The 286423-nt window shown below is 49.9% G+C and overlaps 4 protein-coding genes and 1 long non-coding RNA gene across 23 annotated transcripts in view; 3 read left to right on the top strand and 2 right to left on the bottom strand.

Moving 5' to 3' along the window:
* Positions 1-12790: 12790 nt before the first annotated feature.
* On the bottom strand, positions 12791-33198 carry Pdgfa (platelet derived growth factor subunit A). Its single transcript, XM_036171871.1, has 7 exons — positions 32795-33198; positions 31770-31899; positions 30346-30442; positions 25274-25378; positions 22578-22765; positions 15650-15776; positions 12791-13681 (listed from the first exon to the last, which is right to left on the bottom strand). Exons 1-7 carry the CDS (start codon positions 33190-33192, stop codon positions 13671-13673), a joined length of 1056 nt encoding a protein of 351 aa, XP_036027764.1. The 5' UTR covers positions 33193-33198; the 3' UTR covers positions 12791-13670.
* Positions 33199-54723: 21525 nt separating this feature from the next.
* Positions 54724-194721, bottom strand: Prkar1b (protein kinase cAMP-dependent type I regulatory subunit beta). 4 transcript variants are annotated; one of them, XM_036172323.1, is made up of 11 exons: positions 194558-194721; positions 170286-170484; positions 150322-150492; positions 148285-148376; positions 100327-100388; positions 99576-99622; positions 87287-87445; positions 78604-78664; positions 75181-75302; positions 57553-57634; positions 54724-56292 (listed from the first exon to the last, which is right to left on the bottom strand). In XM_036172323.1, the coding sequence occupies exons 2-11, from the start codon at positions 170460-170462 to the stop codon at positions 56120-56122; spliced, it is 1146 nt and encodes a 381-aa protein (XP_036028216.1). In that variant the 5' UTR covers positions 170463-170484; positions 194558-194721; the 3' UTR covers positions 54724-56119. The 4 variants fall into 4 exon arrangements, with proteins under 4 accessions (XP_036028216.1, XP_036028215.1, XP_036028214.1 ...); XM_036172322.1 differs by lacking the exon at positions 194558-194721 and adding an exon at positions 173145-173211; XM_036172321.1 differs by lacking the exon at positions 194558-194721 and adding an exon at positions 172595-172811.
* On the top strand, positions 171891-175001 carry LOC118572598. The gene is made up of 2 exons (XR_004943501.1): positions 171891-172215; positions 174627-175001. It is a non-coding gene; the product is annotated as an uncharacterized LOC118572598 (long non-coding RNA).
* On the top strand, positions 194228-233689 carry Dnaaf5 (dynein axonemal assembly factor 5). Its single transcript, XM_036172318.1, has 13 exons — positions 194228-194858; positions 195473-195657; positions 197191-197315; positions 197725-197843; positions 206229-206461; positions 207717-207929; positions 211786-211929; positions 215950-216118; positions 220876-221023; positions 225390-225534; positions 229506-229662; positions 231632-231823; positions 233073-233689. The coding sequence occupies exons 1-13, from the start codon at positions 194276-194278 to the stop codon at positions 233207-233209; spliced, it is 2550 nt and encodes an 849-aa protein (XP_036028211.1). The 5' UTR covers positions 194228-194275; the 3' UTR covers positions 233210-233689.
* Positions 233690-253700: 20011 nt separating this feature from the next.
* The window catches only part of Sun1 (Sad1 and UNC84 domain containing 1), a 48927-nt gene continuing 16204 nt past the window's right edge, over positions 253701-286423 (top strand). For 2 of the 16 annotated variants that reach the window (XM_036171533.1, XM_036171532.1), the window contains exons 1-14: positions 268905-268927; positions 269102-269198; positions 274874-275065; positions 276828-277003; positions 278030-278056; positions 278163-278342; positions 280974-281171; positions 282082-282147; positions 282437-282547; positions 284491-284589; positions 284961-285054; positions 285617-285675; positions 285793-285938; positions 286364-286423. The exon at positions 286364-286423 is cut by the window's right edge and continues 180 nt beyond it. In XM_036171533.1, the coding sequence (XP_036027426.1) occupies positions 269122-269198; positions 274874-275065; positions 276828-277003; positions 278030-278056; positions 278163-278342; positions 280974-281171; positions 282082-282147; positions 282437-282547; positions 284491-284589; positions 284961-285054; positions 285617-285675; positions 285793-285938; positions 286364-286423 (1485 nt within the window). In that variant the 5' untranslated portion in view covers positions 268905-268927; positions 269102-269121. Of the gene's footprint in view, positions 253794-263946; positions 264010-268904; positions 268928-269101; positions 269199-274873; positions 275066-276827; positions 277004-278029; positions 278057-278162; positions 278343-280973; positions 281172-282081; positions 282148-282436; positions 282548-284490; positions 284590-284960; positions 285055-285616; positions 285676-285792; positions 285939-286363 lie in introns of those variants that run through there. The other 14 variants (XM_036171541.1, XM_036171539.1, XM_036171538.1 and 11 more) reach the window with 12 other exon arrangements.

Genomic DNA, 286423 nt, shown 5'->3' with positions numbered 1-286423 from the left:
GCAGTATATGACTTGTCAAAAAAAAGTTGAGGGGAGAAAGGGGGGGTTCTGGCGGCTTTCTTTGCATTCATTGGATCCAGTGAACCACACTCGAAGTAGAAGTCTCTGCTACCCTTGCCAGTGATGCCAGGATTGCCATTAGTGGAAGAATGAGGCTCTCCAAGTGATTTTTGTTTTGTTTTGTTTTGTTTTGAGACAAAGTTTCTCTGTGTTGTTTTGGTGTCTGTCCTGGATCTCGCTCTGTAGATCAGGCTGGCCTTGAACTCACAGAGATCCGCTTGACTCTACCCACCAGGTGCTAGGATTAAAGGCGTGCACTACCACCACCCAGCTTCCAAGTGCTTTTATACGGAAGGACTTGGTGGTGTTAGGATCGTTTATTTTAACCATTCTAGAGACTACACAGCGGTCATGTATCATGGTTGCTTACGATTGATATATAGAATGTCCCCACGGGCTTATATATTGAAGGCTCGACCCTAGCTGGTGGTGCCATTGAGAGGTGATTGGATCACAAGGCTTGATCAGTGAATCCATCCATTCAGGAATCCAGAGATGAACTGGCTAGTCCTGGTTGGAGGCAGCAGATCATGAGAGTGTCCCAGATTAGTGAGATGGCTCAGTCACGGCTGTGGTTGTCCTCTATGTAAGGGTTCGTGCACAACACTTCTCCCACAGAGGGGCTGTGAGAATATAGTGAACATCATACAGATGACCCAGGAAAGACAAGTGGTTGAAGCTTTTTGCCTTGGTCTGTCTGTCCTAAGGTGTACAGATAAGTGACTGATGTGATGAGCATCCATTTTCCCCTTGGTGGTTAGCATCAGAAAGGAAGGACCCCATAGTGCCCAGCATAATGACCAACCACTGGGAGCTGTTCAAAAACTTATGGTAGGTGGAGGAATGGATGGGTGTATAGGTGGGTAAGTGGATGGATATTGGATAGGTGGATGCATTGGAAGGGACGGTGTATGAATAAATGATGGATGGATGGATGGATGGATGGATGGATGGATGGATGGATGGATGGGTGGATGGATGGATGGATGGATGGGTGGGTGGATGGATGGATGGATGGATGGATGGATGGATGGATGGATGGACGGACAGGCAGATGAATGAGTAGATATGTGAGTGGGTGGGAAAGAAAGAGGACAGGTGAATGAATAGACAGGCAGACAAATGGATGAGTGGATGCAAGGGATGAACGAAGGATGGGCAAGCAGGGAGGTAGATGGGTGGGTGGATGGGAGGGCAAGTGAGTAGGGTGGGTAGGTGGGTGGATCAGTAAGTAGGTAGACAGGTGGATAGGTAGGTGTAAGTAGATAGGTGGAAGGATGGGTGGATGGATGGATGGATGGATGGATGGATGGATGGATGGATGGATAGATGGATGGTTTGGATGCTTGGTGGGTGGATGGAAATGGGTGGGTATACGAATTGGATGGATGGATAGATGGATGGATGAGTGAACGGATCACAGAAAGATGGATAGACGAATGTGAGGTCCATGGGACCAGAGGCATTCCTCCATTCTGATGCCTGACCAAGATGCAGGACACCCTTCCCAGCCTGGCAACAGGAGGGAAGTCTCTGGGCTGGAGCTGGACAGACTCCCCTCTCCACATGCTGTTGGGAGCTGCTCAATGAAGTTTGCTGCCTGGGTTTCCCGTGGGATGTCAAGAGAGCACATGCTCAGCTCCACGCCTCATACCCATTTCCCAGGCAAGAGAAGCAAGTGCTGGTATGACTTTGGCAGAGAGCAGGAAGGGGCGGCTGGGCACAGAGGTTCACGCACTGCCTGGGTCTTCCAGGAGGGAGACTCTGCAGCAGCTAGGATGATCAGGATGAAGGACTAAGTGTTGACTGGCTTTGTCTTTTTCCCATGCCCCCGCCCCTCATGTTCCAGGCTCCCTCCCATACTGCAGAGAGAGGCAGAATTTGCTCTCAGCTGTTTGGGGTGGGGGGGGGGGTGTGGATCCTGATTGTCTTCCCTGCTCGGGAAGTTATGATCTGAGGCTGCAGCTTCCTAAGGTGTTGCCATGGAGACGGATTTTCTGTCATAAATAAAAGTGTTCTGGGGTCAGGAGCTCTCAAGCATAACTAGGCCAGATTTTGAGGGGGGAAATGCCAGAATTCCAAGGCGCACCAGAGGATGAGCCGGGCAGACTCTTCCCTGAGGGTGTCCTTTAGGCTGTAGTACAAGTGGCACAGAAAAGTCCCTTGCCACTTCCAATGGCACCTGCCCTGCCCCCTCCCCTCCTCCACCTCAATCTAGGTTATGTTATCAGGTGAGATCTGAGGGGACCCCAAAAAAGGAGTCAGCTCCTGGGGGGTCCTACTGCCCTCTGGAATCCTCTGAAGTAGTTGTGCTGTGTGTCTTCAGACAAGCCCCTGCCTGTCTCTGGCCCTGGACGGACCCTGTCTGGACAGGAGCCTTCCCTGCAGGATTCTTGGTGCATTCCTCTGGCACCACTCCAGTGGCAAAGATAGCTCAGGAATGAGCTTGGAGCAGGCAGGGCAAGGGACCCTCCAACTGGCATGCTGGTCACTTCTGAGGCCTGACATCCCCCATCCTCATCCCAACCTCAACCTCTACCAGGCCGGTTTCCCACCAGCTCTCGGAAGTTGGCTTTAAGGATTTCCTTCTGTTTGGGGGTCACTGCCAGGCAGTGTTTAAAAAGGTGGGAGGGCCTGCATCCTGGGAGGAAGGTAGGCAAGTCTGAGCCCCCCACCCATGAACACCACCTAGGCTGCTATGGGGTAGCTAGCAGCCTAGGGCTGTTTGCCAACCTCCCTGCCCCCACCTTCCCTCCCACCCCCACCGTCCCACCCACCTCCCACCCCGTATTAGGTAAACAGACTCCTCACTGGCTGCAGGCAGGGCTCAGTGCCATCGATTCACAAAGAAGCCCTGGGGTCCTGAGAAGTTGCCAGGAACCCCCATTTCCCTAAGTGGCTCCAGGTCCCCCCTTTTTTTACTCCAAAACAATGGCTGTGGGAATCAGAGAGAATAAGGAAGGAAGAGAATGGAGCTTGAGCTCCTGGTAGGGCTCCCTTGGAAATATAGACCCACTAAGATCCTAGTCTGTTTACTTCTTCTTCACCAGAAGCCCCTCCCCAAGCCAGGAGTTTCCCAAAGGTGTGAAACGGGGCAACTCCTTCACCTTTAAAGATCATCACACCATCCTGGTTGCCCCAGGAGCTGGGGTCAGCCAAGGCCCTTGCCAAGAGTCCCAGCCACCTATTAGTGTGACACTGTGTGCCTGTTCCTGTGTGTCTGTGTTAACGTATGTGCTCTGGTATGCTCACATATGTGTTCATGTGGATGCCAGAGCTGACATCACAAATCTTCCTCTATCATTTGCCGGCTTAATTTTTTTTTTTTTTTTTTTGAGGAAGGATCTCTCACTTAACATGAAGCCCATCAATTTGGCTAGGCTGGCTGCCAGCCAGCCCCCTGGGAGCTTCCTGTTTGCATCTCCCCAGCTCTAGGGTTACAGGTGCATGCAGATGCCTGGCTTTTTATGTGGGTGCTAGGGATCCAAACTCAAGTCCTAACACAGCAAACACTTCACTAGTTCCAGTGGCACTGCACTGCCCAAACCCCTCGGTAAGGAGGAGCTCCAACCCAAGGCAGGTAAGACACCTCCACACTCCCCCAGGACCATGTACAGAGCTGCTGAGCACACAACACGGCTGTGGAAGAAAGAGAAAGCTGTTCCCACTCTATGAGACTAAGATGGCAGGCTCAGGCATGCCAAAATCTACATTGCCACAATGAAAAGGAACCGGGACTATGTCAACAGTCCAACCAGCCTGGGGATGTTGCCATGAGGGAGGGTGGCAGGGATCTTAGCCCGGGGACCTGACTTTGAGGAATATTTAAAAACCTAGAAGGTTCTTTCTCATGAGCACAGATAAAGTGTAGATGCACACTGATGTGCCCAGGCCACTCAACTGCAGGACAATGGGACATAGGAGGGACAAGCAGGCATCTGTCAGGGCATCTGACCAAGTGTGTAACAGAAGCATTCCTCTGCATCCTTGTCCGTGTGTGTGTGTGTGTGTGTGTGTGTGTGTGTGTGTGTGCGCGTGCGTGCATGCATATGTTATGATTGTCTGTGTGTTCCAGTAGAACTTCAACAAAAGAATACACATTTTCCTAAGAGCTCATGGAATTTTTCTCCACCATGGGCAATATTCTAGGCCATAAAACAAGTCTCAATGTATTTAAAAGAATCAAACCCATGCACTCATCTTCTTCTGCCATATTGGAATGGTATTAGAAAGCACTAATGTATGGTAGATGGCAGGTGGGTGCATGGGTGAGTATAAATGGGTAGTTAGTGGATGGACAGTAGAGCGAGTGGAGGGTGTGTGGGTGAATGGTTAGGTGGTTGGTGGATAGATGGATGCATTGATTGGATGAATAGGTGAATGAGTGAATGGATGGATAGGTATATGGTAATGAATGGGTGGGTGGATGGATAGGTGGATGAGTGGGTGGTTAGACAGATGAATGGTAGATGAATAGATAGTGGATTGGTTAAAAAGGATAATCAGGTCAATGATGGAAAGATGAGTAGATGGGTGGTAGACAGATGGATAGGTGAGTAGATGGATGAGAGGGTGGACAGTGGATGAATGGTAGAAAGATGGGTAAGTGAATAGATTTATGGATAGGTGATGGATGATAGGTAGAGAAAATGGGTAAGTAGTAGGTGGACGGATAGATAGATGGTAAAAAGATGAGTAGGCAGATGGATAGGTGGGTGGATGGTAGGTGGGTAGATGGTGGGTGGGTAGATGGATGGTGGGTGGGTAGATGGGTAGTTGGAGATGAAGAAGATGGTAGATGGATGGATAGATGGGTAGTTAGATATAAAGAAAATGGTAGATGGATGGGTAGGTGGATGATGGGTGGGTAGATGGATGGGTGGATGGGTAGTTGGATATGAAGAAGATGGTAGATGGATGGGAAGGTAGATGGTGGGTGGTTAAATAGATGGTGAGTGAATGGATTGCTGGGAAGATGCTGGATGGTTGATGAACTTCCTGAGACTCAGCAACCATAAGCCCTAGCTCTTTGCAGAGTCCAGTGCATGGCTTCCATTAGCCCTGGGCATTCTGGGGAAATAGTACTGGATGGTTCCTGCCTCTGAGCAGCCCCAGGACTCGGCTCTGGAAGTCCAGAAGACCTGGGAGATAGCCAAGAGCCAGGCTTAACAAAAAGTTAAAGTGGCCCCAGAGTCACATAGGGTTCACAAGGTGTCTAAGTGACAGTCCTTCCTTCCCCAGAGAGTCCAGCCTGAGAGCAAATCCCAGCAAATCTGCAGTTGCTGCTTTCCCTGGAGAAAGGCCCAGGCCCTGGGGACCAGGCACGACTTGAAACCCCTGGCTGGATGTAGCCAGCTGTATGTAGGCTGCTTGCCCATCTCCAGGCACTCACAATGTCAGGGGACCTGCAGGGCTAGGCTAAAACAATAAGCCTCAGAACGAGAGGCTGCAGAGGAAACTTCAAACAGGCCAGAGTGCCAGCTGACTGTTACCAGCAAAAAGTTGTCGCAGCCCACTCCAAACTGGCACAGCACAAGGGTCTTGAAGGAACAGCAGAGTGACTGCCCTGCCTGGGATTGCCCTGGAGGATATTGGAGTTAAGTGAAGAAAATTCTGTCTGTACATTCCTTATTCACCCTGAATACAGGCCTTCTGGTCAACACAGCCCCGGCACAGTGACTTTGAGCACCTGCCCCAACTCAGGATTCAGAAGGGGCATGGGGGACACTTCTGTCACCCCAGGAGCAGCAGGGGCCTTGAGCCATGAGCACTGTGGAGACGGATGCCCAATGCGTGGCAGGGCAGTCCTCCGGTCAGCCCTCCAAAGAACGTTGCAGGCTAGGGGCCAAGTCACGAATACTCCACATTTTTGGCGACTCAAAGGCCTGGCTGGAAACAGTGGCTGTTTTATTCTGTAGAACTCTTATAATTTTCTCCGTCTGAGTGCCTGCAGGGAGAGGGTGGACTTAGGCAACTCGGGGTCGGGGGCAGGTGGCAGACTTCTTGCATACTATGGCCACCTCCCAGGCCAAGCTGGGCCTGGCTCCCATTCAGGGCCAATCAGAGTTATAAAGAATGTTAAAGGCCACACCCAGAAATAAGAACCTGGCTCTGGGTACACTTGGCTCTTAGGGCCAGAATCTATTCAGAGATGCTGGGGGAATCCCAGCCCTTCTCCCCCAAAGCCCCAGTGCTAATACACAAATGAGGCTGAAGACACTAAAGGATGCTGTGTGAAGAAACTTCCAGAACCCTCTATCTAAAGGCTGACTAGCCCAAGTCTGTCCTAGGGGAAATGTAGGGTACACAGTGGTTGAAGCAAGATCTTCTCCTGCCTCCCTATGCTCCTTCCCGTGGGGACCCATCAACCTGCCCAGCATCCTTTCTGGACCAAATTCTGCATGTTAACCACAGCAGATCATCCAACCCAGGTCACAGTATAGTCACCCAAGGGTTGCCCAAGGCCACAATGAGGTAAGTGAAGGTGAGTTCACACAAGCTCACCGTGATGTTACCTAAGGTCACAGAGAGGTGGCCAGTATCAAACCACCGAGCTACCCAAAGGTACAATGTTGTAATGAAGCTATCCAAAGTCACAATGTCACCTAAAGTCACAGTGGAGTTTACTTAAGATCACAATAGGGTGTCCTAAGGTCAAAAAGAGTTTATTCAAGGTCAGGTCACAGTGATAGCACCTGAGGTCACAGTAAGATAGCTCAGGGTTACACAGACCTCTTGTCAGTCCTCAATGACAGGGTTGAGCCAGTGGCTCCCAAGTGCCTGCTTCCCTGAACCAAGTTCAGATCTTCCAAGTTGGAGGAGGTTTGTTCGTGTCCCAGACCCAAAGGCATTGGGGGAAGGGGGATTCCAGTTGTTCCATGATGTGGACAGACATTGTAAAGTCCTGACTGGGATCAGGACTCTGTCTGCCTGGCTTGTGCCACAAGCCATCAGCTCCCATACCTGCTTTCTCACTGACTCTACCCTGCTACAGAGAATCCACACAGTAGAGCTGACAAGGGCTGAGATAAACACGGCGCTGGAGTGGTTCCTGGTCAGGCTGTGCCAAGAACCATCAATGTCCTCAGTGGGGGGTTGAGAGGGGCAGGTGCATGGGGAGTAGAGTGGCCTGTAGATGTATGGCCTGTGATCTGGCTGCTCTGTGAAGGGTGGACAGGTGGGCAAGAGTCCTCAAGTAAGGGGCAGCCATGTTAGCAGTGTGGCATGAAGGTTTGTGCAGGGCCTAGCATAGTGTACAAACACTTGAGGTGATATTATTAATCATCTGGATTGCTAGCTCCTGGGCCCCAGGGTACTTTCCCCACAACCAGGAGGCCACAAAGGTACCCACTGGCTCTCCCTCAGCTTCCTGCCTCTGTGGCCTCAGCTGGGTGGGGCTAGCAACTCGGGGACACCACAAGGTTGAATTCACCAAAGCCTGCCTACCAAATGGTAAATAAATACACCTTTTGCCCTTGGGTGGACAGTTCTGAGGTTCCTCAGAAGCTGACTTAGTTTCCCCAGGCTGACCCTCTTTCCCCTTGCTGGGATCTTCCCCCAGTGGAGAGCCACTTACCCACCCTTCACCCTTTACTTTGGGGGCTCCCAGGCCAATGCACCCGACAAGTCCAGTAAGGAACCTCTCATCTCTGAACAGGGACCCTTGTGATCCCCACCCACGACCTTTCCCAGCACCTTCAGAGCATCTCTAGGCTGCAGCTGGGATGTTTAGAGGGCCCTGGGACTCGCTAGATAAGAAAATATCAGCACCGGGGGCTGTATGTCCAGCTGCCTCTGGGCTAGCAGAAACCAGGTTTCTAGATAGACAGGAAGGAAGTTGGGGCCTGCAGGTGACCTACTTTCTCTTTTGCCTTTTCTGACAACTGGAAAAGATTGGGGTAGCAGGCAGGCCCCAAGTTGTGCACCCCCATGTAGTAACATTGCCACTCCCATTCATCCTGGAGGCTTACTATTCTTTTCTGTGTGTGTCGGGGGGGGGGGGGTTTCTCTGTGTAGCTTCGGCACCATTTCTAGAACTCACTCTGTAGCCCAGGCTGGCCTCGAACTCACAGAGATCCGCCTGCCTCTGCCTCCGCGTGCTGGGATTAAAGGCGTGTGCTTACTATAACTTAACCCATGTTCAAAGCATCATGGTTGTCCATGGAGAAAGGCGTGAAAGCAAGTAGCCTGGAGCCAGGGGGGATTCGACTATCTGATTGAGGGGCGTAGGGCTGTGGGGTACCCAGAGGCTAGAAGGGGACTGGGGGTGGAGATTACAGAGGCAGCCTCAGCCCAGGACAGAAGTGGACACTGTAGTAGCTCTTACTCTACCTGATAGCACTCCCCACCCTACCCCCCACTCCGCCCAATCCCCAGTATGTCTACATATCCTCCAGGAATCTACAGCCCAGATAGCTACCCTGAACCCAGAGTGGCCATGGTGCCAGGCACGGAAGCCTGGAATGGGTCCCTGTCAGTCTTGAGCAGCCAGTGGAGGAGGGTCTAACAGCATACCCAGGTATAGCCATCGCCTATGTTTCCCACAGGCTCATGAGGTCTTGGCAGCCATCTCAAAGCCATCATCTTTATGATGATGGTGATTACAGCGGTAGGGAAACAAGTTGTAAACAGCCAAAGGATGCTCCTGATGGGGACTTAACTCCCCGTGCAACTGGGTCCCATGTGGGATCCTTTCAGCCTCACAGCTTGTACACTGGTATTTGAAGGGACCGCCTTCTGCTCACTCCCAAGGATGCTGGCCTGCTTGGTCAGAGCCCTGACCCTAGCTAGCCCTAGGTCATGGTCAGCCATGCACCCAGAAGGCACAAGAGGTTGGCGACGCCCACAACCTCTTGAAGCATGCCTTTATCCTGGGCTACCTAGATTTTTTTATTGATGTCGGCATTCTTTTAAAAGAATGAAACTATTTTAAACTTCATTATCGGAGCCAAAAACAAAATATCACAACATGGCTGCCGGTGAGACATACAGCTTGGACGCTGAAACTTACTATCCAGACCCACTTCGCACAGCTCTCTGGAAGGTGGGGGAGGGGGGCATCCCACAGGAGGGAAGATTCTGGCTGAATTATAATAGAACATCCAGCACCAGGCACTGCACCTGGGACTCTGCTTCTCAGACCACCCCAAGCCCCTGGAGTACCTTTATAGACCATCTTGCCTTGTGGTGGCTAGTTTGTTTTTTTGTTTTGTTTTGTTTTGTTTTGTTTTGTTTTGTTTTGTTTTTTTTGTTTGTTTTTTTTGTTTTTTTTTTTTGGCGAGAGTTGTTTTAGATGAGGGAACCTCGATTTAGAAATGCCTCCACTAGATTGGCCTGTGGTACATTATCTTGATTGATAACTGCTGTGGTAAGCCCATCCCATGGGGGTGACGTTATCCCTGGGCCTGAAAGCAGCATTCCTCCATGGCCTCTGCATCAGATCCTGCCCTGACTTCTCTAGATGATGGACTGTAACTGTAAACAGAAAGAAATCCCTTTCCTCCCCAGGTCCCTTTTGGTCCTGGTTGTTGTACCACGGCGATGGAAATCTAACTTGAGGCACACCTACAGCTGAGAATGCATACAGCTACAAGCTGGCCGCAGCCCGGAGCCCTCCAGGACTTGGGCATCCTGCATCCAAAGTGACCATGGTCAAATGCCACCTCCAGCATTCAGAATCCCCCAGACCCTCGTCACCTTGCAGGGTGAATAGCCTTCCACCATCTGACCTAGCTTCCCTAGGCCCTGGAGACTGGGTGTTTCAGGGAAATGGAAAAACCATGCCCCTGGCTAAGGGACACCAGGCTTCCTGGGTGAAGAAAGGAACCCTTGGGGTAACCCCGGGGCCACAGCATAACTCAGCCTCTCACTGGGTGTTGTTGGCCTCCAGGCTGGATCTCAAGGCATGCTTCCTCTCTGATGTTGTGCAGTGTGATCTCCTGGGGCCTGTGGCTCCTGGGACCCTTCAGCTTTGAGTTTCTTTGGACCACGTAGCTTCAGCAAAGGGCCCTTGATCCTAGATCCAACCGGAGTCGTTAACTTGACATAAGGGTGTACCACAGCCTTGCTTTCCCGGGGCCAGGGAGGCAGAGGCTTCTGACAAGCCAGCCTCAACCCTCTGCTACCCCTAGAATTGTGTCCCGTGATGTCCATATGGAACTCTTCTAGAGGGTTCAGGGTATGTTGATCAAGGGAGTGACCCCATCCTTAAAACAGAGCCAGGCGGTGGTGGCGCACACCTGTAATCCCAGTACTCGGGAGGCAGAGGCAGGTGGATCTCTGTGAGTTTGAGGCCAGCCTGGTCTACAAAGCTAGTCCAGGACAAGCTCCAAAGCTACAGAGAAATCCTGTCTCGAACCCCCCCCCCCCAAAAAAAAAAACAGAGTCACTCTCAACTAGGGCCAAATTTCCATCCCCAGAATTCCCAGCGAAACCTGAAGATAAGGACAAGGGTAGCAAGGCACTCTTGGAGCTCATGCCAGGAGAGAGAACAGCCTAACACCTCCTGTGTACGGCCCTCCAGTCTTGACTATGGACCTGCTCTAGAGAACTCATGAAGTGGTCCAGCTGCACTTGTTGCTGTAAGAGCTAAGTCTGGTCAGCTGAAGGCAGCTAGCTACCTTCATCAGCACAGTCCAGCCTACCCATAGTCCAGGGGACCAGGAAAAAGAGGCCAAGACAGAGGAAGGACTCCAGCGGGACATGAACAGGTCTCACAAACCCAGCTTCAGGAACAAGGAGATGTGGGGCCTCCAGGCAAGTGCAGGAAGCTAGTTGTCTCCATGGAAGAGCTCTGTGTCAGATGATGGGAACAAATGTGACACACCCCCAAAGACACAGAAGACATCAGAGCCCATCTGGAGCATCAGGTCCATCCACAGCTCTGCCTTACAGATACACAGTGCGGATAGAAAGGCCACAGGACTCATGGGAGGAAACCTAAAGGTCATAAAGTTCAAGGTCACAGTAGAAATCATCAAGGTCACAACTCAGGAAGAAATACCTAGACTATATAGCATAGGGGGAAAGGTCACAGAAGGAAATGCCAAGATCATGGGCCTAGGAAAGAATGTTCAAGGTCACAGAGATTAATAAAACCTCAAGGCCATAAGAGAAAACTTCAAGGTCAGAGGAAGAACCCTGAAGGCCAGGGGTCAGGAGGAAGGCTCAAGGTCAAAAAGAACGCTAAGGTCACAGAATCATAGGAGGAATGTTCAAAGTCACAGAAAGAAGTATCAAGGTCATGGGCACAGATGAAGAAATCCCAGGTCATGACACAAAGCTCAAGGTTACAGGACAGACCACTCGAGGCCACAGTTCTGGAGAAACCCTCAAGGTCACAAGAGACCTCAAGGTCATGGAACCATCAAGATCACTGGGGAAACACGAAACTAACAGATGAAAGCTTAGTCACTGGGTTCACAGAAAGAAAGCTAAGGTCACAGGAGGAAATTCCAAGGTCACAGAAGAACCACCCAAGTCAATTATCAAGGTCATGGGAACTGTCAAGGCCAGATGAAACACGTTAACAGCAGGAAAACTGAAAGCCGAGGGACTCAATGAGCACTGGTGCTCAGCCCCCATACGGGTGATGCTTGGGGAGAGGCAGAAATGCTCCAACAGGGCCAACATGCCGCAAAGTCTGTAGAGCACTCAGCAGGCCATTCACCCACCAGGGCAGCTCACTTGTAGAGGGGGTGGGGGGGACCCAGGGCCATTATCTATGCAATTGAGTAGACACCAGGAAACAGGCCCACAGGCCAGTCCTCAGGGCTCCCGAGCCTCCCAGCCTGGGGAATTTCCCATGAGCACCAGGCTTCTGGCTCTCCGTACTTAAGGGACATAACATTGAACCAAGTGGCTTCACACAGAGCAGCCTAGAGTGCTAAGACCCGGCGTGTGGCACAGCCTTAGAGTTTCTGAGCCATGCTGTTCGCCTGTATAGTGTCCAACCAAAAGCACAGTAAGGGTGAGCTGCTAGACTCCTTCTAGACACTTCTCATGAGAACGCACGATAGCCCACGGGCAATGGGGACCTCTGATGGCCACTGAGTCACAAGGTCCCAGGCCCCAGACTGCCCACCTTGACCCATCCACTGACGGATGCCCACTTTGGCACACGGCTAGCTGATGCTCACTGGCATCTGGCTCTGTCTGTATGTTGTCCTCACGACGACAGGCAGTACGGTCCCCTCTGGTCTGTTCCCATTCCATGCAGGAGCCCAGGGCAGAGAGCCTGTCATTTCTCCAGGTCTGAGTCTCCAATCCCCAAGTTTTCACACCCCCAAATCAACCACATGACAGGTCAGAGCTGGGGGGACGGAGCGACTCTGGGAAGCAACTAGAAAAACAGGACCACAGAATGCCTCTGATGTGCATGAAGTTTGTTGATTTTTTTTTTTCTCCTTTTAGTTCAAAATAAAAAATATATATATAGCAGGCTCTCAGGTATATAAACTGATATTAAAAATACAAAGTTCACCTTTACAAAAACAAAACAAAACAAGGAAACCACGCACACACAATTCTGTTTAACAGTGAAGCCCAATGGCTTACCCCCAAATAATCTCAGCCACATCTGTGCACTGCCATGGAAGCCATTTAGCAATGGGGGAGAGAAGGGGGCCAACCCCCAAGTGAATGACTCCCACATAGTCCTCTCATATGACTTAAGCTAGAAGTTAATGCTAAAGGGGCCGAGGAACACAGGAAGCCAGAGGCGCATCAGAAATGATGTATAGGTAGGTATACCATGTTTATTTTAATACACCTCATTAGTTTGGCTAGGAAAAAATAACCGTCTCGCTGTCCCAACTTACAGCAGCCTCGTGCGTGTTATCGACGAAAATGTCATCCAAGAGATTTAAAAAAAAAAAGGAAAAAAGAAAAAAGCTAGGCAGAGAATAAAAAGAAAAAGCTTAATCACTTTATGGTGTAAAAAAAAAAAAAAAAAAGAGGAAAAGAAAAAAAAAAGAAAAGGAAAAAAGAAATTCCATGAAAGGCCGTCGGGAAAGTCTAGGCGGACTCAAGCGAGGTGGTGGCTTCCAGGCCCATGGGCATCTCCCAGCTCTTCAGCTTCCTTCTCTCGTGGAACCAGCGGGCAGCATCCCAGGCAGGCTCCGGACGTCCTTGGTGAAAAGCACCTGTGCCCACGGGCAGAGTCCAAGGCAGTGGCCAACATGGGCCACCACTCAAGGGTCAGTCCTGCAGGACGGCCCTCCTGCTGCCCACCTCAGTCTTTGTTTCTTGTGGTGGGTTTTTATGTTGTTGTTGTTGTTGGGATTTTTTTTGTTTTGTTTTGTTTTTAATTTTTTTTTTGTTTTTTTGTTTTTTTTGTTGGTTTTTTTTTTTGTTTGTTTTTTGTTTTTCTTGTGGTTTTGTTTTCACTCTCTGTGACAAGGAAGCTTTCTCACTGTCTCTCCGAGTGCTACAGTACTTGCTTTGATGTCACACTGAACAAACGGACACTGTCTCTTTGTCCTCGGACACAGTTTTTCACGGAGGAGAACAAAGACCGCACGCACATTGGCAATGAAGCACCATACATAGTATGTTCAGGAATGTCACACGCCACGTACATCCGTGTCCTGGGAGAGGGCGGCCGGCTCATCTCACCTCACATCTGTGGGAAGAGAGAAAGAGTTGAGGCTATGGCCACAGACAGAAAACACCAGGGCCGCGTGGCCCCGTACAACTTATGTCTTAAGATATGAACTTGATGTGTAATTTAAATAAATAAATAAATAAAATTTTCCACAGTTAAGAGTCGGGACTAGGCTGGTTGCATTTCGCAGAAGAACCCATGCTCCCATTGCACAGATGGAGAAACAAAGGCATAGAAAGTTTCTTTTGCCCTTTCCCTTATCTTTCTTTCTTCCAGCCTAAGGCTTGTGCTCGATGGAGGTATGGCAGACATTTTGGGCCATGAAGTAACTAAGAAAATAGATGCTACCAGCCACACTGTGTGTGGGTCTCTGTGATTCAGCAGATCTGTTTTGTGTGCATGTGTGTGTGTCTGTGTGTGTGTGTCTGTCTGTCTGTCTGTCTGTTTTGTGGTTTGTGTGGACAAACACTGGCTATCACAAGGCTCCATAATGAGCCAACAATGCCTCCACTCACAGCCCGGAGACCGGTCGCCAACAGGACACAGGCATGCCTGGGAACACCTGCCTCTCACTTGGGAGAGGGTCTCTGTCAGCAGCAGGCCCATCAGAGGCACATAGAACAACCCCAAGGACCTACTCGAGGAGACACATGCCCAGAGCAGGCATCCCCGGCCACACTTCTGTGGGAGCCAGGTCTCCCAGACACCCTATCTCTGAGGACTCTCTTGCCCAGAATAACTGTTTGTCTTGGATGCCCCTAAGTCCCATGTGCCAGGAGGAAGGGCTCAGCCAGACAGGCTCCAGCCCTCTGGGCCAGACAAGCTGACACTCAGGACAGGCCTGGGAAATGACATGCCTCACCTACATTCCCTACACTTCCGGGGAAAAACAACCGTCACAGGGTGGATTTGGAACAAGCATTCCTGAGAGGCTCTCCGGCCCTTCTTTACCCAACCTGACTCTTCCAGGGCAGAATTATGAGTGTGCTAGCAACTACCATGGGTCTTGAGAGTCATTCTGAAGACAGAATCTACAGTACCAAACAGAAAGGACACCAATGACATCTGCTCTGGCTCCCCTTCCTCATCTTACACAGATTGACACCAGCCTTCTTTCCCCATGCTGCTGCTGGTTACCGAAAATCAACTGCCCTGTCCATTTAAAGCTCTTCAGCTCCACACAGCCTCCACAAGCCTCACCTGTCACCTGGAAAAGCCTTTCCTCTGTCAGTGCAGTGGGCAGCCTCTCCCCAGGTAACTCCAGCAGAACCACCTGAGCCCCCACCCCACCCCTTCCCGCCACAGGGCACTTGGGTACCTGATCAACAATCAAGAGAAGGGCAGAAGCTGTAGCTGCGAGGAGACCCAGCCCAGCAGCCCCAGAAGCACACAGAGCCTTGAGCCAATCAGGGCCCACGGAAGCTGATTCGCTGGTGTGATTGTGTCCCAGCCCTGCGAGGGAGTCCCCCAGCACACCCGGCGGACAGGGACAGGGCCTACCTGGTCGGCCGCCTTAGGTGGGTTTTAACCTTTTTCTTTTCCGCTTTTTACCTGATTCCCTACGCCTTCCTGTCAAGGAAAGGGCAGGGAAGGTGAGTGGCCTCCTGAGGGCCTGGGTTGGGAAGCCACAGCAATAAATACTAGAGGTGTTTATCTTTCAGAAAGAAAGCCCGATCCACCCTGGTGTATGGACACTTCCGGGTCTTTCTCTGCACCTGGATTGCCTGCACGCTGGCAATGTACAGGTACGCTGGGCAGGCTGAAGGTCAAGACCCGGGGCAGCAGGGCACAGTCTGGATCCAGTGTCTAATGTCCCACCTGAATGTGGCACCTTGCAGGCACAGCTTACCTGACTCTAGCTCTGCAAGCCAGTGTGGACCGCTGGGAAATCCAGGCCTGCTGCCTCACTCAGAGGAAGCAACTTGCCCATCACTCTGATATCCCTTAGGACCCCCACACAGCTAACAAACAGTGCTGGTCACTCACCCGTCTCCTCCTCCCGATGCTCTGGGTTCAGGTTGGAGGTCGCACATGCACACTCCAGGTGTTCCTCTAACCTCACCTGGACCTCTTTCAATTTTGGCTTCTTCCTGACATACTCCACTTTGGCCACCTGCCAAGGGAACAAAGCCAGTGTCAACACCGTGTGCCCGAAGGGGACCTGCCTGGCTCACCCCAAACTGGGACTCAGATTTCTAACCTCCCCAAGGCATCTTCCCTTTAGCTCAGGCCTGTTTCCATTCGAAATAAACCTTAAATGATGCTAGGCATGGTTGGGGATTTAGCTCAGTGGTAGAGCGCTTGCCTAGCAAGCGCAAGGCCCTGGGTTCGATCCTCAGCTCCACATACAAAAAAAAAAAAAAGAAAAGAAAATGATGCTAGGCTTACAGCTGCCATCCCAGCACTCAGGAGCTCAGAAGTTCAAGGCCAGCCTGGGCTACACAGCAAGGGATGTGGCTCAGTTAGCAGAGTGCTGGCCTAGCCTCCACAAAGCCCAGAGTTCCATCCCGAGCACCATATAAACTGAATGAATGTGGCGGCACAAGCCTGTAATCCCAGGACTCAGGACATGGAGGCAGGAGGATCAAGAACTTAAAGTCATCTTTGGCGGCATAGACTGCCTGTAACTTGGACTACGTGAGACTCCTAAGTGCCCAAAAGATCCAAAGGACATCAGCGAAGAAAGGATGGACTGGGCACAGGATGGTGGAACACAGTACCGCTCTGGCGTTTTTGTGTTGTTAGTGAAGAAAACGGAGCCTCGGGCAGGGTCAGCAGTTTGGCTACAAAGCTTGTTGAGGAAGGGGCCTCAGTCAGGGAGTCATTTCCCTCTCAACCCAGGGTCCCTGGAGACACATCAACACAGCAGATACCAAAAGTTCATGTTGGACTCTAGAATCCCAGGCAAATCCTTCCACGGTCCTGGCCAAACGCTGACCACTACAGTCTGCCATGTTCAGGGCCGTCAACTCCACCCACCCACAGACACAAATGCAAGTGGTGTACACAGGCCCCACACTCCCACAACAGGATCATACAGCAGTTGCTTGATCCTTCTCCCCACCCCACCCCCATCAAGAACTGCACCAGGAGGCAGCCTTGGGTTACACCCTGCTCTATTCCAGCAGGGTCTATGGTGACTTCAAGGCCACCTTCCTCAGAGTCTAGACACCAGCACTCATTAAACCCTCCTGGCCAGCCAGTGAGAAGGCAGGATTGTCACCTCCGTGGATAGAAAAGGAAACCCAGGCATAGTAAGCCCTCTCCTGAGGTGACCCGGAGAGCATGATTGGCAGCTTGTCCCAACCTCGATGCTACCTGGAACGTGTGCCACCCTCCCAACCCTGCATGTAGTTAGCGCCAAATCTGTGTCCACCTCCCAGAAGAGCCCTAAGGGATCTTTACCTCGCATCTCACTATACACTGGGGAAACTGAGGCTATAATGGTGCTGAACCCAGGTAGCCTATAGTACCTAGAAGTGGCAGCTTCTTGGGCGTTCAGTGGTGGGGACAATGCTTGGCCCACCCAGAGTGTCTGAGAGTTTGGGGAGGAGAATGTGCTCCACTGCTCTTCCAAGGGTATTTATTGAAGCTCAGGAGCCAAGAGGACCCAAGCAGGTGTCAGCCCTGCATCTAGTCCAAGCAGTTGCTTCAAAGCACAGGGGACCAGACTCGGCCAGACTCTGCTATGGCTACCACCTTGCCTACATTAATGGTTAACGTGGGTGCAAAGGGTGCCAGGTTCCCGGCGGGCGTATGAAGTAGTGTGGGTGCCTCAGGTGTGAACACTGTCTGCCAAGTATGAGCTCAGCATGTAGGGCGTAGGGCCAGGGGTCAGGGGTCAAGGGCCAGCCCAGGAGGTTTCGCTACGTCAGGAGGTGGGAGGAGCAGCAGCAACCAGGGGCAGTGAGGGCAGGGGCATCTGAGGTGTAGTCCGGTCATGCTCTTCAGACACCTCCAATCTGACCTGGGAGATGGGGACAGTGGTCACACCCACCCAGGTGGCTTGAGCAAGGTCACCTCTGCAGAGGCACTCAGAAGTCAAGTGGGTTTGGTGGAGCAGGCCTGGAATCCCACTTGGTAGGCTGAGGCAGGAGGATTGCTTCAAGTCCAGTCTGAGCTACATATTGAGTTTCAGGCCAGCCTGGCGACACAGCAAGGCAATGTATCCCCCCCACCCCCACCAAAAAAAAAAAGCAAAAGACACTAGACTTGGGACAGGGCCACCCTACAGGAGCTAACTTCAACAGGAGTCCCAGTTCATAGAAGGCTTCTTACTAAAACGAGCCCCCAAGCTCTGTTCAGGAAGTCAGCATGTCCCCAGAGGTACTGTAACCCCCAGTCCCTAAGCTCAGAAATGTGGTCTCATATTCCACCCCAGGGAACGGAAGGGTAACCCCTTGTCCCTCCCTTAAAGGGCCCTGGGGTAGGCCAAGGAGGAGGGAGTTCTCCCAAAGGAAAAACATCAGCCAGTCCCCAGGGGAGCTATAGGCAGAGGTGCTATAATGTACCCCTACCACAGTCCCCAACCTCCAAAAATGTCCATAGTCCTTGGTGATGCAGCAAACTTCAAGACTGCCCAGCTAAACCCAGGCCTGAGGGAGACCCTGGCCCCAGACACCAGCAGGTGGGTGCTCTACCCTTCCCATCACCGCCTTTGTGGTGAGGACCAGGTGGGCCTCACAAGGCCCTGAACCCAGGTGTCAGAAGGGCATTTGGCTTGGCTTTAGTTACGGTTCTCCACACTGACCCACTTCTTATTTTTTTCCCCATGGGGCTGATACCAGCCAGACCCAGACCTGGCTGCAGGGCAGGTACAACCTTGCCCTCTGGGCCTAGGGGTCCCCTGCATGAGGGGCAACTGATGAGCTGCTCCAGCTAGGGAGCCCCCTTTCTCCCAGACAGGCCCATGTTTACCAGACAAAAACAAACAGTGGTTTATGGGAGCACCTGCCTGGGGAATGCAAGGATTCCAGCCGCTCTGCCACCTCTGTCTGGCCAGGAAATGGCTACATTTTTCCCGCCCAAAGAACATGTTACGCATACTAAATTTTCAAAACTGCCTCCACGAGAAAGTACAAAACAAGATGGTAAAAATCCCAGGGGCCCCATTTACTCCACAAGCAACCCACAGCTCCCTCAAGTTCAACCCAGAGTATCACCTGGCCAGACCGCTCCCCAGCCTCAGGACAGTATCAGCTATGATAAAAGCCACTGTTGACTCTGAGTTGAACACAGACCACAGTCCCTCCCACAGGTCAGTTGCACAGACACTATTACAGCCTGATTGAATAGATGAGAAACTGAGCCAAGTGACAACTTGCCCAGGTCCCTCAGCAGTCAATTCTGTTTTCAAATAGCCTGGATTTAAAAGGAGCAAGGCCCTAAGGCCACACAGCCCCAGAGACCAGGGGCCTTTGCAGGCCAATCCTCTAACTTGGCCAAGAGGGTGTTATGTTCTAGCTCCCCAAGTGTTCCATGGATTGAGAAGGGAAGCTGGCGCCAGACCTCAAAGGCAGGAGGACCCCCTGTCCCACCTGGCCGAGGGCCCCACACATAGCAATTGAAAGGAAGCGCATACACACACACACACACACACACACACACACACACACACACACACACACATCAAGCACACCTGGGGAGTCTTCTGCCATGCTGCCCCAGCCTCCTCAGACCCCAATCCCCTCACTAGAGGGGGAAACATGAGACTTATTCATTCAGAGCTAAAGCCAGCCTGGCCACCTTCTCTGAAATCTTTGATGGATCCCAGCTGGGACTTTCCCTAGAACATAGCTCCAGACCCCACCCAACCAAGATGGGGGCACCTTCCTTCTAGAAGCCTAGAGTCCTGACCCAGCAGAGCCCTGAACACGAGACGGAGTAATGAACCTCCCTACACAGCTCAGCAGCCAGGTCAAATAATGGCTCAGAGCTGACCTGACCCCTTGGCAGCCCCAACCCCAACCCCTTGGCAGCCCCATGCAACATAGCCAGGAGAGAGGCCTCACCTCTATCCAGGCCAAACACCACAGGTAGTAGCTCCACAAGCCCAGCCTATGCTCCATTTTGCAGGCCCATAGAGCATCCTTCTCCAGCCTCCACAGCAGGGTCTGGAGAACACAGCTGGCACCTGGGGCCAGGCAGCACATGCTGAGCACAACAGGCAGGGCCCAGGAGGCCAAATAGGTGAGGGCCCAGGCTGCTCAGATGTCATCCCAGCCAGCACTTGGGAGGCTGAACTAGGAGTTCAAGGCCTGCCTAGGCTACAGGGTAAGTTCAAAGCCAGCCTGAGTAACTTAGATCCCGTCCCACAAGAAAAACTACAGAAAGCTGGGGGGTGTGGCTTAGTGGTTGAGCACCTGCCTAGAATCCCCCAATAAGGGGCTAGGGTGTGGCTCAGTGGTTAATCTTTGCCTATCAGGAAGGGGAAACAACACACACACACACACACACACACACACACACACACACACACACACACACACACACACACACACACACGCACACACACACACACACACACACACACACACACACACACACACACACACACACACACACACACACACACACACACACACACACACACACGCTGGAACCAGGGTTGATGGCACACACAATACAGGGTATATATGGCTGCTGTGAGTCTCACCATCAGCCCCACCCTTGCTGAACTGACCCTGAGTCCCCACCCCTGGGACTTCTGGGCCCATCTCCCTCCATCCAGGTCAGCACCAGCCTCCACCCCAAATGTTGCGGAGATGGCATCCACAATGGGGCTCCTGTTCCGCTGACCTTCTGTCCCTTCTGCCAGAGCCTACAGTATCTGGGGCCGGATGTCCCCTCCCAGCTCTGGGTGGGCGGCAGTGGTGGTGTATGTGGGTGGGTGCTTAGGAAGTAGTATGGGAGAGCCTAGCCCAACCAGGACTAGACTGGTCCCTTTCAACTGACCAAGATCCTGCTGGGCAAATGAGCCCCACGGGGTAAAGGCACAGTCCTATACAGCACAGAGAAGGAGCAATCAATTCCAGTGGGCAGCAGTGCCAGTGGGAATGGACAGTCGCTGTCCCAGGAGCCAGAAACTGAAAATTTCCAAGTCAAAACTCTTACACAACTCATCACACTATCCACCCCTCGAGCGTGTCTCCAGCGTGGAAAAACTATTCCTAAACTCACATTGTCGTAGCTCACTTTTGTGAATCCACCACCAACTAGTCAAGGAGGCTGAGGGGGTTTTACCTCAAGTTTAACACCAGCCTGGGCTACACAGTTATAAGGCAGCCTAGACTACACAAGTCCATCATGGCAGACAGGCAGGCAAAGAATGAAGCAAGACAGATGGGTAAACAGACAGATTTACTCTAGATCAGAGCTTTTACCTATACCTAAAGAACAAGATGGCAGCTTTCCAAACTCCTCAATATACCATGGGTGGGAACCCTGAGGCCCAAGGAAAGGCTGAGACTGGTCCACACCCAGGTGCTTGAGCCAGCCCTGGTAGCATGACTCTGCTGGTACCCAACATCATGTCTAACCTGAGGGTGGATAGCAAACCCAGAGAGCACCCCAGACAAGTCCATAGGTCCCTGGGAAAAGCCCAGGGCTAATGTGGGGTTTACTCATTCAAGCCCTGGAACTCTCAGGAGTCCAAACAGCAGCCATCAAAGTCAGTGTCAACTCTAGGTGCCTGGATGGTGGGTCACAAATGAGCTACTGAATACAGGTCCTCACCAAGAGAGATGTTCTCCAGGCACCTCCCTTCCACCGGGGCCAAGGGTCACAGATGGTTGTGGCTTGAGATGGATTTACCAGGGTGGAAGAATGGGGTCTGAAATCCTTGTGCATAATTCTGGGGACCTTTCACCCAAGAAAAGTAGCCTGGCTACAGAAGCCTGGCCGTGTCAGAAGCCAGCCTCTGTGTCATCCTCAGAGAGGTTCTAGCCCCTCAGCTGTCTTTAGTGCCCACTCAGCCACCCAAATGGTCACACATTTAGCAAAAGGGCCTCAACCAGGTGGAGTCAGTTTGCAGACTGCAGTGCAATCTAGAGCAATGGGGGAGCGAGGGTCAGTCACCACAATATGAGGAACTGTATTAAAGGTCAATGTTAGAAAGGTTGAGAACCACTGTCCCAGAGTGTCTGAAGTAACACAAAGGGCCCCAGACTTGGCCACATGAACCCCATATTCTTAGACTCAGGTCGAAAGAGAAATTAAACCCCTGGTGGCTAGAAACCCTCCATCATCCCGTAAAAAGGCCAACAACTGAGCCCCCCAGGAGCACAAAGGTTCAGAGGGGAACAGACCCAAGTTCCATGGTCATCTATGCAAATAATGGCCATGCATGCAAACCATGGGCCCCAAACACACCTCTCATGGTGATATGTGGCTATTTCCTCTAAGTTAAAACACTCCCTCCTAGAGGGAGCTAGTAAGACCCAGGGGGCTAATGAAATAAGCACAGAAAGATTCACAAGTATCCCATCCACACACACATATATAAGCAGTAACAATTGCTGGGGAGGAAGTTCTAGGGATGTGACGTCATCACCAGTGCAGACTTCCTATACTACAACTGCCCTTGAGTCCCCCACACTCCTGTAAGGAATCAAAACAACTTGGGTAGACTACCGTCTCTGGTCCGCCATCAGCGCCCAGCCCAGATGCGACCCTATCTAGGATAAAGAGACATTCATTCACAACTCCTCAATGACAGAAGCACACTGTGGCCACTGAAGGTCCCAGTCACTCCTGAAGGTTGCTGAAGCCCCCACCCCATCCCCACCCCCAGGCTTTGTATGGAACTGTGTGCTAACAACCTTAAGTCACATGCCCCGCCCTCCCCTCAAACCATCCCACCAGCCCAAGAGCATCTTGCACCACTGATGACCAGAAAGGGCAGGGCAGGGCTCACCTTGACACTGCGGTGGTGGACCCTTGAGGGCTGGCACTTGACGCTGCTGGTGTTGCAACAGCCGGTACAGCGTTTTACCTCCACACACGGGGGCCAGATCAGAAAGTTGGCCGATGTGGGGTCCACCTGGCTCCGAGGTATCTCGTAAATGACCGTCCTGGTCTTGCAAACTGCAGGAATGGCTTCCTCTGCAAAGGTAAGAGCCTTGTGAATAAGGAGACCTAGGAATCTACTAGTAACATATGAAGATGACCTCCGATCTCCCTACCCAATCCAGAGATGCCCACCTAGGTTGGCCCTAGGCAGGACTCGTCCCTGTGGCAGCCTCCAGTATGAAAGAATATACTGGTTGCCAACAGGCCCCTGAATGTACAGGGCTGAAACAGCAAAGCTGTTTCAGTACATAGTTCAAGGCCAGCCTGGGCAACTTAGGGAAGTCTTGTATTAAAAGTGAAGAGGGCTATAAAAAAGGCTTAATGACATAACATTTGCCTAGAACCCCCACCACCACTACTGTGAGGGGCTGGGGTATAGCTCAGTGGTTACAGCACCTGCCTAGAAACCCCCCAATAAGGGGCTGGGGGTGTGGCTCAGTGGTAGAGCACCTGCCTAGAATCCCCTAGTGAGGAGCTGGGGTGTGGCTCAGTGTAGAGCACCTGCCTAGAATCCCCCAGTGAGGAGCTGGGGTGTGGCTCAGTGTAGAGCACCTGCCTAGAATCCCCCAGTGAGAGGCTGGGGTTATGGCTCAGTGGTAGAGCCCCTGCCTAGAATCCCCCAGTGAGGGGCTGGGGTGTGGCTCAGTGGTAGAGCACCTGCCTAGAATCCCCCAGTGAGGGGCTGGGGTGTGGCTCAGTAGTAGAGCACCTGCCTAGAATCCCCCAGTGAGGGGCTGGGGTGTGGCTCAGTGGTAGAGCACCTGCCTAGAATCCCCCAGTGAGGGGCTAGGGTGTGACTCAGTGGTAGAGCACCTTTCTAGAATCCCCCAGTGAGGGGCTGGGGTGTGGCTCAGTGGTAGAGCACTTACCTAGCATGCACAAGACATTGGTTCCATTCCTAGTATCCCTCTCCTTGCTTCTGCAGTCCAAGAAGTGGGACAGCAGAGGAGCAGCTCAACCCCAGTCTCCACATACCCCAGAGATGGGGACCTGGTCATGATAGCCAGCAAAACTACACTTATTTGTCCCCCAAGGAGGAGGCAGCGATTTCCTGACCTGCACTAATCACATCAGGTGAACATAGCCACTCTGGGGCCATCTGCTTGCCAGGTGTGCATCGCAGACAAGAAATCCCCTCAGGACCCTGGGACACACACCCTCATCAAGTAATCCTCATCAACCCCATTGAACCCCAGACCCCAATGGTCACTAGACAGCGGTTGCCTGGTAGTGTCCAGCTTTGGGACTAGCCAATGTTGGGAGAGGTGGCTGAGGTACCCAGAAGCCTCTGGGGCCTACCTACTGACTTTCCCTGCCGCCCTATAAACACTGAAGGGTTCCTCAGCCCTAGACTCGGAGCTGGAAGCAGTAGAGGGACCAGCATCTTCGGGGTAGACAAGACTCAGGCCAGCTAACCAGCAGGAGTGAACCTAACCTACAAGACACAAGGAATCTGCCCATTCACAGCTGCCAACACACCCCAGAGGAGCTACACAGGTGTTTACAGACTCCCTGGGGGTGAGAAAGGAAGGCATGAATGAAGAGATAGGGACCAGATTCCTCTCTGTCCTCCAGGGCCTGCATTGTCCTTCTGGAAACACAGAGGCCCCAAACACTGGGCTGGGCACACTGGGCAACTGGGCTTGGTTTCTCCACATCTCTCACCACAACCCTTGTAGAATCTTCCAAGTGAGTCCCATACCGAGGTCTCAGCTCACTACGTAGTTTGCCATCAGTCAGTGTCGTCATCGTGTCCCCCCCCCACACACACACACACCCTAAGTTGGGAAGAGGGATTCTATAGTCCTAGCTGGATGACTGAGGTCTGGCTGGAGGCTCCCATCTCTTCTCACCTCAGGAAAGTTCTCTGCTAGTCAACAAGGCATCGATAAAAAGCCACCGTCTTACTGATAGCTAAATCTCAGAGACAGGGACCCACTTGCCCAGGATCACACAGCAGTCAGTAGCCAAACAGTAAGTACGTAGACACAGCAAGCACCCTTAGCTGAGCTGGGACTGGGTGGGCCACGCTTGCAACCCCACCCTAGGAAGAGAATGCATAGATCCTGAGAGAATCTAATTGTTCCCAGAATGAGGGCCAAGTGGGACCCTAGGGACAAAGGTGAATGGGGAAGGGGCACTGGAAGAGGTGCCCAGCCACTCCAGGCTGCACCCAGCCCTGCAGCTGAAGCCTGGGAGCATGCTGGAGCTCCCATCAGGAACTGGAAATTAAGCTTGGCCACGTTTTCCAGCGAAGCCTCCTTGCAGACAGGCCCTGACAAGACCGGGCACTTAAGGAATTTATAATGTTCCCCTCCTGGAAAAACTCTTGGCCCAGGCACAAGACTGCAGAAGGGCAGGCGGGAGACACTCTAGAGAGAAGAGGGCGGTCTCCACAGGGAGGGCAGGAGGCCAAGAGAGCCTTTGTTTGGTGGAGGGAGGATAGGTGGCTGTGCCTATCCCTCTGAGTTAGCAGGGAGCATTTACAGCTCCAGTGGGGACCTGCTCCATTCCAGCTGCTGCGTACCCTCCCGTGCTTACCAATACTTCTCTTCCTGCGAATAGGCACAGGCCGCTTCTCGGGCACATGCCTAATGGTGTGGGACCCATGGGCTCTCAGGCTTGTCTCCAAGGCATCCTCAGCCCCTACAGGTAGAGAGAAGAATATGGTAACCAGTGCCCACACCTATGAGCCGTACGTACCCTTGGGACCTGAACAGCCGAGGCTTATACAGCAGCCTTCAGAGCACGAGGACACCGGGCAGTGGCTCAGTCCCCGATCCCAGAGCCTCTACTCCCACATGGGGTGGTCTCCAATATGCACCTCCAACCAACTCTGTACTATCCCGTCAGTATGCATGTCCCCTAAATGCAGCTCTCCTGTGAAAACCTGAGGTCCTTTCAGGAAGGCATTCAGGTACTCTCTCCCTTAAGAGATGAGACCTCCGAAGGAAACCCTCAAAGGTCAGCACTGGGTCAGGCGGGTCCCAAGGCCACCCAGCTGGGCCCAGTTCTGAAACAGTACCACTATCAACTGAAGCAAAGATGAGAAGGGCGGTGGCCTCTCTCCTGCTGTTGTATGTACAGGGCCTCCCTCTTGTAAAGCAGGCTTTGATGAAGTGTCCTAACCTCTGAGGGGCATCGGAAGCAAACGCCAGACTGGGCTGCCAGCCAGCCTCCACTGTTCCTGAAATAAGCCTGCTCTGAGGGCCAGAGGCCATGAGAAACAGCAAAGGGGTGCGGCTGTTGGAGTGAGGAGCAAGGCAAGGCGTGCAGTCACAGGCCTGAGGCTAGAGTCCTGGGGGCCCAGTAAAAAGGCCTAGGGAAGGGAGTGGGGGGAAAGCCAGCACTGGAAGAAGTGTTCACACATTGAGGGCCACCAGGTGTCCTGCAAAGACAGGGCTACCCTCACCCACAGAACAGAGTTACGGAGGACAGAGTTAAGATTGGCCTGGAGAACCCACCCCCTGGGACACACTGCCCCCAAATTCTTCCATTCTTGGGGACAGGAGGACATAGAACTCTGCCACATGCTGTGTAGACAGATCAGCGCCCCCAATAGAATCTATACCTGGCTTTCCCAGACTATACCATGCAGACTCCAAGCAAAGTGCACCCCCCCCCCCGCTTTTTCCCCAAGGACACTCATTTCTCCCCTGGGTCCCAACAGTTAGTGACATTCCACCCAAATGGAGCGCCCTCCTAGTGGGCAATATAAACCCCACCAGGTACCACACCATCCACAAACCAAGAGGAGAGATGCCAGCCTCCTCCACCCTGAGATGTCTGCTACCCACACGTTTAAGATGAAAAGCAAAGACTCGCCTAAGGTGTGAATGTCAACGATGAATCGGAGCCCAAAAACTATTTAAAATGACTCAATGTTCCAATGGCACGGATTTTTTTTTTTTCAAGACCCAAAATAAGATCAGAACTAACTGCTCATGCAGTAAAAATTTCCCATCAACCAACTGTTACAGAGAAGTATCTCTTCACCAAAAAAGTGACAGGACGAGACACGACCTGGTGATGACCATCCTGCCATGGCCAAACTAACGAGAGATGAATGGGCCATCCACTCACAGGCCTGGGAGAGTGGGCAGTGGTGCCAACTGTGGTCCTCTGATGCCATGCTTGCCTCAACATGCACATAGTAGGCGTCACTGACTTTGCATAGGCCAAGGCACTAGACTCCAGAGATACAGAACAAGACAGGGACAAGTCAGACAGGCACGGGGTGAGCCCCTTTGCTCAGGAAGTGGATGAAGGGGGGCCAAGAGTTCAAGGTCATTCCCACATACAAAGTAAATTCAAAGCCAGCCTAGGATATACAAGATCCAGTCTCTGAAAGATAAAAGTAATTAAGTAAGTTAAAATTTTAAAAACCCAAAAAGTAAAGACCAAAAGAAAGCTGGGACCCCACAGGTCCATCCAGTGGCTCAATTCCCTGACCCAAGGTTTCCTGACTGAACTTAATGCAGATAGAAACTCAGCCATAGAGACTGGCCACGGCTCCTACTCAGACAAGCCCAGATCAAGATAGGTGGTCACGAGCCAGATATGGTGGCCTAATAGGAGGTTCGGAAGTTCAAGGCCACCCTTCTTAGGAACCAAAAACAACAAAACAAATAAACAAACAAATGGCTGGGGATGTAGCTCAGCTGGAAGAGGGTCCAGAACACATAAGGCCCTGGGTTCTATCCCTAGCACTCCACTGAATAAGTGTGGTGATGAATGCCTGTAAGCCTGTCCCTATGGAAGTGGAGACAGAACATCCTAAGAGGGTTCAAGGGCAGCCTGGGCTATATGAGACCATATCTTTAAAAAGCAACAAACAAACAAACAAACAAAACAAAAAAACAGAAAAGAGGTGGTCACAAGCCAATGGTTGACCCATTACCCACTATCAAAGATGTATAACAGAAGAGGTCTTTGGGAGCCTGAGGGTGTGTTGTCTTGTATGACACAGTAGAGCCCATCATGAATTAGCAGCTAAGCCCCTCTCAGGTCAACCAAGTCATCTCCTTTTGTCCTATGCAGATGTCTCAGTGACAATATCTGTCAGCTGGAGGAAGGACAGACAGAGTCCACTAGCCCTGTCCTGGCCACAGTGTTATGAGTAGCCTGGGATGGGATGTTTATGTATCAGTTACTCAATGACCCACGGGCACCTGGCCAGCAGCTCTAGAGAACAAAGCTCCCGTTACACACACACACACACACACACACACACACACACACACACACACACTCGGCCTGAACTCCTGAGTTGCTGCAGTTCACAGCAAGGCTGCATGCCAGTCTCTAGACCCAAAAGCCACACTAAAAGGCCACTTTGAGCTCCTTGACTCAACCATGGAATGCTCTGGGCTCAGGGACATTCTTGGCAATGTATTGCAATCCTGCCACCTCTGGAGCTGAGCCACACAGCTAAGGAGCTGCAAGGTTGGAAGGAGATGCCTTCAGGGTTTCCCCATCTGGAAAATGGGGATGCCGCCAGCCCACTAGACGAGCCATGTGCCAGTCACAAAGCTCCACCCACTTGGATAAAGAGCTGGCTGGGGAGCCTGGGACACCCCTAAGCCTCTTTCTCTGCTGCCTGCAACCTACATAGAGGGGCATCAAGAATGCAGCTGGGGAGGCCACCATTGGGAACATCCCAGTGAGGACCCCTTCCAGCTGACTCTGACTGACCACCACAGCTGTCTGCAGCCTTCTGTAGCAGCCTGAAGCCACAGAGCTCCTCACTTGAAGAAGGAACCAAATGAGAAGAGCCAACCAGCCACTATTGTCCACAGGCCAAAGACTAGACTCCGGTTAGTTTCCACACCAGAGCAGGGGATGGCCCAGCAGGGAGACTTTATTTTGGGTTGGTGTCACAAAGGGGTCTCCTCCCGTCTTCAAGACTGGGAAACTAGGAGGTGAGCCCACACCCACACATAGCACTCAGAAGACCCCCCCCCCAAGAGTCTGACAGGTGGACTGAAGAGGGTGGATGTCCTAAATCCCCTGGGAGGCGCGCACACACACACACACACACACACACACACACACACACACACACACACACACCATTCTTACAGAAGCAATTTGAAACCATCAGGGGCCGGGACTGCTTTTTCTCTTGGGATCTTCCAGAGGAGGAGGCCTCAACCCAGAAGCCTCCAGCCCCCCATTGGGCACATCAGCTTAACCTAACAGAACCACGGTGCTAAAAGCATTAATGGTAGGGGGTTGGGGGAAGGGAGGCGTGGCTGCAGAAAACGGCATAAGAATGGTCCCAGCAGAAAGGGAATGGCCCATTTCCCCCAGCATCCAGACAGCAGGAGGTCCAGCCCTGGCTTAAGCCGGCCAGGAAAGCAGTTTCTCAGTCTCCAAAGCCTTTGGGGACCAGCAAAAACTCCGGGAGTATTTCCCCAGTGACCCAAGCCAAGTCCTCCACCCAGGCCTGCACATCAAGGGATCAGATCAAAACCCCCTGTCCCACTCTTGATCTCCAAGTGAAACCTTAGGCCTGCCACTCCTGATAAGGATCAGGCCAAGGATTTCCTGGGTCAAGAAACTACTGAAACGGGGCCGCCTTGTTAAAAAAATGATTTTGGCATGCAACAAAAACAGTTCAGTCCTCTCCACCACCATAATTAGGTACAAATTTCCAAATGGTTAGACCATGTGATTTTACTTAATTCTCTCACCACTCCCCCTTTTCTGAAAAGTTTGCAAGGAGGGGGAAATCATCACTTAGCATTCTTCACTTTAGCGGCCTTTTTCCTCCTGACAAACTCATCGGGACCTTTTTGTTTGTTTGTTTTAAGCTGGTAAATTTTATCCCAGCGTGTCAAAAAGAATACCCAGGCCAAGAGTTCATTTTGAAAAAGGTTGTCACAAAAGACAGGAGACCTTGTCCTCCAGCACACAGGGCTTCAACACCCACCATGACCCTCTATTTTAGCCCTTGTCGATCCGAGTCTAATCCAACCCTACATTTACAAATTGTTTTCTACAGTGGCTTGGCTCTAGCCCGAGGCGGGGAGCCCCCCAAATAGCCCCAAGCGCAAGTGTCCCAGGCGCGCCTTTTTACAGGATGATGTTGAGAAAAACATCGGCCTCCTGTGGCCACTCCTGGGACCCAGCCCCAGGCAATCAAGGCACCAGGGAGAGGCGTTTACAAAAGACCCGGACTGACCAGCTCCTTCAAGCACTCTGGGGGCCCTCGCCAGGCGGAAGACCTGCTAGAGCCGCGCACCCTAAAGGGCGGGCTCCCGCGCTCCAGGGTCAGAGGCGGCCGTTGACCCGCACACCTGGCAGGGTCTTTCGGCACGCTCTAAAGCTGAACTTTCAGTGACACACCCGCTGCGTTTCCCTTAAATGCAAAAACAACCCCCGGGCAAGCGAAGCGGCGCTCGGCTGCCGCTGGGAGAGAAAGTGGCGACTGCAGGAGAAACGCCTGACTCATACGCCTGGGCGTTTATGGCCGGCGAGTGGAGTCTGACCTTTCGGTGCGCTCCTGCGCAGCACCCGGCCCGGCCGAGCGCTGGGTACGGTTCCTCTCGCAGACGGCCCGCCCCGCCGCCCGCGCCCTTCCCGCAGCCAGGGGCAGGGGCGCGATTTACCTACGGAGTCTATCTCCAAGAGTCGCTGGAGGTCCCGGATGCTGTGGATCTGACTTCGAGCCAGCCGCTCGATCAGCTCTCGGGGTATCTCGGCTTCCTACAAGCAGACCACACCGTCAGGACGCGCCCAGGGGTTCCAGCCCGGCCCCAGGGGCCACGCAGACCCGCCCGACCCCGGCCAAGCCATAGAACCAAAGGCTCGGGTGGGGCTAGATGGGACCCCCCCCCCCCAGTCCTTCACTCCATTCCTGTTTGTCTGACCTTGGTTTAAAAAAAACAAAACACCCCAACACCGCCTTGACATGTTCAGACAAAAAGCACCCGCGCTCTGGTCCTCCCCAGGGTGTCTGGGGGTAGCCAGGGGCCCGAGGAGTTTCTGGTTTAATAGCTAAATCCACACGTAAAAAGAGAGGGTTGAAAATGCGTCACGGATCCACGTCTGGAGTCACAGCAGCCCCAACACTTTAATCTAGCCCTGAGGGTTCAATTTCACTCCCGGGAATCCTGGGCCGAGCCCGCGGGGGAGAGGGTCTTCGCACACCCCCACACGCACGCGCCCGCGGCCGCCCCACCCGGCTCAGGCCCAGTCACGGCCCTAGCGCCGACTCGGACACCCAAATCCAGCGGGGTTTAGAGAGGCTGCAGGGAACGCAAGGGGTTAAATATCCACCTCGCGCCTCTCCGGTCCCTGCCCAGACCACCCCCACTGTGCAGCCTCCCCCCACTCTCCTTCCCAGTTTTTTAAAGGGAGTCAGGGTCGCTGGGGGACTCAACCACGAAGTTCCCACAACAGGGGCTGTGGAAAGTCATTCATCACAGCAAAGCTCCCGGGGACTGGGGGGTGGTAGCGGTGGGAGGGCGCGGGAGCCTGGCCCGGCCCCATCTGCCTCGCTCAGCCACCTGTAAGCAGGCCCTGGGCGGGCGGAGACTGTTCCAGCCCCGCGCCCGACTGGGCTTGGGGACCGGGAACTGGGGACTGCGGCTGGGCGCTGCCCACCCTGCCCAGTCCCGGGCTTCGGCCGCACCCTCCTCTACCTGCTTACTGCCCGCCCTAGTCCCCTCCCAGGGCACGGTCAGTTCACACACACCCCCTTTCCCGCTGCCCGCACCCCGTTACTGCATTGTCCGCTGCGTTCAAGCTGCCCCTTCTGGAAAGGCACCCACAGCCCCCCGAAGTTTCTGCCCACTGGTTCACCTCGCGGCTCCCCCGTCCCTCTCCAAGGCGGAGCGACGCAACGCGCTGGAAACTCACCAGACACACTTGGGCATGGCAGAAAATAGAACCCAGTTGGGATTTTTTTTTTTTTTAAATTACACCACCCTGGCAAAATCGAAATGCTCTTTGCAGAGCTTGAAACAGGTAGCCGAGGGGGGCGTGCGCGGAGGGAGCCAAGAAGGGACGGAGGCGCGGGGGTGGCACCCACCTCGGCCAGGGCATGGGCGAGGTATCCGCAGCCGAGGAGCAGCAGGCAAGCCCAGGTCCTCATCGCGTCCCGAGGCGCTGGAAGCTCGGCAGGGAGGCGAGGCCGCGGGGCGGGCACTCCAGCCGGGCTCCTGTGGCGGCGAAATTCAGTACCATCCCTCAGGGAGCGCGGCCCGGAGGAGGGTGGCGCGGAGAGCAGGGAGCCTGCGGAGCGCGCCCGGCGGGAGCAGCGAGTGCAGAGCCAGCGAGGAGGAGGAGGAACAGAGTCGCGCCGGGAGCCTCCTGGGCCGCCGGGTAGGGGGTGGGGACGGAAGGGGCGGAGGGCGGGGGCTGGGCTTCTTCCTTGGTGCGTTCCCCGTGCTGGCCGCCGCCGCGCTCGCTCCCCGTCGCTGGCTTTAGGAGCGACCCGGCCGGTAAATCCGCATATTTGCTGCCGTCAGCCCCGGGAGGGGACCACGGAGCGTGATTGCCAGCTCCCGCCGCACCACCGATCACCTGTCTGGACGCTCGGCCGGGTACAGGCGGCCGCCTCGCTTCTCCCTGAAGGCTACGGGCAGCCCCGAGAGCCTGTCCCCGGGCCTTCCTCTCGCCGCTGCCGCCCCGGGCCGGGCACGGCGCGGCCCAGCACAGCGCGGCCCGGCGGCCTGCGTGCGCCCCTCCGCGGCGCGCCCTCGGCTACGGCGCGGCGCTCCGCCCTCCTCCCGCCGGGGCCGGGCAGCTCCCGCGGCCGCGCCGCCTGGAAGCAACCAACCCGCCCGGGGCCTCGCTGCACCGCTCGCACGGGCCGGAGGGCGGGCGGAGGGCCGAGCTGGCGTCGCTGCCGCCGCAGCAGCAGCCGCGGGAAGACCAGAGAAGGAGGTGGAGAAGGAGAAGGAGCAGGCAGGCCGGGCTCCCGGAGTTGAGCGGGCTCCGCAGGACGCGCGTGTGGAGCCGGCCGGCGACAGGGAGGGGGTTATAGCGCCGCCACCGCGCCCCCCCCCCCCCCCCCCCCCCCGCCTCCCCCGGATTCCGGCCCGGGACCCGCACCTCGGAAGCGCGCAGGGGTCTCGCGGGCCAGATCGGGCCCGGCCGCCACCGCCACTGCAGTGGCCACACACGCGCTCACGCAGGCAGCTAAATCCATCCAAGCTCCGCGCCCGCGGCTCGGAGCCCACAGGCGCCGGGGCTCCCGGAGCGCCCCTCCCTCGAGCTTGCCCACCCTTCAGTGCCAGCTGCAATCCTGCGGCACCCGGCGGGGAGGGGAGGAGGCCGCTGCAGAAGCACGGCCGTCTCCGGCTCGCCTCTCTCTCGGGCCCCAGCGGCAGTAAAGGGCAGCGCCCAGAACTGCTGCGCCAAAAAGGGCATGAGAGCCGGCCCGGCCCCCGCCCGGCGCTCGGGCCGCTTCCCACCGTGCGGATCCCGGGCTCTAGCCTTCCCCTCTCCATAAAAGGAGGGGGAGTGAGTCTCTGCGGAGAGGCGGGGCGGGTTTAGGGGCGCGTCTAGGGCACTCACCTGACGGCTGCCACGCGCCCGCGCCCCAGAGCCAAAGCCTGGGACACCTGATTGAAGAACTTGCACTCTTGCGTGGAGGTGGAAACGAAGCCTGGGTCGCGGAGGAGGCTGCCGCCTGCCTCATCGCCACCTTGACACCCTGCACCCTCCAGATCCCTAGCCCCTGGCCGAAGGCCCAGCCGCACCCTGAACCCGGGGAGCTGAGGGGGTAGAAGGAAAGACAGAAAAAGAAGCCACGGGTGAGGAACTCCTGGGTTCTGTCTTGGGATCCAAGGAAGCGCAGAGCGCCACCTCCGGCCAAGTCATAGTACAGACCAGGTGGCCGGGAAGAGACAAGCGGGCAGAAGTAGTCTGATTAGGGTTGGACGGTTCTCACACAGAGAGAGACAGATTTCAGGTGGGCAGAGACCCGACGGCAAGGACAATCCTGTCAGTGCCTCGCCTTGCACCGGAGTTAGGGGATTTGTGGACCTTTCGAATCCCAAAGCTAGACAGCCCAGGGCTCTGAAGACTATGAAGCATTCCTTGGGTAGACATGCAGTAGAGAATACCACCAGTCCAGTTCACGTCTTATGTGGATTAACCCGTGCACCCTGCCTCGGTCGCCTCCCTCCCACCCCTATCTCCTTTGTCCCTAGACAAAGGCGCAGCCGGACAGGAGCCTTTCATCCCCAGCTCCCCGGGTTCCTGCATTTCAAAGGCCAAGTTGGAAGGGCCCTTCTAGGGCGTTTCACCTAGCCCCAAATACCTGGTGGGCGGGGGATGGTCGAGCCTCCCCTGAGAATCATTGGAACCCGCATCTACTGTTTTTACACAGACTTCCATAGGCCTATAGCCGCTCCTCCACCGCTACGCCCCTGCCCTAACACCTAGGGTGCTCAGGAGATTAAGATGACACCCCCTCTTGGCCTAACACGGAAGTCTGGAAAACGTCGGGAAGCTCCCCACCTCGAGGTCCTCGAAAGCCAAGGCCTTATTCTTGCTGGTGAAACTTTGTGCTGCTCTGGAGAGGGAGACTACAAGGACCCAACTAACTGGACCTGGGTGGAGTTCCTCACCTTCTTATGCCGAGAGTACTGCGCGTCCTATCCTGCCAAGCCCTCGGGCTCCTCGCAGGCAGAGAGCACCAGAGGACACCTCTTTGCAGTTCGACGACCCGTTGTGACAGTGGATATGGGAATCCAGGAAGAAGATCGGGTTGCATTGCGGAGGGGATGCCGCGCCCGTCCGGCCACCACCTCCGCATGGAGGCAGCGAGTTCCTGGGGACCCCGCCTATCGGTGCTTTTCTCTCCCCTTACTCTCTAGGCGCAGCAGGGGCGCCCAGCTGGAAATCAGAGCAGGGCGGGAGGAATTCTGAAGGCGCAAGGGGACTTCTGGGGCCAGAGTGAGGCTAGGCCTGGACGCATCGCCGGGGACGCGGGAGCTGCGGGGAGCTGGGCGCAGGCACTGCTCTAATCGCCGACCGCTATTAAAAATAAAACCGCGACCCGTCGTCATAGCGACGGCAACAACAGCGGCCGCGCGAGGGTGGTAAGAGCTTGTGCAGCCCGGCGCCAGCCGCCTGAGGGGACTGGGGCACGCGCCCTTAAGCTTACAGGGTCCTCTGATGTGAGACAGCGACCCCTACCCCCTCACCCCCTTGCTGTTCCTCGAGGTCCTCGGAAGACTCCTAAGAGATGGATGCCTGGTCTCTGAAAACTGGGACTGGCTAAATCATGTGGTCAAGGGCCTAAAGAAGAACCAGCCGACTCAGATCACCACCACACTGCTACGGTTCCCCTTGGGACCCGCTGCTCAGTCTCCAGATCTCATTTTGGCCTCTGGAGGAGGAGCTGTGTGAGGGGGTGAGGTTTAGGTGTCAGGCTCCCAGAGAACACCAAAGAAACCAAGCCCAGCTGGCGGGGTTGCATGCGCTTGAGGCCACCGCACCTGTCCCGCCCGCGCCTCGGTGTTCCTTTCTGGTGGGAGAGATCACGTGCTTCCCTCTGGCTGGGATTCGAGTTTCACTTCCAGCCGCTATTAGGCGGTTCACTCGGTTCACTGCAAACATTTGATAATGAGGCTAAATATACTTTAGAGTCGGAGGAGGTGTGGGCGGCTGCTGCCCTAGCCTGTAGGTGCGTCGCTCCAGGCTCCACGGGGCATCCCCGCCCCAGCAGCTGAGAACAACCCCCAAGCTTAGTGCCAGAGAAAGACCTGCACCCACCCCCAAATCATCCTGCCCAAACCAGGACAAACAGAGGCTGTGGACACCTGATGTCAGCTGGAGGGGTCCCTGGAGGAAGAAGGCATCAGCAGCCCAGAGCTCGGAGACAAGGGGAGGAGGTGGGGAGGGGCACCAGAAGGTGCACCTGGCGATGACCAGGGATGTCCGGTCGCCCCCGGAGCGGATGCTTCCTGACTGTCTCCAGCGCCCCCGGCGGCGCCTGCCGCACGAAGTGTCCGCCCGCCGGTAATTAAAGTGTCAAGTGTTTCAAATAGCCCAAGAGAGGGGCTGAGTAGCTGAGGTGACCGGCTAACATCTAACCTTTGGTGGTGCCGTCTCCACCCAAGACCCAGAGCACACAGGGAGGGGTAGACACGGCTTCAAAGGGAGGGAAACCATCCGACTGGACTAAGAAATCGCCCCGTAGCCCAGCACCTTAAACGTGAAGCACTCCTTTCCACCAAACTAGCCAGTGCCCTTCAACTGCTTGGAGCTCAATTATCCGTGCTCAATTATCACAGTCGTCGTTACTCATTAGCTGCAAGGACCGATGCTGAGCCCTGACACTGATGCCGGTCTTCTGCCCTGTGAAATAATTTCACACAGCCACCCTGAGGTAGAGGGACTTAGACCCCCTTCCAGTCTACAGAGAGCAGGTGAGGACTGAGTCCCAGGCACCCAGTGTACCATCCCTTGGGAGATCCAAGAATACCGGAAACTAGAATGGCCCAGGTTGCGTTTGTACTAGGCAAGAATGTGAAGGTAACAGGTCTGGGACAGGGGCATCGGAAGCCCCCTCTGCTCTGTGCTGCTGACTCTGTTCATGGTGTGATCTGTTCCCGGCTCGCCTTGAATTTGGTTCCTTTATCTGGGAAAACAAACAACAAAGCTGGAAACCAGTGCTTCGCCCTGCAGGTGGTCTCCTGCACCCAGCAGCCCCCAGGAACCCATAGGACCCTCTCTATGTGGGTGGGGCCAGCTGGGCCCCAGGCATCCAGGCTCTGCCAGAGCCATCCCAGAACAATTTGTAATGTTGAAACACCAGTTTCCCTTTATCTCTGGGCAAGGCTTTCTTGGTTCTGGGCAATTAACCCAAATGGAGCCTCAGCCATGTGGGCTCTGGTCCTTGAAGATCAAAAGTGCCCGGCCACAAGCCTTAATTATGTCATTATCTTCACCCCCCCCCTCCTTCCCCCAGGCTAAGGATCGGGCCTTTCCAGTTCAGGCTCCCCAGAAAACAAGATAAGTCTGTGCTGGGGTGGGAGAGCACCTCCGGGCTGCTTTCCACTCCCTAGTGTTTTTATTTCCACGTTTAAATACACAAACAGAAATTATGTTTACAGTAGCCTATAAGCCCACAATAGACTTTTGAATATTTTGTGAATGAAGACCTATATAAAAGACTGTACGGTGGCTTTTGAAAAGGAAACGCCTAGAGGCTAGGGAATGTAGCACAGCTGATAGTATGCTGGCCTAGCATACACAAGGCCCTGGGTTCTATTCTCAGCACCAAATAAAAACAACTCTGGTGATGCATGCTTGTAATTCCAGCATTCTGGAGGCGGGAGATTGGGAGTTCAAGGTCATCCTTGAGACACACAGTGAGCTCAAGGCTAGCCAGAGATACTTTAAACCCTGTCTTAGAGAGGAAGGAAAGAAGGGAGGGAGGGAGGGAGGGAAGGAAGGAGGGAAGGGAGAGGGGAGTAGAGAGCCTAGCTAGGCATGATGGTGCAGGTCTAAAATCCCAGTACTCCAGAGTCTGAAGTACAAGGATCACCTCAACTTCAAGGATAGCCTGACCTACACAGTAAGACCCTGTCTCAAAAAACAAAACAACAACAAATTAGAAACCCGGAGAGTAGAGTAAAATCTGTTCTGGTCAGAAGTTGAAGCCACATGTGGCCACCAGGCATTTAGATGTGTCTGGTCACAACTGTTACTGACAAAGCACAGAGATGTGGGACTCTAGATCCTTTAGGCAGAGTAGAGAAACACTTTATTATTTAAAAACAGTTTAGGAGTATGAGTGTCTTTCATGTGTGTCTGTGCACCACATTCATGCCTTGTGCCTGTAGAGGCCAGGAGAAGGCATCAGATCTGGAACTGGAGTTATAAACAGGTGTCGGCTGCCATGTGGGTGCTGAGAATCAAACCCAGGTCCTCTAGAAGAGGACCTTAACTTAAGGGCTCTTAATTGCTGAGCCATCTCTCTATCCCTCTGAATAAAACTTTTTGTTGGTACTTTTTGTACTAACTGTGGACTACAGTGGTAACATTTTGCAAGTATGAAGTTAAATAAGTAATATGATTACTATTCATTTCACACACACACAGAGAGAGAGAGAGAGACAGAGACAGAGACAGAGAGAGCGCCCATATCCCGCTGCCCCCCCATACTTCCTGTTAAATGTGGTTCAAATACACTGGAAATGACCTATGGAGATCAGTTTGGTAGAGGCACCAGTCCGTCATCCCAGCACTCAGGAGGTTAAGACAGTAAGATCAATAGTTCCAGGCCATCCTAGCCTACACAGACCCTGTCTCAAAATAAATAAATATTTTTCTTTAAAGAAAAAATAGAACATGGTATCTGGAACCCTGTATGATGGTTTATGCCTATAATTCCAGCACTTGAGGCTAAGGTGAGAGAATTGGGAGATCTAGGCCAGCCTGGGCTACATAGTGAGTTTCAGGCCAATCTGGGCTACCATATGAGATGTCTCAAAAAAAAAAAAAAAGTATCCCCCAAATCAAGGAAGAGAACTTGTGTTCATGTATTTCCTCTTTGAGCCAACAAGTAAGGATTCTGGCTTCTGAACTTGACATGACCCTCTTTGCCCCCTTTCCCCCAGTGTGGTGTTACTCTGGGTAAATTGGCCTCTCAGAGGCTCAGATTTGTCTGTTTCTTGGAATAGGCAGCTCTGCAGGTGGCCTTCAGAAATGTGTGCCAGGCAGAAGTATACCAGTCTTCCTAGGAGCCTACAATGTCTAGGAGGAAGCAATAAACTGAGCAGCAAGTGGCTGTCACTTCAGGTGGCTGGGAAGGGTGCATTTAATAAGAGATCCAGACCAAGCATTCCAAGGCAAGATAACAGCAGCAGCAAGTGCTAAGGCCCTGGGGCAGGAACCGGCTTGGCAGGTCCCAAGTTCTGCAAAGAGGAAAGGATGGTGGGATGAAACAGGTCAGAGGCAGTGGGTGGGATGACCACAGACCTTTGAGACCAAAGGAAGGAAGTTGAATTTGTTTGAGTGTCCCCCCTCACCCCGCCACCCCCACTCCCACCCTGCCACCCCCACCCACCCACCCCACACACACACTCTTTGGTTTATCATATTGAGTCAAGATTTGGCCTCAAACTCACAATCTTTCTGTTTCTACCTTCTGAGCACTGAGATGACAGGTGAGGTTTTGTTTCATTTGTTTGTTTGTTTGTTTGTTTTTGGTTTTCTGGAGCGGATGAAGCCATTGAGGGAATACAAAGTATAATGCCGTAATTGGTACTAGCCATTGTCCCTAAAGATTTCTTCTCAGTGAACCTGGAACTGTCATGGAGGGAGTAGACCTCTTTGTAACCCTGAGTGTGTGTTCAGAGCTGGTACTGCATTACTTGGGCGCTTGTCCCAATTGGCAGACCAATGTGTTCCTCAAGGCACAACAACCTCCGCATTATAGGCTGCTTCCATGGTCCCCGAGCCTAAACCCACCACCACCTGAGTCATGAACTAGTGTCCAGAGTGGGAGCTGCAGCCCTGTCAGTTAGCCTCCCTGTCCTTTGATGTCACAGCCCTCAGATTTCGTGAGTCTCAGCTGTGCTCACAACACAGACAACCAGACCCTGGGGCAGGCGTGGTGGCTTTGCTGGAGGGTCTCTCGTGCATGTTGGAGAACAGACCCCAGGCAGAGAAGGGCTGTTGGAGGGAGAGGATGGGGAAGATCGTGGCCAGGCTCCAGGTCCACGGGCCCCAGTTGGGACATAGGCACAGGACACAGCATGAAGAAGCTCTTAACTCAGGTCACTTGCGTGGTGCAGACAGTCCCTGTGACAGGAATGTCAGGGGGTCAAGGAGAGGCATGGAGGGGACACGGTGCTGGGCAGGACCACTTAGATCTGAAGTCTGGCCCTTAAGGCAGCGAGCTGATAACAAGACAGTGAATCACATCAGTTGCTGTTTGCCCTGTACTCCAACCACCCCTCCAAACCAGCAGCAACACAGAACCACAAATAGTAGTGCTGGGTTAAATTGGGGACAGATATCAACACTAAGGCCCCAGAGTGTGTCAATGGTGTGTGAACCTCACTGAACCCAGTGGAGGGTCCTGATGTCTGCAGCACACTCTCTGTTGACTGGGAAAGCTGACGGTGGGGAGGGGTGATATAGGAAGGAAGAGGAAAGAAACGAAGTAAAGGAAGATTGATTGACAGATTCTGAGACAGATAGGTGGATACATAGCTACATAGATCATAGACACTGATAGATGATAAATATATAGAGATACATGCCTTATAGACACAGGAGATAAATGGCACACAGATACATACATACATCAGAAGCCAGATAGATACATGACAGGTGATAAATGATTTGTTGATTGGTGGATAACAGATGATAGATGATTGATGGATAGATAATATATATAATGATAAGTAGATAAATAAAAAATAGGTAGATAAGTTAGGAAGTGGTGGTGCATGCCTTAAATCTCAGCACTCTGAGAGGCAGAGGCAGAAAAATCTCTGTGAGTTCAAAGCCAGCCTGGTCTACAGAGAAAATTCCAGGACAGCCAGGGCTACACAGAGAAACTCTGTCTTGAAAAAAAAAAAAGATAGGTAAATAGAAGAAAAGAAGATAAATAATAGCTGATTGGTTAATAGGTATATAGTAGACAAACAGATTATATATATGGAGGTGGAGAGAAGGTTGATAGCTAGACAGATATAGATGATCAACAGAAGATAGACAGACACATAGATGGTAGATAAGTATGGAGACAATCGGTAAATTGAAGTGAAAGATGTACTATTTCTCATTACTTTTCTTTATCCTGTTTAGTTTCCTTTTTGAGACAGTCTCATGTGGCCTAGTCTGGCCTTGAACTCACTAAGTAGCCAATGCCAATGTCCTGATGCTCCCTTCACCTCCTAAGTGTCAGGATTCTGGGTGTATGCCCTCACATCATCTAGGCCCTGCTGGGAATGGATCCCAGGACTTGTGCCCTCTAGACGGGCTGAACCACACTCCCAGCCCTCATTGTCCTATTCTTACTTTTCCCCAAAACGGAAAAATTGCAAAACCAAGAGTGGTAATGATTCCTACTTCACTCATGAGTCTCCTAGGAGACTACGAGCTCCCGCGATGTAGACACCTCCGAGTAAGTCACCAGCTCCAGGCCAACAGGAGGGTACTGACTCACAACTTCAAGTGAAAGGAACACCAGGCTGAGTGTGGTGGCACAGGCCTACAGTCCCACACTCAGAGGGATTGCAGAGAGTTGCTACCAACCTGGGCTATACTACCTCCAGAAGAGAACTGAGAGAGGGGAGGAGGAAGAGGAGGAAAAAGAGGAGCGGAAGAGGAGGAGGCAGAAGGTAATGACGATCCGGACTCAGTAATACAAAAACATTGGACGTCTAGGACACATGTAAAAGCCTGAACAACAGAAACCTTCAGCCATGTGATGCAATAGTGTGATTTTCAGTGTGTGTTTCATCTGCGTGTACACCATATTAACCAGACTACCAGTCCTTGGCTTCAGACATGCTAGGCCAGCTTTCTACCACTGAGCCACACTCCAGCCCCTCACTGGGGGATTCTAGGCAGGTGCTCTACCACTGAGCCACACCCCAGCCCCTCACTGGGGATTCTAGGCAGGGGCTCTACCACTGAGCCACACCCCAGCCCTTCACTGGGGGATTCTAGGCAGGGGCTCTACCACTGAACCACACCCCAGCCCCTCACTGGGGGATTCTAGGCAGGGGCTCTACCACTGAGCCACACCCCAGTCCCTCACTGGGGGATTCTAGGCAGGGGCTCTACCACTGAGCCACACCCCAGCCCCTCACTGGGGGATTCTAGGCAGGGGCTCTACCACTGAGCCACACCCCAGCCCCTCACTGGGGGATTCTAGGCAGGGGCTCTACCACTGAGCCACACCCCAGCCCTCACAGAGTGATTCTAGTCTACTGCTGAACAATCCCAGCCTTCCCTTTATTTTTTTATTTGGAGTCATGGTCTTGCTAAATTGCCCAGACTGACTGAACTCATTTTGTAACATGCCATCCTCCTGCTGCAGCCTCCCAAGTGTCTGGGATGAGAGGCCCTGTTGTTAATGGTAGCAAGACTTGGGGGCATTTGTTTGTTTATTTATTTGGTTATTTATTGTGAATGTGTGAGTGTGTGTGTGTGTGTGTGTGTGTGTGTGTGTGTGTTCACCTGCCACGGCACATGTGGATGTCAGAGGACAACTTGCAGGAGTTCTGGGCATCAAACTTAGGTCATTAGGTTTGGTGGCAAGTGTCTTCCCCTGCTGAACCGTCTTGCTGGCCCGTTAGCTAGATTTTAAAATGCATTTGTGTCCTGATTCACATAGAGGGAGGATCACTTCTGGGGACGAGCATGTGGAGGATGTGCTGCTCTGGGAAAACTCAAGAGCAGGTGGGAGCAGCTGCTTTCCAGCCGTGGCCACAGAGTGCCGGCTTCCAGAGCAGCTGTGGTCCTATGGTCCAATACCTGGGCACCAGCCTGGCAAAGTGACCCAAGTATGGACAAGGGCCCCTTTCTCAGAAGGCCTGACACGGCATGATTTAAACTAGCAAAGTCGGGTGTGGGCGTGCACACCTGTAATTCCAGCACTCAGGAGGCTGAGGCAGGAGAGTTTGAGGTTTTGGCCAGTCTGGGTTACAGAGGGAGATCCTGTCTCAACAAGGTGATACATAACTCATTAAATGAAATGACACAGACCAGAGACACCCATACTTCCAGCTTTGGAAAATCCTCATCTTGTTTTCCTGGCGATTCTTCCACTGCCTGAGACCATGGCTCCTATTCATTCCTCAATGGTTTGGGAGCCATGGTGCAGTACTGGCCTACAATTTCTCTCCTAATTTACACTCTCTGGAATGAGGATGTTTCTATGGGACCTGCTTATCTGCTGTCACCTCTGTGTAGATAATTTGATCTGCATTCACACCATTTTCCTGAAAGAGAGAGAGAGAGAGAGAGAGAGAGAGAGAGAGAGAGAGAGAGTTCCCATGGTGAATATGTAAAAGTCAGAGGAATACTTGAAGAAATATCCAATCTTCTCCAACAGTGGGTTCTGGGAATCAAACTGGTCATCAGGTTTGTGTGGCAAGTGCTTTACCCACTGAGCCACCTAGCTGGCCTTCCACTTTGTGCTTTGAATCAAGGTTCCTCCCTAAATCCAGCCTTCACTACTAAGCTAGACTAGCTGGCCAGTGAGCTCTGGAGACCCTCCTGTCTCTCCCCTCCTCAGAGCCAGGGTCACAAGCTTGAGGCATCATGCCTGGTTTGTTTGTTTTTAAGGTGGGGATTTGAACTGACTCTACTGACCAAGCCATCCCCCTAGCCTCCAGGCATCTCTATTGTAATAGCAATGTTCCCAAACTCCAGCCCCACTGCCTCTGAACTATATTACCCAGGGACTTGTCTGACTGTCCTGCAACCCCACAGGCATCTCCAGCCTGCTAATAAGGCTTCAGAGCTAGCCTCTGCTAGTCCTAGGACCTTATAAGTCTTAACTGGAAGAAAAGGAAATACAGAGATAATACAAAATAGCAGCACACTGCTTCTCAGCTACACCTTCTTCCCTTATCGGCATCCTGTTTCTGGGCTGTACTTCTTATACCAAGGCCATTCCCTGCCCCTGGGGTATCCCTTGCCTCTGAGCTGCACCCCTAGACTGTGGCAGCCCAGGCAGGCAGGCTTATGCACAGAGCACTTGAGGGACTATTGTCCGTGGTTGTGTGCTCTTGGCCTGGTGGGCTGGCATTTGGGAGTGATACCAGACTGGTCATACTCTGTTGGGCACTGGTGAGGCGAGGGCAAAGACTTTCTTGTAAAGAGGCATCCACACATAGCTTGAGTGGGCATGGGGTGGTCTTCTATGAGCCATGACACCATGCCTTAGGACAGGGAGCAAATGAGTGGTGTAGGAATCGTCAATGAAGCCATAAGATGGGAATGGGGTGAGAATACCAAAGGAAGAAGTATGAGAGAAAAAAGAAAAAAAAACAAAAAACAAAAAAAAACGAAACTGGGCCTATCATCCCCGCACCCAAATCAGCAGCTGAGGCAGGAGGATGGTAAGTTTAAAGACAACTTCAGCAGTTTAGTGAGATCCTGTCTCAACAAATAAAAAGAAGCAGGCCGGGACCAAGGCTCCTGAGTTCAGTCCCCAACATGCATGTAAAAAGCTGGGTGTGATGGTACATATTTGTAATTTTGGTGCTGGATCAGTGGAGACAGGGGGATCTCTGGGGCTCCCTGCCCAGCCACCTTAGATTCTTGGGCAAAGTCTAAGCCAGTGGAGGCCCTGCCTCCACAAACACACATACATACACACACACATAAATAAACCAAAACTTTTAAAAAGGAGAATTTCCTGTCATTTCCCCATCTGTGACAGTTTCCATCCCCCACCTTGTCTAAAAAGAGACCAGGATGCTGCAATCCAACACAAACCAGCCAAAGGAGCCAGAGACTGTGCTGATCCATGTAATTTGCCTTCGGGTACCACTGGTTCGGGTCTCTCAGCTTTGTCTTCTTGCTTCATCATAACCATCCCACACTGTCTGGACTGCTATGTTCCTGTGGACACTGCGTCTAGGAGAACACAAGGCAGTGCAGCTGACCATGCCTGGACCCGATGCCCAGCCTGTGTGTTCGCCAAGGAAAGCTACCCTCATATAGCGAGGACAACCCCAGCCTGTCTCAGCTCTAGACCCTACGCTCAGCCTCTCTATCCTGGCCAGCTATGCGCCCTGTTCTTTCTTGGCAAGGTGACTTCTGTTTCTGTACCCTGGAGCACTCTGGTGAGGGGGATTTCACATCTTTACTGAGTGACCTCAGATATATCTTTCTCCCTTGGAGATTTGTGCCCTGCCCTGTGGACAGAGCCATGGGCCAGCCTTAGGTCCTCCCCTTCCTGTCAGCTGGGGAAGCTGGGTCACCCAGGCGGCTCCTCTAAAGCAGAAGGCAAAGTCCAGGCAGGTAATCTCATCCTCATCCCGTTCTAGGATAGGGAGGCCCCAGCATCCCTATGGCAGCCACCTCCCTCTGAAGGGAAAACATAGCCACGTGAGCCACGCAAATCACCTTCCTAGAAATGCCAGCAGCCTCATTACTGAGTGTCTGCTTGGTCCAAAGGGCTCAGAGGTGAGAAAGGTCTCTGGCTCAGAGAGGCATCCACTCTGCCTCTAGCTGGCTGTGCACCCTTCCACCTGTTGCTGCTTCACCTCTCTGAGCCTCTGCTGGCCTCGGCAATAAAAAGATAATAAAGCAGAAATAGCTGCTAAGTAGGGCTGTTGGAGGATCTGTTCAGACAGAGCCTGGCATGGAGCCCAAATGTAGCCAGTATGGAGACAGAGCCTGGTGACAGAGAAAGCTGAATGCCATGGGCTGTGTATGGCATATGGCAGGCCTTGATGAGCAGAATCAGCTCCACCAGAAGAAGAAGAGGAGCTCTCAGCTCTGGGTGGCAGGAGTCCTAGGTGGCACTCCGCAAGAAGGGGAGCCCTATCCATCTCTAGGCCAATCTCTGGAGCTGAATGACATCAAGCAGCCCTAAAGGATTCTAGGCAGGTGCTCTACCACTGAGCCACACCCCAGCCCCTCACTGGGGGATTCTAGGCAGGGGCTCTACCACTGAGTCACACCCCAGCCCCTCACTGGGGGATTCTAGGCACTGGGGAATTCTAGGCAGGTACTCTACTACTAAAGTACAACCAAAGCCCAACCCCATTTTTAAAAGGGGGGAGGGTCTTTCACATAGCCCTGGCTGTCCTGGAACTTATTATGTAGACCAGGCCGACCTTGAACTCAGAGATCCACCTGCCTCTGCCTCCCAAAAGCTGGGATTAAAGGTGTGCGCCACAATAGCCAACATCAGAGCCTTATTTTTTGCTTTTTAATTTTCATATAGGGTCTCGTTAAGTTTCCCAACCTCGACATGAGCTCATTCTGTAGCCCAGGCAGGTTTTGAACTAGCAATCCTCCTGCCTCAACCTCCCGAGCAGCTAAGATGACAGGCCTGTGTCACCAGGCTAGGCTAAGCCTTGGCTTTTATTCTGTGTTGTACTGGTTTTTTGAGACAGGGTCTCACTATGTAACCCTGGCTATCCTGAAATTCATGATGTAACCAGGCTAGCCTCGAAGTCACACTGATCCACCGACCTCTGCTTCTAAGTGCTGGGACTAAAGGCATAAGCCACCAAACATGGCCCGAGTCTTAGATTTTAATAATGAGTCACTGTGTCACCCTATTCTAATAGCTCTAGGTGATAGAGAAGTTCATCAGTCACGGCTTCAAGGGGCCTGGGTGTGAAATTGACTGTCTGGCTCAGTACCAAGTAAACCTACTAAACTGTTCCCACGCTGACAAGGCGGCTGTGTACCTGTACCTGCATTACTCTACAATGGTCTATGGACAAGTCCTAGGAACAAGTCCTACTTCAGCCCTCAGTTTCCCAGAAATGGTGGCGTTTGCTGTCAATGGTTCTTAGGTATCCATGGCTACATAACAAACTGCCCTAAAACTTGGAGGCTTAAACAAGGGCGGTGGGATTTATGACTTCAAGATTCCTGGAGCTCTGACTTTGGGATGGGTCAGCTGGGCCCACAGAAGGCTTGAATGAACCCACCACACAGGAGGTCAAGAGACCTCATGGCTCCTTCTCCAGGTACCACCCACAAGTTGACCACCCAGAACAGCCCTACTTGCAAAGGTACCACACCAAAAGGGGCATAGATGGCTGGGGATTGCCTAACTGCTGCTTGTAGTGAGATCTGAAAGTCATGGCCATTCAGTGCCAAGCCCCAGCACCCTGCCTGTCCCCCTTAGAACTATCAAGGGCCTGTAAACCAACAGAACCTCCCATGAAGAGACATTTTGCACATGCCACAGAAAAGAAGGCAGGAGCCCTGGGAGTGGAGGGAATGACCTCCTGGGTAGCAGAAGTTCCAGGGAGGATGAGCCTTGTTTGTTATCCTCCTAAAGGATATCCCCACTAAAGAACACCCATCACCCAGCTCTCTGGAATCACAGGAGACCACAGCCTCTAGAGTTTAGGGCAGAAAAGGGTTGGTTCCATTTCTATAGCCCAGCTGCTCCAATCAGAGCCTAGCCTAAGCTCCCTGCCCTGATCCTTGGCCCTGCTGCTACAACCTGGGTAGCACGTACTGGGTGCTTGGAGGTCTTGAGACCTAAAGCAGAGAAAGTCCCCTGGGGCAGTGCCTGGCACAGGTTAGCACAGAACACAGCTGGTGAACACCTAACCCAGCCAGCCCTCATTCTCAGCCTCCTCTCTTCCTTCGGGAACTCCCACCTCTCAGAGAAGACCTACCAGGATTTCCCCAAGGGCGGTGTGAACTACCAACCTCACCTGCCTTGGGCTCTGGGCCACAGATGATACATCCAGGTGAATCGATGAGGACCAGAGACAACCATCCACTCTGCCCTATACCTAAGTAAGCTAGGCAGTTTAGGGAGCCTAGGTCCAGAGCGGGGAGGGGGGTGTCTGACAAGTCTTCCAGGTGGCCTTTAAGGTTGTCTGTACCTTCCAGAGCAAGAGTCCGCCCCCCCCTCCCCCGACACACCATTCACCAGTCTCTCCTCTTCCTCAGGGGAATCAGATCTCAGGGGCCTTCCAGAACAGCAGCTCAGTTGGTGCCCTCCCTGTCCTGGGGCCACTGGCCTATGTCACCAGTCTGGAATGCACTTTCAATTCCCCTGCCCTCTCCCATCCTCCCTTCCCCACTCCAGGCCAGCTCATCATTTCCCCGTGGAGGGGCGGGGTCTGGCCCAAAGAATCTGGGAGCTCCTATGACCTGCTGTGTCCTGCAGGAAGGAAGAGAGAGTGAGTGGGCTTCTTCCAGGCTCAGCCCTCCAAGTTTCCTCTCAGCCACCTAGAGTCCAGTAAGGGGAGATGACTGTGGTGGCTGCCAGAGAGGGATAAGGGCTGGATGGCCATCAGGGACCCGATCCGAGATATATTCAGATCTTCAAACCGTGCTTCAGGTTTTCGGGTGGATTCCCTAGAGAAGGGGCCCACTGGAGCCATCAGCTCTGTTTCTTCATAGGGAACACTGCTGTCTGTCCTGGACTGGAAGCAAGATTTCACTGGTTCCCAGCGCCTTCTTGGTCTTTCTACTTTCGTGGATCCTCTGAGGCCCCCTTGGCTTGTCCCTGGCCCATAGCTCCCTTTTCTTGAATGGGGAGGTGGGTGTGGTCCAGACGTCTCAAGTAGAGTCCCCATGGGGGTCTGCTGTGGCCTTTCCTACCTCCCCATTTCTGTCCCTGCCACTTTCAGCAAGAGAGGTGCCCTGAGCATCCTTGGGCAGCCCTGGAGGACAGCACCATGTATGGATCCAGCCCCACTTGGCACATCCCCTTCTCACCTGGCCTTCAGATGGTGCAAGACTGGTACTGCCTGTACCAGGTGGCCATCAGTCTGGACAAGGTGGCCATCAGTGAGGCCTTCCATCTTCCTAGTTGGAAATGCATCCTGGTGGTCGGGGATGACATTAGCTCTAAGAGGCATTTAGAGCCAGGGTTCTCAGAGTGGGTAAACTTCACCTCTCACATTGCTCTGCTAGCCTTGGGATCCTGGGCCATTTTCTGAGAAATTCGCCAGCCCGTTACTTGGCTATCATTGTCTAATGGGCCTCTGGGCTCAGGCTTGTAAGTGGGGCCATCACCCCCATCTGCTGCTCAGACCAGGACAAGGACATCAGGAGGTGTCTGGTGACACTGTGTAGTGACACCCTCCCCATCCTGTGGGTTTTTTTATCCTGTAGCTTAGTGGGTACAGGGCACAGAGGTGAGCAGGAGAGCTACCTCTAAGACTGCAGGGTGGCCTAAGGACAGGCTTCCTTGTGCCAGATGTGAGCAGATGGAGGAGTCTGAGCCATGGCCAGCCCACATGGCCCATACACAGCTCTCCTGGGTGCCCATCATTGCCTCATACTGTCTTCTAGTCCTCATATCTTCCTGAGGACTCCCAGGAAGCATGATAGTCTCCTGGGGAAACCTGGCTGGGCTCCAGTGGGTAGGGCTCCACTCATAAACAGTTTTATGGTCCCAGGGTAGGCAGGGCTGGCCAGGGCAGGCTGGGCTGGGCAGAGATGGCCCAGGCTCTCCTCCCTGGGGGCCCCTGAACTGTAGTGCCCCATGTGTAAAACGAGCCCCCACAGGGACACTGTGAGGTTTGGTGGGACAGGGCTCTGTGGTGCTTGGTGCAGACTGGCACTCACAGAGGGGGGAGGGGGAGGAGGGAAGAGAGAGAGATAGAGACAGAGAGATAAGGAGAGAGTCACACACAGGCAGAGAAGATAGAGACGGGGTCGGGAAAGAGAGATTGAACAAAACAGGGACAGATAGAGATAGGAAAGTGAATGAAAAAGCGGCAGAGATGGAGACAGAGAAGCAGAGAGGAAGAGGAAGGGAGAGAGGGAGCGGGGAGAGCACGGAAAGTTCACGCCAGTCCTGTAGCCCAGTGGGCGGGCTTGCTGAGCGATTGATGGGTTAAGGAGTGGGTAACTGACCAAGCAGTTGGCACCCACCTATTTTGGGTGGCACCAGACACCTTCGTGGGAGGGGTATTGTGCTCCTTCGAGGTTGCTACTCTCATGCAGGGGACCCCAGGTGACAACTTTAGTGATATAAAGTTCCTGGGGGCTCCTGTCTACCTCAGCAGGTGACTCTCTCCTTCCCGCCCTCAACCCAACACAGGGGATCCTCCATGGGTCTGTTTCAATTAGCTTTGTGTTGCTGTTGATAAACGTTATAGCCAAAAGCAGCTTGTAGAGGAAGGGGTTGACTCCATCTTACAGCTTCCAGTCCGTCATCAGGGGTAACCAAGACAGGAACACAAGGAGGAACCTGGAGGCAGGAACTGAAGCAGGGACCATGGAGGGACTCGGCTTACTGGCTCGCTCCTTATGGCTTGCTCAACCTGCTTTTTCATACAACCCAGGACTATCTGTCCAAGGGTGGCACTACCCAAACTCATTACTCAAGGAAATGCTCTACAGCCTTGCCTCCAAGCCAATATGATGAAGACATTTTCTCAGCTGAGGTTCCCTCTCCCCAGATGACCCTAGCAAGTGTCAAGCTGACAACGAAATAAAAACTGACCAGCTCAGGGACCATGTCCCGAGGGGCATCCTGTAGGGGACTAGGTTCTGGAGACAGGGGTTCTGGAACCCTCCTGTTGAGTATGAGCTGGCAGCAGCCAGCCAATGGGAGTCACATCCTGGGGCCTGTTGTGGGCTATCCAGATCATAGCTGTGCCCAACACCAGGTCCTCAGACCTCATGGAGTAGTCAACCTACCCTCCAGGGCGTGTCTGAGTCCCTCTTCAAGGAATCCATGAGGCCATACCCGAGTTTATGTCACGAGATGGAGGGTCAGATGTACAGAGAGTCCTTCCTGGAGACAGCTGCCTCATTCTCAAGGGTCCCTGAGCAGGCTGGAGCATCTTTACCTAGAGCAGCTTCGCCTGGGGACACCTGGGGGATGAGGTTCCAAGAGGAGAGAGGAGGGCAGCCCCTTTGGACTAAGGTAAACCAAATGAAGGTCCTCTCCAGGTAGGACATCAGGGTCACATCCAGCCACTTTGGGTCTAGAGACTGTGAATACCACAATGTATGTGCATGGGTGAAACCTGAGGGCCAGGGGCTTGTCAGCATGAACAACAGGGTTTGATGTCCCAGGCAATGATAGCTTCGAGTCTGAATTTCTTTTACTGGATAAACATTCCTTACCTACGATCTCATGCCATGCTATAATCAAACTTGGGAGGCAAATATACCTCCCAATTCACAGATGAGATCATCGAAGCTCAGAGAAGTTAGGCAATTTGCCTTATGCCAAAAAGCTAACAAAAACCAGGAGCATGGCCAGGCGGTGGTGGTGCACGCCCTTAATCCCAGCACTCGGGAGGCAGAGGCAGGTGGATCTCTGTGAGTTCGAGGCCAGCCTGGTCTACAAAGCGAGTTCCAGGACAGCCAGGGCTACACAGAGAAACCCTGTCTTGAAACTATCTCCCCCTCCCCTCTCCAAAAAAGAAAGAAAAACTGGGAGCAAAGCATGGGGTGCTACATGCCTGTAATACCAGAACCTGGGAGGCTGAAAGGGGAAGACCTCAAGTCTGGACAACACAGTGACATTGCCCATTGCCCACAAGAGAAAGGGATGGGGAGAGAGAGAGAGAGAGAGAGAGAGAGAGAGAGAGAGAGAGAGAGAAAAGAAGGAAGGAGGGAGGGAAAGGGAAAGGAGGAGGGAAGGAGGAAGGAAGGGAGGGAGAAGGAAGGGAGAAGCCATGTCCACATTGGAGCATATTTGTAACCCCAGTGCTGGGAAAGTGGAGGATCCCAGCAGCTCCATGGCCAGCCAGCCTACTTGTCAAATTCCAGACTAGTGAGAGATCCTGTCTCAAAAGAGAGCAATGGGGGTTGTGGGGATGGTTCAGTAGGTAATGTGTGTGCGGTGCAAATGTGAGAACCCAAGTTAATCCCCAGCACTCATGTCAGAAGCCAAGTGTGGTGGTGTGCACCTGTAATCTCAGTACTGGGAGGCAGAAACGGAAGGATCCCAGGGACTTGATGGTCAGTCAGCCTAGTCAATCAGTGAGCTCCTGGTTCAGAGAGAGAGAGCCTGCCTGAAAAAGGGCGAAAATAGTGGAGAATGATTGATGAAGACCCCTAACATTGTGACATCAATACCTGGTCTACACACACACACACACACACACACACTTTCACTAGCACAGGGCACACCAGCCATACCTGGGTGGTACATGATAGGTCAGTCATCACTAAGCTCCATGCTGAGCACTGGTTGGTTATGTGCATGTTAGGCAAGCATTCTACCCACTGAGCTACAATCCAGGCCTTGGGTATTTTGTTAAAATGTACAAAACTGAGTTCTCTACTTGTAGAAGTGGAAAGAAAATTTGTTCAAGGAGGTTGATGAAGGGGCTGACTGCCCCCATAAGAGTCCAGTGGAGTAACACAGGTCTTTGTTCTGAAGGGACATCTGATAAAGGAAGGCTTTTCCTTAAACTCAGGCTGAGCCTGAGTTGCCCCCGCTGCCCCCACCCTACCCCCCCCCCCACCCCACAACCCCACCCCCCCACCCCCTGCCCACGATGTACTTGTGGGTCATCAAGGCCCTCAGAACCTTTTCCAGGAATGTGCTTACATACATATATATACAATGAACTTTATTTTTCTTCCAAGGATTGGGAACAGAACCCAAGCCCTTCATGTGTTAGGCATGTACTACCCTGAGCTTTACCACCAGCCATTGTTTTACATTTGTTTGGAATTTTTTTTTTTTTTTTTTTTTTTTTGGTTTTTTGAGACAGGGTTTCTCTGTGTAGCTTTGCGCCTTTCCTGGAACTCACTTGGTAGCCCAGGCTGGCCTCGAACTCACAAAGATCTGCCTGTCTCTGCCTCCCGAGTGCTGGGATTAAAGGCGTGCGCCACCACTGCCCGTCTTTGTTTTCATTTTTGAGACAGGGTCTCACTATATAGGTACTCTTGGCTGGCCTGGAACTTCCTATGTAGACCAGGCTGGCCTCAAACTCATAGAGATCCTCCTGCCTCTGCCTCCTGAGTGCTGAGATTAAAGACATGCTCCACCACACCCAGCCTACATGTGTTTTTATTTTTATTTAAGACTGTGTTACATTGTTACCCAGGCTGGGCTCCTGGTCTGTGGGCACAGACTGGACCCAGACAGGATGAAGAATCATCACCAACCATCTGGAGCTGGAGATGGTGGAGGACTCAGGCATCAGCTTCCCAATTTGGTGACATCCCAGAAGAAGATAGAAGGCAGCCAGGCTGGAGTCAATAAAGACTTCCTAGCAGCACCAGGGCCAGCTGAGCTCAGAGGAAGTGCAACTAACTTGAAGTGTGTGTGTGGGGGGGAACTAGATCTAAAGCGAGGACCCGGGTACCCCGGATGTGAAGTCACCCGGCCCCAGTCTTGCAGGAGTGCTACTTGTCTCCCCAGGATCTAGCCTCAAAGTGAGTCACCACAGCCAGCCCGGCTGATTCAGCCGAGCCGGGGGAGTGAGGCCAGGACTGTCCATAGACTGAAGCGGCCAGCCAAGGTCAGGACGGCCACTGTCTGGAAGCGCCAGCCAAGGCCATCATCCTAGCAGGGCTGAGCCCCACCTGCTGGCATCCGGCCACAATGGGCCTCTGTCTTCATAGTCCTTTGGTCAGAAAGCCCTGGCCTCAAGGAAATGGTTTTGGCAGTGAAGGCGGCTTGTGATTAAAGACTCCTAGAAAGGGCCCAGAACTGTGGAAAAGAACCAAGGAGTGAATAAACAGTGAACTCCTGTGAATTCACCGATGGAGGCAGCCTGCATAAGGGACTGAGGAGGGGAGGAATTCCCCAGACACAGTCTGCACCCTCCAAGGCAAGCAAAACTCACCACAGCTAGCAAGGGACAGAGGCCAGAATGAAATGGAGATGGGTTCTCTATTCCAGATCCCATGTGGACCCATGAGAAATTTGACCAGTGGCACCAATCTCTTCCCTCTCAAGATTTAGTCTACCCTTTGACCTGGCAGCAGCATGGCCCCATCCCGACAATAGGAAACCAGAGAGAATCAGACATGCAGTACAAGGTTGGGGCTAGGCCCTATCTACTTGCCCATCCCCAGGATGAGGTAGGCAGGCATCTACAACATGGATTCCCATTTGAACTGACAATGTTGAAATGAAACTAGTCAGTCAGGCATGGTGATGCAGGCCTGTAAGTCCAGCACTCAAGAAACCGAGGCCGGAGGATTTCATGAGCTTGGAGCCAGCCTGACCTCTAGAGTGAGACTGTTTCAAAATATCAAAATAGATAGACGATAGATAGGTAGGTAGATGATAGATAGAAAGATGGATGGATGGATGGGTGGGTAGGTGGGTGGATGGATGGATAGATGATTGATAGATAGATAGATAGATAGATAGATAGATAGACAGACAGACAGAAGACTGGTTTGGATACGTTGACTTACAGAAGGTAGAAGTGGGGGTGGGGATGGGGAGTTCACATCTAATGTGTGGGATTTGGGATAGGAAGATAAAGCTCTGTAGTGGGGTGTAGTGATAGCTGCAATGTACTGTGCATGCGGATAATAACAAAAACATTTGTCATTTTTACTTTTAATATTTATTTACTTGTTTCTACAGCATGAGATATTGAACCCATGTTAGGCAGGTGCTCTACCACTGAGCCACACCCCAGCCCCTCACTGGGGGATTCTAGGCAGGTGCTCTACCACTGAGCCACACCCCAGCTCCTCACTGGGGGATTCTAGGCAGGGGCTCTACCACTGAGCCACACCCCAGCCCCTCACTGGGGAATTCTAAGTAAGTGGTTTACTACTGAGCCAGGCTTAGCTTTAGTGATTTTGTCTGTCTATTTGTTTGGTTTGCTTATTGAGTCAGGGTTTCTTTGTGTAGCCCTGGTTATCCTAGGACTCTCTCTGTAGACCAGGCTGTCCTCAAACTCAGGGATCTTCCTGTCTCTGCCTCCCAAATGCTGGGATTAAAGGGGTGCACCACCACTCCCCATTAGCTTTAATGATTTTTAAACTCGTGTGTGTGTGTGTGTGTGTGTGTGTGTGTGTGTGTGTGTGTGTGTGTATGCCATGACATACATAGGTAGGTTAGAGGTCAGAAGTTGCACTCACCTTCCACCTGGTTTTGGGACAAGGTCTCTTATTTACAGTTAGGTACACCAGGCTAGCTGGTCTGAGCATTTCCAGAGATTCTCCTGTCTGCCTCTCCCACCTTGCAGAAGGAGCCCTGCAACTGTAGATGGTTGATACCTTATCTGGGTTTAATGTGGGTTCTGAAGATTTGAACTCAGGCCCTCACATTTGCAGGAAAAGCACTTTACCCACTCAGCCAATTCTCGCCGGCTCAGTGTTAATCACTTGGAAATGCCAAAACAGACAAGAAAACCCATAGATCTAAAAAAAGATTTAGACAGAGACCTCCCAGATCGGGAAAGGGTTCTTCATTGCACATTTAATAGCTCATGCAGCACTCGGTGACATAAATAGGGACTGGAGGAGCAGGTCCACAGAATCCACAGGTAGTCCACGGTGCAGGCAGGACACACACAGCCACGGCCACACAGGGAGGAGCTGATGGCCAGCTGTAAGGGTCACCTCCCTAGACGTGCACAGCGGGGGCAAGAGAAGATTGATCACACTGTCTCATGACATGCCGGCTACCCAGGGGACACTGAGCAGTTGTAGACACTCATGTGGCCCTCGGGCCTGGCTGGTTCATATCACACTGCACTGGGGACAGGATGTTGATGGTTTAGTATGTGGGGTCAAGCCTAGTTTCAGTACATTTTCCCCTCATGTAAGGGAGAAAAGAGACTCAGGAGGGAGATGCTTGGGGTTCAGGGGCAGGGACTCGGGCTTTACACAAAGAATCTGGGGAAGGCTCAATGCCCACAGCTTTAACCAGCAAGTTGGAGTTCTTGGCTATCCCTTGGGGTCTCCAATTTGAAGGCTGACAGAGCCGTGGCTCCTGGCCTCCAGGGGATGGGGACTCAGCCCAGGCTCACCACGTTTGGAAAGCCCCAGCCTCAGCCATGCTTCCTGCCCAATCTGGGCGTCCAGCCAGTGAGGGGTCACAGGCTTGGCCAACTGTCCTGACATGAGATCAGGGTGCCCAGACTACCCGGAAATGGACTTTCCAAGAGCTGTGAAGGCAAGTGACTGGTCAAAGCCACTGTCTCCTAACTTTCTGGGACTATAGCTCAGACTTAACCTCAGTTAAGAGGCTGGGATCTACTTGGGTCCATCAGGGGTCCCTTTGGGGGTTGTGGGTAGTGGGCAGGGACCCAGAATGTCTTTCCTCATCCTCTGTTTCTGCTTTCAAGCCTGAGTGTCCATTTGAGGACACTTCCATTTGACACAATCTGTCCTACACCTGGGCCTAGACCTGGGAGAATCTGACAGGGACCAGGGACTGTGTCCTGATAACTTCCAGCTCCGGGGAAAAGCTACAAGGGTAGCTGTGCCCCCCACCCCTCTTGAGACCCAGTAGGACACAGGGCCAGTTCAAGTATGGGGATCAGATAAAAATTCCCAGAAGACTTGAAGAAGGGATAGGGTGGCCCCAAGATAAGGCTGCAGGGCCTCTGTGGGGGAGCCAGTGGTCACGTCCCTGGTCTGGGGGTACAGTGGTTGCTTGCCCTTTGTTTTTAAAATGCACGAGATGGTTATTTATTCCAAAAGTGAGTCCAGAGAAGGGAGAGGCTCCGTGCCAGGCACCAGCCCCACCTAGCTGTTAACCAGCAGCTCCCAGGCCCCCGGCATGGGGAGTGGGTCACAGGGCCACAGCGGGAGCCCTCACAAGGGTGCAGGTGCAGGGCAAGCTCAGACAGTGAGGGAGATGAAGCTGTTGTAACGCTGGATGTTTCTCTTCAGGATTTCAGAGCAGGGGCCCAGGACGCGTTCAAAACGAGGCCGGTCCAACTTCACACACTTGAGGGGACCCCGGGCCACCACAGTGGCTGCACGGGGGCGGTTCAGCAGCAGGGCAATCTCCCCTGGAGGGATGAGAGGAGAAAGTCAAGTCACAGAACGGCCTTCCTTCCTGGTGGGATGCCAGGTGAACCTGCGTTTTCTTCCTTCTTCTCTCCTTTCTTTCCTTGAGACAGGATCCCATATCGCCCAGGCTGGCCTAGAACTCACTCACTATAGAGCTGAAGATGGCTTTGAACTTCTGATCATCTTGTCTCCTCCTGAGTGCTGGGGACTTCAAACTGCACTACCACACCTGGTATATTCAGTGCCAGGGATTGAACTCATGAATCTTTTGCTCTGGTCTTGAATTATAAATGCAGTAATGCAGTGTGTGTGTGTGTGTGTGTGTGTGTGTGTGTGTCTGTCTGTCTGTCTGGTACCTGAGCATGTTACCACTGAGCTACAACCTGAGCCCTTTAAAAATTAATTTTTTCTTTTAAATTTTGAGACAGGATCTCAATAAGTTGCCTAGGACGGGCCATGAATGTACCATCCTCCTGCCTCAGCATTGCTGTAGCTAGAATGGCAAGCCCTGCCCAAGTCAGTCTGGTGCAAACTCTTCCCTAGCTTAAGGACATCCTGTGAAATACTTGAAATATTTCTATATAAGCTAATAAATTAGGGGCTGGGGATGTAGCTCATTGGTAGAGTACTGGCCAGGCATGTACAGAGCCCTGGGTTCCATCCCAGCCCTGCATAAACCAGGCATGGTGAAGCATGCTTGCGAACCCAGCACTCAGGAGGTAGGGGCAAGAGGACGGAAAATTCAAGGTCATCCTCAGCTACACATCAAGTTCGAAGCCAGCCTGGCTCCCATGAGACTGTTTCAGCGTCCCACCACCACCACCAAGAAAATCTCTGTTATTTATCTGAAATTCAAGTTTAGTTAGTACTGTCCTGTGATCTGTCTAGCAGCCCCACATGCAACAGACACTGTGATGTGGCCCAGGCCTTCTGGTGACCTAGTTCCAGCTGTGAGAACATTCTGGAAATACTCAGGACCCTCTTCCTTGGCAGCTACAGGAGTAAACAGCTTTCTGTGTCTCTCACCAGGGATCTGTTCTCCCCAAGACCAGCAGCTGGTCCCCAGGACTATCAGCCTCATGGTCTCAGGCCAGTCCTGGACCTCAATTTGAGGTGACTCTAGCTGAGGCCTCTCTCACATATGCATGTGGCTTGCCCTAACTCCCAGAACCACCCTGGGGCCTCATGAAACTCCATGCAGCTTCTGACCCAGGGCCCCAAATGAGATGCCATATCTTGAGTGGGGGACCCCAACTTACCAAAGTAGTCAGAAGGCCCAAGGCGCCCCACTTCCACATACTCCTCATTGGGGGATCGTCGCTGGAGGACGGAAGCAGAGCCCTGTGAGGGAGGGGACAGGCAAGAGTCACCCAAGTGTGTAGGTCAGTTGTTAGGGGGGGCATGTTGGAAGCTACTTGTTTGGCGTACATCACATTTTGGGGATCACTTGCTTTGGTGGGCATGTGTTGGGGGATCACTTGCTGGAGGGTCATGTGGGGAGTCTGCAGCAGGAGCCTCTGCCTCTTTGTCCCTTCTTCCTGGCTCCTTTCCTCCATGCAACCATAGTTATTTACATCCTTAACTATGCTGACTTCTCCATCCACTTTTTGGGTCCACCAGGCCTTCTGGGAGGTGGACCCACATGAGATCTGAGCTCTGAGTTGCTGCGGCTTGCCAATGCACCCTCCCAGACACCTAGAGGCCTAGAGCTCTGTTCCTGTCTGAACCCTGCTTTTACTGACATGACGGAAACACCCCCAAATGGGGACCTACCCAGCACCTCCCCCAGAGGCCTTGGTGGTGACTGTGGGGATGGCCCCAAGGGTGCCAGTGCTTTGTCACTATGCTGAGAGCTGACCTTGGGCTGCAGCTTAAGGACAATGGGCTGTCCCACTACATTGGAGGGGGGGGGCTCCAGGGAGGCAGGGAGGAGCATGGTCTCAGGGTCACACGCCTGCTGAGCTATGTAGCCCCTCCTTGTGCCCAAGAGGGCAGCGGGTCTACAGATGAAGCTGGTTCAATGATTAATACGGCAGCTGCAGTAGGTCACTGGCCTCTGGGAACATTAAAGACAAGGCCAGGGCACCCGGGACGTCTGGGCAGCCAAATGCCTCCTATGCTCACGCATTCTGCTACCTGATATGGTCAGCACACATGGTTGGACTGTGGCTCCGACTAGGCAAACCCTTCCAGAGTCAGTATCCCCACTTGTCAACTTCAGGGCCTCGGGAAGATGGAGAACGGCTTTCAACACTGCCAGTAGCTCCCAATAAGAACAGCAGAACTGAGCCAGGTGTGGTGATTCCCACCTAGAATCCCAACACGTAGGAAGCCGAGGCAGGGGGATTGCTGTGAGTTTGAGGCCATCCTGGGCTACATAGTGAGGCGCTGACCAAAAATCCTGCCCAACAAACAAAAACAACGAAGACAGCAACAAGAAAGCTCACAAAAACAAAAAACTGGGGAAAAGAGACCTTGAGTTGGCTCTGTGGGTAAAGGCGCTTGCAACCAAGTCTAATGACCCGAGTTCGAGCTCCAAGACCCACATGGTAGAAGATGAGAACTGTCTCCTGAAAGTTATCCTTTGACCTCCACACATGCATCACCTCCCCACAAATAAGTAAATGTTAAAAAGGGGGAGGGGGCGGGTGGTGGTGGCGCACGCCTTTAATCCCAGCACTCGGAAGGTAGAGGCAGGTGGATCGCTGTGAGTTCAAGGCCAACTTGGACTTACAGAGTTCCAGGAAAGGCGCAAAGCTACACAGAGAAACCCTGTCTCAAAAACAAAAAAAGGGGGGGGAGGGGCGAAGAAGGGGCATTCATTTGGGTTGGAGAGATGGTCCAGTGGCTAAGAGCAATTGGTGTTCTTCCGGATCTTCGTCCATGTCAGGTGACTTAAAACTGCCTATAAATCCAGCTCCTGGAGAATCCAATCTTTTGACTCCATTGATATCCATACATATATAGCAGACACTGGTATACACACACACACACACACACACACACACACACACACACACATCAAAAAGAAAGGAAGGAGGAAGGGAGGGAGGGAGGGAGGGAGGGAGGGAGGGAGGGAGGGAGGGAGGGAGGGAGGGAAGGAGGGAAAGAAAAAAGGTGTGGAGCAAATCTGTAATCTCAGCATTCAGGAAGCAGGTACAAGCATAGGAAATTCAAGGTCATCCTAGGCTTCACAGAGCATTCTGGGCCAGCCTGCGCTATACGAGACTCTTTTCAAACACTACACAACACTGAGTTTGACACCGAGCATGGCAGTGTGTATGATTCACCTCCAAGGAAGAGCCAGAGTTTAGCTCTGACTTTCCAGACTCTGATCAGCTTCCGTGTCCCTGAGGCAGGCAGCTGCCCGAGGGCTTCTGCATCTCATTTAAAACCCACAGAGATTTATACCCAGGGATGTTGAGGTTCCTGGTCCTCAGGGCCTCCGTGTGAGTGTTGCTAGGTCTCCAGAACCACCTACCATGCCAAGATATCCAGGTACCCATTCAACAAAGCCACTCTCTAGGCACAGACAGCACCCTATGGCAAGGTGGGCTTCATCACCCAGGCTCACTCAGACTCAATCTTGCTAGAGCCTGTGGCCAGGCTCTGCCTGGCTTCATGAGTGACTCCCAGGTCAGCAGCTAGTGCCCATAGTGCCTGGAGTCCCCAGGCACCCTTAGCAACCCCCGAAACTAGATTCCCAACCTGGCTCCTGGGCCTCTGCATGTTTATGAATCTGGCTGATGGATGGAATGGGGCATGTAAACATGAGACCACTCTGGGGCTGCCAGTGTGAGCAGGGAACATGGGCAGGGAACACATGCTCATGCCCACCAGGGGCCCCAACAGAGAAGATTAGCCCCACCTGTGCCGACAGCTCACTGGGGTGGGCTCCTGAGCCGACTTTAGACTTTCGCTGTGTTAGGACTAGGGTGGTTTATGCTGGGGCTTCCTGTCTTTAAAGCCACAGCTCGGGGCGGGGGGTGGGGAAGTGGGGAAAGTTTAGTCTGCAGAGTGCTTGCCACACAAGCATGAAGATCCTCAGCATTCACATAAAGCTGGACTTGGGGCCCAAATTTACAATCTCAGTGCTTTTGAATCTCTACACACACACACTGCACCCCTCCACAAATAAAAAAAAAGGGGGGAGTTAATATTTTTTAAAGTAATTCATTTGGGTCAGAGCAATGGTTCAGTGGTCAAGAGCACTTGCTCCTCTGCTAGGTGACCTGAGTTTAGTTCCCAGCACCCATGTCAGCCCCCTGACAGGACAAAGGCAGCTATAAGGGGATCTCTAGGGCTCACTGGCCAGCCAGTTTAGCCTTAATCGTCCATCCCTAGGCCAGTGAGGGGCCCTGTCTTTAACAACAAGGTGGACAGCCCCTGAGGTTGATCTCTGGCCTCTCCATTCACTTGTTGTGGTTTGGATGTAATTGGCTCCCATAAGCTCAAAGGCAGTGGCACTATTAGGAAGTGTGGCTTTGTTGGAGTGGGTGTGCCACTGAAAGGAGCAGGCTTTGAGGTCTCCTATGCTCAAGCTACACCCAGTGTGACAGTGCACTTCCTGTTGCCTGCAGACCAAGATGTAGGACTCTCAGCTCCCTCTCCAGCATCAGGCCTGCATGCTGCCATGTCCTGCCATGATGATAATGGACTAAACCTCTGAACCTGTAGGCCAGCCCCAATTAAATGTTTTCCACTGCAGGAGTGTCTCTTCACAGCAGGAGAAACCCTAACGAAGTATACACATACATGCACATTCTTCCCACACTTGCACCCCCCCCCATACACATGTACAAATATACACAGTGCTGGCCTGCGTAGCCTGGTGTACTGGAATAATCCTGTCATACCAGCATTTAGTTCTCTCCTTCCACCATGCAGATCCTGGGGATCAAAGTTATGTCATCACGGTTGGTGACAAGTGCCTTAGCCCACTTGAACTATCTCGCTCGACCTTCATCCCAGAATTCTCAAGGCAGGAGAATCTCAAATTGAAAGGTAGTCAAAGCTACATAGCAATACACCACACACATATACCCAAAAAAATCCTCAAACAAACAGAAAGCCAGCTTAATGTTGCTACATGCTAAAAAAAAAAAAAAAAAAAAAAATCACCAACCTATTCGCAGACCTAGGAAATAGGTTGGGGACTTTTTAGGGATCCCAGCTTGTTCTTACTTCCTGCCCCAGAACCCTCAGTAAAGTGCCCAGTCTTCCAGTCCTCTACCAGGTGCCACATGATGGAACAAAGCTGCCATGGCTCTGGAGTCACCACATGCCATCCTTATATCATTAACAGATAAATAAAGGGAACCCATGTCAACCTCAGAAGTGAGTAAACTGGGGACAGTCACAGAAGCTCCCAAGGAAGATGTCCGTAAGGATGAAATGTACATGAAGCATCTTCCTGATAAAGACTCAGAGGTCAGAATCAGTGACTGTGTGTCTTGTGCCTCTCCAGGGTTGGGAATACTGCAGGGGATGTGCGGGCATGCCCCTGCCCTCGAAGGGTCAGCATCCAGCAAATGTTAGGGGACAGAGCTGGCCGTCAAACTACAGGGGGAGCATGAAGGGACATAGTCAGTACATCTAAGACACAAAGTGACTATGAGGCTCAACTCCAGAAGGTAAAAGGAGCCAACCAGAGATGGAGGAGCCTCTGACATAAGGAGGTGAAGCTGGCAAGAGGTGAGATCAGGGAGGAGAAGAGAGCAAAAGAGGGAGAGCAGGGGGTCAGCAGGGGACTCCGTGCCTCCTACACATAACATAGGAATCCCGGCTTCCTGGAACACCTGTGCTGTGGGGCCCCAGACCCTGTGGGGCAGAAAGAGACATCCCTGTTCTTCCTGCTGTGTTGATATGGGGCTCTTTGTTACAGCAGCTCCTTTGTTGCTCTGACCAATACACTGTCTGGAGCATGACTATCACCTTCCTCACCCTAAAGCCCCATGTCTGTGAAGCCAGCAAGCAGTATGCTCTCTCATCTGCTAGAGACAGGCCATTGTCTCCTGTCCTGGAAAGAAAGCTCCTAGAAAAACAACAACAAAACACTCCCAATTCAAGGTCCATTCTGTGTTCCTAGTCGCCACGGAAATGGCCAGACATCCTGGAGGGCATGTTTAGAGCTCAGGCTTGGAAAACACCCATGCCAGATTTCTCATAGTCTCCAAGTTCCTCATTCAAGATGCCAGTTCAGCTGCAGTTTTGCAGCAGACAGCTCAGAGGTGAGGTAAGGGGAATCGTCACTCCTGGGTGCCTATGACGGGTGCAGTTACAGACAACAAATTTCCCTTTAACTGATGTGACTTTTTTAAAGAAGTTTTTTTTTTCCTACAACATTAAGGAGGAAGTGTGACTTTCCTAAGAAGGAAGCCAGTGGGGGTCACGTGGGATCCATCCCTACAAGGCCAGGTCGCGGGCTTCCCCTTTCCATATCTCACAGCCTAGCATGTGGAGACCAGAAGTTGAACTGAGTGTCTTCCTCAATCACTCCCCACTTTATTTTTTGAGACAGGGTCTCTCACTGACCCTGGCGCTCACAAGTTCAGCTAGATTGGCAGGCCAGTAGGCCCCCAGGGACTCTCCTGTGTCTACCTCCCCAGTGCTGGGATTGTAGGCACATGCCACCACTCTTGGCTTCTAGGTGGTTTCTGGGGATCAAACTCAGGTCCTCTCGTTTATAAAGCAAGCCCTTCATCAACTAAGCCATCTTCCTGATACTTCCCCAGACATTTTTAAGATTCAAAACATGGTAGCTTTCAACAGGGAAGCTGGGTTCTCAGAGGTGGAGGTGGGGGAAACCAGATCGGTTTTGGGAGCCAATTCCTGGGAGGAGATGGGTGAGGCCATGAGTGAGGCAATTTTCTTGCCCAGTTGGTTGTCACAGCTGCTCACCATTCACAACCTTGGCCCTGAAGCCCCTCCTTGTCATGGCCTCCATCTCTCCAGCATTAATTGAGAAGTGATTGGGACCCTCACCTCTGCCAGAGAGATCCTTAAGCATCCAGTGAAAAACAAGCCAAGGGCTCAGACACTGGGGATACCGAGGGAGTAGGTTAAGAGGGAGGGACAGTCAACTAGGTCTAGCCACCAAGTGACCATGGAGCAAGAGCTATGAACCAGCAGGGCAGAGACCCTCCCAGAGAGTGAGAAGCAACTGGCAACAGGCCAAGATGAGACTAAGGAGAAGATGAGGGTGAAGGGGTGGGGGAACACTGAAAATAGGGCGAGCTCAGGGTGTCAGCAAGGGCCTACTTAGAGTAGATGGCCATGTCTTCTCAGCACCCGCCCGGAAGGCTCCCAGCTTAAGAGCGCTGCCTGGGACCCACACCAGGATGAGCATGAACGCCCCAGTCTTTCCAAGTCCAGAAAGAGTCAGAGACCAGCACAGGAGTGAAGAACCACGAGGCATTTGCATGAGAAGCACCCCACATTTGGACAGCAAGGAGCTGAGCCTGAGCGAGGAGGAGTCAGACCCCGTGCACAGCGGAGGCCACCAACCCTCCACTCCGGAACAGAGAACAGGCCACAGGCAAAACTATTTGCTTTATTTAAAGAAGTATCTTTTAAAAGAAGCTTAGTTTCACTTCCATACATGGAAGTGGTTCCCGCCATCCATAAATGACACCAGTAATTGGAGACAGGTGCGGGAGATGCATAGCAGACACGCCTGGGGCCCACGGGGACAGGCGTGTCCATGGGGACACTCACGCACACGGGGGGGACACACACGCCTACAGGGACATACACCTGTAAACACGGGGATATGTATGCACATGGGAACCAATACCCATAGAGGACCAGCACCCACAAAAGCATGTAAACACAAAGGCACATACTCTTTGGGGCTCATTCACACAAGCTGAGCCCATGCTGTGAATGGTGAGTGGCCCATCCCCTGCATGGATAAGATCTGCCTACCCCAGAGACCCCAGACACAGCTCCACTGGGAATAGGGAGACGGAAGCCATGTGCTTGTTCTCAGTGTCATGAACGCTATCCCAGGGATCCAGGGCTAACCCGCAGCTGCTGTGTGTACTCGTGACTCATCTTTTTCTGCATGGATGCCAAGACTGAACTGAAACACACAGCATGGTCACAGAGCAGGGAGGTAGCCTCAACCCGGGCAACATAGCCCAGAGGTCTTGTTTTAATTTTGAGACAGGAGCTTGCCATGTAGCCCAGGCTACCCTCAACTTTTGATACTGTACCTCAGCTTCCCCAAGGCCAGGATCGCAGGAATGGCTCTACCATGTCCAGCCTCCAGCCTCCCAAATTATTAACTATTATTATTATTATTATTATTATTATTATTATTATTATTATTGACAGGTTCTCATGTAGCCCAGCCTGGCCAAGGATGACACCCAGCTTCCAAGTTTGATTTTGGTTTTCTGAGACAAAGTTTAATATGTTGATGAGGCTAACCTCAAACTCATTCCATAGACCAGGCTGGCCTTAAACCTCCAGCCCTCCAGCTTTACAACAACATCTAATTTAAACATTTAAGGATTTCCCCCTCTATAGTGCTGAAGATTGAATCCACAACCCTGCACTTGTAGAACCCCCACACCCATAGGTTTCTGTGGTTTTGTTTATTTGTGTTTGTTTTGGTTTTTTTGGTTTGGTTCGGTTTCAGTTTTTCAAGAACACCCATAGATTTAAAGAAAGTGACCCCCCCACACACACACACACACACTGAACAGTTTTCCACGTGGAAGCTGATTTCAACTGCAGCTCCTCCACCCCACCTCATGCAAAGCCAGTCTGCCCCCCACCCCCACCCCCAACACACACACCATGTGACTTTCCCCAGAGTTGAGTAGCTGCTCCTACCTTAAGAAGCCTGGGCTCTCTCATCTGCGAAGGTGCCCTGCTCGGCCCTCCCCGCGAGCGCGCGCCTCGCTCTGCTGCCTGTCTGTAACACGGCTGGCTACAGCCTGTCCTTTCGACAACTGAGCAAACACACCAGCCTGGTGGGCGGCCGAGGTCAGCTTTTGTGCCAGCGTTTAATGGCTCATCCGTGAGGTCTGGGCTATGGTGGAGGCACGGCCCAGCAGCTCCAGTGGGAAAACAGACATTAACTTGGATTCCGGCGCCACAGCCCTCGGGATGGGGACAGGTGCCAAGGAGGGCCTGGGGAGCACAGCTTGAGGCAGTCAGAGCCTGTGTGAGAGGGTCCCCCTTCTGCAGAGTCAGTTTCTGTCACACATACCCCAAGGTTGAGTCTGTCCAGCAGGTGTCCAAACAGTGACTCTAAATGAAGCTCCAGGACTCCAGGGCAGGTAGACATGGCATGCAGGGGTCAATAAGACGATGGTGGGAGCCAAGAGAATGAGACGGTATGTGGGCACCACCAGCCACGTAGGGCCCTGCTCCCACAGGGGCCCTCCCCACCCACCCTACCCCACCATCTGCTAGAGAAGCAGGCTGCACACCGGCCTTACATACCAGCCTTAAACACCGGCCTTACACACTGGCCTCAGGAAAACTCAGCCAAGCAGAGCTAGAGTGAATGTACTAGACCAGTGCTGGGTTGCTGATTCACAGGGGTAGGCATGAGCTACTGAGTTCCATCTGGGAAGCCCATGGCCTTGCTTCCTGAGTGAGGCCTAGCGCCTGCTTTTGAATGCATATCCTAACTCATCTTCATACCATCCATGTCTCTATTTATAGAACTCCTCCTGAACACTGGTCCCCATTCCTGCTGACCCTCTACCAAAGCTCTCCCACCCTGGCTGACATCTCTGCTAATGGCCCTCATCTTTTCTGATCTCCCTACTCTTGATGGCCCATTGTCCTTGCTAACTGTGGGACCTCCTGCTGTCCTTCCCCATAGATAGACACCCCTGCTGACCTCCCCTATAGGTGGACTCCTCTTTCTGACTCCCCCTTAGATGGAGCCCCCTTGCTCATCTCCGCCATCATTTCCCCCCTCCTGGCTGACCTACCTAACAATACCTGCCATACAGAAGTAATTGAGTTCAGTGATTCTGTCCCTGCCACCTCTACCCACTGCCCTCCATCTGACTTTCTTCCATCCCCGTCCAACCAACAGAAAGTTCCAGAACCTACTCTAAAAAGGTCTCCGTCACCCACAGGTCATCTTTCATCTACCCACTGTGGCCCTGGAGGGACTTCCCAAAGAGTGCTGTCAAAACTGACTTTGTCCCTTCATCTACTGCTGGGCTGCATGTGCTGGGAACCTTCCTCCTCATCAACCAAGGTGTCTGGAGCCCTGTAGTCACCTTGTCCAAGTGAGTCCCAGGCTCAGAATGGCATATATGCACCCCTATAAATGTAGTAGGAGTACTACTTTCAACCCAGGAGAACTCAGGCCCCAAGGATACAGCTTGTTCTCCAGGTGCAGCTGGGTGGGGCATGCACAGGCAGTTAAGCCTTTGACACAGCCTAGGACTAATGTCCCTCATCTACAAGTCCAGAGTGCATCAGGTGCCTGATAGGCATAGCTTCCTGCCTCTGCCATACTCTTATTTTTCTTTTCCAGTTATGGCCTCTTCACCTGCCAAGCCTCTCCCAGACAGAGAGAAGCTCAAATGGAAATCTGGCTGTTCTCTCAGAGATCCATAGCCACCACCATGCCCAGATCGCAGGCTTTCCAACCCCAGAGGAGTTCCACAAGCTGTTCCAGCCTGCAAGCCCAGTGTGCTGTGTGTGTGTGTGTGTGCACACATGAGTGTATGTGATGTGTATGCAAGAGTGTGGGTGCTGTTTAGGTGTACACACGCACATGCTGTGTGTACGTGTGTTGTGCAAACATGGGTGCTGGTACTGTGTGCTCGAGTGTGTGAGCTGTGGTGTGATGCTGTGGTGGGTCTTCGTGTTATGTACCCACAAGAATGAATGCTATATGGTGTGTGCAATGCGTGTGCATGAGAGAGTGCGTGTTGCTCTATGCATGATACAGGTACTGTGCTCATATGATTGTATATGTTTGTTGTTAAGCATGCATGTGATTGTGTGCTGAGTGAATGGATCTGCATGTATGAGTGTGTTGTGCACAGGAGTGTATAGACAAGTATGTGCAAGTGATTATATGCTGTGTGAGAAAGGTGCACGTGCTTTCTGCATGTGTGTGAGTCTGTGTTGGGTGCATGGTGGGTTGGCATACTGTGTGTGCGTGTGTGTGCACACACATATGTGTATTGTCTGTGTGAGTATTGGACATGTTTGCTCACTTGCTTGTTTGATATGGAATCTTGCTGTATTACTCAGGCTTGTCACTTATGTTTGTTTGTTTATCAAGACAAGGTCTCTTTATGTAGCCCTGGGCTGTCTTGGATCTCACTCTGTAGACCAGGCTGGCCTCGAACTCACAGAGATCCACCTACCTCTGCCTCTCTAGTGCTGGGATTAAAGGCATGCAACACCACTACATGGCTCAGGCTTGTCTTAAACTTCTGGGCTCAAGAAATTCTCTTGCCTCAACTTCCCAAATAGCTGGGACAGTCTAATAGATGTGCAACCACCACACCCTGTGGGGGTCAATGCCACCAAACTGTCCTTGTAGGTATGTTTAAAATGTGAACTTCTTGTGATTTGTATTGTAATCACTGTAATCCCAAATATATGTGACCAGCCTCAGTTTACTCCACCCACGGTCTTGCCCATGCCCTCAGAATCCTACCCTGGCCTCCTCCACATCTCCTTACCTGGCAGGGCCCAAACCCACCATGCTGGGTAACCCCTCAACTGCTGCTGTCTCTGCCCTAACTGGACCCAGCCCATTTCTGGAGGCGAGGAGAGCACACTCTGCTCTCAACAGCTGTGGATGAGCCATGGCCAGTGTATGGGAGTCTCCTTGGCAGCCCCACTGTTCACTCCTGCACTGTGCTCCCGTGAATGGTTTCCCAAGATAGGAGCCCAGCCCAGTCCTGCTTCCTGGTGGCCCAAGGCCTGGATAGAGGGCAGCAGAGGGGCTGAAGGGCTGTGTGGACAGCCATAGGATACAGTGGTCCAAGGCTCCACAGATGACTGACTTATCCAGACTGGCCTGTGCATCTGTTTGGGTTTCCCAGCAAAACATCTGTCCTCACAGGAATTACTTCTGCACAGTGTTGAAGACGCCTCTGTGGAGCCAGGAGTCTCGGTAATCCCAGACCATGGAAGCCAGCAGATACATTCCACATCTGTCTCACTGGGGACACACGTGACTGGCAGGGCAAGGATGATTGGAAACTGGATTCCAGTGTCTGCAATGGAGGCCTGGGATGTGGAGGCCTGTTGGGTCTCTGGAGAAGTTGAAAGAATGGGAACAATATGCCTTTGATACTGGTTTGGGAAGGAATGTTCTACATGCTGTTTTTTCTTCTTCTTCATTGAGATAAGGTAGCCCAGGCTTGCCTCAAACTGGATTTGTAGCCAGGCAGGAATGGCCTTGAACTTTTCATCCTCCCGTCTGCGATTCTAAAGCACTAGGATTACAGGCGTGTGCCCTCACAGCCAGTTTATGTGGTGATAAGGATAGAACCCAGAGCTTTGTGCGCGCTAGGCAAGCATTTCACCACAGGAGCACATTCCTCGCCCTCATGTGAGTTTTTGCTTTGAGACAGGGTCTCACTCTTAGAGAACAGCCTACTTACTGCGGAGGCTCTGAGTCTCACAGGAATTCTCCAGAACCAAACGATAGCATGTTTGGAGGGTCAGTTTGTCTACTGTGAGCCAGTGTGGTATGGCCATCTCAGCCAGAGAGGAGGTTCCCCTGATCCCTTCCCTATGAGCTGTAGCACCCAACATCCCAGCTGCTAGAAAAATGTAGCTGTGATGAAGCCAGGACGGAGCAGTGGCAAAGAAGCCCCAGGAGGATTTCTTCCACACCAAGCTAAAGGGAACACCGAGCCCTGCTGACTCAAAGTGACCCTTCTAACTTCCCATGAGAAAGAGGATGGATCAGTGTCCATGGTCCTCCATGAGCCTCTCGGTGGACTATGCTCTTAGGAGTTTCCCTGGACCACTGGGCGGGGTCTGAGCAGTAGGCACTCATGATTACTAAGAGGTCCAGGCATGGTGAAGCCAGACGTCCCTGGGAATCCTGACAGCTCATCACAGTGGCTCCAGCCAACAAGCTGGAAAACACTGGTGAATGAGATCACCCAGTGCCAGACACACGGGGTAAGAGCAACGCCCCCACCCCTGAGAAAGCCCCCACACCTTGGAATCAACAGGCACAGGCAGGTTCTGAGCCAGGCTTGGCTCTTGGGAGTTCCTTCCAGCCCATCCCCCAGGGCAAATTCACAGTGTTGCCAACTGTGCCTCCCAAAGCCCCACAGCATTGCAATTTCCCTGGGTTGGGGGTTGAGGAGGCCCCACCTACATGGCCCTAAGGCAGGAAGAATAGAGCTGTGTCTCCACTAAGGATGGATGTTCCCCCAGCCCAGGCCAGGTTAGGGCAGAATAGCTAGTTGACAGCCACACCCACCGTGTCTCCTAAAACAGGGACAAACATAAGGTCTTTAGGTTTCAGATGGCTGGTCAGGAGGCCCCTTGGGAGCTGTGACCTTGGCCTGGTGTCCTAAGGCACTGGATGCCGCCTGTTGACTCTTGAGAGTTTAGGTCACCCAGGCAACATGCACCATTGTCATACGCAGCCTGTAATGTGCGTGGTACAAGTGCCCAACGATGCAATCCTACAACAACACACCTCCAACCTCGTGTGCTCCCATGCCAGACATGCTCAGCAACATGTACACCAAACACCAGAGCGAGCGATCATTGAGCATCTTTGCCCAGGGCCCTCTGCGCAGCCTCTCCACCACGTGGTCCAGCATCAGACGCCCCAACACACCTGGTACCTGTTCTTAGGCTTGTGCTGTCCAAGAGACACTCTTCCTCCCTCCAAGGCTTCTACTTGAACTTCAACACCCCCATCCCCTGCCTGCCCTCCCCTTCCTCATCTGCCGGTGGCTGTTTCTCATGACAATAGGCCATCTGTCACCTGGAGACAACTTCTCACCTTGCTGCCAGGCCTCGCTTCTGCCCTGATCCCCTTGTTCAATTTATTCTGCGCAGACAATCCCGTGTGATTTCTTGGCAAGTATCACACACACTCTAATCCCAGAATAAAACGACCTGAAAGGCCCTGGCTAGCAGGGTTCCAACAGCTGCCCCAGCCCCAGAATCCCCTGTAGTCCCTCTCTCCGGCCAATTCTACTCTAGACCACGGACCTGAGACCCTTACTCCTCAAATCTAGTTGCTGTCCGTATCTCTGAGATGTCCTGGGCTACAGGCATACGGTGTCCTTTCCAAATGTCCTGTGTCTTTCTACAGTGCCTGCTTTCCTTAAAACCGCTCTCACAAGGGTTGCCTGGTGCTTGCCACACCTGCAGCCGAGGAAGCGGATGCCAGAGAAATATCTGAAGCTGGCTCCACACAGCTCCTGCAGGCTCCGAACCTCTACTCCCAAAGAGAGGAGCATAGGAACCAACAGGATGACATTAAAAACTGTTCAAGCCGGGCGGCGGCGGCAGCGGCAGCGGCGGCGGTGGCGTCGGCGGCGCCGGCAGCGCACACCTTTAATCCCAGCACTTGGGAGGCAGAGCCACGCGGATCTCTGTGAGTTCGAGGCCAGCCTGGTTTACAGAGCGAGATCCAGGACAGGCACCAAAACCACACAGTGAAACCCTGTCTCAAAAAAACAAAAACAAAAACAAAAACAAAACTGTTCAAGGAGCCATGAGAACAGCGGTGACAATGAGTAAGGACTGAGTTTGAGGTGTAAATAAATACACTCCGCAGAGCCATAGTGCCTGGCGTGTAGTAGGGCCGGCACAGATCCAGACTCAATGACCCTGAGCAGAGCAAACATGTCCCTCAGGGGCGCCTGAGTACAGTGTATGTCTGGCCTTCTTCCTGCAGGTCTGCAAAGGTGCCCTCCATGCCCCAGCACTCTGATGTTAGGGCTGTGTTCCCAGGCCTGGGGGCAGCTGAGAGATGTGTTGTTTTACAGTCGCTTCAACACTGTGGACATTCATAAAATTAATTTGCTAAGCGAGGAGATAAATCCAATCCAGTGTTCCCATGGCAACACCTCCCATGCTGCCCACTTTCAGTCTTGGGATTTTATGGGAAGCCATCCTTCCTGGTCCAGCTGCTTCCCTGGACGCTCAGGGCGCAGGAATGGGGTGGGGGTAGCAGTTTAAATTGAGGAATGCGAGTCTGGAATCTGAGCTGCTGAGAACTCACTTCTCCCACCCAGCTCCTGCCCAACTCTTCTTGGGTTTTCCTGGAGAGCTGTGGGAGACCTTGGATCCAGATGAGGTCACCCGTGCCTCCGGGTCCTGGCAGGCCCAGCCCAGGCCCACAGTACCCCCGACTGGGAGGCCAGCCAGAGTCTGTGCCCTGCCAAACACAGGTCCAGACCCAGCAAAGGCTCCATCCCATCTCAAGGGCTCCTGGCCCAAGGTGGCGCACCCTAGGCCGCACACAGAGGAGCAAGGCAGGAGGGTGGCACTGTAGAGAGTAAGCTCAGAAAGTGGGGAGTGAGGGGGTGCACCACCCCATCGGTGCCTTCCACCTTTGTGTCCTAGGTGCCTGGCTCCCACCAGTGGTTATGTCTGAACACCCAGCTCCTGCCCTGTCTGCTGAGTGTTTTCTAGAAGCTCTGAGGATCAGGTGTCTGAGAGGCTGGCTGGCAAGCTTCCCCTATTCAGCTCAGGGACAGCTGGTGTGAATATAGCAAGAGAAACTATATGGCCTCAGAGGGCTCCGCCCTGCAGAGACCCCTATGGGGCACAAAAACAAAACGGGCCATCTAACTCCTTAATCTGTCAGTGTGACATCTTGTAGCTCTCAGAGGTCTGAGGGTCAGGGACAGGTGGAGATGCGCCCCCCTCCCTCCACAGTCAATTGGGAATGGAGGACAGGGATATAGAGATGTGGGCTTCGCATCCAGGTTTCCCAGGACTACAGCGGCTGGGGCGTCACAAGGACACAGTTTACAAAACAACTTCAGGAAATCCACACTAGGAAAATGTGACAACTGCAAAATGAGGCTGTGAGACAGAGGGGGCAGGGGTGGGGTGGGGGGCAGGCCAGGAGTGAGGGAAACAGGAGCCTTTGCGCCTCGAGGAGAGGAGCTCAGACACAGCGCCTGCCCACATCCCAGGGAGGGTTGGCTTTGACCCTCTCAATGCACATCTGGCTTAGATGTGGCCGCAGCCTCCCCCAAGCCATATGAATAAGCTGCACAGCCCTCCCCGCCCCCCCGCCCCCACCGGCCGTGGCACGTTCTGGTTCCAAGCGTCTCTGATTCCCGTGGACCTGGGGTCTGTGGGTTGACTTGCCAGATTCAGTTGATCACAGAGGAAGAAGGGGGGGAAAAGAAAGCCACGTTGCCAAGGAGACCACTTCAAACACATTTTATAAGGTTACGAAAACTATACCTTCCCCTGGGGTTGGGTTACATCTCAGAGGCTTAGACAATACGCTGTTCATGTGAACGAGGTTCACCCTCTCCCTCCTCTCCAGTCAATGAAGGGGGAAGGAGGCTGATTGATGGTGAGGCCACCCTGGGAAGCAGCAGCCTTCTTGGAAACCTTTCCGCAGTGAGGACATTGGGGACTTATAGAGAAGCTGGTCCCAGCCCAGGCCTGCTGCCTGAGATTCCCCCAAGGTAACCAGCAGTCCTCAAACAGCAGATCCTTCTGGAAGATCAGGGGCACCCTGAGGTGAAACCTCACACCTTCACCAGAGACACATGAAGAGAGGGGAGGGGTTCACAAAATACAAAGCAGAGAGGGGTATGGCAAACTGGTTTATAGAGTGAGACTCTGTCTCAGAAAGCCAAAGAGAGGATGGGGAAAAACAGCTCAGTGAGCCAAGTGTTTGCCGGGCAAGCATGAAGGCTGGAGTTTGATCCCAGCATCACATAAAACATCGCGTGTAGGAGCAGATCCTTGGAAGCCCAGAACTGGGGACAGAGACAAGAGGGGCACTGGACTTCCCTCCTGCCACTCTTATTCCCCCCACTTTTTTCTCATTGAGACGAAGTCACTGCACCATGGCCCAGGTTGGCCTAGAACCCCCAATCCTCCTGCCTCAGTCTCCCAAGTAGTGAGATTCCAGGAGTGTACCATTACACACAGCACACCTTCACTTCTCAACCGTAAGATGGGCTCTGGCAGCTACTCAGAACAGCATCACACTGAGGCCATGGTCATGACCAAACAGAAAGATTCAGAACTGAGGACTTTCAGAACTATGGGGGGGGGGGGGCACAGGAGACAAGACTGGGGGTAGGCAAGGGGCAGATGCCCTCACAATAGGCATGCTGGGAGTTCTGCACAGTTCCCTCTGGGAGCCAGCCGCCACTCTGGTCCTTAGAGGTTGAGAACTATGCATGTTCTCCTGGGTGATGTTTCAGATCGATGTCCCTGACATGACTGCATCTTTCTTTCTAAAATGGTCAAGTGTGGCCTCTTGGGCCCTGGGTCTGTGTGTGTGAAGCCACCCCACACACACACACACACACACACACACACATAGTAGTGCATAGGCTCTGGCTTTGGCCTTTACACAGGCCTGAGTCTTGGGGATTGAGGTGCATGGATGGAGGAAGTGGCCTCATTCTAGCCTTGACCAGAACAGTTCATTTGCTCTTCTCATGGTTCTTCTCTCTTTACATTTTTTTTTACTATATTTATGTATTTGTGTGTGCAAGTACATGTGTTTGTGCATGTATGTGTGTATGTGTGTGTGTGTGTGCATGTATATAGTGTGTATGGGTGTAGGCATGTGTGTATATATGTGAATGCATATGCGTGTGCATGTGTGTGTGTGTGTGTGTGTGTGTGTGTGTGTGTGTGTTCTCTACCATGTGGGTCCCAGAGACCGAACTCAGGTCCTTAGCAAGTGTCTACCTGCTGGGCCATCTCACGGGCCCTCCTCTTTCCTTTTGAAAGAAACATCTCAGAATGAGGCTCCTTCCCTGAAGGCAAGGAGGGCATCAGGAGGATTATTCCCAGCGTGACCTGAGGTGGAGGCCGATACCCATTCATGCAGGCCTGCATTCATTCAGCCAGTACGGCCCACTGCGGGGCCAGGGAAGGGGCAAGTCCCCACCACTGCACCTGTGAGCTCCCTGAGCTTATAGGCCTTTGTCCAAACTGTCCTGTGTCTTAGCCAGAGAAGATGGTTCCCAGTGCCTCTGTATTTCCCACACTATGACAAAATGCCAGGTGAAAGGTCCTGAGGGAAAGATTCCTTTATAACACCTGATGTTGGAGGCGGTGGGAACATTAGGAGTCAGTGTTTATTGGGAGGTCACTGGAGTAATGTCCCTGAAGATGGTATTGGGGACCCAGCCTTGTTTCTCCCCCATAAAGTTAACAGCTCTGCCCCACCATGAAATCCTGTCACTGGCCACAGCCTCACCAGCCCAAACGCAGCAGAGCCAAGAGACCCAGGATTGGAATCCCTGGGAAAGCCAGAGTAAGTTTTTCTTTTCCTGTAATGGAAGGCTGAAGATATACAGAGAGGTCCAGTGTTGGTGAGACATAATTTCCCCAATATTGCATGCCTCAGAACTCTGAGGTGGACTCCATCCACCCATCTTACTCCATCTCCCCATTTCACAGGGGTGTGTGTGTGTGTGTGTGTGTGTGTGTGTGTGTGTGTGTGTGTGTGATGCAATGCCATCACACCTGCCATCATTTTTATCTCGGCAACAGACAACACAGTGGCAGGGGTGTGAGGCTATCGCCCCAACTCTCCCATGTGGATAGCTGTGGGAGGAGATGGAGGTTGGGTGGTGAGGTGGAGGAGGTGCTGTGTGAGGAGAGTGGAGAGCAAGCCAAAGCAGCGCTGGCTTCCACTCAGGCCCTGCCCAGAGCCCCGTGGCACCAACGGCCTGCATAGGACTCACCTCTGTGATGATGTAGAAGTCATCCCCAGGTTCCCCCTGAACCACAATTTTCTCTCCATCTTCAAACTGCACAGGCTCCAGGGCGTCAGCTACAGTCAGGCGTTCCCACTTCTCCAGGGACTCTGCAGGAGGACACAAGGGGTCACAGGCCACACCTCACAACATGGGATCCTTGAATGCACCCTTAGAATGCCCGGTTCTCAGATCCCCAATGGTGATCTGAGATGATGCTCCTCAGAGTCAATGCTGCAGCAGAAACCACAGAATGCTCAAATGCCAGATTGACTCCTTCAACACAGGACCTGACACCTCTCACCATTAGGTTCCATCCAAGATGGATCCTGTAAGTGGATTGTGGTAGCACACATGTCTGCATCCCAGCTACTCAAAAGGCTGAGGCAGGAGTATTACATCCAAGGCATACCTAGGAGAGAAAGTGAGTTCAGGGGCAATCTACACAACTTAGTGAGACTTGCTTAAAATTAGTAAAAAGAAGTCTGAAAATGGAACTCAGCTGTAGAGCTCCTGCCTAGAATCCCCAGCGAGGGGCTGGGGTGTGGCTCAGTGGTAGAGAACCTGCCTAGAATCCCCCAGTGAGGGGCTGGGGTGTGGCTCAGTGGTAGAGCACCTGCCTAGAATCCCCCAGTGAGGGGCTGGGGTGTGGCTCAGTGGTAGAGCACCTGTCTACTATGTGCCTTTGCTGTGGATGTGATGTGACCAGCTGTCTGAAGTTTCTGATACTCAGAAAGGGCACACCTACCACTACATTGTGGGGGGGACCTTAACTCGCTGCTGAGTTTATCTTTAAATGCTTAGAAACTCAGCAGGCACCTGCTGCCTTGCTCACACTTTCCTGCCCCGACACTGCCCATCTCTGGCCCCCCAATAGGAAAAAAAAAACAACAACATAATAATGTGAGAGTTTTCTGTGAGAAAATCATGGTATCTTTTTAACTGTATCCCCCATCCCCACCCCCTCACAGTGAAAGAAACCTTTCTGGCCTACGCTGAGACACCACATATGTAGGCCAGCTGCTAAAAATAAAAATTTCAAAAAGGCATTCATTTTAGATCTAGGTTAGCAGGGAAATATCTCGCCCCTACATCTCCTGCCCGTGCTCGCACACTGCAAAAGGGCCACATTTCGCATGAACCCCAGGCCACGGGGAACCCTGCTGCGCAGGGTAGGCAGTGAGTCTACTCATGACAGTAGTGTGCCCGCTTCCCTTTTTTGTCTATTCCTCTCTCTCCCCACTTCCTCCCCTCCCCTCTCATTTAAACAGACACACCTCGCCACGTAGCCTAGACTGACTTCAGAACTTTTATAATCCTCCTGCCTCAGCTCTCTGAGTACTAGGCTTACAGACTCACACTGCCACACGGGGCTTGCTGCCCACTTTCTTTAAAAACTGTCTGAGCAGGCATATTAGCTCATGCCTGTCATCTGAGCACTTGGGAGACGGAGGCAGAGGATCAGAGAACTTCAGTGCCAGCCTTGACTATGCAGTGAGTTCAAGGCCAGCTTGGGCTGTGTAGTTAGTGGCTTGAACTGGAATGGCCACTAGAGGCTCATAGATTTGAATGCTTGGTCACTGGGGAGTGGCACTGCTTGAAAGGGATTGGGGTTGTGGCCTTGTTAGAGGAAGTGTGTCACTGGGGGTGGGTTTTGGGGTTTCAAAAGCCCAAACTAGGCCCAGTGTCTCTCTCTTCCTGCTGCCTTCAGACCCAGATGTACAACTCTCTGCTGCCATGTCTGCCTGCACGCCACCATACTACCTACCATGAGGATCAGGGTCCAAACCTCTGAAACGGTAAGCAAGCCCCAATTAAATGCTTCTTTCTATAAGAGTCATCATAGTCATGGTATCTCCTCACAGCAATGAAGCAATGGATATTGTCCATATTGTCCATTGTGAAATAAGGTCATTTTTGAGCAAAATTATAGTCTGTGTCAAGAAGAAACAGATGCAGAAAGGGAACGCAGATGTGAAACACTGTGTACAATAGAGGCTGCAGTTATGATGTTCACCTATAGGTGAGTGGTGTGGCAGGAGGCTGAGGCAGGAGGATTGTAAAAGTTCTAAAGCAGTTATGATGCTCAGGGGTAGAGCCCCTGCCTAGAATCCCCCAGTGAGGGGCAGTTTTCAGCAATAAAGTGCTTGTCTAATACATACAAGGCTTGGGCTTCAGCAGCAGCACCTCTCTCCCCCACCAGTTTTTAAGGACAGGGATTTTCCCCCAATAGCATTTCAAGTGTGCAATATTCCAAGGTTGGAAAACAAGACTTGCCATAGTGTTATCTCCTAACACCATAAATCTTGGGCAAAAACTGAAATAACTGTAAGGGAGACAGCCAGTATTTGGCCACAGAGTTTTAAATGAAACACAACACATTTCCAAACAGTAGATGGTGATGGCCTGCACACCCTGCAGCCGGGCTTGTTTCTCTGAGCCAAGCTCCTTACAATACTGGAAACGGCCATTTCTGTATTACACGTGTCCCACAACAATGAGTACGTGAGGACTACAGAGGTTCTCCAAGGGCAGAAAGGGGAGGCCCCTTCACACAGCCATAGGACAAAGGGTATGAAGGGCCTCTGTGTCTAAGAGGCACTGAGAGGGACAGGTGCCAAGCAGATCCCTCCCTCATAGTCAGAACCAGATTACCCCCATCTTCTCCTAATATCTCTGAGCTACTCAACTGTGCACATGAGCCCAGGATGCACGTACAACCCACAAGTCTCCACAGGCCGCAGAGATGAAACATAAAGGTGGCCTTGGAAGGGCAGTGATGTCACGCAGGAGCCATGCTCAAGGTGAGCCAAAAGGGAGGGGAGAGACACTTAGCACAAGACTCCAGCTCCGAGAACAAAGAGCCAGCTTTCAGTTCAGAATCTCGGACCTGGGATGGTGGCACCAAAGACAGCAAGAGAGATAAGCAGACCCAGTTTGGGAAGGATATAGGGTCACTGAGAGGATGACATTCATGCTCACAGGTAGCAGGGTATGTATACGCACTTGTATAAAAGTGCACCGTGAATGTGTGCATATAGGAACATGCAACGTGTGCGTGCATGTGCATGAATGTGTGTGCTATGAATGTGTGCCACAAATGTGCATATGCATATGAATTTGCACACATATGAGTGCATGCCATATTTGCGCATATGTATCTGTGTGTACGTGTGCATGTGTGCAAGTGTATGAGTGTAGGTGTGTGGTATGTGTGTATATAAGCATGTACTGCCACTCCTGTGGGAGCCATGCATACGTGTCTGTGTTTGCATGTGAGCATGCATGTCCCAAACCTGCATAATGCTAATCAGAGATGACCTGTCAGCCACACTGGGAGAAGCAGATGTGGGCTGGTTGCAGGTGCTCACAGGAGGCTGCAGAGAGGCTACGGGCAGCAGAACTACTGACCTAGGATGGAGACTTTGCTGAGGAATTCCTCATACATCTTGCGTTTCCTCAGCGTGCTTCCCTGTGAAAGAAAAAGCAGAAAGAGAAGGTGGGTCTCCAGTCTCAGTTGGTCTTTCGACACTTGCAGATTTCTCTCAGTAACCCATCTCTTCAGAGAAAACCCGTTAAGCACGTCTATGCGAGCCTACGTCTCCTATTTCCTGCTCTTCACCTGTGTCTTCTGAATCAGCTTTCCAGCACCACCAGCAGGAACTCCAGTGACTCCAACCCTGTGCAAGCCACCCCAGTGAATGGGACCAGGAGGTTTAAAAGTTTCCAAAGGTAGACACAGCTATGCCTGCCCTGCTCTTCCCCAGGCTAGACTCTAACCTGTAATCTCCTTGCCTCAGCACCCTGACTTGAATTACAAGTATGCCCCCACTGAGATGCACCATTATAAAGCCTTGAGGTTTCTGGACAGGTTGTCAGGACGTCCAGCCAATGAGTGGGCCTCCCAGCTACCTCAGAAGCAATGGTGAGGGAGACTCATGCCCCCTGCCTGGCAGTTGATGAGATGACACAGATGTCCTGGGGGAGCTTGCCCTGCCTCCCATTGGAGCAGCTGGGACTCTCTTATTCCTGAGGTCATTACCAATCTCTGGCGCTGCAGTCTGCTCACTACAATGTAGATCGGAAGATCTCTCCAGGAAGGAGAGATGGATCAGATATGAGGGACAGGACTGATACACACAGAGGCTTGCAAATGCCTGAGGCTCTCCTTAAAGCATGTCTTTAGAGGGCCATGGCTCAGCCTCGCCAATCAGACTGGCAATCTCAGACCTTACACCTGGTGGCATTTATAATATAGACGTCCCTCATGGGACCTGACACTAAGCTCTGAGCACATCAGCACAATTTGCAGCAGTCCTGGGGGGCGGGGGCAGGGAGCAGAAATGGAGAGACCAATGCATTGCTTCGGCTGTTAAGAATAAGGCATAGCCACACATCCTGCTCCTCTCTTGACACCACCCACTAACGGGGACAAGCACTGTTCTGTGGCTCTGCTCTCTGGCAGCAGGTTTAGTCGGGTGTAAAGGATGTTCATGTCCCCATCAACGTGGCTCACTGAGCAAGAGCCCCCACGCAGTGTGGGGGCAGCCCATGGATCCGAACTCAAAGTCAGGAGCCAAAGTTAGTGTAGTCCTACTGAGAGAAAAAAGAACTCTCAGGAGAAAGACTGGACTGAAGGCACAGTCAATGCCAGTCCCTGGAAAGCTATGACAAAAATGTGAGCAGCCGTGAAGTGAGGAGGAAGGGCCCTTGAGGCTCCATGGCACGCCACAATTTCCATAGAGTCAGACCGTGGGTCTCCCTAGCTATGCACAAGGTCAACCTTTGTTTGCCTCAAGATGCCCAACACTCCTGGCTCACTTCATGAGCTCTCAACATTCAGAACAGAGACTAGGGGGCTGATAGGAGCTTCCCATTTTCAGAAAGAACATGAAGCCTATTGTGGGTACCATGTGAGCCTCACATAACAATGGGGTAGAAGGTGTAGGGATATGTCTGCCCCCACATGCCCTCCCAGGACCTCACAAGCCAGACTGAGTTTCTGAGGGGATGGATACTTCAATGCAAGGGAAGAAGGGTAAATCTGGGTGTACTTTTCATGTCACTAGTCCTGGGAAATCAGATATTTGCATCCTTTGTTATAAGGATGGAGATTCAATATTTCCTAAGTTGTTGTTGCTCCTTATGGTGATGGTGGTGATAGTGTTGTTGACAGTGATGATGATGATGATGGTGATGATAATGATGACAGTATTTATAATAGTGATGATGGTTGTGGTAGTGAGGATGGTTTTGACAATAATGATAACCATGGTGATGGTGGGAATAGTAGTGATGCTGCTGCTGATGGTGGTAATGATGCTATTAATAGTTACAATGATGGTAGTAATGGTGGTGATGATAATGATGGCATTAGTGATGGTGGTGGTGATAATGATGGCATTAGTGATGGTGGTGGTGGTGGTGGTGGTGGTGGTGATGATAATGATGGCATTAGTGATGATGATGATGGTGGTGGTGGTGGTGGTGATGATAATGATGGCATTAGTGATGGTGGTGGTGGTGGTGGTGATGATGATAATGATGGCATTAGTGATGGTGGTGGTGATAATGATGGCATTAGTGATGATGGTGGTGGTGGTGGTGGTGGTGATGATAATGATGGCATTAGTGATGGTGGTGGTGATAATGATGGCATTAGTGATGGTGGTGGTGGTGGTGGTGATGATAATAAGGATGGTGATGATGCTGATGGTGATGTTAGTGACTGTGGCAGTGAAGATGATGGTGTGAATCTTACTGAGTAACCTAGAGAAGAGCTCCTGGAGAGGGTCAGCAGACTGTCTTTCCAGGCAGAGGCAGCCTATCACTGTCCATGCTCTTGTAACAATCATATCCTCTACAAGGTCTCAGATTCTCCATCAGATCTCCGGATCCATGATCTGGCTGCTGTCTCTAACCTGGGCCCTCCTTTCCCCTCTGTGACGTCAAACCACTGCTCAGACAAAGCTGTCAACACCTCAGCTCAGAAGGGTCTTTGTTCCCTGACACGGGGGGGGGGGGGGGGGGGGGGGGGCATCAACCTGAGACAAGACCCTAATCATCAGAAATGGAATGAGTCACTCTGCAGTAGGTACTGATAGGCACCAGCTCCCTGCACCCCAGCCACTCCAGGAGCACTCTCTTCACAGAAGGTGGCATGAGGCATAATCAAGACATTACCCCTAGCATAGCTGTTAACGTTCCCCCACAGTTCTGAGAGACTATTGTTATATCTCTACTGAACTGGAAACAGAGGCCAAAGAAGGTAATGGCTTGGTTCCTGTCCAATAAGTTAGGGGCTGAAATGGCTGTCCTCGAGCTCTCTATGTAGATCACGCTGGCTGCTAACAAAGATCTGCCTGCCTCTGGTTCCAGGATGCTGGGATGAAAGGTGTGTGACATCATACCCAGCTTCTGTTCTTCTCCTTTGTTGAAGTATAGTTTCATTCTGTAGCCTGTACTAGTCTGGAACTCACTATGAAGTCCAGGCTGATCTAGAATCTGTGATTCTATCTCTGCCCCCCCCAAGTGCCAGGATTACAAGCATGAGCTCACATAGCATGCCACCATACTGCACTCTCCTTGCTCTGCATCTTTGCTCCTGTGTGGACAGAAGCTGAGTCCACAAAGTCACTGCTAGGTCCTGTACCATGTGGTCAACCTCCCATCCTCACCCTGGATTGGGGGAATGACACACTCTGAGCCCAGGCTTGCCACTGGCACAAAGCAGAGTTAAGGTGGTCCAGTCTGTTTGACGTCACAGTCATGGCATCAACACCCTTCCATGCTCTGGTGCAGGCTGAGTAGCCAGCAGCAGCTGTATCCAACAACATAGGCAGCTTTCAGACAGGCTTCCATGCAGGTGGAGAGAGCTCAATGCTGTGTGGACAGACATGCCCGGGGGGCCTAGCTGCCATGGATATCTCCTCCTTGGGTGCCTGTCAGTCAATAGCAGAGACAGTTCAGTGCTCTCTCGGAAGCCTGGTGCCTTTTAGGACACTCACGGTGCTCTCCACAGCTGGGCACCTCTTAGAGACACAGGTACCCACAGTCATGTTAAAGCCTGAGGAGTCAAGAGAGAAGTCTATCCCTGAATAGTCATGTACCAACAGTGGAAGGTGATGCCCATGACTGAAATGCAGAGGCATTGGCAGTCACCAAGGCTCTTACCAGCCAGACCCTGCCACTCCGACTTGAGGACCCTAGAAGGTAGGGTGAACAGCCCAGGAAGTTCCCACTTGAAGACCAAATAGTCAGGTGTCAAAGGAGAAACCAGCCTTGTATAACAGTTGTGGGTGATGGAGGACAGGAACATGGGGGGCGGGCAGAGAGAAGGGGTTGGGCAAGGCACAGGGTCAAGCGAGAACAGTGCCATGGGACTCTAGGGGACACATTGAGGTGGTGGGTGTCATTTCCAAGATTCAAAGACTTCCAGGAGCAGTGAGTGATTATAAGTTAGTGTAGAGCTTGGAGAAGCAGTCTACCAGCATACCCAGTGCCCCTTAACCAGTGGTGAGCCTGGGGGAGGTCGAAGGATGACTTTGAGCTTCAGCTGTCAGAAAGCCTAGGCTCAGCTCTCCATTCCCACTGACCTCTTGAGCTCTGCTTCCTAATCTGTTCAAGGGAATATTAAAAACTGCCACAAAGGGTCTCCATGGAGATTGGCACAGTGACAGGGCCCTAGCTCTACCCCTAACTTTGGGCCTCAACTCCCCCATCAAATCTGGTTCAGACCAGCCCTGACAAGCCTTCAAAGTCCTAATCCTAGAAACCCAGAATCACACGTCCTCAAGCTCTCTACTTCCTAGGGAAAGCCCTGTGATGGCTAATCCGGATGCTCAATTTGACAAGATCTAGAATCACCTAGTAGACAAACCTCTGGGCACATCTGTGAGGGAACTTCCAGGTTGGGTTATTAGGGGGAGGACCCATCCTAAAGATGGGAGAACCCACCATTATTCCATGAGCTGAGTACAAAGGACTCTACTCTTCTCTCTCTCTCTCTCTCTCTCTCTCTCTCTCTCTCTCTCTCTCTCTCTCTCTCTCTCTCCTTCCTGACCGTGGATGCCATGTGACCAGCTGCCTTATGCTCCTGCCACCATGAAGGACTGTACTTAAAGCTATGAGCCACAATAAATTTCCCCCTTCCTTCAGGTGCTTTGAACAGAGCAAAGAGAAAAATAATGAATTCAATTCCCAGCAGAGCTAGGGACTCACTGCCCAGCAGTGCCAGGAGAACCTCATTAAATTGTCCTCAGCTCCCCGAACCTTGAAGATTAGACAGTGGTTCTGCCAGCAGAAGCTGGAACAAGTCTGTTTCCATGACAACAAGATGGAACAATTTGGAAAGCCAGTGTCCAGGCTCTTGTGACGCAGAACTGTTGTGTCTGCTGATGGGCGCAGGTCAGGGTGGCTGTGGTGGCGGCAGGCTGCTCAGTAACCTGGCCCAAGCCATTTTAATCCTATCCAGTCCTTAAAAAAAAATAAAGGCATTTCTTTTGAAAATGTGTAGTCCCCACTGACCACCTAGCAATTAAGCTCTCCAAGCGGAATGTAGGCAGGTTGTGACCCGGAACCTCAAATGCTAATGTTGGTACCGTGGGCAGGATAATACCGAAAACATTGTGGGGCTCAGGGAAGTGGTCAGGAGGCAGGTGAAGCCAGCCTCTTTTGTTCCTACACTGAGCAGTCATCTGCTAAGCCTCTTGGTGACATGGGGGATCCCCAGCTTAGCAAGCTTTACAGCATGCAAGACAACAAACCCAAGATGGATCCAATGGGGCTCAGCCTAGGAATCTGCCTGCAGAGGCTAGCTCAGCCTTCTCCCCAAGTAGCCTGCTTGGGCCAAGGCCTCAATCTGCCTGTTCCCCTGGCACCTGCAGCATGCCTTGGAATAGTTAGTGCTGATCGTCAAGTTGACAGAATCTAGAATCACCAGGAAGGGAGTGTCAGTGAAGGACGACCTTAGTGTAGGTTAAACTGTGGGCATGTCTATGGGGGATTGTCTTGATTGTGTTAATGGAGGTGGAAATGCCCACCAGGAATGTGGGCAACACCATTTATTTATCCTAAACTGAAGGCAAAGGACAGTAAACAGTACCAGATTCCAGTGCTCTCTACTCCTTGGCTGTGGCTGGGATGTGCCCAGCTGCCTCTGGCTCCTGCTGCTGTGATCTCCCTGCCATGATGGATGGGACCTTGGAACCATGAGTCAAAATGAATCCCTTCCTTCCTTAAGTGGTTTTGTCAGAGTATTTTGTCACATCACTAGGAAAGGTAACCAAAGAAGACCTCAGCCAAGATCCCAACTAGATTTCAAAGGCAGGGATCTGGAGACACAGAAGGGCATAGCATGCACTCACTTCCCACAGTCCCCGGGGGTCTCTCCTTGCTCCCCCACCTGCAGAGAGTGCCTGAATCTCAAATGAGTTGGCATGAGGCTAGGTTGGAGGATCGCTGTGTGGACAGGAGAGGAAGATGGTGGTTGCTGAACATGAAAGAACCCACCTTGCTCAGGGTGTTCCAGGTAGGACAATGAGACCGGGGACCAAAGATCCTGCCCCCCACTCCGTCTCTCTCTGTCTCTCTCTGTCTCTCTCTGTCTCTGTCTCTGTCTCTCTCTCTCTCTCTCTCTCTCTCTCACACACACACACACACACACACACACACACACACACACACACGGTGCTGAGACACACACCTATCCATGGCAAACACTGCCTACCCCATGGTTCAGAAGAACTGGAACCAGGGATGTAACTCTAGCACCCAGCACAGCCTGTCCTAACCGGGGCCACCTATGCTGGCCAGGACAAGGAGCTGGCCCTGACTGAAGTTTCTCTACCACCTGAAGCCTCCAAGCATATATCCCATCCCACCCCCACCCCTGCACTGCACCATGAGCAACAGCTCAGAAGAAGTTTCTCAGCCATTTTTGTGTCTGTAATTTCTCACTACCTTGGGGTTCTCACTCTGGGCAAGGATGGAGGGGTCATCTACTCCCAGGCTGTGTGAGTGCCTGGGAGTCACTGGGAGACACTAAGCTCATCTCAGAAACTACAGAAAATGGGGGTGCATTGAGATTGCAGGTGTCACATCCACCTATGCCATGAAGTAGAAGGTGCCTGGTTCTTGTGAGAGTCAGTAAGGATGTGGATCCTTCGGAGTCAGTGGTATTAGGAATGAGGACCCGTATCTGCTTAGGACACAAGTTTCCAGAGACTCAGAATGCTTCATGCAGAGGCCTCGGAAGACCCCAGTATGACTTCTTGTGTACAATTTGATATTTGATTTTGTCTAGGGACTTCCTCCCCCCCCCCCCGCCCCGCTTTGAACACAGGGTTTCACATAATCCAGGCTGGCCTCAAAGTTGCTATGTAATTGAGGATGACATGGACTTATGAGTTCACCTCCTGAGTGCTGGCATTACAGGTATGCACCACTGTGCCTGGTTTAGGCAGTGCTGGGTATGGCCCCCAGGGCTTTGTGCATGTTAGGCAGGTCTTCTACCAATTAAGTCACATCCAGTCCCTCTACTGGGAATTCCGAACTCACTAGCTGCAGACACAAGGTCCCCCAAAAGGAGCAGACAAACAGAAGGCCCAAGGCTTAAATCAAAGGAAAGAAACTCATGGAGTGCAGGTGTCTCTTGAACCCTCGCCAGAGTGCCTACAGATGACAATGCACCCCCAACTCTGCCCAGCGCTGGGCACTGTGTGTCCCTTAGACAAACAGAGCAGCAAGGAGAGACACTTAGGAAACTTCCAAATTAAAAGTCGACTTGAATGTGGAGACTGAGCTGACCTTGTGGGATGCAGCCAACTCCCCTGGGGACACTGGTGACTCTTCCATTCTGCGTCTCCCACTGTGAGTTGCAGCTAAGGAAGGAGCCCTCAGTGGTGTAATTTGGACGTATCCAAAACTGCCCAGATGGGGGATGGGTGTGGACAGGATCCAAATTCTCCACAAGAGCGCTGCCGATTCCGGAGCCCAAATGGCTATTCTTAGCGTCTGGGGATCCGAAATTAACCCAAAAGAAAGTGCCAGTTCCCTCTGCAATTTGAGAGCATTCCTGAATATAAAGTCCCAACCACAAGAGTCCCACAGCAAGCAATGACACAGCAGAGACAAGACAGGAGAGAAACAGTTGCTTGTGCAACTCCAAGCCAGGTGTGCTCAGAGGGGACAGGGACTGTGTCCTCTTGCGGGGAGGGAGGAGTCCCCATGGTACCCTCCCACGGGGACAGGCAGGTCCCTGCAGATGGAGAACACGTTGGAGACAAAGGACTATGGTGTTACACCGTCTGTTCTGTCTTTGTGCCCACAGCAGTACAGGAGCCCCGACGTGCCATGCCGAGCATGCTGGGCCCTGGGGACAGCTGCCTTCCAAGATGGTGCTGATCCACGAGTGGGTCCTACAGAAGATCTGACATCACATCAAGCCCACAGCAGGATGTGGCCTCTGGACCTCAGTGACCGAGCACCTGGGCTCCATCCTGAGCTATTCTGGGGAACATTCTGGAACGTCTCACCCCATGGCTACTCCCAGTTCTCATTGGGATGTCCAGTCTTGAGTCCCAGTTGGTCCCAGGTCCCTCTGTGACTCCAGAAGCTCTGTCAGAGGTCAGGAGGGTAGGCTCCAGAGAAGGCTGTGGTGCCTCAGGATGGAGCACTCCTGACTCCTTAGGATGAAATCCTTACTCTCTTCTCATGATGCTTCCTATACAAGCTGTACTCCAAGCAGCAGCCAGCAGTCTCTGTCCCTGTGACGCCTTTTAGCCTTTGCCCTTGGAGGGACCCTGGGTTTTATTCTCCAAATGACCACATGGTCCTCCTATGATAGTGCTGGAGATCCAGCCACTACAACCACATTCTAGAGTATCTGGAAAGAAAGGGAAATGCAATAGAGACATTCCCAGCAATCTTCCCATTTTAAAGAGATTTCAAAGCCCTCTCTGATTCTTTCCACTCATGTCAAGGGCTGTGTCTACCAGGGAGACTCATCTTGACCTGGGACCTGGGTTTCTAGTGGTATAGACTCTACTGATATGCCTCTTCCCCAACAGAGCCTCCTGGCCAGGGTTCCACTCACCATGAGGATACGCCTGTAGCTGTCACGGTCGATGCCCCAGAGCTTGAGGTCTGTTTTGGCCTTCACGGTGGCTGCTCTAGGGGTGCCATAGATGAGGGCCAGCTCTCCGAAGCTTCCCCCTTCACTGATGTTGGTAACCCATTCCCCATTGACATATACCTTCAGAAAAAAAAGAAGAGAAAGGTCCGTGAGGCATGTGGGTCACAAAGGCTGCTTCCTCTATGGGGAATCCACAGCCCACCCCAGTGGGAAAGCTGCCTTGCAAGGCTTCTTAGACCACTTCTGACACACTCCTGCTCTAGACTTAACCATGGACTAACCATGGTCCAAGGGGCTCTCATCCCACCTCACCCTATCCTACTCAAAGCCACAACTGGGCAGCATACAACAGCAAAGGACAGGTCAGGACCAGAAGGCAGTGTGTCCCAGCTTCCTCCTGGGTGGCTTGCCCATCCAGAGATCACCTCTCAGTCTCTCTGAGCCCCCATTTTCCCAACTGCACCTCCAATGAGTTGTTCATTACACATAGATAGATCCAGATGAACACCATGCCTCTTGCCTTTCCCATTTACAACTGCCTGTCCTCTCTGGCAACTCAGTGATCCCTCTACCTGAGTATCCCTCTAACCCCTTTGTCCCACCCCTGTAGGCACACACTGACTGTCCCCTTCTCCTCTGGACCTTTGCCAACAAGGCAAGCACCCAAGTCTTTTGGCCAGTGGCCTAGTCGAGCCCCCTGGCCAGGCACCACTACCAAGCTGCACCGAGAAGAAGCCAGGACAAGATTCCCTTTCAGGCCCCGTGGGCCACGCACCCTGCACAGTGTGCGCACTATGCCCGGACCTTGCGCGGCCCACACCCAACCAGGACACAGAATGGGCAGATTGTTCATTCCCAGGGCGATTATGCAGCTCGGTTACTATAAATTGACACAATGCATGCTTTATCCCTCAGCGTCTCAATGAGCGTACAGAACCGTTCCCACTGCTAAAACGGGTGTGTACCCGAAGAATGGATTGTGATGAATCATGGAAGCGATTCTTATTGAAATCAATGTCTCATTATCCGGTAATAACTGAGGCACAGAGATTTCAGTCTGAAAGAGAACGCCCCGCAGGTGATGGTTGTAACTCCACGATGAAGTGAGCAAGGCATAGAGAGGGGCTGGCTAGCCACAAAGCGTGTGTGGGGGGGGACGACACTGACTCCCAAAGATAGCACTCTACAGATGGGGTGTGTTGCTTCTCCCACCTGGCCTGGTGGGTTCCCCCAACCCCAAAGGGAGCTGGGGTGCTAGGAGAAGAAGAGGTGGGTACAGCATAACCTTAAAAACCTCAGAGGGTATCATATACCTGTCACTCCAGGCTAAGGCAGGAGGATGACAGGCTCCAGACCAGTGTTGGCTATACTATAGAGTAAGGTCCTATCTCAAAAAACAAAAACAAAACAAACAAAAAAGCTAAAGCCAAAAAGATCCACAAAGAATCTGGGAACAATGCCACCAAATGCTATAGGGAGTATGGAGGCGGGAGAGGGGAGCAATCTGGTACATCAGAGTGTACCCCCAGGACCTTACTTCACTTCACAGCCCAGGAAGGGTAGGACACAGCCTTCCCTCCGGCCTCAGAGTTGGCACTGCCACCCTGTCTATGCTTCTGCAGGAACCTATGCATGGAGAGTAAACTTGCAGGTGAGAAACCCCAGTAATCCGAACATGTAGCTCAGTGAGGATGCACGTCCCTCCCAGGACCTCCTCAGTGTCATCCTCAGTCTGTCAGTTAGTTCCTTTAGCCTCAGAGGGCTCATCCAGCCTAGATGGGCTTGGGCTGCCATAACCACAGGAAGCTACCAGGATCACTGTTTTTGTTGCTTTTTCTGGTACCAGGGGTTGAACCCTTGCACCCCAGCCCCTCACTGGGGGATTCTAGGAAGATGTTCTGCCACTGAGCCACACCCCCAGCCTCTCACTGGGGGATTCTAGGCAGGTGCTCTACCACTGAGCCACACCCCAGCCCCTCACTGGGGGACTCTAGGCAGGTGCTCTACCACTGAGCCACACCCCAGCCCCTCACTGGGGGACTCTAGGCAGGTGCTCTACCACTGAGCCACACCCCAGCCCCTCACTGGGGGATTCTAGGCAGGTGCTCTACCACTGAGCCACACCCCAGCCCCTTCCTGGGGGATTCTAGGCTGGGGCTCTACCACTGAGCCATACCCCAGCCCCATACTGGAGGATTCTAGGCAGGTGCTCTAAACACTGAGCCACACTCCCAGCCCCTCACTGGGGGATTCTAAGTAGGTGTTCTACCACTAAACCACACCCCAGCTCCTTATTAGGGAATTCTAGGAAGATGCTCTACCGCTGAGCCATGTCCCCAATTCTCTATGAAGTATTCTACACAAACACCTACTACTGAGCCATATTCTCAACCCCTCCCCTTTTTGAAATGGACTTTCCCTCTGTAATCCATGCTGTCTCCTAACTAGGGGGCAAGTTAAGCTCCAGTTGCAGCTTCCAGAGACCTGGGATTACAGGCACACACTACCACCCAGGCATCAAGACATTCTTCAGTTGAATGTGACGTCCTTGCTTGTCTCTGACAAAGATCTGAGGTCGCATCTGCTGTGTCCCAGGCTCACCTGTTGGCCCAGCAGAAGCATCTGTTACTGAAAGCATATCCCTAGAGGCTGCTCTGACCCCACCACCCTGTGTCCCCATGTGTCATCTTGGGCTGAGTCATAAGTACAGATGCTCTTGGAGTTGGGAGAGGTGTGTGGGACACTCAGTCCCCGCTGCTGAGTTGCCAGCGAGCTAGTCTCTCTCTTTACAGCATGCAGATCGAGGAAGCCCCCCCACCGACTACCCCAAGGGGAAGAAAGGACATAAAGCTACCTTCCCCCAGAGCCTCTGGGAACACAGCTTCCCAGCTGAGCCATTCCCTGACTTCACTCCCCTAAGGAAGAGTGCATGTGGTTGCACCCAGGACATGGCCAGGGAGTAGAGACCCTCTGCAGGGACTACCCTCCCTCACCCCCAGAGCCTCAAGCCTAGGGGATCCCCCCACAGTGTCAGAGGAAACCATTGTGTCCTCCAGGGCCACCCGGAGGACAAAGGGCCATCCTTCTGTGCACACTGGCCTCTGTTACAGCTCCTCCACCCAGCTGGTACGCAAAGGGGCTACTCTTGTTTGGTTCCATTTTTTGTTTTTTCTTCCTTTAAGAGAAAAATGGAGGAAGGCCCCACTGGGTTACATTATGCCACCCTGGGAGCCAAGGGTCCTCCAGCTGAGCTCAGCCTCCGCCATTCTGCCCTGCTTGCCTTCCTCCTTCCTGCCTGTCCCTGTTGAGCCTCTGCTCAGTGAGTGGCCCTCTGACCCAGGCGCCTTCTGACCTCTAGGGACTCTGCAATAGATGACAGATTCCCATCCGCAGTGGATCTTCCAAACAGCGGAGACACAGGCCACAGGCAAATGCCACGGAGATACAAGCCTGGTGTGATGGCCCATGCATGGTGATCTCAGCCCTTGAGAAACTGAGTCTGGGGGATTGGGAATATAAGGCTAGCCTAGGCTACAGAGCCTCTCTCTGTCTAACAAAGAAAAAGACAAGGCTGAGGAGATGGTTCCGTTGCTAAAGTGTTTGCCTTGCAAGCAAGAATATATGAAATCAGGACCCAGAACACATGCTCTGGGAACAGGGGCCTGGGTCTGTAACCCTAGCACTGGGGGGGGGGGGGGGGGGCAGAGGAAGTGGGAGAAGGGAGAGGAGGGGGTGGGTAGAAACAGACAAATCTCTGGGGCACACTGGCCAGCCAGCCTACATAAATCAGTGAGTCCCAGGCTAGTGAGAGGCTCTATTAACAAAACAAGGTGGATTGACAGGATGGCTCAACTTGCCTCGCAAGCCTGACGACCCGAGTTCGATCCCTGGAACCCACGTAAAAGGAAAGGAAAGGACTAACTCCACAAAGTTGTCCTTTGACCTCCAGATGTGTGTGGTGTCCAAAGCACCACCCTACACACACACACACACACACACACACACACACACACACACACACACACACACTATAATAAATTAAATGTACATAAACAAAGTGGAGGGTATTTGAGGAACGACACCAGAGGTTGACCCCTGGCTTCCTATAACATGTGTACACACATGGACACATACACTACAGCACATGTGCACGGACAACAAGATTAGAAAAAAAGAAAAGAGAAGAAAAAGGGAAACCATAAAAGACTCTGAATTCAGACCCCTGGGGTGGCCTGGACTCTGCATGCTTTTAGGGGACTCCATGCCAAGGCTTGTTCAGACTGTAGTGTGCCCAGAGGTAGCTGTGTAGTAAAGTCTTGGCAGAGACCCCAAAGATCACTGGATTTCTGGAGCACCAGGACTACAGGACCAGTGAACATTGCCCTCTTGGCACAGACAGACCAAGGTTGCCAGGAGCCCAGGGGTGCCCAGATTGGGGCAGGATCAGCTCCGCCTCCATTCCCAAGCACTTCAAAAAGTAGGCAAGATAGCAGTGGGGAAGTAAGGATGAGGATGGTCACAAGAGCTAGGGGGCACAGGGTTGTCATTCCTGGCCTATACCTTACCCAGAACCACTCCCGGGTAGTCACTGGGCCAGTGAGGGTCCCTCTCCTCCTTGTAGCCAATTCATCCTTGGTGTGGCTCTCTCTTGCTCTTCTTCATGTCTACATGCAATTCCTGGGCCCCCTAAGACATGTCAGGTTAAGACCCCAAATCTGGAGTTAGCTGATGACTTCCTCACCCCAATGTGAACCCCAAAGTAGAATCCCATGAGATCTGCACGAGCCCAACAGTCGGGGGGACTTGCCAGCACCCAGCCGCTGTCACCCATCCTCACTAGAACAGCCACGGCATTTGGGTGCCTCAAGATCTAACACGCTCAACTCCCCCAGCACACTCACCGTCAGACTGCATTCAACACCCTAACACCCTGTGACCTGAAGCTGGGCCACCGAGGACCTCAGAGATGATGTGCTGTGTGGGTAAAATATGCTTGGGAGGTGCCAAGACCTTCAGAAAAATGGTACCACCAGCTCTGCAGGTGACAAAACTGAAACGTAACAGCGTGTTGGAAAGCAGGTCTCCAGGAGACATTCACACATCCATGTTCCCTGCAGCATAGCTTGCAAGAGCCCAGAAGGATGCACATGAAGAAAATGTGGCACATGCCCGCAGTGGAATGCTATGCAACCTTAAACAGAATATTCTGACACATGCCGTAATGTGAATGGATGGCAGACCTTGAGAATGTTTTGCTCAGCTACAAGCAGCCACAGGATAATGCTGTATGAAGCCCTCAGAAGAGTCAGGTTATTTTTAGATTTGTTTTTTATTTTACGTGTATGGGCGCTTTGCCTGCTTGTAAGTCTGTGCAAGCAGGAGAAGGGGTATGATACCTCAGAACTGAAGTTATAGACAGTTGTGAGCTGCCGTGTGGATGCTAGGAATCGAATCCAGGTCCTCTGAGAGAGTGTTTAGTGCTCTCTAACCACTGAGCCACCTCCCCAACCCCAGGAGTCAGATTTCCAGGGTAGGAAATAGGAAGGGGAGAGTTGGGGGCTGGGCTGGGGCTGTGGAGTGACTGATTAAAGGGGTCAGATAGAAGCTGGCGAGGCAGGTTGGTGGACAACAGCTCACTGTGGAAATGTGAGGACCTGAATTCAGTTGCCAGAAGCCATGTTTTCAAAAAGTCAGGTGTGATGGTGGATGCCTGTAAGTCCAGCGCTGGGGAGGTGGAGGCAGGTGAGGTTGAACCTGAGGTTGTGTGGGCCAGCCAGCCTGACCAAATTACATGCCCCTGGCCAATGAGAGACCCTCTCTCAAAAAACGAGGTGGACAGTGACTGATAAAGACACCCGAGGTTAAGCGCTGACCTCCAAGGCACGTGTGCTCCTCCACCCCCTCCCCCACACTCACAGAGGAAAGAGTTGTGCAGGTGGATGATGGTTAACAGCTGCGCTGACGATACCATAGTTAATCTCATGCTCCGAGCACTTTCCCAATTTAAACATAGGCGCTCACCCAGAAACTCTGGCAAACTGAATAGCCATGAGCCCAACTGCTGGACAAGACAGTGGTGCCCAGGGATGCTTGGCTCCTGAATGCACACCATGTTGCCAGGGAGGGAGATATCTTTGAGGTGAGAAGAACTTCTTCTCCTGGAACAGGAGGAATCTTACCTACCTAAAAGCCACAGGGACAGCGTGAACTTCAGAAAGGATGGGGGGACCCCCAAAATGAGAAGAAGTCTAAAGACAAGCAGGGAAGATTCTGGGCCCCATTCCCAATCTTGTCTGCCTACAGCTGAGTGTCCTTTTCAGCAGAAATGCTGTGTTCCATGAATAAAATAAATTGGAAAATATTTTTCTACTCGAAAAATGGATCATAGTTCTTGGCAAATGTACACACACTGCCTGGCATTTACAGTCTCTGTGGAAAGCTATGGCTTTAACCAAGACTGAACTTTAGGCCTCTTGTCCCCTGGTCCTCTAGGGCACTGGTAGTGGGATGGCAGTGTCCATCCCAGAGGGGTGCTCCAGAAACCCTAGCACACCAGCCTGTCTGGAGGGAGGGGTGCGGATCCTGCCTGGAGGGGTGAAGCTGGTGACTTCCCTCTCATGCCCCCACCCAGGTAAAGGCTGAACAGTTGCTGAGCTGGTGGCATCCTCACAGACCTGCCCGGCCTGAGGGAGGGGTCACAGAACACAGCGCCGAGGCCACAGAAGCTTATTGAGAGTAAGCGCTGTGATTATAGTGATATATGCCCCATAACTCAGCTGGGACTGACATGCCGGCTTCTCACTCCCAACCCCTCACTGGGCACCCTTTGATTCCTTAAACATGACCTTCCTTGATGGCCCCTGTGTGGTTACCCTGCATCTCCCACATCACAGTCCAGTTTCCTCCATGCCCAGCCCTGTGGGCGCTCCCTGCCGCCCACCCCTGTTCCCACTGGAAAGTCTGAGAGACTGACGGAGGTGTTGGGGACTTTTGCACAGCACTGTGGGGAGGCAAGGCCGGATGCACCCACTCATAGGGACAGTCTTTGCACCACCCGAAGCCTCTGCATCCTAAACTCAAGGCTTTAGCCAGGAAGCGCCATCCACCCACAATGCCCAGACATCCTGATTTGGCCAGCCAGGGTCCAGCAAGAACCTCTAAAGCCGCCTTTGAACCTGACCCTCCCGGCTGGGGAGGGAGGTGGGGCAGATCTGCTGAGACAATATATTTGAAGAACTGCAGTTGTGTGAAGGTGAGCTCACTTTTTCCTTCACAAAATTGCCTCCACATGTCCCCAGGCTGGCAGGAATCCAGCTAGAGCTCCGACCATCGTTATAAGGCAGTGGGGCCAACCAGAGGCCAGGAAACCTCAAGCCAGGCTCCCTCCCTGGCCCCTTATTGTCTCATTTTGCTTAGAAGGTGGCTATCCCCCAGGGAGGGCTGGTAGGGTCTTTTCAGATCAGCTGTGGCTCTAGGGACCCTCAGTCCTGCCTTAAAAGGGTGGAGCGGGGGATTATGGAATCTTGCCAGTCCTGTCCACCTCACACTCCACATTCAAGGAGTCAGCATCATCCATTAATGTGACTTTCCCATCTTGCAGGATTCTGAGGACACTGGGATAGAGACTGGCTTCTGAAAGAAGATGGAATGACATAGACTAAAACACTGAGCACGCTACAGCCACCCACGGACAGTGAGTCTCCGCTCCCTAGCCAGACCTGGAGGTCTTCCACCGCGCAGGGCTCAGGAACCTCCAGGGAAAACCACAGACTCAGGGAGCCAAGGACACAAGATGGCCACCCGGCCTCAGATACCCTGGGGAGGGAGGTGGCTGCTGCACCAGGGGTGCAGAGTGGGTAGGGAGGGCTTCCTTGGGGTTGAAAGTGCCGCTAGAGGAACAGGCTGGAGTGGGGTCTGTAGAGCACACAATGAATGTGTTCATGGGAAGAGGTCAGGAGGGCCGCTCTATGGGAGAGTTCCTGTGTAACCCTCCATGTTCACTTCTCTGGGACGAAGCCCATCACAGCTGAGGTAGTCCAGGGTGGAGAGGACCAGAGCAGAGCCTCCTTGCACAGTCCACAGAAGGTTCTGACCCACCCACAGCCTTCCTGTAGATGCACGTGGGTTGGGGGGGGGGGTCCTGGGACGCCATGAAACAACCTGAGGGCAGCCAGCGTTTTTTCCTACATCTACTTATTTTGGGAAACCAAAGAATGCGTGATCCAGAATCCCCCTGGGGTCACCCCAGCCTTGTCTGTGAGATGGACCTGAAAGACTCTAGGTGACTTTGGTGAACACGAAGGAGGGCGTGTTTGGGCTGAGGATACAGCTCAGTTGTAGGCAGAGCGCTTGCTTAGCATGCTTGAAGTCCTGGGTTCTATCCCTGGCACCACAGGTCCATAAACCCAGCACTCAGGAGGTGGAGGCAGGAGGATTAGAAGTTCAAGGACATTCTCCAACACCTAAAGACTCTGAGTTCATGGGGTTGGGGATTTAGCTCAGTGGTAGAGCGCTTGCCTAGCAAGTGTAAGGCCCTGGGATCAGACCTCAGCTCTGAAAAAAAAAAGAGTCTGAGTTCATGTCTTCATAGAGCCTTTCTCCAGAAACTGATGGAAAGCAGATACAGAGATCCACAGCCAAATACCAGGCCAAGCTCCAGGAGTCCAGTGGAAGAGAGGGAAGAGGGATTCTATGAGCAAGGGGCATCAAGATCATGATGAGGAAACCTACAGAGACAACCAAACCAAACTAGCATGAGCTGGCTTTTTGGAGCCCATTGCCTGTGGTGGGACACCTCACACAGCCCTGAGGCAGGGGGAGGGGCTTGGACCTGCCTCTACTGAATGTACCTCCCCATGGGAGGCCTTACCTCCTTGTAGGAGGAAAAGGGGGGGGGGGTGTTGAGGGGGAGAGTCTGGAGGGGTAGGAGGAGGGAAGAGGGGATCTCTGATTGGTATGTAAAATGAATTAAAAAATTTCTTTTTTTTTTTTTTTTTTTTTTTTTGGTTTTTCGAGACAGTGTTTCTCTGTGTGGCTTTGCGCCTTTCCTGGAACTTGCTCTGTAGACCAGGCTGGCCTCAAACTCACAGAGATTTGCCTGCCTCTGCCTCCCGAGTGCTGGGATTAAAGGCGTGTGCCACCACTGCCCGGCTGAAATGATTTCTTAATTAAAAAAAAAAAAAAAAGTTTGAGTTCAGGCTAGAATACATGAAACCCAGAAGGAAAAAGAGGAGGAAGAAGAGGGGGAAGAGGAGAAAGGAGGAGAAGGAAGAAGGGGGCTGTAGCACATTTGGGGGTTAGAGGGTGGATGGGCCCAGATCAGAACCCACATGGGCCCTCAGGCTCCTGGGGGAGGGTCTGGCTATCTGTTGTCACCCAGGTCAGTATTTATCAATGCACCAGTGCAAACAGAGGAGCAGGGCCTGGAGGGTATTGAAGGATGAATAAGAGTTTGCAAGGCAGAGCAAAAATAAGAAGCAGAGAACCCAGGACAGCCAAGGCCCAGAAGTGTGAGACACTGTTTACTAATTTCCTGATGATTGTTATCTACAAGCACCCCACCCCCAGGGCAGGCTCATGTTGACTATTTCCGGGGTACTATGGGAGCTGGCAAGGCCCCTGGAGAGCAAGAGCGATAGCCAACACATGGGAAGGAACAAGAGAGCAGTGAGTGATGGTTTGAGGGGTCCCCCGGAGTGGACAGTAACCTGAGGGCAGGGCTTGTGGAAGGAATGATGGGTTCAAACTAGAGGAGTGGTGAAGCACTTGCCTGACAGGCCAGAAACCCTGGGTTCTACCCCTGCCACAGCACCCGGGAAATGGATGCAGGATTGACAGTTCAGGATCATCCCTGGCTCATGTAAGTTTAGGCCAGCCTGTTTAACATGAAATCCCCATCTTTAGAACCAAACCAAAACAACAATAAACTAGAAATTAGAAATGAATCACCTCTGAGCATCGCAACCCATCAATGCCACTTCCAACAGAGAGCTGGAGAGACTGGTCCTTGGGACCCACTTGAGGGGCCAATCCCTCCTCACCTGACCTGGTTAGGGCAGGAACCTGGCTGTCTTCTGGGCTCGGTTTTTCATAGAGGTTTGGTTTGGTTTGGTTTGTTTGTTTGTTTGTTCTAACCTGAAGCACAGCAGAAGGAGGTGACCATGGTCACAGCAGAGCCTGACATCAGAACCATTTTTAATCCTCTGCCTCACACTTCCCTCCGAGTGCTGAGTGAACAGTGCTGCTCCTCCCCAACCCAGGGATCACTAGCTCCGACTCAGTTTCCTTGTTTGGGGAGACAGGACGCCTTCCATCCCCTGAGACCCAGACCCAGGGGTTGAGCTGTCAAATTCACTAGGTCAACTCTACCGGTGCCCCCTCTGGACGCCAGGGTGAGTCACTTCCTATGTGGTGGCTCCGGAAGCAGGTGAGCCAGTGCGGTTCCCAGAAGTGCATTGTGGGACAAAGTCAGGCTGCTGGGGAAATCAGAAAAGGCTTTTCCCAGAAATAGCCCAGCTGGACAGAGGGTTAGGAGCAGAGGCCAGGCCCAAAATAGCTTGTCTAACCCCAGGGCACCAGGCAGGGTGTGGCATGGATACCTCTGAGGCAATGGAGGACAAGGCAAGTCCCCTTGGACAGGTGGGGCACAAACTATGGCTAACTCAAAAGATGTGGGTATGCTGAGTCCCAGCCTGGCAATAACCCTGGGGCTGGCCTAAGAATTGACCAGCAACTTTAAAGACCCTGAAATGTCCTGGGGAGACTCTGTCCATGTCCTCTGGTCCATCTGGCGGTAGACCTTCAAGAAATGGGGTCACAGAAACAGCCTCAAATGAGCAACTGAACTATCAGGGAAGGGTGCACCTGCCGACACCCACCCTGAAGATCTGACATAGAATAGGACACTAAAGAGAAGCAGGTACTCAGGTGACAGCAAGAGGAAGTAAGGGGACACCCAGAAGGATGGTACCAGCCCAAGCCCAGCGGCAGCCCGGCAGTGGTCAGACTCCTGGAGGCAAGAGAAGGCCCCAGACTGACTCGGAGAAAGACAAATAGTCAGGTGTGGTGGCTCATGAGTGTCATCACAGCACGTAGGAGGATGACACAGGAAGGTTACCATGAGCTTGAAGATAGCCGGGGCTACAAATTGAGACCCTGTCTCAAGTCAAAGAGACAAAGCCACAGAGGGTTTGGACGGGAAACAAGCCCCTCCACTCAGGGAAAGATGCTCTGGGAACAGGTGTCAGACACAAAGAAACCAGGGCCTCTCCAGCCAGGGCACTGGGGGCTTGGGCAGGGGTGGCCATGGAGGGAGGAGGAGAGAGGACTTGGCCGAAGGCACCAGGTGGGGTCTCTGCAGGGATGCTTCTAACATGACAGTGGGGTGGGGGCTCTATCAACATGTGAGCCCTTTGTCCTGAGAGTCCCTCACTGAAGCTTGCTGTCTGAGGAAGGGTATATGCTGGCACAAAAAGTGACCGTCACCCCCATGTGACATCAGTACATCTAGGGTCTCCAAACATGGAAGTTCCTGCTCATGTGACCATCATGTCCATCCACTGTAAGCCTGTGTGGCATTTGCTGGCAGGACCTAGCTGAAGAGAGCACCTTGGGCTGCTTTCCATGCAAACCCTCTGTGGCAGCAACAAAGAACCCCACTGGCCCTACACCTGCCTGACACAGCTCTCCTTCCCAACTGGACTTTTTTAGGCTTTTATAATATCATTTAGACAAAATGCATTTTTGTCCTTGAATAAAACGATTGAAACGAGGCTGAAGATGTGGCTCAGCAATAAAGCTCCTGCCTAGAATCCCCCAGTAAGGAACTGGTGTGTGGGTGGCAGAACACCCACCTAAGGACTGGAAGCCCTGAGTTTCATCCTTAGCACCAAAAATAAATAAACATATATATATATATATATATATATATATAGAGAGAGAGAGAGAGAGAGAGAGAGAGAGATAGGTAGATGATAGATAGATAGATAGATAGATAGATAGATAGATAGATAGATAGATAGATAGAGATAGGTAGATAGATAGATGGATAGATAGATGATAGAGATAGATAGATAGATAGATAGATAGATAGATAGATAGATAGATAGATAGACAGACAAAACATTAAACATCTATTCAGAAAAAAATGCTCTCAGCCTGCATTTGCAAGACCCAGTGCTAAGCTGTGTAAAGCATTCAAACCAAGCATGCAAAGAGGACCCGCTGTCCAAAAACCACGATGGATACTCACATCTACTTCTCCTTGGTCAATCACATAGAAATTATCTCCTTCGTTCCCTACAACCAAACAAAGAGAGAACAGATGTAAAATGCAAAATGAAATGAGGTAGAGCTTGTTGACTACCCTGCAAAGAACCCTTGCAACTACATGTTCCAACCAGTGCCAAGTAAATAGCAGCCCCAATGCTGCTTCCTGGGCATAGAGCCCCCTCTCCTTCTCCTAGGAATTAAACCCAAGGCCTCATGTACAACCAGGCAAAGGCTCAACCAATGGGCCATTCCCCGCCCCCCCAGAACTCTTTTTACTCATTAAGTTCTCCAGGTTGGTCTTCAACTCAAAATCCACCTGCCCTGGCCTCCTGAATTGTTGGGATGACATATTTATACTACCATCATGCTATGTTCCATTAGTTTCTTTTTCTTCACTCCTCCTCCTCCTCTTTTTCCTCTCTCTGTCTCCTCTCCTCCCCTTCCCTCCCTCCCTCTCCTCTCTCTCTCTTTCTCTCTGTTGGTTTGTTTTGAGACAGGGTCTCACTATGTAACCCTAGCTGTCCTGGAACTCACTATGTAGACCAGGCTGGCCTCGAAGTCTGCCTGCCTCTGCTTCCCCAATACTGCCTTTTATTTTGAGTCTCACATCATAGCCCAGACTGGCCTTGAACTCATGACCATCCTCCTGCCTCAGCTTCCCGAGCGCCCACCGCCCCGGCAGTTTCTTAAGTTGGTCAGGATAGATGATGAGCGTCTGATGGGGAACATACCTTGCTGTATGACCGTTTCCCCAGCGATGTGAGTGACAGGAAACATGGCATCAAATATGTCACTGAAAAACACACACAGTCGAGAGCTATAGATGGCCCTGCCAAGTAAACCTGCTTCCCACAACATATACACAGTCCTGTCCACTTACCACCTCTTAGCCCACAGAATCGAGTCTGCAGGCCTGGGGAGGAGATCCCCTCCAAGCGAAAAGGGGAATTACGGCCTTCACCGGCCCTGCTACCCAGAGCCATGTGGGTGCTCTGCACACAGATGACATGGCTTCTTTGCATGTTTTTCTTGAGACAGTGTGTCATGTAGCCCAGGCTGGCCTCAAACTATGCAGCCAAGAATCATCTTAACTCCTGACACCCCTGCCTCCACCTCCCCAGTGCTAGGATTATAGCCACCACCCTGGATTTATGGGGTGCTAGAGATTAAACCCAGGATTTCTGCATGCTAGGCTAGCACACTACCAACTGAGTCACCTCCCCAGCCCCTGACTGGCTTCTTACAAGTAAGGAAGGACTTTATGGGTACTGTTTTTACAATCCAGTTCGGAGAATAAGTCACAATAGGCTATGAACTATTCTCATGCCAATAAATACAGTTCTGTTGGGACGTAGCCATCGAGCCTGATTATGTGGATTTTGTTGGCTTTTGGTTTTGTTTTGATTTTTTTTTCCTCTTGAGGAAAATATTTACAGTCACAGGAATGTTTATAATTCCAGACACACCCCTGATAGAGGAGGGCTGGGGATGTAGCTCAATAGTAGAGCACTTGCCTAACATGTGAAAGGGCCTGGGTTTAATTCTCTAGCATTCCAAAGACATAAAGAAATGAGACATCAGTCGGCACCCCTATGTGCAGAATAGAGATGTGCTAGAACATGTGACCCCTGGAAGTTACCAAAGCTGGGGAGCCTGGAGTGGCCTCTGGACCACCCCTGTGGCCTGGTGGCTTCATCTTCTAAATGCAGATGTGAAATGGGCTGTTGGACAGAAGCCAAGGGCAGTGAATAGGGACAGGCTGTCAGAGTCACCAGAAACAGTAGGGAGGCGCCAGTCAGCCATATTTGTCCCAAATCTGCCACTCACTGTGTAGTCACTAGAACAGTCGGGAATGCCAGCCCACTCTCCTGATAGGCCACATCCACCTTCAGAGACCTCCCTTTCTCCAGGGTCCCTGGGTCCCCCAAAGAGGAGGCTATGATGATGGGGAGGCTAAGGGACAAATATAGAAACCCCTAGCCAGGGAATGTGCATGCTTGGAAACATTGGACACTTCCCTGTCTGATCAGAAAGGAGTGTATGCAGATTGATAAATCGAGGCAAGCCTCAGGAGAACTTTAGGGCCCTCTCTGGCCGGAAAATATACAAAGCCATCTGGGAAGAGAATACAAAATGAAAGATCCAGACTGCTCCGTGCTTCTAGTTCCAACATTCAGGGAATATAAATAAATCTTTACAAGACCTGTGGGAGATCAGCCTGGTCAACATTCCATCATGGAGAAAGGAAGAACACAGGAGGCCACGCCCCTTGCTGAGGATTCACAGTTAATAGTTCCCAGGGGAGGGGCCAATGAGGCCCCAACCCCTTCCTAAGGACTTATAGAGTTTACAGTTGCTGGGGGAGGGCTCATGAAGCCACACACACACACACACACACCCCGGCTTTACTGGCTGATGAGGGAATGAAGGAGATTTTCTTCAGTGGTATAGCCACCGGAAAGCTGTCCATGCTCCTGTGGATAACACTTCAGCCATGCTCTGTAAGCATAGGGCTCTATGACACTCATTGGTCACCAAAGGAATAAAAGACATAAAAACAGAGAGACAAAGTGGGAAATGGAAAGTCAGATGGTGTGGGAGAGGGATAAGAGAAGGTAAGAGGAGGTGAATATGATCCAAATGCTTTACATACCTGTAGGAAATATCATAATGAACCCATTGTCATATGTAGTTACTGTATATTTTTTAAAGCCCTGGCTATTCTCTCTCTGTTCAAACATGCTTCTCTGTAGCTCTTCATCCCAACCCCACCAACATCTTGGTTTTTAGTTTGCTGGGCTCACTGGGAAAAAGGAGGCAGTCCCTCAAAGGAGCTGTGGGCAGGTCTCAGACCAGCTCTGGATATCTGGCTCCTGACAGGGTGCTTCTTGACCACAGCATCTCCAGTATCTGCAGGAACCATCCCAACCTGGCTACATTTCCTCAAAACCACAAAACAATGAGAAAGAGCAGGTCTTTAACAAATGACCTTTCAGTTACTCCCATGTTAAAATAATAACCCCTGGCTCGTAGGGTAGTGTGTGTGCGTGTTCACACGTGCCTGTGTATACACATATCTGTGGGTGCATGTGGAGGTCAGAGGATGACATCCTGTCTCTTCCTAAATCACCCTCCTCATGATGTGTATGGACATACGTGGTGTGGTGTGTACAGTATGTATGCACATGTATGTGCACGTGTGGGTGCCTTTGCACATGTGTGGAGGCCAGAGGAGGGTAGCAGATGTCCTGCTCTATCACACTCCACCTCATTTCTGTATCTGCCTCCACGGGACTGAGGTTATAGGCATATGTACAGCCACACCCAGCTTTTCCTGTGGGTGCTAGGGATTCGAACTCAGGTCCTCATGCTTACTCAGCAAGCAGTCTTGCCTACCGAGCCCCTCTCCACCTTAGTTTTTAAGACTGGATCTCTCACTGAACTTGGATCCTGGCTGGTAAGCTCTAAATATCTTCCTGTCTCTGCCTCCCTGAGGCTGAGGTTACAAGGACATGCTACTGCACTTGGATTCTGAGGTTTGAACTCAGGTCCTCACACCTGTGCAACACACACTTTACGCACTGAGATATACACACATACACAAGCAATGTGTATATACATAATTTTATTCTGTAAGTAATGAAACAGATCCTGTGTATGCCCCACCCGCCCACTCAGGCAGCTGCTTACTTTACCACTCTGGCTTTGGACACTTCTCCACTGAGATGTTCTTGGGTCTGGAATGTACAAGTCCACCTTCCCGAGTCTAAGAGGATGCCGGGTAGCCAGCATCAGCGTCACCTCAGCCTGCCCTGGGTTGTCTCTTTCTGCCTGAGCATGCACAGAGGAGGCCTGCTATGTGCACCACTGTTCTCCCTCTTATCTGGGTGAAGATGCACCAATCTAGCAACTTCCTTTTCTTCTTTGGCCTCACTCTGTAACCCAGGCTGGCTTTGAACTCATGACGGTTCTCACACCGTCGCTTCCTAGTGGCTGGGCTTAACAGTGTGAGCCAGCTCAGGCAGCTCCCTTGCGTTCTTAAGACTCCTTTTATTCATCTCTTCCTGCCCTGAGGACATTCCAGATATTCCCATGTTTATGCAATCACATAGTGGGCCATGATGAACATCCCAGAGCCCTGCAGGATGAGGGCCGATACCTATGATCGCCTCTCTCTACAGGGCTTGCTTCCTCTTACACTCTTGCCTGAGTTGGCCAAGGCAGGAATGGACTGAAAATGTTTTCTGGGCAAACAGCATCCCCACACTGAGTCTGGCTCTCAGTGACAGACGCAGATGCTTACACACAGCAAAGTAGGTTTGCCGGGGGAGCAGCCTTTTGTCAAACATCATTGAAGAACCCCACATACCTCTGAACACACCAATGTCTCATCCACTGCCCAGCTGTATGGCCATCACAGAAGCAAGCTGGGGACATGGGGACACTAAAAATGCCACTGGAACAGCCAGGCTGGGTCTCACTTAGCACAGAGGCCTAGAAGCCAGCTTTCCCTCTGAGAAACCTGACACCCTTTAAGAAGACTCAACAAGCTCAGTCAACAACAGTTCTATCCACTCCCCCTGCCTCCCTCCAAATTCAGACAAACCTAATCCCTTCCCCTCTCTCTCAGCACTTAATGGCATTAAAAGACACTGGCCTCCTCTGCCTGTAAAAAAGAAAAACAGTTTTCCACTCTGATCCGGAAGTCACCTCGAGAGGGTTCAACTGAAGCCACAGGCAGACATCATAAAGAGCCTCACATTTGGAAACCCGATCAACCCACCCTCCCTGTCAACAATACTGGCTGCTCACAGTGCAGCAGTGGCTGGGCTGGGCTCTGGGGTGCAGGAAGTCCATCAGCCAGGCCAACAGGGGAGACTAGCCCATCAGATCACCACCCAAGGCACCGAGAGCTCAGCACCACCCTGAGTCCTTTTGGCCAACTCTGGTCCCATAAACACCTGTCCTAACAAAGTTGGAATGGTAATGACCTCTGTTTCCAGTTAGGGAAGCTGGGGACACTATGCAACCTTATCTGAGCTCTCACTAGCCTGTGGCTAAAAGTAGAAACCTTTTGAGAGTCTGTACCTAGGCCATTGTTCACCAACAATGTCTCTCCTGTGACACCTCAGCTCTGGTACTTCTCAGCCAAAATGGATAAGGGAATGGAGAGGATGTAAAGGTGAATACGAAGCTGGGCAGTGGTGGTGCATGCCTTTAATCCCAGCACTTGGGAGGCAGAACCAGGTGGATCTCTATGAGTTCGAGGCCAGCCTAGTCTCCAAAGCGAGTTCCAGGAAAGGTGCAAAGCTACACAGAGAAACCCTGTCTCGAAAAACCAAAAAAAAAAAAAAAAAAAAAGGTGAATACGAACAGGTGGGTGGATGGGTGGATGAATGGATGGGTAAACAAGTAGATGGATGAAGGGATGAAAGAATGAATGGATAGATGAATACATAGATGGATGGATGGATGGATGGATGGATGGATGGATGGATGGACAGACGGACAGGTGATAGAAGGATGGGTGAGTGGATAGATAGACATATAGATAAATGAACAAGTAAGTAGATGTGTGGATGGATGGAAGAATGGACAAACAGATGGATGGACATGTGATGGATGGATAGATGGATGGATGGATGGATAGATGGATAGATGAATAGATGGGTGGATGGATGGATGAACAGATTGATGGATGGATATGTATATGGATGGATGAATAGTGGGTAAATGGATGGATTGGTAGATGTGTGTATGTATGGATGGATGGATAGATGGATGGGTGGATGGATGGATGGATGGATGGATGGATGAACAGATTGATGGATGGATATGTATATGGATGGATGGATTGGTGGATGGATGGATGAACAGATTGATGGGTGGATGTGTGTGTATGTATGGATGGATGGATGGATTGGTGGATGGATGGATGAACAGATTGATGGATGGATATGTATATGGATGGATGAATAGTGGGTAAATGGATGGATTGGTGGACAGACTACAGAGTGAGACAGAAGTAGAAAAGCAAGTTGCTAGAATGACACATTTTCACCCGGATAAGACAGAGAACAGGAGCACAAGGCAGTAGCAGGCCTCCTTTGTGGATGCTCAGGCAGGGAGTGACAACCCAGGGCAGGACAGATGGACGGTGGATAAACATTATAGATGGGTTGGTGGATAGACAGATGTATTGGCGAAGTGGACAGGGGAATGGACAGTCGTGGATAGATAGGTGGACAGATGGATGCGTGGGTGGGTGATGGGACAGGTGGGTAGACGGGCGAAAGAATGGTGGGTGATGGGCAATGCACAAGGGGGTGGATAAAGAAAAGGGTGGGGCTAAGGAAAGGCGGTGAGTAGTATACGGACAGAAAGACGATGCAGCCTTTCTTGGCATACACAGCAAACAGCAGGAGCTGAGGCACTGCCTGCCTTGAGCCCATCATCTGCACACTGAGGAACCCCTGTGATCCGATGACCTGGAAAGGTGTGGACCCAGTGGGTCAGGAATGTATTAAAAATCATGGAGCCGGGCAGTGGTGGCGCACGCCTTTTAATCCCAGCACTCGGGAGGCAGAGCCAGGCGGATCTCTGTGAGTTCGAGGCCAGCCTGGGCCATAGAGTGAGTTCCAGGACAGGCGCAAAGCTACACAGAGAAACCCTGTCTCGAAAAAAAAAAAAAAAAAATCACGGTACTAGGCCAGGTGTGGTGGCATGTACCTTTAACCCCAGAACTTGGGATTAAAGGCAGGTGGGTCTCTGTGAGTTCAAGACCAGCTAGGGCTCCATAGTGAGACCCAGTCTCAAAACAAACAAATCTTTTCAGTCATAATATGGCTAAATGTGTGATACTCTGTGGTCATTAAAAACTGATGATACAGGGCCACAGAAACACTCCGAGGTCAAGAGCACTGGCTGCTCTTACACAGGGCCCAAGTTTGGTTCCCAGCACCCATGTCAGGAGGTTCACAAACACCTGTACCTCCATCTCCAGGAGATGTTCTCTTCTGGCCTCTGCAGGCCCCTGTACTCACACATACACACACACACACACACACACACACACACACACACACACACACTAAAAATAAATCTTATTAAAAACCAATGATCCACATGACAAGGGAAAAAGATGTTTATGATGCTATCAGTGGAAAAAGTGACTAACGGAACAACACAGTTTTAAAAAATAAAACACAACCCCAGCACTTGAGAGGCAGAGGAATGCAGAGCTCTGTGAGTCTAAGGCCAGCCTGGTCTATATAGTGAATTCCAAGTCAGCCAGTGATATACCGAGAGAATCTGTCTCAAAACAAATAAAAATAAAATGAAACAATCGGCCTAATGGCATGCCATAATGCTACATAGCTCCCTCGGGAGAGAGAGAGACTGGGCTGAGCCAACGTGTGGGTGAGTGTGAGTGTGCGTGCATGCGTATATTTGAGTGTGCCCAAATGTACGTGTGCTACAGTGGGTATGAGGCAGTCAGAGGACGACATTCAGGAGTCACTTTGTCTCCATCCACCATGTGGGTTCTGGGAATCAAATTCAGGACGTCAGGTTTGGCAGCAAGGTTACTCAGCCATCCTGCCAGCCCTCCACGTCATTTTCTTGAGATGGGGATCTCTCACTCGTCTGGGCCTCACTGATTCAACTTGGCCGATTAGCAGGAAGGACCGGGGATCCTTGTGTTTCTTCCTCTCCAGTTGTAGAATCATAGACCGGCTTCTATGTGAGTGCTGGGGGGTCCAAAATCGGATCCTCTGGCTTTATTAACTGAGTCATCCCTCCAGACTCTTTATTTGTATTATTGATGCTCCACATATGAATCTATGTGTATTTCTTTAAAATCACCCATTTCCTCTTGGAGAATGCCATGCCTATTCTTTGAGGGTACACTGGAGGATCTCAACGTGTGTGTGTGTGTGTGTGTGTGTGTGTGTGTGTGTGTGTGCGCGCGCGCGCTTGGATTTTTGTTTTGTCTTGTTTTGTTTGTTTTGGGGACAAGATCTCTCACTCTGTAGCTCAAGCTGGCTTTGAACTCTTGATCCCCCTGCCTCAGCTTGCCAAGTCTAGTCTTGGAATTGAAGACATATACCACCACACCCAGCTAACATTTTTCAAGACTGACCCCCCAAGGCAAAAATCGCAACTTTTAAATTTTAGACCACATCTATGTGGGCGTGGTCCAGACTCCAAACCCTTAACTTAGTATACAGGAGAGAAGCCAGAGGGCTCACGCAAAGCCAACACTCTGATTGACACCCGTCCAGTGTGCCAGACCCACTTCCACAATCTGTACCTGCCACACCCTGCTGCCTGCCCTCAGAGTCGGAGAAAGTGGGCAACTGGCAAAGCCCTTCAGTCCCAACATACAGACCCGGCATCAGGCCCCAGACACAGCACACACAAGATAGAACCGTCTCGACTACATCCTGTCTTGAGATTCTCAGAACTGCTCATTTCCTCTCCCCACAGATGGGGCTCCAGGGCGCTGCCAGCTCAGGTCAGGACGGGCTCAGGAATCCCCTGCCTGAAGACACTCTCCAAAGCCCCCACTTGCCCTGCCCCAGCCCCCATGGTCCTTCCTCCAACCTCAGAAGGGGATGCCAGGAAATGAACAGATGGCTCATAAAGTGCTTGTGAGGACCTGTGTCTGGCTCCTGCTTGTAATTCCACCACTCGGGAGGTGGAGGCACGGGAGCATCCCTGGGCCGGGCTGGACAAACAGCCTAGCTAATTCAGTGTCTGTCAAGTGAAAGGTTCCTAAGGAACAATATCCAGGGTTGATTTCTAGCCTCCACATGTGCACACACACACACACACACACACACACACACACACACACACATACACACGCGTACGCACGCACGCATGCACGCATGCACACACACACATACATACACAGGAATGCCAGTGTGTGAAGACCTACAGGGTAGCAAAGGACTGTGATAATTTGGTGAGAAACTGAGGGCAGGGAGAAACAGGTCCACAGATTCAGTGAAGATCCTGTCAGTCAGGGCTGGCCATGTGACAGAGGAAGCAGCAGAAGCCTCTCCTCTGTACGTCAGGGGACAGAGAAAGGCTTGGACACCCATCCAAGGGGAGCCTTCTTTTTTTTTTTAAAGATTTATTTATTTATTATGTATACAGAAGAGAGTGTCAGATCTCATTATAGATGGTTGTGAGCCACCATGTGGTTGCTGGGAATTGAACTCAGGACCGCTGGAAGAACAGTCAGTGCTCTTAACCCCTGAGCCATCTCTCCAGCCCCAAGGGGAGCCTTCCTAATAGTCTCTCACTTAATGTCACTGCTTCGGCTCCAAGACCACTCCCACTTTACAGACATAGAAACTGAGGCTCAGCAGATGGTAAGGGGACTACTAAGGCTGAGCCTGGGAAGCATGTCTATATTATACCAATACAAATGTCTGTCATGACCTCACACCTGCCTCACAGAATTCACCAGAGAACATGTGGAGAGGCTTGGCCCCAGTCTAGGGAAGTTCAAATCCTCTGGTGCTATGAGTCTGTGCTGAGGGTCCCATCCACCATCCACCTCCTATGCTGGAGACAGACCTCGCCTCTTACCAGCAAGAGGGGCCTGAGAATGTTCTGAAGACATGGGAAGGGAAAACACTGTCAAGGCAGAGAAGTCTGTTGATCACACACCACCACATATGGGTGAAGACATGCATGGCTGAGCGGACATGAACAGTACCCACTGACCTACTGCTGTATGTGAGCCATTCACTCAGCACAAAGTTAAACATTTGCTCCAGGCCCTGCTGTTCTCTGCAGGGTCAACAGACCATGTATCTGTCCATGTTCAAATTTTGTGAGCTATTCCCTTCAATAACTTTACTTAAACCTCAGGTGCAAAAATGTAGTCATTGCTTATGACATTCACTGTGCCCTCAGGTGCTGTGCAGGTGGCTTTTCTTTCCTTATCAGCTCACGTTCCTAATAGGCTGCAGACTGCAAGCTTGGAGGTGGACCACTAGGTAAACACCCCTCCCCACCCCCCTGCAATTTATACAAACAAGTCCTGCTGCCTTCTTAGGACCAGGAGCCCCAGGGAGGCAGGGGAGGAAGAAAAGTCTGTGGAGCCAATGAGAACACATCTCAGGGATCCTAACAACCAATCAATATGCATCTTCGACCTGCACCCATAACTGTACCCACCCAGGCTGGGGTCAGTGGCCAGGGGCCAGGGAGGCCACCCTATATCCATCAATACACACAGCATTTCTGAAATTAGAAAGGAACTTTGAGGGGGTTAGGGAGATGGCCCAGTGGGTAAGAGCATTTGCTGTGCAGGAATGAAGACTTGAGTTCAAATCCACGGCACACACATAAAAAGCCAAGCACAGCCCCAGCACTGTGGGGACAGAAACGATAGGATCACTGGGGTTTGCTGACTGCCAGCCTAGCTCCAGGTTCAGTGAGAGACGCTACATGGAGGGACTTGGAGGGTAAGAGAGCAGGACACCTGACGGCCTCCTTCAGATTGGAAAGAAGGAAGGAATGCTGTCATTTTTAAATGAAAGCAAAATGACCGTGATGGCTATTGTCAATTTGACTACATCTGAAATTACCTAAAACCCAAACAGCTGGATATACCTGTGAGGGATTTTTCCTTAATTAAATAATTTGAAAATTGTTTTTCTTAATTAAATCACTTAGATGATTTAAATCATCCAAATTAAATCTGAGTCTTTTGAGATGGGAAGATCTAGCTTTGATCTGGGCCACACCTTCTGCTGGCAACCTATATAAAGACATGCAAGGAGGAAGTGTGCTCTCTTTACCTGCTTGCTTCCACTCTTGCTGGCAAGTCTATCCCTTCACTGGCATTAGAGACTACTTCTTCAGGATTCTGGCACATACTGAAGACCAGCTGAGACATCTAGCCTCATGGACTGAACAACTACTCGATTCTTGGACCTTCCATTCAGAGACAGCCATTGTTGGATTAGCTGGACCATATCCTGTAAGCCATTCTAATAAATCCCATAGATAGACAGATGATTGATAGATAGATAGATAGATAGATAGATAGATAGATAGATAGATAGACAGATATTTATTCTATAAGTTCTGTTCCTCTAGAGAACCCTGACTAATACAATGACACTGACCACAGAGAATGAAATGTAAGACCCTCCATGGTAATGAATAGACCAAACTGGCAACACAGCATTTCTGTTCTGTCACTTTAAAAATAATTTTTTCATTAAAAAGGGGGTGGGGCTGGAAAGATGGCTTGGCAGTTATCAGCAGTTAAGATCACTTGTTACCCTTGCAAAGGGCTGAGGCTCAGTTACAAGAACCCAAATGGCAGCTCACAACCATTCATAACTCAAATTCCAAGGGATATGATGTCTTCTGTCTTAGTTTCTTTTGCTTTAATAAGACACCATGACCAAGGCAATTTTAGAAGAATTTATTTGAGGCTTTAGAGAGTTACAGTCCCTGACAATCATGGTGGGAACAAGGCAGCAGGCAGGCAGGGAGAGCTTACATCTTGACCCACAAGCAGAAAGCAGAAAGAGACAGAGAGAGATGAGAGAGAGAGAGAACTGAGATTACCATGTGTTGTGGAATATTACTTAAACTAAGCAAAGATATGTTACATTTGTTTATGCTGAATTTGCTTAATTATGTAAAGATATGTTGCTGTTTTACCTTGCCTGCCTGATTGGTCTAACAAAAAGCTGAATAGCCAATAGCAGTAGAGGGATAGGCAGAGCTGGTGGACAGAAGGAATAAGGAGGAAGAGGAATCTGCACTTAAAAGAAGAATGAGGGAGAAAGAGAAGGAGACATCCGGGGCCAGCCAGCGAGGCAACTGCCAGCCAGCAAGAAATGGAGTAGGAAATACAGAATGAAAGAAAGGTAAAAAGCCCAGGGAAAAATGTAGATGAAGAGAAACAGGTTAATTTAAGTTATAAGAGCTAGCAAAAAACAATCCTAAACTAAGGTTGAACATTCATAACTAATAATAAGTCTCCATGCCATGATTTGGGAGCTGGTTGGTTGCCCAAAGAAAGCCCACTACAGCCCTGGACTTTTGAAACCTCAAAGCACACACCCCAGTGACACACCTCCTCCAACAAGGCCACACCTTCTAATCCTTCCCAAACAGTTCCACCAACTGGGAACCAAGCATTCAAGTATATGAGCCTATGGGGGTCAGCCTCATTCAGACCACCATATCATCATCTGACCTCTGTGGGCACCAGATACACTCATGGTACACAAACATACATGCAGGCAAAATATTCATACAAATAAAATGAAATGGATAAATCTAAAAAAAATTAATTAGAAAAAAATTAAAACAATCCAGGCCTAGTGATACAGACTTATAATCACCGATACTTGAGAGACTGAGGCATGAGGATTAGGAGTTGAATGACTGCCAAGATCTATAGATCAAGTTAAAGGCCAACCTGGGTGAATTACTGAGACCTTGCCTCAAAATAAAAAGTAAAAACAGGGCTAGAAAGATGACTCAGTGGTAGAGCCCCTGCCTAGAATCCCCCAGTGAGGGGCTGGGGTGTGGCTCAGTGTAGAGCCCCTGCCTAGAATCCCCCAGTGAGGGGCTGGGGTGTGGCTCAGTGGTAGAGCACCTGCCTAGAATCCTCTGGTGAGAGGCTGACACATGCCAATCTCCAGTACAGCTAGAAAGTAAAACTAACGTTTAAACCTTTCAGTGCGGGTGGGATCAGAGTGAAAGCATGTGCTCACTCCCTGGCTGATGTCAGTGAACAGAACATAAGCAACACCTATGTGTCTATGCAGAAAGTGAGTTGACCAAAACAGATAGAAATTGTGAGCAATGGAAAGAAACCATTTACAAAAGCCCCCACTGAGAGCAGAAACTTTGTTCATATTTTCTCACTAACGTTTCTGATGGTGAGGCTGCAGAGGGGAGAGGAGGCAGCTGAAAGTTTCATCTCCTTGGCAAATGTTCTGAAAGACCCAAACAAGGAGGACTCTCTGCCATTCTGATCTGTTCTTTCAGTCAATGCTATGTAGACAGGAAGCATCCAGACTCCCAGGCACCATGGCGTCGGTCTGTCCTATACTGGCCATCCCAGACCAAGTGGCCTTCGGCTGCTGTTCAGAGCAACAGATGTGGTGTGCTGGCTTATATTTAGGCTCTCTCACTGTTTAGGTGGAAGCTTGCTCTATTTCCAAATACTTCTGTGGGAACAGTAATAACTCAGCCCTGGCTGTTTGCGCATTGTGGAGCATGACTACCCCCTCCCAGAAGGCTGCCCATGAGCACTACGGGATCTCTTCACACTATCCAAGGCCAGGTGCCTGGTTCTGCTCCCTAGACTGTGAAGTCCATGAGTTCCAAGATTCAGAGTGGGGATGCATTTGTGGGGTTGTAAGAGGCACAGGCCTGAGTGCCCACTGTGAATCCAGGGTTTGGGGGTAGACAATTGGCAGTATCTGTTCCTCATTGTGGCTTCTACCCAGAGTCACTAGCTCACATGGTGGCTATGGAGGTTCACAGCATCCACAGATGATCTGGCCCACCTGACCTTCTGAATCTGTGCATGCTCGTTGAGGAGGCTGAAGATAAATTTTAAACCAGTAGCCTTTACCCTCCCCACCCCCCACCCCGCCCAGAAGCAAGGGGTCTCACTTCTGTCACCATGTTACTGTAGCCATGACAACTTAAAACACCCACTTAGGGTTTGAATTCAAAGTGTCCCCAGAGAAGCTCATCACTGAGCAGTGATTGGCTTGTGAAGGCTCTGACTTCATCATAAGAGAATCCCATGATGTACTCAGAATATGGTACCCAGCTTGGCAGGAATGAAGACCTTCCAAAGAGACACTCCACCTCTCCCCATGGCTATCAGACCATGAAAGCATTGGTGCCCAAGGAATTGGAATTTCCTCCCAGGAATCTCACAATGGGAGGGAAAAAAAAAAAAAGGCTGGAAGAGGTTTCATATTGCTGACTATTTGTCAGACCACAGACCACCCTGCAGAAGAGGCCGCAGCCAGGACAACGATGATGGACGGGACCACATCTTGCCCAGGACGGCTTAACTATGCAAAATATCTCACCTTCTATTAAAACCTAAATTCATGTCAGGACCTCAAAGGTGGACTTGGGGAGGGGTCATCTTTGTGTTCCTCGTCCCAAGGTGGCCACATTGAGCGCCTCTCCCTTTTTGTGATTCTAGTTCTCATTTGTTGGTTAGCTGTCACGCAGGGGATGGAACATGGGGCTTTCTGTGCTTGCTAGGCAAGGACACTACCACTGTCCCCAGTCCTAAAATGGGGCTTGCAGCAGGAATCTTAACAGGTCTTATTAATAAGAACAAACCTGAGGCCAGTTATTGGGGTGAATGCTGGAAGATCAGAGAAGCAGAACAAGCCACAACTACCTCACCTCGCCAGTTCCTCAGCTGGTCTTTTTCCTCAGACGGCAAGCTTCCGTGCCCTCATCCCAATGGCTATCAGCTGAACTGCTGCTCCAAAGCCTGAATGCTTAACCAGCCAAATGCTGAACCAGCGAAATGCTTCCAGTTTCTGGTCTTCACACCTTAAATAATCTTTCTCTTTCTGCCCCCACTCCCTGGGATTAAAGGCTTGCTTTCTGGGATTAAAGGCATGTGTCACCATGCCTGGCTGTTTCCAATGTGGCCTTGAACTCACAGAGATCCACCTGGCTCTGCCTCCCAAGTGCTGGGATTAAAGGCATGCAACACCACCGCCCAGCTTCTGCTATGGCTTGCTCTGACCCATTTTCTAGCCACCATTTTTGGCTCTGTATCTAGTGGCTGTCTGTTCTCTGAGCCCAGATAAATTTATTAGGGTGCACAATATTTTGGGGAACACAATACACTTCCCCTTTTTGTCTAAAATTTAAAAAAGGTTATAACTAATACAAGAAAAACTATCCAATAAGTATATACAATCTATACAGTCAAGAATTACAAGGGTTGGGGATTTAGCTCAACGGTAGAGTGCTTGCCTAGCAAGTGTAAGGCCCTGGGTTAGGTCCTCAGCTCTGGCTTTAAAAAAAAAAAAAAAAAGTAGATTCAAAAATTGATCTTTTGTTCTTATCATTCATATTCAGGGGCTCCTTCTACTTGTCTGTGTAACTGGTCTTATGAGGTTCGGTAGCAGAGCCTGGCTTGTTATGGTTCTTAGGGCTGGGCTCTGACTCCTAGCAACTCCAGGAACAACATGACAGCTTTATTGGAAGGTGGTGGAGAGTAGGAGGCAGTAGATCTGCCCTGAAAAGGTATACCATGCCTGCATGCACTTCTTCTCTCTGATGTCATGCCGTGAGCATCTTTTTGTCTCTCTGATATTCTGCTTCATCGCAGGCCTGAAATCAACAGAGCCCGCAGCCACGGACAGAAGCCCTGAGACAAAATCAGCCTTTTCTCCCTTGTACTGTCCTTCCCAGGTGTTGTCACAGCTATGAGAAACTAATACAGACCCAACAGCTGGGCTTGGACAAGTAAAGAAAACAATGGGGTATATGGCATACTATTTCAAAAGCCCTACAAAGAGACCTCTGTGAACAATTGTGATTCATGTCTATTAAGTTAAAGGGGGCAAGGCTCAGTCAGTAAACTGTTGTTTGCCTTGCAGGCATGAGGATCTGAATTCAATCCCAGAATCAATCTTCAAATTAAAAAAAAAAAAAAATCTGGGTACGGTAGCGCATGCTTGTAATCCCAATGGGGGTAGGGATGGGAGTGGGGGGCAGAGATAGTTCTGTAGAACTTTCTGGCTAGCTATTCTAGCCCACTTCATGAGTTCCAGGCCACTGAGAGACCCTGTCTCAAAACTCAAGGTGGATAGCCTAAGGAACAATATCTGAGGCCTCCACGTGCATGCATACATATATGAACATAGACCTATACAAATAGATGTACACACACACACACACACACACACACACACACACACACCCTGGATTGCAAAGTACAATCTGACAGATATGCAGGCAGGCAGTGCCCTGTGGTGGTTGACAACACCCCTCTCCCAGCCACCGGAAAACACAGCTAAGACCTGGCAGGAGATGAGCAAAGACCCATGGGAGCAGGGCAGTGGCTACCCATCAACTGGCTAATGGGCATTTATGGAGCATTTCCTCACACAGCAGAGGGGCAGCTCCCATGAAACTGTCAAGGCCACGTCCCAGGCCATAAAACACACCTGAGTAAACGCAGGCTGCAAAGCACGCCATGGGCACCGTTAGGTCACGGCAGAGGTAAAATGGAAATTAGAATGCTGGGAAAAACCCCAAGTGCTGGGACTTCTAAATGACACAAGGTCAAAAAAAAAAAAAAAAAAAAGAAAGAAAGAGCCAGAACTGGGCATGGTGACTCTTGTCTGTGAGTCTAGCCGTTGGAAGGCTGAGGCAGGAGGATGGCTATAAAAGCAAAGCCAGTCTTGGGTAGAGAGTGAGTTCTAGGACAGCTTGAGCTACAGAATGAGACCCTACCTCAACAAGCCAAAAAATAGGAGGAGGATAGAGATGACATGAAAAATGATTTGAAACGAAATGAAAAATAAAGACAACTTTGTCAAAGTGCGTGAGGCACTGGAGAACCCGCACGTGGAAGGACATTGACAGTGTGCAACAGAAAAGACCTGGGGTCGGTGACCTAGGCTTCAACCTTGGGCAATGACCATAGAACAAGTCAAATCCAAAGCAACTAGAGAAAGAAAGGGTTGTTTTTTTTGTTTGTTTTTTGGTTTTTGTTTTTGTTTTTTTTAAGCTACTAAGGAGGCTGTGGCAGGAAGATTGTAAATCCAAGACCAGCTTGAGCTACAGAGTAAGTTTAAGGCCACCCCAGGCATCTTTGTGAGAGTCTGTCTCAAAACACAAAGTAGAAGAGAGAGGTGGGGAGATAGTACAACAGTAGCATACCTGCCTAGAGTCCCCCAGTGAGGGGCTGGGGTGTGGCTCAGTGGTAGAGCCCCTGCCTAGAATCCCCCAGTGAGGGGCTGGGGTGTGGCTCAGTGGTAGAACACCTGCCTAGAATCCCCCAGTGAGGGCTGGGGTGTGGCTCAGTGGTAGAGCCCCTGCCTAGATCCCCAGTGAGGGGCTGGGTGTGGCTGTAGCTCAGTGGTAGAGCACCTGCCTAGAATCCCCCAGTGAGGGGCTGGGGTGTGGCTCAGTGGTAGAGCCCCTGCCTAGAATCCCCCAGTGAGGGGCTGGGGTGTGGCTCAGTGGGAGAGCACCTGCCTAGAATCTCCCAGTGAGGGGCTGGGGTGCGGCTCAGTGGTAGAGCACCTGCCTAGAATCCCACAGTGAGGGGCTGGGGTGTGGCTTGGTGGTAGAGCACCTGCCTAGAATGTTTGAGGCCCTTGATTCAATTCCAGTACCAGAAGAATGTAAAAAAATAAATAAATAAATAAGCAAAATCAGAAAATAGGGGATTAGTAGAGAAAAGTCCTTGAAAACAAAGACATCATTGAAAACAGGGACCATCCTGTTGCCATCAGGGACAAGCCAATTGCAGCACACTCCCTCCTCATCCTCAGAGGAACACATCCCAGCTCCTTTGAGATGGAAATAGAACTTGAGGCATTTGTCTGCTCCATTTCCAGGATGTTAGCATCCTCAAGAAAGCTTACTTTCTTTTCCTCAGTGCTCCTCTCCTGGGAACTTACAAGCTAGTCAAGGAAAAAAAATGGGGAGAAGATATACATTTCTACCATCAGAAATGAAAGAATGTCTATCACAGTAGATACATTAAAACCATAAGGATGATGAAGGAATATTACCCACAAGTTTATGCCCAGAAATTTAGTATCTAAGGTCAAATGCACCAAGTTTCTCCATACCCAGCAATAATGCCTTTATTCCAAGAACCAAAATTCACACAAGAAAAAATAGACATCCCAAACAGACCTATATCTTTTAAAGAAACCGAATCAATAATTTCTAACCTTGCACTATTACTAACCTCTCTTGCCTAGAGCCCACTGCTTCTGCTAGACTGGCTGGCCAGCAAGCCCTGGGAATTCTCTTGTCTCTGCCTCCCCAGTGCTGGGATCCAGGTGCACGCCTCTGTATGCAGCCTTTGATATGAGTGCTGCTCATGTCCTCGCCTTGCACTTTACCCAGAGACCTCTCCTCTGCCGCATAACCAAACTTTTACAGATGAGATCATTGAGGCTGAGAACAGGTGGCAACTCCCCTAGAATCTTGCTTCGTACAAGTGACATGGCTTGGCTGGGACCCAGTAGAAAGGCTGTAAAAGATGAGACCATCCTATCCTATTCACTACATGGGTGCAACGTCACCGGTGGGGTGGGGAAGGACTGCCTGTCACCCTCAGGACCAAGCCCCACTCCATGGCATGGAACCTTTCCAATCACACCTTTGTAAGAAGAGTAGCATTCCTCAGACGGAATAGCTAGCGGACTCACTCCAGCCAGCCAGAGTTCCTGGCTCAGGCCAGCCCCCGTCCAGGGTAGGAAAGGGAAACACCAGTGGAGATTTGAGTTCAACCACCAGGGGGAGCCCTACCCACCCTGTACCCAGCCCTAGCAGGATTTTCAGAAAGCCAGGCACTGCTTTGGATGAGGGGCCTGAATAGGAACTCATAGTCCCCATTATGTCAAATTAACAGCAAAACAATGGTAGAAACCAAAGAGGAGGTGCCTTTCCAGTTGTCTTCATTCATTCACTCATTCATTCATTCATTCAACAAACAGACCACGGGACCCAGCACTGGGTGGAAGGGGACTCTGGTTCCTGCCTTCCTTTGTGAAAGAGACTGGTCATGCTCTATGAACAGCAGTCTGAGCCACATGGCATCTTGACTCAGAGGGCCCCAGGAGCAGTGCCTGGGTTCTCACACTTGGTCCACCAGAGATAGTGGTAGTGTCCAGCATCCCACACACTGGAGCCCAGCTGGGGCTGGAAACCTCATTGCTCTTTCTCACCACTGTCCGAGACACCAGGTACAGAGCCAAGCAGAAAAGGTCCCACGTGGTCAGCAAGGTGGGAGGCCACCAGCAGCCAGCTCCTGGGGTTCAACAGAGGTCACCTCCCAAGAATCTTTCTTCCAGAATCTATCAGTCTTGGAGGAAGAAAGGAACCATCTGGCTAAGTCCAGATTAGGCTGCCTGGGGACATGGGGCGGGGGTGTTGGCAGCCATTCTGGCCCAAGGAGGGAAAGTAAACCGGAGGGCTGCCAATGCAAGCCGAGAGCACCAGACACCACAGCACCTCAAGCTAAAGGTGGGTTCAAAGGCCTCTGGCTTGTCTACTGGGACAACAGCTGACTGGTGACTGGGACAAAGCTGGTCCCCATTCTGCATCAGAGCCTCAGGTATAAAATGGGAGAGTTCACCTGAAGGGGCACACTTGTGCTGGCCACCTCTGACTGAGCCTTATCCCCTCCCCCAGTTTAACTAGGCTCAAGGGTTTTGGCTTTGCCTCTTGTCCCTTCCAGGGACCAGACGTTATCACAATGTCACCATCATCTCCCCAGTGGCCCCTCTGAGCCCATGTGATCAGGACCGGAGGCTTGCCACCCTCTGCAGCCCATGACAGGTGTACACATCGTCAACTCAAGAGAAATGGGATGTCCTGTAAATCCCAGGCCACGTGATCACGGTGAGTGTTGTCACTGAAGCCAAGTGTCGCCCTGGTCACAGCAGGCAGGAACACCTATGTCCGATGACAGTAGACGCTAGAGATGTCAAGGTGTTCTCAACTCAGCTGCCCTCACTGGCTGTCACCACTAACCAGGGCAGGAGACAGTCTCCAAGCACACTGCAGACTCCAAACCCATCACAGAACCCCAGCAACTGGACCATGATGACTGCCAGACCCAGTTCCAAGTGCACAGGCCGAGAAAATACAGCTGCAGCTGTGGTAACAGCTGGCTGGCTCAAAGCACTGGACACGTGCTTTTCTTTCCATGGCTGCAAAACTACTCAGTGGTTCCCAGCTCGTATCAAAGCGCCAGCCTGGGCTTGGAAGGGTAGACAGATAGATGATGATCCACCTGCCCGCCAGGCTAGCTAAGCCCCCTTGGGCAAGGCCAGAGCTTTCTGCTCTCTGCATCCCACGGCAGGTGTTGCTGAAAAGAGGGGAGACCTGATCAGGAGAAGGGGACCCTGGCTCCCAACAGGTGAGTACTGCAAAAAAAGCCAACCAGCTGGGTGACTCCAGTCAGCAGGGAAGACCATGGTCCATGGAAGACAGTCCAGTGGGGGGAGGGAGGACTCAGTCTACACAAGAGATCCCAGTTGGTATAGGATTGGAGACCACAGTTGGTATAGGAGACCCCAGTCAGCAGGCTGAGACCCATTCTATGAGGAAGACCCCTCTCTGTGGATGAGACGCCAATAAGGGGACCCTATTGTGGCCTGTCTAGAGAACACAGAGCAAAGGGACTTGATGGGAAGCAGATGGAGACTTGTCTCACTGAGGTCATCAACAGGGCAGCAAGTTAGTGTGCAGCTGAGGCTTGTGGACACCCGAAAGGGTTTCTACCCATGACCGTTGGGGTCTGCGGCTGCCACTGTCAGGGAACTATGGCAAGCTCAGGTTCATCTGCTCGTTATTAATCTGGCCCCTTGCCTGGGGGAGCACATGCCGACTGTAAAGGCTGACGGTGTGAGGCTGTGTCTGGGGAACACAGGGACCCTCTCACCCAACCCCTGGCCTGGTGCCAAAGCTGTGTGTGAAGGTGTCTAGGAACAAGGGCCCAGCCTCTAAGTGTGACCACACAGGGCTCTTTGGGACAGAGGTGCCCTCTCCCCAGAGAGAGGAACAGAGACAACTCATGAACTCATTGGCATGCAGGCCCAGGGGGGATCACCATCGCTGCCTAACGAAAGTGGCACGTGACAGTTTTCAAAAGAAGACAGAAATCGGGAAGTTGACCCAATTTTATCTCCTGGTTGCACACAGTGGACAGTGGCTGATTCCAGCCATTTGCGGGGAACACTTGTGGGTCTGGATGGAACAGGACTGCAACTACACACAGGTAGGTCATCTTCTGTCTAGGGCTCCCCTTACAAGTAAGTGGTTGCACCCCAAACAGGTGTCCACTGGTCCAAAGCCACTCCGGCTAGCCCAGTGCCAGCAACAGTGTGTGTGGATCTAGACAGAAGCCAGCCCACAGCCCTGCAAATCAGGGTCCCTCTTGGCCCTGCATACAATGCCCCCCCACCCCTGAGGAGGGAGGAAAACGCAGTAGCTGGGGTGCTAGCGAATGGATCACTGTGCTGATTGGTGCAGAAGCCACAGCACCACCCACAGCCCCATGGCAGGGACCACCCAGGTTGCCCTGCTGGTGTTCCCAGAGTCCTGCACAGACAGCCCTGGGAAGAGTGAGTATGTGTTTCAATGTCCTGGTGGGGAGCCACTGTGGAGAGGGACTGTAAAGTTGAAATCAACAGCAGAGAGAAGAGCCAGGCAGGGCTCTGTTGCTCCAATGTGGAGGACATCGTCCCAGGAGTGGCCTTCATGTGCACACAGCATGGTGAGGGAGCAGGTGCTGGCTGGGTCTGTTTATATATCTACACCATGTGTATCAGCTGCCTAATTAAAACTCATTGCTTTAAACATCCTTACGCCCTGACACACACCCGCCAGCAGCACCTTCCTGCAGACAGACAGCCTTCCTGTTAACTGTGGAGACCACCCACCCGGCTGTACCACAGCACAGAGGCTGGCTTCGAGACAAATCCACCGGCTGTCATCTGCCCAGGAGCTGCTCCTGCACCTGAAGCCCCTGATAGGCCAGCTCTACCCGGGGAGGCGCTACCCATGCTCCATGGCCACCTGTACCCTCCATGCCACTAGCCACCTACCACCCTCTAGTTGTGTCTGGAGGCTGATTTCCTGGAGAGATTTTTTTTTTAATGTTTGTGTGTGTGTTCATGTGTGTCCATGTTCATGTGTGTGCAGGTGCATGTGTGTTCAGTTATGCGTGCAGTGCCCAGGCCAGAAGCAGATGCCAGATCTCAGCTCTGATGCATACCATCAGGGGCACCTGGGCACATGTATACAAACCAAAAGGCCATCTTGACTCTCACACTTAGAAGCTTTCCACATTGTACTTTGAGACTTTTACTGGCCAGGAACTTGAACGGACTAGTCTGGCTGGCCTCAGAGTCTCAGACATCTGTGTGTCTCAGCTTTCCCAGCATGGAGATTACAAACATGCTCTACAATGCCTGGCATTTTATGTGGGTGCTAGGGTTAAATTCGGGTCCTCCGACTTGCAAGGCAATCGCTTTACCTGCTGAACCATCTCTCCCCAGGCCTGAGGAGAAATTCTTATCTGTGGTAGGGGAAGTGCCAATTGCGAAAGCGATTCTATATGGCTCCATACCGCAGGAAACAATTCTGTCTGAAATGAAGGGGTCCGTTGCAATCACACTCACCCCTTCCTGCACAGGAAGCCAGGCCCTTCTCCCGACTTCCTTGGGCCCTCGAGCATTGCCTGTCCCCCCTGCAAACTTACTGTGGAATAACAAAATTCTGTGGGACCAGCTACTAGGTGCACAGGGCTCTGGGACAGGTACCCATGGCAGGCAGATTCCAAAGAGGTACTGAACACCAGCAGCCCCTGTCAGCTAACCGTGAGGATGCATACAACACTGTGCCCAGCCCAGAAGCAGATGCCCGGTCTCAGCTCGTGATGCATGCCATCAGGGGCAACCTGGGCAAGCCTCAGTTTCCCGTTCTATAGATGGGATGAGGAGACAGCTCAGTCAGTTAACTGTTTGCAGCACACACATAAAGACCTGAGTTCTAATCTCCAGCACTCACCTAAAATCTGGGTGTGGCAACATGAATCTTGCAAAGGCAGCCCTGGGGAAGTGGAGAGTCACCCAGCCAGCCTCACTAGACTACTGGAATAGCTCCACCTTCAACAGGAAACTCTGTCTCAAAAACTAAGGTGGCGGGTGATAGGAGAAGACATCCTATGGTGGTTTGAATGAAGAATGTCCCCACAGCCTCATGCATTTGAATACTTGGTCCCCAGTGGGTGGTACTGTTTAGGGGAGACTGGAGATGTGGCCTTGCTGGGGTCAGGCTTTGAGAGTTCACAGCCTCTCTCTCATCCCACCTCCAGTTTACTGTCTCCGCTTTGTGCTTGTGACTGAGAGAAGTGAGCTTGACGCCATGATAAACCCTTACCCCTCTGAAACTGTAAGCCCAAATGAATCCTTCCTTCTTGCCTTAGTTGCCTTAGCCACGGGTGTTCTGTCTGTCACAGCAACAGGAAAAGTACCTAATACACACCCACTATTGACCTCTGACCTCTGTCATACGCTCACGCACAAATGGGAAACACACACCACCTCAGGCGGGCAGAGAAAAGGTTGGGTGGCATGCTGGGGTGAGTGTCACTGTGCTGGTGAAGTCACTTGTCAACTTGCCACAAGCCAGAATAGCCTGAGAAGAGCCCCAGTAGAAGGAGCATCTAAATTAGGTTGGCCTGTGGGCATATTTGTGGGGAACTGTCTTGACAATTTACTGATGTAAGAAGACCCAGTCTGGGGCTGGAGTGATGGCTTGGTGGTTAAGAGCACCAACTGCTCTACCAGAGGACCTGGGTTCAATTCCTAGCACCCACAATGGCAGCTCACAACCGTCTGTAACTCTATGATCTGACACCCTCACACAGACATACATGCATACACCAATGCACATAAAATAAAGATAAATAAATTGTGGAAAAAAAGAAGAAGACCCAGCCCACCATGGGCAGCATGATCCCCAAGGCAAGGGGAGCTGAACTGTGTAAGAGTGAAAAAATTGTGCTGAGGCTGGAGAGGTGTCTCAGAGGTTAAGAGCACTGGCTGTTTGTTCTTCCAGAGGTCCTGAGTTCAATCCCCAGCAAGAACATGGTGGCTCACAACGATGGTTGTGATCTGGTGTCCTCTTCTGGCATGTAGACAGAACATTATATGTGTAATAAATAAATAAATCTTTAAAAATAATTGTGCTGAGCACAAGCAAGCAAGCGTGCAGACATGCACTTCTCACTGCTCTTGACTGCGGACGTGATGTGACTAGTTTGCTTGAGTTCTTGCCTTTGACTTGATGGGCTGTAACTTGGGACTGCCAGCCAAATAAGTGCTTTCCTCCCCTAAATTGATTTGGGTTGGGGTATTTTATCATAGTAACAGAAATGAAACTAAAACAACCAAGACCCTGGTGGTGACAGAAACAGCTTCAGCATCAACTCCCCCTAACTGCCAACATGACATCAAAGGAGGCGGTGTCTGTAGAGCATGGGAGAGGAGTCTAGACAGAAGGGAGATTCAAATTAAGGACTGGGGCTGGAGAGATGGCTCAGAGGTTAAGAGCACCGACTGCTCTTCCAGAGGTCCTGAGTTCAATTCCCAGCAACCACATGGTGGCTTACAACCATCTGTAATGAGATCTGGCTCCCTCTTCTGGTCTGCAAATAAATAAATCTTAAAAAAAAAAAAAAATTAAGAACTGTGTTTTGTTTTTTGTTTTGTTGTGATAAAGTCTCTCTGGGTAGCCCAGGCTTGCCCGCAACTCACAATCCCCCTGCCTTCGCCACACTCCTCAGTATTGAAATGGTGGGTGTGTGCTACCGTGCCCAGCTGAAATCTAAATCTAAATACACTTTTCCTTGTTTCAACTATGTATCAGAGAACAGGAAAAAAAGGAGCAGGGGAGAGGTCTGCTCAGGAGGGTCCTAGGACAGGCAGGAACCTAGAACCAGACTGAAATACGGTTACATACTAACATAAACCACATGCTAACATACAATTGCAAAGCCCCGTTTTACAACTAAAAAGTAACCCATATCAAATATTAAAAACAATAAACGAGTCAGGCTTGGTGGTGCACACCTGTGATTCTAGCACTCAAGAGGTTAGGGCATCATAAAGGAGCTCAGGACCAGTTTGGGCTACATTTTAAGAAAATAACAACTTTTTAAAAAGCAACACACGGGGCCTTTGAGATGGCTCATCGGGCAATGGTGCTTACCACCACGGCTGACAGCCAAGTTCAGGCCCCAGGCCCCACATGGTAGAGGAGGACCTACTTCCGCAAGTTGTCCTCTGACCTCCACATGTGCTGTGCAATTACACTCATTCACATGTTCACGCACACAATCTAATGAAAGAGCCCAAATTCAAAGGCGACAAAGGAATTTCAGTGTGTGTCTAGCCAACAGCATAACCTGAGAGCAGCAACAACGCCAAGCGGCTTTGAAACACTGAACGTCCAAGGTCAGAGCTGCCAGACAGAAATCTTCAACAGTCCCAAGTCACCCCGTGGAGCAAGGTGGCGAGAACATTGCTATTCTAAGACACAGCGTGTGGTGTGGGAGAAAGCGGAGAAGTCTTTGCGGGGTGTCATTGAAAAGCAGGGTTTTCAGCTCCCCCGAGAAAAGAGAGGGAAAGGCATAAGGTTGTGTTAAAACGCACGGGAAATCCTGGAGCCAGAATTAGATGGGGAAGTACCAACGTGAACTGATGTGCTTGTCTTTGACAGAAAACACCCAGGACTGGTGAGGTGGCTCGGTCAGTAATGGTGCTTGTCACCCAAGTCCGGGGACCTGGGTTCCATCCTCAGAACCCATGGAAAGGTAGAAAGAGAGAACAGACTCCACAAAGTTGTGTCCTGAGTTCCACAGCATGTTGTGGCACGGACCACACAGGTGTGCACACAATAACAATAATAATAATAAGTAGTAGTAGTAGTAGTAATGAATTCTCTTAAGAAAGATAAAAAGAAAAACCCAGTTCCATCCACAGAAAATATCCAGGAATGACCAGGCATTATACAGGCCTGTCATCTCAGTATTCAGGAGGCTGAGGCAGGAGGATCATGAGTTCCAAGCCAACCTGAACTGTACAGCAAGATCCTGTCTTGGAAAACAAACCAAAAAATATTGGGGGGCAGGGTGTCAGTGGAGATATGTCAGTCAGTAAAGTCAGTAAAATCTCACTGAACAAGTATAAAGACCTGAGTTTGGATTTCGGCACCCACATAAAAGCCATGAACAGCAGTGCACCGTTGTAAATTACAGCGCTTGGAGAAGCCATGACAAAGATCCTATCCTCAGAGCCTGTTGACCAGCTGGTGCAATTGAATCGTCAAGCTCCATATTCAGTGTGAAACCCTGTCTCAAAAAAACACAGTATAGACTGACTGAGGAAGACCCCTGACAACAACCTCTGGCTCCCACACACAGATGTACATGTACATACACACAATGGAAGGGAGGGAGGAAGGGAGGAAGAAGGAAGGAAGGAAGGAAGGAAGGAAGGAAGGAAGGAAGGAAGGAAGGAAGGAAGGAAGGCAGGCCAAGGATCAATGTCAAATCAGAGAACAACAGGTGCCCCTCATCCCAAATCTAGCCTGTGAGAAAAAGACAAAGAAATCTTGGTAGAAAAACAAAAACCAAACAGGTAACAGCTGGCCTCTGCCTGTGCTCCAAGGATCCTAGCTAAATATTGCTGCCAAGACCAAATACCAAGGCGCTTTATTCTGTTTTCTTCTAGGAGTTTTACATTTTTAGCTATCAGCCTGGAGTCTTGATTCATCTGCAGTTAATTGTCATGTATGGTGTGAAACCAGGGTCAGACTTTGCTCTCCACACGCTGATGCCCAGTTCTCACAGCATCGTTTAGAGAGTTTAAGAGAATACTATAAACACACCCACCCACTTCTTTTCTCCTTACTTCTTTCCTCCCCTCTTGCTCCTCTCCCTTCCTTCCTCTCTCCCTTCCTTCCCCCTCCAAGTGCTCTACCCACACCCCAGCCCTTCACTGGGGGATTCTAGGCAGGTGTTCTACCACTGAGCCACACCCCAGCCCCTCACTGGGGGATTCTAGGCAGGTGCTCTACCACTGAGCCACACTTCAGCCCCTCACTGGAGGATTCTAGGCAGGGGCTCTACCACTGAGCCACACTCCAGCCCCTCACTGGGGGATTCTAGGCAGAGGCTCTACCACTAAGCCACACCCCAGCCCCTCACTGGGGGATTCTATGCAGGGGCTCTACCACTGAGCCACACCCCAGCCCCTCACTGGGGGATTCCAGGCAGGTGCTCTACCACTGAGCCACACCCCAGCCCCTCACTGGGGGATTCTAGGCAGGGGCTCTACCACTGAGCCACACCCCAGCCCCTCACTGGGGGATTCTAGGCAGGGGCTCTACCACTGAGCCACACCCCAGCCCCTCACTGGGGTATTCTAGGCAGGCATGTTCCTGCCTGGTTATATCTCCAATCCAGTTTTTGGAAACCCCCCCCCCTGCTGCTTGTCCTGCAGCTTCTCTTCCTGTTCCACTAAAAGTTAAACATATTCTCACCCCCAGAGTTCAGGAGCTGTATCCCATTCCCTCTGAATCTCTGGTCTACCAAGGCTAGCTCTCAACTCATACAGCCTTGGGCACTTGCTAAAATGACGTGGCTTCCTCCGCCCTGAGGAAAGGCCAGTTTCCACATGTGGTTTATAGAACAGACACAAAGCAGGAGGCATGTGTACGTGAGTGTGAGCGTCAGGATGGCTCCCCTCTCCAGCCCCCACAGCCTGTCACAGGTCTTGCTATCAGCAGTGTTTCCATTGCAGTACTCCCCATCCTGACTTAAGCTGGAATTGAGACAAGTTTCCCACTGTGATGATGACCAGGTGATGACTGCTGTGTCCCTCCAGGCCTTGGCCCTAAGGGGCCAGTACACCCTGGGAAGCACTGCCCAGTGGTTGGCTGTGGCCCTTCCACACAGGCTCTGGGGGAGGCATATTCAAATATCCAGGACAGTCCTACTCTCTGCCACTCAAGTAACTTAGCAAAACTGAGCACCAATATTGATCACAGGGACAACGCGTGAATAGCAAAAGTACATCACAAGCCACATGTGGGCAGTGCACTTGTGACATCTGCAGTTGGAAGCCTGAGACAGGAGGGTTATGCGTTCCAGGCCAGCTTGGGCCTCGTGTGTGTGTGTGTGTGTGTGTGTGTGTGTGTGTGTGTGTGTGGGGGCGCGGGGGGGGGGGGGGTTGTGGCTAGCTCCAGGTTGGAATTCCCCAAGTTAGACCTTTATTCCCTGGGCCCAAATTTGTGTTCTCTCTACAGGACCAGCCCCAGCTGACCCTAGAGAGCAATGAATTCTGGCCAGATGTCATATGGATGCCCAGGCAGCAGATACAGCAAGGGCAACCGATCTTTACAAGAACCAAGAGGGGCCTGCAAGGCAACATGTCTGGAGGACCATGATGGGGTTTGGTGTGCATCTTTTTGCTGACTCCACAGACCATCCCAGCAACTGCAGAACTCTTTGAGGGTCACAAGTCTCTCCTCGGGCCTGTTTGAACCCCACAAACAGCCTCCAAGAAGCATTCTGGGTTCTACCAGACAGGATGCTCGGATGCCCTGGAGCTGTGCACAGAGGGCCGAGGAAGCTCACACGCTCCGGAGCACATCTGAATACAAATCACAGCTCTGATGCTTTCTAGCTGGGTTACCCACAAGTCATTCGGTCACAAAGCCTCCATTTCTTCATCTTTGAGATGGAGTTACCAAGGACTTGTGGAGCAGCAAGCACAGTGATGGCTCCATCAGCTTCCTCTTTGACACTTCCCTCATAGGTGCTGGGAACAGCAGGGCAGGGCAAAGCTGACCCAGGGGACCCCATCCCAAAGGCACCTTCTCTCAGCAGCTCTGGACTCTCCCACTAGCTGGTACACAGTGACCCCAGGTGGCCGGCACCTTCCTGGCTGGTGGCTGCTGTCCTAACAGCAGACGTGAACATATGCTTCATCAGAGAAAGCGTTACTGGACAGAGCAGCTCAGAGACCCAAGGTCCAGGACCCCAACCATCTATCTGTCTGCCTGCCTCCTACTGTTGGATAAATGTCACTGTGCTGTCACCCACAGTATATATATAGCAGCTCCTCTGTATTTCCAGCTGTGTGTCACCATGGGGAAAGTGGGCAGGATATATAGACACCATCGGCAGCTAGATGGGGAGGACATGTAAGCAGGCATGGCTTCTGGAAGAGTCAGAAAGCTCAAGGGCAAAGCATACCACCAAATAACCCAACACTGCCCCTCATGTGAAGCACTGGACAAGTTGCTCAGCCTTTCTAGTCAGCCATCTGCTTCCTCGTCTTGGGATTATCCTGAGACTTGCTGGTTAACACATGAGGGTCCTGTCAGTGTCCACAGAATGCATATAACCCTCTGCCTGGAGTCCACACACAGCCCTCCTGCTCATATTGTCAAGTGATGAGCCAAAATTCTTCCACAGGTCACAACACGGAAGATATGAATCTGAGTGAGAAAAATGGGCTTGACCATGTTCAACCCACATGCACTTCTTACATGTGTACGTGTTATGTAAGTGTGAGTGTGTGTGTGGTACCAGAGGACAGATCTCTGTGTCATTTCTCAGGCTCCATCCATCCATCACCAACCATCGACACTGGCTGCTGAACAAGCCCCAGGAATCCTCCTGCCTCAGCCCGATTTATTGGGATGAAAGGCCTATGCCCTCAAGCCCAGCAACAAGGTCTTAGCCACGGACTAAAAGGAAATGTTTATCCTTCCTGCTGTTTATAGATCTTATGTATACCTTTTAGATAATCAAGTGAATTTGGGGAAGCAGGAAGTTTCGGTCCTCTGAAAGCATAGCTCATAAGTTAATGTGAACCCCGAACCCAGGAGCTAAGGGGATCCCGTAGTTTGCTTCCTGCAAGCCTCCCATGTTCTGTCCCTATTCAGCTCTGTTTCACATCCCATCCAGTCCCTGAAGAAGCCTGGGCAGGAGACCAGTCCCAGCATCACATGTGTAGATGGCCAGTGTGGGCACCCCACACACACTTAATAAACACCTCAGAATGAACCTGTGAAAAAAAGCCTAAAATATCTCCAGAAACCCCTGTGGCTCCTCAGCTCAGCACATTCGGATTGAAGCCCAGATAAACAGCTCTGCTGATGCTCCGCTGTGGAATTGCTTCTTCCCACTATGGTCTCTGAGGCATCTACGTAAGCCTGTAAATATGTCAGGTCATTCAAATCTAGCCAGGAGTCTACTGAGCACCTTGAGTGAGGATGGTACAAGCATTGTGACTGATGTCATCCCCTAGGAGCAGGAGACAGACATCAAAGGCCAGGCCCTCTGCACAGGGTCTGTCTGCCTTTCAGGACATGTCTCCTGGGTCAGGCCCCCTGTCTCTTCATCCCCATGGCCTTGGAGGGGAACGTAGTGCAGACCGTAAAATCAGAACTGACAAGTCCATCGTAAAAGCTACATGGAAATACGAAGGTAGCTATGGCGCTTTTGAAAAAGAACAGGGTGTGGGGGCTTCACCAACAACTTCCAAAATACCCTATGACCCCTCAGGGCTTGGTGCAGCTAGAAGCATCTCTCCCCAGCCCCACCCATCACTCTGTTGCCAGATGGCTCCAGGCTTGGCCAGTGGAATATCCACCCTAGAAGGAGCTGTACTCTGGGCCCCAGGAGGAGAGAGTCCTCAGGACTCCCGAGGAGGGGTTCAACTCACCAGAACCTCGCCCAGAGCCCAAGCCCAGCTTCCCCTCAGACCTAGGGCTCCACCAAAAATTTCCGCACTTTATGAGAAAGCAGGGTCTGCAGGAGACTGGAAGAGGCAGACACCATCGGCCAAAGGACACCAACCAGTGCACTGCAGAGGAACTATGCAAGTCCTGTCTTAAGACAAAGAGATGCGAAGAGCCCTGTAGAGGTGACTGGAGACAGGTCTCTGGTCTTCCAGTTTCTATAAATAACGTAGTTAGGACAGATAAAGACTAAAGGCCCCATGATTCACCACACACCCTTAATTTGGGAATGGGGATGCGAAACGGGTGTGACCTCTCACAGGCAGCTCCTCCCTCCCACACCTCATCCTACATTTCCTGAAAGCGAGAGAGGCCCTGCCCAAGGTCACTGGCAGGGAGCTAGGACAACAAACCAATCAAGCCTTCAGCCTGAGCTCCATGCTCTCCGGACACCAGGAGGAGGACAAAGCCACAGAATGAAGCTGGGGGTGGAAGGTGCAGGCAGAGGCACAGGTAAGGTCAGAGATTTAAACCAGACTGAGGTTCCTGCCTATCTTTGAGAGCTCGGCCATGTAGATGCTTGGGAGAAACTTAGACCTAAGTCTCTGCCATCAGAATTCTCTAATTCCTCATAAGAAAAGCAACGCTGGGCCAGTGGAAGGGCTCAAGCAGGCAGAGGTGCCTGCTACCAAGCCTGACAACCTGGACCCCAAGGGTGAAAGAAAAGAGCCAACTCAAGGACACTGTCCCCTGATCTCTACATGTTTGCAATAGGGTGCCTGCAGAAGTGCATGTGCATGCGCAGGCACGTGATGCGCAAGTTCTCTCTCTCTCTCTCTCTCTCTCTCTCACACACACACACACACACACACACACACACACACACACACAATTAGATAGTTTTTTTCATCTCTACTGGTTAAAAGAAAGGAAGAAAGAATGATGGATAGAGCGATGGAAGGAGAGGAGGAAGAGAAACGAGAAAGAAAGTCAATACTGAACCCAGCACTAGGGAGTCTGTAATCCTGGCACTCTAGAAGCTAAGGCAAAAGAACCATGAGATGTAGTGTAGGCTACATAATGAGCTCCAGCCAGCCTGGGCTACATAGTGAAACACTGTCTCAAAAAACAAACAAACAAATAACAACAACAAAACATGGTGGGGTGCTGGAGAGAGAGACGGCTCAGTGGTTAAGAGCACTTGCTCTTGCTAAGGACCTGGGTTCAGGGTCCAGCATCCACATGATAGCTCACAACCATCTGTAACTTCAGTTCCAGAGGGGATCTGATGCCCTCTTCTGGCCCATTCTGGTACTGCACACATGTGGTGCACCTATATACATGCAGGCAAAACATGTGCATAAAATAAAAATAAATCTTAAAAAAAAAAGAAAGAAAGAAAGAAGAAGAACCTATGCTATGACTTCCCACCCTGTTCCATGCAATCAAAGGACAGGGAATATGGCACACTGCCTTGCTGCTGATGTTCCCAGCCATGCACAATAGTGGCTCACTGGCACACATCTTATGGGACACAGATGTGAACTTCAGTTCCCTGGAAAAGCCACACCCATTTTGAAACTCGAGCAGACTCATTGATCAGAAAGAAATTCGTGATTGTGATGAATATGGAGGTTTCGGATCCAGAACTGTTTATCTTGGGCTATTTAGTCCCTTTCACAGCAATTTGTTGCCCACCTCTGCATCTGAACCTACATCCTGGTGACTATTGAGGAAACCCATTGGAATGTATTGATTCAGACCACAGATTCCACCAGCTAGCATCTGGGACCTGTGATGATGATGTCACCACTCCTCTGTCATGCACAGATGTCATCAGATAGCATCTGGGACCTGTGATGATGATGTCACCACTCCTTTGTCTCGCACATATCTGATGCTCCCCAAACTGCATTGGGAAACACCTTGATTTATGTCTGAGAAAATGTAACAAAGCTGGGCAGTGGCGGCAGCACACACCTTTAATCCTAGTACTCGGGAAGCAGAGGCAGGCAGATCTCTGTGAGTTCAAGGTCAGTCTGGTCTACAGAGCAAGTTCCAGGACTGCCAGGGCTACACAGAGGAAATCTTGTCTTAAAAAAAAAAACAAACAAAAATAAAAAACAAAGGTTTAAAAAAAAAAGAAAAAATATATAATGAAACCATTTCTACATTGGAACATGTCACTCAGGGCAACTTGCATCTGTGTTCTGAGGCCATTTGTCACTCAAATTTGGCTCAGAATAAACCTCTTATTCCATGTAGATGTACGTGTGTGTGTGTGTGTGTGTGTGTGTGTGTGTCTGTGTCTGTGTCTGTGTGTGTCTGTGTTGGCATGGGTATGTGCATACATGGAATGCGCATGCGTGTACAGGCCAATGTCAGGTGTCTTTCTCAATTGCTCTCCACCTTATTTTTTGTGATAAGGTCTCTCACAGAACCTGGAACTCACTAGGTCCAGCTAGGCTGGCCAGCGGGTTTCCCTGCCTCCCCCGAGCCCTACACACACACACACACACACACACACACACACACACATACACACACAGAGTGTTATCGTTACAGACACCAATACACCTAGCTTTTATGGGCTCATGGGATCCAAACTCGGGTCTTCACGGATACACAGCAGGCACTTTATCCACTGAGCCATCTCCCCAGCCCTCTTAGTCTCTTTGAAGAAAGAATTGTTCTATGCTGACCTAGGGCAGAATCTACTTCAATGACCTGAAGGCTGGAACAAACCTTTCCGGCACTCACAAGCCAATGACACAATGATGTGGACATGCTGGTGAGCAAGTGTGACTCTACACATTCGTTCGCATCTTCACATCTTGTCTCCTGGACACCCCACAATAGGGAGCAGTGGTGGGGTGCAACTCTCAAGGCCAGAGAAATCAACACATGAGGATTCTTTTTTTTTTATTTTTTTTGGAGCTGAGGATTGAACCCAGGGCCTTGCGTTTGCTAGGCAAGCGCTCTACCACTGAGCTAAATCCCCAACCCCTACATGAGGATTCTTATCCCACAAGTCCAGTAGTGAGAGATGCAAGACAGAACATTGAGTTGCCTTCCTTGTGGTCTATAATGTTAATGGTGGCTATAAAATTACTGCAAAGAGAAGCAAGACCATGTCCCCTGAGTGAGCCAGCCGCTTTGCCAACTTGCCATTATTTCCACACAGTTAAACCTTGATTTCCATGAAAGTGTCACTTTGGAACTGTCTTCTGTTGTAGGGACCCGGTGAGCTCACCACGGGCCACTAAAGCTCCAGGGGGAGGACAATGCTTTGAGAGACATTTTGACTCAAACCCTGGCTGCTGTCACTACTGTACAGGTAATTAAGAACAAGCCATGCTAAACAAAGTCAATTAGAACTAACATCTGGATCAGAATGGGAAGAAGATTAACCGCTGAGGTCATTAGCACAGTCCAGGCAAGGCAGTGAGGTGGCGATGTGCCAGGTGGGTAGTGCATGCTTAGTGGGTCCTCTGTGTCTCCAGCACTTGAACATCTATTCTCCATCTATATCTTCTGGGATCCAGACCCCTTGATGACTCCCACAGCGCCCATCACTAATCTTTTGCCTTATACCTGTTACCCACAATCTGCTCTAGGAATATCACTCATAGATTCCCACAATGTTTTTCTTCCTCTTCTTCCCCTCCCCCTCCCTCTTTTCCTTCCTTTCTTCCTTCCTTCCTTTCTTCTTTCCTTCCCTCCTTCCTTCCTTCCTTCTTTCCTTCCCTCCTTCCTTCCTTCCTTCCTTCCTTTCTTTTAAGCTTTGTTTTTTGTTTTGTGAGACAGGATCTTGCTATCAAGCTGGCCCCAGACTCACAGCAATCTCCCTGCCCTCACCCTCCTGAGTTACAAGCACGGTTACCATGCTTTGTCTTAAAGAATTTTCTTAAACTCTGTGTTCCCTCACACACTTTTCAGATAATATCTAAAACATCCAATTACAAGCTTCCATAGCTACAAAGAGAAATAATTCCCAAACTATCGTAAACTGACATTTTAACCACTATATTGTTCTGCTGCACAAAACCCAGGAAACACGAGTCTACATCAGCCACTCGGAACAAGAGACCAAAAGCTGGGGTTTTGCTGGGTGGTGGTGGTGGTGCACGCCTTTAATCCCAGCACTCAGGAGGCAGAGCCAGGTAGATCTATGAGTTCGAGGCCAGCCTGGTCTACAGAGCAAGATCCAGGACAGGCGCCAAAACTACAGAGAAACCCTGTCTCGAAAAAAACAACAATAACAAAAAAAAGTTGGGATTTCTACATGGCTTCCTTTCTAATCTCTCCACCCACAAAATATATCCTAATGTAAAAACAGGCTTTAAGGCTTCAAAGTATCTTATTGATTGTTTTTCCCCATAAAGAAATTTCAGAATATTTTTCTGTTAACACAAACCTCTTAGAATTAACATTTTAAGATTGTTTTTAAGATGTTAGCACATATTTGACAAACTGTGAATATATTCACACTTTAAAATGCTTTTTTACATTTAATTTGTGTATACGCCCGTGTGTTCATGGAGGTCAGAGGACAGCCCATGAAGTCAATTCTCTCCTTCCACCACAGGGTGGAATCAAACGCCAGTCATCAGGCTTGGCAGCAAACGTCTTTACCCGCTGAGTTGTGTCTCCATCCCAGATAAATAACTATTAAACTTCAAATCTATACATTATCAACTGTTTGGAAAACATACCAAATGGCAATGCCAATACATTTACATTGATTTCTGGGCCGCCTTTGATCACTGTTGTAGCGTTGTTTGAAAATGATTTCTAGCCGGGCAGTGGTGGTGCACACCTTTAATCCCAGCACACGGGAGGCAGAGGCAGGTGGATCTCTGTGAGTTCAAGGCCAGCCTGGGCTACCAAGTGAGATCCAGAAAAGATGCAAAGCTACACAGAGAAACCCTGTCTCAGAAAAAAAAAAGGCAAAGAAAAAGAAAAGAAGAGAAGAGAAGAGAAAGGAAAAGAAAAGAAAAGAAAAGAAAAGAAAGGGTTTCTGAATTAGCATGTCAAACAATGGGTTCGCCCTGACACTTCCGTTTATATGTACGTACCATCTTTGCTCATATTCACCCTCACTACCCGCTGTCCCTCCTCTCGACAAGCTGCCTCCCCACCAATAGTCCCCCTTCTGCCTTCATGTCATATACATTTAAATTGAGATTCTACATATGAAGGGAAATACGACATTTTGTCTTTCTTCCCACCATTCTCTTCTCTTCTTCCTCCCCCTTCCCATGGTGCTCTTCTTCACTCTACAGAGTCCGTTCCACTTTCGGGTCACCACACGGGTCGGCTTCAGCAGGCACCATGCTTCATCGAGGCACTGCCAGCCGTATGCCACAGCCGCGAAGCCTACCTTGACTCACCGCGGCAGAGGACGAGACAGGGAAGAGCCCCACACGTTGTGCAGCTCCTTGAGGCCACCGATGCCAAGCCTGCCACCTGGCAGGTTTCATTCGGTAGTTGAGCAAGGCCTTGAAGCACTCAGCTTCCCCCTGATTCTGTCCCCAGTGAGCGTGGCCCCATCTGCCTGCCCCGCCGTCCAGAGGAAAACAAGGGTTGGCTTTTGACAGTGCCGGGCTCTTCTCTCTCTGAAGCTATCACTATCTGACCATTATTGCCATGATGATTGTAACACTCCCACCAATGACACCATCTTCATTATCGCCTTCATCATCATCACCATCACCATCATCATCAACATCATCACCATCACCATCATCATCAACATCATCACCATCACCATCATCACCATCATCACCATCATCATCATCATCACCATCACCATCACCATCATCACCATCATCACCATCATCACCATCATCACCATCATCACCATCATCATCACCATCATCATCATCACTATCATCATCACTATCATCATCATCCCCACCACTACCACCATCATCAGCGCCTTTATCACCACCATCACTATCACCAAGTTTTTCATCACCTTCCCCACCACCACCATCTTCACTGTCCATTTGCCATCACAATTATCACTGCAATCACATTCTTTATCATCACACCTCTGCCACCAGTATTACTATTGTTCCATCTGGGGAACATACCATACGTGCTGGCAACTTCTCTTGCTTACTCTGGATCTCTTCCATTGGAGTGAAGCGCCACAAAGCTTGACTATTACCTGTGTAGCTCCTGACATGCCATTTGCCTCTAAAGGAGATCTAGTCTGAAGGAGATGCCCACACTATGCTTGTGGACTACATGAATTGCAATGATGTTTTCCCCACTGCTGTGCATACTTTAGAGCTGACAAACAGATCCCTGGAATGGTGGAGTATTCTCGGGGAAGTCCCTTCATCCTCAGTTTCCCTTTTCTGTGTATGGGGTAATCACACCATCTTAGCAGTTTTTAGGGCGTTCCTGGGGATGCAGCCCTTCCTGCAGTGTGAGGGTTTGCTAGGCAATCCAGTGCATGTGGCTTTGACAGGCAAGATGCAACTGCATTCTCACAAATGCTTCCACATCCATGTCTACCTCCCCTGTCTCATACCAAGGCTGCAGGAAGAAAGAGCAACAAGCCAGGCATGACAGCATATAAGGGCAATCCCAGGACTCAGGAGGATCACAAGTTCTAGGCAGGCCTGGTCCACATAGCAAGTTCTGAGACACCCAGGGCTATATAGTAAGATCCTGCCTTGAAACAACAGGAAGAAAGAAAAAAGGAAGGAAGGAAGGAAGGAAGGAAGGAAGGAAGGAAGGAAGGAAGGAAGGAAAAGAGTAAGCAGCAATCCACATGTTCCCCTCTACTATGGCTACACCTGTTACTGCCTGGCACACATGGAAGATTCACAAACAGTACTTATAGAATGTATGAATGAATGATTGGATGGATGGAGAAATGAATGGATGGATGACAGATGAAATTTGGATGGATGACAGATCCACCTTTTATATGTTAGGTGGTGCCCAATGGGTTGGCAAGAGTTTCCACTGAAAACCTGAGAAAAAAAGATTCTAAAACAGAGCTAAAAACAGCTTCCTAGCTGTCTCTCTCAAGTTAGTGGCAGCCTGCAGGTTTGAGCTACTATGGCGGGTTCCTGGCATGCATAGTTTGACTGGCAGTGTGGCGGGAATGAGGCGTCTACAAGCAGCACATTATGCTGTGTGGTGGATTTAGCCTTTGCTAGTACAAAAAAAAAAAAAAAAAAAAAGAGGTTTCTGGGCTACACGCTGCTTTGATAAAAGCATAGACCCACTGTTTCTAAGAGTTGATGGCTCCCAGAGCTGGCGGTAAATGTGCCACCACCTTCTTGGGAAGCTGGGGTGGGTGGAGCCAGCAGCCACAGAGCCCTTTCAGTCTTAGTGCAGAATGGTGCAGTTTTAAAGCAATAGGTTCACAATAAGACAGATACAGATGGAACATGATTTTAAATGGTTTACAATGTGTGTAAAAATGTATGTAGATTGAAAGAGAGAAAGGAATATATGCAATTATATAAACAGATAGTTTTTAAAAATAAAGTCTTTAAAAAGACAGTAAAGGTAGTATAAAAAATAAGCCACATAAAGATGGATATTACACAGAGAATCTGGATTGTATTGTCTTTAGGATTCTTAACTGCAAAAAGACATTTGATTATAAAAGCTGTTGAGTTAAGCCAATATGTATATTTTAAAGATAACTTGACTCCAAAATTTGGATCTAAGGATATGTTTCTTTGGAAAGGAGGCTCTGCTTTTATTTCCACAGAAAGCCAGAGGCTATGGATTTGTTCCAGATTAAGATACATCAGGTTTGACCAGCCAAGACCCCCTGAAAGGTCTCCGATGACACCATGACCCACATGATCCAACATCCAGAACAATTTCAAGGCAACTGGCTCAGACAATACAGCCTCCATAATCCTAAAATTTTCTTTGTGTCCCCATAAGATACAGCGCCCCCCTCCAACAGGAAGTAGTAAGAGAAGCTACACCCTAACTCCCAAATATACCAAGCTGGCTTTGGAAATGGAATTGGCTCACTTCTTCTCTAAACCCAAACATATTGCTAAAAAAAAAAAAAAAAAAAAAAAAAGTTGAGAGATAGATTCTTTTGTCCCATATCAGAAGTGCCCTCTGGTGTGGGACAGAGAAAAACCAATATTTTTATTTAAAACAGGTTGCTTATAAATGCAATCTGTTTCTTAAGAAAAAAAGGGATAGTTTAGATGTGATAGGATAAGAGGGTAGATTGTTGAACCTACTTTTAAAGAACAACTTGTTTAAAATGTTTAATGTTGCTATAGGTTTTAGTTTATTGATACAAATTTAGAGTTCATTTTGTTATACTGTTTATATATTTCTACTCTCATTTGAGGTATTATGTTTATGTAACTCATTTAGATTGTAATGGATAATTAAGAAATAGATTAATAATTAGTCATCTATGATAATTATATTTGTAGCCATGATAGTTAAGTCTTCTAGGTATACATAGATATATTTCAAACACTTCAAAGACCTACAGTTTAAATAATATAAGCGTCTGTATGTTTATAAGCGGGCTGTGGGACTGCCGGGGCTTGGCGGGATCCAGAGAGAAACACTCCGGCTACAGAGAGGTGGATGGATGATGGGTGAGTGTACGTGATGAATAGATGGATGATGATTGTTGGATCAATGATGAGTGGTAGATGATGTATGGAGATGAGTGATGGGTGGGTGGATGATTGATGGGTGAATATGGATGGACAGACAAATGGATGGCGCATGCTAACTTCTCTCAGTGTAACTTCAGATAAACCAGAAAACTTTGTAAAAAACGTGAAAGCTTTTCTTACTGCTTAGAAATAAGAAGTTACTGGGGAGAAAGGCAGAAAGGAGCAGTGGTTCCCAGTGACACCAAATGGTTAAAGGTCTCTGTTTTGGGTGGCCTGACCATTTAGTTTCGGCAGCTGTCCCCCAGCTGTCCCCCTCCAGCTGTTCCTGGGAGTCAAACCTCTCTTTGTTTGCCCAGTTCTTAGCAACTGTTGCCTTTTCTGAAGGACAGCACGAGCCAGCTGTCACCCGCAGGAGGAAGAGCAGAAAGGTTGGTCCTGCGGGGAGACACTTTTGACACAGAAGAAACTCGCCATGTGGGCGAGTTCTGGAGGGTCCTTCATTTCTTACACTGCTCCTTCCTTATGGGCTCTGTCACACAGTCAGGAAACAGAGATGGATGCTGGCGCTCAGCTCATTTTCTCCTTTGCATTCAGTCCGGGCCCCCAGCCTAGGGAATGATCCTACCCAGATTCAGTGTGGGATTTCCCACCTCAGTTAATCCAGAAACCCCCTCACAGACGTGCCCAGAGGTTTGCCCCCTAGTGATTCCCAATCCTGTCAACGTGGCAGTCAACACTAGCTATCATGAACGCCCAACAGACAAAGCCACAGGCAAGATACACAGCAAGCATGGATGGCCATGGCCAGGAAGAGCACCTGAGCACCACACTGTCATCATTCCCATGCTTTGAGCTAATGTAGCTCTGGGGTCCTTCTTCCCAGATGAAGTCCCCACAGACATGGAACTACCTTATCCACCACCATAAGACTGCCTACTTGCTAGGAAATTCTAGACATGAGGAAAACTACTATTCTCTTCAAAAGGCTATTGCTGCTCATGCAGTCAACCCCAGGTAGCCTGCTTAAGCTCTGTGCTAAATAGCACTATTAGCATTCCAGCCTCAAGGAAGATATTGGGAGGCTCTTCAAAATAATGAGCACCCATTAAAGGGCCATGAGGTCCAGGCCTGTCATCCCAACTACTTGGCAGTTTGAGGCAGCAGGATGGAAAGTTTGAGGTCTGCCTAGACTACAGAGCAAAGGCCTACCCAGGAAACTTGGCAAGACTTTGTCTTAAAATAAGAAAATTAAAGAGGGATAAAGATAGCAGAAGTCTATTCTATTCTAGCACCTGCCTAGAATCCCTCAGGGAGGGGCTGGGGTGTGACTCAATGATAGAACATCTACCTAGAATCCCTGAGTGAGGGGCTGGGGTATGGCTCAGTGGTAGAGCACCTGCCTAGAATCCCCCAGTGAGGGGCTGGGGTGTGGCTCAGTGGTAGAGCACCTGCCTAGAATCCCTCAGTGAGGGGCTGGGGAGTGGCTCCACAGTAGAGTACTCACCTAACATGTAGGTTCAATCCCCAGTGCCTCAAAAGAAAGAAGAAAGAGAGAGGGAGGGAAGAAGGGAGGGAGGGAGGAAGGAAGGAAGGAAGGAAGGAAGGAAGGAAGGAAGGAAGGAAGGAAGGAAGGAAGGAAGGAAGGAAGGGAAAGATAGAACATGGAGCCAGTATCATTAAAGGCAAGCTTCCAATTTCAGATTCTAAGTTCCCATCCAAGTCCCTGAAAACAGCCAAAGATTCGCTAAACCTCAGCCCAGAGTGAACCTGGCATTATGAAGAAGAAAACTGAATCTGTTTCTGCAGGCCAGTAAGCTTCTCTTCAAATGAGGCCTCGTATTTTTACAAAAATGCTAATTTTGTTTTTCAACACTGCCTGAAAGGGAAGCACAGAGCCTCGAAGCCCTTGCCAGGCTGGAGGGGAGGAAGGGGGTCGAGAAAGCTCCCAGCAGCGGGAGCCAGCTTCCTTGGCTGCATATGACTCGGCAGACAGTGTGTTTTTCCCATCACCTGAGGCCCAGAGCCAATTTGTGCAAAAACAAGCCGCAGAGATAGGCGGGTGGGAGGAAGCGAGACCACACAGATAACAGGAGACAGCTGTGGGAGCCCCACTCGGGCCAGAGGCCGGAGTTTTAATTAGAGCAGCCAAGAACAGAGCTACTGGGTGAAGCACCTGGACGCCCTTCTGTTGGCTCAGGTAATGAGGCCCCAGCCGAGGGCCCAACACATGCTGCAAACATGCAATGCTTCCTAATTACCTCACTGCTTGGCCCTTAGGGCTCAGTCATGCTCCCCCTTGGGGCACCCTATCAAACACCTGGGAAGAGACAGGATGGAGAGCCCCACGGGCCTCCACCTCCCTTCCAGAGCATCCCAAGGCTTCTGAGTACCCTGGGAGCTGTGCTCTGAGGATGCTGGGACTCCAGCCAAGCAGTAACTGTCCCACATCACTGGGAGGGATGAGGGTCTGCCTGGCTTCTGATGGAGACACTCAGCGAAAGAATGCACTTGCTGCCACCCTGGGGTATTTGCCAGGAACATCTTGACTCTGCACAGAGGGGTCACGAAGGCTTGGGGAGATGACATCCTGGCTGAAGCCCCAACTTGGACACTTGATGCTGAGCCTGGAGCAAAGGGCACGGGTCTTCCCTAGACTGGGCCCTGGAGCGCTCTTCTGTATTTAACAGCCTCTGGAGGCCTTCCTTCTGAGTACAGGAGTCTCAAAGACCACAGCAGCCTACCGGGTAACCGAGGCCCAGGATGGGGCAGTGAATGACTTCCTGGGGTGGTCTCAAGATGACATCTTTCCTGAGTGCTGAGTCACAGTGGGGACAGGCTGCAGGTGCTTTTGGCAGCAGAGCCAGGCTCAGAAGGACAAAGAGAAAAATCTAAGGAGAAGCCCACAGATGGTTACCACCTGGCCACCCAGGCAAAGGCCCGAGAGAAGAGGGTTGGCAGTATCGCAGTGATGACGACAGTGATGGGGGTAGTTGTTGGGACAGTAATGGTTTGAAGGTTTAGCGGTGACAAATGACGACGGAGGTGATGGAGAGAAGGCTTAGCTGTTAAGAGAAAATACTACTCTTGCATCCCCAACACCCATGCTGAGTGGCTCACAACTGCCTCTAACTCCAGCGCAAGAGGATCCAAGGCCTCTGACCTTTGTGTGCACACACCCACAAATACACACTTAAAATTTTAAAAGCATTTTTTTAAATGTAAAGATGGTGGTGATAATATTTGTGGTGACGGTGGTGATGACGGCAATGGTGGGGGTGGTAGTGGTGGTAATGGTGGGGATGGTAGTGGTGGTGGTGGTGGTAGTGATAGTGTTAACGCTGATGGCGATGATGGTGGTGATGGTATCAATAATACAAATATACTTTGCTGCTACACCCTTACAGAAATTCTCATAGTAGGTCTTATGACCCTCATTTGACATTGAATCCCAGAGAATGTCATCACAGTCACAAAGTGCACAACTCTCTCACCTGAAGCTGTATCTAAGTGATTGTGTACACATGGTATGCATGCTTGTGCCTGCAGGTGTTCAAAGGAGCTCTAGCCCAGCACTATTATTGGGGCCTCTCTCGAGCCCCCAACACCCACTAGAGCAGAGCCAGTTCCCTGCATATGGAAGTCACCTCAGGATACAGGGACTCCACATACAGAGTGTTCTGTGGATGCTCCCAGCGGCAGAGGCCAGCTCCTTTGGCTGCATATACCCAAGCTGCTCAGTGTCCTCATCCCTATGCAGCTGGGGGAAGGAAAGAATGGGATGACCTGTCGTCACCGGGGTGACTACACGCTGGGACGCTGGCTCTGCTTCAGATGTGTCGTGTTGCCTTCAGCAAAGGACAAAAAAAAAAAGGAAACTGAAGCCATAGTTCATATCCTGTGCAAAAGCCCAGAGAGAGCCTTCCATAGGAGCCAACTAGAAACACAACTGTCTTAGAACTTACCAACTGAGATCAGCTTGTGTGTGTGTGCCTGTGCGTGTGTGTGTGTGTGTGCGTGTGTGTGTGTGTGTACAGGTGCATACACATGGGTACATAGGTGTATGCATGCATGTGGAGGCCCTCAGCGACTTCAGCTCTTGTTCCTCAGCTTCTGTCCATCTTGTTCTTCTGTCTGGCTTGGGGCCAACCAATCAGACCAGGCTGGCCAGCAGTCCTAGAAACCCATTTGTGTCTACCTCCCACCTCTGCTGGGATTACAAGCATGCGCCATCATGCCCCCCTTTTTTCTGTGGGTTCTAGGGATTGAACTTTACCAACCAAGCCATCTCCTCAATCTCATCACCCTCTTCTAAATGAAAGGATTTAACTGGACCTCATCTTTCCCCTTTCCCAACTTGAGTGTCTCTGATACAGCTTAGAAAAAGTCTTGGACAATAAGTTTGTCTTGAACCTGAATCTGGAGGGAGAGGCCATCGGGAAAGGATATGTGACCACCCCTACAAGGCACTGTTCACTTTATTCCACTCATGTGGGGAGAGAGGGGCCCCGAGGTCAGGGCCCAATGCCTGCAGGCTTGGAACTCTGCCCTTGCCAAACCGCAGTGAGCCAGACAGAGCCACTTAAACTTGGCTTCAAGAACACAGGGGAAGGCAGTTCTGGAAGCTGCACAGAGCAGCATCATGTGAGAGATCTGGAGTAGAAGCCTCCCTGCCTGTTCCCTCAGGACCACTTCCTGGAGCCAGCTCCATGGCCAGGAACCAGCATCTAGTGTGTACACATGGAAAGTGAGTTTTCCTCTGTGAAAACAGCAGACACACATGCCATGTGAACCCCTCCCTCCACGGCCAGCTTTGCAAAGAGGTATCATTAACCCAGCCATCTGCTTCCTCGGCTTCTTGGCCACTTGGCTGGAGATCCTGCAGTTCTAGAGTGTTATCAGTGGCCTGCCTCTGCTATAAATGACCAGACAGAGCAAGACTTGCTGCCTACAGTTGTATGACAGGGAACAGCCCTGGGAGGGCCAGCCCCGCCAAAATCAGCTGTGAACCCACAGCATGTCCACAAAGGAGTGGGTCAGGCCCAGTGTGGGATCCCTACCTACCATCCCAGCTGTCAGGAAGCCGAGGCATGAGGATAACAAGTTCAAGGCTTACCTGAGCTGCATAATGAGACCTTGTCTCAAAAAGGCAGAAAGGGGCAGGGGAGATTGTTCAGTGGATAAAGCACTTGATGTGCAAGCACAAGGACCTGAGTTCAAACCCCAGAACCCATAAAAACACCAGGGTTCAAACAGGGGTAATTATAAGTCCACAAAGCTCCACTCCTAGATAAAGAGCCATGGTAGATGGCTGCTGAGACGGGGGCCATCAGTCTTCTCCAAGGAGGAGCCCCCCCCACCCCCGATAGGCCATCCAATCCAAGTGGACAGCCCTAAACACATATACATATGAGTAACACTAAATGGACTCTGCAGAGGGGTGAAGGGGTGTGTGTGTGTGTGTGTGTGTGTGTGTGTGTGTGTGTGTGTAAAATAAATACAGAAGGAATCCCAAAGGGAGTTTGGGAGAAGGAGTTAGAATGGGGAGAAGAAGGGATGTAAATGATGTAAATATAGTGTACTCATGTATGAAATTCTAAATAATAATAATAATCATTTAAACTACACACTTGTCATCCAAGTCCTTAGTAGGCAGAGAGAATAGACTCTGAGGCTCACTGGCTGTCCAGCTTGGACTGCCTGGTGAGTTCTAGGCCATTGAGAGACTCTGCTTCAGAAAATCAAGGTATATAGTGCCAGGGGATGACACCCAAAACTGACCTCTGACCGCTACAAGCACATACCCACATGGGCATGTACACACATGTACCTGCACACACACAAGTTAATGTCCCTGTACATACACAGAAAGGAAAATAAAAGGGAAGAGACAGCCTGTTGAAGTGACAATCCACCATGGAACACGTGAGTTCCTATCTAAGGAGCAGAAGGGGGCCACAGAGATGCCCATGAAGATCCACTCAGAGTTGAACAAGGGGTCCTAGGGCAGTCCCCAGACAGCTGCCTTTCACTTTGAACCCTTCTCTCTGCACCTGTTGAGGTTTTAACCATGTGAATGCCACACTCACTCAAAGTCAAATCCCAAATGACAGTGGAAATGGATGCATAAACTCAAGTTAGAACAGGCACTAAGCTGGGGAGACGGCTTAGTCAGTAGCAAGCTTGCCTCACAAGCATGAAGTCTGAGCTCAATTCCTGGCTCCAAAGTAAGAAGCCAGTAGTGACAGTGCTGGGGGAGGACCCTCCTGTAGGCTATGAATGTATGTTGTTCTCATTGGTTGATAATAAAAGCTGATTTGGACTATAGCCAGGCAGAATCAGGCTGGGCCAGAAAGCCAAATGGAGATACAGGGAGAAGAAGGGCAGAGAGCAGAGACACACAAACCAACCACCCAAGGAGCAAGATACCAAAGGATCTGTATGCCAAGGGCCACGTGGCAATGCATAGATTAACAGAAATGGGTTAAATGTAAGAGCTAGTTAGTAATAAGCCTGAGCCATTGGCCAAGCATTTATAATTAATATAAGCCTCTATGTGATAATTTGGGAAGTGGCTGCAGGATGGCGTGGGACAGAGAAAAGCCTGTATTTACATGACAATGTGTGCTTGTAATCCTGGTGCTTTGGAGGCAGAGACAGATGGATCCCCAGAACTCACTGGCTGGCCAGCCTACCCAAATCAACTAGTTCCAGGTTTCAGAAGACACTGGGTTTCAAAACGTAGATGGATGGTGAGGGATGACCCCAAGGTTAACCTCTGGAGCTCATGCGCACACACACAGAAGCACAGTATCTCAGTCAACTCTTTCCCCCAGTGACCAGAGCTGTTTTCCCACGAAAACACAGCTAGCAGCTGGACAAGGGAATCCCGTGGCCGCCATGGCCAATTACCATGAACTGGCACCTGAAGCGAGAATTGTTTTTCTCAACACTTCCAAAAACTCAGAATCAAGAGGTAGAGCTAAGGTCCAGACTGCATCCCTCCAGAGCTCTAGGAAAGTCCCTTCCTGCTTCTCAGTGTCCTATGATGGTAGGCATTCCTCTCTGGTCACCACGACACTCCATCTCCACTTCTGTGGCAGGTAGCCTCTGCACATCTTCCCTCATCCCCGCCCCCCCAACAAGGGCACATATGCCACTTAGAGTCCCCTAGAAAATCCAAGGTCATGCCCACCCATGTCCTCAAGTGTGGGAGAAAGCAGTCCTCAGAACCAAACGGCCACCATTTTTATCACATTATCTGTGCCTGCATGTAAGTGTCAATCATGATCTTGCCTGTGGACTGATGATGTTCCTTGTTGGAGAAGATTATTTTAAAGTGTGTTACTTTTGTTTGGGAGGAGAGATGGAGGAACGAGAGAGAAGGAGGAGGAGGACTCCAGTGGCCAGCCACTCAGCTACACAGCAAGCCATGGAGTAAGAGTAAGATTTACAGAAGTTAAAAAAATGGGAAAAGCCCAGAGGCAAAGGGTAGATTGGATAATTTAAGTTAAGAAAAGCTGGCTAGAAATATAAACTAGGCCAAGTGAAGGCCAGGAATTCATAAGTAAGACTAAGCCTCCATGTGTGCATTTATTTGGGAGCTGGGTGGTGCCCGCCCCAAAAAAAGAGCAAAAACACCACTACATTCCCCTTTGAGAAAGAGGAGGTGGAGAGGGTCAGTGGACCCCATCTGAGGTTCCAGCCACTCCTCCTGGCCTCTGTATGCAGTTAGCCCTCATTTCAAGAGGCCTGGGGAGTCAGGGGTGCTAGGATACATAGACTGGGGAAGGTTAGCTGAGGATCTCCATCACCCATGCTCTGTAAGCCCAATGAGCTCACTAAATCCCCAGGGCAGCTTTGGGGGAATTGAACTTTCTCCCCAGAACCTTAAAAGGAGTGGGTAGATGACATTTATGTCTCCCCAAGGAAGGAATTCACTCAACATCAAGTTAGTCACATCTTCTGTGCCATATGGAGGAGCATTCCTCCTTCCAGGAATTGGCTCATGTGTACCATTGGGAGGCCTCATTCCCTACCAAACCAGGGTAGAACCTTACTGGTTACTTTTCTAGTTACCTCTGTCAAATCCCTGAGAGACGGAAGGAACTTAAGGGAGAAGACGTTCATTTTGGCTCATGGTCAAATGAGTCAGCTCCCTGTGGCAAGGAAGACAGGATGGCCTGGGTGGCTCTAGGCATGGTGGTGGGAGCTTACGGTAAACGTGTTCACATGTTGGCAGATCAGAACGCAGAGAACATGAACCGAAAGTGAGGTGAAGCTATAACCCCCAAAGACCCACCTCTGACAACCATGCCTTGGGTCTCCTAGCTTCTACAAACTTCTACAATACCAACACCAGCTGAGGGTCAAGAGCCCAAGCACGGGAGAGCTGGCAAGATGGTTCAGCCATAAAGGTGCTTGCTGTCAAGCTTGGTGACCTGACTCAATCCCCAGGGCTCACACAGTGGAAGGAGAGAAACAGTTCCTGAAAGCTGTACTCTTACACACACACACACACACACACACACACACACACACACACACACACTAAATAAATAAATAAATAAATAAATAAGCAAGCAAGCAAGCAAGCAAGCAACTGATAAATAAATAAATAAAGTTGGGGCACTTAAGTTTGTAGGGTGCATTTCATATTCAAATGCTAACAAAAGAGTCACACTAGCCTCCTACATCAGTTGATATAAACAAGAAAAAAATACATATTTTTTGAGGTGGGTTTCATGTCATCTAGATTGGCTTCAGACTAGCTATGCAGCTGCAATATGCCTTGAACTCCTGATCCTCCTGCATCCACCTTCCAAGGGTTGGGATTACAGGTGTAAATGACCATGCCTGGTTTATATAAAGCTTACACAGCAAGCGCTCTATCCATCAAACCATCTCCAACATCCCCCTCTTGCCTTCCGAGACAAGGTCTTGCTCATGTAGATCTGGATGGCCTTGAACTCACAGCAATCCTCCTGCCTCGGCCTCCTGAGTGTTGAAATTACAGGCATACACCACCACACCCAGATAAACCTTTCTGGTTTTTCTAATCATGTATACAATGAACTTCCCAAACACAGCACTGGACCCCTTCCTGGCTCCCAGGTTTCTCTCCATGAAATAACAACGTCCATCCCACTCTGCTGTTCTGACTGTTCTAGAGAAGATAAGGCCGGCACTGACATAGGGAAGATGCTGGAACATTCAGCCACATGATCAGAGCAAAAGACAGCATTCCAGTGTCTTACTACAAGCTTGAGCATGTGGAAGCTGTGAATCCCGACCCCATAATTGAGAGATGGCTCAACACTCCCCCAGGACCAGGGACACGGCTCTTGTAATGGTCCAGACAGGCACTGTATTGTAGAAGTTGCCCCCTCCTCGTGAGCCCACAGGAAACAAAAGCCTGCTTCTCCCAGAGCCAGCATCCCCTTGACTCCCAGCATGGTTCAGCCCGGAGGGATGGTGTGTAAACCCAGGCATGCTTACCTCCTTTCGTTGTCATCCAGGTGTGAGAAGAGCACATTCTTGGAAATGGCCTTAGCCAGTGCAGTCATGGTCTTATAGTCCTTGGGAATGACCTGTGGAGAAGCCATGGAGCAGACCTGTTAGCCCTGGGGAGAGGGCTAGCTTTCCAAGCTTCTGCTAGAAACTAAGGAAACATTCCATCCTGGAGCCACAATCCTGCCATCCTCATGAGACTAGTATCAGGCCATGCTAAAAGAGCACTAGGGAATGTCACATATATTTTTTCTTTAAAATTTTTTAATTACATTTGTTTATATATTGGGGTAGGGTTTGCATGCCATAGTGTTCATATGGAGGTCAGAGATCAACCCGCCAGAGGTAGTTCTCTTTCCACCATGTGGTTTCTAAATATCAAATTCAAGTCATTAGGTTTGGTAGAAAGCATGTTGACCTGCTGAGACATCTTGCCAGCCCACCTTTAGAAAACTTTTAAATAAATAAAAAGCAAGAAAACTGAAGTAGCCCAGTAAGAGGCTTGGGCACTGTCTCTAATCTTTAGAGTTTAGAATTGTTTGGGGCCAGTGGCTCTTTAGAACTTCAGAGCCATCCTAGAAGGTGCCAGAAGACAGTACCTTTTGTTAATTTTTTAAAACCTCACTGAATTTGTAGAAAGATATAAGCAGTTGTTTAAATATTAAAAGGCTAAGAGTGTAATAATATAGTGCTTTCCTACAATCCCCCAGTGAGGGGCTGGGGTGTGGCTCAGTGGTAGAGCCCCTGCCTAGAATCCCCCAGTGAGGGGCTGGGGTGTGGCTCAGTGGTAGAACACCTGCCTAGAATGCCCCAGTGAGGGGCTGGGGTATGGCTCGGTGGTAGAGCATCTAAGCAGGTTCTCTATCACTGAGCCACACTCAAACCCCTAGGGATTCTAGGCAGGTGCTTTACCACTGAACCACACACTCCCCAGCAGTCCCTCACTGTAGCATTCTAGGCAAACACTATACTGTGCCATGCCCCTCACCCATCGAGCTTTGAGAGTCCTACTAGATTCATGATGGAGAAGTTGCCTCCATGGTTTAATCTGATTCCTTTAGCTTTCTTAGATGACCTTCTCCTGTCCGAGGGCCTTGTCAGGTGACATTCAGTATTCCACCACCTTGGTCTGCTCTGATCTGTGACATGTCTTCACAGTCCTCTGCTTTTGATGGCCCTGGAACTGTGTAGCACATGCCACTCTCTGCAGATAGCCCCTGACTATGGGACTATCTGAAGCTTTGCACATAGCCAAACTGTGGCTCTAGCAGCGGGAGAGAGGATCACAGAGGGCACGTGCTCTGAGGAGTTTCTCTGTTTTGATCTTGCTATGTGGCTCAGGCTGGCCTGGATCACAGGCATGCATCACCATACCTGGCGGCTTCCTGGTGGGTTTACCACGATGCCAACGTTACTTTTTATCAGCTACTCATACAGTGTTCAATTCTGGAGTGAAGGCAGAGTGGGGGTGGGTATTTAGAGGCTGCAGTGTTCCTGGTTTTCAAGATGAGAAGCATTCTATATACTGATAAAAATGATAGCTGCACAACACTGAATGGCCAACACCGCCCAGCTATGCACCTAAAAATGACTAAAATGATACAGCAGGCTGGCCTGTGTCTGCCGAATTCCTGTGAGGGACTTGTAGACCAGGCCTGTTGGGGATGTTTGGGTTGGTGAGGTGTAAGGGTAGAGTCCAGGCCTCATAGCTTAGTGCCCCGAAGAGAGAGACAAGACGGCATGCAGCAGGACAGAATGACAGCCTGTCTCATCCTGGAGAACCCTTCTTCTCCCCAAGACTGTTAAAGTCCTAAAACTATAGGGAGCTGCTGACCACGCCCCCAGCCCCTACAAAAGCTACATCAAATACTACTTGGTTCATAGTGGCCATGGCAACAGCAATCCCACACAGAACCAAGACTCCCATCCCATAGGGCCCCATGCTCTCGGCAGACTGGAAATCTAGATCCTCGGGGCTGACAGAGGTATCCTGGCTGTATGTGGAAATATGACAGGGTTCTTTACCTTCCTCACGTAGGAGACGGCGTCTTCTTCAGTGTAAACCTCGGCGCTCACACCTCCCCGCCGGCGGCGTGCCTTTACCACAGGGTTTGGAGGTGTTGGGGAGATCTCATCATCATGGGAATCATACTGTGAGTTTGACTTCTGCCGAGCCAAGATCTGCCTGTTTTCCTCCTGTGAGGGAAGAAAGGGAAGGTGAAAAAAAAATGGTTGTCATCTGAGTGTGGGGGCTAAGACCTGTCATCCCACCTATACTCAGGAGGCTGAGGCAGGAGGATCAGAGCATTCAAGTCCAGCCTGAACTGAAAGTGAGATCCTTGTCTCAAAAAGTCAGAAGGGATCTGGGGATATAGTTCAATGGTAGAGCACCTGCCTAGAATCCCCCAGTGAGGGGCTGGGGTGTGGTTCAGTGGTAGAGCACCTGCCTAGAATCCCCCAGTGAGGGGCTGGGGTGTGGCTCAATGTAGAACACCTGCCTAGAATCCCCCAGTGAGGGCCTGGGGTGTGGCTCAATGTAGAGCACCTGCCTAGAATCCCCCAGTGAGGGGCTGGGTGTGGGTCAGTGGTAGAGCACCTGCCTAGAATCCCCCAGTGAGGGGCTGGGGTGTGGCTCAATGTAGAGCACCTGCCTAAAATTCCCCAGTGAGGGGCTAGGGCATGGCTCAGTGGCAAAGCTCTTGTCTAGAATCCCCCAATGATAAAAAAGAAAAGAAAAGAGAGGGGAGGGGAGGGGAGGGGAGGAGAAGGAAAGGAGGAGAGGAGAGGAGAGGAGAGGAGAGGAGAGGAGAGGAGAGGAGAGGAGAGGAGAGGAGAGGAGAGGAGAGGAGAGACGAGACAAGACCATACCAGAGAGCAGCAGTCAGAGCAACGCCTAGCATGAAAGTCCTGTACATGGAGACAAGGTCCCCAGAGTCTTCAAGATGAAGCAAGTGACTCACAGCTCACTCCACAAGCTCCTGATCATCATCATCATCCCTGGAGGACTTTCCTCCCCCAGGTGCCATTGATGTTCCCTCTCTTACTGCTGATGGTGGTAAAAACCATCACTTCAGGACCTATAACCACAATATGGTTAGCCCTCTCTCTACTGTCCCTCTAGACAATGGCCCCTCTCCTGCCAGGCCCTGGGCATCTACACATTCCCTTGCTCTCAAATGGGCAACTCTGCCATCCATAATGCTCACCTCAGACCCTCTTCTCTTCATTTCTGTAATGAGAAAATTTGTTAATGAGCCTGATCCTGGGACCTGATGCCAACCTCTCATATTCTGAGGCCACCACCGAGTAACACCCTATGGGAGGGGGGGCTCTACCCACCCTGAACCTTGGTCATCAACCAGGACCAGGACCTATCTGTGGTACCTCACTCTGCTCCCACCATATGACCATTCACTGCTCCCTCTGATGGTTGATATGCCCCCAGGGCCTTTGCCCTTGCTGATCTGGAATCCTGGCATGCCTAGAACTCCATGTGGCCCCATCTCCCATCTGGAGGTCTGTGTCCCACCATTACTTAAACTACAGTGACCTACTATCACAAGACAAACAGTGTTCCTTCTCCAAATTCACGTCCACCTCAGACCTCACCAGGAAATACATTTCTCCACAAAAATGCGTCTAAGGATGGGATAAAGCAAGATCATAGCTGATCTGAACAGATCCCCAAATCTGATGAGAATGTGTTTGGAAAACCCAAGTAAGAAGATATCAAGACCACAAGAAGATGGAGGGAGAGACTAGAGTAGCACACCTGCAAATTGTACTGTGGACCACCAGAGCCACAAGTGGCAAGAAGGACCCTCCCCAGACCTCTGTGGGGAGCACAACCCTGTGATGCCTATCCTCAAGAGTCCTGGCCTCCACAGCCCTAAGTCTGTCTTTGAGAAACAGCACTTAAGAAAAGCACAGAGCAGGTGTTAAGAGAGCTGCCATTTGTGATTCTTTTGAGAATTCTGTTTAGCTCTTTAGCTCATTTTTTAATTGGATTGTTCGGTATTTTGATGTCTAGTTTCTTGAGTTCTTTATATACTTTGGAGATCAGTCCTCTGTCAGATGTGGGGTTGGTGAAGGTCTTTTCCCATTCTGTTGGCTGTCTTTTTGTCTTATTGACCGTGTCTTTTGCCCTACAAAAGCTTCTCAGTTTCAAGAGGTCCCATTTATTAATTGTGTGCTCAGTGTCTGTGCTGTTGGTGTTATATTTAGGAAGTGATCTCCAGTGCCAATGCATTCAAGACTTCTTCCTACTTTCTCTTCTATCAGGTTCAGTGTAACTGGATTTATGTTGAGGTCGTTGATCCACTTGGACTTGAGTTTTGTGCACGGTGACAGATATGGGTCTATTTGTAATCTTTTACATATTGAATCCAGTTATGCCAGCACCATTTGTTGAAGATATTATCTTTTTTCCATTGTATACTTTTATCAAAAATCAGGTGTTCATATGTGCATGGATTGTCAGGGTCTTCAATTTGATTCCATTGGTCTGTATGTCGGTTTTTTTGCCAGGGCCAAGCTGTTTTTACTCAATTACTGGGCAAGCCTCAATGAAACATTTCACTATTGGGATAAGAATTTATACTGTATCAAGCTGATAATAGAAAAAATAAATATATAAAAATTAAAAAAAGAAAGGCTCTTTGCTTTTACATACAAGAGAGAGAGAGAGAGAGAGAGAGAGAGAGAGAGAGAGAGAGAGAGAGCTGCATCCTCTCCCCTACCCCCAAGTAGCTCATGATATCCAGGAAGCTGGTTCCTGCTCAGGCTGTAGTCTGTCCTTGTGTATGCCAACTTCACACTAATCTCAATAGTGGTCACCTCCCCTGAACCTCCAGAGAGGGGTCCCAGTTGTGGGAGATGCTCAACCTGAGCCCCAGTTCTTCAGGGAGAAGTAGAGGCCAGAGGAGGTTGGCCACCCATTCTACCCATTCATGCCCTTCCCTCACTTCCTGACTCCTTACAGCTCTCTCTCTACCCAGAGCACTCCCAGCACCTTGAATGGCCCCCATCATCCACCTCCAGCTCAATCAGGAGTCTTCCTGGTAGAACAAGATGGCAGAATGTCTTTCAATCTTCATAGAGAGGGCTGTGGTCATCCCACAACCCATGGTGTCACCTCCCATCCTCTATCAACTGCAGTCTGGAAATATTAAATGGAAATTTCTAGAATGAAGAGTTCCTAAGTTGTGTGTTGTTGTTGTTGTTTTGCTTTGTTTGATCATTTTTGCAATGCTAGCCATAGAACCCAGGGTTTGACACATCCTAAGTAAGCTCTCTACCACTGAGCCATGCTCCAGCCTTTCACTGGGGGATTCTAGAGGTGATCAACCACTGAGCCATGTCTCTAGCCCTGTGCTTGCTTTTATTTTGAAACAGGGTCTCACTAAGTTACCCATGTTGGTCTTGAACCTATAATCCTCCAGCCTCAGCCTCGGGAATAGCTGGGGTTCCTTCTCATCCTCTTCCCCACAACCTTCATGACTTCTCTCAGCTCTTGGGACATCCCCAACCCAGATCCCTTCCTGTACCATCAATATGATGGAGTCTTCTACCAGGTTGGAGACTCATGGATTCCCCCCAGGGCATCATTGGTGAGTGTGGAACTTAGATGGACTGGCTGCCTCCTCATCAGTGCCTTCTAATAGCCCCAAACAGAACTCATCCAGTCCAAGGCTGCTACCACAGCTCCAAGATGCCCATCTTCAGACACACATCCTGGAAGATGACCTCAGTGTCAGGCAAAATCAAGGCTGGGTCCCTTCCTATGATCCTGAATCTCCTGCCATGACTTTAAAAAAAAAAAATCTTCTCAAACATCACACAGACAGAAGGAAAGAGGCTGGCGTGAGAACTCAAGGTACCTTAGCTTCCTGCTGGCTATGAGGTTTATAGCAACCTAGGCTGTCCTGCAGGCCTGTGAGAAAAGGAGAGCAGGGCTAGGGGTGTGGCTCAGACAGACTGCCTGTACCCAGAAGGCCCTGGGTGCTATCCCCAGCACCACGTAAAGCAGTGCTCCTGCAATCCCAGTACTCAGAAGGCAGCAGAAGGAGGATTGGGAGTTCAAGGACAGCCTCGGTTACACAGCAAGTTCAGAGCCAGCTTGCAAAACACATGTGATCCTGTCTAAAAACAAAAGCAAAACCAGGGCCCTCATGTGGAAAATTCCAGCCGACCGTTGTGGGAATTGGAGCATAGGAGACCTTCTCAAACAGACCTGAGCAGGCAAGGCTGCACAAGGGATGCCAGGTGTCGGCAAAGCCCTGCCAACACTGGTTACAACCCCCCACCTCATCTTTCTGATGTGTGCCAGCTGGGGCCCTCTCCTCACAGAGGTGGGTGCAACAGGCTACCTACCTGCTGCTCCAACCAAAGGGTCCACATCTCCACCTAGCAAGCGCAGCCAGGAGAAGGGGCCCATCCCCCACGGCTGCACTTCATCACAGTGACTGGCTGAATCTCACTCAGTGCCTCAAATCACTGGATCCTGAACACCCAGCCAGGAAACCACAAAGAACTCTGGATGCAGTTCTACAAGGCGGTTTAAAAATATCTTTTACAGAATTTCCCGCAAGAAGACAGCAGGTGGGCGAGGCACCGCCCCTCCCTCCAGACACTCCACACTAACGATAGTACATTAAATATGCGCATATATAAATCGACACCACCAAGAAGAATGGGAGAGATGCCCGCCATCAAGAAGTTTCAGAGGATTCCTAGAAAAAGAACAGGCAACCTGGGAGGGAGTGGGATCCAGGACAGGCATGGGCTTCCCTAGCTTCAGGAAAGGAGTGGTGTGCCCTGCAGAACTCCCTGGAACAGTGAAGCCCAGAGTAGACTCCAGATGAGGACGGTAAGACCAAAAACCAGACCTAGGCTGGCCCTGCAGCGGGCCAGTTCCACAGGCTCTCATTGCTTCCCCTGCTTAGTTTTCATTACGGAAATGTTCAAGATAATACAAAAGTATGACTCATCAAACACCCAGAGCCCAGATCTACCCAGGATCAAAGGAGACCCACTCCTCCACCCACCCCACCCCTTAGTCACACATACCAGGAGAGTACCCAAGATGCCACCGTGTAATTTGAAGGAGCAAAATGGAATTCTGCTTGCCAATTTGTTGACATAAACAACATCGGAAATAAATAATGTATCTCAGAAATGATGCTGCCACCACCACACACCCCAAAGCCAGGCTTTGTGAGGAAGGATGGTTTACCCAGTGTGGTCGTGGTTTATGTCCAAGGTTATCCAGCAACCCAACATCTAATGGGCAGCCCTTTCCATGCTCCTGAGCTCCTGAGAGCCCAGGATCTTCCTCTACACACACACACACACACACACACACACACACACACACACACACACAAACACAAGCGTGTGCGGAAGGTGAAGGTATGGAGAAACCCCGGCTAGAGTCAGACCTGGTAGAACATGCCTCCCTGTCATCCCAGCACTTGGGAGGCTGAGGCAGAAAGACCATGAGTTTGAGGCCAACCTGAGCTACCCAGCAAGACCCTATCTCAAGAAACCAACGACAGGGTGGGGAATGTAGCTCTGTTGGTAGAGAGTTTGCTTAGGGTGCATGAGGCCCTGGGTTTGATCCCTAGCGCCTCATAAACAGAGAATGGTGGCACCCACCTCTAGTCCTGGCCTTCCAGAGGGCCTGTTCTCCATAATGAGTTCCAGAACAGCCAGGGCTATGTAATGAGATACTGTCTCAAAATCAAAAATGAAAAGCAAACAAACAAAAACATATACAGGTATGGACAGGGGCTCCAGGAACAAGTTATATTCTTGTAGGAAACATCTAGACTACAGGACATTCCAGCCCTCCTACCTCCACCCCACTCTGACAGAGGGGTACTTGACAGCAGCTGTGAGGGAAGCTTCCACCCATGCCCACGGGATGAAGGCTGGACCTCCCAGAACACTGAGGGAAGGCTGACTCACGAGCCCTGTAGTGTGAGTACAGCCTCCAGCATTAGTGGCTGACTCATTTCCACAAGGTCTCATCCCGTGCCTTCCCCACAGTGAAACATAGTCTATGCTCATTCTCTGTGGACCTGTCACTCAGCAAGCTTGGCGAGCCTGTGTCGGGTTCAAATCTTGGAGTTGAGCTACAAGGGGGTACAGAGTGTGCTCCACCGGCACGGGCTACCTCATCTCACACAGAGCCTGGTGCTCTAGAACCTCAGGCCAAACAACATCACACTGTCCTGTTGCCTTGACAACCAACCTCAGCATCTCTGAGCTGACTGCCATTCTGGTATATCTCTCCACTAGAACAGATTAACAATTAATCCCGGAAATATCTTGTATGCTCAGAGAGGTCATTGCTAAGGAGAGAGAGAGAGAGGGGAGAGGAGAGGAGAGGAAAGGAGAGGAGGGGAGGGGAGGGGAGGGGAGGGGAGGGGAGGGGAGGGGAGAAAGAGAAAAGAAAAGAGAAGAAAGAGAGGAGAAGGTCGGAAGACAACCTGAGCTGTTGCTCTCTGGTGCTGTTCACTGTTTTTCTGTTTTGTTTGAGACAGTGTCTCTCCCTAGCCTGGAATTCATCAAACAGGCTAGGCAGCCTGCCCAGCAAACCCCACTGTCTAAGCCCCCCCCCCCACCCCCCCCCGTGCTGGATTGTAAGGGCCCACTGAACCCAGGTCCTTACATTTACAAACACTTCTAATAACTGAGCTATCTCTCTCCAGACCTATTACTGGCTTTTTGTTGCTGTTCTGGTTTTATGGTTGTTTTGCTGCGCTCCCAGATGTGGTGGGGAATCTCACCCACAGGGCTGATCACTTACTTCCTTTATGGTGCAGATGCTCTGCCCTCCAGTATCCCATGAGCTCCTCCTGTCAGGTCCCTGAGGACTTACCCTGTGACCTCATTTAGGTTCCTCAGCAACCCTTTAAGAGGGTGACAGCATCAAACCCCACCAAGATAATATACCATAAAAACAAAGGAGGGAGATCCTTGTTTGAGAAGACTACACTCACTCTCTGGGTGTATCGTAATTTTGCCCTCCTCCATATGTCTCTCTTAACTCCTGCACTTAAAATCTGTTTTAAAAGGCTCTTAGAGTCAGCTGCCCAATAACCAGAGTGTGATCCCCAGGACACACAAGGTGGAAGAGAAGGAGCAACTCCCAAGTTGTCCTCTGACCTCCTCCCCCTGTAAGTGAACACAACACCCAATAAATAAATGTAATTAAAAATTTGGGCAGTGGTGGTGCATGCCTTTAATCCCAGCACTCAAGAGGCAGAGCCAGGTGGATCTCTGTGAGTTCGAGCCCAGCCTGGTCTACAGAGTGAGATTCAGGACAGGCACCAAAACTACACAGAGAAACCCTGTCTTGAAAAAGTGAAAAAAAAAAAATTTAATTATTTTATGTGTATGGGTGTTTTGCCTGCATGTATGCCTGTGCATCATGTATGCCTAGTACTTGAAGAGGTCAGAAGAGGGCATCAGACTCCTTGGAACTAGAAATACAGATCATTTGTGAGCTGCTATGAGGGTGCTGGGAATGGAACTAAGGTCCTCTGGAAGAACAGCTGGGGCTCTTACCCACTGAGTAACTCTCCAGCCCCAATAAATGTAAATGTTTGTTAAGAAACCTCAACTCTGCTTCATATTAGCCCATCGTGAAATTCTTTTCCACTGTGAGGCCACAGATATGATTTTTATCAGAATCAAGGTCTCTAAAAGGTAAAAAGAAATCCTCCACCTGCTATGGACCAGAGTGTGGAACTGTGCCTCTGTCTCTGCCTTCAATGGCAGATTTCCGTTTTCCGGAAATGTATCTGGCTTCTTTCACTAAGCTTCCTGTTTCCAGAGTCCACCTATCTTGTTCCTTTTCATGATTGAGTCATATTGCATTATCAGTGCTTTCTTTCACAGCTGACAAGTATTCCACTGGGGGGTGGGGGTGGTTATACCAGTGTGTTTAGTCCTTTGCCTAAAGGTGCATCTCAGCTACTGTAAGGCTGCTGCAAGCATCCATGCATAGACGTGCCTGGATACCTGCCTGTCTTCAGAGCTCAGGGTGTTCACTCAGATGCAGAGATGCTGAGTCACACATGCAATAAGGAAGGTTCCTTTTTTAAATTAACTTATTCATTTTTAATTACATTTATTTTTTAAATTACATTTATTGTGGGGAGGTGAGTGTGCATGCTGTAGTATATGTATGTGGAGGTCAGAAGTCAACTTGTGGGAGTTGGTTCTCTCCTTCCATCCTGGGGACTGAACTCAGGTCTTCAGGCTTGGCTGCAATCACTTCTACCCTCTGAATAATCTTGCCAGCCCCAATCAGTGTTCCACTTTTTGAGAAACTGCTGCTGGACTCTTCTCCATGGTAACTACACTATTTTATGTCAGTAACATTGTGAAGCCACAATTCCTCCACACTGACACCAACATGTTATTTTATTTGGCCTGTGGACACCTCGATTTTGTGAGAACAGTGAGACCCAGATGTTGGAATGACCGGGGGCAGAGACAAAAGAAGGTCCTGTCTGGACAAGACCCCAAGGATCCTACAGAATTGTCCCTAAAGGGACAAACCTGCCACCTGGAGCCAATGACTCTGAGCAAGGGAAGATGTAGAGAGAGGCCTGAGTCTTCTCCTTATGTGGGGTTCCAAGCCATGTTTGGTAATTCCTATGAATGTCTAGAGGCCCAACTCACAAACACCTCCAGCAAGAAGATTTTATATGGTCCCCCTCATTCCTCTACCCACTTCCTAAGCATTCTTATTCAAATGATTTACAGCTTTGAGACAGACAAAATGACCTGAGTCTCTATGGGATTTTGGTTAGGAGTAGGGTACTATTAAATGGTGTTTAAAAAAAAAAAAAAAAAAAAAAAACAGTTCTCATGGGTCAGCAAGGTGGCTTAGTGCATAAAGGTCCTTGCCAACCAAGCCTGACTACCTGAGTTCAGTCCCTGGAACCTACACCTTTGAAGGAGAGAACCAATTCCTACAAATGGTCCCCTGACTTCCGACTACATAAACAGGCTGTGTAAAACCCATCACTATACTCAACCAGTATTCCCTCATTGGAGTCTTTTCTTAGTTGTTTTGACTTTGGTGTTGACTGTAGTGGGGACTAGACCCAGGGCCTCAGGCTTGCTAGGTATGCACTGTGCCATGGAGGTACCTCCCTAGCCTTGTGCATGCTTTCTACCCTGGTCATTGATGGAACAGGCTGAGCTGCTGGTAACATAAAGGAGACAGTCATAGCTCCAGAGTGGGAATGATGCTCCAAGTCATTCCAGGGGCAATGGGAGGAAGACATGTCTGAAAAGCTTAGAGGCTGGGCAGGAATCAGAAACCACAGGTTCCGGTCACAGGAAGAGCTCTAAGGAATTGCTAAGACTCAAAGGCCAAGGGTTCTGACATCCAGGACCTAAGAACTCTTAACACTCACACCCAAGGCCAGTTCAGAAGCAGAGATACCAGTAGATACTGCCCTCTGGTGCTACTGCCCCCCTGTGGCAGCAACCGGTGGGAGTTTGGGGGATACAAGAGCTGCTACATAGAGGGGTTAAAGCCCAGAGCATGAATACCTAGAACCATCCCTGTTCTTGGTGTAGGCCTCTGCCCATCCGGCCTCCAGGCTTTAGGTACTCAAGAGCCCAGGATGGCTAGTCACCTACCCACAATTCCTATCTTCTAGGTAGAACAGAACCCCAGCCAACTCATTTATACTAGCATATGTGCTTTACCTTATTGAGGATAAGCCCCACTCTGTCTTAGAAATACAAGGTCAGACAGTGAATGAGTGGATGGATGGATGGATGGATGGATGGATGGATGGATGGATGGATGGATGGAAAGGCAACATCCTGCATCACATAAGCCTTCACAACACAAGCTCCCACTCAGCCACCCAGCTACCCTGTAATGAGGGAGACCAGGAATGAAGACGCAGGGGCCACAGTGCCCCCTGCCCCATGAGGGACTCCTGAAAGCCCTTCCAAGATCGGTGAGAATTTTTAAAAAGTGTCACCCCAAATCAAGACATGGGCAGCGATGGCTGAGTCATAATGGTTATGTGATGGAGGCAGAGACAAATTCTGGTTTCGTGAGTCCTGAGATGGTAGGATTGTGATGAGACAAAGCACTGTTGCCAGACCCATGGCCAAATGGAAATATGTAGATATTCACAGGTCAGCCTCTGCATATCAGTGTCCTGATATAGGACAGAGAGTGGCTCTGCTTCCTTAGGTCCTCCATTGGGACCCTAGATACAGGCACACAAGCCATCACAAAGACAGGCCACTTCTCTTATATTACCGGGACCTCACTCTCTAGGTGACACCACCAGTCCTGGCAAAGAATGTTTTTCTATCCCAACAGACAGGGGTCAAGCTGAGCAGGATACAGGTGTTCCAAAACATCAAAGCCATGGGCTTCTGAAGTCATCAGGAGGAAGCAGGGCGAGGCCGAGTGCCAAGCAACCTCTCCCAGCCTTGCCTCCTGCTTTGTCTCCGGCCAGCATACTCCCCCAAAGCCCCTACCCCCACTTAGGGATTCAGGATCGCCTCTGGCTTTTCAGATCCCCACTTCCTGTCTCCTGTTTTCACACTAAAGTAGGACAGTCAAGGTCAAGGGTTAGGACAGGCTTTCCCAGCCAAAGGAATTTTCCTAACAAGTGTGGGAAAGAGTTTCCAGAAAGTTCCTTCAGAATGTACCCAGGAATGTAGTGGGGGGGGGGGAACTGTCCCCATCCTACCCCCCAGGGACCAGTCAACTTCCTGGGCTCCAAATTGTGTTCTCGGACTCAACTGACCACAGTTTTCCTACATACCCAGGACAAAACCACAGACAAAGCAAGCATATTGGTGGGACTGGACTCACAGAGGTTTTACCTTCCTGAAAGAAGCCAGCACACCCTTGGAGGATATTCAGAATCCCTCAGTCCCCACCATCTCCAGCTGTCCACTTGCCCTGGCTTGGAGGACAAGATTCAGGAGTGTCAGAGAGAGGCCATTCCTGAGGCGAGGCATCCTGACTTCACAGGGCATCCACCTGGGGCAGGGAGAACATGGGGAGCCCCTTGTGGGCAACATCCCAGAGGAGTTCGCTATGTAAACCCAAGGCTATCCCTCCACACTCTGAAGCTCCAGGTTTAAAGGAGGAGCTGAGTATTTGAAGATCTGGGTCTCCTCAAATCCTACCAGGGTGCGTTAGTCACTGATCCTGGAAGGAATCCCAAGAGCCTCTGGGATACAGCACGGGAAGCTGCAAGGCAATCAGCCCAGGTGGGGAAAATAAGGATACCAGAGGGAAAAGCACCAGGGGGCGGGGTGTGCCTAGCCATTCAGCATTAAGAATAGAAAAGAAACACAATCCTTCTAGTATTTATGAAGCACCTACTGTATACTAATCCTCACATAGAAAATACGACAGAGGTGCAGCAAGGGGAGAGGACCCTAGCCCCATCTTTGGAAGGGGTCAAGGAAGGCTTCTGGGAGGAGGAGATTTCCAAACTGACCCCAGAGTTCAACTCTCACCCTTTAAAAGAAGTGCCAGGAGCAGGGAATGCCCAGCTAAGCAGGTCTGAGTCACACAGGGTCACTTGCCTTCCCCATCTGGGACACATGGAACGTTTGTGGTTCTTACAACTCACCTGCCTGGCTACTCTTGCCAGACAATTATCACCTGAGAGACTCGAATTTGATTGTTCAGAGTGTCGCCATTCCTTCAGTTTGTAGCATATGCACACCTGTGTGTGTGCACATGTGTGTGCGCACATGTGTGTGCACATGCGTGTGTGTGTGTGTGCACATGTGTGTGTATGCACATGCGTGTGTGTTGAGGGTGGAATCCAGGGCCCTCAGCATATGCTTTCAATGTTTCTCGTTTGCTAATCCTGCTTTGGGAGAGGTAGGACCCTTCTATGTAACCCAGGCTAGCCTCCAACTTGAAGCAATTTTCCTGCCTCAGCTTCCCAGACACAGGGATTACATGCCCGTGCCACAGCATGTCTGTACTCTGCTTTGCTGGTCTGCTCATCTATCCTGACTTCTCACTCAGACTTAGGAGCTCATCAGTGTCTCCCTTCTATATTGGATTTAACTTAGAAACAGGGTGTTTGATGTGGAGTTTCTGTGCTAAGAGACGAGTCTTTGAAGTGGTAACACCTGGGCACATGAACTAGCTTGTGCAAAATCCGTAAGACTGCTAATAGTAAAAATTAGGTCTGGCCGGGCGGTGGTGGTACACACCTGTAATCCCAGCACTCGGGAGGCAGAGGCAGGTGGATCTCTGTGAGTTCAAGGCTACCCTGGTCTACAAAGTGAGTTCCAGAACAGCCTCCAAAACTATAGAGAAACCCTGTCCAAAAAAAAAAAAAAAAATTAGGTCTGACTGAGGATGTAGCTACACTGTGGAGCACCCACCTAGAATCCCCCAGTGAGGGGCTGGGAGCGTGACTGAGTTCTGTCCCCAGCACACACAGAACAAGCCAGATGTGAAGGCACATGCTTGTAATCCCAGTGCTAGGAAGTGGAGGACAGGAGGAGCCCAGGGCTCACTGGCCAGCCACCTTAGCCAAATCTGGAACTCTAGGTCTCAGTGAAGAGACTATCTCAAAAACTAAGGTGAGGAAGGATACCTGAGGCTGACCTCTGACTGCCACATGCATGTGCATATGTGTGTGTGTGTGCGCGCGCGCGCACACACACACACACACACACACACACACACAAATCAAAAGAAAATAAAATAGGGGCTAATAAGGGCTCAGCCAGTGAAGTGTTTACTGTGAAAGCCTAGAAACCTGAGTGTGATCCTTGAACTCATGTAAAGGTGGAAGAAGACAAGAAAATGGGAACAAAGTCATAAAACCAGAGATGACAAAGAAAATAATGGAAGGCTTATACCAATCATATCAATTATATTAGATGCCTATGGTCTAGAAATGAGGTAATGCATATATATGTGTACATGGATGCCAATATAGCAATGAACAGGATTTATATTTAAATTGCAGGTAATATCAACACATCAGCTCTCTGGTAGACTTTATTAGACTTAAAAACCTAAAGCCTAGCCAGGGGCAGTAGTGTCCATACCTGTAATCCTAGCACCTGAGAGGCTGAGGCAGGAGGACCGTGTGCCCTAGTAAACACTAGAAATGATGGTGTAACTCAGTAGAGGTCGAGCATACACTGAGTCCTGGGTTTGGTCCCCAGCACCACATAATACAGGGTGATGGTGGAGGTCACCATCTCAGCACTCAGGAGGTGCAGGCAGACGGATCAGGAGTTCAAGATTATCTATCCTCAGCCACATAGTAAATTTGGGAACAGCAAGGTTGGGGATTTAGCTCAGTGGTAGAGCGCTTGCCTAGCAAGCGCAAGGCCCTGGGTTCGATCCTCAGCTCAAACAAAAAAAAAAATAAAAATAAATAAAAAATAAAAATTTGAGAACAGCAATGGCTACGAGAGACACTGTAAATAAGAAACTAAATAAATAAATAAGAAACTAAAGAAAGGGGGAAAGAAACACAACTGATATTGGAGGTCTCAATGGTCCGTGTTATGGACAGAGGATCCAAAAACCAGCAAGAATGCAAACTGGAGCTAGGGAGAAGGCTCGGCCAGTAAAGGCACTTGCTGCCAAGCCTAATGACCCAGGTTCAATCCCTGCAAAGCACACAGTGGAAGCAGATCCTGAAAATTGTCCACTGACTTCCACAAACACATCATGCGTGGCACTGGAGCCCACACACACAAAATACATTTTAAAATATAATAAAATTGTAAACCCAGGCGTGGTAGTTGCACACCTTTAATCCCAGCATTGGCAAGGCAGAGAGAGGCAAGTGGACCTCTGCAAGTGGAATTCAAGACGAGTCTGGGCTAGACAACGCGTTCCAGGACAGCCAGGACTGCATAGTGAGACAGTCTCAAGAAATTATTTAAAAAAGCAAACAACACAAAATGCCATAACCCTGAGCTCTCAGAGCTGCAGAGTGCTCCACCCGAGTGCATGGGGAGGAGTGATGGGGAGGAGTCACCAAAGCAACACTATGACCAGCCAGAAAGCAGTATGAATTGAATTGAAAAGGTGTGGAGTCATTCAATGCTCTTGGACCACAATGAAGCCACGTCTGAATAACAAAGATTGCTGGAAAATCGCCAGATATCGCAAAAATCAAACAAAGAAAAATGCTTAACGGATGAAACAAAGATTAAGTCTCCAGAGAGATGGAAAAATATCTTGAGCTAAGTAAAACAAGGCAGGAGAAACCCCCAGCATCAAAATGTGTAGAATATTTCCAAAACAGGAAATGTGTGGACTTCAATGTTTCCTTTCAAAAAGAACCAAAGTGCTATTTTGACATTTCACCTTAAGAAGCCTTGAAAAGGATACAGCCCAATACAGCAGAAAGAAGGAAATCATAAAAAATAAGAGCAAACTCAACAACATTAAATAGAAAAGAAAACAAAAAACAAAAAAAAAGACGTGGTGATGAGATGAAACTAGCATGTACTTCCTTGAAAAGTCCACTCAAGGAGCTAGAGCAGTGACTGGCTGCCCTTTCATCCATCAGTTCCCAGCACCCACGTGGCAGCTCACAACCATTTGTAACTCCAGTTTCAGGGGGTCCAACGTCCTCTTCTGGCCTCCAAGAGTACCTGGCATACATGTGTTGCACAAGATATAGGCAGGCAAAACACTTGTACACATAAAATAAACTTTAAAAAGAAAAAAAAAACTTATTAGAACTGATCATCTTCTAGACAAGCTGATTAATAACAACAAAAAGGCACTAATTATCCATATCAAGAATTATACATGGGGAGGCATGTGGAGAGATGCTCAGATGGCCTCCCTTGCTGCTCTTCAGGAGGACTGGAATTTAGTTCCCAACACCCACATCAGGTGGCTCACAACTACCTTTAACTTCAGCACCAGGGCATTTGACACCCTCCTCTGGCCTCCACAGACACCCACATTCATATGCATAAACACCAACAAACACACACAATACACATAAATTAAAAAAAAAAATAAGTGAAATTAATTTTTACAGTGAATGAAATTTGAGGCCAGCAAGATGGCTCACTGGGTAAAGGCACTTGGTGCTAGCCCATAACCTCCACAGCTGCTTGGTTTTAACTACTGACTTGACATAGCTTAAGAATCACTTGGAAAAGAGTCTCAATGAGGAATTGTCCTGATGAGGTTGGCCTGTGGGTGTGTCCGTGGGGAACTGTTTTGATTTCCCCAATTTAGGGAGGGAAAGACACACTCACTGTGAGTGGTACTATTCTCTGGGTTTAGGTCAATGGTTCTCAACCTTCCTCACGTTGTGGTGACCCCCAATCATAGAATTATTTTCATTGCTTCTTGATAACTGTAATTTTGCTACTGTTATGAATAGTAATGTAAATATCTGTTTTCCCATTGTCTTAGGTGACCCCTGTGAAATAATTATTCAACTCTTCCCAAATGGGTCGAGACCCATGGGTTGGGAACTGCTGGTTTAGATCAATAGAGAAGCCAGGTGGCCTGATGACACAAGCCTTGAATCCTAGTACTTAGCAGGCAGAGGAAAGAGATGTCTAGGAGTTCAGTCTGGTCTACAGTGGAGTTCCAGGCCAGCCAGGACTACATAGTGAGAACCTGTAGCCCCATAAAAACCCAAAAAGACGCACGCCTATAATCCCAGCACTTGGAAGGCAGAGCCAGGCGGATCTCTGCGAGTTCGGAGACCAGCCTGGTTTACAGATCTAGTCCAAGACAGACTCCAAAAGCTACAGAAAAACCCTGTCTTGAAAACAAAACAAAAACAAACAAACAAACAAAAACAAAAACAAAAAAAAACGAACCAAAAAAAAAAAAAAGGGTAAAGAAAGCTAGCTGAGCATTAAACATGCATGCATTCACTTTCTCTCAGCTCTTGTATGTGATATGATTAGCTGCCCCTCCACATCTGCATAGGCGCGCGCGCACACACACACACACACCGAATACTGAGCAATCATTGGAAGGGATGTCCCCACAAAACAGATGACAAGTAGAAAAACACACAAAATATAAAACTGCCACTGTCATATGGCCACACACATCTAAAGACTGTTTTTAAATAGTGCAAGAGGGAATGGGGTGTGGGGAGGGTATGGGGAGGGCGTGGGCGTGGCTCCGTTGGTAAGAACATTAGCTTCGAAAGCATTGGATTCTGAGTTTGAATCCCTACCACCCACATAAAAAGCTGGGTGTTGCTGGATATGGAGGTTCACAACTTTAAACCCAGAACTCAGAAGGCAGAGGCAGGTGGATCTCTGAGTTCAAGACCAACCTGGTCTACAAATCAAATGCCAGGACAGCCAAGGCTACACAGAGATACTAGATCTTCAGAAACAAAAAGACAAACAAGCTGGATGTGACTATGGACACACCTGTAACCCCAGTTCTGGGGCTTGCTAGCTCCAGGGAGAGTGGAATTCATAAACACACACAGGAACAATAAGATTAAATAACACCTGGGGTGGAGGTGGGAGATTTTAGAGGGTTTTGTATCTTCTCTCTAGTTCTGAACTTAATTTTTTTTTTCTTTTATAGGCATGGATGATTTTATTTGTTTTTCTGTTTTGGTTTGAGTTTATGATGTTTTCATAATAGAGTTTCCCTTTGTAGCCCAGGCTGACCTTGAGTTTTCTGGTCCTCCTGCCTCAGCCTCCTGAGTGCTGGGATGACAGGCATGTGCCAAGCCAGGTTCATGAATTATTTTTTAATGTTTTTGGGGGTGCTGGGAAGGTGGCCAGTCAGTAAATGCTTATGGCTTAAGCATGAGAACCTGAGATCCCCAGCACATCTGTAACCCCGGACTAAGGAGGCAGAGACAGGCAAATCTCTGGAGCTCAAGAGCCAAAGAGCCTAGTCGAATGGGTAAACTCTGCGTTGAGTGAGAAATCCTGTCATAAAGCAATAAATCAGAGAAACACTAAGAAAGACACCCAGCATGGACCTCTGACCTCCACACACAGGTGCACACATCATAGGTACCTGTGTGCACGGGTGCACATGAACACATCACACACGTATACACACACACATACTATACACACACACACACACACACACACACACACACACACACACACACACAAATACAAACTAATTAAATAATTTAAAATATATTTTAAAGTGTTTGGGGAGTTGGTTGGCTCGGTGGTTAAGAGCACTTACTGCTCTTACGGAGGACCACAGTTCTGTTCCCACCTCCCAGGTTGGGTGACTCACAACACCTGAAATTCCAGTTCTGGGGGAGTCAGTGCCCTCTTCTAGCCTCCAAGGCCACCTTCACTTATGTGGCATACACATGCAGACACATACATAGTTAACAATAGCAACAGAAATAAATCCTTAAAAAAAAAATTTTGGGTAGGTTATGTTCATTTACCAAGTGCTATGGACTAGTTTGTTCTCAGAAACGGAGGCAGAGCTGAGGCTTTTCACAGCTATATACCAGGGAACCACTGGACTCTGCCCGAGTCTCCCTCCATTCATGATGGATGAACTGTCTTAAACAGAAGAACAAGGTTCATTCTTTTGAGCCAGGCACGGAAGTACATGTCTGTAGTCCCAGCACTCAACACCTACAGCAGGAGGATCATAAACTTGAGACCAACCTCAGCTACATAGAAAGACCCTGTTTCCAAGAAATGCACAACGTGGACTTGAGAGAGTTCAGCAATTGAGAATGCTTATTCTTGCACAGGACCTGAGTTTCATTCCCAGCACCCACATCTAGCAACTTACAACTGCTCATAATTGATGCCCTCTCCTAACCTCCATGGGCACCATGTATGCACGGGGCACATAGACATGCACACAAGCAAAATTCTCATACACATAAAATGAATAAATCTAAAAAATTAAAAATATATAATCATCAATAGTAGTAGCCGTTGCTTTGGGTCAGAGCTAGGTGATTACAGGAGGCGCGCCATGAGAAGTGTTTAACACCAGATAGCTCCCAAGCACTCAAAAGCAAGCCTCAGTCTGTACGAGGCCCCTCACGTTCTCATCTGGTCTCCAAGACCCTGGGACAAGGGATAGTTATATGATCTCAGCAATACTCTGGGTGGAGAGATACAGTAAGGAAAGATGGAGCCACTGCCTGGGAAGGAAACAGGATACAGCAATGGACTCATGCCAAGACTCCTGCTGGACAGCCAACACAGCCTGAGAAAGAACCCAGAAGAGGAGCTGGAAAACACTAAGGGGTACCACAGAGGAGCCAGTCATGAGGGCCTCTGTCCTCAGAACAGTAGGACTAGAGAGGTGGGGTAACATGTGCTTATAATCCTTGCACTCAGCTGAGGCAGGATTGTAAGTTTGAGGCCAGCCTGAGATGCATAGTATTACCTACCACAGAGAAAGAGAGAAGGAGAGAGGGAGAGAGGAAGGGAGGGAGGGAGGGAAAAGAAGGGACAGAGAATATGCTTCTCCCATCAAACATGTCTGGAGGTGTATTCCTCCATCCATACTGCCAATTAGACATGCAGATCAACATGGACCTGGATTACACACACCCACATTACCTGCAAGATCAGAGATACTTGTCTTTAATTTATTTTTATATAGTCTGTGGCTATGTGTACGCCTGTGTGTGTTCATGTATGCACACAGGTCAAATGTGTGTGCTTGGTGCCTGTGAGGCCAAAAGGGCACTGGATATCAGGAGAGTGGGGTTACAGATGGTTATAAACCATCATGTGGGTGCTGGGAATCAAACCCGGGTCTTATGGAAGAGCAACTGGTGCTTTTAACTGTTGAGTCAACTCTTCATTCCCTCACTGGGATCTAGGGGCTTGTAGATCGGGCTAGGCTGGTTGATCACCAGGCCTCAAAATGGTTATACCTCAGCCAGGCAAAGTGGTACAGGCCTGCAATCCCAGCACAGAAGAAAATGAGGCAGGAGAATTGCTGCATATATAAGGCCAGTTTGGACTACAATGTGAGAGCTTCTCAAGGCATACACATATAACCAGACCTCACCCTCATCTGCCTAGCCTGAAAACTGCCAGTGAGCCCCCATGGCCACTAACTAGGCTCAGATTCATAACTCCTGAACCACCATCCACAAGAGTTCTTGAGATTGTGAACCTCAAAGAAATAGAAGGAGGGATTCTGGGGCTCAAAGATGAACCAACTGTATCACTGGGGATGGAGCCCAGGGCCTTGAATGCTCTACCACTGAGCCGCACCCCAGCCCCTCACTGGGGGATTCTAGGCAGGTGCTCTACCACCGAGCCCCACCCCAGCCCCTCACTGGGGGATTCTAGGCAGGTGCTCTACCACTGAGCCACACCCCAGCCCCTCACTGGGGGAGTCTAGGCAGGTGCTCTACCACTGAGCCACATACCAGCCCCTCACTGGGGGATTCTAGGCAGGGGCTCTACCACTGAGCCACACCCCAGCCCCTCACTGGGGGATTCTAGGCAGGGGCTCTACCACTGAGCCACACCCCAGCCCCTCACTGGGAGATTCTAGGCAGGTGCTCTACCACTGAGCCACTCCCCAGCCCCTCACTGGGGGATTCTAAGCAGGTGTTCTACCACTGAGCCACAACCCAGCCCCTCACTGGGGGATTCTAGGCAGGTGCTCCACTACTGAGCCACACCCCAGCCCCTCACTGGGGGATTCTAGGCAGGGGCTCTACCACTGAGCCACACCCCAGCCCCTCACTGGGGGATTCTAGGCAGGTGCTCCACCACTGAGCTATGCCTCTAACTCCTCACTGGAGGTATACAGGTATACCACTGACTCATGCCCCTATCCCCTAACTGGGTGGTTCTAAGTAAGCTTTCTACCATGGAGCCTCAGGCCCAGCCCTGCTGCTTCCCATGGTCTTGACAAATCCTGAGACAAGGGGACATTGCTTTCCTGGAATTCCAAGGGAGAACTTGAAGCAGCTTTGCCCAGGGAACCTATCAAGGGTACTGAGGACACTGACCTTCTCCATCTTCTCGAAGTACTCCCGAAGGAACCGCAGTGGCCGGTCCGGCTTGGCAACACAGAGGTGCACGATGCATTCTTTGAGCACCTGCTGGATGCCATGCTTCTGCACGTACATCTCACATCCTTTCAGGGAGTCCTCATCCTCCGAATGGAAGTATGATGGGGAGGCCATGGTCAGAATTTCTTTTACAGTCCTGTCAAGGAAAAACTAAAATCAGCTTTAGGAGGTGCTGGGGAAGCCAGACTGTTCTGCTGTTGTACTATATAAAAGTATCCGTGGGCTGGGCCTGGTGGTATAGGCCTATCATCCCAACTACTCAGAAAACTAGGGTGGGAGGATCGTGAGTTCAAGGCTGGCCTGACCAGAACCAGCCTAGACAACTTAGTGAGAACCTGTCTCAAAGGAAACAGGCTGGTGAATGTGGCTTATTTGGTGAGTATTTGCCTCGCAGGCAGGTTTCATCCCCAGCAGCAAATAAACCCTCTGTGGTGAGGTCTGCCTGTAATCCCAACAGGCAGGACTCAGGATGTAGAGGCATGAAGATAAGGAGTTTAAAGCTAGCCTTGGCTACATAGCAAGTTAGAGGCCAGCCTGGTCTACATAGAACTCTATCTTGGGGAGGGGGGCACTGAGAGGGTGGCTCATTGTGGTCCACACATGAGGGCAAGAGGTCAGATCTCCAGCACCCACATAAATGCCAGGCGGGCTTGGTGGCCTACAATCCCAGCGTGTGGCAGGTGAGCACAAGGGATCACAAGCTGACTACCTAGCTGGCTGAATTAGTGAGCTCTGAGTTCAAGGAGGAACCCTGCCTCAATATATAAGGTGGAGAGGGGTCAATGAAGGCACCCAACACCAACCACGGACCTTCTATGCACACACGCACACGCATAATATGCATCTGTGCATGCATGTGAATATGCATACGCATGCACACACACATACACACACATATACACACACAGTTTAATTTTTAAAAAACCCAGAGGGTTGCACAACAGTGGTAGAGGGCCTGCCCAGCGTGTAAAGTGTATTATTGCTAATGATAACCCCAGTGAAGGGTATATAACACCAGAAGTTGTGTGTGTCAAAGGTCTTTCTCTGATGCGTGCGTTCATCCCTTCCTTACCTGTTGACAAATTCTTGCAGGGATGGCAAAAGATCAAGTACAATTTGTATACGGTCCGCTCTCCATTTCTGAGACATTTGAGGAGGAATATGTTGTCGGGTGTTTGTCGCCCCCACCATGGGAACCATGCTGACGGATGGCTTCATTTTCATCCACCCCCTCCCCCTTTTTAAGGGCACCAAGATAGATAGATGTTGTCACGAACTAAGGCCTCAGCCGAGGTAGGTGGGGCGGGAGGGGGGGAGGTGCTGTCAAAGGATTGGAGTGGCGAGTTTCATGAGGAAAGGAAAGGGGGCAAGGAAAACAATGGAACAGAACTGGGGGAGTGGGGGGCTTGGAAGACAGTGGCAGAGGCTGGAAGGCTCTAGAACGCGTCAGTGTGTGCCCTGCGCAGGGTTGAGTCACAATGTCCAGGTCACCGCCCTACCCCCCCGCACGGATTGGAGTCACCCAGCCTAAAGGCCTCAGGGTTTGGAAGGACCCCATGCCAGTGAGGTACACCTGGCTTCTGCAGGATGGGGATGCTCCCCGCCCCCAACCCCGTGACCCGGCCCCCGGGCCCTGGGCCCACCGGATGAGCAATTGGAGACGCCCCCAGTTCGTGATGGGTGCAGGGCGCCCCAGATCGTGATGGGTGCAGGATGCCCCCAGACCCCGGCGGTGCAAGCACCAGCCAGACCCTGTCCTGGGCGCTTGCGCAAGGGCCTGGCTCCACCTCGGACACCAGCAGCCCCCCACCCCCACCCGGGTGGCCCTGCGGCCCATCCTGCCGCTCCCCAAATCCCTCACGTCCCGGTGAGTCCCCCCCCAGTACCCGCTGAGACCCAGCTCCGGGTAGGGCCAGGTCCCCGGGCAGACCCCACCCCAGCCCGCGTACCTGTAGATGCGCGGTGCCTGAGGCCAGAGGCAGCTGCGCGGGGACGCGGGGACGGCGAGCGGGTCTCCGCACTGCAGCGGCGCCGCCCTCCACCCGCCCCCGCTGCGCGCCGCCGGCCGCCAGGCCCCGCGCACCGCGCCCGCGCGGGGTCGCACACCGACCGCTGCCCTCCCCAGGGCCCGCCCCACTGCTATCTCTGAATGGGGACGACACACGGGAGGCCCGTCGCTCAAGGCCCCCCGCGCTGCCGCCAAGACCTTCTGCCACCCCAACCCTCTCCTCTTAAATTCACCCAACCTGGCTTGGCGCAGCTCCTCTGGGGCCCAGACGCTCTGTTCAGGGCACACCACCCTGCTCTGTCTGAACTGTCACCCTGGAGAGAGGGGAAGTCGCATTCAGTGCCTGCCCACTCTAAAGCCGAGGCCTGTAGCAAAAATTAGCCTCCACGCATCCTGTCCTGCGCCATCTGCTCCTGCGGCGACAGAGAGTCCATCTTCTAAGCGATCTAAGTGCAGGAGGAAGGATGTGGCTCACAGGTTGAAGAAGACATCTCCAGTCTTCACTGGCCTGCCTATACTCCCCTGTCCACCACCCATCCCCTGACTGACCTGTCCACACTCACCTGCTCCCCACATCTATTCTTCCATTCACCTGTCCCCTCCCCACCTGTCTATTTCTCACATTTATTCTTCCATTTCATCTGCCCCCATCTACACTCACCTGCTCCCCACATCTATTCTTCCATTCACCTGTCCCCTCCCCACCTGTCTATTTCTCACATTTATTCTTCCATTTCATCTGCCCCCATCTACACTCACCTGCTCCCCACATTTGTTTCCCGACTCACCTGTCCACATTTCTGCTCCTTCAGCTGCCTGCTACCTCTGGCCACATTCACCAGGCCACCCTCTCCTGACACACATGCCTTCTACCTGGCTTGTGCTCTCAAGAGGCAGGGCTGGCTGTGGTCACAGCTCTTCCTTCAAACGTGAAGGCGAACTGGTGCAATAAGGATTTGCTGGCCTGAAATAGGGCTCTAAAAGTTGGTAGTGTGCTTGCCTAGCATTCACAAAGCTCAGGTTCCCATCACCAGCTCTGCACAAACAGGGCATGGTGGCACACACCTGCCATCCCAGCACTTGGGATGTTGAGACAGGAGGATTGATCCACTCAAAGCCATCCTTGCCTACAATAGCAAGTTTGAGGCCAGCCCGGGGCTACATGACGTTCCCTCCCTCCCTCCCTCTCTTTTTTAAAAATACTAACCCAGGCTGGCCTCGAAAGTAGTAAGGATGGCCTTGAACTCCTGATTTTTCCCTCTACCTCTTAAGTGCCAAGTTTATAGACATGCATCATGTGCTCAAACAAGGGCTGAGTTTTCTCTACTGGGGATCACCCCCCTCGGTTTTCTGGGGTTCCTTGTAGAGACTACCCTTTGTGATGTTCCTTGGGAGAGGAGAGATGACCCTCTGCAGTAAACCTCAAGAACAGGTCTCAAATCACAAGGCACCCACACCAACAGACCTCTACTAGGGTGCGCCACCTCAGATATAAGTCCCCTTGGACTGTGAATGTCCCATCACATACAAGAAGAACCTTCTTGGTCAGGGGCTGGCCATCAAGATTTATGAAATCAACCAGAACTGGATCCCTGGAGCTTACAGCAATGTCTTCTGCTGAGCCCCACTGTGAAGGCAGCTCCTGCCAACCTCAGATATTTCTGGAATACTCTAGTAACCTATTTCAGGGGCCTCAACTTTTTGAGGCTTTCCTCTCAAGGCTGCCTCTGGTCCCCTTGCTGTGGCACTGGAAAGAGAACCTAGGTGGATGCCTGCAGTTCCCTGGCCAGTCATGGTAGCCTACTTGGGGAATTCTGCCAAGGCCCAATCTCAAATAATAAGGTAATTAGATATGCCTTTAGTCCAAGCACTGATAATGTAGAGGCAGGTGGATCTCTGTGAGTTGGAGGCCTGGTCTACATGGTGAATTCTAGGCCAGCCAGGGCTATATAGTGACACACACACACACACACACACACACACACACACACACACACCCCAAACCTCCACCACCACCACCACCACCACCACCACACCAAAAAAGTGCATATGGTAAAACAAGAAACTCGAGCCTGGGTTACATAGGAAGGTCCACTGTTAACGCGAATCTTAAAAGGTCTTACAATAAAAGGAAAAACAAAAAAACAGAGCCAGATATTGGGGTGAGAGCTGAAAGATGAGAGAAACAGAGCACGCCACAACCAACTTCACCTCACCAACTCCTCAGGCCATCCTGTTTTCTCAGACTGAAATCCTCTGTGTCCTCACAGCTCTGTGACAAGGGGGCCTGCAGATGACAAAGTGGATGTGGACTCCATCCCTGCCCTGAGCTGCCGTGAAGAGAGCCTCTCCCAGAGGAGCAGGAAGAGAAGATTGACACTCACTGGGCTGAACCCTTACCTGGAGGGTGCTGTGAAATGCTCATGCCAAGTCAGAGGGTGTGAGTGGAGGGGACATGAACTGAGAGGAGGTGCAGAGAATACCCCAGAGCCCAGAGACTGAGAATAACCAGCCACCCCCACATATGAAGTCTTAACTTCATATTTTTGGCATTGTGATAGCAGGAAAGAAATGTGAACACCATTAAATGGTACTTGAAAAAAATACTAACCTCTTCTGGGCTAATAAAATGGGATACAATATCATTTGTTTGTTTTGATATTTTAAGTATATGTTCCTGAACATATATGGGTACATGCATGAGGACGCCAGAGTTGGGCCCTGTGTGTCTTTATCACTTTCTACTTTTTTTAACGTGTGTGTGTGTGTGTGTGTGTGTGTGTGTGTGTGTGTGTGTGTGAAAGCATACATGTGGCAAGAGGGCATGTGCAGGTCAGAGAGATCAGTTTTCAGAATTTGGTTGTCTCCTTCCAGGGTCCTAGGGCTTGTACAGTAACCTGGTTAACCCACCAGGCTCTCTCACCAGATCCTTTTCTGATGTTCTGAGACAGGGTTTCAGTGTAGCCCAGTCTAACCACAAACTCAAGATCCTCCTGTGCTCAGTCTCCAGGGTAGTGGGATCACATCACCATGCCTGGCTCCTGGAGCTCTTTCTTGATGGGAGACAGCAGCAATGCTCTCAGCTCCAGATCTGCTGGCTCACTGAGGGAGATGGAAAGCCACTGATAACGAGCAATCGCAATCGGCTTGTTGCTCAGAGCGGTGGTGGCGGCTAGGGAATAGGTGTTATGTGAATTCTGTTAGTAAACCACCGGTTTCTCAGAACCTGAGTCCAAGGCAGTTAAGTAGCTTCTGTTCTACTAACAACTCAGGCCACTCCTTGGGAGTCACCTGATTCTTCTTCAGACACTTACACAGGATGGTGGGTATGCAAATGAGGTCACTGGAAAGAAGCCCACACTGAAGTAGGAGAATAAGCAGATGGGGGTAGGGAGAAGGATACCCTGACATGCCAGGCAGGTCATGTTTCCTATCAGAGCCACGCCCCCAGCCCCTCACTGGGGGGATTCTAGGCAGGTGCTGTACCACTGAGCCACACCCCAGCCCCTCACTGGGGGATTCTAGGCAGGTGCTCTACCACTGAACCACACCCCAGCCCCTCACTGGGGGATTCTAGGCAGGTGCTCTACCACTGAGCCACACCCCAGCCCCTCACTGGGGGATTCTAGGCAGGTGCTCTACCACTGAGCCACACCCCAGCCCCTCACTGGAGGATTCTAGGCAGGGGCTCTACCACTGAGCCACACCCCAGCCCCTCACTGGGGGATTCTAGGCAGGTGCTCTACCACTGAGCCACACCCCAGCCCCTCACTGGGGGATTCTAGACAGGTGCTCTACCACTGAGCCACACCCCCAGCCCCTCACTGGGGGATTCTAGGCAGGGGCTCTACTGTTGAACCACGGCCTCAGTCCCAGGTCTAGCCGGTGCAGATCTCCTGCAGAAATGTGAACTAGTGAGAAACACTCCTGCAGGAAAGCAGATAAGACTCTGCTGAAGAAGCACTCTTTAATATTTGAGTTTTTTACATTGCCTATTGCATTCATCTGGGAAGTGGAGTCCACTGAAGACCTCTAGATATCAATCCTAGTGCACCGTGGCAGGCTTCAAGATACTCATGAGCCTTTAATCCCAGCAATCCAGAGACAGAGGCAGGCATATCTCTGAGTTTGAGGCTAGGCTGATTTACAAAACCATGTTTCAAAAAACCAAAAACCAAAAACAAACAAAACACCAGTCACCTGAGTCCCCATTGGTCCGAGCCCCTAGTCATAATCCTAGCCCCCCCCCCAAGGGTTCATGCCTTGGGGTTCTTCCCTCTCAGTGTGGACAGGACTTGGTTTTAATCTACCAAAGTGGTAAGACATCCACCTTGTGTGGATGGGTAGCTGACATGGGTCCTGATGTCAGTCTGGCTGGTCTCTCTCCCGGATGGTTTTAAAGATGCCAGCAGCCCTGCTGTGAGCTGGTGTACAGAGAGTCAAATGGCAAGGGACTGGGGCAGTCTCCAGGGACAACCAAAAGACAGAGGTCAGATCTAACCACCAGGAAGTGATACAACAATGTATGGGAACCCACCTGCCCTCATCCAACCTAGGAGAGCACCCCGACCTGGCAGTGATAGGGCCTTCAAAACACCCTGCCAAGTTATGCCTGGACTTCAGCCTTCCAACACCATGACATAGGTGCTGCTTCACACCACTAATTTGCAGTCACATGTTACACAGCCGTAGGGAACCAATTTAAAGTAGGAATCAAGGAAGAAAAACTGCTAGGAACGAAGCCAGTGAAGGGCTGGAGTGTGGCTCAGTGGTAGAGCCCCTGCCTAGAATCCCCCAGTGAGGGGCTGGAGTGTGGCTCAGTGGTAGAGCCCCTGCCTAGAATCCCCCAGTGAGGGGCTGGGGTGTGGCTCAGTAGTAGAACAATGACCTAGCATGTGCAAGGTCCTGGGTTCCATTTCCTGCACTGAAAAGAGAAAAGAAAAAAGACTAATAAAAATTAATAGGATGGGACCGAACTAGGCCCACTGAATGTGAGTGTGGCTTGATCTGTTTGTGGGGTCCCTGGCAGCAGGACCAGGACTTATCCCAGGTGCATGAACTGGCTTTTTGGAGCCCATTCCCTGTGGTCGGATACCTTGCTCAGCCTTGATACAATGGAGAGGGGCTAGGCTCTCCTTCAACTTGGTATGCCAGACTTTGTTGACTACCATGGGAGGCCTTACCCACTCTGAGGAGTGGATGGGGGTAGAGTGGGAGGGAGGTGAGGAGGCGGGAGAAGGGGAGGGAGGGGGAACTGGGGTTGGTATGTAAAATGAAAAAAATAAATAAATAAATATATTTAAAAAATAATAATAACAGGAATCCAACATATAGTTTGAAAGCAACTAAAAAAAGCTATTAACATTAAATGGGATTCCTATGTCCTCCTTTCCCCAGATAGAATTCAGGTGAATCAAAAATTTAAATAATCTTTTTTTTTTTTTTTTTTTTTTTTTTTTGAGCAGAGGATCAAACCCAGGGCCTTGCGCTTGCTAGGCAAGCGCTCTGCCACTGAGCTAAATCCCCAACCCCCTAAATAATCTTTAAATGATAAAAGTCACAAGATGAAGAAAATTTATAATATTGCACTAAGAGTGTCTAAACATATTACGGAAGTCCCAAGTATAACACTTGGTAATCTTGTATATTAAAGTAAAAAGTCTTATGCATTAAAAAGGAATTACGTCTGCCAGGCAGTGATGTCACATGCCCTTAGTCCCAGCACTTGGGAGGCAGAGGCAGGCAGATCTCTGTGAGTTCAAGGCCAGCCTGATCTACACAGCAAGTTCTAGGACAACTGTTACACAAAGAAACTCTGACCTCCCCCAGAGGCAGAGAGAAAAAGTGAGAGAGAGAGACAGAGAGAGACAGAGACAGAGAGATAGATAGAGAGAGAGAGAGAGAGAGAGACACGGAGGAAGAGAGGGAGGGAGGGAGGGAGGGAGGGAGGGAGGGAGGGAGGGAGGGAGGAAATCACATCCAGTAAGAGTATGGTGGCACATGTCTATAATTTCAGCACTCTGAGGATGGAGAGAAGGATCACAAATTTGAGACCAATGTGAGCTAGAGTGAGATGATTTAAAACAAACAAAACCTCCAAACATTCAAAAGACAACGCAAACACAATTATGTTGCTAGGCATGATGGCTCATGACTATAACAGAAATAGAAACAGCAGGAGTGTGCATGCAAGGCCAGTCTGGGTTATATAAGATATTCTCTCTTTAAAAAAAAAGGAAAAATGTTTTTAAATATACCTACATGTAAAATATATATCGTTCAGAGAAGTTATTTCCATAGAAAGATCTTCAAACTTCCTAAACATGAGGAAAACACCAGTGAAATCTGCAGAGACACCATTTTTAAAAACTATTTTATTAGCCAGGCTGTGGTGGTACATGCCTTTAGTCCCAGTACTCACAAGACAGAGGCAGGAAGATCTCTGAGACTGAGGCCAGCCTGGTCTACAGAGTGAGTTCCAGGACAGTCAGAGCTACACAGGGAAATGCTGTCTCAAATGTATTCTTTGTATTTGTATTAGTTATTTGTATTTTCTAAATTGTGTTTGTCTATGTGCACATGTGCCAGCTCACATGTGTGTAGTGCCCACAGAAGCCATATCCCCTGGATCTAGAGTTAACAGGCAGTTGTGAGCTTCCTGATGTGGGTACTGGGGAACTCAAGCCCTCTGCAAAAGCAGTATGCACAGAGACATCATTTTCACCTATTAAGTGAGAAAAATAATCATTTAAAAACAGGCTGGGAAGATGAATCTGTCAGTAAAGTGTTTGCTTTGCAAGCATAAGGATCTGAGTTTACTTAAAAAAATAAAAATAAAAACCACAGACATGGCGACCTGGTGAGAAGATGTCTCAGTATGTAAAGACTTGCCTCCAAGCCTGGCCATTTGAGTTTGATCCTTGGGATCCAAGGAGAAAACTGACCTCTGTAAATTGTCCTCTGACCCACACAGACATACCATGGCATGCGTGTACACACAGCCAAGAACCTGATGCTATGGTTTGGCAAGGGTGTGGGAGGCAGGACTTCATACCTGACATCTCTATGGAAACCGATTTATAAAAATCCTCTTTAAAGTATGAATGCAAAGCTTGCCTCTTCTGGTGATCCCCATTGACCGGCCATCATGAGTGCGGCAATGACTATTGCAGCGCTGCATCATTTTGCACATAAGCCCACACGGCCATTTACATGTTTACATTGCTTTCTTGGCAAAAATGCATAAATCAAGAAACACCGGGTGGGTGCTAAATAACCATGACAAAGAACTCGTGAGGTTATTGTGCGCTATTATGTTGCTGTTAAAAGGATGCAACAGTTATGCGTGAAATAAAATGAAGCCGTCTCTAAAGTGTATTTTTTTCCCTTTTCCTTTTTTGTGAGCTTCAACATTTTGGGATGGGTGATTCATTAAAGAGCAGCGTTACATAATCGCCATCACCTACTTCAGGATCATTTTGCCCCCGACCATGAGTGTGCTTTCTCCTGCAGCCCTGGTCATCTGCCAGTGTTTCTGTCTCTGTGATGGACTCCTCCATCTGTTCGGGGTTGGCACCAGAGCCCGCCAGCCCTGTGGCAGCTTCCCTCCCCTTCAGTCCAGGTACCCACAACATAACTCAGATATCCCGGGAGAGTGGCAGCAGCCTTCATCTTACCCGACTCTTCCCGATCTCCGTCCTCCCTCCACAAGGCTCTGCGGGAGCCACAGACCTCGCTCTCCCCACTCTACAGAGCCTGTCCTGTCCCCAGTGATCCTGCCTCTGTCCACTGTCATCTGTTCTGCGGCTTTTCCCAGGGAGATGAACATATGTCTGTCTATTCATTCCAGAGAGGATGCCGATGACAGGCAGGCCAAACTATTTCATCCAAGTCTACTTCAGTGAGTCAGTGGTTTAAACTGGGATTATTTAAACTGGGATTACATGACCGCGGGGCAACTCAGAAGCCGTGACACTATCACTGTTATGTCTTCAGAGGACCATCCAAAACTGCCTTCAGCAATCTGAAACAGCCTGTAAATCCTCAGAAGGGGGAGGGGCTGCACGAGACACTCCCCCTTAGCAATCATTTACTGCCTATAAATCCTCAAAGGGGTAGGGCCTCCTGAGCCCCTCCCTCCCTGCCTTGGGACTGAAAGTTGAGGATCTAGTCTTCTTGTTCAGGTCTCCTGGTAATCACAGTGCTGACAGCTGAAGAACTCAAAGGCTATGTCAAAGCCAGAGGACAGTGGTCTGTATTGCCCCACCACTGGACCATACACAGGCAACTCTCCAACACAAGGAGCAGCAGTACCTGCTTTGGCTCACTGTGGTGGTTCCAATGAAAATGGCCCTCACAGGCTCATAGGGAGTGGCGCTATTGGGAGGTGTGGCCTTGTTGGGGTAGGTGTGGCCTTGTTGGAGAAGGTGTCACTGGGGGCGAGCTTTGAGGTTTCAAATGTTCAAGCCCAGTGTCGCTCTCTTCCTGCTTCCTGCCAATCTAGATGTAGCACTCTCACCTACCTCTCCAACAGCATGTCCGCCTGCACACTGCCATGCTTCCTGCCATGATCAACGGACTAAACCTCTGAACCTGTAAGCCAGCCCCAGCTAAATGCTTTCCTTTGTAAAAGTCGCCATGGTCATGGTGTTTCTTCACAGCGATAGATGCTGCAAGCCGCAATAATATGCAGTGGGATCTCAGCTGATTATGACAAAGCTAATACCTGGAAGAAGCCAAGGAACTTCCAGAGGTCAAGCCGAGGCTGAAGGAATCTTAGTGATACTGGCTTTTGATTATTAGCTGTTTCCTGCTATGAGTTTCTCGTGTGCTATTGCAGCTTTTCCATCATTCATTGGGCACAATTTCCCCTCTACTAAAGGAATATTTAGATAACCTTCTGTGCAGTAACGCAGCCAGGATCCCGAATTTCAGGCCTTTCTGTCATTATCATTAGCAGCATCCGGCCAGGACCATCTTGGGACAGACGAAAGTATCTGATCAGAGATACCTCTGTACTCTCTAAAAACAGACTTAAGTATCCAGAATACCTGTTTGAGAAGGCCTGGCGGATGTGCTAATTAAGCTTAACTTTCTCCCTTCCCTAAGTCTTATCTCTAGTTTTAGATCTACCTTCAACTGTTAACTCAGAACTAAAGGGTCTTTACTTACAGGTACATCAAGCTGACTCAGGCTGCCCAGCCACCAAGTGCACTCCTCGGCCCTGCCAGAAAGCAGTAGTCAAGAGAGCTTGGACAGATAAGGGGCCAAAGGAAAATAAGGCAGTTTGTTTTCACTCGTCACTGATAGACTCCTAACACTTTACTTTAACTAACCACTTCTAAGATTATAGTTTGTTGCCGGCGGTGGTGGTGGTGGCGCATGCCTTTAATCCCAGTACTCCGGAGGCAGAGCCAGACGGATCTCTGTGAGTTCCAGGCCAATCTGGGCTACAGAGTGAGTTCCAGGAAAGGCGCAAAGCTATATGGAGAAACCCTGTCTCAGGAAATTTCATACACACACACACACACACACACACACACACACACACACATTATAGTTTGAGCACATAAAATTCCCTTTGCTCAGATATTAACTGAATTTAGCCTTGTTGATTCTATTCCTCATTAGTCACTTCCCTTTTGGGTTGCAGATGACTGTTGGCTATTACTGCTTCTTTGTGTGGATCTTATTGCCCCTCCTTTTGACCCTGAGGGAATTCAAGCCTGGTGACCTTGCCTTAGCCAGAGCATCACTACTGCATGGGTATATAACTGTAAACCTCAGGGACTTGGGGGGACTAGACAGAGAAGAGAAAAGAGAATGGAAGAACTAGACAGGTAAGAACTGGAGAGGAGCGAACTAGATTGAAGGGCTAGAAGAGAATACTAGAGGAACAAGGTGGAAGATGAGGAAGAGCCAGATGGGGAAGAACAAGATGGGAAAGGAGGAGATGGGAGAGGAGCTAAGATGGAAAAGAACCAAATGGACGAGAACCTAGATGGGGCGGAACTAAGATGAGAGAATTAAGATAGAACCTAGAGGGGACAGCAGATAAATGTAGATACAATCAGGCAAGAAAGGAGCTAGGCATGAGAGCAGAATAGAAGCTGTGTAGAGAGAGAACTGACTCGGAAGAATAAAGTGAATGGACTAAAGAGTTTCGTGTGCGTAGATTCTTTTCTTATCGTCTAAGATTAGATTATCAGCTGGTTGTAGAGTCTTCCCAAACCCTGGGGAAGACTATCGAGGGGCTGTACCCCAATAGTCCCCGTCAAATAGAAACCCTAACTACGACACTCATCTTTCACTCAGTCTTAGCTGAACATCTGGAAGTGTCTCCCACAACCCACATAAATATATGTCACAAAAATATGAAACAATAAATGAATGAATCTGAGTTAATTTTGCCAAAATCCATTTACTGGTTGAGATGACATACTTCTTGGAAGATACTTGAAAACCCCCTTTCCTGATTTTTGAGGGTCTTTAAAATATATGCAATGCATGGAGTTAAACAGAATAAATTTAGATAGTCTTGCTATATTTTGGCTCAAACATAATTTAAAAGCTCCATACTTATGTTAAGAGATAAACTCAGTGTAAAGCTGGTGAGATGGTCAGTGGCTAAAGTGCTTGCTTCCAAGCTTGCTAACTTGAATTTGAACTGACTCCCAGAAGCTGTCCTTTCATCATTAGCATGCCCCCCCCCCACAGGGTTTCTCTGTGTAGCTTTCCGCCTTTCCTGGAACTCACTTGGTAGCCCAGGCTGGCCTCGAACTCACAGAGATCCACCTGGCTCTGCCTCCCGAGTGCTGGGATTAAAGGCGTGCGCTACCACTGCCTGGCTTCATCATAAGCATGCTATACCACACACATGCATTAAAAAGAAGGAGGGGGAGGAGAAGGAAGAGGAGGAGGAGGAGAAAAGAAGAAGAAGAAGAAGAAGAAGAAGAAGAAGAAGAAGAAGAAGAAGAAGAAGAAGAAGAAGAAGAAGAAGAAGTTGTAGTAGTAGTAGTAGTAGTAGTAGTAGTAGTAGTAGCAGCAGCAGCAGCAGCAGCAGCAGTAGAAAAGAAGAAGAAAGGTGTAAACCCAGTGTTGACTCCTAAGTGTTAGAGGCTAGGAGGTCATTAAGATCCCATCAGATCAACCAGGCGGTGGTGGTGCACGCCTTTAATCCCAGCAGATTAGGAGGCAGAGGCAGGCGGATCTCTGAGTTCGAGGCCAGCCTGGTCTACAGAGTGAGATCCAGGACAGGCACCAAAACTATGCAGAGAAACCTTGTCTTGAAACAAACAAACAAAAGACCCCATCAGATGTAGGAGGAAAACATTTGCCCTCCTCCACAAGGCTGTACTATGGTAGCCAAGGGACAGACCAATCAATCAGTCTGTCCTCTTCCTCCTTCTGCCATCCCCTCCTCAGATGGCTGATCTGTCCCACAATGGAACACACATGGCACTTGGGTACACAGTACCGAGTCTACCGCGCCGTCTGCCTCCTGTAAGTAGAGACTCACTCCTTACGATGCTCTGCATGCCTCACCTGAGATGGTGAGCCATCGGTTCCGAAGGGTGACTCGTATTCTTCCGTGCATCGGGTCACATTGTGTCTTTTTACCCACAGACATCTGAGTTGCTTCCATCTTTGGGCTATTTGTGAATAATGCTACTGAGAAAATGGGCACAGGGGTGGGCACGCCTCTGTGACAGAGCACTAAAGTAGTTTGTGAGGCCCTGGGTTCCATCTCCCAAGACCAAATCAAACAAAGATAGCTGTGCAGGTATCTGTTCAATTCCCAGGTTTCACCTCAGTTATTCAGAAGTGAGTTGCTAGAGGTCAAGGTGATCCTGTGGTTTTTGGTTTCCTGCAGCTGTGAACTGATCCCAGTGGTGCAGGGCTGCTAGACAAGAACCCTAGCAATGGTCACAACCCTGGTGCCTATGTTTCCTACTCTGGAGAGGACTTCTTCGCAGCAAACAAAAAACAAAAGCAACCTATATCCCAACAGGTGAGCAAAACCACATAGGATGTTCCATCTCTACAGAGGGCTGTGATCAATGCAGCCCCAGAGGAGGACCAAGGCAGGCAGATCCCTCCTCAGCTCCCCAGCTCCCGTCTCCAAAGATGCTGATTTGGACTGCAGAGCAGGAGACTAAGGGCAGATCCAGCAGGCTGCAGCAGTCCTGGAGAGTTCCAGTCAGAAAGATGTCTTCCTTGCAACCCCACTCTTTGGGGGTTTGGTGCACCTGTTCTGATGGATGTAAAGTGGCTGCCAGGTCTCTTCAACTCAAGGGCTGCAAGCAGCTGGGCACACTGCATTCCGCTGGCATGTCTGGACTCCACAGCGGGTTTGCATGCAGAGAGGACTATTGCTGGCTACTTAGCAAATACACTTCTGAGAAGGTTTTGTAGATCTGACTTATCTCTGTTCCCGTCTATTTCTAATTACCTGGAAGTTTATTCGTGTCAACTTCACCAAATGCTGCCAGCATCTATGGAATCATGTTTTTTCTCTTTAAATTTAAAAAAGTTTTTTTTCCCTAGTCAGGGTTTCATGGATTACAAACCTAATATGTAGCTGAAGATGACCTTGAACTCCTGATTCTCCTGCCTGCATCTCCTAGGTGCTGGGATTACAGGCATACACCAAATTCCTAGTTGAAGTAGTGCTGGAGATGAAACCCAAGATTTCATGCATACTAGGCAAGCACTCTACCATCTGAGCCACATTCCCAGTCCTGAATTATTTTTATTATTTGCATTCTCGGGATCAATTCAATTTGATGATGTCTTATCTCACCCCCCTGCTTTTTTTTTTTTTTTTTTTTTTTTTTCAAGACAGGGTTTCTTTGTATAGCAGTCCTAGCTGTCTTGGAACTCAATGTGTAGACCAGGCTGGCCTTGAACTCACAGAGATCCACCTGCCTCTGCCTCCTGAGTGCTGGGATTAAAGGAATGTGCCACCACCTCCTGGCATGTCTTACCCTTTTTAAAACTTCATTATCTGTCAATTCGTTAGTACTTTCATTAGGATTTTGTCATCTGGGCTCACTTAAAGAGGTCATCAGTACTTCACCTCTCACATCTTGTTACCCTTTAAGATCACAAGTGTGATGCTGTCCTTATGAGATGAATTCAAAGTGTCCCTCCCCCTCCAGCTTTCTTGAAAAACTGTAATTATTCATCAAATGTTTGAACTTTGCATGTGTGTGTGTGTGTGTGTGTGTGTGTGTGTGTGTGTGTGTTTATATGGGTGCATTTTTGCTTGCACATATTTCTATGCACCACTTTTTTAAAAGATGTATTTGTTGCCAGGTGGCAGTGGCACACGCCTTTGATCTCAGCACTTGGGAGGCAGAGGCAAGTGGATGATCTCTATGAGTTTGAGGCCAGCCTGGTCTACAGAGCGAGATCCAGGACAAGCACCAAAACTACACAGAGAAACCCTGTCTCGAAAAACCAAACCCCCCCCACAAAAAGATGTATTTATTATGTATGTATACTGTGTTCTGCCCAAAAGAAGGCACCAGATCTCATTACAGATGGTTGTGAGCCACTATGTGGTTCCTGGGAATTGAACTCAGGACCTCTGGAAGAGAAGCCAGTGCTCTTAACCTCTCCCCAGGCCCCATGTTTGAACTTCCTGTCAGCAAAACCATCTGGGACAGGCCTGGAGAGATGGCTCAGTGGTTAAGATTACTGGTTACTCTTGCAAAGGACCTTGGTTCTGTTCTCAGCACCAACATGGCAGTCACACAACCACTTGAAACTCCAGTTGCAGGGGATCAGGTACCCTCTTCTAGCCTTCACAGGTATTGCACATGTGGTGCACATATGCGTATACAGACAAAACATACAAAATAAACCTTTTATTAAAAAATCGGGGGTATGATCTGTACTCTGCGCATCTTTTAAATATTCTATTTGTTTCTAGTCTTTTTTTTCCCCTTTAGACAGTCTCGCAATGCAGCTCAGGGCACAATAAGGTCAGCAGCAGTATATCCACCTGCCTCAGCCTCTGCGCAGAGGGATCACAGTTGAGCAGCAACACACCTGGTTTCTTGTGGTTAGATTTTTAAAGTTTTACTTATTCAGTGTGTGTGTGTGTGTGTGTGTGTGTGTGTGTGTGTGTGTGTGTAGGTCAATGGACAACTTGTGGGAGTTAGTTCTCACTTCCCACCAGGTGGGCCCTAGCAGTGGAATTCAGGCCATCAGCAAGCATTTTACCTGCTGAGCCATCTTTGACGACCCATGTATTTTAATCACTGACCCCCGTAGGCTGCTAATTCACACAGAGTGGTATGAAGAGCTGCCCTTAAGACGGCATCATGGTGACACAGTCAAAAACATTTCTGGGGCAACAGATGCAGGGTACCACATCCAGCCTTTTGTGTGAGTTTCAGGGATCAAACTCAAACCATCTGTTTAGTGTGACAAGTACTTCTGCCCACTGCACCATCTCACCAGGCCCCTCCTGGGTATTTGCATGCTCCCATGATGCACCTTTCCCACTCTTGCCCGCTGTCCACTACGTTCTTACATTTCAAGTTTCAGCATGCAGCAGAACATCACACAGCCGGCACTTTCTAGACTTCTCCTTTGTAATGTCTTTAGACCGATCACCACATTCAGTCCTGTCAGGGGCCACTCTACATGTCACTGTGTTCATGAGTGATCGAGCTGCCTACTGGTTTTTGTTTTCGTTTTAACATTTTTGGGTCAGTGAGGTGGTTCAACAGGTAAACGCACCAAACACCAAGCTAGATGGCCCAAGTTCATTCCCCATGACCGCAGTGAGAGAACTTAGTCCTGAAAGATGCCCTCTGACCGCCACACATGCTTGTTTGCATGTGTACACACACACACACACACACACACACACACACACACACACGTAATTTGTACTTTTTATTAGCATGTATCATACATTTCATTAATTTCTTACATGTACATGGTATATTTCAATCAAATTCACCAAGCTCCATTAGTCTTTTTTTTTTTTTTTTTGAGCTGAAGATTGAACCCAGGGCCTTGTGCTTGCTAGTCAAGTGCTCTACCACTGAGCTAAATCCCCAACCCCGCTCCATTAGTCTTATACCCCTTCCACTCATCCCCTTCATCACACTCCCAGTGTCAATATTTTTGCTTCAATTATCAAATAATTAAGCAATCACATGAAGATGGTGTGTAATTCTGTTGCCAACTCATTTGAGTGAAGTCTGTAACAGTTTGGCTTATGAACCTGGAGGCTGAAGGGCAAGACATTGCATCAAATGGTCTCCTGGCCAGCAGAATCCTGAAGTAGCATTGACAGCACTTTGCAATAGGCAGTGAGTGCTTCTGTTATGGTTTAGACATGTTCCTCACCTCCTCCTGTTTGAATATTTGGTCCCCAGGTGGTGGCACTATTTGGGGAGGTTCTGCAAACTAGGATGTAGGAATAAGGTGGAAGGTCACTGGGGCACAGGTCCTTGGACCCTTCCTTCTTTGTCCTGCCTCTGTTTTCTGGTCAACAAAAGGTGAGCAATTTCCTCTACCACATATCTTTGCTGCCATAATGGTCTTTCTGAATCCATAGACCAAGAACATATACACCCAAACCCCTAAAACCAGGGACCAAAACAGAGCCTTTTCCTCTTCCTGTCAAGTTTTGGTCACAGCAATGAGAACACAGTCCGTGTCTGTGCAAACACATATGTTGGCCTCTTGTGATTTAAGTGGGGGGGGGGGGGTCCCTGGAGGCTCTGATATTTGAAAACTTGGTCCCCAGTTGGTGGGACCGTTTGGGCAGGTAGAGTAGGAACCTTTCCAGGTAGTAATGCTTCGAGTAAAACAGACTGCAAAGGCCGGCTCAAGGATAACTTTACAAGTAAATGAACAATTTCTTTGACAGAGGACATTTCAAGACAGCACAACACTGAATCTGTGGTGTGACTGTAACACTTACACAGATCTACAATGAAAAAAGGAATGGAGTGGAAAGAAATATATAACATATGGTTTCAAATGGAAAAAGACTATTGGGATGCCTAATGTTACAGACAGGCACTGCCGGGAGATAAGTGGCATTTGGGAGAGGCCTGATATGCAGGAGAACAAAGGGAAGGGTGCACTCCACCCAGCTAAGCTTTCACACTGTGAAAGCAAAGGCTTTTCTGCTCCCAGAAAGTAATAAAGGGGGCTGGAGAGATGGCTCAGTGGTTAAGAGCACTGGCTGCTCTTCCACAGTTCAATTCCCAGCAACCATATGGTGGCTCACAACCATCCGCAATGAGATCTGGTGCCCTCTTCTGGCCTGCAGGCAGACATACAGATAGAACACCATATAATTAATAACTAAATCTTTTTTTAAAAAAAAAAGAAGAAGAAGAAAATAAAGGGCTGGAGTTTAACTGTTCAGTGGTTAACAGTATTGGATGTTCTTCCAGAGAAACTGGGTTCAACTCCCAGCACCTATATGGCTCATAAGCATCCAGTTTCCTCCTCTGGCCTTCTAAGGGCACCAGGCATACCTGTGGCACACAAATGTGCATGCAGACAAAACACCCACGCACACATTTTTTTTTTTTAAAGCCACTGCAAATATAATTCAAAGGGGCCAGGGTTCATTCTAAGCTGGTCATTGAACTTGGCAGTGTCCTCCAGGAAGTGCTGACTTTTGAAGGATGTAAGACTGAAAGGTTATGGATTCTTCCTCTGTGGTTTCAGCCATTGAGGCCAGGCAGCTTACGTGGTAGGGAAGTCCTGGTGGGAAGGCCAAGGTCGACTGCCTGGTGAAGCTACAAACGGGAAACCCAGGTTGGGGACCCTAAGATGTTGGGGCTGCCAGAGCCAAGGGCTACCTGACAAAGAGATGCAGAAAGAGAAGGGACCCAGTCCAGGGGAGTATTACAGGTAGCAAAGCTGGAAGGGCAGAGCCATCTAAGCCCTTGACACTAGACATGGAGCTACAGGATTGGTGTTTGCCCTACCGAGTCTCAGTCCTGCTTTGGTCCAGTATTTCCTCACTTTGCCCCAAACCCTCCCCTTTAGAATGGTAATGTATATCCTGTGCCAGTATATGTTGGATGTATATAATTTGCCTTTTTATTTATGATGGCCTTGAGTCTCAGAAGAGGCTTTGGATTTTTAAAAAGTGTTGAAGCTGTGAAAATCGATGGGGACTTTTGAGGTTGAACTAAATACATTTTGCATTGTGTGGTCATGAGGCCTGTGGACCAGAAAGTGAAATGTGGTGGTGTAAGTGAAAAACATCCCCCATATGTTCTGGTATTTAAGTATTCTGTTCCCTAGTTGTTGGTGGTGTGTGGGGAGTGTAGAAAGGTGGCCTTGCTGGAAGAAGTCTGTTACCAGGGGCTGGATCAGAGAGCTAAACACCTTGCACTGCTCACAGTTTTGCTCTCTGCCTTGTGATTGTGAAGATGAGCTCGCAGCTTCCTGTTCCTGGCATCATGCTAGCCACTTGTTGCTATGCCTCCTCACCATGATGGACTCCACCCTTTGGAACCATAAGCTAAAATAAACTCTTCCTTCAATAAGTTGCCTTGGTCACAGTGTTTTATTACAGCAATAGGAAAATAACTAATAAACCTCTTCTCAGAAAGCCAGGTCCAGGTATGGGGCTTCTTTCCTGGTGACCTTATCTAAGCCTCATCGCTTTCCCAGGCTTTACCTCTAACCACCACAGCTGGATTAACATCCCCACCTCTTTGTACCCTTCAAAGGGAATTAAACTTCAACATACGAAACTGGGGGACCTTCAAGTCAAATTCTATCTGCCAAGGTGGTCAGCAGCTACTCTTTTATTTATTTATTTATTTTGGTTTTTCGAGACAGGGTTTCCCTGTGTAGCTTTGTGCCTTTCCTGGAACTCACTTGGTAGCCCAGGCTAGCCTCAAACTCACAGAGATCCACCTGGCTCTGCCTCCCGAGTGCTGGGATTAAAGGCGTGCGCCACCACCGCCTGGCTCAGTGGCTACTCTTTAGCCATTCCACTGTGTTCCACAACTGTCTGGAAATCGGTTTTCTCCTGATTGCTTCCACTGTGCCTAAAGAACTTCCTTTAAACACCCCTTGCAGGTAGTTCTGGTAGCAACGTGTTCTATTGGTTTGCCTTTTTTCCTGCGAATGTCTGATTCCTCCGTCATTCCTGAACAATATTTTGCTTGACAGAGTTCATAGTTAAGTTTTCTTTACAAGCTTGAAGAATTCTATGTCCTTCCTTCTGGCTCCTGCAGCCCCAGAGAAGCAGCCAGATATGGTTGAGACTGCCTCTTCTCTACCTGCAACACGTCATTTCTCTTTGAAATGGCTAATTAAAGCTAGGTGTGATGGTTCATGTCCATAATCCTAGCACTTGGGAAAACGAGTGGGAGTGGCCAAACTCCAAGACAGTCCAGTGGGATGTACAGATAAGGTCAGGTGCACTGCTGCATGCCTTAAACCCCAGCACCAGGAGGTAGAGGCAGGCAGGTGTCTCAGTTCAAGGCCAGCCTGATCTACATCTCAAGTTCCAGGTCAGCCTAGCCTGGAACAAAACCTTGTCATAATACACATATACACAAACACACACATACACACCAATAGTACAGAAAATAAAGAAAAAGTTTATGATGTACCTTGGTATGGGCTTCTGGGGGATTTATCGTATGAGGGCTTACTCAGTCTCTTGAATTTGTATATTTTATGTCTTTCATTGATGGTGGGGGGGACATCTTCAGCCAGTACTTCTTAAGATGTTTTAGCCCCACAACTGTCTCGTTTTTTTCTGGAATGCTGATGAAATATTAATTATCCCACACAAATCTCTGAGACTCAGGGAGTTTTAAGGGTTGTTTGTTTGTTTGTTTGTTTTTTGAGACAGGATCATACCATGTAGCCCAGAACCTTCCATCCTTCGGCATCAGCCTCCTTAGTGCTACAATTTCAGGCGTGCACCACCAAACTTGGCTTAGGTTCACACTTTGTACTATTTTCTTTGTGTTTCAGATCCAAAAAAGTCCTGGCACTCCACCTCCAGTCTACCACTATGTTCTTCTAATGATGGACAGTGTTATTCCCGTTGTTTTCTCAAATCTATAATTTCCATTTTGCGCTTTACAATTTCTTTTCTGTTGCTAACAATCTTTTTTTTTTTTTCAATTTTAAACGAGTTTGTAATCACTTCTTCTTGTAATTACTTCTGAAAGCGATTTTCATGGCTGTCGACAAGTCCTTGGCAGATGGCTCGTTTTGGCATCCCTTTCAGTGAGCATCCTTTTTACATTCACGTTGTGAATGTTCTTGGAATGCTAAGCGGTCTTTTTCAAATGTATGCCGGACATTTAGGTTATTCTGTTTGGAGACTCCTGGTTCTATTTCAATCTTCTACGTTAGCAGGCAGCTGCTAATGCCAGTGTGTGGATGTATGTCACATGTACAATCTGGCCAGGCTCTGTGGCCTCTTGTTCCAACACTGGCTGTGTGCCCAGAGTCCTTCCCTTGCTCTCCTGGCCTGCTTGGTGCTCTGGTGCTGGGGGGTGGGGGCACTCAGTTCCTGTTGGTGCCATCTGCGGGGTTAAAGGTACATCTCTGGAGTCCACCATCCTGAGGATAAATGTAATATGTTTCTGTGCTGATGGGCAGCTCCACAACACTGCCTACAAAGTTCCCACTGGCAACCCCTTCTGTAAGCGGGGTCAGATGAGCCTGCAGGTGCTCTGACACTGTTACTGGGGACAGACTGTGAACTGGTACAGGAGCATTGTTGTAGGCCTCTCCTGGACATTGTTCTAGGGCTCTCCTGCAACTGGCCAGAGAGAAGAGGTTTTCCAGAAGACTTTCCTGTATCTGTTGGCCACTGTGTGTGCTAGACCTCTCTGGTGCCCTGCCCTAGAAATCTATACCAGAGAAAAAGGAAACCCTGGGACACAGGTCTAGTTCTGAGTATCTAGTAGACCAGGGTATCTTATTTTCAACTCTCAAGTCCCTTCCGCATTGGCTGTTACTTATGGGGTATTTAGGTTGTATTTAGGTGAAGTCATTACTGTTGATAGGACTCCACACGCCATGCCTGCTGGCCCATCCCAACCTTCACAGCAGCCACAGTCATCCTCAAAAGTGCAGATCTGACTGCCCCTCTAAAAAGCATCTTCCTTGGCCCCTGAAGAGAGTCAAAGACCCTCCTGGCTGCCTTGCACACCCCCTTGCTCCCTACAGGACACTTCTATTTTTCTCCTTCCCTCAGAACTCCTCTAGCCACAGACTGGCACCATAAGCTTTAGCTTCCAGGGCAGACCCTCACAGACCTGGATGCTGGAGTCGGTGATGATGCTGGGAGGGTCTGCTTCCCCCACGCTTGATGGCTGCCCAACTCACATTCACAAACCCTTGTCCCAGCTTGCACACTTACCAAACTCCCCTTCTTAGGAGGATGGCAGCTAACTCCGATGCCTCAGTCTTGACATCTGCAAAAATCCTGTCTCCACACAGTCACATTCTGATGTATTAGGCTTTGACATTTAAGTTCGGAGGGACACCATTCGGTACATAACACCTAACACAGGGCCTTTTGCTCAATCCCCTCTCTTTACAACTGTTTTACATGGTTCCTCGCCACATTCAACACACCTAAGGGTCACCTGGTTCACACCAATTTTCTACAAAACTTATGTCAACAACCACACGGAAAGGCAAAGTCTGTTATGAAGTCCAACCCCTACATCACAGGCCAGTTGTCAGATGTGAAGTGCCTGGCTGCCCAGATGTGGAAGCACCCCACCCGCCCCCATTCTGCTTACTGGGAAGGTCATGCAGCACTGAGTCGGGCTCAACACCAGCACTTGGTGGTGCCCAGCAGGGGCCCACTGGCAAGATCATCCCTGTCCTAAAACCTAAAACCCTCCAGCCAGCAAGCCTTCTACAAGTCTAAACTGAGGGTAGAACCCAAGCAGCAGACACACACCTGCCTTCTCAGGGACCCCCGAGTAACCCAGTAAGGCTCACCCACATCTACGCCATTTAAAATAGGCTTAGCTTGAGCTGCCGCCGCCTTAGAACAGATGCGCTCTCACCTGCGTTACCCAGGGGCCAAGGGGAAAGAGGAATGTGAAGGTTCAGGCAAGGGTTCCAGACTCCAGAGAAAGGCCAGCCCCACCCTTCGCCCCGCCCTCCGCCATTTGCCACGCCCCCAAGCCTGCGCCCCACCTATCAGCCCTTGTCTCAGGCCCCTCACGCCTCATCCTTCACCCTACTCAGACCCCCACTCCACCCTCGAGGTTTATGCCCCTTCCCCAAGCCTGCATCCCGCCTATTGACCCTCGTCCGCGGCCCCGTGGTCCATGCCTCTCCCACCTCCCCCTTACCCAACCCACTACCCCCTGCCCCGCCCCCTTCCCTTAAGCCCCTCTTACCCTTCGCCCCTCCCACAGAGGCCCGCGCTCCGCCTGCCATCTCCTGCAACGCCCCCAAAGCCCACGCCCCGCCTACTTGGCTCTTACTCTTCCTATTACCCCTTATTCCCTTCTCTTTACACTACCCCGTTTACCCCCCGCCTACCGCCCCCTCATCCCGCCCACTACCCCTTACCCCCTACGCCTCACCCTTCGCCCCTCCTCCCGAGGCCCTCGCCTAGCCTGCTGCCCCTTGCCCCGCCCCCGAGGCTCATGCCCCACCCTCGACCCCTGCACCCAGCCAATTACACTTTCTCTTCGCCTCCTCTCTCCTCCTCCTCCTCCTTACTCCGCCCCCTAAACCCCTTTTCCGCCCCCTTCCCCTGGCCCCGCCCCCTGCCCCTTACTCCCTGCCCCTCCCCCCGCATCACTCCTCGGAGGCGCGCGCTCCGCCGCGAGCGTCCAAGTCAGCCGGAAGTCCTGCCGTAAAGCGTGCCGCCACAATCGTACTAGCGCCGGTTCCCTTGGAGACAGGCAACGCGCGCAAGATGGCGATGCCGGCGGAGGCGCAGGCGGCCGCGGACTTCGCCGAGGCGGCGGAGGCTGCGGAACTGAGCCGCGCGCTAGGCCGCCTGCTGCCAGGGCTGGAGGCCGACAGTAAGCTGGGGCGGCGGCGTGCGCTGGAGGCTCTGGAGCACGCACTGGAAGAGACGGTACGGCCCGGCGTGGATTCTGCTGCCTTCCAGGGCCCCTGGGCTCGTCTGCTGCTGCCGCGCCTGTTGCGACTTCTGACCGACCCGGCCGAGGGCTGCCGCGCGCTGGCTGCTCACCTGCTGGACTTAGGCCTGCGCCGCGCCGCGCGGCCCCGTGACGCTCTGCCGCGCCTGTTGCCTGCGCTCACCGCGCGCCTGGCCCGACCTGAGCCCGCGCGGCCGCCGCCGGAGCCCTGCGAAGAGCTGCGCCTTGCCCTCGTGCAGCTGCTCCGTCTGGCCGTGGACCTGGGCGGGGCCGCACTCGCGCCCCACCTGGACGACGCGGTGCGCGCGCTGCGGGCCTCGCTGCTCGACCCCTTCGCCGCGGTGCGCCGCGAAAGTTGCGAGTGCGCAGCCGCTCTGGCGCGGGCCACTCCTGGTAAGCGCCGGACCCCTTTCCGTGGGCACCCAGGTTTCCAGCAACTTACTAAAGTGAGCTCGGTATGAGGTTGATTTCATATGGGAAGGGGCACGGGACAAGGTCTCAACTCTGCTTCAGCCTTCTGAGTGCTAGGATCTCAGACGTGTGCCACGCACTCATTTCATGCTCATTTTTATGCAGAAGTCATAGGATCCACGTGGAGAAGGACCACTCAAGTTTATGCACTGTATTTCTCTACTCCCATGTCTACCGTGTCTCTGACTTGGATCACTAGCTTCCTAGTGAGGAAGGAGGCCGCTTCTCTCCACCATTCTAACAGCTCTGCCTGATCAGATCCTTCCGCTTTTTCTTTCTAAGCTAGGATTTGGGGGAAAAAAGAAAAAGACAAAAGAAGCCCTGCCTAGTGCTGATAGTTAAACTGAAAGGACGGGAGGGAGCCAACCGTATGAAATATATATACATGTCCACCTCCATGCCTGGGGCATAGGCAGCGCCGGGACCACTAGAGAGGGAATGTGAGAGTTGAGCCTAGCAGAGGCTGGTTTACAAGAGTTCAGAGGAAGATGACAGGTGTGGTGTATCTGATAACCAGCAGCCTCCCTGTCCCACAGAGCACTTCCACATGCAGTCGGAGTCCCTGATAGGCCCACTGATGCAGACCATCTCCCACCAGCACTGGAAGGTCCGGGTGGCCGTCATTGAAGCCACAGGCACTGTGATCCAGTTTGGCAATGGGAGTTCCGTGGATGATGTTCTTTCCCACTTTGCTCAAAGACTCTTCGATGATGTCCCTCAGGTAATGGGATTTCTCTGCCTGACAGTCTTGAAGCCATGGGCTTTTGTTAGTGGAAGTGTCTTCACGTGCTCATCCACTGGAAGGATTTCATTGCAGAGCCAAGTGATGGGGTAATCTGTGCCTGTGGGTTTGGAAGCCACGGAGGATGCTGGCAGACAGGAGCCCTACAAATGTAGTGGTGTACTGGCTTTAAGAAGGCAAAATCCAGCTCACAGGCATGTCTCAGATCTAAGGCTGTTGTGTCTTATGGTAGTATCCCCTATAAAGAGAGGACTGGGTAAAGGGGGAGCACATGATTCTGATTAGGTGAGGAGAAAGGGGGGCCAGCACCCACTTAGAGAAACTGAAAGCTGTCCCCATCTTGGCCATTCATATCAACCGTCAAACTCTCCACAGAGTGGCAGGTTGTATTCAGGTGGCAGTGTCCCCACCCCTGTGATGAAGATGTTGGCCTGAGTGAATCAGGCATCCTCTCTCCCGTGCTCTAGGTTATATCACTTGTGCAGGTGCGCAGCCTACAGTGGATCCTATCCAAGTCCTGCCTCAGATTCCCAGCTCAGCTTCATGTCTTGTTTTATTTGTATACCCCTCTATGGCATTATAATTCACATGCATACGATTCACCCATTCACGATGTTATATATACTTTAAAAAAAATTTGTAAAGCATGTAATGTTTTTGTTTTTTGCTTTTGTTGTTGTTGGTTTTTGGTTTTTGGTTTTTTTTTTTCTGGTTGTTGTTGGTTTTTAGTTTTTTTTTTTTTTCTGGTTGTTGTTGTTGTTGGTTTTTGGTTTTTGTTTTTGGTTTTTTTCTGGTTGTTGTTGTTGTTGTTGGTTTCTCCGAGGCAGGGTTTCTCGGTGTAGTTTTGATGCCTGTCCTGGATCTCGATCTGTAGACCAGGCTGGCCTTGAACTCACAGAGATCCACCTGGCTGTGCCTCCTGCGTGCTGGGATTAAAGGTGTGTGTCACCACCGCCCGACAAGCATATATAGTGTTAAGCTTATTGTTTCAGGGTTGGGATTGTGGCTCAGGTATAGAGCACTTGCTCAGCATTCCTTCTCCCCCGAGCCACACACACAGTGTTGTCGCCACTACCCCAGGTTTCATCATCCGAAACAGAAACCCTGAGCAGCAAGCAGTAGTTCCCCATTTACATCTTCCCAAACCCCAGGGAGGTCTAATCTTTCTGTTCCAAGATTGTTTGCTGTAGATTTCTCATCGAGTCATGTCACATGCCAAACAAAATAGCCTCTGCTGTCATCACTACAACCCATGAAACACCCTGATACCATGGTGACACAGAAGACTGCAGACACAATATCTGACTCGGGGGGAGGGGGCACAGTGCGTCCACAGGACAGAGCTAGTGGGTGTCACAGGCTCTGGATCACCAGTCCTCTGATTTGTCGGAGGGCTGGAGCCCAGCCCTGGGCCCCATGGCCTTACACCTGTTTTCAGGACTAACACCCTCCACAGCAGGACTCCAAGCCGCCCTTCCTAGACTCTTAAGCTTCTCGGTTCTCTTATGGCAGGTCCGGCAGGCAGTGACCTCAGTAGTGGGGGGCTGGCTGCTGAATCTTCGTGACCGATACTCCTTCTTCCACAAACTCACCCCACTGCTGCTCAGCAGCTTCAGTGACGAGATGCCTGAGGTCCGGTAAGTGTCTCGCCAGGCAGCTGGGCAGTGTGGTCCAAGTGGTGTTCCCCTACCCCTCTGGAGTCACGCTGATTTGGAACAAGTGTTTCTCTAGTTACCACAGTGGTGGTTTCTCTGCTCTAGAATTGCCACAAGAAACTGCCCCATCTCCTTGTTATGTGGTCCTGTGCCATATGAAGTATCTGGTCACTAAGAGCTCTTTGGAGCTCTTACTTAAGTTGGGTCTGTGGGTAGACGTCAGGCCCTTGCTGGTATTGTTAGAAGGCTATTCCTGCCAAGTGATGCCCGTTGCCTAACCCTGTTCCCCAGCCCAGCAGGGATTCCCTGAGGTTTCTGTGGTCAGGATCTTCGTGAAAGGGGTCTCCTGGCACCCAGGCCTGACCGCCACTCTTGTCTTGCTGTGTTGCAGGCAGACAGCCACCAGCCTCTGGGAGAAGGTCGGGCTGAAGTGGCAGGAGGAGAATGAGGCAGATCTAAAGGACAAGTTGGATTTTGCTCCGCCTCCTCCTCCCCATTACCCTGAACATGGTGAGTGTCCCTCCTAGGGAGACAAGGCAGCTGGGAGGTCCGTGGGGGCATCTATTCTTGGCCCTGAAGAAGGCACTGGTTTCTGAGGTGCTGCTGAGCTGAGTAGTTGCTGAGTCCCTTTTTGGAGCTCACAGACAGGTCCCTCCTTCCCTGGTGGCAGTGCAGGCCTGTGCTGTCAGCCTCTGCTCTCTGTCTCTCAGAAGCCGATCTTTTCCCAACTCTGGCCCAACTCCATCTTAAGGAAGGGGTGGACTTCCCAGAAACATCCAGATATGCTGCCAGGTGCCCACAACTCTCTTCTGAGCATGTGCAGGGACAGGTAACTGGGCCAGGCCTCTGCAGCACTTCTGAGAATTTTAAGAGTGGCGCCATGGGGCCTTCATCCTTTGACCTAGAGGCAGCTGAGCCTGCAGGTCAGGGATAAGTGGCTTTGTCTTTCTGTGTACTTTCTCCACTCGGGCTCCTACTTGTCCTCACATAGTCAATGACCCAAGGCCATGTTTGTACCTGCCTAGCAAGGTCAGTTCCTGGCCCCATGGACTTTAAGACCTCCTGTCTTCTCAGGAAAGTGTATCTCTGAAAACCAAGCAGGAGTGCACCCTAACAAGGACAGAGATGTGCCCGGTGGGAGGCACTGCCCCCCAGCACCCAGGTGGCTCCTTCCTAGCCCCAGTAGAGGGGATCTGGTGGGCTGTGGACTCGGTAGTGACACTGAGGCCGCTCCTGAATTCTGTTCTGCTGAGATGCTGAATCCAGGCCTCTTGTTAGCCCAGCCCCCCTACCCCCCAGTCAACTTCTCTGCCCCTAAGGTTCTGCCTTGTCCTCGGAAGCTGGCAGAGGAAAGTATTCCAGTTCCAGGAAAGGTACAGACAGTAAAATAAGCTGGTTTGTTACAATTTGGTAAGTTAGGTTGAGAGCGCAGTTTTCCAGATGTGGGGCTGAGGTGTGAAGGCTGTTTGTGTGTTTATTTATTTGTTTCATGATTGGGGCTTTTGTTTGTTTGTTTTTGGTTTGGTTTCGTTTTAGTTTTTTGAGAGAGGGTTTCTCTATGTAGCTTTGGTGCCTGTCCTGGAACTCCCTCTGTAGACCAGGCTGGCCTTGAACCACAGAGATCCACCTGCCTCTGCCTCCCTTGTGCTGGGATTAAAAGGCATGCGCCATCACCACCCCACAATTGATTCTTTGTTTATCAAGCATGCAAGTGTGTGTGTGTCTGTGTGTCTGTGTGTCTTTGTCTGTCTCAGTTTCAAACTTAGGGCCTCACATGTATGACACTAAGTGTTCTACCACTGAGCTATACCCCTGACCCTTGGTTTCTTTGTGGCAGGGTCTTATTGTGTAGCCCAGGCTGGCCTTGAATTTATGCCTCTTGAATGCTGAGATTGCAGGTGTGCATCCCTGTACCCAGCATGCATTTATGTTAACTGTTCCTTTGTGGCAGAGGTGCAGCAGGATTCTGAAGGGCTAAGGGTTTTTTCCCTCTTGTTCTTTCTGCCTCAAGTTACCTGTGTCCTTTTGCAAAGCTGAACAGGAAGCTACCCTCCAGCGCTAGAGTCGCAGCCAGGCTCTGAACATGCACTGTTGATGTTCTCTGTGGTGTGAGGGATAGTGTGTCCCCCTGATTAGCTCTGCAGCAGCCGAGCAGCTCTGTGCTTACTTTCCAGGCTCATCCCACACACTTCATTGGCAGTCTGGCCGTGTCGGCAGGACACAGACTGGCCTTGACTGCAACAGAGCTTGCTGCCAGAAGCAAGGGAAGTGTGGGAGGCAGTTCTATCTCAGGAAGCTACCACCCTTGACTAAGTGGGGGCTTGTATGGAGGGACTTGGGAGGCGTGCTTGCATACACTCTGTCTGCACTGACCAGCTTTCTATGCTCAAGTTCTGGATGAGATCTGGTCCCTGGGTATGTTTTGAATCTAAGTTGGCTTGGCTCTAACAGGGCTTGTTTCTGACAGTAGTTATAGGCATCTAGATGGTTCTGGTTCTGAGCTGTGAGAGCAGCTCCTACTCAGAGCTCATTTTTCATCTGAAATCTGAAGCAGAGTGGATTTAGAATTGAGTCATAGCAGCCAGCAACATGACACTAGGTTTCATGAGGTTTTTTTTCCCCTCTGAAGTTACTTCAGTGTAGGATTAGAACTTTAAACTCAGGTTCTCATGATTTTGCTGCATTTCAGCCATCAGGTCTTGCCACTGGTACTCAGACCCTTACTCTGGCCCTCCTTGCTTGTTGCCCCTCCCAGTCCTGGGCCTGGCCTCTGCCTGCCATCCTGGGACCTGTGTTGTCTTTGTCCAGTGGACATGTACAGTTACCCTTAACATCCCAAAGCTGCCTTTTAGGGCTGTGGGTTTGTGAACTTTGTCAAAAAACGTGTCTGAAACTGAGGGAGTGAGCCCATCACTGGCTCGTCCTTGCTGCTTTCCCGACCTTGGCCACTGTTTTCTGGGTGTCCAGTCATGCTCTCTGTGGCCAGACATGTCTGCTTGGCACAGTGCACCTTCTTGTCAAGTGTCATCCCCATTACTAGGTCACTCCTAACAGTCACCCTCTTGCCACCCAGTCGCCTCCCCTGTACCTGATACACTCACACCCTCCATGCTTGTTGGATAGACATGTGCTTGAGTTGCCTCAAGTTACCCTAGGAGGCAACTGGGACAGTGTTGAGAGACAGAGCAGCTCACATGAGGAGCTAAGACATGTTAGGTCCTTTCTTCCTGCCAGTGTGGGGACTCCAGTCTACCAGTATATACTGCCTGACCACAGCTGACCTCACAGCACCTGCAGTTGACAGTTGCCACACACACCAAAGTCAGCACCTGGATCAAATTTAATCAAGTTCAGGCATCCCCTTGCGCAGGACAGGAAGGTAGTAGTACCACAGGGTTTATGTTCAACTTACAGACAAATGTTAGAATGTTAGTTTCCTTTTACAACACCAGAATAAGTCTCCACTTGTAGTTTTGGTTTTCGTTTGTTTGTTTTTTGGGGAGTTGGGTTTTATCGAGACAGGGTTTCTCTGTGTAGTTTTGGTGCCTGTCCTGGATCTCACTCTGTAGACCACGCTGGCCTCGAACTCACAGAGATCCACCTGCCTCTGCCTCCCGAGTGTTGGGATTACAGGCGTGTGCCACCACCGCCCGGCTAGGTGTTTTTGTTTGTTTGTTTGCTTTTTTTAAGATCTATTTTTTATTTTATGTGTATGAGTGCTTTGCCTGCCTGCATGTATGTATTTGCACCATGTGTATACTTTATACCTGTGGAGGCCACAGCTGTGAGCCACCTAACATGGTGCTAAGAACCAAAATCATGGCCTCTGCAAGAGCAGTGAGTGCGATTAACTGCTGAGCCATCTCTCCAGCCTCTTGTTTTTATTTTTAACTATCTATCTGTGTTTGTGGACATACGTACACTGCCCTTGAAGTCCAGAAGAAAGTGTCATATCATCTGTAGCTGGGTTACAGGTAGTAGTGAACTCTCCAACAAACTCAGGTCCTCTGCAAGAGCAGCAAGCACCCGTAACCACTGAACCATCTCTCCATCACATCAATCTCCACTTCTACTTATTTCTTTTAGCTTTCTTAGTTTCTGTGGGTATGTACAGTGGACAATGCTGTATGTACAGCATTGTGACACAGGTGGACTTCAAAAGCCAACTTTCTGGAGTTAGTTCTTTCCTTCCACCTTTACAAGAGTTCTGGGGATTGAACTCAGGTCTTCCAGCGTGCATGGCAAAGGCCTTTACCCACCAAGCCGCCTTGTTGGCCTCAGATCACCAGTTTTAAAACAGAGTGCTGTGTGGGCAGCCAGGAAGATTGCGGTTGCATTGTCTTCAAATCAGTTTTTACTGAATAAAGTGTGCTCAAGGTCTTGCAAACTGCCAATAACAGGGCTCTGGTGACAGCAGGTTCCAGGTTTTGGTGGTGGTGCTGGTGGTTTTCCTTTGAAACATTTTTCTGCTGGAATTGTTTGCCTGTCATGCCCAAGTGCTGAGGGCAACATGTCTTCAGAAAGGTGGCCCGATGCCAGGAGGACGCAGGGTCTTTTTCTTTTCCTTTTCTTTACCCCCCAAAAAAAAAGCTGGTCTGGAAATGAGTAGTTCCCTTTGAATATGTATCACTGTGCCCGTCCATCTGCTTCTGCCCTGCCTGCATTCCATCAGGGGTTTGGAATAGAAACTTGAATGGGAGCGGATGAGGAGAAGCTGGCTGGCAAACTGGCTAGCACCGTGGGAGCTTTTTCCTCTTCTCAAGGGCAGGTCATTCTGCCTTAGCAGCACACAGACAGGCCTTGTAGACAAGAGTAAGATATCAGGAGAAGAAGGAAATCACTTTCACAGAAGCCAGGTTTCCCTGATCCCAGAACCCCAGTATCTCTGACCCCTCCGAAAACTGGACTTTGACCTCAGCACCAGCTTCAACCTTCCACCCTGACCCTCTCCCCAGTCCCTCCAGGTGGAATGGCCTTTGCTTCACTGGGCCTGACATGACCTTACCTTTTCCATTGGTTTTTGGCAGCTAGATGGATGGCTGCTCATTGCCAGGGGGTCTGTCTTTGCAGATGTTCATGGCTCTCCTGCTAAAGAGTCCATTGTCTCTTAAAGTCTCAGGGCACTTGTCACCGACACCAGAGCAAGCATGGCCCACTTAAGCTCCTTTTTCTGCCTTTTGTCACTGTCAAGTTGCAGTTATTTCCTCAGAGAGGATTTATAGACAGTGCTGAGCTCTCTGGGCCTTCAGGCCCACATTTTTGGACTATTCGAGTAAATGATTGCTCGAACCCGGGGCCTTCCTCCCTGCTTACCTGTGCTAACATGCTTCTAGACAGAGATATAGGACCACTGCCCTCTAGTCTGCCCATAAGTCAAGTGACGGATAATCAGATCTGGAAAGGAATTTAGAGGCTGAGACACAAATATGGTCGGTAGACAGCCAGTGCCAGGACACTTGTAAAGTAGTTGCTATTTCTCAGGATGTCAGCCATGGTGCTTACCACCTGACCAAGGTAGACACTAGACAAGAGTGCAACTGTGTCTCCCCAACAAAGCTGGAGAGTACCTAGCAACATTGTCCATGAGCGCTCCAGAGGGAAGCAACCCACATGTGCCCGCTGGGGAAAACTAGGTATACCAGGTGAGTTGGCAAGGTAGGACATCCCCAGCCAAAAAGGGAAAGGACACAGACATGTGCCATGAATGAATCCTGTTAAGTGAAAGAAGCCTGTTTACAAAGCAGTATACACACACTCACACCAAAAACAACCCCCCCCCCCCAAAAAAACCCCTGGGGACACAAGCACCAGTGTCCTAGATAATACTATCAGCCCAGCAGAGTTAGTCCTGCCATTTGGGGGTGTTGGGAAGTGAGGGGGAGCTTCTGCATCAAACATCTATAAGGTTGTATAGAAAGTGTTAAGTTACTTGGAGGTAGGGCATGAGAATTAGCTTTGTTTTCTTCACACTGCTTGAATTTTTTACGTTTTATTTATTTGGGCTGTCAAGATGGCTCAGTAGGTGAAGGTGCCCACTGCCAAGCCTGGCAGCCTGAGTTTCATTCCTGGGACCCACATGGTGGGGAGAACTGACTCCCACGAGTTGTTCTCTGCTCTCCACGCATTTATGGCATGCACTCGAAAAATAAACGGTTTGGAAGAATTTATTTTGTGTTTCACATATTGTGTGTGTGAAAGTAGAGGCACACAGAAGGCGTGGCACACGAGGGTCAAAGGACAGCTTTGTGGGGGTGGGTCAAGCCTTCCACTTCGTCTCTGAAGCAGGGTCTGTGGTGTCTGCCGCCGCCGAGTTAGTTACTCCAGTTAGTTGGCCCAGGAGCTTCTGAAGGCGACTCCTCCCCTTGCCCTTCACTCTCCATAGGAGAGCTTAGATTACAGAAGCATGCCGCCACATATGGCCTTGCTTTGTTTTTAAACATGGGTTATGGGGATGGAACTCAGACCATCAGACTTTTTGCAAGTGACCACTTTTACCCAGTGAACCATCCCCTGAGCCTTCGTCTTTGTTGATTTATTTACTGTACTGGGGATTGAACCTAAGACCTCTTTTTACTTGTATTTTTGGATTTTGAGGTGTAACCCAGGCTGGCCTCAAACTCAGCTCACAGCTGAGGATAGCTTTTGACTTTTATCCTCCTGCCTTCACCTCCCAAATGCTGGGATTGCAAGCATGACACCACCACATCCTGATTATGTGAAGTAAACCCCGGTGTCAGGCATGCTAGGCAAGCACACTACCGACAGCCATGTTTAGACAGGGCCTGAGTTGCCCGGGCTACCTTGACGTTGTTGGTGGTCCTTCTGCTTCAGCCTCTGAAGCAGCTGCACCACAGGCCTGGGAAAGACTGGCAAAACTCAGGCATTTTTAAGGAATAGTACTGAGTGTGTACCCCGCTCGTGGGAGAGTAGGTTGGTTAGTCCTGGCTGCATGTGGTAGCTCAGCTTGTGTTTGAGGACATTAACACATATACATGCCTTTTGACTCGGTGTTTCCATTTCTTAGCATTTATCTAAATTCATCAGTCAGATTTGTGATATTTATATTTACAGATATTTGTTATAGTGATTGTAAGAAAATTAAAGTTGCCATGCATGGTGGAATTGGTTATTCCAGTGTTCAAAAAGATCAGACAGGATGATTGCTGTGAGTTTGAGGCTAGCCAGGGCTACATGCTTAAACCTTGTCTCAAAAAACTTGCCCCATCTCCCCAATAAAGGCAAATGGAAACAACTGGGCCAGTGATTCCCAATACTGGATCCACGTGGTGCTGAAATCATTCTGTGGGTTGGCTTCTAATATCCTGGGGCAGTGAAGGCCGATGGAATGCTCCATATAGTGTAAGCATGCACATCCATGCTGTCCTATGAAGCATCCTCTGGCCACATGCTTATCAGGTGCTGAAATGCCATTGGCACAGTGGGGAGCCGAGGTATTTGTTGTGTGTAGACTACTTGCTGGCAGCTGCACCTAGAAGGTGCATAGAGCCAGTGCTGGCTGAGCTGTGCCGGGAAGCTGGGGATGGGAAAGCAGGCTAGCCAGGCTTGGTGGCAGGTGCCTGAGGGCTGAGACAGGAGAGTTTTAAGTGTCCTACGCTGTGGAGTGCATTCAGAGGAAGCTTAGTGAAACCCTGCCTCAAAGGAGGGCTGAGAATGTAGCTCAGAGTCACAACGTTCGTCTAGAATCCACCAATAAGGGACTGGACGGGGTATGGCTTGGGGTGTGGCTAAGTAGTAGAGTGCCTGCCTATCAGTTATAGAGTGCTTGCTTAACAAAAGTGAGGTGTAGATTCAGTCCCCAACAATACACAGTGTTAAGAAGGTGGGAAAAAAAAAAAGTAATTATAACTTGTGTCCAGAATATACTGAGAACTTTCAGAGCTCAATAAGAACAACAATTCAAAACTTTTTTTTTTTTTTTTTTGAGACAGGATTTCTCAGTGTAGCTTTGGAGCCTGTCCTGGATCTCACTCTGTAAACCAGGCTGGACTTGAACTCAAAAGATTCGCCTGGCTCTGCCTCCCAAGTGCTGGGATTAAAGGTGTATACCACCACTGCCCGGCCAATTCAAAACTTTTAAACAAACAATATTTGGAAAGATATCACCTAGGATGGTAACTTTTAAACAGCACATAAGCCTGTGAAGTGTCATTGGCATTGGGGAAACAGAAATCGGACCTCAGGGAGATGCCACTGTACCTTCCCAGGCTCAGCTAAGGCTTCAGCCTTTGAAGGCTGGCCATACCCTGGCAGGGAAGTTGAATGGTGCAGGTCCTGTAGAAGATAGGCAGGTGCTTTTTTTCCTAAGTCAGGCAAGTACCTACAGTATGATCTGACCCCACTAGAAACTGTACTAGGAGTTCAGCACAATGACATTTAAAACAGCCCCAAGTCAGAGCTAAGGTCTCAGGAGGTGAATGGGGAAACTGCTGTGTTCACTGCATAGACCACTCCAGGAGAGTCGGTATTATTCAAGTCCACCGAGCAAAGATGCAGAGAATACACTAGTCCATAACCAGGTCCATTGGGTGGAGGGGCAAGGGGAGCACAGGAGCTAAGTTTACTTCAGGGTTTATGGTGATGGTTTGCAGGTATGTGCCAGTGTGATTTCTTGTGTGTCGTACTTCAGCATAGCCATGAGGAATACTTTATGACCCTCATCTCCCTTTTTTTTTCTTTTTGAGATAGAGTCTCATTCTGCAGCCCAGGATAACCTGGAACAGGCTGGTCTAAAACTTGAAGCAATCCCACTGTCTCAGCCTCTTGAGCTTCAGGATCATAGTTGCAAGCTGCCAAGCCTAGCCCTCCTTCCAGTCTTGAGAACTTTCAATCTGTCAGACTGAAGCTATCTCTATGGTTCCCATCTTCTCCCTCTAGAGAGCCGTCCTGGCCTGGGCTGCCGAGAGCTGGTCTTCAGGAACCTCTCCAAGGTGCTTCCTGCCGTCTGTCGTGACATCACCGACTGGGTGGTGGGGACACGGGTAAAGGCTGCACAGCTGTTGCCGGTGCTGCTGCTGCACGCAGAGGACCACATCACGCAGCACCTGGAGATCATCCTCAGAACCCTGCAGCTGGCATGTGCCGACGAGGAGAAGGCTGTGGTCAGCAGTGTGAGTGTCCCATCATCTTGCAAGTGGCAAAACTCAGCCCTGTAAACATCAGTTCTGTGCTCATCAGCTAGGTGAGGGTGTGGACACCTGCCACCTGCCCTTCCACCTGCCCCATATTCAACCACTAGCCTGGCCCTGGTGGGACCGTCACAGCAAACGGTTTCACTTGAGCACACAGGACATGTGCAGCATGTGTACTTTTGTCCAGGCCCTGCAGTGCTCTGCTTCCAGTGACCAGGCAGTCAGCAGTGAGTTTGCCTAAGAGACCAGTTTCCTCAGGCACACTTACTTAGGTCATTTCCACACAGAACTCAGGGCAGGGGGCATTGCAGTGTATTCATGTATGTTTGCATATGTATGACCATGTGGTGTGTGCACATGCATGTGTGAGTACATGTGCAAGTGTATGCATGATTCTAGAAGCCCAAATTTGACACTGGGTATCACCTGCTGTCCACTTGATTACAGGACCTCTCACTAAACCTGAAGTTCACAAATTCATCTAGTCTTACCTAGCCAGCTTGCACCCGGCATCCCCTTGGCCTGTCTCGTAGGTACTGGAATGGCAGGAGGCCGTCACCCCTTCCTTCCCTCCTTTTACATGGGTGCTGGGGATCCGAACTCTGGTCCTCAGGCTTGTGCAGCAGGCTTTCCTTATTCATTGAGCCACCTCCCCAGGCCTTATCATAAGACTTTGAGCTGCTGTACCTCTCCATGTGGATTTAGGAAGGAGAGCGAGGGAATGGTGAGAAGTACCATGCAAAGGTTGCTGTGTCCATGTGTCCTGTGCCTGCCCCTGTCTGCTCCATGATGCAGATGCAGAGCTGGCCAGGACCACGAGCTTTGCACCTCCCTCTCCAGCTGCACCAGCCCCCTTCCTGGGCTGCCCTCACTGCTGCCCAGCTCTGTACTGTCGTCTGGGAGGGAAGTTCATGGAGACATCAGCCATGGGCTGATGCGGCGATGCCCAACATCAGTTCATGGTTTGGCATCTCAGCCTTGGCCTTGTTGACGTACCCGGGGTGTAGAGGCACTGAGTGTGAAGGAGAGGCTTGGGCTGCTGGTGTCACAGGGGGCAGGAGAGCCAGACTCACCGCTTCAGAGCCCTTGGTCTCACCCAGGAGAGAAAAGGGGGGCTGCTTCCCCACAGGTCCTGTGCACTGTGCCCTCTGGCAGGTGGGAAGCCCAGGCACCACTGGGAGCCCTGGCTGTAGCCTTGTCTCCAAAACTCTGCTTCTCCCTGTCTTCCTTACAGTGTGTAAGAGCCGCAGAGCTCATTGGAACGTTCGTCAACCCAGAAGTATTTCTGAAACTAATCTTAGCAATGCTGAAGAAGGCACCCTCCGCCTCTGGCCTCTTGATCCTCACATCTGTCATCCAGGGCTGCCCCCAGAACACCCTCCAGCCGCACCTCAAGGTCATAGCCACAGAGCTGGTCCGGGAGCACATCTGCCAGGGGTCTGAGAATGTAAGTCTGTACCTGGAAAGGTAAGCACCAGGATGTCCTGGTGCTGGAGAAGGGAGGTAGCCCTGCTGGCCATTCTGTCAGTGTAGCTGCTGATGGTGGCCAGCCCGAGGGCAGCAGCACACCCAGGTGCCAGTGGCTTGGACAGTTCAGGGCTCATCCATCTCCCAGGAGACTCCAGTTGGCCTTGCTGCTGTAGGTGGTCACAGGTCAATGCATGAGTCTGAGGGAGTCTTGGGTCCTACTCTGGAGACAGAGACTACACACAACATCAGGGTTGGTATGAACAGCACATCCTCGGGGGTGACTGAGAACTCATTCTGTAGGAGACACATCAGAATCCTATGTTTGAAGTAACCACTTGTGACCCGACAGACAGGTTCACTTTAAACTGAGCCAGACCAGTCCAGCCCTCAGCTTCACCACTGGGATATGTTCTGGTTGCTTCTGCTGAGGGCAGAATGAAGGTTGCTGTATTGGATTGAGTTAGGCATACCCCCGTATCAAGCACCCCGATCCTCTTGTTGGGAGACTTGGTTCTGTTCACTGGCTAGCCAACCTGTTTGGACCTTAGTACACCCAGAGATGGCCCAGCTCTGGCAAAGCTGGGCTGGAGGGAGGGATACTGGTTGACAGAAGTTAGTCCTGGTGCTCTGTCCAGCCATTTCTGTAGTCGGAGTGAGAGACCCATGGGTATCGTGCTATACACCAGTCGTCTTGGTTACTTTTCTAATGCGGAGCAGTAACTGAGAGCTTATATCTTGAGACACAACCACAAGTCACAGAGAGCTAACTGGGAATGGTGTGAGCTTTTGAAGTTTCAAAGCCCACCCCCACTGACACACTTCCTCCAACAAAGCCACACCTCCTAATTCTCAAATAGGCCCACCAACTGGGGACCAAGTATTGTTGGGATACTAGGCTCTGCTCATTGGCCACAGGTTCAAGAACAGCCTGGGGTAGGGTGGGGGGGGATACTGTAAGACATTTTATTTTTAGATACAAAAATAAGAAGGGAAACCCATGGGAATAGGGCTGGAGTCTTGGGAAGGAGTGAGGACAGGCCGTGCTTATGGACGAGTACCCATTTCCCAGAACTCAGTTTAGAAGAAAGACTGCCAGTCTGTCAGCTCTGTTTCCCTAGAGTGAGTCTGAGAGTGACTTTGATTCCCATTTACATATCGGTAAGCAGAACATTCTCCCTCTAGAAGGTGTGGCTTGTAGACTTAAGCAGGTGTTTCTGTGTTTCTCACTAACTTGACAGCAAAGAAATTGTGGCTTCTTCATTTCTTAGTGTCACTTCCAGTTAACTCAGCTCTCCTGGCCTGTCAGGCTCCTGTGCTGTCTCTTGGCTGAGAGTGTTACCATCCAGCCTTCTAGTGAAGGGGGCTGATTTCTTTTTTAGATGTATTTTGTTTTTTATGTGTCTGTGTGCACATGAGTGCAGGTACCCATGGAGTCTAGAAGAGGGCTATGAACCCTAGAGCTCTGGAGTTCCAGGTGATTGTGAGCCACTTAACAGGAATGCTGGGAACTGAACTTAGGTCCTCTGCAGGAGCAGTACAGACTCTTAACATTGACCATTGCTCTCAGCCCTAAGAGGAAACTTGACAAAGCTCCAGAGCACAGAAGGACCCAAGAGGCCCTTCTCCCTCCAGTGTGCTAGCAATCCAGGGATTCTAGTCACCAGAGAAAGCCGGGATGGACACATGATTCCCTTCTTGCCAGGCACGAATTATTAGCCAGAAAAGACAGAGGTGAAGCCGGGTGGTGGTAGTGCATGCTTTTAATCCCAGCACTTGGGAGGCAGAGTTTCTCGGTGTAGCTTTGGCACCTTTCCTGGAACTCACTCTGTAGACCACACTGGCCTTGAACTCAGTGATCCATCTGCCTCTGCTTCCCTTGTGCTGGGATTTAAGGTGTGCGCCACTACCACCTGGCTCATGTTGGATTTCTTATGGTCATGGTCTATGATAAAAACCTGTTTAAGAACAAACTGAAGGCTGGTAAGATGGCTGAGCAGGTAAAGTCTCTTGACTAAGGGCTGGTATGCAAATATGTGTGTGTGTTTATTTCTAGATCATATTTGTGATTTAGAAATAACTACCATGCTTGTTCTGTGTTCTGTGGATCCTGTGGAATAGGCATGGTAGAAGAAGAAGGATAAAGGATAGGAATTCTTGCCTTTCTACAGCCCGTGGCGAGTTCTTCACCGGGTTCCACTAATCACCCAGCCATGGTTCTATAGCAAATGCACCTGAAGCCAGAGGAGCAAGTATGGGCAGCTTAGCCTTCGGCACCTACATCAGTCAGAAAGCTCGTGGTGCAAGCTAGATGAACCCTACCAGCTAAGCCCTAGCCTCAGCTCCACTGTAGGTATCCAAGACATGCCATCATTTCAGCATGAGAGTATCACAATAGATGTTCCTGGCACAAAGTTGTTGATGTAAGCTTTAAGGGGTGTTTTTTGTTTTGTTTTGTTGTTGTTTGTTCTTTTTTTGTTGTTTTTTTTTTTTGGTGTTTTTTGTTTTTGTTTTTGTTTTTGTTTTTTTGCCTTTTTCCCCCCTTCGGAGACAAAAATCTTACATAGCCCAAGTTGAAATAACTGCTATGTAGCTAAGTTTGGCCTTGAATTTCTGATTCCTCCTGCCTCCACTTCTTTGATCCTGGGATAACAGGCCTGTGAATGAAAAAAGGAATAAAAGGAGAACATGACTGCTCCTAAGAGGTTGAGGTTTTTATTATAGATATAAGGGAGAGCACAGGCAGAGACATCTGAAAGAGTCCAGAATGAACATGACTGCAGACTGAACCAGGTGATGTGGATCCCGGAGCCAGGAGGCCAAGAGGCCAACGTAGTCAAAATGGCTGAGTTATCTAAGAATCAGAGAAGCTGGGGGAAGGGTAGCCCAGCCAGTCTCTGGACTGGAGTTTAGGGTCGGGGCAGGGTATGCCAGCCAGAATGTCTCAGAATGCTGAGAGAGGCTGCACCCTCCGTCACCCCTGGCACTCTCTCCTAGGAAGAATGAAGTTCCACAGGCTTCTGTGTGCATTCATGTCCTTTATCATGCCTCTGCCACCTCTGTCCACAGGTTCCAGAGAGCACAGAACAAATAGGAACAGCTTTTTTTTTTTTTTTTTTGGTTTTTTGAGACAGGGTTTCTCTGTGTAGCTTTGTGCCTTTCCTGGAACTCACTTGGTAGCCCAAGCTGGCCTCGAACTCACAGAGATCCGCCTGGCTCTGCCTCCTGAGTGCTGGGATTAAAGGCGTGTGCCACCACCGCCCGGCTGGAACAGCATTTTTAAGTGTTAAAATACTAGTGAACATTTCACAAAATACATTCTTGCAGGGGGCGGGGTGTGGTTCGAGACATGATTCTTTATGTAGCCCTGACTGTCCTGGAATTTGCTCTGTAGACCAGGCTGGCCTCAAACTCAAAGAGATCTGCCTACCACTTCCTCCCAAGTGCTGGGATTAAAAGTGTGAACCACCACTGCCTGGCTCTCAGAAAATATATTCTTCTTCTTTTTTTTTTTTTCTTTCTTCTTCTTTTTTTTTTTTTTTTTTTTTTTCTTTTTTTTGTATGTGGAGCTGAGGATCGAACCCAGGGCCTTGAGCTTGGTAGGCAAGCACTCTACCACTGAGCTAAATCCCCAACCCCAGAAAATATATTCTTAATCCCTCTGTAGCTTCCCTTCTGGCCCAACTGTGCCCTTCTCAGTAAATGTGCTCTGGTCAGGGGCTGGTAGGCCTGAGGTGGACGCAGCGGCTCTTGGCTCTCATTACATGTATGGGCCCCACACTGGCAGTGGGCTGCGGAGGGAGGGAGGGATACTGACTCCCACTGGTCTCTTGCAGAGTCTCTACCTGGAGCATCTGCTGCTATGTGTGCAGGCTCTGCTGTTTGTGTGTCGGGAAGACTGTCGTGCTGTCAGCCTGCAGCTCATGGAGGTGCTAGTGACCATAATGGCAGTCTCAGATGCCTCGGGCCTTTGGAAGAAGGTAAAGGCAGCAGCACCCTGCAGCTACAGTCTCTCCGCAGGAAATGTAGCTGTCTTCTGTCAGTCTCCAGCTTGGTTGAATTCCAGGCCTGGGGCAGGCTTGACTAGCAAAGGCGAAAGAATTCAGAGCATTTAGGAGTCCCTAACAAGGTGGCCTCAGGTAGTGTCCCCTCAACCTACTGACCTATCTTTTATCTAGGAGTGAAGGCTGTTCCTGAACCCCTACCTGTGCTTCTCCCCCCCCCGCCAAATTGAGGCTTCAAAGCATTCCTGTGCAGCCAAATGCTATAGAGAAGTCTGGTGGCCGTCCTGTGTTAATGGCAGCCCAGCATTTGGAGGTTTTTTTGGTCCCCTTGTCATGTATGTAAGCTTTAAATTTTTCTTTTTTAATTTTATTTGTTTTTTCTTTGTTTTGTTTTTGAGACAGCCTTATTGTGTAGCTCAGGCTAGCCTTGAACTTCTGAAGGCAAACTTTCTATGAGAAAATAAGGTGGAGAGTGACTGAAGTAGGCATTCATTGTCAGCCTGGTCTCCACACGCACACACACCACAAACACCACAGACACACACATACATACTTACACACACACTCACCCCACAAACACCAAACACCCACAGACACACACACACATACATACACACACACACCAACCACAAACACCACAGACACACACACACACATACATACTCACACACACACACACCCTACAAACACCAAACACCCACAGACACACACACACACACACCACAAACACCCAGACACACACTCATACATACACACACACTTACACACACATACCACAAACACCACAAATACCCACAGACACACACCACAAACACCCACAGACACACACACATACATTCTCTCTCTCTCTCTCTCTCTCTCTCTCTCTCTCTCTCTCTCTCTCTCACACACACACACACACACACACACACACACACACACACACATCCCTTAACATCCCTGTGGGCCTCAAGCCCATGGAACCAGACCATGCTGCTGCTTCAGGGTGAGCCAGAGCAGGGCTCTTCGCCACCTTCATGGGCCCACAGGATGCTTAGATGTCCTGTGGAGCCCGCCAGAAGGAGCCTTTCCCCTCTTTTGTTGGGGACTTTTTCAATTCAGATTCTTCTCTTTGAAGACAACCTTTGCAGAAGGTATGTGTCATATGTCATCAAAGACAGCTTGTCACTGATAGAGCTATAAATTCTAGCAAGGCTGTGCCTGCAGGCCACAGGAAGGAAGCCAAACCCATCAGGTCAGGAACAGAGATACGGTCGGCTGCCTAGGCCCCTGATGCCAAGGAATGTCAGGAACTGCCTAATGTATTAAGTCCTAGGAGGTGGCTGCAGCTCTCTCCTTCACTGCCCATCACCCTCTGTGGGCAGAGCCACCCGTGGGTTGTTTTTTCCTTGAAATCTGGTCTCAGTAGGAGAGCTAAATGGAGGAGGGTGAGGGCAGCCATGGTTTTATGGTTTTGGAGATTTGGGTAGTAGTTTTGTTGTGTGTATAGGATGGAAGCGTATTTCTGGGATGGGCCCAGGGCCTTGCTGTATTAAGTATGCACTATGCACTGACATGCATTCTCAGCCCCAGTATCCTTTAGTTGTTTTTGGTGTTTTGTTTCTGGTTTTTTTTGGGGGGGTGTATTATTTTAGTTGTGTATGTATGTGTGTTTGCATGTGCATATGAGCACGAGTGCCCTCAAAGGCCAGAGACATTGACTGCCCTAGGTCTGTAGTAACACATGGTTGTGAGCTGCCTGACGTGAGTGCTGGGAACTGAGCTCAGGACCTCTATAAGAGCTGTACATGCTCTTAGCCGTTGAGCCATGGGTTTTTGTTCTTTAAACAAGGTCTTGCTATATAGCCCAGGCTGACTTTGAACTCTTGATCCTCCTGCCTCAGCCATCTGTGTGTTGAGTCACTGATAGGACTGTAAATTGTAGCCATTTCTTTTTTTCTTATTTATGAGTATGTGCATACAAGTGTGCAGGTCCACACATAATGCATGGAGGTCACTGCCATTCCTCTGGCACCATCCACTTGATGAGTCTTTTCTTTCTTCCTTGGTCTTTTATTTTACTCCTTTTTTGTTTTGTGTTGTTTGTTTTTATAGACTGTGTAGCTTTGGTGGCTGTCCTGGATCTCGCTCTTTATTCCAGGCTGGCCTCTAACTCACAGATCCACCCGCCTTTGCCTCCCAAGTGCTGGGGTCAAAGGCGTGTGCCAGCACCATCCAGCTATTTTTCTCTTTTTAAAGGGTTTTTTAATTCGTGTATGTGTACATGAGTGCAGTACCTGCAGAGGACAGAAAGAGCTTCAGAGTCCCTGGAGCTAGAGTTATGGGTGGATATGCCCCACTCATCATAAATGCTGGGAACTGAGTTCGAGTCCTCTACAAGAGCAGTATGTGCTCTTAATTGCTGAGCCATCTCTCAAGCCCTACCTTGTTTTTTTGGTTTATGGGTGTGTGTATTTGACAGTCTTTTACTGGCTTACCAAATATGCCAGGCCAGCAAGTCCTAAGGTCAATATCCCCTATCCCACCCCTGTCTCTGTCTCTGCATCACTGAGATTACAGGCATACACTACCATACCTCACTTCTTATGTGGGTTCTTGAAATCAAATTCAGGTCTTCATGCTTGCAAATGACTGATCCACCAGCCCCTCACCCCCCACCCCCGCCCCAATGTCTTTAAAACTACTTTCCCTTTGTCCATGTGTCCCCTGCAGCTCTCAGGACCCAACACATCACTCATATATGCATGCATACATGCATGCACACACACCTGGACCCCTGATCTCCTGAGTGGATGGGTGTGTGTCTGTTACTACTTGCTGTACAAACAGCACAGCTGAAGGCAAATCTATGTATGAGAGTGTTATAGAAGGGCATCAGCCCTGATGTAGGCCTGCTGCAGCCCTGCCGCCTGCTCTTTGGAGGGCTTCTGTTCTGTAGCACTTGCCTCCTGGTTTAGCCGATGGTTCCTTTAAGTCATAGGCCTCAGAATGTTAACCTTTAAAAAGTAAACTTTAAGCCGGATGGTGGTGGCGCACACCTTTAATCCCAGCACTCAGGAGGCAGAGCCAGGCGGATCTCTGTGAGTTCAAGGCCAGCTTGGTCTACAGAGGGAGATTCAGGACGGGCACCAAAACTGCACAGAGAAACCCTGTCTCGGAAAAACAAACAAAAAACTAAACAACTACAACAAAAAAGCAAACTTTAGCTAGGCAGTGTACACTCCTTTAATCCCAGCCCTCTGGAGGCAGAGGCAGACAGATCTCTGAGTTTGAGGCCAACATGGTCTACAAAGCAAGTTCCAGGATAGCCAGGGCGACACAGAGAAACCATATCTCGAAAAACCAAAGAATAAATTAATAAATAAAAAGCAGACTCTCAGGGGCCAGTGAGGGACTCAGCAAGTAGTCACAGCAAGCTGGCGGCCTGAGTGCTATCCCTGGAGTCCAGATGGTGGAAGAGGAGAGCTGACTGCTACAGACCACAGTGTCAGACGTGCACTGTGGCGTGCATGCCCCCCAAGCCAACCGTGAAGGGAAATGAAGAGAAGTTGGCCTCTAGAGCCGGTGCTAGATCTCAGCTGGTAGAGTATGTACCTAGTATGATACAGCATCAACTGAGTGTGGTGGCACATATCTACAGTTCCTACACTCAGAAGGTGGAGACGGGAGTATTAAGAGTTAGAGGACATCTTTGACAATGTTCTAAGTTTGAGACCAGCCTGGACTACATAAGGTCCTTTCTCAAAAAGCCTCCTCAAAAAAGCATTTTTAATTTAAAAATTAGACTAGGGACTAGAGAGATGACTTAGTGGTTAAGAGCACTGGCTGCTCTTCCAGAGGACCTAGGTTCAATTCCCACCACCCACATGGCAGCTTAAAACTGTCTGTAACTTCAGTTCCAGGGGTTCCCACACCCTCACACAGACAAAATACCAATGCACATAAAATAAAAATTAAAAATTAGACTAGTCCCAACCTCTGTTTACCCTTTCCTAGGCCCAGAAGACCATGGACACACTAGCCGAGGTGGAGGACATTCCCAGCAGTCAGGACCTCTACCGCAAGCATGTGGGTGCGCTCCTGGAACGGCTGACGGCCTCGCATGGCGAGTGGACAGTGCACTCTGTGCAGTTGCTGAAGTTCACTGTGGTCCTCACCCAGGCAGGTGAGCCTCAGCTGCCCCGTCCTCCCCATCCTGAGCCGCAGGACCTGGCCTTGACCCAGGCATAGTCTTTGTTTGTGTGACAGGGTCTTGCTTCATAGTTCAGAGTGGTCTCAAACCAGCTGTGCTCCCGTCTCGGTCTCCCACATGCCGGGGTCACATGGCTTCTTTTACAGCTTTTATTCTTCAGATACTTCTGTTTTACAGTAAAATTAAGCATCTCTAGCCTCATTGGCATGTGGCCCTGAGTTCCCCCTGGAGGCTCTGTGGAAGTGAGAAGCATTGCTTTATAGTCCTTAGTGGGGTTTTATTTTTACTTTCTTTTTTTGTTTATTTTTTTGTTTTCAAGACAGGGTTTCTCTGTAGTTTTGGTGCCTGTCCTGGAACTCCCTCTGTAACCAGGCTGGCCTCGAACTCACAGAGATCCACCTGGCTCTGCCTCCTGAGTGCTGGGATTAAAGGCGTGCGCTACCACAACGGCCGTTTTTTTAACATTCTTTTTTTTTTTTTTTTTTTTTTTTTGGTTTTTTGAGACAGGGTTTCCCTGTGTGTAGCTTTGCGCCTTTTTCCTGGAACTCACTTGGTAGCCCAGGCTGGCCTAAAACTCACAGAGATCCGCCTGCCTCTGCCTCCCGAGTGCTGGGATTACAGGTGTGAGCCACCATTGCCCGACAGTTTTTTTTAACATTCTTAATGCCAAGTGGTCCAGCTCCCTTCACAGATCCCACTTGAGGCCCCCACTCTGGGGAGGAGAGGCTGTAAATACACCAGGCAAAGCCCCCTTGCCATGCTCCAGCAGGCCAGCATGGCAGGTGACACGGTGTCTTTTGTGTTCATGCCAGAAGGTGTCGTTTGCCACCGTTGTTTAGAATACGGACAGTTCAGAAGACAGAGGTGGCGCCCGCGGGACTGAAGAGACAGCTTAGTCAAGTGCTTGTTGAACAAACATGAGCACCTGAGTTCAGTCCCCAGAGCCAGTCATAAAAGCCAGGCGTGACCCTGGAGAGATGCTCAGCAGTTAAGAGCATCTGCTGCTCTTGCAGAGGACACAAGTTTGATTTCTAACACCCACATGGTGGCTCACAACTGCCTGTAACTCCAGTTCCAGGTGATCCAGTTCCCTCTTCTGGCCTCTGCAGGCACCAAACACGCACATAGTGCATGCACATACCTTCAAGGTACAATAAAATAAATCTTTTTTTTAAAGGCCAGGTGCAGTGTCATGTTCCTGTAATCCTGGCACTGGGGAGGCAGAGACAGGAGGATCTGTGGAGCTTGCTGGCTGGCCCGGCTAGGTGACTTAGGGAGCCCTAGGTGCCATAAGACAGGCTGTCTTGAAAAATGAAGTGAAGAGCCCTTGAAGAAGATGCCTGATGTTGAACTCTGGCTTCTACATGTGCACACCCACACAAAGAATGACAGTAGAAATGATGAGCTCGAGCCGGGCGGTGGTGGTGCACACCTTTAATCCCAGCACTCAGGAGGCAGAGGCAGGCGGATCTCTGAGTTCGAGGCCAGCCTGGTCTACAGAGCAAGAGCCAGGACAGGCTCCAAAACTACAGAGAGAAACCCTGTAAAACCAAAAAAAGAAGGAGGAGAAGGAATGGTGGGCTCATATAGCAAGCCATCCCACATCCTAAGAGGTCCTGTTGTGCTGAATGAAGTTACCTCTGGGCCTGTGCGTCCACATTATGGAAGGTCCTATCACATCCCTCCAGACCCAGAACCCTTCCACCGTTGGCCTGGGTGGGCTGCAGTGGGGCCCTTTGTACTCAGTTTGGCTGTGAACAGGGGCATTGTTGTAGTTCTAGTGTGGTCTCCAGCTCTGCCACAATCAGGATGGTATGTGCTTTCCTTCCAGGTTGCCCCAGATCCCCCTGGGGGCCATGTCCTACCACTCCCCGGGCCCTAAGATTCTGGGCTTGTTTGATGGCAGAGAAATGGGGGATGCGCATGAAAACCTACGTGTTGGGAACCTTTGGAGTCTTTCTGCTTTAGCTTACTGAGATGTAAAGACCAGAAATACAAGGACTCACTTAGGACAATAGTTCTTCCCAACCCTGTCAACACTGGTGATAACAGCACTGTGACGGGCTGGCACGCTTGTTGGCATTGACCCGTGGCAGAATAAGCCCAAGACAGGACCAGGGGCAGAAGCAGGAACTGAGGGTGCAGCTCTGTGCCCTGCTTCCAGCCCCCATGCCCCAGAAAAGTTAGACATGTCCTGCTGTGGAGCACATTTCTCTGGATGGATTTGTTTTGTTTAGAAGACAGGGTCTCATGCAGCCAAGGCTGGTCTCAAACTGGCTGTGTAACTGAGGATGAACCTTGAAGTCATCTCCTGGGTGCTGGGTTTGCAGGTTTTCACCATTATGCCCATGTTACACAGTGCTGGACTGGAACCCAGGACTCCAAGTGTATTCGGCAAACACTCTAACTGTGGAGTTATAGCCCCAGCCCCTCACTAGGTAGATCTTTACCTTGGAAGGCAGTTTGCTTCTCCCTGAAGTTCATGTGGGAGTGGCAGCTTCCCTCTCCTCTGCAACTCCTTTCTTCCTTCGTGAATGAAATGACGCTGAGTTTTTATTCGGAGTGCTGGTTCATCGGCTGCAGGATTCCACTCATCTCTCCTTTGATGTTGACAGTCTGAGCAAACCCCTGGCACTTGCCTGTGCTGCTTGGAGCGACCCTCTGGCACTGCCCAATGCGGGAGGGATCCTGCTTGTCTCATCAGGCCAGCAGCTGCTTTTCCCATTGTGCTGCTTCTGTTTTCCTTCTCTTCCCAGGCCCACACAGCCTCAGGTGGTCAAAGCTATTGCCTCCTTAGCCCCATTTCCACTGCGCAGACCCTGAACACACAGGGGTTTGAGAAACCACATCTTGAGGCAGGAGATTTAGGTGACTTGGCTTGTTGTCCAGTTGTAGAATTAGCCAACTGTGCCTGGGTTTATGCAAAAATACAAAGTTCCACTTGGGGCACGGGGCACAGCTGGGAAGTGTTTGGTGGACATGTTCTAGCGTGTCAACTGTGTATGTCCCACTCTAGAGGCTGGACAGTTCCAGTCACCAGGCAGTGAGCCCTCAGGTAAGAGGTTGTGACCTGGGGGAGGTGTGAGGTGAAGGGAGCAGGGTCCCATCTCTTCTCTTCCATACCATAAGGCTTGAGCATATGGTGGGCATGCTTTGACTGACTGTGGTGCAGTTGTTCAGATATTTCGTAACTTGAGATGTAAGTGTTTGGTTAGGAGGCCTGTGAAGACAGCTGCCTGTGAAGCACTTGCCTTGCAAGCCTGAGGGCCGTCACCAGGCTCTTGTAAAAAAATGCCAGGCGTTTTCTTGTGTATTTGATTTGGTTTTTTGAGAAAGGGTTTTTCTGTGTAGCTTGGGCTGTACTAGAACTTGCTGTGTAGACCAGGGTGGCCCCAAACTCAGATCCACCTGTCTTTGTCTCCTGAGTGGTAGTATTAAAAGCTACTACACCATGTAACTCCAGTCCATGGAGATACAGAGACAAGCTAGTCCGTCCCTGAGGTTCAGTGGCCAACCAGGCTAGCCTAATCATTACATCTTAGGCCTGTGAGAGACCCTGCCTCAAAACAAGGTGTATGGCCACGAAGGAGCAATTGGTGGCTGAGGTATTATCTTGAGTTCAGAACCAGTCTAGGCTATAGAGTAAAATCCTGTGTCAAAAGAAGAAAAGGGCTAGAGAAGTGGCTTAGCCATTAAGACCTCTCCCAGCACTTAGGAGGCAGAGGCAGGTTGATCTCTTGAATTCGAGGCTAACCTGGTCTATGTAGTGAGTTCCAGGACAGCCAGGACTACATAGTAAGACCCTGTCTTGAAAATAACAAGAAAAAAAACAAACAAAAAAACAAAAACAGAAACTAGGGCTGGAGAGATAGCTCAGTGGTTAAGAGGTCCTGAGTTCAATTCCCAGCAACCACATGGCTGTTCACAACCATCTCTAATGGGATCTAATGCCTTCTCTGGCATTCAGATATACATGCAGACAGAGCACTAAAGAAATGCATAAATAAATAAACAAAAAAGACAACAAAAACCTTCTCTATGAAGCATAAAAATATTGTGGGGCATGATGGCACACACCTTTAATCCTAGCACTCAGGAGGCAGAGGCAGGCAGATATCTGTGATTACGAGACCAACCTGGTCTGCAAAGCAAGTTCCAGGACAGCTAGGGCTGTTACACAGAGAAATCTTACCTCAAAAAACCAAAAGAAAAAAAGACTCTTGCAGAGGTCTGAGGTGGCTCCTAGCACCCATGTCATGTGGCTCTAAACTGCCTGTGACCCCCAGCTCCAGGGAGGTCATGGCTTCTGGCCTCCAGATACTGCAGTTATGATGCACATGTATTTTCATTAACACACATTATTAAAAATAATGGGGGTTGAGGATTTAGCTCAGTGGTAGAGTGCTTGCCTAGCAAAGCACAAGGCCCTGGGTTTGATCCTCAGCTCAAAAAAAAAAATTAATTAATTAATAATAATAATAATAATAATGAAGAAAATGTTTTAAAGAAAGAATTTGGAGATTGTAAAGAGAAGCCAGATTTGTGTCTTGGTCCCATGATAAGGATTCTGGGGTTAATCTTCTGTTAGTGTCCTCAGCATTGGGAGAGCAGCATGGAAGGAAGGAGAGCCACAGCACTGGGGCTTACAGGGCAGCTTGCCCAGCATGCCTGCCCCGTCCCAGAAGCCTGGCAAGCCAGCAGCTTGCTGCAGCCCCTCCCCTCTTTTCCAGGCCCAGCTGTGGGAGAAGCGCTACAGCATGTGATTCCCACCCTCAGGACCTGTCTCCAGCCCACCACAGACCCGCACATGCGCCTGAAGCTCTTCTCCATCCTGTCCACGATGCTGCTGAGGCCTAAAGACACTGTCGACTCACAGGGGTAGGTCAGTCCTCGAGTCTGTGTAGAGTCTGCAGGAGTGTTGGATGGATCCCCCATCTTCCCATGCTACCCTGGGCAGAGCCCCCGAGGGCTAAGGTGCAGGCTTCTTGGTGGTCTGTATCCCTAGCATCCACCCTGCTAGGTAAACAGTGGGCTTGGTGAGTGCACCACAGAGACACAGACAGTAAATCAAAGTCACTCTAGGGGAGTCATTAAAATTCCATTGAGTGAGAAGTTTTAGGGCACATTAACTATTAATGGCTTCTGTATCGGCTGCTCTGTTTTAAAAGCCTTTTGGTACCTTTCAGACCCAGCAGACCTGACTGAATTAGCACTGATGGTGAAGGCTTAGGGGTGGCTTTCTGTTACCTCAGAAGAGCTCAGAGGCAGCATCGCAGCCTAAGAGCCTCCAATTTTATGGCTTTGAAGTAAAGGAAAAGTCGAACAAAGAGCTTAGGAAAAGAACAGGCTCTGGGTGGGTGGGGAGCAACCCAAGACCCAGAAGCTCATCCTGGGAGAGGACCTGTGAGTGTGGCAGAGGATACAGAAAGTCAGAGCTGCCCTAGAAGAAGACCACACACACACACACACACACACACACACACACACACACAGAGAGAGAGAGAGAGAGAGAGAGAGAGAGAGAGAGAGAGAGAGAGAGAGAGAGGAGAGAGGAGAGAGAGAGAGACTGAGACTTAAAATACTGTCTTCCTTGGTTCATTGGGCAGAATACAATTAAAGCCATACTGGGACCTCCCAAGCCTTACAACCCATGGCAGCCCTGGGTCTTGAAGATGGAGACCTGAGCACTTTGGCCCCATGTGAATGGGGACATCCTCCCCCACCTCTCCCATCTCCACTAAACAAATCTGTCATCACAAAGTGTGGTCAGGAAATCTAAAATTCCCTGTGACTTGGTCATTCTAACCTTTCCTCTTCAAATGCACTCCTAGTGTGGGGCTGGCTGCCAGCCTCTCACACTACAGGAAATTCTATTTCCTGCTATCTGCAAAAGCCTCAGGGTTGAAAAGGGACCATAAAAAGGTATTAATGAGCATCTTGGCAGCAGGCCACTGAGCAGGCGTATACACAGCAATGGAGTGAGTGCATGGCACCCTGGCTGCTGCTGGGCTATGGCCCTCTCCACATGTAACCCAGTGTGCTGAGAAACAGCAGCCACCCCTGACCCACAAGCACAGCTGCCAGGTTTGGGCCAGGTTCCCAAAGACACACTTCAGACCTCTCAGGGGATAAAGTCAGTCTGGAGAATCCAATTATGCAGAAAATTGCTACTGTTTGGGTAGGGATGGTTTGAAAATAATATTGTCTTAGGGTTTCTGTTGCCATGATGAAATGCCATGACCAAAAGAAATTTGAGGGAGAATTTATTTGGCTTACACTTCCAGGTAACAGCCCATCACTGAGGGAAGTCAGGGCAGGAACCTAGAGGCAGGAGCTGATGCAGAGGCCATGGAGGGGTGCTGCTTACTGGCTTGCTCCTCATGGCTTGCTTGCCTGTTTTCATATAGCACCCAGGACCATCCGCCCAGGGATAGCACCGCCCACAATAGGCTGGGCTCTCCCCCATCAACCACTAATTAAGAAAATGCCTTACAGGTTTGCTACAGCCAGATCTTACGGAGGCAGTTTTTCAGTTGTGGTCCCTTTCTCTCAGCTGACTCTAGCTGTGTCAAGTTGACACAGAACTAGCCTGCATGAATATCGTTTGGTTTTGATTTGTAGATTACAAAATGATAGAGTGAGAGGTTATCTAGGTGGGGCTCAGTCTGGCAGTGCCTAGAGAAGGCAGTGCTCAGAGCAGGCCATAGTGTGGCACCACAGCAGCCCACCTGCCCCCCACCCCCTTGGCCTCTCACTCTTGCCTGAGCTTCTGTTGAGATGCCTGGGAGGGAAGGAGGGAGGGAGCAGGGAGGAGCTACAGAAAGCCCTACCGAGCCACTGCCTCTGCAAGTGGCCTTTGCTTCAGTCCCTTTGGCAGCCTTGGAGTAAAATTTCATGTAAAAATTCTGGACTAGGGGACCAGTTGGAATGATTCAGTGAGTAAAGGCATTTGCCTCCAGGCCGGCCCACTTGAGTTCAATCCCCAGGACCCACATCGTATAAGAAGGAAGCCGATGCCTGTAAGTTGTCCTGTGACCTCCATATGTGTGCACTGTGGCACACATACCCCACTCTACCTTCACATACAATGAATAAGTAAAGTGTAACGTCAAATTTAAGACTGAAATCACGGATTAGGGCATAGGAATGTGGCTCTGTTGGTATAGTGCTTCTCTGGCATGCAGGAGGCCTTGGTTCCATCTCCAGCACCGCATTAACCAGGAGTGGTGGGGCATGCCTGGCATCTCAGCACTTGGGAAGTAGAGACAGAGGGATGAGGGCTCAGGCTAGCCCAGATTATATCGCAAAATCTTGTCTCAAAAAACAAAAAATTGAGCTGGGGGTGTAGCTCAGTTGGTAGAGTGTTTGCCTAGCATATAGGGTTCAATCCCCAGCACTCTACAAATTGAGTTTGGTGGGATATGCCTGCAGTCTTTGCACTCAGGCAGGGGACTAGGATGTTAAGAGCATCTTCAGCTACATAGTGGCTACATGAGATCCTGCCTTTATAAATTAAAGAAGAAAGTGGGTTATAGACCAGCAGTGGTGAGGAGAGAACTCCTGAGCAATTGGCAAACTCAGTCTGCTCTCTGAAGCCCTGAGCAGTCTGTTAAGAGAGGGCTTGACAAACAGGTCTCCCTGATGGAGCCTCGCATTAGCAAGACTCTCTGTATGAGAGAGTTCTTGTTTTAGAAGCATTTGTCTTGGGGGGAAAAAAAAAGCCAGGTGGTGGTGATGCATGCCTTTAACCCCTGCACTTAGGAGGCAGAGGCAACATGGATCTCTGTCTGTGAGTTCAAGACATGCAGCCTGGTCTACAGAGAAAGTTCCAGGACAGCTAAGGCTACACAAAGAAACCCTGTCTTGGGAAAAAATAATAATAATAATAATAATAATAATAATAATAATAATAATAATAAAAAAATAAAGGGGTGTGTGTGTGTGTGTGAATGAATGTGAATGCCGCATGTGTGCAGACACCTGAAGAGTTCCTTGGAGGACATTGCATCCCCTGGAGCTGGAGATACAGGTGGTTGTGAGCACCTGATGTGGGTGCTGGGAACTGAACTCGGGTGTTCTGAAAGAGCAGCCAGTGTTCTTAGACACCAAGCCATGTCTCTAACCCCATGTCATTTCTTGCTTCCTTTGTTTTAATGGTGTAGACAGAAGGTTCAGTGGTTGGTGACCCAAATGGCTGATCATGGGTGATACAGCACTTGAGCACAGAGCCCCCAAGCCCACCATTTTACCAGGCCACTTGACAAGGATCACCTTTGAGAGGGGCACAGGATGAGGTCACTATGGAGTCTGCCAATCCCTGTGGCCCTGGTGCTCTTTTCTTGAATGCTGGAGCACATGAAGAGCTGAGATGTCATCCTCACCTAGCATGCCAGGCTGTTGGATTCTATCCCCAGTCATGAACTAAAGAAATTGAAATAGCGTGGAACCTTTGTGGTTGTCTGAATGTAACTGGCCCCTATAAATTCATAAGGAGTGGCATTATTGGGAGGCACACCTTGTTGAAGGAAGTGTGTCACTGGGGGGCAGGCTTTGAGGTCTCTTTTGCGTAAGCTTTGCCCAGTATCACAGTCTACTTCCTGTTGCCTTCTGATCAAAATGTAGCCAGCACCATGTCTGCCTGCACGCCACCATGTTCCCTGCCATGATGATAATGGACTAACCTTTGTAACTGTAAGCTAACACCTCAGTTAAATGTTTTTGTTGTTGTTGTTGTTGTTGTTGTTGTTTTTTGTAAGAGTTGCCGTGGTCGCTGGGCAGTGGTGGCGCATACCTTTAATCCCAGCACTCGGGAGGCAGAGCCAGGCCGATCTCTTGTGAGTTTTAGGCCAGGCTGGGCTACAGAGTGAGTTCCAGGAAAGGCGCAAAGCTACACAGAAAAACCCCGTCTCGAAAAACCACACACACACACAAAAAAAAAAAAAAAAAAAAAAAAAAAAAAACCACCCTGACTAGGACAGCCTTGGTTGAGTATGTGCAAGCCAGGCCATCCTAGTTAGCTTTCCTGGTTCACCTGCTCCCCTTCCTTGCTGGCCTTAGATCAGCCTCCAGAAGAGGCCCCCAACTGTTGCTGGGAACTTCCTGTGAGTTGGTGCTCTTTAGCCTTGGGTCTCCTCATGTGCCTCTAACCTGGCCTCCCTAAACATCAGTCTAGTTCCATTCCCAAACTGCAGCATGTCCTTCAGAGTTGTCTGTGTGTCCTTCCTCACTTGCCCTCTTGTTCCAGACAGTTCCATGGCTACTTGGAGATGGTAGTGAATGACATCTTAGCCCCCAACCTGCAGTGGCATGCAGGAAGGACAGCTGCAGCCATCCGGACGGCTGCCATATCCTGTCTGTGGGCACTCACCAGCATCCTATTGGCCAAGCAGGTAAGAACTTCGGTGACCATCCCAGTTGCCTGACCATGTAGGTCCCACAAGAGGTCAGGTCGGAGCAGCTTGGTCTCAGTGTCCTGGTTGTCACAGGCTCCATCTCCATGAAGGATCTGGAATCTGGTCCCTGCCTTAGGTTTACAAACTGTCTTAGTTTCTTGTCCTGTGGCTGTGATAAAATACCCTGACAAAGGCAGCTCAAAGGAGAAGGTCTTTATTCTGGCTAACGGGTAAGGTTCCAGGCCGTCATGGTGAGAACACCAAGGCAACAGGGTCTTGAAGCAGCTCGTCACATCCATAGCCAAGAAGTAGACAGTGCCTGGTGGCAAGTGCATGCCTTCAGTTGGGAGATAGAGGCAAGCAGGTCTGAGCTAGAGTATATAGCCAGTTCCTTCTTTGTGTAGGCTGACTATGTGCCAGCCAGGGTTATATAGTGAAACCCTGTCTCAAACAAACAGAAAACAGAAGGCAGTGAATGAATGCACACTGTTGCCCAGCTCACTTTCTCCATTTTAGATTGCCATGACCACAAGACCAGGGATTGGTCCTGTCCACAATAAAGATAGGTATTTCCATGTCAAATATTCTTTAAGTTTTTTTCCTAATATGTATGTATTAGTACTCAAAACATTATAGATCTTCAGACATTTCTTCTTGCTTGTTTTCTACTGGGTCTTCAAAATCAAATCTACTTTACAGCTTCAGTGAATTGTGGTGTGATTCTGATTGGCCACGGCCCAGTGCTCCCTCCCAGACTGTTGTGGCTGTTGTATTGGACAGTGCTAATGGTGGTAGTTAGCAACCAATCTCAGAATCACAACTTGGGTTTGAATCTTGGCCCCCCACTTAACTTCTCTATGCTTTGGTTATCTGTCTAGATGCTCCTTTGACTCTCATGGCTAAGGTGAAGAGTAAATGGGACTTTCCAAGTAAAGCCTCAGCACAGTGTCAGATGCAGTGGGAGCTGGCCCCCGTGTGCCAGGCACTGTTATGTAATTTACATAGTTAATACCTAGGCAGCTATAGTGTCAGGGCTAAGGAGATGATGTACCATCCTGAGCACCTGAGTTTGGTTCTCCAGCATCCATGTGTTCTTTAAAACAAAACAGGCGTAGTCACATGGGTCTGTAACCCTAGCACTGGGAGGGCAGAGACAGAATTCTGTGTGTGTGTGTGTGTGTGTGTGTGTGTGTGTGTGTGTGTGTGTGTGGGTTGGAGAATGATAATGGAAAATTCTGGTGCTGATTCCTGGCCTCTGTAACACATGTACACATATATGCATTATGTCTGCTACAACTGGACACATTATAGCATGTATTATTAAAGATTGATGCCAGAGCAAGTTCTCCATCCAATATTGGTTCAGTGGTCTCCTAAATCAGTTTCTATTAAATGATCTTTACAAAATTACAAGCTTAGGATTGGGGATGTCTCGGTCAGTTTCTAGCAACACACAGACAAAAGAGCTAGGGGTGGCAGGCCAGATCTGCACTGCTGTTAGTATGGCTAGTGAAGTGAACCAGGAGACTCTGAAACTGTAGAGAACTGATGCTTTTGCTCCTGCCCAGGAAATGTGCATTTGCAACCAAAAGCTATGACTGGCCTCACTGCCAGCCACTCACAGTGTCTGAGCGCCCCCTGCTGACAGCAGGAGGTTGTTACCTAACTTTCACATGCTTCCGCACTCCATATGGGTAAGTAGGGTTTGAGGAAGTCAGCTGATCAAATTAAAACAGAAGTGGTTAAGATGATCTGAGATTCAGAATCAAGATCTGGTCTAGGGAACATTTGTTCATAGAGAATGAAGTATTTCTGATCCTAGATCAGCGAAGGAACCATCACTGCAGGCAGAACCCTCATTTTGTCCTGTGATCCGTCCCTTCTGACATGGACCTCCCCAGTGGACCCCCACAGGAGCCCTACTCAAGCTGCTTACAGACCCTTCTATTCTCCTTTCAGTGACTCATGCCTCACCCATTCTTTGTCCTGTAAAACCTTCTGTATGCATCTAAATGTGTTTTTCTCTCTCAGGCCTATCCCCCATTACATGCTAGACAGGGGCTGTACCACTGAGCCACACCCCAGCCCCTCACTAGGGGATTCTAGGCAGGGGCTCTACCACTGAACCACACCCCAGCCCCTCACTGGGGGATTCTAGGCAGGGGCTCTACCACTGAGCCACACCCCAGCCCCTCACTGGGGGATTCTAGGCAGGTGCTCTACCACTGAGCCACACCCCAGCCCCTCACTGGGGGATTCTAGGCAGGTGCTCTACCACTGAGCCACATCCCAGCCCCTCACTGGGGGATTCTAGGCAGGGGCTCTACCACTGAGACACACCCCAGCCCCTCACTGGGGGATTCTAGGCAGGAGCTCTACCACTGAGACACACCCCAGCCCCTCGCTGGGGGACTCTAGGCAGGTGCTCTCCCACTGAGACACACCCCAGCCCCTCACTGGGGGATTCTAGGCAGGGGCTCTGTGGCTGATTTATGCCCCTAACCCTGCTTTTACTTTTCAATTTTGAGACACAGTCTCACTAAGATTCCTCAGCTAGTTTTGAACTTCCTCTGTAGCCCAGGCATACTTTGAACTGTGAATCTTTTGCGTCAGCTTCCAGTGACAAAGCTGATGTCACTTTACCCAGCTTTTCCTACTTTGAAAACAAAATTCCATCACACCTGCAGCTCCCATCATCTCCTGCCTCTTGTTACCCTGTGATTGATGTGGGAGGCCAGCCCACTATAGATGGGAACACCCTGAGCTATTAGTCCTGGCTTCTGTATGAAAGCAGACCGAGCGAGCCAGGAAGCAGCAATCCTCCATGGCCCTAAGGATTAGCTCCTGCCTCCAGGTTCCCTTCTGTCTCGGCTTCCCTCAGTGGATGGTGATTCAGGATAAGCCAGATAAACCCTTTCCTTCCCAAGTTGTTCTGGCTATGACCTTTCATCACAGCAATAGTAAGCCTAACTAAGACACCATCAGAAGTCATGCCTCACATGCTGCCTGCCCACTTTGTTTTTTGAGGCAGGGTCTCTTACTGGCCTGGCACTGGCCTAGCAGGTCAGCAAGGCTGGCTAACCACCAGACCACAGGGACCTTGGTTTTTCACTTCCCTAGCACTAGAAATACAGATGTTTATTCCACATCAGGCCTTTACATGTGTGCTGGGCTTGAACTTAGATCCTTGTAAGCACTTTACTATCCAAGTCCTCTCTTCGGCCCCTCTTGGGTTTTCGGTGGGTGGATGGGTGGGTGGTTTTCCCCTAGAGATGGTTTTCTGTCGGTCAGGCTGTCCTAGAACTCACTGTGTAGCTGAACCTTTCCTTGAAGTGCTGAGATTACAGATGAGCTGAATTGTCTATACTTGACGTGGTCTGCTTGCCTTGCATGGCCTGGCCTATCCCCCAGAACTCTCAGCCAATAATAAATAATTCAAGGGCCAGCAAGGTGACTCAGCAGGTAAAGGCATTTGCCAGCAAGCCTGATAGCCTGAGTTTGATCCCCTGGACCCATGTCATGAAAGTTGTTCTCTTGACATGTCCTCTATATGTGTACTGTAGAACATGTATGCCTTCATACATACACACATAAACAAACTTTTATTGAAAAAAGTAAGAGCTTGGCAGAGGTGATGCACACCTTTAATCCCAGCACTTGGAAAGCAGAGGCAAGAATATCTCTGTGAGTTAACGCCAGCCTGCTTTACAGAGTGAGTACCAGGACAGTCAGGACTACACAGAAAAAAAACCCTGTCTCGAAAAACCAAAGAAAAGGAAAAAGAGAGAGATGTGTATCTCGAAAAACCAAAGAAAAGGAGAGAGAGAGATTTGTGTCTACTTCGGGTAAGATGTGACAGCAGTGCTGGCAGCGGTGTGTTGTAGACAGGAGTACCTGGTAAAGAGCACTGACGCGTTCTGACAGCATGGGCAGCCCCAGATGTCCTCTCACCCATTGGCGGTTTTCAGGTACAAGAGGCGCAGGAGACCCTGATGCCGCAGGTGCTGGCCACTCTGGAAGATGACTCCCAGACCACACGCCTGGTCTCCTGCCGCATCATTAGCGTGTTCCTCAAGAGCTCAGGGGATACTATGGAGCCAGAGAAATTCCTCAGGGTCTATCCTGGTAAGACACTGGGCAGGGGTACAGAGTTACTCAGTAACTCCTTTTGTAGTCGGACATAGAAAATACTTCTTTGACTCGTGATTGGGTTGATGCTGGTGTCCGTAGTGTCACTGATTGTCCACAGAGACAAATGAACCAGCCCTGACTGAGCAGCCAGCACAGAAGCAAGGAGAGCCACTATGGGCATTCTTGGAGATGGGTCCAGGTCCTGGTTCCAGAACCACTGGGGTGTAGCCCATAAGGTTGGAGACCCTCCTCAGAGCAGGAACTCTGTCCAAGTCCCCCCCACCCAAAAAAAAGGTGTAGAATAAGGCTTCTGCCTTCCATGTGCTAGAGAAAGCAGTCTGCATGGAACCAGGCTGGAGGGACATGACTGGGACAGCCCTGCCACCTGTCTAGTACCAGCCTGAGCAGCAAGCAAATTATAGACAGAGAAAATGATCCCAGCGGGAACAGATAGACCCTGAGAAGAACAGGAACCTGGAGGGAACCGGTGCAGAAGTGATTGATTCTTAGCTTGATAACACAGGTCCCCAAAAATTGAAACGAGGACATTGTAATGGTCTTCAGGACAGGGGACACTAGAGAGGGTTGTATTTAAAGTCGTTTAACATTGCCAAGGAGCTAAAAATAACCACACCCTTTAGAAGCAAGTCAGACCCAGCCATTCCTGCAGCTCCTCTAATGCCAGCACTGGAGAGACAAAGGCAGGGGGAATTGTTGCTTTTATTTTTTTCAGAGCTGAGGACCAAACCCAGGGCCTTGCACTTGCGAGGCAAGCGCTCTACCACTGAGCTAAATCCCCAACCTGTGTTGTAAATCTTAGGCCAGCCTGAACCACATAGAAAATTCCAAGCTACACAGTGAGACGCTGCCTCAAAATATACAAGAAAGCCAGGCGTGATGGCACACAACTGTAATCCTAGCACTTTGGAGGTAAAGGCAAGAGGATCAACCTTAGCTACATGAGCCCACATCTCAAAACAAAAAACAAAAGTCCTAGGCTAAGCATGATGGTGCACACCTTTAATTCCAGCACTCAGGAGGCAAAGCAAGCAGATCTGAGTTCAAGGCCAGCCTGGTCTACATAGCAAGGTCTGGGCCAGCCCTCTGGGCTTCTAAGCATCTTGCAGCCAGAGCGCAGCATGCTGGGAGGTCCTGGGTATCCCCCGTGAGTCATTCCAGCAGACCCCTGTCCTAAGGCTCCTGGCGAGAGGCCTTGCACTCTGTGAGTAGAGATCTTTGCATGCCTTCCTTAAGCCAGGGCTAGCCTGCTCATGCCTGCCCTGGCCAACACTCAGCTGCTATCCCACTTGCCCATTCTCCAGAAGGTTCATGCTGTAGAAGTAGGTTCCAGAAATTGCTTTTTGCCTCCTTTGGTTGAGATACATTTAGCCCAGAATGATTTAGAACTCTGTCTAGCCTAACTGGACCTCAGACTTACTCCTGCCTCAGTTTACCAAGTGCTGGTATTGCAGCTGTGTGCTCACGTCTGGCTCCAGAGAGGTTTGTTTTGTGTTGTTTTCCAGGTCATGGGGAAAGCCCAAGTTGAATGAAATTCTTACCCACTCACAATACAGTTTCTGCCTGTCGGAAAGGCTAGATCTGTTTTTGACAGCACACAGCCTGGTCAAGGAATCCCACAGAGGCAAACCAAGGCTGGCACAGTTGTCATATTACTTACTGGCCTCAGGCTCTTCAGCCTGCAGCAGTTGTGAGGAAGGCTCAGCCCCATGGCAGCTGCCAGTGTCTGGTGTGCATCCAGGTCTTCTTGGCGGTCTCAGCACTGTGGAGACTGAACAGCTTCAGGGAAGTGAGGCGCCATTTATTGAGGATACACACTGCTGGAGTCTTCCTTTGAGGGATGGGTTCTCAGGCCCCCCCCAGAGCAAAAGCCCCCCACATTGGCAGGTTAAAAGTCCTGCCATAAGTCTGCATGCCTGGCCTCTCACCTCTCCCTTTCCCACAGAGCTCTTGAAGCGCCTAGATGATGTTTCCAACGACGTGAGGATGGCAGCTGCTTCTGCCTTGCTCACCTGGCTGAAGTGTGTGCAGAGCTCCGACGGGAAATCTGCCTATCAGAGCAGCGTTCAGTTCCTGTACAGGGAGTTGCTGGTCCATCTGGATGACCCTGAAAGTGCCATCCAGGACACTGTCCTAGGTGAGCTCTCCAGGGCCCATGGGGTGCAGCTGCCTCTGGGTTCTGGTACTCTAGTACCCTAAGTTACTGAAGCGGAAATTAGTTGAGACACGGTGTGTCTGTGTCACATGCATGTAGTACCCATGGAGGCCAGAAGAGGGCACTGGATCCCCTTCAGTCTGAGTTAACGGTACTTGGGAGCTGCCATGAGATACTGAGAATCAAATCCAGGTCCTGTGGAAGAGCAGCCAGTGCTCTTAACTGAGCCATCTCTCCAGCCCGCGGTTTTTAAATCCTTGTATATACTGGGGGAGAGGGGGCACATGTGCCACAGCATCATGTGCATGGAGATCAGAGGACAGCTTGTATTGGGTTGTTCTCTCCCTCCAGCATGTGGGGTCCAGGGGTGGAACTAAGGATGCCAGACTAGGCAGCAGGCACCTTTACAGTCTCAAAAATAAAAATAAAATAAAATGAGGTGGAGAATAATAGAGGAGGAAACTCCAGCACTGGCCTCCATATATATGCACACACACATATATGCTACACACATATGCACAGAGACCAAAAAGGGGGGTGGGGGCTGGAGAGATGGCTCAGCCGTTAAAGGCTAGGCTCAGAACCAGAAATATAAGAGTTCAGTTCCCAGCATCCACAGCTATCTCTCTCAAAAAATTTTACAAAAAAGAAGAAAAGTATTTTTGCGAAGGCCTTAGTATGGTACCGGACCCTTTGTGGACACTGCTGTTTTAGAAGGAAGGAGAATGGGGCTAGTCATTGCAGGGGGTGAGGGAAGACGGTCCACACTGTAGCCTCCCCTAGCTTCATTGGCTTAAGTACCTGCTGGAAGAGATGTGCCACTTGTTCACAATACATAATCAAAACACACTGCAAGGCCAGTGAGAGGGCTCAGCAGATAAAGGCACTTGCTATCAAGCATGGGGACCTGAGTTCAATCCCCAGACCCACATGGGAAAAGGAGAGGAACTGACTCACAATGCTTGCCCCTTGAGTTCCACATGCATGTACACACACACACACACACACACACACACACACACACACACAAATAGACCCTACACTGCTACATCCTGGAGTGCGTGAAACATCACCCTCCACCCTCCGAACATTGTACCCAAGGCTTCAGGAAGGTGGTTCTCAGCCCTGGGGGATCTGTCCAGCAGCTCTAAAGAAAGCTACCAGCTCTGTACAGCATGAGGTGAGCTCCCAGCCCACTGCTGCTGGATCAGGGTTCTGTGTTCTCTTGCAGAAGTCCTCAAGGAGGGCAGCGTCCTGTTCCCGGATGTGCTGGTTCGGGAGACCGAGGCCGTCGTCCACAAACACCGCTCATCTGCCTACTGCGAGCAGCTGCTGCAGCACATGCAGACCCTGGCTGCTGCGCGGTGACTGTGTGCGGCAGCCCCGGAAGGGCCCCAGCTCTCTGAAGGGCAGCACGGGTGGCCCGGAGACCTCGATTTAAGGCAGCCATGTCCACAGTCCAGGCATCCTTGGGACCCCACCAACCACCAGACGGTGCTTCGAGCAGCAGTCTCTGTCTTTCCTAAGCAGGCTCTCGGACTTCGTGACATGCCTCCTGTACAGAGACCTCAGAATGCTAAAATTAAATGCCCCGCCTTTCCAGCTCCCAACTAGCTGCTTGAATGGAATGTTTTTTAAGGTGGGGGTCCTGGCCTGCTTCTGTGCTCACCAAGAACACTCTTCATGTTGCAGGGAAGCCAAAGAGATTGTAAAAACAACCATCCACTTCCTTTGGGCTCTGTCTCCTCCTCCTAGGCTGAAGAGAACACCCAGTCTTGACTCACCGATGAAGTTTCTCATGATTTTTTGTTTTGTTTTGTTTTTCAACAGTTTCTCTATGTAACCCTGGGTGTCCTGGAGCTCGTGCTGTAACCAGGCTGGCCTTGAACTCACAGAGATCCGTCTGCCTCTGCCTCCTGAGTGCTGGGATTTAAGGCGTGGGCTACTACCACCCTGCTTCTCCCATTTCAAATACACTGGAACTTGTGGTGTGGGTGCACCTTCCTGGCATTTCTGTTTCTCAGTATTAGTGATGCCCGCGGATAAAGGATAGACTAGGAAACCAGACCTCATCCTTACCACTCGCTTATAGCAGTCAGTAACATAGTCATTCCCCCATGTCCACCAAGTGCCTAAAATACTTTGAAGTAGGTGTTTATCAACAGCCAATATTTTTGTTAAGACAGTGGGGGGGGGCATTTCCAACAAATTTTAACATTTCTGCTTTGTTGTTTTGTGGAATTAAATTATTTATTATAGTTATTTTGTGTGGCCATCTGTGTGATTTGACTGATTACATTGTTACAGACAGCTCCTGTATCTATATATCAGCCTCAGGGTGACCCAGCCTGAGGAACCCTGGCATGGGCTCCATGGGCCCCTCTGGTAGTCACCACTGCCTGTGATGTGCATTCTGACACGAGGTGGTTGGAGTGCCCAACGAGACTGGGTCATCACAAAGATTAGCAGGGCACCCCAGCATGGCCCTGAGTGGGGCTGGGTGGGCATCCGGGTGAGTAAAGGTTTGTAAACAGAGGTGGATTTCTCTTGTCTCAACCGCCCAGTCCCAAATAAATACCCAGAAGCTTATATTAATTATAAAAGCTTGCCTGATGGCTCAGGCTTATTACTAACTAGCTCTTACATTTAAATGAACCCTTTTCTATTCATCTGTTTATTGCCAAGCGGTCCGTGGTTTACCGGTTCTCTGGCATCTTGTTCCTTTGATTGCTCCACCTAACCTTATCCTGCCTTGCCATAGGCCCAAACAGCTTTATTACCAACCAGCGAGAGAACATGTATTCACAGTGTGCATAAGGACCGTCCCACAGCAAAGGTTGGCCTCAGAGTGCCTGGCCCAGTGACCACAGCCTGAAGCTGCATGTCTGTTGTCTCCTCTGCCCTTGCTTCCTGGAGCTCCATTGCTCACTTGGGAACTGACCAGGGCTCTCTGCTGTTCCTGGGGGATTTAAAGTTCCACCACCCATCTCTCCCATGACAACAGAAACAGCACATCCGCGTCACATGGACACTTGTTAGCATCAGGAGGGAGACCCAGTCAGACCCACCTAAGTCATGAGCACCAAGCATTTTTTTAAACGATTATTCACCTTATTTTAATTATTACATTCCTTTATCTGAGAGGGTGTGGGCTACAGTGCACTTGTGGAAATTTGCCTGAAGGAGTCAATTCTCTCTTTCCACTGTATATATCCTAAGGATTGAACTCAGGACGACAGGGTTGTCACCAAGCACCTCAACCTGCTGAGCCATCTTTTTGGCCCAACCACTAGGCATTTTATTTTCTTTATTTATTGTGCGTTACTGAGTATAAACTCAAAACTTTACAAATTGTTTTACCCCTGAGCCATGCCCCCCAGCTCCTCAATGTAAGATTCTAGGCAGGTGCTCTACCACTGAGCCACACTGCAGCTCCTCACTGGGGGATTCTAGGCAGGTGCTCTACACTGAGCCACACCCCAGCCCCTCACTGGGGGATTCTAGGCAGGGGCTCTACCACTGAGCCACACCCCCAGGCCCTCACTGGGAATTGTAGACAGATGCTCTACCACTGAGCCACACCCAGCCCCTCACTGGGAGACTCTAGGCAGGTGCTCTACCACGGAGCCACACCCCAGCCCCTCACTTATTTAAGGCAGGGTTGTTAGTTGCTGAATCACTCCCTGCAGCTTGGCATCTTTGCATAAGCATCTAAAGTAAGTATTTTAGGCTTAGCAGACCTTCCTGTTCAGCTGTTTCTGGGGCTCCAGCTGCACACTGAGGCCATTGTAGACGAATTGCTCATGGTGTGGGCGTGTTTCCCTGTGCTCCAAACAAAATGGCTGTGCTTGGATTCTGGGAGGTGAGTCCTGGAGTGATTAGTTGGTCAGTGGTGATGCTTAGCTGCTTTATTGATCCAAAGCTAGTGTGGGCCATTGGGTGAGTGTAGGCAGACACACACACTGTGTAGCCACCTCTGTCAAGGCAGAGCACTTTCAGAGCCTGTTCTCATGAAACCATGGGTTTGGGGCAAGCACTTTATCCACTGAGCCATCTCACCAGCTGCTTCCTTTGGCAGGAAAAATGCTAAGTTGGAAGAGATGCCTCCCTGGAGTGGGAGTGAGAAAATGAGAACAGGAGCCCACTTCTCCATGCCATGCCCCCCACTTCCTTCTCCATGCCATGCCCCCCACTTCCTTCTCCATGCCATACCCCCCACTTCCTTCTCCATGCCATGCCCCCCTTCTCCATGCCCCCCACTTCCTTCTCCATGCCATGCCCCCCACTGCCTTCTCCATGCCATGCCCCCCACTTCCTTCTCCATGCCATGCCCCCCACTTCCTTCTCCATGCCATGCCCCCCACTTCCTTCTCCATGCCATGCCCCCCACTTCCTTCTCCATGCCATGCCCCCCACTTCCTTCTCCATGCCATGCCCCCACTTCCTTCTCCATGCCATGCCCCCACTTCCTTCTCCATGCCATGCCCCCACTTCCTTCTCCATGCCATGCCCTCCACTTCCTTCTCCATGCCTGCCATGCCCCCCACTTCCTTCTGAAAATCGAAGCCCTGAGTCAACCACATGTAAACAAATGGGCTTCTCTTTTGTTTGGTTTTTGTTTTTTGAGACAGGGTTTCTCTGTGTAGTGCTGGCTGTCCTGGAACTCACTATGTAGACCAAGCCAGCCTTGAACTCTGAGATCTGTTGCCTCTGCCAGGTGCTGGGATTAAAGGCCTTCACTCACAAATGGGCTTCTTAACATGTCAGAGCCAGTGAAATGGCTCAGTGGGGAAAAGCACTTGCCAAGCAAGCCCAATGGCCTGAGTTCAATCCCCAGAACCCATGTAAAGGTAAAGGAGAGACCAGCTCCATAGGGTAGTCTGCTGACCTCCACATACGCAGTGTAACATGTGCACACACACATGGATGACACACAGAAATAATAAAAAGTAAAGGGCTGGCAAGATGTCTCAAGGGTAAAGACACCTGTCACCAAAACTGACAGCTTGAATTCAATCCCTGGACACAAGTGATAGAAAGAAAAGACCAACTCTGACAAGTTGACCTTGGGTAGGTCCTATGACCTACCTCCTCACACACTGGCGTGGGCATATTCCCCTAACACACAAATGAATGCAATTTATTGTTTTTAAAACGGAAAAGAAAAATGTTTGAACCAGTAGCATTGTAAAATTCCTGTAATCCTAGCACTTGGAGATGGAGGCTGGAGGATCAGGAGTTCAAGACCAGCTTCATAGAACCTTGTCTTTAAAAAAAAAAAAAAAAGAATCCAGTTTAGCGAAACTAAGCTCCCCCTGGTGGACAAGGCTGGAACATCAACAACAACAACAAAAATAACTGTTAAAAGTTACTGGAGCGAAAATAACCCAGGCTGGGGATACAACCCCGTCATGTTTGCTTAACTTGAGCAAGAACCTTATTTCCATCCCCAGTACTGCAAAAGAATGAGAAGTAACACACAATTCATGGTGAACATGCAAACAAGGCAGGCCTAGCCTAGCAGTACAAACCTTAGACTCACTGGGGATGCTGAGGCAGGTGGATTAAAAGTTCAAGGCCAGCCTGGGATACAGAGCAAGTTCAAGACCAGCCTAGACAACCTAGACTTTGCCTCAACATAAAGAGTAAAAAAATGGGCTGGGATGGGCTGGAGAGATGGCTCAGGTTAAGAGAACTGGCTGTTCTTCCAGAGGTCCTGAGTTCAAGTCCCAGCAACCACATGGTGGCTCACAACCATCTGTAATGAGATCTGGTGCCCTCTTCTAGCCTTCAGGCAGAACACTGCATACATAATAAATAAAATACTTTTTTTTCATGGTTACAAAATGGTCATAGCAACCTCTTTTTATTTAAGATTTATTTATTTATTATATATACAGCATGTATGACTGCAGGCCAGAAGAGGGCACCAGATCTCATTACAGATGGTTGTGAGCCACCATGTGGTTGCTGGGAATTGAACTCTGGACCTCTGGAAGAGCAGCCAGTACACTTAACCTCTGAGCCATCTCCCAAGCCCATTTAAAAAATATATATTTTATGGGGGCTGGAGAAATGGCTCAGAGGTTAAGAGAACTAACTGACTGCTCTTCCAGAGGTCCTGAGTTCAATTCCCAGCAACCGCATGGTGGCTCACAACCATCTGTAACAAGATCTGGTGCCCTCTTCTGGCATGTAGGCATACATGCAGGCAGAACACTGTATACATAATAACTAAGTAATTCATTTTTAAAAATAAATAAAATGCCGGGGGGGGGGTGGTGGCGCACACCTTTAATCCCAGCACTCGGGAGGCAGAGGCAGGCGGATCTCTGTGAGTTTGAGGCCAGCCTGGTCTACAAAGCAAGTTTCAGGAAAGGCGCAAAGCTTCACAGAGAAACCCTGTCTTGAAAATAAATAAATAAATAAATAAATAAATAGATAGATAGATAAATAAATAAATAAATAAATAAATAAATAAAATAAAGAGTTAAAAAGGCTAGGTGAGCCCAAGAGACAACTCAACTGGCAAAACTGCATGCCACTCAAACCTGATAACCTGAGTCAGTCCCCAGGACCCATGATGAAAGGAGAGCACCAACTCATGGGTGTCCTCTTATCATCTACCCACTTGCACACAGACACACACAATCTAAAATTAAAAAAAAAAAAAAAAAAAAAAGGTGGGGCTGGAGAGACGGCTCAGTGGTTGAGAGCATCTACTGCTCTTGCAGAGGACCTGCTTTTGGATCCCGGTACCCACATAGAGACTCACAACCACTCACAATTCCAGTTCCAGTGGGTTGAGTATTTTCTGATCTCCACAGGTACCAGTCACACACATGGTACACATTCCTACATGCAGGTAAAACACTCATACACATGGAGTTCAATAGTAGAGCACCTGCCTAAAATCCCCCAGTGAGGGGCTGGGGTGTGGCTCAGTGGTAGAGCACCTGCCTAGAATGCCCCAGTGAGGGGCTGGGGTGTGGTCAGTGGTAGAGCACCTGCCTAGAATCCCCTAGTGAGGGGCTGGGGCTGTGGCTCAGTGGTAGAGCCCTTGACTACCATGTGCTACTGGTGAACCTCTGGTTCAATCTCTGCTTCCACCAAGAAGTAAACATTAGCCAGGCAGTGGTGGTGCACATCTTTAATCCCAGCACTCAGGAGACAGAAGCGGGTGGATCTCTGATATCAAGGCCAGCCTGGTCTACAGGGTGAGTTTCAGGACAGCCAGGACTAACTACACAGGGAAAAAAAAAAAAAAAAAAACCACTTCTGGGGTGTGTGGCGAGGAGTAAACATTAGGGAAACAGTCACTGCAGTAGTGATTACAGAAACAACTTCTAAGAAAATGTGGCCAGAAGAGAGTATTTACATAGTTTCCATATCTCCCTTAGGATATTGTTAACTAGGAAGGGAAAAATAGTAACTTCCGAATAGAGAATCTAGGCAGCACATTTCAGCAATGTGTTCACCTGGTGAAACATACCGACTTCATGTCCCCACATATCACTTGCTGACATCACATCACATATATGGTATTTTGCCCAAAATGTATAACCTCAGTCTAAGAGTGAGGAACGTCAGACAAACGAGTCAAATACTGAGTGTTCTACAGTAAGGCTTTTGGGCTTTTCTAGTTGCAGAGAGACTGTTGTAAGGACTATGGGAACTCAAGGAGACTTGAGAACTCAGGGCAGCATGGGATTCTGGAGTAGCCTGCTCTACTGGCTGGTTTTGTGTGTCAACTTGACACAAGCTGGAGTCATCAGACAGGAAGGAGCCTCAGTTGAGGAAATGTCTCCACAAGATCCAGCTGTGAGGCATTTTCTCAATTAGTGATCAATGGGGGAGGGCCCAGCCCATGGTGGGAGGTGCCATCCCTGGGCTGGTGGTCCTGGGTAATATAAGAGGGTGAGGTGAGCAAGCCATGGAGAGCAAGCCAGTAAGCAGCATTCCTCTATGACCTGTGCATCAATTCCTGCCTCCAGGATCCTGCCCTGTTTGAGTTCCTGTCCTGACTTCCTTCAGTGATGAACAGCAATGCTGAAGTGTAAGCCAGATAAACCTTTTCCTCCTCAACTTGCTTTTTGGTCACAATGTTTCATCACAGCAATAGAAACCCTAACTAAGATATCTGCACCAAGGAAACATGTAAATCTGGTGCACAGGGCATGGTTTGTCATCTCAGTTTCTCAGGAGGCTGAAACAGGAGGATCACAAAAGGAAGGCCAGCCTGGGCTACATATGAGCACAAGACTACTAGCCTGGGCAACTGAGTGAGACCCTTCCTCAAAAAAAGAAGTGAAGTGCCAGGCGGCGGTGGCGAACGCCTTTAATCCCAGCACTCGGGAGACAGAGGCAGGCAGATCTCTGTGAGTTGAGGCCAGACTGGTCTACAGAGGGAGATCCAGGACAGGCACCAAAGCTACACAAAGAAACCCTGTCTTGAAAAAAAAAAAAAAAAAAAAAGAAGTGAAAATGAGGACTGGAGTGTACCTCTGAGGAGGAGCATTACGAGGCCCTGGGTTCAGTGCCTAAGAGAAAAAAGGAAAAAGAAAAACAACCAAGGAGATGGCTCAGAGCAGAAAGTCCCTGTAGCACAGCATGGGGACCTGAGTTCAGATCTCCAGCACCCACATAAAAGCTAGTGCGGTAGTGAAACATACCTCCTCCTTCTCCTCATAGCCCCAGCACTAAGGGGTGGGGTTAGAGACAGGAGCTTGCTGGCCAGCTAGTCTAGGCAAATCTGTGAGCTCAAGATTTAGTGACAGACCGTGTCTCAAAAAATAATATGAAGAGGAGTTAAAGAGATGGCTCAGGCCTTTTTATCTATCTATCTATCTCTCTCTCTCTCTCTCTCTATCTCTCTATCTATCTATCTATCTATTTATTTATTTAAAGAGTGATGGCTGCTCTTCTAGAGGAATCCAGTTCGGTTCCTGGCACCCATGCTGGGCATCTCACACCCTCCTGTGACTCCAGTCTAGGAGATCTGACACACTCTTCTGGACTCTGAGGCCACCTGCGCTCACAAGCACAAACGCACATGTAGATGCAGACATATACATAATCAAAATGTAAAATAATAAAAATCTGTTTTTTAAACGTGGATATTGCCAGGTGTGGTGGTACATCCATCCCTTTAATCCTAGCCCTCAGGAGACAAAGGAAGGTGGATCTGAGTTTGAGGCCAGCCTGGTCTACAGAATGAGTTCCAGGACAGCCAGGGCTACACAGTGAGACCTTGTCTCAAAAAAAAAAAAAAAAAAAAGGAAAAAGTGGATATCAATTAAGATGATATCTGACTTTGACCTCTGGCCTCTGTAGACATTCACATTAGGGTGAATTCACACACACACACACACACACACACACACACACACACACACACACACGGGAAGGAAGTCATCAGCTCTGAATTGCATCTGTAGCTTTGTCAATTGTCCTATGGCCAAAATTAAATTCCTGGTGTCTGTCACTTCTGGTGCCTTGATTATGTAACATGTTAATATTACAAGAAGCCAAGCAGAAGAGATGAGAAGGCTCTGTACCAATTTTTGCTATTTTTGTGTTTAAAAAAAAATCCTAAAATACTTCAATGTAGAGTTTAAAATACATACACAGATGGGCGAGAGCAAATAGAACACTCATCTGTCCCATAAGTGGGTGCGCAAGCAGCGAGCACTGTTGGTCCTGACCTGGCCCATGTCTCGGAGAAGGGAAGACCCATGTGTGCTCAGGGTGGTGGATCCCTTTGGTGGGACCCCAGCTGCCAGTTCTGTGCATACCAGCTGAGTTAGATACCACAAATGCCCTGAGCAAGAGCAAGCTTGGCAAGTCAGCAATAAGCAGGCTGCCCTGTAAGAAGCCTCCATGTGGCTTAGAGGGAGACAGTGGGAGACCAGCTTGGATAAGTGTCAAGAGCAGTGTGTCAGGGCTTCAGATGAAGGACATTCACTCCCACCTGCTTTTGTTAACATCTCTTTCCCTGCCTCCTTCCTTCCTTTTTTTCCTTTCCTTTTTATCTATCTATCTATCTATCTATCTAATCTATCTATTTATTTAAGAGGATCTCTATGTAGTCCCAGCTGTCCTGAAATACCCTATCTAGACCAGACTGGCCTTGAATTCATAGAGATCAGCCTGACTCTGCCCCCAGCATGCTGGGATTAAAGATGTGCATCACCCCCACCCAGCCATCTGTTACCTTCCTCCAGGGCCTGTGTCACAGTGAGTAATACACATTTATGTCCCACCCCATCCTCTGCCTCCCCACAACCTCCCAACTCCATACAGACAGCCTTTCCTTTTCCATGATCAAGGTCACTTCTTATAGTTAGAACATTTACATTTCAAGAGTGTGGTGATATATTGTGTACGCTAATAAAATTTGCTTGAAGATCAGAGAACAGAACAAGCCACTAGATTAAACATAGATGCCAGGCAGTGGTAGCACACACCTTTAATCCTAGCACTAGGGAAGCAGAGATCCCTCTTGATCTCTGTGGGTTCAAAGCCACTCTGAAATGAGATTGACCTAGTCCAGGAGAGAAACAGAGCCAGGCAGTGGTTGCACACACACCTTTGTTGTTGCTGTTTTTATTTTATTTTATTCGTTTTTCGAGACAGGGTTTCTCTGTGTAGTTTTGTGCCTTTCCTGGGACTCAGTTTGTAGACCAGGCTGGCCTTGAACTCACAGAGATCCACCTGCCTCTGCCTCCCGAGTGCTGGGATTAAAGATGTGTGACACCACCGCCCACACACATGCCTTTAATCCGGGCATTAAGAAGGAAGTGATGGCTGGGCAGAGAAAAGTATATAAGGCGTGAGGAGACAGGAAATAGAAGCTTTTCAGCTGAAGCTTTTTAGGCTGGAGCCTTTCAAGTGAGGACTCAGGATTTCAGTGAGAGGATTTGTGGAGTTGGTGAGGTGAGACATGGCTGTGGCTTGATCCTTTGTCTCTCTGATCTTGCAGCATTTACCCCAATATCTGGCTCCGGGATTTTTATTAAAAGACCTATTAGATTTCGTGTTACACAAAGGTCCCTGTGTAAATCAATTTCAAAGGCTACAGCTTGACCCGGCATTCAGACCTTCCTCTATAATCCCAGCATTCAGAAGCCTGAGACAAGGAGATTGCAGTGAGTTCAAGGTCAATTTAAGTTACCTAGGCCTTGTCTCAGAAGAACCAAGAAGATGGCTCAGCAGAAGTTGGTGGCCTGAGTTCTGATCGGAGGAATCCACAAAAGTAAAGCTCTACTCTGTGGCACTTGGGTAACCTCAGCACTCCTAGGATAGTATGAGAGGCAGATCCAGGAGAATCCTCTACAAGCTCACAGGCCAGCTGGCCTGGAGTGCTTAGTACAGCAGCAACCAATACCCAAAGACTAATAAGAAACAAAAGAAATATACTAAGGAGCTGATGAGATGGCTTGATGGTCAAAGGCACTTGCAACCAAACCTGATTACCTGTGTAACATCCCAGGGAGCCACATGGTGGAACAAGGGAACTGACTCCTGAAAATTGTGACCTCCACATACACACTGTGGCACAAACACACCCACTCATATAGGCTATACCTCTGTTAGAAACATTTTCTGCCTCTTTTTCTTTTTCTTATTTTTTTTATTTTTCGAGACAGGGTTTCTCTGTGTAGCTTTGTGCCTTTCCTGGATCTTGCTCTGTAGACCAGGCTGTCCTCGAACTCACAGAGATCCACCTGCCTCTGCCTCCCGAGTGCTGGGATTACAGGCGTGGGCCACCATCCGGCTCTGTCTCATTATTTTTTTTTCTTTATTATTATTATTATTATTTTTTTTTTTTTTGGTTTTTCGAGACAGGGTTTCTCTGGAACTTGCTTTATAGACCAGGCTGGCCTTGAACTCACAGAGATCCGCCTGCCTCTGCCTCCCGAGTGCTGGGATTACAGGCGTGCACCACCACTGCCCGGCTCTGTTTCATTATTATAAAACTAGTAAAGTAACATTTCTCTTCCACTGAAGTGAAATGTCCTAAAATTAATTAATTTACATATTTTTTCTCTATGATCTCAAAATAATGTAGTTTGGTTTGCTGTATTCATTCATATTTGTGCATATTTATTTTTCTTTGTTTGAGACAGTCTCATGTAGTCCAGGCTAGTATCATACTTGCTAGGTAGCTAAGGCTGACCTTGGACTCCTGATTCCCCTGCCTCTGCTAGGGTTCTAGCGTCATCCCACAAAAGACCACCATCCATGTATGCAATCAACAAGAGCATTTATTATCTCAAGAGTAAGAGTTCCAACATGCTGGGGCCACGCATCTGACACAAAGGCAAAATGGCGACCTGAGAGAAGCTTGCAGGCTCCTTTATACAAGGCTAAAGAAAGTCTAAGGTTATTCTGCTTATGATTAAGCAAGTGGCAACTATGTTAGTATATTTCTAATTGGCTAGGGCTAGCAGGGGATGGCTAGGGCTACAGTTTTAACATCATCTTTGGGCAAGTTTGGGCAAGTTCCAAGGGGGGCGTGGGTAGAGGATTTGTCCCTACTTGGTCCTTGCCTTGAGATACTGTAGGGGATGACCCAGGCTTGATACATCTTATCTCCCTTGTTCCTGATGTCAGGGATGTTGAGGATTGATTGTCTATTTTTTGTGGGTCTTTCTGAAATTGCTTGCTCACTCTCAGGAAACTGAAACTGAGGCCTGATCTCTGACAAGACTGAGCAGCCTGTTACGGTGTCTGCTCGGCTCTCTCACCTCCAGCTCCCAAATGCTGGGGTAATAGGCATGTACCATCCTACCTGGTTTCTACAGGGCTAGGGATGGAACTTAGGATTTTCTACATGGTAGGCAAGTGCTCTACCAACTGAGCCATATCCCCAGGCACATAGTAGGTGTTTGTTTGTTTGCTTGCTTGTTTTCGAAACAGTCTCACTATGTCGCTCTGGCTCTGGCTATCCTGGAACTCACTACATAGACAAGGCTAACCTGGTCTACGAACTCACAGAGCTCCCTCTGCCTTCCAAGTGCTGGGACTAAAGGAGTGTGCTACCACACCCAGTTATTCATGGGCTTTTAGTTTTTATTTCCCTTGTGACGTGGGTCCTGGCCACCTCTGTGTATGTTGTTATTCTTAAACATTTTGTGGCATGTCTGTTCAGTTTCTCCAGCCCATCTCAGTGCTGTCTTCTTCCTAAGACAGCCTAGTGCCCCCACCCTCCTCAGGATTCAGATCGGCACCTTCTCCAAAGCCTCTCTGCACCCCCTTCCCTAGAAGGAGGCATGCCCCATCTTAGTCCCCAGCCCTTCACTCTCCTGCAGGGTCCCTGGAGTTCCCTGTGTAGAAACCAGTGGCGCCCTGGTTTCTATTTCAGATGACTCAGTTTCCCTGCCAAGCCTTCCTCCAGAGCTCAGTATCCAAGCAGACTCTCTTGGGCATCATCCTTGCAAGATGTTGGGACCTCCCTAGGGGCCACACCCAGGAATCAGCTGCTTGGGAAGTCCGTACCTGCTCTGAGAGCCTCCTGGGAAGGATGCCCATTCCTCTGCAGAGGAGGACCCAGCTCTTTGCTCTTGGGCCGGAGCATCCTGCCAGCTGCCAGTTGCTCTAGGCCCGGCCCGACTATGAGAGAGCACAGTTGCTTCAGCCCAGAGCTCTGCTTAATCCCTGGGGTGCCAGGCATGCCCCTAGCCTCACCCTTCCTCGGCCCCATGCCTATTCTGGGATGGATGTTCTTCCGCCATGCCACCCACTCCACATTCTACAGCGTCCGGCCTTCCAAAATTGTCCTAAACCCTGTGGGGTGCTCCCCTCCTCTCTCCACCTACGTTATCCACTGTCTTCTCTGCTTCGTGGATGTAGGCTTTTGAAACAGGGGGACTGTTGCCTAGGACGCTTCTTCTTCCACTCTGCTGTGCTGACAGGGCACACACTATTAGATAGAAAACAAAAGTCTGACAGAAGTCACAGACTCCACCTGTGTTAAGGAAAAGGCAATAGGATGGACCTCGCATGATTACAGGAGCCAGGCGTGGTGCCAAATGTCTGTGGGCCTCATACTGGGGAGACTAAGGCAAGAGGATCAGGAGTTCAAGGACAACCTGGGCTACATAAGATCCCATGCAAAATGGAGACCCAAAAAGTGCCCCAAAGGAGTTCCTTCTGACTGGGGAGCTTAAAGTGACTTATTTTATCCCTTTCCTTCCCTCCCTTCCTTCTTTCTTTCTCTTCTTGAAAAAAAAGAATTTTAGGGGCTGGAGAGGTGGCTCAACATTTAAGAGCACTTGTTGCGCTTTCAGGACAAGATTTCTCTGTGTAGTTTTGGTGTCTGTCCTGGATCTCACTCTGTAGCCCAGACTGACCTCAAACTCACAGAGATCCGCCTGGCTCTGCCTCCCGAGTACTAGGATTACAGGCATGCACCACCACAGCCCGACTATTTTTTTTTTTCCTTTAAGATAGGAGTTCCCTATGTAGCTAAAGCTGGCTTTGTGGTCACAGCAATCCTCTTGTCTCAAGCTCCTGAGTGCTATATTACAGCCCTGGACCACTCACCCTGCCCAGCTCTGGATCTGGCACAAGGGACAGCCAGTGCTTGACATGTGGGAAGGGCAAAGGTCTTTCGGATCAAGGAGTGGAAGAAACTGGTTTTAATTGAGTGCTGTGACGAAAACCCAAAGAGGAGAGGGCAAGGTGAGTCCAGGAATTCACACCTGGAGATGTCAAGTTGGAGATGCCGAGAAGGTCAGAGAGTGACTAGGAGCCTGTATGGAAGGTAGGAAGGAGTCTGGGACGGTGGAGAGCCAGGGAGCTGCCCTCAGTGATATAGCTGCCCAGGTGCTAACAGCACAGAGAACTGAGGCACACCAGTTTCAGAAAGTCCTAGGGCTATGGCCTCTGGAAGCAGCAGCTTGGTTAGCAAGAGCTCTGGCCGAGGGCTGGGGAAGGCCAGATACCCTTCCAGAGTTTTTCCAAAAAGAGAAATGAGGAAGTCAGCAGGGGTTGTTCTGTTTCTAGGATGCAAACCTTTTGTTGTTGTTTGTAGCCTTATGAATTTTCTTTTATTTCATGTGTATGAGTGTTGGGCCTGCATGTATGTCTGTGCACCACCGTGCACTTGCTGTCTGCAGAAGTCAGAAGAGGGTGTCAGGGGGTTGGGGATTTAGCTCAGTGGTAGAGTGCTTGCCTAGCAAGCGCAAGGCCCTGGGTTCGATCCTCAGCTCCACAAAAAAAAAAAAAAAAAAAAGAAGAAGAAGGAGAAGAGGAGAAGAAGAAGGAGAAGAAGGAGAAGAAGAAGGTGTCAGATCCCCTGGAACTGGAGTTATGGATGGTTGGGAGCTGCCATGTGATGTGGGTGCTGGAAATTAAACTGGGTTTTTCACGAGTGCTCTTAACTGCGAGCCACCTCTCTAGCCCTTGCTTGTTGTTTTCAAATTTATATATATATATATATATGTATGAATTTATTTTATTATTTTGTGTCTGTGAGTGTTTTGCCTCCATGTACATTTGTGCACCATGTGAGTGCCTGGTACCTGCTGAGATCAGAATCATACATCCAGATCCCCTAGGACTGGACTTAACAGATGATTGTGAGCAGCAATGTGGGAGCTGGGAATTGAGTCCAGGTCCTCTGCAAGAGCAAGAGCTTTTATACCAGTGAGCCAGTTCTACACTCCGTGTGTGTGTGTGTGTGTGTGTGTGTGTATTTATATTTACTTTGTCCTTCTGGCTAGCCTGGAATTCACTGTGTAGACCAGGCTAGCTTCCAAATCTTACAAAGAATTGGGGCCCCCACATGTTCCTCTGTGGGATTTTGTTTGTTTGTTTGAGACAGGGTTTCTCTGTAGCTTTGGAGCCTGTCCTGGACTAGCTCTGTAGACCAGGCTAGCCTTGAACTCACAGAGATCCACCTGCCTCTACCTCCCAAGTGCTAGGATTACAGGCGTGTGCCACCACTGCCCGGCTCCTCTGTGGGTTTTATCAACACGAAATCAAAACACTTTTACAATATATTGGTACTTTAATCCCAGCACTCAGGTGGCCGAGGAGGCAGACAGATCTCTGAGTTCAAGTCTGAGTTTGAGGCTAGCCTGGTCTACATAGTAAGTCCCAGGCCAGCTAAGGCTACATAACAAAGCCTTGTCTCAAAACCCAAAACATAATATAATGTAATATAATATAATATAATATACTGGCGAAAACACCAGGTAAGAGGGTTATAGCAAAGTGGGGACATCTCTGTTACAGGCCTCAGATGTTATCTGGTGACATTCTTTTTTTTTTTTTTTTTTTTTTTTGTGGAGCTGAGGACCGAACCCAGGGCCTTGCGCTTGCTAAGCAAGCACTCTACCACTGAGCTAAATCCCCAACCCCTGGTGACATTCTTAAGCTTTGGATTGGGTGGAAGCCAGAGATCTGTTAGTCCATTTCAAAAGGATTTACCTAATAACTGTAGGATGAGGTCAAACATAGAGGTGAGTAAGAAATGTCTATTAAGGGGCTAATGAAAGAGCAGGATGATTTAGGTATGGATCTGCAACATCCCAACTCTCTAATCATGGAAGTGCTAATCAGCCTTGTAGAGTCAACACAGGTGTGACTTTTTCCTTTAAACTTTGGTTTGCAGTTTGCTAATCTGCCATGGGTTCATACCTGTTCCAGCTACTTGGAAGGCTGAGGTAGGAGGCTCACCCGTTGGGGCCTGCCTGGGATTTGGAGTGAGTTCCAGCCCAGCCTAGAGAGACCCTGTCTCAAAATATAAAGTGAAAAGAGAGAGTTCTGTGGCTAGGTAGCTCCCTGGCAAAGGGACCAACGTAGAATCCTCCAGACTGAGCACCTCTGAGACAGCTTAGCAGGTAAAGGTGTACAAGCCTAGGAAGCAATCAGCTCCTTTTTGTTTGTGGTTTTGTTCTTTGTTTTGTTTTAAAACTGGGTCTCAGTATGAAGTCCTGGCTGGACTGGAACTCATTACACAGAGCAGGCTAGTGTCGAACTCAGAGTTCTGCCTGCCTCTACCTCCCCATTGCTGGGATTAAAGGCGTGTGCCACCATGCCCAGATGAATCCGTTCTACTGGAATTCTCGTAAAAGTAGGAGAGAAACAAGTCCAACAAGGGTAATAATGGTAAAGAAACAATTTATAAACAAGAATAGGATGTGTCTCTTTAGCGGGGCGCTTGCCTAAAATCCCCCAGTGAGAGGGTGGGAGCGTGGCTTACACCTATCCAGGGCTTGTGGGAGACCCTGTGTTCCATCCCTAGCACAGCAGACAAAGAGAGCCCCTTGTCAGTCAAGTTATTGGCAGGTGGGGTTTTGTTTGACTTTTGCTCTGGGTGCTAAGAAGGATGGAACTCAGGACCCTGCTCGTGAGCAGCAGAGGCACAGCTTCTCTTCCCTAACCACCAGTCTGTGTGGGGTTCCGCTGTCAAGGCTAGGCTCCTCTCAAGTGACTTGTTGCTGTGCCCTTCCCTGCCACACCCAGAACCGCACTGGGACTAGGAAACGCCCTAGACCTCTGCAGGGAACCACCAAGGACAAGAAAGAAAGAAAAGAAAAAAAAAACCCAAAACCAAAAAAAAAAAAAAACCCAACCACTTCCTTTGTGGTACCTCCTGCCCCAGCCAGCCAGCAGGGAAGTCCAATTGCTTCCTTAAGAGAAAGGGGTTTCCTGGGCTAGCTGACCTTCCTTCCAGCATCTCTGCCCGCCCAGCTTTCTGATCCCCTTGCAGCTCCGGCTCCCTCCCGAGGCTGGAAGCCTCCAGCTTGGGTTTCTCGCCTCCTCACTATTGGAGTCAGGTTCTGTTTACAACTGAAATACTGATCTGGTGCCAACCTGGAGGTGTGAGCTCAGACTACCTCTCACCAGTCAGCAGATTTGGCCTAGGAGAAGCTACTCAAAGGCTGCTGCTCTTCGAAGCAAAACAAAATTACAAAAAGTGGACCTGAGCGTTGGGTAGAGGGAGGGTAGTTCTGGGTTCCCTTCCCAATACTCCATAAACCCAGATGTGATGGTGCACACGTTTCTAATCCCAGGACTGGGGTAGAGGAATTAGGAGGATCAGAAGTTCAGAGTTATCCTCAGCTTCATAGCAAGTTCAAGGCTAGTCTGTGCTACATGAGACCCTGTCTCAAAAAAAAAAAAAAAGTTGGTTTTGGCTATGGCTACAGTTATGGCAGCAGGAAGTGGCAGCAGGGGACATCCACCACTATTGCAGGTCACACAGATGCTGGATAGCAGGCTCCTGAGGACTGTAATTATTACAGCTCTTTCTTGTGTTATTTTGCCTCTCTGAAACAAGAGCTTGTATAGCAGAGGCTGGTCTCGAACTCCTGACCCTCTTGCCTCTACCTCCCAAAGGCTGGGATTCCCAGTGTGTGGTCTATTATAGCTCTCATATACACCTAAGAAGTTGGGATTCCTCTATCCCCCTGGAAGCAGCTGGGGTTGTAGTTTCTTAAGAGGGTCTGGGAGCTGGGACTCCATAATCCTCCCAGTTTGTGGTGTCAGGGACCCTTGGCCCTACCGGCTTGGCAGCTCTCTGGAACATTTCCTGCTACTGTGGCCTGTGGTTTCCCTTCTTTGGGTCATTGCAGGCTTCTGTCTTTTGGCCTCTGCTCTCCACCAGTCCTTTTTCTTCCTGCCCTGGCTGCACCTTGCCCCACCCAGGGTTCAGGTGCCTCTTACTGCTGCAGCTTCCGTCATAGTTACAGCCAGTTTGGAGCAGCTTCCACCAGTTTCTGCTGCCACGGTGCCCACTCTGCTGCCTCAGGGGCTCCATGCATTTCCAAGCTCTCTCGTTGCCACCGCCGCCAATGCCACTCCACTGCTTCACATTCACCCCGTACCACATAAAAGCAGACAAGAAATGGCCAGCGGGAGCAGCTTTGAGTTGGTCTACTGTGGCATCACGGGACATGGCAACACAGGACCACATCCTAGGCTGGCCTGCCACATGGGTCCTACAGCCAGAGGTAGGGTATTTGCACCAATCACAAGAAACCTCTCATGCAAACGAAGATTGGTATTTGCACCAAGTACAGCTCTGCCATTAGCACCCATCTCCAGGTCTCACTAAACTGCCTGGGCTGGCTTTGAATTTGGGATTCTCCTACCTCAGCCTTCCAGGTTGGTGGGATGACAGGCCCAAGCTAACAGACACAGCTGCTAATACAGAGCCAGAATTGGCTGGTGGTATAGAGCTGGTAGAGTGTCTGCCTAGCATGCCCAGCACCCTGAGATTAATCACCAGCAGTGCTTAAATTTAGGGTAGCAGAATATCCCTTTTGTTTCAGCACTTCAGGCTAAGGATTAGGAGTTCATAGCAAATTTAAGGCCATCCTGGGGTATGTAAGACTCGTCTCAAAAAAACAGAAAAATAAGCTAATTAAAAAAATAAAAGAACAAAAGAATTACCAGTTGTGGTGCCTTACACTTGTAATCTCAGGACTTGGGAGGCAGAGGCAGAAGGAGGAGGATCATGAAGCCAGCCTGGGCTGCAGTGTTGATTCCCTATTTAATAATTAAAAAAAAAAAAAAAAAAAAAGGCCAAGTGTGGTAGTGGTGTATGCTTTTGATCCCAGTACCCAAAAGGCAGAGGCAGGTGAATCTCTGTAAATTGAAGGCCAGCACAGTCTACACAGCAACTTCCAGAGCAGCCAGGGCTACAAAAAAGCCTAGGCTAGAGAGATGGCTCATCAGTTAATAGCATTTACTGCTCTTGCAGAGGACCCAGTGAGTTCCCAGCATCCACAGGGTGACTCACAGCCATATGTAACTCAAGTTCTAGTGGATTTGATGCCTTCTTCTGACTTGTGTGGGTACCAGGCACACACATAATGCACACACATAATGCAAACAAACACACATAAAATAAAATGAATTAAAATAAAACAAGCCAAATTGAAAAAAGACAAAACTAAGCCAAATCTCCACACAGACTCCTGCCTCTGAATGCACAAGTGTTTCTTTTATAACAGTGTCTACTGTACAGCAGCTGGCCTAGGGCTCAGCCAGCCATGGAGCCTCCGGCCTGTGGAGCCAGCCAGCTGCCCTGCCAAGCCCACCCACTTTATTAGTAGTGGACTTAAATGTTTGCCACAAATATCCTTGTGGGCTGAAACCCTCCAATGTCTATTACTTACAGAGAAGTCCCTCAACTTACCAATAGAACACATCAACACTTGACATATAAAGAGGCAAGTGCCAGCAGCAGGCTGGATGTGCTGGTGCATGCCTGTAATCCCAGCACTGGGACAGAACATGAGGCATTCCAAGACAGCCTGGGCAACAGAGTGAGACCCTGTGTGTGTGTCGAAGTGTGTGTGCACACACGTGTGCACTAGTGCCATTCCTCAGGAGCCATCCGCCTGGTTTTCTGATCTCGCACTGGGTTGGTGCTCACTAAGTAAATTAAATTGGTGGGCAGCAAGTCCCAGGGATCCCAGTCTCCATCTCCAGTCCTGGGATTACAAGCACACAGTGCTAGACTCTTGTTTTGTTTTCCGAGTCAGAGTTGCTCTGTGTAACAGTCCTGGCAGTCCTGGAACTCACTTGGTAGCCCAGGATGGCCTCGAACTCAACTGAGATTGGCCTGCCTCTGCCTCCCAAGTACTGGGATTAAAGGCATGGGCCACCACCACCTGGCTTAGACTTTTTTTTTTTTTTTTAATTTGGATTCTGGGGTTGAACTCAGGTCCCAGATGCTTTCACTGCCAGCACTTTATTAACTGATCCGTCTCCCCAGTTCAAGACTCTTACTTAAAAGTGTAAAAGCCAGCCGGGCATGGTGGTGCATGTCTTTAGTCCCAGAGAGAGGCAGGCAGGATCTACATAGCAAGTTCCAGGACAACCAGGACTACATAGAGAGACCTTGTCTTAAAAATAAATAAATAAATAAATAAATAAATAAATAAAGTGTAAAAGCCAAGGGCTGCAAAGATGACTAAGCCGTTAAGAGCACTTGCAGCTGGGGTGAGGAGGGGAGGGACGGGGGCGGGAAGAGCACTTGCTGAACATTCAGAGGATTGGGGTTTGGTTGCCAGCATCCACTTCCAGCACCTAGCAACCTACAGCTTCAGAGGACCAGGAGCCTTTGCAGGCTCGTGCATGCGCGTACACACACACACACACACACACACACACACGTCGAAGCCAGCTGTACTGGCACTTAGTAGTAATCTCAGTGCTTGGTAGAACAAGGCAGAATTGCTGCGAATTGGAAGTCAGTCTGGGCTACACTGTGAATTCCAGGCCACAGTGAGACCCAGTCTAAAAGCGGAAAAAACAAGTGGGGCGTGGTGGTGCACGCCTTTAATTCCAGCACGCCGCCGTAGGCAGAGGCAGGCTGATCTACAAAGCGAGTTTCAGGCCAGTCAAGGTTACAGAGTGAAATCTTATCTATAAACAAAACAAATGCAATGAACAGTATTTGCAAAACTGCGCAAGTGAGAGAGCCCCCCCCCCCCCCCCCCCCCCCCCCCCCGGCAGGCGGACTCCCCAAGGGCAGGGCGTCGGGGGCTTCCTCCAAACACTGCACCTAGGCAGCACAGGAGAGGAGATGCCCGGGAGCCCATGGCATCTTCAGCACGAGTCGGGTCTTCTGGGTCCACTGAAGCCCTGCCTGGAACTCAGCGCAGACGTCTCCGCGGTAAATCCTAATGCGAATGCTACTCAGGAGGCTTCTCCTCTCCCTAGGCGTGGCCCCTCCTGTCCCGGCCCGCCCGTCCGCCCCGCCCACTGACGCCATACGTCCCGCCCTTTCCCCGCCCCTTGCGGGCCGCGGCGGGCAGTCGCCTTCTGATTGGTCTGGAACTTCAGCAGACGCGCCTGGGATTGACAGACGTTTGCGTCATTCTCCTCTCCGATCCCGGCGCGGCGCGCGATTGGCTGTGGCTGTGGAAAGTCTTCGGTGCCCGGCCTGGGCGGCGCGGACGAGGCCTGAGGCGGCGGCGCGAGGCAGGTGAGCTGCGGCGAGCGGGCTGGGCAAGAGCGGGAGAGGGCGGGTGTACTGGGGGCCACCGCGGTAAAGCTGCGAGCACTGGGGGACTGTCTTAGGACCGGCGGGATGTAGGTGGCAGGGACGGCTCGAAGTGGGAACCGTCAACCGGCCACGACGCGCGCGACCGACGCCTTTCGCGCTGCCAGGCCGCGTGCCCGGGCGCCCCGAGTCTGGTGTCCCGTGTGCTTTGGCACTCTGGTCCCACCTTGCCCTGGACCCCTGGCGTGTTGGGTTCCGGGGTCTTCTGCTGCCCGGCGCGGCGCGCAGGCGCAAGCGCCATCCCGGGGGCGCGCCCTCTCGGGGCACAGGTGCTGCAGGTGCGGGGAGGGGCGCCGGCCGAGTAGCCAGTACCCGGCCTGGGCGCCCTACACCCGCTGGTTATCCGGAGCTCCCAGCCCGACGCGCAGGACAGTACCAGGCTGGCCCGCTGGAGCTTTGTTGGATGCAGCCGTTCGGGGACCCGTGGGCATCAGCTAGGGGGACTTTGCCGCTCCCCGCTCAGTGGTGTGAAGTGCAGTCCTTCGACGTGCGCTTCGCGCCTCCGGGACAGATTCCTAATTAGATAACTGTGTGGCATTTTAACTTGACTGACTGTTGCACGTTTTAGATCTCTCCAGAACTCTTCTCCCTTCTGAGCCCCAGCCTCGTGTTCTTTTTTTTCTTTTCGTCTCCCTCCCTTTTTAAAATGTTTTTATATTATCATCATCATCATCATCATCATTATTATTGTTATTGTTATTATTATTAGGAGACAGGGTCTCACTATGTAGTTCTATGAGAGATCTGCCTGAGTCTGCTTCCTGGGTGCTGGGGTTAAAGGCGTGCGTCATTAAACCGGGCATTGTCTGTCTGTCTATCTATCAATCAGTCAGCCATCAATCTATGGATCGGGCCTCAAGTAGTCCAGGCTGGCCTAGAACTTGCTATATAGCAGAAAATGACCTTGAGCTCCTACCCCTGTCCTCACCTTCCTGGTGCTAGGATTAGATTATAGATGAGCACAACCGCACTGGTCAGTGGTGCTAGGGATGGGGCTGGAACCCAGGACTTCCATGAGCATAGTCACAGTACCTTCTGGCTCCTCTATGCCTCCTGTTTTCCTTGGTCAAGGTGCGGCGCCTGGGTCACTTTTTTTTTTTTTTGGATATATTGGGACAGGGTTTCTCTATCTTTCAGTTCTGGCTGTCCTGGAACTTGCTTTGTAGACCAGGCTGGCCTCACAGAGATCCACCTGCCTCTGTCTCCCCAATGCTGGGATTATAGGCATGCGCCACAACTGCCTGGTTGGGTCATTCTTACAGTGTGCAGGTTATGGTACTCTTGCCCAGGCTGTGGGTGACATGCTTGAACCCTTGCTCCAATCACGTGAGGGTCTGAGAGGACTCTTCTGTGTTACCTTTTAGTCTTTTTGTTTGTTTGTTTTTGTTTTGGCCAGGTCTTTTGTAGCTCAGGCAGACCCAGAGTTGAAATCCAGATCCTTGTGTTGTGTGTGTGTGTGTGTGTGTGTGTGTGTTGTGAAATTTTCCATTTTAAACTGTATACAGTGTTATGCAACCATCACCATTATCTTCTAGTTCCAGCTTTTCATCACCCTAAAGGGAAACCCAGTACCCACCAAGCAGCCCCTCCCATTTTCTTCCTCACTGTCCGTTAGCTGCAGCTCTGCTTATAGCCTGTAGATTTGCCTGTTCTGGATATCTTATTTAAAGCTCATCCATACTGTGTAGCATGTGTCCCTATTCTATTACTTTCTGTGGCTGACTAGTTTTCTTACTGCATGGACCTATTAAGTCTTTAAAAACTATTTTATTTGCCTGTGTATGTTTGCTGAGGTCAAGAGGACAACTTGCTGGAGTCAGTTGTCTCCCTTCACCTTGTGTAAGTCCTGAGGGACTGAATTTGAGTCTAGTTTGGTAGCAAACAGGTCTGCCCCCTGAGCCATCTTGAAGGCTCTGTTAAATCTTGTTTATCCACATCATTGGGCATTTGGATTGTTTCCACCTGTTGGGTTATTTACCAGTGTTGCTGGGATCATGGGAACAAGTTTGTACTTGAACACATTTCCAAATGTGTGCATGTATGCTTTCACGTACAGGCCCAAGGTTGATGATGTTGGGTGACTATCTCAATCATATTCTACCTTTGTTTTTTGTTTGTTTTCTTCAAGACAGGGTCTCACTATGTAGCTCTGGCTCTCCTGGTTCTGTAGACTAGGCTGGCCTCAGATGCAAAGATTTGCCCGTCTCTGCCTCCCAAGTTCTGGGATTAAAGGCATTGCAGCAGCATGCCCAACTACCTTATTTTTTGAAACAGTGCCTCTCACTGGTACCTGAGGCTCAACAATTTGGAATAGATTTGACTGGTCAACAAGCTCCAGAGATCCTCCTGTCTCTGCCTTCCCAATGCTAGGATTACAGTTGCAGGCTGCAGTGCTCAGTTTTACTCTGTGGGTCCTGGGGTCAGACTCAGGTCTTCATGCTTGTGTTTCTTTACTGGTTGGGCCATAACTCCAGCCCCTGAGCACCTGTTTTTAATTCTTAGAATATAGATCTTCAAGTAGAATTGCTGGATCACATGGTAATTCTATGTTTAACTTTGTGGGGAGCATCCAGACTGTTTTTCCGCAATGGCTGCATGTTTTACACTCCCACCCACAATGCTGGAGAGGCCCACTTTCTCCACATCTTTGCTAGTACTTGTTTTCCTTCCATCCCTCCACCCACCCACTTACCCCTCATTCAGTGGCTGTGAAGTATATCTTTGGCTTTGGTTTGCATTTCCCAGATGACACAAGTGATATGTGTAGATTGTTGCTTCAGGTCTTCACTGCCTCTATTTCTTATTTATTTATTTGCCTCTATTTCTCTGTAGACCAGGCTGGCCTGGAATTCACGGTCCACCTGCCCCTGCTTCCCAAGTGCTGGGATTAAAGATGTTGGTCCACCATGCCCAGCCTCTCTCTGTCTTTGAATTAGGTTGTCTTGTTGAGTTGTGGAAGTTGTTTACACATTCTGGACATATATGACTTGCAATGCCACCCACTTCTGTCTCTGTCTCTCTTGGAGACAGGATCTGGTTATAAATCTCATTCCGGTTTCAAACTCATGGTCTGCCTGCCTCAGCCTCCTGGTTTGCTGGTGTTTGCTACCATGATTTGCTTCACCTTACCCCCCACCCCCGCCCCAATTTTGTTTGTGTGTGATATGTATGAGCATGTGTGTACATGTGGAGGTCAGAGAACTTTGTGGAGTGAGCTCTCTTCTTCCAGCTTAGGTGGGTCTTGGGGATTGAACTCTGGGCTTCAGGCTTATGCTGTAAGGGCTTTAGCCACTGAACCCTCCTGCCTGCCATGGCCCCACTCCCCAAACAGAGTTTCTCTGTGTAGCATTGGCTGCCCTGGAACTCGCTCTGTAGACCAGGTTGGCCTCAAACTCACAGAGATCCATCTGTCTCTACCTCCTGAGTTCTGGGATTAAAGGTGTGGGCTACCACCAACTGGCCATGGCCGTCGCCATCCTTTTGATAAAGTGTTTTTGTTGTTGTTTGGAAATAGGTTCTCACTGGCTGGCCTAGAACTCACTCATATGTAGACCAGGCTGCCTCAAACTTAAGAGATCCATCTGGCCCTGCCTCTTGAGTATTTTTAATGCTCAAAGTGATAAAGTCCAGTTTATCTGTTTTTTTCTTAGGGGGGCATATTTCTTTAGGTCACAAAGACTTGTCTGTATGTGTTCTTTTGAAAGTTTTGATAGTTTTGTGGTTGTATTTAGGTCTTTGATCTGTTGTGAGTTCATTGTGGGTTATGATGTTTGAGGGTCTGACTTCATTCTTCCCGTGGAAGGAAGTTCAACTGTTCTAGCATCATTTGCTAAAGGGAATTGCTTCTCTTGTCAGTTGGCCTCAGATGTGAGGTTTACCTTTGACCCTGTATGCCATTCTGTTGGAGTACGTCTGCCCATATACCAGTAACACGTTGGCTTGCAGTGGATTTTGAAATTGTGATTCCCGAGCTCTGTTCCTTTTTCCAGACTTATTTGCTCTCTGGAAACTTCTGCAGTTCAGTGTAAATGAGGGATGGCGGGGCTGGAGAGATGGCTCAGTGCTTGAAAGCAGTGGCTGCTCTTCCAGGGGACTAGGGTTCAATTCCCAGCACCCACTTGGCAGCTCACAACTGTCTATAACTCCAATTCTAGGGGATCTGATACCCTTACACAGACATACATAAAGGCAAAACACCAATTACTGCTCATAAAATAAAAATAAATTATTTTAAAAAACAAGGGATGTTTTTTCTAAGATGTTTGCAGAAAGGGCCTTTGGGGTATTGACAAGGGCCACATCGCTTTTCAGGATAGAGTCTTTCTGTTTGTGGGCCTTTTTACATTTCCTTGTAGCTTTTAGTACCCAGGTTCTGCCCTTGGATAGTTAAATTGATACCCAAGGCTTCTTTTTTTTCTTTTTCTTTTTTCCTTTTTTCTTTCTATCTTTTTTTTTTTTTTTTTTTTTTTTTTTCTCTGATGCTGTTGTGGAAGGAATTCTCAATTCCACTTGACCTTGTTCATTGCTAGCATGTGGAAGTACAGCTGGCCTTGTGTGGCTGTGTACCCTGCAGCTTTGCTGAATTTCTCAGCCATCATTCTCGGTTGTGCTTTAGGATGTTCTGCATATGAAATCTAGTCAGCTGAGAGTAAAGGTTGCCTTACTGTTACTGCCTTTCCGGTCTGTACACCTTTCCCTCACCTTCCTTGAGTCATTGCTCTGGCTCGAACTTCAGGACAGTGTCAGATAACACTGCTGCCTGTCCTCTTCTTTCTTGATCTTAGGGAGCACTCTGTCTTTTCACCTTTGGGTGTGATGATAACTGTGGGCTTTTCATGGATGCCTGTTTGGAGAGTTGAGGACCGCGTTTGTTGAAAAACTGTTTGGACAGCCTTTAGTCCAGACTGACCTGGCTATGTGGCTGAGGACAACCCTTAACTTCTGCTCTTCCTGTCTCTACCTCCTGAGTGATGGGATTACATTTGCACCACCTCACCTCGCTTATGCAGTGCTGGGAATGGAACCCAGAGCTCTGGGCATGAGAAGTATACATTGTCCCAGCTGAGCCACACCCACATACTTTTAAATGGTTTCGTTTTGGTTTTTTTTGAGACAGGGTTCCCCTGTGTAACAGCCCTAGCTGTCCTGGAACTTGCTTTGTACACTAGGCTGACCTCGAACTCACAGGGATCTACCTGGTTCTGTCTCCTCAGTGCTGGGATTAAAGGCATGTGCTACCACCACCTTGCTATTTTTATTTTCTTAATTTTGCAAAGTGAGGTCTGCTTTGTAGCTCAGACTTGGAGCTCCACTTTCCAAGAGCTGGGAATACAGACATGAGCCACCATACCTAGCTTATTGAGTGTTTTGTTATGCCGGAAAGGTGTGGGGATTCTCCAGTGCACTTCCTGTACCCACTGCCATGGTCATGTGGTTTTGCTTGAGGGCATCTCCAACAGACTCCCAGCATAGCCACCTCCAGTCTCTTCCTTTCCCTGGCACCTTCACTTCCAGGTGTTAAATGGTTGCCACTAGTTCTTGAGTCTTTGGGGTTCTTGATAAAAACGGGGTGTCTTCTGGCATTCATCGTTGCAAAAGCTCTCTGGGCCTTTTCTGGCTCAAGTTGGCTCTCATTCATATGGGTTCCAAAAGTTTCTTTCCGTTTGGCTCTTCCTTTCTGTTCCATACATACTTGCCTTTCCATGGAATGTGACATCTGTGTTCAACACTTTATTTATTCCGTGTGTAGGTGTAGTGCCATAGCACCCTTTTAGAGAGTAGAGGACAGTTTACCTGAGTCCGGTCCCTCCTTGCACCTGGTTCCTGGAATCCAACTCAGGTCAGTAGGCTTTGTGGCAAGTGCCTTTGCCTACTGAGCCATCTTGCTGGCTCTGTGCTCATCTGTCACAGGGACAAGCCGGCTGGAGCTTACTGAGTGACCTATTTTCAAAGAACCCGGGTATTTAATGGAGTGTGCTTCACCCTTCTGAGTTTGTGAGTCTTGAGTACTTTCCAAGATACTCTGCTCCTTTTGGGGTCACATCCCATAAACCAGGCCAGTCTGCATTTTCTCCCAGTAAACAGTGGTGCATTTTTAGAAGTCAGCCTCAGGACTCTTGCCCTGCCTTAAAGGTCTCAAGTGAGGCAAGAGAGTCCCAGGGACTGGCAGGATGCCTCCCAGGGCATTTATCCCTCAGGCTGCTGCTCCTGAGTGCCTGGAGAAGGGAGTGCCCTGTTGCTCTGGTGAGTGCTCAAGGGGCTGGTCCTGTACACTGGCTGGAGGGTTGCCATGCACCTTCTTGATTGAAAACATGCTCTTGTTTTCTCCTCCCTACTCTCCAAATTTGGAACCCAGTGCCATTCTGGACCGCCTACTCCACTAGATTTTCCGATGGCGAATCTGAGAATACTAGCTCTGCATCTGAAACTAGTCCCTCCACGGTGACAGAGGAGCAACTCTCACTGTAGTGCTGGGCTCTGCTCATCAAGCAGCACAGTCTGTGCTGGTCAGGCAGGCTCCCCGATCTTTAGGAAGTGTGGGTCATAGATTGGAGACAAGATCTCTGTGACAGATGCCTTTTGACCTTTGCAGAATTGAGCTGCAGGTCACAGACAAGTGGTGTGAAAGGGCTTGCTGGACCAGTGGTTCCCCCAGCAGGGGAAAGGATTCCCTCAGGGCATGTGAGATTTCAGAGTGCCTCTGTCTGCCTGCCCTGCTGCTGCTGCTTTCTCTTTGTTGGTTTTTCAGGATTGGGTGTTGAACCCAGGTCCTTACACATGCGCACATGCGTGTTTAGTGCTGTCACTGAGCTCTATGCCTGGTTGTAGTCCATATATATATATATATATTTATGGGATCTTGCTAAGTTGCTCAGGCTGACTGAATATCATGTAGTACAGGTAGGCTTTGAACTTGAGATCTTCCTGTCTCAGCCTTTCAAGTAGCTGGGATTATGGACCTATCCCACCACACTGTTATATAGTACTGATGTTTTTTAATTAATTTGTTTGTTTATTTTATTTTATTTTATTTTATTTTATTTTTTGAGACAGGGTCTCCCTTTATAATCTTAGCTGGGCTAGAACTTTCTGTGTAGACCAAGCTGACCCGGAACTCAGAGATCCACCTGCCTTCTAGGAGATGGAATTATAGGTGTGCACCACCATGCCTGGCTTTCATTTGTTTTTTTAAAGTAGAGTCTGACTTTGTAGCCCTGGCTGGCCTCTAATTCTCTATGCTCCTACCTCAGCCTTCCCAAATGCTTAGTTTCAAGCACGCCTTACCAAATCTGGTCTAAAATGTACGTGTTTGTGTGTGTGTGTGTGTGTGTGTGTGTGTGTGTGTGTGTGTGTGTTTGTGTGTGTGTGTTTAATTAATACTGTGTTTTTTTTTTTCAATAGGTATGGCAGAATTATTTTTGAGGCAAGAAGGATCTTGCTTTTTAGCCATGTGGGCTTAGAACTCACAATTCTTCTACATCAGCCTCTGTAGTTATAGGTTAGGCTTAGCAGAAATTTGATTTTACAGAAGTTACTCTGGGATATTCTCAACTGTAGAACCCTTCCCTAGCTTATCAAATGCCCTGGGTTTCATCTTTCACACTGCAAAAAAAGAAACCAAAGAAACACATTTTTCCAAGTATTTTTCTTGACAGTGGACATAGTCATTGAGCCTGCTGGGTAGTACCTGGATGCTGTGCAGAGCCAAGTTCTGGGTGATGGTGAATCAGTGAGGTGGAGGTGGAACATGTGGGTATAGGATTCATGTGTTGTGTCTGTGTGGTTGTGCTTCCCTGGTTCTTCAGGAAGGTCCTGTAGGGGAGGATCAAGTGAAGTGGGGAGCACCCACTATTAGTCAGGGTGTGATGGGGTTTCAGAGTACCACTGAGGGATAAGGTCTATGACAGATAGACCTGGGAAGCTGGAGGAGGGCCTGGCATCCTGTACTCCCCACGCCCTTGGATTGTAGTAGGATGGACTCTCAGACCTGAGTCTCTGGGGTTTGACCTCAGATGGTGTGGAAAGTGATTTTAAGACATGCCATGGTCCTTGTGATTTTTGGCCAAAGCTGCAGTATGGCTTATATGGGTGTACCAGGAGGTGCCAACCTCAACTACAGCATCCTCCACCTTCCCAGACATACAAAGAGGTACTGCCATCAGTTTTTAAGTTTGCCTGTTAGAATGTCTCTGAGACCAAGTGCTCTGTTGTTTTTCATGTAGGATTTCATCACTGTGGGTGCAGATCAAATCTCTTGTGTGGCCAGTAGCCTCAGGCCTAACCCTGGCAGCTGTCCACAGCTGTGACCCCCAGCAGGGACCAGTGGAAAGATTGTGCTTGCTTTATTTGAGAGCTGCAATTATGTTCTATGTTTTATTTAGGCTTGTGTTTAATTTATTCCTGAAAATTTCCTGCTGTGTTTTCTTGTTTTGCTGTGAAATAAGTACAGGCATTCTAGGCAAAGATTTGGGTGATAGGGTGGAAGGACTGAGACTTGCTTTGGACCAAAGCATTCAGACAAGAATTTTGTGTTTTCATCCTTGGTGTATGTGGGTCTCGTAAGGGGAGAGTGGTGTGGAGTGAGCATCAGTGTGCTGAAGGTTCCTGCAGTGGTATGCCTGCTTATGAAACCCCTTCCAGGGCTGGTGGCATGGAAGGCAGAGATTCTCCTGTGTCAGCTTTGTCTGGAGCCTGCCCTCAGCTCCTGTCCTTGCCCCAGCACCAAGTTGACTTCCAGCAAATCCTTTTAGAGGCCAGGACACTTATGAGTAGCATGGTATGACACAGGTTCAGGTAGCCTGAAAGGCTGGAGGAGTGACAGGCTCTTTTCAGGGGTTTCTTCACTTACGGTTTTGCCATCCTTCAGCCCACAGGTGCAGATCATGGCCCATCAGTCAGGCCCACGGATTGAGGCCCCACAGAGCAGACTCTTCAGCGTGTAGCCAGGTGGCAGACTCTGGTCAGCAATGAGGGGGCCCTGGTGATGGAACAGTGTGGATATGCCAAGCCTGTTCTTGGACACCAGAAGGAGGAGTAGCAGATTACATTTGGCCTGTAGGTAGTGGCATGAGCTTGTGAGGCTCCAGGTATAGCTGAGCCATCGAGCTGATCAGTGGACTTTTGTCTTTTGTTCAGGGCAGGGTTGAGTTAATCTTTCATCTCAGGGATAGCTGGCCTAGGAGGAAGCAAATCTTTTTTTATAATTTATTTTTAAATTACACATTCATTTATTGTTTCTTTCTGTGTGTATGAGAGAGACAGACACAGACAGAAGGAAGGCACTCATCTGGTGGTGTGCATGTGTGGAGGGCAGAGAATGACTTGTGGAGTCACTTCTCAGTTCTTTCCTTCTATCCCAGGGATTGAACTCAGCTTATTAGGCTTGGCTCCAAGTGCTTTGACCTGCTGAGCCATCCCCTCCCCCCCTTCACTCACTCACGAGCTGTGAGCCTGAACCATTCTCTTTTCTAACTTAAACGTAGCTTATATTCCCACAAAGTGATTGCAGCTAACATTGCAGTGTGTGTCTATCAGGCTCTGCCTTATGTGTGGAATCCATTCTGTCCTCTCTGTTTTGGTTTTTTCTTTTGGAGCTGAGGATCGAACCCAGGGCCTTGCGCTTGCTAGGCAAGCGCTCTACCTCTGAGCTAAATCCCCAACCCCTCTGTTTTGGTTTTATGACATTGTCTTACTCTATCTGTATAGCCCAGGGTGGCCTTGAATTCACAATCCTTCTGCTTCAGCGTCCTGAATAGCATTGATTGCACGTGTATGCCAAAGAGTAAATTTTTAAAATTTCTTTTTATTTATTTGTGTGTGTGTGTGTGTGTGTGCGCGTGTGTGTGCGTGTGTGTGTGCACGCACGTTGGTGTTTTGCCTGTGGTTATGTCTGTGTGAGGGTGTTGGGTCCCGGAACTGGAGTTACAGACAGTTGTGAGCTGCCATGTGGGTGCTGGAAATTGAACCCAGGTCCTCAGAAACAGCAACCAATGCTCTTAACCTCTGAGCCATCTCTCCAGCCCTAAGTAAAATAAATTTTAATGGTAACTGTTGTCCTGTAATTCAGGTCTTCAGTGAGCTTGAGAAGGAGTGGGCTGTTCTCCTGTCTGCAGATTTTGTGCAGCACCTCTAGAGCCTTGTACGTATTTGGCCTCTTGTTCTTTGGAGATATATATATGTGTGTGCATGATTATGTATGTGAACCTGTGTGTGCAGTCATGTTTTCTGGGGTGATTCCCTGGATCATCAGTAGAGTCCTCACTAAGCAATATTGGTAAACAGGGAGAGTGATGATCTGCACACAGCTTTGTTTGATAGGCTTTCTCTGGAGAATGTGATCTCAGGGCTTTCTGGATTCAAGAGGCATCAGGTTTGGGGGGCGGGGAGCAGGAGGAGGGATGAGAGGGGGATCTGTGATCTGTGGTTGGTATGCAAAATGAATAAAGAAATTCTTAAAAAAGAATCAGAGCCGGGCGATGGTGGTGCAAGCCTTTAATCCCAGCACTCAGGAGGCAGAGCCAGGCGGATCTCTGTGAGTTCGAGGCCAGCCTGGGCTACAGAGTGAGTTCCAGGAAAAGCATAAAACTACACAGAGAAACCCTGTCTCAAAAAACCAAAAAATTTAAAATAAATAAATAAAAAAGAATCAGGTTTAATGGGGGAGAGGAGGGTTCAGGGTCTGTCAAGCCTGATGTTACAGATACTGCTTTCTCTTTGTCCTGCCCCAGACTTGGCTGCCTAGACTCAGCGTGTATTCACACTGGTATTCTGTGTGGCATCACCTTTGCATCTCAGTTCATCAAACACCTTTTCAGAGCCCACCACCCTCCGCTTCGGGTCCCCTGCTCCCTTCTGTAGACCTTCCAGCCTTGGGTGGGAAGCTGCCATGTGGCCCCTGGTTGTCTTTGTTCTTGCAGATTTGTGCTGAGAGGAAGTTAGGTCTCCTTAGATGGTGCATGGGATGTTCCACTGACTGGGAACTGAGATGAGCTATGCAGTGGCCAGGGTGTGCAGTGGATGTGTGGGCCCCTCCTTGCTGGAGCTTTCATCTGGCTTCATGGGGGAGAGCATGCTGTGGTATTTCTCCAGATAGAAATGCATATGTAGTCCCCTACAGGTCCCTGCTCCCCGCTTTGGGAACCAAGTCTTGGCTGTGTGAGACTTTGTTGTCCCACATAAGTGGTGTGAGAGGAATGACAGCGCAGAGTGTCCCTCTGCTATTACCCCCAGTGATCCCTGTCCTCTGTCCTCTCTAGGGCTTGCAAGCATTAGCCATTGGATTTTGGCGTTACTTTGCATGCCCTGGGGGTTGAGCCAGGCCAAAAATGCCCCATCCTCCAGGGCGCTCAGACTGCCATTGTAGAGCACTTGATGGCTTTGGGCTCAGGCTTGACCCTGACAAACAGTGCATTTGCCAGAAGACTGGACAGTAGAAAGTCCCTTTTGAGAATGAAGGTGGGAAGTTTGACTTTGATGTTAATAACAGGATGACAAGAAGTAGTTGAACACCTGTCCTGAAAAATGGAAATTGGAGTGGTTACTGATGCTGTCACTTGGCCCAGAATGTTCCGGTCACCTGGTCAGAATCCATTATTACATTCTACCTGGGTGGGGCCCTGTTGTTGGTAGGGGGTTGGGAGGCAGTGTGCTTGAGGCCTCGGAGCCAGCCAGGAGGTTGGAGCCAGTGAGGCGTTGTCAAGTTCTGTGCCTTGACATTCTCCTTTGGGTCTGTTCAAGTGCTCTAAACTTACAAAGAGGGGCATGGAGCAGCTGAGCAGGTATCAGGCATTATTGAGTTCAGCAGTTAGTGTTGTCTGCAGAAAGTTGTCCACATGTCCCCTCCCCTGCCCGGAGTATGGCTGGCAGGCTGAAGTGTTTTCTTACACTCAGGTGTGCTGTGAGGTTCTTAGATCTGCTGCGTGTGGTGGCAATTGCCTGCTGTCCTAGCTGCTCAGGAAGCTGAGACAGGAAGATTGCGTTGGAGGACAGCCTGGAAGACACCCTGAGATTTCTATTCTAAAAAGAGAGGAGGGGCGGGGGGGGGGGGGAGAGACAGAGAGAGAGAGAGAGAGAGAGAGAGAGAGAGAGAGAGGAGAGAGAGAGAGAGAGTGAATCAGTGCTGTAGTAGAACACAGTCTCATATTTTAGGCTGGCCTAGAACTCCTGATCCGCCTGCCTGTGTCTCCCAGATGTTGGGGTGATAGGCATATGTCACCATAGAGACACCATACAGTTATGGCAGCCCTTATGAGTGTCTTATTTTAAAAGGAATATTTGGGCTATTTTAAGGAAAATAGTGTTAGGACTGGAGTGATGGCTCAGTGGGTAAGAACACTTCCTGCTCTTGCAGAGGACCCAGGTTCACTTACCAGCACCCACAGCCATCTGTGACTACAGTTCCAGGGGATACAACACCCTCTTCTGGCTTCTGTGAGGACCAGTCATGCACATGGTATGCATACATATATGCAGGCAAAGCACTCATACTCATAAAAAAAAGTAAATCTTTAAACAGGAAAGAAAATGATGTAATGGAAGTGCTTTAACATGGCTTATAACTGTCATTCATATATAATTTTTCTGTTCAGGATATTGCTATTTTCCATTTTTTCCTTCTTTTATTTATTTGTTTTTAACTCTATTTTATGAGACAGACTTGTGCTTTGTAGCCCAGCAGGATTCAAAATGGCAGTGTTCCTCTTGTCTCCACCTCCTGAGCTCTGGAGTTACAAACTTGAACCACCATGCCTGGCTTTCTTAGTTCTGGTTGGTTGGGTGGTTGGTTGGTTTGGCTTGGTTTTGTGTTCCTCTTAAAAAAACAAACAGGCTGGAGAGATGGCTCAGAGGTTAAGAGCACTGGCTGCTCTTCCAGAGGATCCGGGTTCAGTTCCCAGCACTCAAATGGCAGCTCACAACTGTCTATAACTCCAGTTTCAGGGGACATAACACCCATGGCAAAACACCAATGAAAAATTTAAAACAAAACTGAACAAACAAAAAACCCACAACACTTTAGGTTTGTTTTGTTTTTCTGAGACAGGGTTTCTCTGTGTAGCCCTGGCTGTCCTGGACCTTGCTCTGTAGACCAGGCTGGCCTCAAACTCTCAGAGATCTTCCTGCCTCTGCCTCCTGAGTGCTGGGATTAAAGGCGTGTACCACCACCGCCTAGACAGGGTTTTACCTGCAGATCAAGCTGGCCTGGAATTCATAGCACTCCTCCTGCCTCAGAGGACCAGGGTTGCAGGTATCAGCCACTGCTGTGGTTCCCTAGATTTTCCTTTTCTTTCTTTCTTTTTTTTTCCTCTAGAGCTAAGGATCGAACCCAGGACCCTGCACTTGCTAGGCAAGGCTCTACCACTGCGCTAAATCCCCAACCCCTCCCTAAATTTTCAGTGAGTTATGATTGCCATTACTATGAGGAGCTGTTTCGTTTTGTTTTATTTTTCTGTTCTGGAGTGGAGCCTGGGACCTTGCGAATGGTCGGTGTGCCATCTCAAGCACAGTCCCACTGATCTGCCTCCTCCCACCTTTATGAGGACTTTGAGTACATTCCATTAAATGTGTGTGTGCTTGCACACATGTACCTTTTAGCTAGAGGAAGATTTGAGTCATTGTAAAGAAGCAAAGATGAGAACCTGAGAAATAATGAGCTCACCACAGTTGTATGTTTGCATAAGGGAGGGAAGGTATAAAAGTCTCCAACTTCTGCTTATCCCTCCTGTTCTTCGCTGCTGGGCTTTCTTGTTTGGTTCTGAGGTGCTCGTGCAGACCTCAGCTTTGCAGCAAAGGATGGCAGTGCTGCTCTCTGACTGTGGGATTAAAAATTAGTCATCTTTTTCTCAATGCTAGTCCTTACTCCAGAAGACTGAGAGCATACCACACCTTCAAGAAATGGAAAGTCACAGGCCCCCATATGGTGGCACACCTTTAACCCCAGCACTCAGGAAGCAGAGGCAGGGGTATCTTGTGAGTTTGAGGGCAGTCTGGTCTACACAGTGAGTTCCAGAACTACATAGAGAGACTTCAAAAATTAAAATAAAATAAAAAAACTTTTTAGCCAGGTATGGTGGCTTATACCATTAATCCTAGCACTTGGGAGGCAGAGGCAGCAGATCTTTGTGAGTTCAAGGCCAGCCTAGTCTGCAAAGTGAGTTCCAGGACAGCCAGGGCTCTGTTACACAGAGAAACCTTGTCTCGATGAACAAACAAAACAAAACAAAAAAAGAAAAAAGAGCCGGGCGGTGGTCGTGCCTTTAATCCCAGCACTGGGAGGCAGAGGCAGGCGGATCTCTGTGAGTTCGAGGCCAGCCTGGAATACAGAGTGAGTTCCAGGAAAGGCGCAAAGCTACACAGAGAAACTCTGTCTCAAAAAACAGAACAAAACAAAAAAAAAAAGAAAAGAAAAGAAAAGGAAAAATAAATGGAAAGTTGTATTTCAACACACACACCCCCACACAGGGTTTCTCTGTGTAACAGTCCTGCTGGCCTGGAACTCCCAGAGATCCGCCTGCCTCTGCCTCCCAAGTGCTGGGATAAAAGGTGTGTTCCACCACCGCCCAGCCTATTTCAACATTTCAAAAACGGGCTCTGGAGTCACTGTCAGGTTTTCTTGGGAAGTGCCTGCTTTATGTCATTGTAAGATTTCTCTTGCTAGTTTCGTTTCTAGTGACGTTCTCTCTTGTAGACTATGTTTGCCTCAAACTCAAGGTAATTCTTCTGCTTCAGCCTCCTAGGGCTAGGATTATTACCAAGCCTCGCCCGCTTGTTAGCTTTTGGTTTTGGTTGTGTGTGTGTGGGGGGGGTAGTGTTGGTTATAGTGTGTGTGTGTGTGTGCGCGCGCACACACGCAGGTGTAGAAGTGTGGCGGTCAGAGGATAGCTGCAGGTGTTGTTCCTTGTTTTCCACCTTGTTTGAGACAGTGGTTGTGTCTGCCAGGCTGGCTGACTTGTGCCCTTCTGAGAATTCTCTTATCTTTCCTCCTGCCTCACCATCAGAACACTGGGATTATAGATGCACTTCTGTGTCCGGCGTTATGTGGGCTCTGGAATCCAACCCTGGTGGGTATGCTTGTGTGGCCAGAGTTTCGTTTTTCTGTGCACATTTGGAGCTGACACGTGGCAGAAGCTTTGACTTGGGACTGTCATGTGTTACAATCAAAGTGGGGCTGCCAGTCCTGTCTGTGGACTTCTGCTAACCCTTTAATACCTAGTCCTCTTCTGTTCCCTCTGCAGCATGGTCTGAGGTGGTGAACATGGACTTTTCTCGGCTACATACATACACTCCACCCCAGTGTGTGCCGGAGAACACCGGCTACACCTACGCACTCAGGTGAGTGAGTGAGTGCCCCGTCATGGGGTGCAGCACCACAAGGCCTCAGAGCACTCAGCTGTGTGTTGATGTGACAGTCACACAGCACTGAGCCTCTACTACCAAGTGGACATGAGGCTGTGAGCTTCTGAGTCACCTCTTGCAGTGACTCAGGTGTTAGTCACTTAGAGTGACTCACTGTTTCAGGTTCCACCCTGTGGCCATGATTGGGAGCAAGCCTGTGTGATTTGTCAATAGTTTGGGGACCCCTTGAGAGACCCTGGTCTGGGGCTGCCTTTGGAAGGCCAAATTCCAGGAGCATTCTCCAGACAGCATGTTCTTGTTTTTTGGGTCCTTTGGGTCTCAGTAACTGCTTGCTGTTCTGTTCCTTTCCAGTTTGCCAAATGGAAAGGGTGATTGCAGAGGGCCTCACTCTAAGCTGTGGTGTGTGCCGAGGAGAGTCAGTTGTACTACTGGGTTAGGGCATGACTGGCAGGTTGGAAAACTTGGGTACCTGGCAAGATGTAGGAGGCATATGGGATGTATGTGCCAAGTCATTGTCCAGTGGCTTCACCTATAAGGGTGACTTCCACAAGAAAACCTAAAGGAAATCAGGAAATAGCTAAAGAAAATACCGTGTGTGTGTGTGTGTGTGTGTGTGTGTGTGTGTGTGTGTGTGTGTGTGTGTAGGCATAGTTGTATGCAGGTGTGTATGTGGAAGCCAGAGGTAGACAGTGGGTATCTTCCTTGTTTTTTTTTTCTTAGATTTATTTATTTATTATGTACACAGAAGAAGGCGCCAGATCGCATTACAGATGGTTGTGAGCCACCACATGGGTGCTGGGAATTGAACTCAGGACCTCTGGAAGAGCAGTCAGTGCTCTTAACCTCTGAGCCATCTCTCCAGCCCCGGGTATCTTCCTTGTTTGCTCTTACCTTTTACATTGATGCAGGCAATTCACCAGTTTGGTTAGTCTAGTAATCTCTTTGTCCCTGGGATCTCCACCTCCTGAGCACTGGGATACAGACAGGCTTCCATGCCGTTCGCACACCGCCTTGGCAAGCACTTTTCTTCAAAATCATCTCCCCTGTCTCGAGAAGATGCTTTTGGACAGCAGTGGTCAGCTGTGACATGTGACGACTCTGCTTTCCATTTCCATCCTCAGTCCAGTTGCACTTGCAAGGGATACTTGCTGGACTCAGTTTATGTTTTGAGACAGGTTGTCTCCATGTAGCCCAGGCTAGCCTCAAACTCACTATGATATTTTGGCCTGGAGCCTGTAGTATGTCAGAAGTGAATGAGTGGCCAGCTCAGGTGACTTCCCTGAGCCTGTCTGGGAACATAAAAACAGTTATTCTTAGTGACTTATTTTTAGCCTTTATGACCTATTTTAAGTACAGTGCTTATCCATGTGTCCAGGGAAGCCTGTGCTTGGCTGTGGTGAAGTTTTCAGCCTTTGTTCAGTTAGGCTTGTAGGGCCTGTGGACAGGTGGTATGGAGGAATAGTGGCAAGGTGGTGATGTGTTAGGTATGTAGAGTGGGGTCCAATAGGATTTTAATCCCCAGAGCTGTGCTTAAAGTATATAGGGCTGAGTAGGCCAGACCTGTCCTGGAATACAGAGGTGGGTGAGTGGTCAGTGAGAGCTATTGGTGGTATTTCCAGCTTTAGTTGGATCATGGGGTAGACAGGATTGACAAGTCAGGAGAGTCATGTGACTGTGGGTCTGAGCCAGTCACTAATGGGTTAGTAACTGGGCCCCCAAAATAAGTGAGATTGCCATAGGCCATGGACAGCATGGCCCGGACAGGAGAGCAGAGCAGAATTGGAACTGTGGAGCTGGCCTGACAGAGATAAAGGGAAGACCCAGTGGGTGACAGTCAGCCTAGGCACAGCCACGGCACAGGGAGCCCGTGGGTACAGTAAGTTCCAGGCTTCTCTGAAAACTTGTCATGGTCTTCAGCCAGATGCTGGTGTGGCAAGAGGCAGAGCAGTTGCACCCTACTGTCCTTTGGTAGCACCTGCTAACCCATTCCGGTGCTGGTTCAGCAGCTTTCACGTCTTAATTCTTAGCCATCTCAGTGACTGTCTGGATGCTCATGGGTTTAAGTAAAATGTCTTGGAAAATGCATGCATTGTGAGAATTTGGAGGGAATGGAGAAAGTTAGTGTGCTGCCACCAGCTCCATCCTGCAGTGACACTGGGTACCTCATGCCTAGTTTTGGTGGGATGTAGTGACACAGGCCTTTAATCTCAGCACCCAAGAGGCAGAGACAGGTGGACCTCTGTTTGAGGCCAGCCTGGTCTACATAGAGAATTTTTAAAAAAGAAAAGAAAAAAAGTTTCCCAGCTCCTTCTCCTTTTGTTTATAGTGAGCTTTCATATCAACCCAAACAGGATCCTCACCCTGTGTTTCAATAGCTTCTTTCTTTCTTGTGTCTACCCATATTTCCTGTGATGTGGTGTTAGGTCTGGAAGTTTGAGCATTTATTGTTTGTATGTGTACACAACACATGTCTAGGTTTCCGTTTTTTGTGTGCCCACATGTGTATGTGTGTGTGTTCAGGCCAGATATCAACATCAAGTGTCTCTACCTTGTTCTTTGAGACAGGATCTGAACCTGGGGCTCACTGGCTCAGCAAGGCTGGCAGGGATCTGCCTGTTGTCTCCCCAGTGCTGGGGTTACCATCACAGGTGACCCACACTTGTTTTGTGTGTGTGTCGGGGGTGGGGGTGCTAGAGATTGAACTCAAGTCCTTTCACTTGTACTTCAAGCACTTTACTGGTTTCTCTCTGGAGCTGCTGTTCTTGTTTTTTTTCTCAGAGAGGATCTCACTAGCCTGGCACTGAAGTTCAGTTATGCCTCACCATACTGGCTTCCTTCACTGGCATGGCTTCATGCCCAGTGGTGTGATGAAGTCTTGTGTCATAGTCTAGAGAGACTTGAGGCTCCTCATGGAGATTAGAAATGGCCTGTGTTGTCCCTTGACCTACCTGTTGTCAGCCCAGTCAGCTGCTTGCAAGGGTCATGGCAGCTGTTGATGGCCTTTGCCTCCCTCAGAGAGGAAGCCTCTCCCAGAAGTCCTCAGGCATGGAGCTGTATCCTCTGCAGGCAGTCATTGCTTTTCCTCCTCTGGCAGGGGGGAGGCTGCCTACAGGATGAGAGGTGGCTGGAGCGAGCCAGCCTCAGTGTGCCTGGGAGCCAGGAGTCTGCAGCAGGCCAGGTGCAGTGGAAATCCAAGCATGGTGAGACTGAACATTGTCAGTGAGTCACCTGCTTCAAGCCAGGCCTCAGGGTCTGGTGGAGTGCAGCATGATATGGCCAAGTGTGCTTGTTTGTTGTTTTTCATTTTGGGGCCCTGCTGAGAGTCTGGATGCTGTGGTAAGACCTAAGAGAGAATCTAAGGTGTGGAGAGTGGAAGAAGTGACTAAGAAGGAAAAGTCCCTGGAGGTTGGGAGGGACTCAGTACAGGGCAGAGGACATGGCTGCAGGATCTTCCAGGAAGGAAGGGTGTGTCGGGCTTCCTTCTTTGAAGAGCCGGGCAAGCGCTCGTGTGTGTGTGTGTGTGTGTGTGTGTGTGTGTGTGTGTGTGTGTGTACACAAGCACGCGCCTTAGGAGATCAGAGACAGTGGGTTAGAGACTTGCCTGGGCTACAAAGTGAATTTTAGGGTCTGTGGAGATGGATTAGTTGGTTAATTCATGTGTTATCACCAAGCCCAGTGAGCTAACTCCCATCCCTGGACCCAAATGATAGGAAGAAAGAACTGCCCCTCATAAATTGTCCTCTGACCTGCACATGCAAACCATGTGGTGTGCGTGAAACGTTCATCACATAACTTGAGGTGTCATTTAGTATCCAGACCATAGTAAGTAGTGTGAGTGGGGCAGTTTCTGTTTCTTTCAGCCTCCAGGGGTAGGCTTCACTTCTGGCTAGACTGCTTTGGCCTTTGCAGACAGAGTGGCAGCAGACAGATTGTGCTCTTCCTACCACACCACAGGCTCAAATGTACCCTGAGCTGTGAGGATCCTTTACCCAGCAGCTAGAGTCTTGAGGGTGTTTGTGGGTGGAAGGATGAGAAGCAGAGGTGGTACGTAGTTCTATGGAATCTTAGTTCTGTTGCTATGAAGAGACACCATGACCAAAGCAACTCTTATAAACAAAAGCATTTAATTGGGGCTTCTTTAAACTTGGAGGTTTAGTCCATTATCCTCATGTCAGGAGTAAGGCAGCACAAATGCAAACATGGCTCTGGAGAAGTAGCTGAGAGTTCTTCATCCTGATCTGAAGGCAGTGGGCAGAGGCTCCCAGGGCCTGGTGTGGGCTTTGCAATTTCAAAGCCCATCCCCAGTGACATACTTCCTCCAACAAGGGCACATCTACTCCAACAAAGCTACACCTCCCAATCCGTCTCAAATAGTTCCACTCCCTAGTGATTAAGCATTCCAATATATGAGCCTATAGAGACCATTCTTTTTATTTTTATTTATTTATTTATTTTTTGAGACAGGGTTTCACTCTGTAGCCCTGGCTGTCCTCAAACTCACAGAGATCCTCTTGCCTCTGCCTCCTGAGTCCTGGGTTTAAAGGCCGCCCAACTTTGGAGCCCATTCTTATTCAAACTACCACAGTGCTGGGCCATATCTATAAATCAATTCTGATGTGCAATGTAATCTTTGTAAACTAAAGCCATAATTGTATGCAATATTCTGCCAGACGGAAGCTATCTAATTTTAGGGTTCACTGAAATTGGCCTGGCAAGTTTTCTCATTGAACACCCTGCTGTCAGCTCTTATCTTGTCATGACTTGGCTTTTTTGCTGGTGCACCCTATCTCAAGCGTCTTTGATGTCCTAAAGGCCTTGCCTGCTGAAGCCACTTGTACTGCCTTCTGAACGGTCTGACTAGTGCCTCTACCAGGCTGGCTTGGTGTCCCACCTGTGCAATCTTACTTCACCCATACCCTTGAGGCCACAGAGCCCTGCACGAAGCTGGAAAGCCACTAACTAGCTCCTCCTGGCCGCTGGGGTTGCCTAGAGAGCAGTTCTCCCCAAGGTGTCTCTCATTTGCTCTGTCTACTTTGTGTCTCCTCTAACCAGCTGACATCACTCTTTGCCTCTTCTCCCAGGGTGCCTCCTGCTCCTCTGTTGTCACCCTTCCCATGTGCAGCTTCTTCAGGGTGGCTGGGTTACTTGTGTCTTGATGAAGACATAGCCTTATCCTCAGGGTACCTGAGAGGGGAACCAGCTAACTTCTGGCCTTAACAAACTGGGTACCACACAGAACATCCATTGCACTGATTGACAGTTGTGAAGGAGGCATTGGAAGTGACAGTCTTTGTGCCATGGCTCAGAAAGATTTTCTGTTCGTCTAGCTTCAGTGTATGAAATGTGTGTTCTGGGGCTTTCCATGTTCTTCTCAAGAGCACATTGCTGATCTCACTTCCAGTCCCTGCGGTCTCACTGTCTAAGTGGCCCCATTAGGATTCTAGGAGTCTTGGCCTGCCCTAAACGACTGTTCTCAGGCGAAGTTCCAGGCCTACCCTCCTGGGGTCTGCAGGTGAAGGGGGTTGGCGAAGGCCCATGCACGGCTGCTTGATTGACTGATGCCTGCCCCTGCAGTGCAATGAAGTTATCACACAGGAGTGTTATGGCTCTTGGCCTGGCACATTGCTTCCTCCAGCCTTGTCTCTCTCCAGTTCTAGTTATTCTTCGGATGCTCTGGATTTTGAGACTGAGCACAGGTTGGAACCTGTATTTGATTCTCCAAGGATGTCCCGCCGCAGCTTGCGCCTGGTCACAACAGCAGCATATAGCAGTGGGGACAGCCAGGCTGTTGACATGCACGTCAGCACCAGCAGGGCCACCCCCTCCAAGGAGAAAGAAACCAGGTGAGCACTATGTGACTTGTCTTTACAGCTGTCAAACCAAGCTCTTTCCCTGGAATTGTGTGTGCACACGACATGCAGCTCTGCCCTGTGAGCTGACTGAAATTGTTCTGGAGTGCTCAGAGTATCTGTTGTCTACCCACTGAGTGGAGCTGGTATGCTAATGTGCATGAGATGGTAATGGGGATGAACTTCTCATGGTCACAGGCATAAGCTTTCTCATCCTGGGATGAGCTGAGCTTCAGTGGCCTACCAAATGTGGAGGGTGGAGTCTTGCTGGGTCAGCAGCTGCAGTGCTGCTGATCTGTTACAGCTGGCTCAAGCCTGTCTGTGACTTGTGAGCCGTGTACCTGTGTGCACACTTGGAATGCCTAGTAGGTTTTGTCTCTACCTTCTATGCCTTGTCTTCACTGTAACCAACAGCAAACGTTCCCACTATCTGTGCCTTTCTGAGACACTGAATAGAAGTGATACCTTTTTTGTTTTGTTTTTCAAGATAGGGTGTATCTGTGTAAAAGTTGTGGCTGTCCCAGAACTCGATTTGTAGACCAGGCTGGCCTCAAACTCAGAGATCCACCTGCCCCTTGATTGAGTGTTGGGATTAAAGGTGTGTGCCACCATGCCTGGCAGAAGTGATACTGTTTAGTTTATTTTGCTCATATAAAAATTGCATTACCCTCAAGGAGGCACAAGATTGCTGACACATTGTCCACACTCCATGGGCCTACAGTAGTGTGCCTTGCCCTGAGACTGCAGGCTGTCGCATAAAATGTCAAAATGTCAGACAATTCAGTTGTGCCAGCTGACTCCCAAACACAGTTTTCTGTGGGGCCACCCAGAGGGGCTTAGAAGCAACAGTCCCCCAGACAAGAGAGCAGACTGGTGCCTTTCACCACACCAGCTTCCTAGAGGCGGTAGCTTGGTGCTTTTGCCTGCGTGTACCCACTCACATCACTTGATGCAAGATGCTTACAGGACATTTGGATTTTGTTGTGTTTGTTTAGAGACAAAGTCTCACTGTAATCGGGGCTGGCTGGAACTCACAGAGATCTGCCTGCCTCTGTCTCCTGATTGCTGAGATTAAAGGCATGTGCTATCATATCCAGCTGTCATTTGGTTTAGGGCTCCTTGTGTTGTGTGCTAAGAGTACATACAGGCAGAAAGAAGTTCCTTCAAATTAACCAGTGCCTCTTGCTGTGCTTTGCAGCTCTGTGCTAGATGCAGAAGCAGTCAGGCTGCTGGTGTGTGTGCTCTTACTTATTCAGGAAAGGGAGTGGCATGGTTAGATGTATAAGCTGTAGCATTCGTTATAGCTTTTTTTGGAGCTGAGGACCGAACCCAGGGCCTTGTGCTTGCTAGGCAAGCACTCTACCACTGAGCTAAATCCCCAACTCTCAGGTTATTTCAAGTTTGAGCCAATATTGGATTGTTGGGCCCAGAATAGTCTGAAATTATTTTGTTTACAGTTTTAGAACAAGTTCTTGGACTCCAGCTAAAAAAAATTCCTTTTTTTTTTTTTTTTTTTTTTTTTTTTAGATTAATGGATGTTTAGATTATAGCAAACAAGGGGTTGGGGATTTAGCTCAGTGGTAGAGCACTAACCTAGCAAGCACAAGGCCCTGGGTTCGATCCTCAGCTCAAAAAAAAAAAAGACTTGTTTTAAAATGCTGTGTGCGCTCTCTGGCACAAACTTTGTGTTGGTAAAATCTCGTGATTGTATGTTTTCTAAGGAAAGTCTAAAAACGCATTTTTTACTTCTTTGTAGGACAGTCGAACAGCGCAGAAGTGCAAGCAAGCCAGCTTTTAGTATCAACCACCTGTCAGGGAAGGGAGTGTCCTCCAACGACAGCTCTTACAGCCTGCGGAATGCCACGGTGCTTCGGCACCCCGTGCTAGATGAGTCTCTGATTCGTGAGCAGACCAAAGTGGACCACTTCTGGGGTTAGTAACCACAGACTCAACATCCTCGTCCCCAGCATGGCTGTGTCTGCAGTTGATCTGGGAGGGGCAGAGGCTGGTCTACGAATGATTTGCCACCAGTGAGGTGAGGCTCTTTGCAGGCTCCTGGGGCCCGTGGATGCTGCCGTCATCTGCTGCCTCAGTGGCTTAGGTGAGGTGTGATCATTTATTGCTCACTGCAGAGGACTGATTAAATGAACAGGCAGCAACCCTTTAGCCACTTTCAATATGGGACACTTAAATGTGGTGTAAAATTCCTGGTATGTTCTAGAAAACTCAGAAGCAGCTAGACAGTAAAGATATTTCTGAGTCATTAGAAAATGCTTGTTACAGGCTGGGCATGGCTGTGTATTCCTATAATCCAAGCACCCAGAATGTGGAGGCAGGAGAATCAGGAGTTGAAGCCAATCCTAAGCTACATAGGGAGTTCAAGGCCAACCCGAGCTCCATAAAAGACTCCTTCTAAAACAAAGGCCTTGCTGTGAAGCAGTCAGTGCTGGAAGGCAAGAGACTGTGCCCCGACTCGGAGTCAGGGCCATCTGCACCCTTAAGGTGACCTGTGCCATGTCACCAAGGCTGAGCACACAGACACAGCTCCTCTCCTAAGAGTCACAGAGCTGCCGGCTAAGTTCAATGTATGTTCTGGCTGCTCTGCTGAGGGAGTTAGAAGAGCCAGCTTACTTCTAGAAGTCCTGAGCTCTTTGCTTGGGATGCCTCTGCTTACTCAGCCATGGAGCAGTCTCAGGCCCAGGGCCATAGATGCTGTAAGTTAAAAGCCTAGAAGTTCCATATAGCTGTTTAGTTCTTCCCTTTTATCTGTCCTTGTGGGCCATAATGTTCTGGAATGCAGGGCTCTTCCCATGCCACCCCTCTTTGGGTGACAAGAGGTTTGGGCAATCTTAGGAACAGACCCCAACAATGCCATAGCATAGCACTGGCCTGTCACCTGGCATTGTTGTGGTGGTATTGGTTGTATTTCACAGTGTAATTTGTGTGTATGTGTTTCAGGTCTTGATGATGATGGCGACCTTAAAGGTAATTACTTTTGTACTTTGTGTATTTTTCAAACCAGAAGCCATGGCTGGGTAATCTGAATGAAGATAGTGATCAATAGTTTTCATTTGCCTTTTGAAAACCTCAGGTGGAAATAAAGCTGCCACTCAGGGAAATGGTGAACTGGCAGCCGAGGTGACAGCCAGCAATGGATACACCTGCCGTGACTGCAGGATGCTCTCAGCGCGCACTGATGCACTCACGGCCCAGTCTGCCACCCATGGGACCACCTCAAGAGTTTACTCCAGAGACAGGACTCTAAAACAGCGTAAGTCTCCTGCCTCCGTAGTTGGTAAAAGGGTCTGCCCAGCTCTTTCTCTTCTTGTAAATCTGACTCTGGGGCAGGGATGTGGCTCATGGTAGAGTGCTTGCCAGCATGCGCCTTGGGTTCCATCCCCAGCATAGGCCCTAGTGCCTCGCACTGTTTCCCTTACAGAGATGAACTCAGAATTATTCTTGCAGAGCTAAGTAGACCTGAATTAGCTCTGTCCTACTTGTCCCTTCCCAGCCTGTGGTTCTGTGGTTAGTATTTTTATACCTGGAAGTAGTTCAGATTTGGTAAATTTGGACTTGAAGTAGTTCAGATTTGGTAAATTTGGACTTGACATGAACAAAAGAAAGTTCCTACTTCTGTGGCTTCCAGGTTGGGTGCTTTTCCATGTCGCTCCAGTGCAGCCCAGATGCCTGGGTGGCTGCAGCACCAGTTGATGCTGCTGAGAGTGGGCTCTCTGTGTGATGGTATAAGACAGGAGGCTCTGGGAGGGTAACTTGAGCCTGGCATCTTGGCGGTTGGCATCATTGGACATGACATAGATGGTGCCAACATCCTGACCTTCTTACCCGATGTAGAGGACATCACAAGTAGCTGAGCAGGCAGGCTGTTTTGGACTGCCCAAACTTCCTCCTGGGCCACATTGAGAGTGACCACAGACCCTTCCCCATCATGAGTGCCAGGAAGGCCAGAGCAGCACTGGGAATTCAGTTCTTACTGCTTATGTCCAGTTTCTTCTGTGTGCACAGTCCTTTTCGTGTGTCCAGGGCTTTGTCTGCTGTGGTGTTGTCAGCTCTTTAACATTACTGTCACAAAGTAAGACCTGGAGAAAGGGAAGGGAGAGGTGGCTGGATCAAGTGACACTGCTTTTCCTCCTCCCGTCTGTGAGTGTGAGGGCCACAGTGAGCTTGGTGCCTCCCTCTGGCCTTCATTACAGAGCTCACTGAGCCAGGGCTCATCCCAGATGCTCCCAACCAACAGCTTCCTTTGCACAGCTGAGCTCCTGATACCTGCTAGCAGGGCAGGGCTGGGGCCGCACCAGTACCCCTCCTTACCACCACACTGCCCGGGAGTTTGGCTGCACTGTGCCAGGCAGCACCAGGTGGTGCTGGAGTGGGCTTCTTAGCTCAGCCCTCCAGTAGCTTCTGCTTCTGCTTAACAAGCCAACACTTGTCACAGAAAGACAACTGCCAGCTGTCTGCAGGTGAAGTGTACTGCCCAGCAGTTCAACCAGGCATGCAGCTGTGCCTGGGTGTCTGTGCTTAGCCATAGCCCAGGCTGTGCAGCTTTAAGAGTTTGTATGCTAATTGAGGTTATTTTGATGCCTGTGCTGTGTGTTGTTTCAGTGTAAATACATCCTCCCTGCTGCCTTTGATAAAGGCTGCGATGCCTTGCTATCCCTGCAACAGATATGAGTTCCTTCCCTCCTTTACTCTTTGGTCCTGGGGACTGAGCCCAAGGCCTTACACATGCCAAACACATGCGCTGCCACCTGCTCCAACCTTGGAACCCTCCTACTCTTGCCAACTCAACAGTTTTCTTTTGCTCACATCTTGCCAGCAGGATGAGTGTTTGATTATCTAGGAAACTGACATGCATGCCTCTAAGCTAACTAAACCTCTACAGTTCCTCTAGCCTGTGAAGGCATGTGCACTGGTGGCTGTGGAGCCACTTGACTTTGGGGCTGACTGCTCAGGTTTGTGATTTTGCTGTACAACATTCGAATTGGAAAATAGTTCCTTCACTATCCTCTTGGAAAAAAATTAAGATTAATAATAAAATTTATTTTTTTGTGTGTATGGGTGTATTATGTATATGGATGTTTTGCCTGCATATATGTGTGTGTACCATGTGTTGTGCAGTCCCCTGCAGACGTCAAAGGAGGTTGAATCCCCTGACACTGGAATTAAGGATGGCCAGCCGTGAGCTGCCGTATGGGTGCTGGGAACTGTTCTGGATCCTCTGGAAGGGCTCCTCCCGCCAAGCTGTCTCTCCAGCCCTCTTCTGAAAATGTTAAAGCTCTAATATTTTCTTTCAAATCCTGTGACCCAGACTTCACTGATTCATGCTGGTCTCCTACTCAAGCTCTGAACATGCTAGGCATTTCTGGGCTTGGGAGTAAATGGAAGAAGTGCTTCGTGGGCCATGGTTCTCTAGCACCCCACAGATGTCTCTGGAATGGACAGCACCAATGTACCCACTTTACTCCATACTCCATGAAGAAACTTTTTCAAGAACACGAAGACATGGCTTATAGCTCTTCCCTCCACATGCTAGGCTCACAGAAAAGTTTTTCCGGAGCCTAGCCACAGTGGGAGCCAGGGAGCTTTTAGTGTGTGCCTCCACGGCTCTGCATCCTCACAAGGGGAGACCTGCAGTGCTCACCCACTGTGCCAGAGCCTGAGACCTCATTCATGGAGAGGCCACCACTGTGCTTCTTCTGCAGCTCCGATTGGCTCACTGGGGGATGCTCTTCTCAGGTGGTCTCTTCCCAGGGGTCCAGTTTAAAAAATAAATGCTTTGCAACTTGGCTTTTTTTTTTTTTTTTTAAATAACAGTTTAGCCAACTGGTTCATTGGGTGAACAATTCTGTGGGAAGAATGATGTGTGTTCATGGTTTTCCACTAGGCGGTGCATCCTTTTACCTGGATAGGACTCTATGGCTGGCCAAGTACACCTCCTCATCCTTTGCATCATTCATAGTTCAACTTTTTCAAGTGGTTTTAATGAAGCTCAGTTTTGAATCAGAAACTTACAAATTGAAAGGCTATGAATCCAGAGCTTATGAATCACAAAGCTATGAGACAAAGAGCCATGGGTCAGAAGGTATTTAAATATCTTTTCTTCTTTCTCCACCAAATCATGCTTTCAAGGTGGAGGAAGCCCTGCTTCTTCTGAGGCTCTTCACTGTGTCTCCTGCGGTCTCCATGCTGCTCTCTCATGGCTGCTTTCTGGGGGTCTACTTCCTGTGGGAGCTTATCAAGTGTTGATAGGATCTGTGTGCAGTTTGACGCCCTGAAAATTGGTCAGGATTTAGGTTTTAGAAGTTTATTATTATTGTGTGTATAGGTACTCATGGAGATCAGAGGACAACTTTGTGAAGTTGTTTTTCTCCTTCAGACTCAAGTGCCAAGTGCTTTATCTGCTGAGCCATCTCACTGGCCCAAATTCAATATTTTCCAAAGTAAAAAGTTCAGTTTTTTGAAAAGTAGGAGTTGGGGCTGGAGGGCTGTCTCAGCAGTTAAGAGCGCTTGTTACTCCTGTGGAGAACCTGAGTTGGGTTCCCAGCACCCACACTGGAGGCTTGTACCCTCTTGTAACTCCAGTACCAGAGGATCTGACACCCTCTTCAGGTTTCTGGATGTACTTGCACGAATGTATGTATTACCCCCTCACCCCCACACACACATACACACGCAGTTAAAATCAATTCAAATAAAAAGTTAATGAACTCAACTTTTGACTTTTGCTTCTTAAGCAAACCATTTCATTTGCATTCTGTTTAGAATCACACTTCTGAAACTTGGTAGGCAAGCCAGCCTTCACCTGTCATTGCTGATGCACATTAACAATCTGAAGCTTTCTGATCTTCCTGCTGCCCATGCAACCTATGTGGGGGGAGCCATCAGCATCTCTGACACTCGTGGGGCCGGGTCTCTGGTCACGCTGACTTTATAGGGCATCTGGCACTCAAGCTGGCTGTGAACGTTCTCAGCCCCTTCTACATGTGTTGCAGCCCATCTCGGTCACTGTGGGAGGATGACTGCCGGAGAACTTTCCAGAGTGGACGGGGAGTCCCTGTGTGAGTACGGCTTCCTCTTTCAAGGTGGTGCTGGTCTTGAAGGGCTGCAGCCCCATTGTGATACTGGGCTTCAGCATACAGAATGAACAGCCCACCATAGCTTATGCTTCACTGGCCAGCATGGCTAGTCTTCCTGCCAGCAACCCTCAGGACTGGAAATGAATCATCTCCAGACTATGCCTGCTGGATTTGGGGTGATGGTTTCCTAGGTTCTTGAACATTCTGTGCAGTATTCTGATTGAGGTTTGCCTATTAACCTGTCACTCCACTCCTTGTCACCACACCACAGGCGATGACTGTAAGGGGAAGAAGTACCTTGAGACACACACAGCCACCCACTTGCAACTGCCCCCGCCACACAGGGTGGCAGGGGCCATGGGGCGCCTCTGCACCTACACAGGTTATGCCTTGTACCTTGTTCTGTTTGTTTGTTCTTGTCGAAAGTGCTGCTGTGTTTGTTTGGTTTATTTGTGATGCCAGTGTCACAAAGCACTATAGAAAGTGACAGGAGAAGAACAGCTGTGGTTTATAATACAGAGAACCAGCTGGGTGTGTTGGTGCACTCTAGGAGCTGAGGCAGGAGGACTGCACTTAAGGCCAGCCTAGGATCTATGGTGAGACCCTGTCTCAGTAGCAGTAGTGAAAAAAAGTACACAGAATCTCTTGGAATGCTTTGTGAATTTATTTAGCATTGGCTTGTTGACACTTGTGTTGGCATGAGCTCTTGCAGCTACTGCCCAGGCCCAGGCAGTACCTGTAGAGGGTGTGTGCTTTCCAGGCCATGCCTATAACTTTCCAGGTACCTTTTGGGGACACCCAGGTCAACTGATTTTTGATTTTGTTTGTCTTTTAAGCTGAGCTTCAGAAATAGTTGTCTCAGCTGGAGAAAGAGGCAGGAGAATCCTACCACAAGTTTGTGGTCAGCCTGCTATATATAGTGAGTTCCAAGCCAGCCAGAGCGATATAGTAAAATCCTGTCTTAAAAGATGCTCCCCACAAACAATTGTCTCATAGATAAAATAAGCACAAAGCAATATTTTGGGGGTTAGAGAGATGGCTCTGTAGTTAAGACCCCCTATCTGCTGCTCTTTCAGAGGACTGATTCCCAGCATCTATGTTGTGGCTCACAACTGTCTAGTTCAGGGGATCCAACACTCTATGTGGTCTTCACAGGTACCAGGCACACATGTGCATAGGCAAAACTGTTATACTCATAAGAGAAACATTTATATTTAATCGTCTTAAGCCACACTCTCTTGTTATATGCTGTGTTGAAATAACTTAATGGCTATGGGGTTAACATGTAGATACTATGTTAATGTAAGGGTAAGAGCCAGCAATCACTCTTGAAAAAAATGAAGCAAAGTTGCTTTAAAAAAAAAAAAGGTTGGTAATCTGCTCAGGAGGCTAAGATAGGATGATCGCTTGAGGCCAGCCTGGCAACATAAAAAGACCTTGTCTCAAAAAATGGGAGCCAGAAAGGAGGGGTAGGATTTCTGCTCTATGTAAGGGAAGATTGGTTGCCCGTTTGTTCCTTTTGGTGCTTGTTCAGTGATGCTGTAGAGCTTCAGTCATCTTAAAAGACTTCCCTGGGCAGTAGTGGCGCACGCCTGTAATCCCAGCACTCGGGAGGCAGAGGCAGGTGGATCTCTGTGAGTTCCAGGCCAGCCTGTAGTCCAGGACAGGCTCCAAAGCTACAGAGAAACCCTGTGTCGAAAAACCAAAAAAAAAAAAAAGACTACTTTCCCACTGTGAATTCTGCAGGCACCACCCACCCACATTTATGAGAACCTTCTAGACCCTCTGATAGGGTGTGGTGAAGAGGTATCCACCTCTCTGTTAAGAATCTGCCGATGAACTGAGTGTGGTGGCACAACTTTAATCCCAGCATTTGGGAAATTGTAATGTAGAAGCAAGTAGATCTCTTGTGAATTTGAGGCTAGCCTGGTCTACATAATTAATGAGTTCCAGGACAGCCAGGACTACATAATGAGTATCTATCTATCTCAACACCAGCCCCAGCACCCCAAAACCAAACCAAACCATGGTTAGCCAGGTGTGATGGTTCATGTACTTGAGAGGCTAGAAGTTTGTCATCTTTGCCTGTATGGTGAGTTCAAAGCCAGGCTGGGATACAGGTGACCTCATTTCAAAACAAAGAATGTATGTAAGGGAGTCTTAAGTGAGGACAGCAAGGTTTTCTCAAGAAAACTTGAGTATCCTCCTGGGACACAAGAGGGAGTTTGGGCAGAGTATACTGACAGCCTTGCTCTTGTCCTGTCAGTATGTGCTGGCCCTGCAGTCTGTCTGACAGTGCCCTCTGCCATGTCTTTTCTGCAACAGGTGACCTCTTGGTTCGAGCATTACACAGGACCAGAGCTGCTGGGTGGTCTGTGGCTGAGGCCATGTGGTCGGTGCTCTGGCTGGCTGTCACTGCTCCAGGTGGTTATGTGGTTCTGTGTTAGTGCTCTCATAAAGTTTTGGGCAACCATAGGCAGTGTACCAGGTTGGAGCTTCATGTTAGGTTCCCGGTGTGACGTGCTTGTCTCTGCTTCAGGTGCATGGCTTCTTGTTTATCACATGTTGGGTGTGTGGGCCTTAGGTCTCATGATCCACTGAGCTGCATGGACTGGGGCTTCCCTTCGTTTCATCCTGTGTGTAGCTGGTGTTGCTCACTGTTCTCCTGCCCTGCTGACAAGTGTTATAGGGACTTTGTCCCTCCAACAAACCTGCCTGTGTCTTCCCAGAAGCATCCATGTAGGAGCAGCTTTGAAAGCATGTTTCCTAAGAACACTTGCTCTCTTCTCTCATAGGGAAGGCAGCCTCTGGAATCTTCTGGTGGCTAGGGAGTGGATGGTACCAATTTGTTACTTTGATTTCTTGGCTGAATGTGTTTCTTCTTACCAGGTAAGAAACTGTCAGTGTGAAGATCTCATGTCAGTATTGGGGGCTCCTTTGTCAAGGTCAGCATGCCTTGTCAGCATGTTTTCATGGGGTGGTGAACAGCTGTTCTTTACCAGTTGTGGGCAGCTCTGTAAAGGCCCAGCTTACATTTGCAGTGTCTGCATCAATACATTTTTACATGTTTTACAACAGGCCTTCATATTTTTTCAAATTAACAGAGGTGGAGAAGGCTACTGCCATTGTAAAGCACACTGGACGTATGTAAAGTGTCCAGCTGGAGGGCCCAATCAGATCCTATGCTTGTGCCCTAATGTAGTTCTATGGGCAGCAGCTCACCACAGTGGGTGCTACCCCCAGAACAGGGCCTCAGGCCTCTGGGTCTTTCTTGTGGTACCAGATAGCACCTCTCAGATTGCTACCAAGCTATGTATGAAGGGCCTCCTGTGGGTGTGGCCAAGCCTTCTAGATAAACCTTTAGCAGGGTGTTTCGTGTGTACACAAGGAGGGGCAGAATGGCACTCCACCTCTGTCTTCCCAAAAGTAACGGTTTCCTTTCTATTCTTAGGTGCCTTCGAAATATTTGCAAGGTTTTTGTCTTGCTCCTTCCACTCCTACTTTTACTAGGTAAGATGTGGCATGGTGACCCCCAGAGACCAGCACATGCCCACGCTGACCGTGTGGAAACAGTATCTGAATATGTTGGTGCCTGTACATGTGCGCAGAGCTATCTTCTTTCCTCAGGTGCTGGTTTCTCCCTGTGGGGTCAGGGCAACTTCCTCTCACTCCTACCAATGCTGAACTGGACGGCCATGCAGCCAGCACAGAGGGTGGGCAAGCCTGAGAGCATGCACAGACCTGACCCTCTCCCCCCCAGCCCACCTCTGAAGGTAACCAGCAAGAGAGGTCTTGGTAGCACCTTAAGCATGTGCTCTTTAGAGATTTTCATGCTACTTGTGAAAGGTAGTATTGGACCCTGCCTTGGGGGGGGGGGGAATAGTTCTGAGACAGGCTGGCTGGCCTAGTACTCACAGAGATCTTACCTGTCTCTACCTCCCAAGTATTGGGATTAAAGGCATGCACCATGCATGATCCTAAAATTGTAAAAACGCAAACAAAATAACACCACAAGTTTTGTAGCTTTTCAGATATTCTAAACTAGTTCAAATAATGCAGAATTATATATTTCATTACTCAGTTATGAGTATGAATGAATAGCGTTTCTTTGCACAACATGAGAGTAGAAAGAAAGACATACAGCCCAGTGCTGGAATGTCCCTTTGGTGTTGACTTTAGTCTCCTGGTTTCATCTCAGGTTGATTATGAGGCTTCCCAGTGGCCTCAAGAGAGTGACATGGGACAGAAGGTGGCCTCT

The sequence above is a fragment of the Onychomys torridus genome, chromosome 22 (assembly GCF_903995425.1).
Source record: "Onychomys torridus chromosome 22, mOncTor1.1, whole genome shotgun sequence".
NCBI lineage: Eukaryota > Metazoa > Chordata > Mammalia > Rodentia > Cricetidae > Onychomys > Onychomys torridus.
The sequence above is the reverse complement of the archived record's forward strand: the minus strand, read 5'-3'. Positions and strand labels throughout refer to the sequence as shown.

Excerpts from the sequence above, each read along its gene's own strand:
- Pdgfa (XM_036171871.1), bottom strand. The coding sequence starts at position 33,192 with ATGGAGAGGGGAAGGCTAGAGCCCGGGATCCGCACGGTGGGAAGCGGC. Across the intron at positions 30,443-31,769 it reads TCGCCCATGCCCTGGCCGAG|GAAGCCGAGATACCCCGAGA; the intron begins GTGGGTGCCACC and ends GTCTGCTTGTAG. Across the intron at positions 15,777-22,577 it reads TCCACCACCGCAGTGTCAAG|GTGGCCAAAGTGGAGTATGT; the intron begins GTGAGCCCTGCC and ends TTCCCTTGGCAG.
- Prkar1b (XM_036172323.1), bottom strand. The coding sequence starts at position 170,462 with ATGGCCTCCCCATCATACTTCCATTCGGAGGATGAGGACTCCCTGAAA. Across the intron at positions 100,389-148,284 it reads CTGGATGACAACGAAAGGAG|TGACATATTTGATGCCATGT; the intron begins GTAAGCATGCCT and ends TGTGTTTTTCAG. Across the intron at positions 57,635-75,180 it reads ACTTCTACATCATCACAGAG|GGCTCTGCTTCCGTCCTCCA; the intron begins GTGAGTCCTATG and ends CCTCCCTCACAG.
- Dnaaf5 (XM_036172318.1), top strand. The coding sequence starts at position 194,276 with ATGGCGATGCCGGCGGAGGCGCAGGCGGCCGCGGACTTCGCCGAGGCG. Across the intron at positions 216,119-220,875 it reads TGTGGTCCTCACCCAGGCAG|GCCCAGCTGTGGGAGAAGCG; the intron begins GTGAGCCTCAGC and ends CCTCTTTTCCAG. Across the intron at positions 225,535-229,505 it reads GCATCCTATTGGCCAAGCAG|GTACAAGAGGCGCAGGAGAC; the intron begins GTAAGAACTTCG and ends GGCGGTTTTCAG.